The sequence below is a fragment of the Siniperca chuatsi genome, linkage group LG1, assembly GCF_020085105.1.
Source record: "Siniperca chuatsi isolate FFG_IHB_CAS linkage group LG1, ASM2008510v1, whole genome shotgun sequence".
Lineage (NCBI taxonomy): Eukaryota > Metazoa > Chordata > Actinopteri > Centrarchiformes > Sinipercidae > Siniperca > Siniperca chuatsi.
In genome coordinates, this window is record NC_058042.1 from 11,461,726 (window position 1) to 11,750,083 (window position 288,358).

At 37.7% G+C, this 288,358-nt stretch overlaps 1 protein-coding gene across 8 annotated transcripts; it reads left to right on the forward strand.

The window, feature by feature from the left end:
* The first annotated feature begins 31,258 nt into the window (after window positions 1–31,258).
* LOC122876885 (protocadherin-9) lies at window positions 31,259–230,030 on the forward strand. Of its 8 annotated transcripts, none has more exons than XM_044197774.1 (6): window positions 31,261–32,018; window positions 32,438–35,579; window positions 85,738–85,788; window positions 87,399–87,500; window positions 167,021–167,222; window positions 227,950–230,030. In XM_044197774.1, exons 2-6 carry the CDS (start codon window positions 32,544–32,546, stop codon window positions 228,315–228,317), a joined length of 3,759 nt encoding a protein of 1,252 aa, XP_044053709.1. In that variant the 5' UTR covers window positions 31,261–32,018; window positions 32,438–32,543; the 3' UTR covers window positions 228,318–230,030. The 8 variants fall into 8 exon arrangements, with proteins under 8 accessions (XP_044053765.1, XP_044053774.1, XP_044053709.1 ...); XM_044197792.1 differs by having other exon boundaries at window positions 167,147–167,222; XM_044197830.1 differs by lacking the exons at window positions 167,021–167,222; window positions 227,950–230,030 and adding an exon at window positions 121,390–121,504 and having other exon boundaries at window positions 31,259–32,018.
* Window positions 230,031–288,358: the final 58,328 nt, after the last annotated feature.

Here is a 288,358-nt window from a genome sequence, read left to right on the forward strand (position 1 = left end):
TTCATTGAATTGGAAGGTTTGTAATTCACTCTTGACATACCTGATCCACTTGGGGCCTCTTGGACAACTACCGGATTTGTGTCACACATTTGATATAATCTGCTGGTGTCCTTGTTAGGTTGTGTAGTAGGCTTATATTATCAGGTTAATATTATTACCCTTCTTTATTTTGGGTGGGTTGCTTTTGGCACCTGAGACACAGAAGTATGAAGCATAGCAGCGTGGTGAGAGACGTTTGTTGAGCTGCTGTTGGACTGAGAGGGAGCCTGCACCTTTTTGCCTACTTGTCTTTTGTTGAGAACTGCTGAGCCGACCTTCAGATTTTCTTTTGGACCAACTGCAAAATCAAAACTTCAACATGAACGTCTTTGACGTATGTTGTTTGGATTGGCTGTTCAGTGGGGCTCTGCGTGAGCTCGCTGCTGATGTTGACTTGAGTTGAGCTTGAACAACACACTGCAAGCGAGCATACTATTTCTTTACCTTAGTCATTACTATTTTCTGTCAAGCACACACAGACAGTTTGTTAGAGTAACTATAGCCTAGACAATAATAAAGAGCCAACAGTCCTGTAGTGTGTGGAAGTCACAGATTGAAACTGACAAACACCCTGAATAGCCAGTGAGAGAGCAGAAACCTACTATATACGGTATCGGATGTTTTGTTCACTCACTTAAGTGAGTTGTTAATTTGACTCTGGATTACTCAATGATTTACTTAACAATTTACTATGTAAACAGTGCCTGCTGATCGCACCATTCAATATTACATGTTCCTAACTTATCTCTTCATGTTACACACAACAATCAGCTCCTTTTGCAACCAAGGCCAGATCTTTTTGTTTCCCATTTTAATAAACACAATTTGATATGTAGCTTTTGTGAATGTGTGTATGTAGCTTTTGTGTGTGTTCACTCATGTGCTCATTTCATTTCAGGAGGGCCTGTTTTTTTTATTTTTAATTTATTTTTTAAAGCCCTTTTGAATTCATATTTGCATACTGCCTCCTGTTGCTGGCCATGGCTCTGATCATGACATTCTGCCAGACACAGGGAGGACATGCTCTGGGCATCAAAGTCCCACCAAGATACTTAACCATGTGTTGCAATTTGGGACTAACAAATTATCTAGAAATTAAGCCATGTCTATGTTAATGACCCTGTGGCTACATGGCTGAAGAGAGAAATTAATTCACTCGAGTCTATTTTTAGACTCATGTCTTCAGGTCCTTTGTCCATAAGACATTTTTTATATAATAAATTGAAATTGAGTTTGCTCCCTGAATTTCAGGAATCTTATTGTGATTAGATTTATTTAAAGTCTTGTTTTTAGCTAATATAGATATTTATCAGTTTGGTGTACGTTTTTTTTGTTAATGTTTTACTATTCATTTGAAGATTTTTAGGATCTGTACAGTATGAATTCTTAATCTTCTTATTATTTAGAGATAAAAAAAAACACTTTTCTCTGTTTCTCCTGTTCCCAGTACTGCCAGCAGTGTAGAGAAACAGCTACATGCAGTGTGTCAGAATTTCCACAGGAAACTGATTAAACTAAATGACTGCCTGGATGTCCAATTATATTTTGAACTCCGCAATCTTAGGGAGGAATTTGCAATATCATGCCTAGCTGTTACAATATCATGAACTGAGTTATTTATGAAAATGTGCTCTGACCTGCAGATTATTGCAAGGCATCCTATGAGAAAATAAAATCGACAGCCATAGAAGTAATCTGTTGAACACTCAATCTGCGTCTTTAAACTTGCCTCCCAGGATATGAGTGAATGTAATTACAGAGTGTACAGTGCATGCTTTCCAGCTTGACTGGAATGCTTTTCCATTTACTATCTATAGACTATAGGTCTGCTGTTGTAGTATTATACAGTTTTACACTCAAATCATTAAAGTTCTTATAAAATAGATATGCATATTGTTTGTTGGCTACAAATTATTTAACCATGGTTACTAATTTTTCCAATTAATCTCCCCTGCATGCACAAATGTTCCAATCTGTCATCATCAATCATAATCAGTTTTATAGTGTCTCCCATTGACCCCGTCATCTGGTCTACCTGCTGCTGCCCTTTCATATTCTTTTCATCTCATTAATTTAACAAATTTCAATTGTGTACATTTTTGACAGGTTTCATTTTCTGTCTGAAATTTTAAATGGTTTTTATCTGTGGAATTAAGGACTGCCAACTCATGCATATATGTAAGGCTGAGTAAACAATGCAAGGTTAATAACACTCACTCAGACATCCCCTCACTCACTCGCTCGCTCACAGATGTGTGTGCACACATTCACACACATCAATAAAGACGAGGGTATTTAAAGAGGAATTAAGAAAAAAATAATGGAATCAAAAGGAAAGTGACATAAAACTGCGTTCAGCAGCGTTGCTGGCAAGGCAAACAAGTCAGAGCCACAGAGGTTTTGAACTATGCAAAGACGGATTAATCACCTCAGTATGAGCAATACAATATGCCACCAATCAATCAAGCCATGAAATTACCAACTGTGACAGCAATCTATTCTCCTATTTAGCCCTCTTTGTATATATTAATTCTTGCGGTCAAACCACCTCCACTTCAATCTGCTCCACCACAGGAATCCATTTAAGCATTAAAATGGCTTCTGGCAGATATCCTTTCACTGAAATGCCTTTTGAATACCCTCTGTTTATGACTTAACTTTATATAAAACAGGCCGTCATCACTGAATGCTCTGCAGAATCAAGAAATAACATACATTGTCCAGCAAGTCCTCCAAACTAAATGCCAAAGCACATAGTTTGTCATTACCTTCCAAATCAACCCATATGTGCGTGTTCTGATCTGATGCTTCTATTGGAAGGATGATATTATTTGTCTGTGACTTCCAACTTACTAAATTGTGACTACAATAACGATTGATCGTTTTCTGACACGGCTATTATGTTCGGTTAGATTTAGGCACAAAAACTTCTTGGTTGAGGTTAGTGAAAGACTGTAGTCATGGTTAAAACACAGAAAAATGTTTTCTGTGTTAGATCATAAAACATAAACTTGTCTACCATTACTGGAAAGGAAAATATTACTTAGTCTTTTGTGAAGTTGCTCCATCTTGTTTTCATTATCAACAGTCTCTACCACCATTGGTTTGCAATGGTGGTAGAGACTGTAGGAGAAAACAAAAGCAGCTCAAATTGACCAATCACAGTTATTGTGGTGTCCTCCTAGTGTCTCCACAGCCCCTCATGTGTAGTTACATATTTGAGGAGATGCACGTCAGCTCCCGCCTCAGAATCACTCTGACGCACAATCTGACTTTACAGAAGGTCATGGGGATTTTTTACACAAAGATCTCTCCAAGAACTAACTCAGAAATGATAGAATCAGAAAGCACCTTGGTCTTTTAGTATGTGTTTGACACAATCAGAGGATTAGTTTTGAGAATATACAGTATAGCAACATGGTTTAAAGTGTTGTAGTTTTAATAATGTATGATTCTTTTCTCTGTATATCTCAGATGGAAAATATCAAACAGAGAATTACTGATGGACGCAAATAGCACATTTCTCTTATTCATAAGTAAACAAGTCGAATCCATTGATTTTCAAAGCAAGCTGCTTGATTATGTCTTCATTTTTTAAGCATGGTTGATTTTTAAATGAGGTGAGGGAATTTGAAATACAACAGGGAGTCTTAGGCTTGTCAAGGTTGCTTGCATGTACACATATATTTGCAGGCTGTGCTTAATGTGGCAAATGGCTTTTGATGCACATTTTGATTTACATAACTTCGGAGGAGGGATGCGGTAAAGGATTCCCTCAGCACCAAAGGACATGGAAGATATTGCGATGTATTAATGACTGCCTCTTCTCCCCAGCGAAGAATCAAACAGAAATTTCAAGCAGGACACACAGAGAGTGAGATCGGGCAGGGAGATCTGACAGATTTCAGCATCACACACAGTCTGCCATATTCTATCATTGAATGTAGAAATGTGATACCATGACCTTCTTTTCCTCGGCTATGCTCTCCTGTTCTCCTTACCCACATTCCAAAACGTCCACATGTGTGCACAAGCACAGACACACAAACACACACAAAATGTTTGTAGAATCTTTCTGTAGTATTTGAGAAACAGCGCATGAGAAAGCCTGAATATATATCAGGTCTTTCAGGCTTGGACTAGGATCGTCTCTGTCATCATACGGTCAAGTATACAGACGCTCAGCTCAGAACCACCCAGAGGATCAATGAGGAATGTTTGCATATTCACTCTCCCAGGCTGTAGCAGCACAAATCCCCATCATTTACCCAGACTGCATTAGCAGTGAGATAAAGGCCTATGTGTTTTCTTGCTTAGCCATTTGAAACACAGGGGGAATGTATTTATATTGCGCACATTATTATCAAACATAACTAATGAGGTGTGATTATCCTGTGTGCTTATTGTAATAATGATGCAGATCACACAATAATAAAGAGCCAGCTCTCTGAGTGAGGAAGGCTTGGCTTGCTTTTCAGCTATAGTGACATTATATATATATTATATTCTTAGCTTGAATCTGTTTCAATACCTGGGAGCATTTGTTACTTCCATAAAGCAGTAAATCAACTGCAGCACAGAGGAAAATCTAACAACAAAATAGCTCCCACTGGAGCAAGTCCAACTTTGCAATGCTTAATGATAATAATGAGACTTATCTATCCACCTAACATAAACATGACACAGTACTCCATTATCAGCCATAAGGATCAGTGTAATTAATGTCTGATCATTTAGACAGCACATATGCAGTGCATAATACGCACATTTTTTCTTTTTCCCTTTCTGTCCATTTCTCTGTCTCTATCGCTGCCTGTGCCACCATATATTTGCAGGTAGATAAATACTCCTTTCTTCAGATCATAGCCAGGGCCCCCATTTTTTTAGTGTGAATGGGTTACCATGTGTTATCTGATCTGGCTTTGCTCTTGTTTTAATGTGGGTCTAATTCTGCTTGGCTTTGGTGTAACAAAATCTGAGGGGTCGTGAGATGATCTTTGCTTTGTTGAGAAATATTGGTTTTGAATGAAACCATCCAAGTTTAGAGGGGAAATGTCTCTTTGGTGGAACTGGTAACAACTCATAGACATCTGAAACGTGACAAGTGGCCCCATCTTGTAAGATGTGACAAGCCAACAAGGTTAGGAACCACTGGTTTGATTAGGGATAGGCTCCAGTCACCCGCGACCCCTAACGGGACCAAGCGGTAGAAAATGGATGGATGGATGGATGGATGGATGGATGGTTTGATTATATAACAATGTATTTCATTTTGTAAACTTATGTTTTTTAAATGTAGAAGTTTAATCTAAAAAGTAACTTAACTATAGTTGTCAGATAAACGTAGAACTATAAAGTAGCAGAATGGAAATATGGAAATACACTAGTAAAGTACAAGTACCTCAAAATTGTACTTAAGTACAATACTTGAGTAAATGTAACTATTTTCCACTGATGATTAGACAGATATAATTGCAGATGACATCTTGCTCTCTACCACATAAATTCTGACTCACAAAGACAGGGCTAGTGTGAAAAATGGAAAACCAGTATTTACTCATAACCAACATAGGTTGAACATGTGTTTGTTAAAGACTGCATCAGTAATTTGCTTGAGACAACATTTTTCTGACAAGCAACCACTTGTGGTTGTGCGCAATGGCGGATGTATATGTCAATGTACCACAAAGCCTCTTAGGCAGGAGGTCAGGATGGATCGTGGGCGTACAGTGTCTCACTTTAACATGGGCAACCGAAGATTTGAATCCCATCTCCTACCAACAGTTAATGGTGCTTTCTTTTAACCCTGACCACAACGTCCGACTAATTAACCATGATCTTTTCCTACCCATAACAGAGTGGTTTTTGTTACCTAAATGTATTGTTATCCTGCATCATATATTCAGTTTGTGTGTGAAAGTGGTATTAATAACTATTGAATGATACTGGTGATGTATAAACAAACAATAGCTGGGGAGTATTCTGGCATAAAATAACTAAAAGCCTTTGTATTAAAAATGCCTTGTGGCTCGCTTTTGTTTCATTGTATAATTTCTTCATAATTTGCCTCTTAACCCAGCATTCCCTGGGACAGGTTTTGTCCCTGAGACAGGTTTTGTAAAACCAGTCTTTATTTTACTATACTCCTCCTTCCTCCACAGCCATGGCCATTTTCTGTTCCTCTCTGCCACAGTCAGGTGGTTTGATGCTTTATTCAGCGTTTTGGCCTGCCATTCCTTTTGCGACTGAGGCCTTGACACCAGTCACAGCTCTGTGCCCAGCGTCTCTGCGCTCCACTGTCAATTTCAAGCATTTCGACCTTTTCATTTTTTTGTTTGCCTTCTTCTCCTGGATTCTGTGGCAGGGCTAATTTGATGGTGCTCTTTTTTCTGTTTAATTTTACTAATGATGAGATGTCTTCATGAACATTTTTAAAGAGATTAACCATTAACAATGTTTTTCATGGTTTTTGCAGTGATAGTTTGAGACAGACTAAGTGCCATGCAGTCACACTGGATTGCCTCACATTTATCATCATTGTTTTTATGATCTTAATAATATCTGTTTGATGATGTGGTGTGTAATGTGTGCAGTGATTAATAGTATGTGATTATCTGTTGAGTCAGTTTTCGTCATAGCACTGAAAAGATTTGTTGAGATAATGGTTGAAATGTGACTTATTCTAGATATTTAAACATGTTCTATTCTAGATTTACAGAAAAACTGCTAAAATTAAAAATGAATTTAAGAAAAGCTTTTTGTAACATCAGTGTAAAGTGTATTTCACAGATGTCTTGTGCTCCTCCAAACTATCCACTTCTTGTTCCTCCACAGGTACTCCTGCACTGAACAGACATCAGTGGTCATGAATAGATATTGAAGATGGACACAGTTTTAATAGAACTCTCTACAGGTTCACTTTGCAGCTCTTATAAGAAATGATTGTGAACCTTGTTAGTTCTTGGGCAGGACTTGGTAAAGAGCCTGAAGGGTTGCTGAAGTGGCCCTCGATTTTCTCCTTCATATAACCTTTTTATTGCCTTTTGGCCTGTTGTTCACCCCTTATTGGCTTCACATTAGTTATATATCTCACACTTTTGTTTGGTGATGTCTGTCATGTTGTACGTCCTGCTCTGGGCATGTCTTCTCTTTCAAAAACACTTTGTCCTCCAGCACTCGTTGCATGTCAAATAAACAATGGGGGATTTTGAAAGGATGTGAATCCACTTCAATTGATGATGTATATAACAAGATCAACCACTTTCTCTCCTTATCTTGTCAATCAATAGAACTCAGGGCTTTCAGGGCCTTCTTTCCTCAGGATGCCGTTTCATTGACTTGTTTTTTCTCTGTGTACTTCTGTCAGCTAAACGGTATCGTGGCATGAGCAATCGCTCACGAGGAGGCTTAACGAACATCAGGCACAGAGTGCATGCTGGAAAAAATCGTTCTATTAATTAATGGTGTAATTAAGGTTTTGTCATTGACATGCCACTAGCTGACAGGGATAGATGGGGTACTTGGTCCTGCACCAGGCAGTCGCACATTCGATAATGAATGGCAGCTATTACCAGCACGTTTGGGTGGTGATTGGGCCACCTGCAAAGGCTCGGCTTCCCCACCTCTCCTTGCTCTCTTTCCTCCCCAAGCCCTTTATCTGTTCCCAACACTTTGGCTTCCCATTTCTGACCTTATCCTTCATTTAGCATCCTTCTAATTTAACACAGTGTCTCTTCCCGTTGTGCTCACACAGATTTACCAGAACCTGCTGCTCTAACTGCCTAAAATTAATGTCAGGTAATTTAACCAGAGGAAATCCATTTTTCCCCTATTATTTTTGTTGGCAGTTATAGTCACCTTTCCCCATCCTTTACTTAATTCAAACAGCGAAAAATGTTCATGCTGTGTTAATGCACTGTCCATCTGGGAAGTCACTGTTCCTGATCAAGACAATCCATCCCACAGTTTAACACTAAAGTGCCCCTGTACAAAAATGCATTTCTGTTACATTTTTAGCTCGGTACAACTTCTAAACTCAGTCCAGCTGCAACACTGGAGGAAACCATAGACGACTACATTACCATTAATGGTAATTTCAGCTCTGGACATTTATATAATAGAGTAGCTATATTTTAGGCTGTTATTAGACAAAAACGCATACTTTACACAGCTACCACAAGGAGCATTATTGCAAGGCACTAGGTTTTGAGCTGTCGGTCTGCAGCCCTAAGACCAAGACAAGTTATTTTCACCCTCTTTGAAAGTGTACATGAATAGCTTGCTTCAGTACACTGTGGCAACTCAATAGGATGCTCATTGCTGAAGTGCATCAAAAATGTGTCTTCGATGAAATCACATTTAAAGTAACGAAAAAGTGGTGCTTTTTACATGCAGCTGTTTTCCCTTATAAGCCAGTTGAAAGCTTCTAATCAACATCAGTGGTTCAGTCTTTAATTATTGAAACCAAAAGGATGGCATGTAATATTAAAACATCTTAAGGCACTCCATAGTTGTGGGGTAGGAGGATGATGGTGGTGATGGGGAAGTGATTCTAATTCTGAGATAAGGTGATATTTTCATTTCTTATCAGGGGTGAGATCGGATGGGTTTGGACCTATATGTTTAAGTGTCAGTGTCAGAAATGGCAGTTCTCGTGATTTATGAGAATTCTAATCTTATTTTTTCACTGTTGAAGTCTTAAAGAGCACACAGTCTGAATGCTCATCACCCAGATATGTTTGTATTAGTCAACAAAGATGTACCACACTCCCAGTCACACCTGTGAGATTGTTTTCACTTAACAGGTGCTGTGAGGTGACTGTGAGCTGGAGGTGGCTGCTGAGCCACCATGCTGCCAAATATGGCATGAAGTGCAAAAAATACAATAGTAAAGAAAATGAATGCAGCTTTGTCTTAAAAAAAATGTACGGTAGCTTACCTGGTAGAGCGCGTACCACGTATCAAGGCTGAGTGCTCACCACAGCGGCCCTGGTACAAATCCCACCCCTAAATTCAATAGCCAATTCAATGAAATGTTTATTATGTTTTTAAAGGCTTTTCTGAAGTCTTCTTGGGTAATTTCAAGTTTCATTTGTCACATAGAATAGAATTGTAGATGCAGAATGAGTTTAATTATAGATCCACACACAAACTAGTTTTAATGTCTCCTGGCATAGGAAAACGGCAGCGGCAGATGGCCGCCCACCATTGAGTCTGGTTCTGTCCAAGGTTTCTGCCCTTTTAAAGGAAGTTTTTCCTTGCCACTGTCGTCAAATGCTTGCTCATGGTGGGATTTGTTGGGTCTCTGTAATTAATATTATAAAGAGTTCGGTCTAGACCTGCTCTATAGGAAAAAGTGCAATGAGATATCTTCTGTTATGAATTGGTGCTATATAAATAAAATTTAATTGAAAAAATGTGTCTGAAAAATGTCATGTAAATGCTTAACATGTAAATAGTTTGACATTTGGGAAATATGCTTGTTTCTTCTCATGCTGAGATTTAGATGAGAAGATAGATACCACTGTCACATCTGTACAATAAATATGAAGCTACGAGGAACGTATAAGTTCGATACGTGTTAATTAGTGAGCTTTAGAGGTGCTGCTAGGCAGATTCTGTTCCCTTTAGACAGAGCCAGGCTAGCTGTTTCCCCCCATTTCCAGTCTTTATGCTAAGCTAAGCTAACTGGCTGCTGGCAGTATAGCTTTATAGCTATAAAAAAAAAAGCAACCAAGCATATTCCCCAAAAAGTGAATGTAAGCAGAGTGCACAAAACAACAAGTTACATTAAAGTCAACCCCCATGTACCATTTATAAATTGAAATTTAACTCATCCAAGGGAAACAGTGAATCATACTGGTATTAACATTTAACTTTCATGAATAAAGATGTATTAGCAAATTATTTAAAATGTTTTATCTACAAAGGAATAATATTTATTTTTCTCATGTTAACTAATGTATGCTAATGTTGGTTGACTGTCTTCAAAGAGAACACTTTTCAGCTTGGGTGGACAAATAAAAACTCTTCAGTCCAGCTAAATGGGTATTTCAGAATTTCAATGTCTCATTCTGAAATCTCATACAAGTGTTTCTGCTTTCTTCTCCATTTCTTTTGGTCGTTGTGTGTATCAAGCTCAATTTTGCTGGCTTCATTATGGTGTCACTGCCACATTATTTTAAAATTACCTGAAAACCTATTACAGCCCTTCATCATGAGCAATTTGCATCGATGCAGATATTGCGGAGACAGATAGTAAACTGCTTTTCCTCTAGAGAGAAGAGAGACACTTGTCCTATAGTAATTTAAGCTCTTATTGCCTGGCCTTGGTGAAGGTTTATCAGTCATCGAAATGAATCATTTCATCTCTGTGTCATCAGTGGTTATTCACGGTTATTAAGCTATATAGATCAGATCAGTCACATGCATGGCACGATACTTTTTTTCCCCCTCGTTAATCAGGCAGGCTTTGGCATCAGATACTGCCTGATTGTTAACATATAGCCTTATTTTTTATGATCATTCAGTCAAGGTTACCCCCTGCTTGGGATTCCTGACAAGTTAACCTGCCATGTGACCTTTCCTTGCATCTTATTCTCCTCAAGTACCAAATTCTCTCCAATGTAATATCAACTCACTGATACCAGCTGCACAAAGGAAATTAGTCATTTCAGGAAATCAATCATCCTCATAGAAATTCCTTTATCAAGTTGACCTGTTTCCAGATGCATTATTATAGGGAAGTGATGGGACTTCTGATTCCCTACTCAAGGGCTTAGCTATTTCCCTTTCTGAAGGTTGAACAAATTTGCTTATTTGGTTGGTTAGTTTGTTCAGCATTCACATGATGTGCAGAATTTAATTTCACTGGAAATGTTGGATCTTCTGAAAAGTTTAAACATGCATTAAGATGGGGGGGGGGAGCGGTGTAAACCTCACACAAAAGTAATACCACAGCTTTATAAAATATATTTCAATTTGTGGGCTGCTAGTAGTAGAAATACACAAAAAATGAAGGTGCGATTGTGTCAAAAATGAATCAAACACAGGGCTAAAGCTGTTCAAATTTCAATTACCCTACAGGAGGTAAGAGGAGTAGAGGAAAGGAGGATGAAGCAGAATGAGAAAAGAGAAAGAAGGGGGGGTTGTCACTAAAATGCGAGAGAAGCTATATCAGTCTGATCAGTCATCCGTCCACCCCCAATCTCCTGATAAAGCAGGTACTGCAGGAGGTGAAACGATGTGTATCAAAACCTCATGAAGATCGATGGCATCCTTCTGCCAGCTTTGAGAGAGACAAAAGAGAATGAGTGCAAGAAATAAAAAAGAAAAGAAGGCTATCTAAATTGGTCAACACAAAAGTGACAACATGGGGAGACAGAGGAGATTGCGGGCTATTAAAATGTACAAGGAGGAAGAGGGTTTTACTTCTCCACAGCCTGTTAACACAATGTCAGGAGATGTGGTAAATAAGTCCCAGAGAAATGATAGAGAGTTATAATGAGAATTCAGTGCAATCTTGAGCCAAGTGTGTTTATGTACACAGCGCTTAGGCAAACAGCAGAGCGACAGGTGATATCAGCTTTAAGAGCTTAACAGGCCTGCAGATGTAGAGGTCATGTCTTGGTCTTGCAAACACACTTGGGCTACAAGAGGACCATGATTTCCATTTTCATTCCTCCTTCTCGCTATTATTACTGGCATGTACTCGGGCATCCTTTCATTAGCAGCACAATAACATTAACATCAGGAGGAGATTTGTAGAGCTACAGTTTGAATTGTGAATGCAAGTTGACCACAGTCTGTTCAGGTCTCTGACAGACATTTTAAGAACACCTCTAATGAAATAAAATATAGCTCTTTTAAAGCCAGTGTATGGTTTAATTAAAGTACAAAATGTTATAATAGAAACAAGAAAGAAACACATGCAAATGATGTCCCTAGAAATCTCTTTAAATAAATGTAAATGAATTTATTTTTAGTGAACAGCCACTCTTATCAGACAATATTGTAATCATAAGAACAAAGAAAACATGTTTACTCCAACATAGACCATTATGTTTTTCATATGTGTATTATGCCATAAATAGATCATAGCTGACTTTCATCATATGGCTATCATTGCCATCATATTATTATTTTAAAACATTTACATTGTATATGAAGACAGATAGATTATTTCTTTGATTTTGAGAGGTAAAGAAGCATTGATATTCCACAGGGAAAAACATGGACTTGTCACATGAGGTGTCAAACCAAATGCTGTTTTGTCTGTATAGTAGAGAGACTTTGCACTGCAAACTGAGAAACCACAAACACAAGAAAAAGTCAATATTTGTGACCCGGTGACTTTGTAAGATGCAAAATACTTGCGAATGTCATTTTAGCCTTTGTTCATATTCAAATGCATTTAGCATCTTTGACTTGTAGATTAACAGAAGATATTTATTTACTGATGCAGTGGTGCCATAGGCATTTTTCACTGAACACATTTTGACTTGTCACAGTAGAAAAAGCAGAGGTCTAAATAATCAAATAAATGATGGTTGAATTCTACGTAGCTGCTTCAGTTTCAGGGTCCTGGTATTGTGCATGCTGGCTCACTGTCAGACTGTAATGGCTTACTGGGACACTTGAATAGAACAGAGCCACCGTTAATGTTATTAGTAATATGATTGTACTGCTATGACAAGTCAAAAGTTTTATTGTTCATGTTTCTGCTTCTCATTTGCACAGGATAACTGTCCGTAGCTGTGGACCATCATGAAAATGTCTCACATAGTACTGTATCATAAGCATTACTTAAAATGATAAATCTTATCAAGTAGCAGTAAGTCTCCCTCGCAACACTCCTTTTGCTATGAGCTTTACATGCTTAGCCAAACATTTTGTACCTGGTCAGACCAAAGAATTGTGTCACTTTGTGTGAGTTTGCCAAGGGAATGCTCACAAATGGCCTGAATGGCACAAGGAAGGTTGTAAAAATCTTAGGTAATAAGGTAATATCAATACTTACAAACAATGCTTCCTTTCCGAATCCAATTTCAACTTGGTCTAGACTAATCTGTAACATTTGGCAGGAAATGACTGAACACTGGCAATATAAATACACAAAGATTTATGTAACATTTATGTAACACTGTTTATCTATTTATCTGTCCCTTTCAAGTACACCAATAAGTAAAAGGAAAATTAATTCCAAGGCAAAATGCGATGCTTTGTCACAGCCGAGTTTCACATTTTGTGTGTATTTCCTATTACTAGCAGTGAAAATGAATCAGCACTGTCCCTGATGGATTTACTGAAGCTTACAACTAAGACAATTATTTGTTTTTGTTTAAAGGTGAAACAATCAGTGTTTCTGTGTGAGTGGTTGGATTTACGCTTAAAACGCCTTTACAGTATATTTACAAGATGTTTAACATGCCGTGAAAACACAACATAACTTAATATAGTGATAAATCTTTATTTGTCTATTAGACATGAATCACCCCCTCTATATAGCAGGTTTGTATCATTTCATTTGGGGGGACCAGTACTGTCTTATAAGAATAGCCAAATATTAACACCACATTATATTTACTTTTTCCAGTTCAGTGCTGCCACACGTCATGCACCTGCTCCGTTGTTGAGGCTGAGCAATGATCAGATGTGGGAGGGGCTGCAGCTGGAGGGGAGGGGCTTGTTAACAGCCCATTAATCATACACTGAGGTGGACACAAAGGGACAGAAAAACAAACCAAGAACAAAGAGACTGCAAGTGCACAGTTGTGATAGAAATGTCCAGATTCGATGCTGTGACATCATGTGCTTTAAGTTTGTACCACAATCTCCTAAGTTTTGAGTTGTGTTCTGCTGTTGAGAACAAGTATTTTCTAAATGTGTGAAACCCATTTTGCAAACTTGTGAAAATATTTGTGAACAAATGCATTTAAAGGAAGGAGGAACAGTTGTTAATTCTTTTGGTAAATTACTGAAAACACTTGCTCTCATTTTGGCAGCATCCTCCCACAGAATCAGGTTGGACATTTTAATGTGTGCAAGGCTCTTTTGTTGTCTGAGTGACGACTGGAGGGCCGCCAAAATTGGGCCTGCCCACTCTTCACGTAGCCAGGCACAAGTGATGTGCACACTGTTCTTTTGCTCATTTCCCCCAGCCAATAATTGAGCTTCAATATAACTACTTTTATAGTTGCTGACTTTTTTTCATGGTGAATCCTGTGATCCAACAAACAGTGTGTTAATTGCCTTTGCTCCAACTCTGCAGGCCTGACTGACTGCTGACAATGAAAGTGGACACAGAGATAGTAGATATGGTGTGCCTATGGAGTAATCTATTGAACTCCTTCTGTTCTGATTAGGTTACACATACTAATGCAGTCTGTTCTTTAGAAGTGTCTCCTGATTTATGATCGGTATGTACCACCCTCTTTCAATAAGAACTGAATCTATCTGTAAGTTGTAAGTTCTGTGTTGGCTGTGCCCTGTGTACAGCCTGCCGCGTTGCTTCTCTGTCGACAGATTTCTTTGTAATAATTCCATATATTTAAGTAACGCCAACAGGGGCTCATTGAGTTATTCCTGTAATCAATTGAGGACATCTCTTCAGTACCAGTTTTTCTTCAACAGGTTTATAAGGGCGAATTATTACAAGCCCTGTCCAATAATCATTATGTGTGTGACATCAGGTCCTTACCTGATGATTTGGAGTGAACACATTTACTTCTGTGGAAACACTCACAGCTGATTTTAAGTGATTGTATTGCTTAGCATCATCAGACAAAATCACAAACTCTAAATGCAGACAGCAAACTAGTACTGCTATAATATATTGTAACCCTGATTTCTTGATGGGGTAGCATTCTCCAGTCACTCTGGGCTGTAATAAGTGGACTAGTTTCACGTTGAATAATAATAATAATAATAATAAGGTTTATTATTATTAATTATTGTTAATTTTGAAACAGTCCAAAATATTATTATTCTGAAATATGTATATTTACTAAAGTGTATTGTACTTATGTAATGCGTACAGTGACTAAGGGTTCAATATAAACCACAGGCATCTTAACATCCTTCAGCTGATGGGAGAATTTACTATTAATCCCCCATTGAAGCGCTTTGAACGGCACATGTGATATCAGATCAGAGCAAAGCGTCAACCTCAGCACATAATGTTGTTTGTTTATGCAGATGCACAATAGAGAATTTCACTATACATTCCAACGTTTAACAAATCTCATTGTGCCTTGTGAAAATTCTGCACACAAGCATCGATTATTGTTTTAGAGGATGCCACTACATGTGCAATGATTGCTGTCTACATGTCGGCACAACAGATGTATTCGCAGACAGGTGCTATTACATGCAGTATTTGTAATGATGGCATGTTTCCCAGTTATGACATGAAAGGAGCTCAGAATTAAATGACTCTGATATATATAGATACAGTCCACAAATATGTAGTAATGATTTGATAGATGAGACTTTAATATATCATGGCCTCTCATGAATTATGAAGTAATTACTTGCCCTCAACTAAGTGATTGGAGTCTAGTGGTGAACAGGGACAATATGCACTCTTTGCATTACTCTCATGATGCTCAGGATGATTGCAATGGTGGAAGAAATACTCAAATCTGTTACTTGCTACAAAATAGCAATACCACAGTGTAGAAGTACTTTGTTACAAGTTACAGTCATGCGTTTAAGGAAAAGTAAAAAAATATTATCATCAAAATATATGTAGTGATAGTCTGAAGTCTTGAAGCACTTGATTAAATGTACTTAGTTATTTTCCACCACTGGTGTTATGCGATGTAAATTTGAGTTAAATTAAAAAGAATCTTCCTGGGTGGGAACATGTTTGCCTGGGAAGGTTGCCCAGGTAAGGCCTATGTATTGGAAAAACACCGATCTGGCATACACAAGCTGTTTGGGCAGTTTCCAAGGCACCTCGCAAACTCGCTCTTCATGTCTTCCCTCTGCTGCTCTGAATGCCACATCCGAAGTGTTTTGCAAATACAACTAGAGAGAGTTGGGGCAGTGATGTTGGTCGTGTAGAACGACTGATTTGGCCTATAATGGTCAAAAACTGCCCCTACCTGTAGAGTAAGGCTGTTAACCCACTTCTGACGCTGTGTTACTCTACCCCTATTAATGTAACATTAACAACAAAAGGCAACATTCAGATTCCCAATAGGATTGCACTATACAAGCGTTTCTGGTTATCTTGCCTTCATCAGGGTGGTGTCTGTGGTTGTTTCCAGTTTCTTGTTAACTAATGGGTCAGGATGGGTATTTGCCAGAGAGGGTTGTAATATTACATGTTTTGTATTAATGATAACGTACATGGTTATGTTTAGTCAACTCACACCACTTGGTTAGGGTAAGATCATCGTCTTGGTCATCCACACAGGCCACCTCCCTACAATGCATGCCGTACAAGAACATTGCATTTTATGGACTAATCCATGCAGCGATTATGTTTCCTCCAAAATGTATTTAAACTGTTTAGAAGTGTTTACATTTTTAGACAGGATTGGTTAGAATTTTCTTTATCTGGAATGGAAATCTCTCTCTCTCTCTTAAAAGTGCTTTTATAGTTTTAATTCAAATCAACATAGTGGTTATTGATATGATCATGATGATTATTTAATCCAACACAGGTTACAAATATATTCTTAAAATCACACTTACCATCTTCATCTGATCACAGCAAATAAAGCCAAATCTACCACTGTAAGGCCGGATATCACTGCAGTCTTAAACCTATTGTGTACCAGGGAGATGAGAGGGGGGATGTTTGTCTGCTCAATATTGCAGCAGACCAGTCAACCACATCACGGATCGGTGTGCAAACACTTCTATAATAAGAAATTTGTATCTAAGTATACCTCTACCTTTTCCAACAACGGTCTAATTTCATGGTGTGTTGTGTTTATTCTCTCAAGATGTTTGACCCCTTATGGAACAATTCAAATTTAATTTGTAGCACAAAGATCCAAAACACCACAGACACAGAGTCACAGAGTTAAGCCTCCCATACATGGAAAAACACTGTGGGGGCACAGGGGTGTGATTTGTTGGAAAAGCAGTTTATTTGTAAGGGGATTTGTGCTGATCTGCACATAAACACAAATAATGGAAAGGCTATTATCCTACCACAAACCTTAGTACAATAATACAGTATGTTTTTAATTACAGTATTTGGTCCCCCAGATACATACACTATTAAATGTGAATTCATAAGAACAACTTGGCTTAACAATAGTTGAAAATGTATTGTATTTGATGCCCTTATTTTCCATGCCTGCATGAGTGAGGCATTAACGCTAGCTTGAAGTCACATTACTAACAGTTCAAACACAGTTGTGGGAGGCATTGACTAGTGTTTTCCCTGTAGTTCCATAAATGGGATGAGGGATGTCCGAGATATAAAACTGTACATGGACCATGAACCAAAAACAATGCAGTGACCCTTGGGCTGTAATTCTGATAATACCAGGACTCGGTGGTATGAGCGATCATGCTGGGTTACAGTGGTGTGACCCTGTATTTCCTGTATGTTGTTAAAACCAACACAGTGTACAATAAAATAAAATAAAGCAATAGAGTGTACACTATTATTATTACAGTTACACTGTCTTTCTTCATCTGACCACCACAAATAAACCCAAATCTAACACAGATGATATATGTCTGCAGTCTGTTGTGTAGGGAGATGTGAGGGGGAATCTGGGGGATGTTTGGCTCCTCAATATTGTCAGCAATCAGGGTTATCTCTCTGACCTCTTTATGCTGTATACCAACTGTCATTAACATGTCCTAGGTGATTACATTGTGATTGGATAGTGCAAAAACACATAAAATCCAGAAGGAAATGCTTCCAGGAGGCATTAGACCTGATTACCTAAGCAACCTCTGGGAGTTCATTATGATACAATCTAATACAGGAAACAGCCTCAAAAATTACCATGGGGTTGAATCAACACGTGACCCATGTGCACAAAAATGAACATTGTGAGCTTCACAAAGGTATTATTTATCAAGGGACTTTTTGTAATGGTCTGTGTCAACACATGCCAGCTTGTCAGGATACACCAATGATGTATTTCCCAGTGAAGACATGCGTCACGTTTCCAGAAAAGCAGTAATTTATTCGCTAGCCAGATTGTAGAGGTGAAATTATTACTCCATTAATCAATTAATCAATCGACAGACAATAATCTGCAACTATTTTAATATTTGATTAATCGTGGAATAAACATTCAAACAAATATTCTCTGGTTTCATCTTCTCAGATGTGAAGATTTGCTGCTTTTCTTTGTTATATATCATTGTAGACTGAATAGATTTCATCATCAGCATCCAGTTTCACCAAAATCAGTGAATAAAGTTATAAAAGTTGTGTGTTTTTGTACAGTAATCAGTGAGGCTCGGCCCCCACAAACACTACAGCGTCAATCGTTTTTCAAACCTAATTCTTGTCTCATTTGTGGTGTGATAAACAGTAAGTTCAAATTCAGTCACCAAATCAGTGCATGCAGTTATAAAGTTGTGTTTTTGTACAGTAATCCAGTAGTCAGTGAGGCCTTCTCGCCTTTCTGCCACAAGTGGACTAAGCACATGAGCAAAGCAGCACATGTTCAAGCAAGTGATGAAAGCACTGACAGATTACATTTTCATTTTCTTAAGACACCAAAAGAGCATGGTGACATGTAAATGCAAAGACTGGGGGCGCTGTTTCGCTTATTGCATTTGAATATTGTCCACTGTACAGCGGGTTACAACTTTGAAAATTAAATGTCAAACAGCTTTTCCATTTTCATTATAATGTGGTCATAGAACGCCCATATAAGTATGTGAAAATGAAAATTGCACATAACAAATATCACACATGTGGACAATTATAATGTTATTGTGGAGTTACATTTTCATTTTTAAGTTTACATTATCATTTGAATATAGTCCCGTATACTGTACGCTTCCATGTTACGGGCATCAAATGTACTTTATATTCCATAGATGTTGTCTCTGTTCCATATGTATAGGAATATGCAGGATGAACCCTTAATGAACAACAACTAAACTATGAGGAAAATACACTTTGGTGGAGGGCGGTGTCATGTGTCAAGCTTTCACTAACTCATGTAGTTCCTACCTCTGGCTGAGCACCAACATTTCAGCACAATTAAGGGGATCTACTGTACTGAACTCTCATTCTGTGTCATCCAGAGGAAGATGCCCTGTATTCTCTTTACACTATCGCACAGTTTTAAAGCTCCTGCCCCAAACATAAAGCCTCTCTGGAACAACATATTTCATGAGAATATCTTCAGCTGTCATACATGCCTTCTGATCTTGAGTAGGAAATGGCTGAATATAGTTGGGGTAAATGGGACTGACAATAAAATGTAAATTATATCCTCCAATTATCCGCTATTTTTACCAAGCACATTACATCATTCATATCCCACATACACTCAAGCTTGAGTGTTGATAAGTAGAGCACAGGGCTTAGAGCTTACTATCACAATGTCTTATAGAAGGTAATCAGGAACTTTTTCAAGAAAAAACATACCTACCCCGAGCTACTCTGAACTGAGGATGCATTCATTATTTACAATAATTGACTATCTGACAAGTCACAATGCAAGACAGCCGAACAGGCCACAATAATCAGTTCCCTATCGGGGTGAGTGAATAGTTTTAACAGTTCTGTCAGGAACACTCGTGTCATTTATTGCGGATCATTTAGCTGTGACGAAGTTGGCAGCAAAGACACAAACAGGAAATCAACCATATCAATGCTACAATTCTCCAATCATGATCAGAATTGTTCAGACAAATAGACAGGTCTTCCTCGTAGCTATTTGCAGTGCGCTCTGCTTGATGGGCTCCTTCCTGGCCCCTACAATTGCTGCTTGCATCAATAGCTCTTGTTTAATGTGTCTAACAGACTGGGGATATACAGGCAAACTGAAGCAGACTTTAAACTCCTCTATCTGGCTAGAACTTTGATATCTGGCTGGAGTTGCTGCAGCCAAAGAGAAAAAAACAGGATGTATCCAAAGTTATAATAGCTTATGTACTGTCTGAATATGCCTTTACCTAAAAGAACAAGTTTTCTTTTAGGTTCCTTAACCATTTTTGTGCACTTCAATAGATTTGATGTTAGTAGGCTACTCCTCGGAATAAGTGAACAAAGTCAAGTGTTTCAAGGCTATAATTTAACTTGTTGTTGTTTTTGAGGAGCAGCTGTGAAAAAGGTTCCAGACAACTGTGATGGCATTATTTATAAGGGACACGTGTTTGTTAGTGTACAGCTTGACAGAATTAACTGCATGTCCTAACTTAGTGTGGTTAAGTCCCAACATTCTGTAGAAATTGGAGTAAATTGGGATTGCTACTGATTAAACCTACAGAACACAGTAATTACCAATATAATTATGTAAAGCATCTTTAAAGGAGTGGGATGGAAACAAACACCCTTTGAGACACATTTATTCACACTGAGTGCTACACACTACAACAGGGAAAATCAAAAGTGCACACCCACCAACTCTTTCCTCCATCTCTGCTTCGCTTCATCACTTTTAATTGACAGTGCATATTTTTCTGCTATGAGATTTCATTACGGAGTTACTATTATAGCATTATTACATCGAATGCAACACTCATTGTACTAAGCAAGAAATACTCCCCTTTATCTCTTCAGGCCAACTGAAATGGGAACATATTGATTCCCTCTGCCACAAAGTGGCAGTATGCCTGTATATCAGGCATTCTGTACATCTTTACTGGCCTTGAAAATTGTATAGCTCTGTTCTTGATTATGACACAACACGTTCAGCTTTCTAAAGTTATCTGATGGGCTTACGACACACACTTCTTCAAACTAACTGCATAATACATGACAAGTGGTCATGTAGGGAGACTTATACAGGCTATATGAACCATGCAATAAAGCATGTCATTATGCACTACTTATAACGGTGGCGCTATAATGTCCAAAATTCCAATTTTGAGCTCAATCCTCTCTGCCAACCTGACTATTTGCAAATTGAAACAAAAAACAAAAAGTAGAGGGGTGCATATAACCAGAACTACTCTATATCAATTACGTATATAGTAGAGGGAGAGATAGGTGTGTGGTACATACACATACATGTATGTGTTATTAAAATGTCAAAGCAGAAACACTACCATTAGTATAAAGTAATGGGTTAAAAGTTGGGAGTTTGCACAACATAAGGGTTAACATAGAGTTAACATTAGGAAAAGGAAAACATACTGTACAGAATTATCCAGAGTCATTCCAACACTGACCATCTGACCAAATTGAGAAACATACTGGAGAACCCACACACCACTCTGACAGGACAAGAAACTTCGGCATAACACCAAAAACTCATAATGCAATACCCGCTTCCTGGTGGAAACTAAGATACAGTAAAATGCAGTACACAGAGGAAGCTGTGATATTTCATGTTTCAAGATGCTCCTGTTCGCCTTAGCACTCGCCTTGCTTTCTTCTCTTTGAGAACCACAATAAGAGAACAATCAGAAGAAAACTAATCATTCTGATTTTTCTTTCTGTACAGAAGTGTTAACTACAGTATGAGAGTTAAGGAAAGCCAGACAATCCTCTGTGTTTTTTTTGTTGTTGCTTGAATTGATTAAGCTGCTTTATTTTTAGCATGGTTGTTTACACTTGAATACCTAGAAATAGACATACCTCATAAAGAAATGCAGGTTGGAGAAACACTGCTGCAGACCGGCAGAAAACCAGCAGACTGACATCCAACTGAAGGGACAGGTCATGTAATTCACTGCTTATGAATTTATTCTGGATGTTTTACGGGAAGAACACAATTCATTAGTCAACAGCTGTGATTGCATTTTACTGATGTTGGTATGTGTAAACCATAGATCATAATAGACAATATGATCCTCAATTAGTGGGGAGAGGAAACTCATTAGAAACAATTACAGTCACACATTCCTTTGAATCCCCACAGAGTAGACTCTGGTTCTCCCAGGTTGCAGAGTAAAAACCTGGAAAGGAAGAAAGTGAAATGCATCCCTCCGCACCTGTGATTCCTCTTCCAGACATCTCCGCCAGCTGCAGCCTTTTAAAGGCCCAGAGGTAATAGTTAAATTTAAGCATCTATTATGGATAAAATAGCAAATGGTTTTCAGTGAAAGGTACCTTGTTTAGCCTGTTGCCACCACGACCTGGACATGGATGAGAGGCCAAAAATGGATGAATGGATGGTTGGGATATTCAGAGCTCTTTTCTGGAAACAGAGAAGAGCCATGTTCAGACTTGATGGGTTCACTAGAACTGAAATACTATGCATGTTGCCGCTTACCTCCAAACGTGGTTTTTCATGTGGTTTATACACAACAGTACAGTGTACAGCACATGAAATAGGTAAATAATTAGATAAAATAGACAAAATCATGCCTTTTGCAAGATACAACAACCACAGTTCACATATACAGTATTTGTTTCTTGCAAATTGTGGGTCCTTACAACTGACTAATATTTAAGACTGAATGAGACCTTAGAGATAAGAAACAACCCTATTTCACAAACAACTCTCAGGACAAAGAAACCAACGGTGTATATATGAACATACTGTATTAAAAGAGCATAAATTGGACTTTCAGACATCACACCTTACAAAATGAACTGAATCTGTGCTTTTGGAAATGTAGCCATGGGGAGAGTGACATTTTATATCCTGCCTCTCATTTGCCAAACATAAATTGTATGTTGTCATCTGATAATATCTTATCATTCTGGTCAGTGATTTGAATGCTAAAAGCTTGTGTTGCCTGTAAAATGATGTGTGGAGTCACCCTGGCATTTCCTCAAAAAACAAAAAAAAAGGCAATTACTGGTATGTGTTAGCATACAGCAAGACACTGAAAAAACAACTATTTCCTGCAACTTAAACTGAATTATCCAACAAGGTGAATTAATTTCTAGTCATGTAGATAAAAAAGAGAGTTTTGTCATATATAATATAATAATTAATTTACTAAAATCTCAAATATCTCATCTAAATCAAGGCTATAAAATGTTTCCAGCACTACAGAAGTAAAAGAATGTAATAGAAAATATGGCAAAAGCAGGTTTTACCTTGAAATAATGAATGTGGTTCTTAAATGTTGAGCTATGGTTGTATAATAGAAGGAGTTGGTCATATAAGGATACACACACATTATTTAGCACCAACTCAGATATATCAGTGCTTTTATAAAGCTGCAAAATGCCCTGCTGTAATTACCACTTACAAGTTAGAAACTGGTAAATAACTTCCATGTGACGGCAACACAGTATTATGATCATGAGGAGACTCAGGGTCAGGGACATTGTTGAGAAGCCTCATTCACTTAAGTTAAAGAGATTTCTCACTTTCTCATTTTCATTTCTTTCTTTCTCTGTTTTCCAGTGTCCATACCAAACATCAAAACTGATTTTTGTAATTACAGGAAGAAATCTATGGCACCTCATTCTGAGAGAATGAGTCACTCAATGTTGTAGACCCATGATTATAACTGATATGTGGGTGTTTTTACAGAAAACTGTAGCTGCAACAATGATTGCACACCTACAGGGTGATCTTAGTATTTTGACAGGGTAAACCAGTGTAATTCAGCAGAGAGGTCTATGTTTTTTTTTTCTCTCTGTATCTTTGTTGGATTCTTCATAACACAGATTATCACAACACAGTTTCTCTAACAATGACAATCTCCAACAAAATGTAAAAAAAAAAAAAAATCTGTTTTGATGTATCCAGTATAAAAAAACAGTATGTTACATGTTGATGTTTGATCTCTTTAAACATGATCGCCTCCATCCAAATCATGCAAGATCCCGTCTTCTATCTATGAACATCAAACTCACACTACATTCCTGCAAAGCATTCACCACCTGAAGGTATGACATGAGGCAGCTCATTTTCCAGGTGAGCCCGGTTCCTTCACTCTCACTCTCTGCTCCTACTTCCTGTATTGATTACTAATGGCCCTCATAAGCACCTCCAGCCTATTTCTTGCACAAGTTGTTATAACCCTAAAAATTTAATAATCATAAAACCCAAACAAGCTCCAGGTTGCCATTTGCGAGTATATGGCAAATCCTCTATATCGATTCCTTCTCATGTAATGTTTAATGACTGGCAAATAAATAAGACATCAGAGATTTGCCATGCTTTCAACATACATTTTGCTGCTGCTGGAAATCAGTTTGATATGGTATACTCTTAAACTCCTATACCTTAAACCGTACCTCTCAGTTCACCCTATAGGCCTTCACCTCCTCCGTTGTTAAGGAGGAAATTTCAAATTACATATATCTTTAACCTCTCCATTTCTACTGGAGTTATCCCTCAGTTCTGGAAATCACATTTACTCCAACTGCATAAGGGTAGTGATAAAAGTGATCTTAATAACTATCGGCCAATTTCCAAACTGTCCTGTCTTGCTAAAGTCCTGGAGTCATTAGTTAATAATCGGCTCAACTCTTTCCTCTCAATTTATATTAACAGCATTACATCCTTTATAACAAATTAAAATGCCCATCTGCGGATGATACAGTTCTGTATTGTTTTGCAAATACTGCACACTCAGCCACTGAGATATTACAACAAGCCGTTGACAAATTGCAAGATGCATTTTTTTATTTTTATTTGAAATTAGTCCTGAATTCAAGCAAGACTAAATACATGCTATTTTCTAGAGCCACAGATATTATGGACAATAGTTTGCATATTACCACTATGAATGGACAGAGTATTGAGAGGGTTTCAGAGTACAAATATCTTGGGATCTGGCTGGATCAACAAGTTAGGTTTAGATTTCCCATTGACACACTTGTCAGCAAGCTAAGACAAAAAATTGGATATTTATACAGAAACAGAACAAATTTTCCAATGTTTAGTGGGAAGCAGATAATTGAGGCCGTCTTCTTGTCTGTCTTGGACAATGGTGATATCTATAGACACACCTCTGCCTCCACTCTTAAGCAGCTAGATTCAGTTTATCACGCTGCCCTAAGATTTATCACCGGTGACAGTTATTCTACTCATCATTGCATTTTGTATGAAAAGGTTGGGTGGGCATCTCTAACAGTAAGACGTGACAGGCATTGGTTCTATTTATTTATAAAGCCTTTCGTGGCAACTTGCTACAACATGTCACTTCTTTATTAAACTGGTCCCACAATCATTATTTGACTCGATCTAGTGATTGGTAGAAGCTCATGTCCCGTGTGCAAACACTAAATTTGGGAAAACGGCAACACATTTGTACATATAGGTCAATTTAAAACCATGATTACAAACTACTCCGCACTTGAATGTAATTTTTTTTAACTGTGTTGTGTTGCTGTTTGTTTTCTCATTACTTATTTTTTGACATCATTGAAAATGAGGGCATGCCCTCAATGATTCTTCGAGATTTAAATAAAGGTTCAATGAATGAAATTAATGAATGTTACATATATTTTGCCTGAATACACACTCTTTAAAACTTTATAGCCAAGTCAGATGGACAACAAAGTCATAATTGAGATGAAGGACACGCAGGATAATAGTGAACAAAAAAAATGTATTTCTCAAGCTAGCTATATTAATTAAATGGTAATATTAAAAAATGATGATTATTAAATATGGTGAAGCACATTATTCCATAGCTACTCTGTTAAATACTGTATGTACTATAACTCCAAAAAGGCACACTTCACATGCTCTGCTTACTGAAATAATGCATTTTTTCATTTGGATTTGGTGGCTCAGTGGATGACGGTAGCATTGCACAAGGATCTCAGACCGGAAGCCTGACTATGTGAAGAATATCTAAGTAGTATTTGAACAAATGTTCTGCAGGATTCTTTGACTTTCCTATTTGTGTGTAGTGCAGCCCGTTCTCATTCATATAATCCATTTTTGTGAAAAAAGTATATGATCACAAAATTATTATTAGACTTGTAGACTTAACTGCCTTATATCTGAATCTTTGTTACATTTTTATGCAGCAGACAGTAAGGTAGTCCAGTAGCTGTGAAAATGACTAATTAGCCAAATCCTCCCTGTAAATGTGAAGCAGTGTAGAAGCGATGCCGTGTAGAAGTTTGACCTTTAGGTTGACACATTAGAGTCTCAGTATATATGTAGGCATTTACTTGCCGTCTTCCCTCTTGTCACGAGCTGTCTTCACTGCCAGAGTCATAATTGCTACTAGAAATAAATGAGTTAAATGTGCATTACATCAACAGGTTGATCCAGACATTTTTAAAAAGTCTGTAGCTGCACATCCAGCACTATAAGAAATCATTATACATCTCACACTTGACTGAAGCCTGTTTTTGAAATTTCACAGCCTGATAAAACATTTGTGATAACACACCTCTGGGGAAATGGTATGTATTTGCTTGTCAGTAATTAAAAATATAAATCTTATGGGCAGTAATAAACAAACTCAATCTGTGACGTGTGGGGTTTTTCATTTATATATGCCACCAGTTGCTATGCACAAACTCAGAACAGAGACAGAAAAAGCAAAGAGGAGAGAGATAGTATAAAATAAATAGTGATTAAACCAATCAGAAGTACCTGAAAAATACATGTATTTTAAAGTTTCTGCTGAGCTGTTATAAAGATTAACTTTAAGTACATTTAAGTTCCCTGTCAAAAATATATAACTCAGTTTGACAGGATCTAAAAAAGTATTGGTGTTGGAGTGCATGTCAAGTATCTTATAACTTGCTAAGGTCAAATCAGCCTGTGCACTGAGCAGAAAAGGATCTTGATCTCGACTTTCTTTCTCTGGTTCGTAGCAGTCTTCGACCAGGATCCATTTCAACCACTACAGGCAGGCTTCTGTCTCTCACATCAGTAAGAAAAGAGAATGGGAGGGAATGTTTGACCTTTTTCGGTGCACAGTCTGAAAAGTGATATGTGATTCAAATGTGTCAGGGAGAAGAAAAAAAATGAGGAGAGACGGAATGCAAAAGGAAAGAGCAAATTACAGTCAGAGGGAATGAAGACAGAAGAAACATTTCTTATAAGGGATATATTGCACTTTTGGTGTCTCAAGACTCTAATCCACCCAGGATATCTTCTTTGATCAAACAACGTGTCAATCAATGTTCAGTTATTATGAATTGCATTATGCCTCTCAAATGCCAACCAGCAGGCAGTAAAGGATGTGCAGCAACCATGGGTTGTCTATGCCATTGCCACATGGTGAATCAACACATTACCTTGAGAAAGAATTTACATTTTAACTCATAAGCCCAGAGCTATAAAGCCCTGTCCCTGAGCATATCAAAGTACCTTGTTACTACCTTGTTAAGTGCTATAACATCAGTTCATCAAGTGAATTCAAAGTTTTGATTTCATTGAAATCCATTTCAAAGAAAATAAAAAACGTTTCCTATCCAAATTTTCACTCCCACGTATCTAAACTTGTAAGTTGGGGATGCCTGATTAGAAGCTCTGATTAGTATTCAGGGTCCACAGCATGTGTGGTGCCAATTATCCACTGGGTCATTACCACTCTTGAGAGACGATGCGCTGGCAAAAGGGTTTTAAGGGAAAAGGCCTAAATTTTCATCAGCAGTTGCAGTGGCTCTTTTGTGGTATTGACAAAGAACAAATGAAACCAATGCACTCAGTGGGATGAAGAAAGAGTGAGCTAAGAAATAGAAAATGGTTCCTTTCTATTTATACATTGCCAAAACATTATAGGTAGGTTATGAAAGAAAGAGAGTCTCTCTGTTAGCAATTTATTCATGTAACTCAAAATATAGCTAAAGTAATCAACTGTTTCCGTAGGAACGTTTTGGTCATGAGTAGAACAACTCAAATGATTTTATTAGGCTATTGCACAACGGTTGCTTAGCTGGCAGGTGGCACAGTACCACAAGCAGCAGGATGCAGTTCATGTGATAATAGCCCCACTGATGTTTTTATCTGTGTGTCAGCTGATTACGGGAACTGAGGTGGGAAGTAAAGGGTAAAAGTAAGTATTCACTACAGTTATTGTTTCTTTGAAGAGGACATATTTAATAACTTTAAGAATATGGATCATTAGAGTTCTTCTGGCTGAATTACTTTGCATTATTTTGAACATGCATACACCGTGGAAAGAGACAGCACTGAAATTCAAATAGCTGTCACACTCTAAAATGGCCTCTGCTTTATGAATGTTTCTCACACAGAAGAGTTCTTCTCACCTGTACTAGTGAGGGCCATCACAGAGAATATGTTAAAGCATAACTAGTGAGACACAAACTTTTTAATGTGATTTCTGGTGCTCCTTCTTCTCCTGACCAATATGTGTCATTTTAAAGGTCTCCATTACAGCTGTAAACTACAATCTCAGTTAGAATATCCTCATGGTGAGAACCAATTTCTCACTGGGAACATTGTTATCAAAACATCATGTTCCAGTAACAACAATATTCTCTCTATGATGTTCTTGGAAGGTTACATAATGTAACCCCAAATCCAAGCATGAGCAATTAATTTCTTTATATAGAGGTAAAAACTTTCAAACTAAAATGTTAGGCAGTGATAACTGTTTTATGAAGGGGATAATGACACTCAGACAAACTGCCTCTTAAGGCTCTTTCACATTGGCTTCAGCGTTGTTCACTGCTTCTTGGCTGAGTAGCAACACTGAAGTTGTGACACCAACTGTTTAAATTTTCCAGCACCAGCTCCTCAGACCTTGTTTAAGTTAGAAAATACATAAATTACCTGTTTGACCTTGTACTTTAATGGATACGAAAGATAAACATATTTGTTACTTGTATTATTCATGAAGCCAATTCAACAGCATGAACAAGTCAATAAGTCAGTGTGAGAATCAAACCAAGGTGAATAGTGTGATTGACTGCGCAAGGTATATGGGGAATCACAAGGCCTTAGGTTTGGACCCTTCCCTTAGGCTCTCTCTTCGATGTGAAATTGTAGGAGGTACACCGTAAGACCTAGAGCATATATTAGCATACTACATTATTCATCACTTGTCAGTAACTTGACTGGCAGAAACATTAGATGCAGCCAGTTTAAAACAGACTAAATAATGAGATAACAAACCTGAGACACAGTTTAAATTTAGAATTGGGAGCTGTGTAGTTGCTGCATTTGCTGATTTTAGCCCCTTCTGGTGTCTGAGTCAAGGTCATGTGACACATAATCACAGCAGAAGCCAATTATAATAAAGACTGCTGTTTGTTATGAGTTCAATTTATCTTTGAGGTGCCATAAATATGATTTTGCTGACCCATGACACAAAATGACCATAATACACCTGTGGAGGTTTGATAGAGATAGTGATCAATACCAGTGTCTTAATACTTACTTCACACACAACCTTAGAGTCCTGGCAATGTTGGAAATGTCTATTAAATCGAAATATAACTCTTGCTTTGCAGAAAAACCCAAGACACACACACACACACACACACACACACACACACACACACACACACACACACACACACACACACACACACACACACAAACACACACTCCCAGTGAGCAAGTAAAAGCAAGTGATGAGTTCCTAATGACTGCAGCTGGCCAGCAGAGCAAGAAAGTCTTTCACCACTGTAGACAGTTATGTTGTCACTTTTTTCTCCACATCAGGGTGTCAGACTTTAAAGTGAAGTGACAGATCACTTGTTTAGCTGCTCTCTCCCAGCAAAGGACACTAGCGGCTGGATCCAGAGGCAGAAGGGTCAGGCCACCAGGTTGGTTGTGCTAATGGACTGCTGGCCAGGCAATAAGCCAGCCTCTCAAGAGACATTTGCAACCTAGTTCTCACCTCATCTCATGTCCTTTGTATCACTCCCATTGCCATTTGCCAACACCGGGGCTTATTCTCACTTTTGCTGTCTGTTCATTCACACTCTGCTTCTTACTGTGTCACTCATTGTGTGCTCACTTCTCATCGTTGTCGAAGAGCATGAAGCGAAGTCTTGGTTTCAGAAGTGTGTAGTTGGTTGTTTTCTGAAGCTATAAAGCTCACAGCACAGTTCCAGCATTTGTGTAAGAGCACCTCAAGATGGCAGTGTTCACCATGGCAGGCTACTCAGCCTTTGAGCTCAACAGCTTGCCCTTCTCAGAAGCAGCACTGGCAGGGAGCTGTGGCTGAAAGTGAAGGTTATCTACTGCATTGAAATTAAGTAATGACTGGATGGCAGTAGGTATTTAATGATGGCTGGATCTGTATGGCTGACTCGGATTTCCATTTTATTAAATCTGCTGTTTTCTAGTTACCTCGTTTCACTTCTGACGCGTCATTTTGGGGTTACTTGGCTCAGTTACGCAGTTCACCCTCCTCTTGTTGCTTTGAAACTTGTCAAGTGAGATAATCTGCTGTTATGGACTATTCCAAAGTCACATCACAGCCTCCTTAGATCATCACAGCTCTAGCACGAGGCAGTAAACACCAAAAGAGATGCAATTCACCCATTACGCAAAGAGCTCTCACCACATGCTGCTGTATAGCTTTGATGACAGGGATAACTGTCAAGGTTATTTCTTATGGACAAATGCTGATGACTGGCTGCAGGGTGCCAAGTGTGGCGGACAGAGGGTGAATATGCACCCCGTGCAAACATGCTTAGACAACGGCTTCTCTGTCTAGAGTGCAATTATTAGTGACTCTCACACAAGGCTTGTATTGTATATGCCCGTGTTTGTTCTTGGCAAGTCATATCCATCCGAAACCGTTGCAGTGCATCTTTTTTAATGTGCTTCAGTCTTGTGGCTTTGTATGTCCACCCCAATTAGTGTAGCCTACCTGACAACAGCCAAACAGGTTGGCTTATGCGTTTGATGCGTCCCTTTAGAGCCAATGCCTGCTATCTGCTTTTATATAATCATCCACAGTGTAAAAGCTAGAGGACAGACACTCTTTTTTCCCCCAACATTATCATCAGCAGCTTCATCATCATCATCGTCGTCATCACCATCATCCCCCTCCAGCCTCGGGGTTTTGGTTAAGCGTCTCTGCAGCCTGCAGCATCCTCACGGAGCATCTCACCGCGGACAACCCTCCGGTCTGCATTAAGTGACGTGACTTCGAGCCAATCCTGTTGCTGCTCGGGTTGTCGACGCCACTGAAAGAGAGGGGCGGTGTCCAATGACGAGGGTCGGCGGGGTGGGGGGCGTCGGTGTGGTGTACTTCACCACCCCTCCTATGGGTTTACACAGAGTTAGTGCAAGATATTCTGCTCTGGGAGTGAGAGTGCAAGGATAAACGGCACATACACGCTGCGCATCGCTGTCACACTGAACAGCCTTTATATTGAGGTTTACATTTCTAAGTGGGATCGACTCTGAGATTTCTCTTTGTTTTTTTGCATGAAAGCCTTAATGATCGTTTTTTAACCTTGTGTCTACGTCGGCTGATTATTGATGGAGCCCCGTGAACTTGAAACATGACGGGACACGAGAGTGTCTTCTTGCGTTTACCTCGTCTGCGCCTTCACCTTAACAGGTAGCCCGGGGTGTGTGAAAAAACCGCCGGTTTTCTCGGGACGTGTACGGGAGATGAGCGTTGATTTTGGGACCCGTTCTAATGGAAGAAACCACAAACCACTGACCACCTGGCTGTGTCTGCTGGAGAGCGACGCTGATCACCGCAATCACCGCAGGTCGCACAATTAGATCCTGTCCATTCCTGAAGTTAAATGGGGAAAACGGAACTGCGACATATGCAGCCTCTTATTTACCCCAGTTTGTGCGACCAGCTGCTTTTACCTAAAACCTGTTCTTGAGTCTGATTACTCCTGCGAGGCGATATATTTTTTTTATCTTTCCTGGACCCAAAGCTAGATCTGACTGAGAAGGATATCTTTACCCGAATAAGCTCCCAGGCACACTGGATGAGAAGACTATGAGCTGACACACTCCGATTTTTCTCCTGCGCTGTAACGGATTTGGGTATGTACGATAAGAATAGGTCTCAGTTGCCCACTAAGAATTCAAAATCTGACTGAGCTTACTTTGTAGGCTTCATTCATGCGTATTCATTCGAGTAGGAGCCCACACAGCTCTGTAATTTTGGCAATTTAAGTGCAAAAATTAATAAGACTGTCTAATGTGTTATGAAGTTTTGTGGCCGTGGGGTTTGAGGCGCTGAGAATTCTTAGTGACCATACAATATGTGGGGGATTAAGAAAAGGAGCAACAGAACGAATGGCTGCCTAAATGGTTGCTGCAGTGTTTTGTTGATTTTTTTTTCTGTTAATTGTTGATTAAGGCCTTTGGGCAGATTTAATATCAATCATTAATTAATGAATTTAATTACTGTGCTCAGCAAAGTTATTTCACTGAAGAGAAACTCTGTCATGTATTCATAGGTTGGTCTGTGGAAGATTCCTGCCATCGCGTGCAAGGAGTCACTGCCTGTAACAACATAGAAAGAAACCTTTGAGTTGCAAAGAGTGGAAACACATTCACACTGCCATGGATCTAAAAGACTATTACCTGTTGGGTGCCCTGCTTGCCTGCATATGGCTAGATCCTTCAATAGCCCAAGAGCTAATCTACCCCATCAGAGAGGAGTTGCAAGAAAATGTCCTCATTGGAAACATACCAAAGGACCTAAACATTTCCCATACAAATGCTGCCACTGGAGCAAGTGCTAATCTAGTCTACCGGCTCGTCTCCAAAGCAGGAGATAACCCACTAGTCCGCGTTCTGAGCAGCACTGGCGAGATATTCACAACATCAAACCGAATCGACAGGGAGAAGTTGTGCCCCGGTCCCTCGTTTGAGGACAGCGAGTGCTCCTTTGAAATTGAAGTGGTCATCCTGCCTAATGATTATTTCAGGCTGATTAAGATCAAAATAATTGTCAAAGACACAAATGATAATGCCCCCATGTTCCCATCCCCTGTGATCAACATCTCCATCCCTGAGAACACGCTCATTAACAGCCGTTTTGCTATTCCTTCTGCCACTGACCCAGACACTGGCCCCAACAGTGTCCACAAATACGAGCTGATCAATGGGCAAAGTGCCTTTGGCTTAGACATAGTAGAAACGCCTGAGGGGGAGAAGTGGCCCCAGCTCATTGTGCAGCAGAATCTGGACAGAGAGCAGAAGGATACATACGTGATGAAGATCAAAGTGGAGGATGGTGGCAGTCCACAGAAATCCAGCACTGCCATTCTCCAAGTTACAGTAACAGATGTCAATGATAACAGACCAGTGTTTAAAGAAGGTCAGATAGAGGTGCATATACCAGAGAACTCCCCTATTGGCACGTCTGTTGTGCAGCTTCAGGCCACAGACGCAGACATAGGGGGAAATGCAGAGATACGTTATGTCTTTGGGACTCAGGTGTCTCCTGCTACTAAAAGACTCTTTGCATTAAATACAACATCTGGCCTAATTACAGTGCAGAGGCCTCTGGACAGAGAGGAGACTGCTATTCATAAGCTCTCTGTTTTAGCTAGTGATGGCAGCTCTAGTCCTGCCAGAGCTACTGTTACCATAAATGTGACTGATGTTAATGACAATCCACCTAATATTGACCTGAGATACATAATCAGTCCCATTAATGGCACTGTTTTCCTCTCGGAGAAGGATCCCATCAATACCAAGATAGCTCTCATCACAGTGTCAGACAAAGACACTGACATCAACGGCAAGGTCATTTGTTTCATAGAGAAGGATGTGCCCTTCCATCTCAAAGCCGTGTATGACAACCAGTATCTGTTGGAGACATCTGCGCTGCTTGACTATGAAGGGACCAAGGAATACAACTTTAAAATTGTAGCTTCTGACTCTGGAAAACCAAGCTTGAATCAGACTGCTTTGGTAAGAGTGAGGTTGGAGGATGAGAATGACAACCCGCCTATTTTTACTCAGCCAGTTATTGAGCTGGCTGTTATGGAAAACAACAAACGCGACCTGTTCCTCACTACTCTTAGCGCCACTGATGAAGACAGTGGGAAAAATGCAGAGATAGTTTATCAGCTGGGACCAAATGCATCATTCTTCGATCTCGACCGCAAAACAGGGGTCCTGACTGCATCCAGGGTTTTTGACCGGGAGGATCAGGATCGGTTTCTCTTCACTGTAACTGCAAGAGACAACGGGACACCCCCTCTGCAAACGCAGGCAGCCGTTATTGTAACTGTGCTGGATGAAAATGATAACAACCCTAAGTTCACACATAACCACTTTCAGTTTTTTGTGTCTGAGAATCTTCCTAAATACAGCACCGTTGGGGTGATAACTGTGACAGATTCAGATGCTGGAGAAAATGCTGCTGTTTCTCTTTCCATACTGAATGACAATGAGAACTTTATACTGGATCCGTACTCTGGGGTGATAAAATCTAATGTGTCATTTGATCGGGAGCAACAGAGCTCCTACACTTTTGATGTCAGGGCTGTGGACAGTGGCAGACCTCCTTGCTCCTCAGCTGCCAAGGTGACCATCAATGTCATTGATGTGAACGACAACACCCCCATCGTCATCTACCCCCCCTCCAACACATCTTTCAAGCTCGTCCCTCTCTCCTCTATCCCAGGGTCTGTTGTAGCAGAAGTATTTGCTGTAGATGGTGATACAGGGATGAATGCAGAACTGAAATACACCATAGTGAGTGGGAACAACAAAGGTCTGTTCCGAATTGACCCTGTCACAGGGAATATTACTCTGGAGGAAAAACCAGCAGTGACTGACATAGGCTTACACAGATTAGTGGTCAATATCAGTGACCTAGGATATCCCAAATCACTCCATACGCTGGTGCTGGTATTTCTGTATGTCAATGACACTGTGGGCAACTCAACACTCATCTATGATCTCATCCGACGCACCATGGAGACCCCAATTGACCGAAACATTGGTGAAAGCAGTGAAACTTATCAAAGTGGTGACTATTTAACCATAATGATAGCGTTTGTCACCGGCGCCTTAGTGGTGATTATTGTCATCTTTGTCACTGTGCTGCTGCGCTGCCGCCATGCTTCCAGGTTCAAAGCTGCACAGAGGAAAAAACAGGGGGCTGAGTGGATGTCACCCAACACAGAGAACAAGCAGAACAAGAAGAAAAAGCGCAAGAAAAGGAAATCCCCAAAAAGCTCCTTGCTCAACTTTGTCACCATTGAGGGGAACAAACCTGACGATCCTGCCCACGAGCCAATCAACGGAACCATCAGCCTGCCCACCGAGCTGGAGGAGCAAGGGATTGGACGCTTTGATTGGAATGCCACACCTACCACAACCTTCAAACCAAGCAGCCCAGACCTGGCCCGGCACTACAAGTCCGCCTCGCCGCAATCGGCCTTCCACCTCAAGGCCGACACACCGGTCTCAGTGAAGAAGCATCACGTGATTCAGGAGCTCCCATTGGATAACACATTTGTTGGGGGCTGTGACACCCTTTCCAAGAGGTCCTCCACGAGCTCCGACCACTTCAGTGCCTCAGAGTGCAGCTCCCAAGGAGGGTTCAAGACGAAGGGGCCCATGCACACCAGACAGCAGGTAAAAGAGCACTTTTACTGGTCTATAAGTACTGCCTATAACTGCCCTGTTCCACAGTGCTAAAGTGCCAGTCCAGATTAGAGACTCACTCTAAGTTACTGTGAAGAAACAGAAAAGAGTACAGGAGACATACTGATTCAGCAAGTTCCACTGTTTCTCAAACTTATCAAATGTAAAAAAAGAGAACAAGTAACTTGAACAACTGCTTATTAATGGAGTTGGTTATGGATTAGATGCATAATTTGGGGGGAATAATTATAGACAATGTTTTGTCATTAATATATATTTAATTCATATTTAACAAAATGCAAGTAGGTGAGTGATTGCCTTGCCTTATTTTGTCTATTCAGCACCCAGGTTAGATCACTGGTAAAATGTACCAACATAACATTAATTGTGACTCAATGTTCTTTGTGAAAGAAACATTTTTTTCTTGCCTATCTACTCAGATTACTGTTTTCATCATAGATAAATGATGCACACATTCTCAAAAAAATTAGCTGACTTTTCACCTCTCTCCTCATAAAACTCTTGAGTGTATTCATGTTTTTTTGTTTGTTTGTTTGTTTCTTTGTGTATTGTAATATCACATAAGACCTTTTCAACACCTGCAGCAATAACAACAGTCAATAATTAGTCTGCTGCGGTGGTATTGTGAATGTCACTGTAGGCTTTGCCACATAATCTAAGCTTGAATTAAATGCCTCCTCTCAAAGCACACTAGCGAACTGAGTGAAGCTTGTCTGGAACTTGATACACATCCAATTCAAAAAGGATTAGCCAATAATGAGCCTCAAATTTCAACGTAATCCATGCTGCTTTTTATCAAAGCCTTATTAATTTTTCTGCTAATAAAGAAGCACTACACAACACACAGTTCCAATCTAATGGAACACACGTGGACAAATAGCAGAGAAGAGTGCAGACGGAGAAAGGACGGCAGAGTGAGAGCGTTGTCAGTTGGTCAGGCTTGATGGGTGGTGGTACTGAACCTTTAGGTGGCAGTGTTGCGCTGCATGGCACAGCCTGGCACTACGCCAATCTGCAGTGGACTTATAAATGCAGGGGAGGAGAAGAAAGGAGTGAAACCTATGTTGGTGTTCTTAGTGAAATACTCTCGCCTAATGATGTAGAGGCTGCACAGGGAAGATTGATAATGGCAGTTAGAGATGTGAGTGATAAGATCTATCCGGAAGAGAGAGTGGAATTACGGGGTGACACTGTGCGACTCCTGTCGATGCACACCTCCGGGTCACTGCATCTGGGGTTGCATTTAATGTGTTTCTGTGTGATAGGTAGCAGTCAAAAGAGGCATTCAGTTTGGCGTCATTTGCCAGGCGCCCTTGTTGTGTGTGTGTGTGCATGTGTGTGTGTGGTTGATGATGTGTGTGAGAGAGAAATGAGACAAGCGATGAAATGGGTGGTGGTGGAGGTGGGGATTCAACCCTACAGGAGGACACATGAGCTATGACACTATACTGTAAGCACAACTTCATTGATTCGCTCATTCATCCCTATATTCCACACAAGATTTATTGGAATCAATAATTCTGACGAATGATTCAAAGACGCACACAAACAGAGCCAGTATGTTCTATATAGTGCCACACTGATAATATAAATAATGTACTTTTCGTAGATACTTTTGCTCACACATGTTCCTTTGAAATGTTCTGTACAATTTAATCAATATTCTTCTATGTACTTGTGTATAGCATAAATGGAATCCTTATAGAAACTGAGGCTTGAAACTGATCTCAACTTGTTCCTCAGTCTAATTCTACTTCGCTCCTTAATGACACAAAGCAGTTCAGTTGAGTCTTGCCGATCTAACCATCTTCATTCTATACTGTATTGTTACAACTGGAACATAAAACATGTCCTTTAAGCATCACATTGTATATTCATGTCATAAAATTCACAAATTCATAATCAAATTGGTATTTATTTATGTAATGATTAAATAATATTATTTAGATCTAGACAAAACCCACTGCCATAAAAAGTCCAGGGGAAGTGAGATATCCTTCCTGTTAGCAATACCTATGAATTACTCTTAATACTTATTAATATGCACTAATAGATTTGACTGCACACAAGGGTACACTTTCTTATCTCTATTTCCTTATTATTAGAAGAAAAAGTAATTTTCTACCTTTCTGCTATTAACTAATATCTATATTTGGAGATTTGTAACGAAGGCTCTTAAGGCATATCTGGTTGGTTCTCAGTCAATTATTCCAAAACATCTCACTGATAAGGATCCCACTTCAGATTTGAGGTTAAATGGCAGTTATTGATTGTGGTAAAGCAGGATATGTTATCAGTTACATCCATATTTTGATTGTTTTGAACACGCAACCATTTGTATTGACATGTGAATGACATCTCCATTTCATGACCATTTATAAGTAGACGCTCATCCACTATGTCCCTTTCCTTTTTGAATTCTGCCTGCGTATTGAATAAAAACAGAGAGATTAGCTATAGTTTTTTTAAAAAAAAGCCAAACAATGCCAATTACCTTTGAGTGAATCTTTAAACAGAGAGTATATCCAAAAGGTAATATCATCATTATCATATCATATTTCCCTCAGAGTAGGACTGCTTTGGAAAAAGAACTGCATTATTAAAAGATTTCTTATGCATACATACATACATACATACATAATAAAAATAAATCAGTATCATTGAAAGTTATTACCAGTTGTTTTTCAGTTTTAAAATGTGGTTTGATGCACTACATTGAAAACAAGTTCAGTAAGGTGCTGGATTGTTACACCCTATAAAGCATCACAAAGGTGTATGATAGAATGATGAAGCTTAGCATTTACGTTGTTGCCTTTTGAGTAACAAACCATAATCAATCACCCATTGTTGCCTGAAGTTGACATCACATAAGCAATTCAATGAAAGAGGACATTCAAGAGAAAGAAATGTGTAAAGCGGAGGGGAATAGCTTTTAAAATTGACCTTCCAAAATTGAAAAGCCATTTTGTTCCAGTTCGCAAGAGTCACTTCTATGCAACACCAGCACCAATCAAAAAATAAGGAAACTGAAAGAAAATTGATAAATAGTCAGAGAGAAAGAGGTGGAGAACAACAGCAAAGCATGAAGGTTTCAATATTGTCTTCCTCTCAGAGAATATAGAACATAGGGAATAGAAATAGCAGACATCTACAACAGTGTCATCACAGACAAATGCCAAGTGAAATCAGCTTTATAGAGACCCCAAACTTTGCAGATAGCAATAGCAGCAATCCTTGCCTTTCCTTTCTTTTCCCCCCGCTTATTATTTACCCTCCAGGGACCTACATTAGTGTAAACAACACTGAGGAAAAAAGCATGAAAACACTGTCCTAGTTTCACAAGGCAACACAAGCATCTAAGAAACCAAGTATAATCATAGCCGTTTCACCACCAGTCTTACTTTCTTCCTTTCAGTGGTCTTATGGGGAGACATAGATGTGGTTCACGAACATAACATGAGCCCAGTGGCTAAGCATTAACCATGTACTGTACATCAGATCCAGAGGCTCTTCTTATGGAGACATCAACAGGGATTTACTGAGGGTGCACGATTTGAAAGTAGTCACCACGCTGGTGTATGCTTAATCGATTACAATCCATACTTTCAGTTCTCACTCACCATTAACCTTAAAAAAAATCCCATGGTGAATGTGAAAATAAGGCTGTTTATTGTCTGTTGAGTTAGCAAGCATATATAGATTAATGTATACATTCTTGCAGATACACAAGATGCATCCTTTTCTAACTTCCTCACTTTGTTATGGTAATATACATTATATGTCAGGATGCACAATTATGTGCTTTCAGTTGTGCAACCATGTGGCCTGAACACCTCATGTGCAGAAAGGCGTAATTGCTGTGGGTTATCAGTGTTTTTCTTGCATGGCAGAAAAGATGCAAGCACTGAAAGGAAGTGCGCACCTACAGTTCAGTTATCCCACACTGCTCTGATGTGCTCTTCTGCAGCACAAATCATGCCTTAGCTCTGGGGCCTCAGTATAACAGCTCATTATTGTGCAGCTTCACTATAGTAACAACACATATAGAACACCTGACAACATATGCATATTAGATTGACAATCAGTTTACTGTTTTGTTGATTTTTTTTGTGTGCATCCGACTCGCATATTGTTTTCCTAATTGTTGTGACCGCTACAATAAAAACAGACTTCTATTACTGTATCAGTCACAAAAAAGGAGAAGTCCATTAAATATTACAGTAGATGTAGCTTTCAGTTTAACGTGCAGTACGAGAGAAAGACCTGTGAGGATGAACAGGAATCTTTTGCAGAGTATTCCTGGTGTTGTCTTGTCAGTACATTTAATGAATGGACATTCTATGCAAACAGGAGTTTGTACAGACTATTGTAATTATGGAGCCTTGGGGGAGCCGTCTTTCTTGTGCAGGTTCATTTGCCACATTAATAAGGGGATTAGTAGTACGTACGGGGGCTGATGGCAGCAGGAGAAGTTTGAGAAGATTAATGAACTATGACAATGTTGCACCTGAGGGGAAAAGTCTGTTGCAATGTCTTCTGGGTTGTGCTGACACAGAGTTTGGCGGTATGAAAGAGGAAGATGGAGAGAGGCCAGTGATTGTTGCCGACTGTTATTATACATCCTTCTCCTCAGCTATCCTGTCACTTCTTCTGGATACTGTGTTTGTGATTTCTTATACTGTACATGTCCATGACACTTTTGACTGAAGATGTTCCAGTGGATTTAAAATTGTCTTGAAAATAAGGACACCAACTTGTACAATCTCATCTTTGCATCTGAAGAAATGCTTAAACTGGATGAATAGCTATAAAGACATTATTTAACCAAATCTTTGAGCAAAATCTACAATTGTCAACATCAGTTTGATGATTAAGCAAACTACCGGTAGATGCAAGAAGAATAACCTGTACTGCGTTCTCTTATTGAGTAAAATGTAGCCAAACCTCAAAACAAATGTAGCTATCAGAAGATCGTAAGCCAATAAGTCTGAGTGAAGTTTCTATCAAAGCTTTAAATCATCAGTGGAGGATTTGCAGTGCTCTTTACTGCAGAGAACGTTGTATTTCTTTAAAAAACTTGTCATGTCCTCCAAGTCTAGGTGGGTAAAAGGAAATGAAATGGATTGCGGGCTATACTAAGGTAGTGGGTGTGAGTACTACCAGAGTAGATTATTGCCCCAAGGGGGATCCAGTTTTGTCTGCACAAAACAACAAAATAAATCAAAGCTCCCTGTTGGTACACTGGCTGAACTGTGGAGTTCATTTATATGTTTTTATTTTCCGCTGTTGAGAAAAATGAAGTGCTACTGATTTTTAATATATTAATATATTTATTTATAGCTTTTTGTTTTGTTTTTTTCTTTGTTGTCTATAATTGCCAGGCCAAAACACAGATGATGGCAAATTACCAGGAATTACATTTGATTTGATTAATTTTCATGTCTATTTTAACCATTTTCATACTTGTGTTGAGATACTTTTCCTCACCATTACACTGTTTTATTCTGTGAAACATATACCAAACAATTTTGATAATGACAAATATTGTCACATATCAAAAGGTCTTACATGTGTGTGCATATGTGATTTTTTTTTCTCTTGGTTTGTTGTTTGTCCATCACGTTTGGCTGGCAATCCATTAATCTCAAATTCATCATCCATTTTTTGCATTTTCTCAAAGCAAATTGATTGATGATCAATCTTCAGGGGGTTTGCTTTGTGAAGTTAATGTTTTGCATGCACAAAAACCAAGTCATTGTGACTTTTGTGGGACTGTCAATACTTAATTCATCTTCATGTTTTCACTAATCTGCAAAACACATTTCCCATTTTTCTAAGGCAATCAATCAAGTTGACATACTAGCTTCATATTTTTTCAAACACTGCATGATGAGAAAAAGACAAACTGCAGCTTAAAACACTTACGGTATTAACACCTCAACTGAATTCTCTGAAATTTACCTTAAATATAAGAGTAGAGGGTGGAAGAAAATGTTTCTTGACTACTTGCTTGTCTACAAGAAAAAATGATATAAAAAGATGAAGTTATGATGCTACTTCATTGTTTGAATGCCCCCCACCCCCACCCTAACAACCCATCTCTCCTTTCCACGCCTCACTTGGCCCCTCCACCCACTCCTTAGCTTCCCTGTCTCCAGCCCACACCTTCCACCCGTGTTTTATTGGGGTCAATGCCGTTACATGCAATGTTAAATCACCAAGAGTGCGTTCACCTTTGTGTTGTGATCATTTGTGACAGGTGAGGGTGCTTTTGTGTTCAGCACATAGCCCCACTTTCTTCCTGTTACTATCCTCTCTCCCTATTTCATAAGAAAGGGATGGGGGTGTGTGTAAAAGATGGGCAGAGTGGTGCTGTATGTCCTGACATGACAAACCCAGAGGGAGACGCGTCCTTGTCATTGGGTTGTTGTGTCAAGTGACACACAGGCCGCTGCTCTGTCACGAGCGCGTGCCAGTGTCTAGACTAATAGTTGTGATAATGGCATTGCCAGCCAAAACCCCCCCTCAAGCAAAGAGCCGCACTTGACTTGAAATGTGACTGCCATTGACTGCTTTGCCACTGGGCCCCATAGCTCATAAAAACTCTGTAATCCTCACTGATGTAAATCTTTCTTGTATATATAAGATGTTTCATGTAAATTGAACTCCTGGTAATCTTGCCTAATGTGCTGTGGTAAACAATAATGGACTTGTTTTAATTTTCTTTTGTTTTATTTATTTGCCCTGCTTTCTCCTTTTCCTTTTTTTTTCATTGCTGGGTATACATTAATTACATCTGAAATAAACTCTGCCAGTTATTCAGTACACTGCAACTCCTATGCTGTTTTAAAAGCTTTATTTGAACAGTGCTATTCTACCTTTATAATTTCATAATAAATGTTTCAAAGAGATCATTTCTTTCTTGTTTTTAATTCGTCCATTTGTTCTCCTTTTGTGATGTTGTGATAAGACATTATGCATAAACTGGGCTATGTTTCAGTCAAGCTACCATGTGTGAACCAGTTCTAATCAGCATTTGCCCGTAAACAAGTGCTTCGGCTGATTATAATGCCAAGTTGTGTATTTTAAGAAGCAAACAGATTTTCTGTTATGACTGAATCCAATATTTGAAATGAGGCACACAAAGTCACTGACACAGCCAATGTGATAATTCACTTATAGTGAAAGTGAAATTTTAATTCAAAGTTAATTTAAAGAAAGAGTCACAAAAGCACATCAATGTCGTTATGTATCTGTGTGCAGTTTGAAGGCATCCTGAATGTTGAGTTAAGCTTTTCTGACCTAAATACATGAATGTCAGTGGGATCAAGTTAGCAGCTGCTCTCCAACATCTGATTCTCAGGTTGTAATACTTTGCACTGGTTAGCTTAAAGGAAAGGTTCAGATTTTTTCAAGTCTGTTTTAAAACGAAACTCACATGCCGATATGCCGATATGTATGAGTTATTGGTCACTAATGATTCCTGCTGTTGGTTTTGAAGAGCACAACTTCAATGGGGGCTGAAATTCAAATTCAAATCCTCCATCTCTTACGTTGAAGTTATATTAAGAAGGGATGTCTTCACAACGAGTATGGACAGGAGAAATCATTACAAACAAAAAATCTTTGAATGTACGCATGAGCATGTGATTATTTTAAGACAGACTGAAAAATGTGAACCTAACCTATAACAATTTGGTTTTGTTAACAAGTGGTTTCACAATTACTCACAAAATCCTTTTGATGAGTTAGTTTAGAACTACTTCTAAAATATACAGTGTGAATATGTTTAACATAACTTCAAAAAACATTAAATAAGTCGTTCACGAGTTTGACTGAATTCTGATTGGTGGCGCTGTGGAAGCAGGTGTAACTGAACAGCACTTACACTCAGGTGTGCAAGAATACATATAATGCTGAACAGCAAATTAACAGCAAAAACCTGCATCATAAAATTTGAATGTCAATCTTGTGTCTACAGTAACGTCAACAGTAAAATTAGCAATTGGAATGTCCTAACCAACACCATCATCATCTTCATCATCATCATCACCAGCACCATCATAACAAACAGTAATATACTCAAAATGTTTTTTTTTTCTTGCAAAAGCTGACTTTTTATTATGACACTTTCATTTGTTAATCTCCAGCTACCTTTCAGTTTAAGAAGTATAGATGTGTCACCTCTTAACTGTTTTTTTTTTTGCAGAAAGAGAGAGAGAGGGGGAGGGTGTGGATTTCAAAGTGCCATGCCAACACATCTATGGAAAGTAGGCCTAACTCAGCTTAATCTGTCCACTCCGTTTTAAAGCCAGAAGCAGAGCTTAGTCTTCATTTGAATGTGGACGAGGGGAAAAAAGAGGATAAATAAATAAATATAGGCTTTAAAGTTTGACCTCATCTATACGGTCACTTTGAAAAAGCTGTGTGCACTTACTGACTGGAATTTGAAACCTGACTTCTGACCTAAAGTATAATCATATTGCCTGTCCTTTCCAAAAAAAAAAAGTAAAGAAGACAATGCTAGTATTGCATCTCTGAACATTTTTTTATCAGAATATGTTGTCTGTGTCTCCCAATCTCATGTGGCCAGATTTCCAAATTGTGTGCAATCCATGTGGGATGGTAAGATTTCTTGGATCTTTGAAAACAGTATGCTGTCATTGAATTTACTGTTGCAGGTTTACTTTTTTCTGCCCTTGCACAGACTATATTTGCTGGCAGACATGTTAGAGATGGTCTTAGATGTGATCTCTATATGCGTTAGCGAAAGAATATGAATAGTCAGTCCTTTTTCTGTGCAAAGCATTTCTTCAATTAACATGCCAAGGGCAAAGTATAACTTTGTTTTGTCAATGATGAAGCAATTAGCAGATAGCACATATTACAAACACCGAAGATTTAAACTGAACCACTCCAGCGACCAGATGCATTAAATTCTGTGTAGATGTTACACAGAAAGCCTGCATACACCAGATTTTCAGCAACAAAGCAAACTTTGTCATCATGAAATTGAGTGCACATGACAGAGAATAACATCCACTTCAACAATTATCCACACAGGGATGATGTCACATGCCTTTTTAATCTTGTTTGGACAGAAACCAGACTAATGTCCTTGGTCTTCCACTAGCAATGTAATCAAAGCAGCCCTTGTTTCATTATGTATTGCCATTAGGCATTGGTATGTATAGTAAGCCAATAAAGGTGATTGATTGATGACCCATAGGTGGTCAAACATATGGTTCACTTACAGTAGTTGAGGAAGTAATAAGATCCTTAACTCGCGTAAAAGTAGAAATACAAGGTAAAAAATGCTCCCATTCAGAATCAGAAATACTTTATTGATCCCCGAGAAACTCTTTGTTACAGCAGCTCGCCTTTACGTCAGTGCACACAGGAGAAAGTACTGGCAAAAAATATAATACAATACACTATAAAAACAGGTCAGAAAATAAATTGAGTACCAGGTGGGTATAAGTATAAAATAAAATAAATTTGGTGGGATGAGTCTTCCACTGAAGGTACTAATTCCAAGTCCAGCATTCAAAATAAATGTTAATGAAATAAAAGCACAATATCAAAAGTAATAATAATCATTCTGCAGACAGTGACCCATAATATTGTTATGTGATTCGATTTTATATTATTTGATTATTATTACAGATGCATTAACTTGTAAGTAACATTTTACTGTTGTGGGTGGTGAAGGTGAAGCTAATTTGAACTATTATATACTGTAGCAATGCATCATATTTTTGAATAAGTTAAAGACATGTTTTTTTGTAAAATCTTAATTTGTAGAAGTAACTAGGTGTCAAATAAATGAAAAAAGTAACATATATTGCCTCTGAAATGTAGCGAAGTATAAGTGTAAAGTAGCATAAAATGGAAGTACCTCCAAATTGGACTCAAGAATAGTAGTTGAGCACATGTACTTGGTTATATTCAACTTCTTATTGCTCGGAAGTCTACACAGGTTACTGTACAATTTGGAGGAGAATGTGTATGCTATAACTATTTATTTGCACTAGAGTACAATCTAACTGCACACATTTATAAATATTATTGAACTCTGTTGAGACACCATAGAGAACTCTAATGTGCTGAAAAGATTAAGGCTCCAAATACAAATGTTCCTCTGAAAGGTTCCCCCTCACCTGCCCACATTGTTGCATCACACCCTTTGCAGTCATAAAGGTGTGTGTATATATAGGAGGGATAGCATTTCTATAAATATGAGTATTTGTTTGTGAAGTGCTGTATGCACCTTTTCTGTGTGCACTAAGGACTGAAGTCAGGAGGTTAAAGTTGAAATTGGTAGCATTGTTATAATCAGCCTTTATGATTTTAAGACATTGTTATTAAAATGATAATGTCCTTACATTGTGTAAAGGGAAATTCGAAAATATATGTTGCACATCTTTTGATGTCTTGGAATTTACAGTAAATGTCACAGAGTCAGAACACACTATTGCTATAAGAGACAGAAAAAAATAATTAAAATAAAAGTTAAGAAAAGAAGCAAAATCATGATAAAGCACACATCAAGCTTTTGCTTCAAGGATAAGAAAATAGAGCAATGTTTAGTGATTTGATAGCTTTGAGGTCAGGTGAGTTTTGCTGAAGGTTCGGAGATAAATGCAGGAATAACCAGAACAACAGGAGATAAGGAGCCACTAATGTGATATTTCTTTTAAAGTAGGCTGACTCGCTGATTTTAGTTTTTAGCAAACAAATTGACTTCACTGAATATGCTAATATATGCTACATTCTCATATATTTCCATGAATTGACAGATGCCTTTTGAACATAGAGCGTTGGCTGGGAGCTTCACTAAATTAGTCATCTGCCCGATGCCATTACACTGAATTAAAATCAGCATCAGTCAGACACTTGAAGAGGGCCCCAGAGTTTGAGCCTTGTAATTTTTTTTTTTCTGCTGCTGATGCACACACTGTCATATTTTTCTCTACTGACAGTGCAGTTTAGTCTCTCTGACATTTTCCTCTAGTGTAATCTTTCCTTAACTAGTGTCTAGTCACTCATATTTTCCCTTTTGGGGGAAAAAATGAAGAAAGGTGAGAGCATTTCTCAGTTTGAAGCCCCAAATGTATTTGACTCTAGACAAAGAGAGAAACTATTTTCACTTTCACAGCCCAGAATCCTCCAGGACTGCAGTGAGTTATGCAGTGATGTTGCTGGGAGGGGAAAGCCCATCCTCTGTAATGTAGGTATAAGATCTTTATTGAAGGAAGGTGCTGTGGTCACACCACTGGGAGCCTGAGGCAAATGTTATTTTTCTATTTCCCTTTTGTTTCCAGAGACAGACTGATATATGCAACCATGCATACAAAAAGAAAGAGAAAGTGTCCTAAAGGTTACAGAAGTGAAATTTTGACCGGAAGGTTGCCGGGTCAATTCTTGGACAGGCAGGATAAATTAGACTGGGAAAGAGAAACCACCACTGGGGTGCCCTTAAGCAAGGTGCTTAACCCCCACTTGCTCCAGTGAGGTCGCTCATTGGATAAGACTGTTATTGTACTGGGCAGCTTCCAAGTGTAGATGTGTAAACCTTAGTGTGTGCAGGATATGCCTGGAAACGAGCATTTGTACTCAGTGAATTTGCTACCATGGATGTATAAAAAAAAAGTCATACCAAGAGAAAGAGACATTGATCTTTATGCTTCTTTTCTGCATGATCTTTCGACAGAGGATTGAAATTGAACTGCTACTGAGCATTTTAAGCAGATAAATATAATATTTAGATACAGTCCTCTTAGGACTTGGTAGTTGGTTCCACATGGATTCTTACAGGAAGCACATTAGACTAAGAATAAAAGCATAAATATGATTTTATGGGGATTTTGAAGGATTTACATTTTAGCACATAGTAATGAACAACATGGAAATAAAAGGGCATTTCAACATACAACATTATTGTTGTCTTTATGAGCATGAACAGCTTGCTTTCAAAAATATCATCTCGTAAAGTAAGGTTTGAACTCCATATATCATATGGTGGCACTTTCCAGATTTGTTCCATTGGCAATAAATTGGAGACTGTAACTGTGCGCCCTTTAACTTCAAAACATGTAATGTTAACAAAGTAACTCCAGTAGGTATCTCTTGCTCCAGATGAGCATTTTAGCTGTCTTGGTTTTAACAATGGGAGAGGTTTGATCCTTCTGTTTCAACTGTGGCAGATCATAGAATTAAGTATAAATGATTTCCCATGGTGAACTGGATGAAGAACAATGATTAATTGGTGTTAAGACTTTCCTTAACTCTGCACTACATCATTAATAGATTCCCTTCATCACGACAACAAAGAGCAACAACACAGCGTGGATGGCAAACGATTGTACTCATTGTACTCTCTGGCCAAGAGTACAATGAGAGATATGAGTGACTTAGTAGACATATAATGCTCTTCAGGGAGCTAATTAGATATGAAGTTGTGATTTATGGCTACTGGAAGGATGTGTGTCAACCCACTCCTGTTCAATGTATAGACAGCAGATTTGTATTGATTGTATGCTTTGTCTTGTGCCTCAGGCATCAGCACGCTACAGTGTAAGCTGTGTGCCTTGCCTTTGTCTGGTGAGTTGAGCAGATAAGGGTTGTGATAAATCTGCCCGAGAATAAGCTGTCATAGAGGTGCCGCACATGGGAATATTTAACGCAAACATAAAATATGGCTTGTCTGTTGTTTTATTGTCGAGGGTATAAGAAATGGCAGGGTTTTAAAATACTCTCAGCCCTTATTTTTGCACTTTTCTATCTCTGCAGCCCCTGCCTGCACAGAAGCTTACATTCCTGCTCATCTTTGTTAGGGCCATGGAGCGGACAAAAAAGGAAAGAAGTGACGCTTTGCACTGAATGGTGAACCCGCACCTTATCGCCGCTCAGTAATATGCAGAGGTGTAAAACATTTGGCTAGCTTATTTAGATGAAATGATTTAGCCCTGGTTGTGCAGAGTTAGCGAAGGCTAAATCAAGTAGTGTGTTGGGGAAGAGGAGAGAGGAGGCGAAAATTGGTTTCCCCTATCTTATGGCGCACATAGAGACCTAGCCTGGTTTCCCCTCTCTCCACAGACTCCCCTCTGACGATAACGTGCCCTGATAATGGATATATGCACCCAGATTTATTTTCTATTTCCTGCCACAACTGCTTTTCCAGGAAACTTCTTTTTTTTAATGTATGAGCTTTATGGTTGCTTTCAGTTGTGACATTCAGGATGCAGAGCTCCAGTACCAGAGTAAGGAGGGGAACTTTTGCCATGCAAAGAATAGAGTAGGATACTGTTTTGAAGACTGCAACCTTTACCTTAACATATACAAGAAGGCTCTAATGCAAGCTCAGATACGAAGGGAGGTAAACTTTATGAACTCGGTTGATTTGTCTGCCCACAGAGTTTTTATCCCACTTAGCATCATTGCAGGAAACTAATATATAACATTATTAATATATAACAATGAATTAACATTAACATTCATTACAGGAGTTTCTCTGTCGCTGGAGTGGACTTTGCCATAAGATTTAGTAAGGTTGTTGTGGCATGAAAATTAGTCATCAGTTTTTACATCAAAACTTGAAATTAAAGCTCAGTGAGTGACTAACAGACATGACTGGATGTAACACCGCAGCCCCTGGTTTGCTCCTATCTCCCCCTTCTCCTCTAATCTTTAAAAAGCTGTGGCTCCATCTGTCATGTGACATGTGACCCTGCTACATGCTTGGTAGGGTGTTTCAGTGTCCCAGAAACCAGTCCAGCCTCTGTCCGGGGAACAATGAGGTTCCTTCACCACCACAGACTCTGGACTGTGGTTGCCCCAGGCCAAACATGACATGGAATTCCCCCTGAATGGTGGGTGTCTGTGTGTGTGTGTGTGTGTGTGTGTGTGTGTGTGTTGGTGTATGCTGGTGTGATGATGATGGGACTTTATTCCCTCAACACTTATTCAACACTGCTGTAAGCTGTTCACCCATAGACATCAGTGGCTGCCTTGTTCTGGTCCATATCTTCACAGCAGGAAGTGTGTGTGTGTGTGTGTCCACTTATTAATAGCCCAGCCTCTGGGATAATAGTCATAACCAGAGCAGGACAGAGGGGATTTAAAGCAACACACTGGACAGACTGGACTGATTAATATCTTAGAGGAGCATGTTCTTTGATCTTGTGTTTACTTTGTTATTAGGAACACACAGTTTGGAGCCGTGTCTGTCCTATGGACAAGGAAGGACATTATTGATTAGTAATGGTCATGTGGTTTGTAAAGCATCTATTATCCCGTCATGACGCTATCTATATTTTATTGGGACAGCACTCTTGCGATATATGCACTGCAAAAATATACCTATCCTATGTCATTTTCCTAAAGAAGCAGTGTGTAGGATTTAGTGGCAGTTTGCTACCATTTGAATACCGCTCGCCTCGCCCTCCCTTTCCAAGTGTGTAAGAGAAACTATGGTGGCTGTGAAACTCGAATAAAACACGAAAAGCCCTATCTAGCGCCAGGCTTTGTCCGTTATCGGTTACTGCAGAAACATGGGGGTGCAACATGGCGGCCTCCGTGCAAGGGGACCCGCTCCCTATGTATATAAAAAAAACGGCGTATCTTAAGTTAATGAAAACACAACGATTCTTATTTTCAGGTGATTATACACTAATGAAAATATACTTATGAATATTATATTCGATTTCTGCCAATAGATCCTCCTAAATTTTAAAACAAGCCACATCACCTGTCAATAGTTTTAGATTTTACATATATTGTATATTAATCAACTTCACTTTTCTAGAATCAAGATTAATTGTAAGCATTGCACTGATCTGCCTTGCTGTGTCTTGTTTCATGATAGAGACATAAAAATCTATCCTTGAAACAAGGGAACTGTACTGGAAATGAAGTCACCATTTTGGCAAAACTGTTTTCTTGTTTTATGAAATATTTTGAAGGCACATAGAGTGTTGACGGCTCAACGTGAGACCAAATGCACTGTAAGCGCTGTAAGCGAGGGTCAGTTTGTCACTTGCCATTGTTTGCATGAGCACATACACACATTGTATTATTAATGTATCTTCTCTACAGTCCTAACTTGGCTACCTCCTATTATCAAAACAGGCTACTTTACTCTGGTTAAACCATTCTATATGTGTCAGTTGTCTATTAGCTGTATTTCTAAAGCCCATGTGACCCTAAACTAACCTGATTTCTAACCTTAAGACCAGCCATAAAGTTGACGCTAACCCAGACAGTGAATATCTATAGACTGTCATTCATACTATTGTGTCTAAACCTCAGTATGACCTTATACTGACACATTCTGATCACTTCATTGTACACTGACTTTTAGCATAGGACTGTCCCAACAAAGTATCATCAAAATACCAGCATTTCCAAAACAGCCCATTTGACTTATCAGCTGGGAAATAATATATCACATATGATCAAATCATATGATATAGGCACATGGACATGTCAAAGGTAAAAATATGCTGTTCATGTGTTAACTTATGAATATTGGAAATATTAAATATTACACTTCACGTACTTTTTAGCCATGCTAGAAGCATGTCTCTAGAGATGGGAATGTCATTCAGTCCACCATTTTGGTCCTGACTAGTCAGTAGGAAATTTTATGCATCCTACTGACTTTGGTGATGCCCCGACTTTTCCACTAGCACTACCAGCAGGTTGACATTTTTGGCTTTTAGTTAGATATCTCAACAACTATTGGATGTATTGCCATGACATTTGTGACAGATATCCATGGTGCCCAGAGGATGAATCCCATTGACTATGGTGATTGCAAACTTTTCCTCTAGCATCACCAGCAGGTCAAAGTTTTCATTTATCAGGTGAAATATCTCAACATCTACTGGATGGATTGGCAACATTTGGTACAGACATACATCTTCCCCTCAGGATGAATTGTAATCACTGGTGATTCCCTGATGTTTCATTTAGCGCCATCAGGTCAAAATTATAATTTGTCCAATACTTTGGTTTCTGACCAAATACCTGCAAAACTGCCATCAACCTCAGCTGTACTTTGTTTTTAGTGCTAATACACGCTTACACGCTAAACTAAGATGGTTAACAGGGTAGGCATTATACCTGCTAAACAGCAACAAGTTAGCATTGTCACTGTGAGTATGTTTGCATGCTGATGTTAGCATTTAGCTCAAAGAAGTACATCCTCACACAGTTGCTAGCACGGCCGTAGACTCTTGTTTGTAAAAGAAGAATAGTTTTATCCTGATAGGTGAAGATTTCACTGCTCATCCAATTTTCATCCAATTTGATGCTCTTTATATTATTTCATTTGTCATTTGTCATAATATCTTCTTTGTAATGAAACATTGGTTTGTTTCCTTAATAATTGATATATGAATCCTTTAGACTTCATCAGTTTAAAGGGAAAAATATAAAGCGTCATTTGATGTCAGAGATTTCTTTTCTGCACCTGGGTGCCTGCATCAGGGCTTCACAAGAAGGAATCCTTTCTTCTTCTTGTGTGTGCATGTGTGTGTGTGGAAGGGGTGTGGAGAGGTCACTGCCCTAATTAAATAATCAACTGGGAAAACTCTTGCCAGAAAACACAGTGTCAAAAAAAAAAATGGAAGTCACTGAATTGGAAAACCAGTCAAATTGTCAATGAACCCTACAGCTAAAAAGAAATGGCAACAAGTATTTGCTAATTAGATGAAGGCTTCCTCCATCATTCCTCATTGTGCAGATGATAACGACGCACAGGTTTGTATTTAGTTTTTCAATTCCTTAGGCTTTACCAAATGCCATCTCTAATTTTCGACGAGGATCTGGCCTTGAAGGCCTTGGTAATATCAAGCACAAACAATCAATCCCGGCCAATCTCTTGAGGCCTTAATGGACTTGGAAAGAATATTAAGAGGTTTTGTCTGCAGAGAAGCTTTCTGCCACAGCAGTCGTCCCTCAGCTAATTTGTGTTTGTGTGCCAAGGGAGGCCACACACTGGGACTGCTGTAACAGGCTCTCAGTCCTACTTTCTGAGGAGCTGCTGCCAGGCCAACGAGCACACACACACATGCAAATATGTGCTTCCACATAGATACAGAAAGACTGAACAGGCTTCATTTTGCATTAAATCAGTCTGTTTTCAGTCAATAACAAATTTCAACAAGATATTTTTGACTAATGACACCATTATTGACATATTTTGTGTTTTGGTGTTAATATTTGGCTTCTGTGTCAAGTACAAGATTGTCAATAATGCTAATTATTTTGTATGTGAGATTGCATGTGTTTGTGCAAGTGAGACAGAGAGAGAAAATGAGAGGGTGGCATTTTGGGATGCCAGGCTGAATGTGGGGTAACCATGAGAATGTGGGACCAGTGCCCAGTCCTTGGGTGGTGGTCCAGTTGTAAATCTGCCTGTTGTTGCCACACATTGCTAATGAAACTAAACACCACCCTAGAAGTGTCACCATGTCTTAGTCTTACCTCGCTGTTTAGTATAAAAAAAAAAGAGCACTGAGAAATCTAATTAAAATGGGCTATTGTGGAACTCCTATCCTAGTTATTAGGTTTTCTGGAGAGCGCCTGTCTGTGTGGTGTGAGATGAGAGGGTTGGCTTAAGATTCTGACTTAATGCTAGCCTGACATTTGTTTTTGATTTTTTCCTTCTTCCCCTATTCTTCTCTCTCTGTCAGTATTCATTTTCTGTCTCAGCTTGAGTGCAGGGACAAGACCACAGGCTGTCTCAGAGACAAGCTCTTCTTAACATATATGTATTTTTTTTGCCATCCGGTGACAAAGAATAAGCCGTTTTGCTATTATTTTATTTCAAATTTTTCTCCTTGCCCTTGTATCCTGTCCCTCGCTTCGTCTGTCTCTTTCTTGATTTTTAATTTTCATGCCTATATTTTCGTCTCCTCCATTTCTTCCCTGCTGCACCACTCACTCCATTCTCCTTCTGCGTTCCTCAATCTTCTATCTTTTACACCTGCATTTCATTCCTTCCTATGTATTTCTCATTTTGTTCTCTAATTTATTTCTCAGTTTTCATCATTCACCATCTGCCTGTCAATTTGCTTTCACCTCACCCCTCTCTCCATCCCTGTTTGTTGGAAGACAATGTTTCAGTGCTTCAATTTTGCAGTATTCCACATTTTCCTTCTTGTTTTCAATATGCACTTACCCAAAGTGTATAACACAGTATATAACTAGTTGATTTTACCCACCTGAACCTTCCTCTCTAAGTGGCTGCTTAGCTGACTGCCAATTTAGAGTTTAACCTCAGGAGAGGAAGGCCATTGCCAGAGAGGCAGATGGTCAGAGGCGAAGGCAGAAGATGCTGGGAAATCATCCTTTAACCTCTATTGCCCACTCAGTCATTTTGTTAGACCTCTCTCTTTATGAGTGAATGAGAGCGAGGGGCAAAGAGAAAGACAGAGAGAGAGAAGAGAGTATGAAGGATATGTGGGTGTGTTTGCAGGGTGGCAGCAGCAGCCCATGCGCTCAGAACGTACTTCACAACCTACCTGCATATTTTAAAGCCCTCATGCAATATTGCATCTCAATCGTCTGCTGTCTGTTCCTGCTCTCACCAATTTTCTGCCTCATTGTCATTCATGTGCAATCTGTTTGTTTGGCTAACCTCATCGTATTCAGACCATCTCAGCTGAGCTACTTCATGTCCATGTGTCACTGAATGTATTTCGTGCTATCTTTTGTATTATCTGCATCACCTTGGTTATTCACTCCTCTATCAGAAATGCTGCTGGACTTCTTAACAAGCTGAAGGCTTTCACAGCTCCTTGAGGTGTAAGACTGCACATACGATTAAGACTGGAACAATAAATGCTTCCAAGAGGTCTTACAATTGCACAATTACTTTCTTTGCCTTGCCTTAGTAGGAGTATGCCTTTATAAAGGTATTTAATTCGGCACAGATAACCTGTACTCTTGCTTCATGGAGATTTAGTGAGGTCACCCCTACCGATACCTTTGCACTGATTAAATAAATGATTTATATCTGCTATTTCGATTGTATATGACCCAGCAGGAAACCTCTTTATTGTACACCAAGCACACACAGCCAGACTCTATAATATGGTCTTTCTTATCAACATCTTACTGTTTCTAATTAGCATCTGCAATGAGAATTTATCTCTACTGGCTTAGTGCACTATTTTTGTTCTTTAACATCAGCAGGTATTTTAAAGTAATGTATGTGAGCCTTTAAATGTTTCAGTGTTGTAAAAAGTCCAGCGCAATACATAAGGCTTTAAAATGGGAAAGAACAAATATTAAGCTACTGTACAGTATATCACAAGAGCAAATTGTTTTACATACAGTCCCTGATGGTCTTGATGTAGCGTCATGGAAGAAAGTGGTACACTTTCAAAATTCCACCTTTTAAAAACATGCTGCACAGCATGAAGTTGTAATTTAGGGAAAATGTTATGTTATTTATACCGTAGTCCAGGTGCAAAATGATTAATTCGTAGATTTAACTAGAACTAGAACTATACATATTTACTCTGCCTTATTATAAACGCTGCGGTAGTTCTGCTGTGCTTTGCTGCTCATGTCAGAGCTTGTATGGTTTCCAATGGAAACTGGGCAGGATAAGAGGATGAAAGGCTCATTATAACCCCACTGAGTGAAAATTAGCCCCTCTCTCTCAATAGTGCACTAGCCTCATCTTCACTGGACAGTCCTACATATCTGTTGTCATGATAATAGACCTGTTCTCTGCCAGAGGGAAGCCATTTTCAGCTCAGTAGCTCTTTTTCAGACCAATAATGTTCAGTGTGCAAGAGTGTCTGTGTGCAGTGTGCATGTGAGGGTGTGTGTGTAATTAATTTCATGTGTATGTGTCTGGGTGAGTAACTGCTTCTTTATGATAAAGAATGAATCAATGATGAAGCAACATAGACTTGTATGCAATTAAAAAAGCTAACTTTGACTGGGGAATCATGGGATGATCCCTCATCCCTTGCTGTTGGTATGTTAAACATCAGGTGGGTGCTGTTCCCATCATGACCTTGGCCTTCTTCTCAAACATAAAATCTTTTGTGATGTTTTGGTTGTGTAAGTTCAGGCTAAAGTGTGTTAACCTATATATAGTGTGTGTTTTTACTAAAATGAAAAAATAAATGAAAATGAAAGTGTACATTATATATTGTATGCTGTGGCTCTGAACCAGCTTTACAATCTCATGCCTTTCTCCGTCTGAGTTAGGGTTGTTACATCCTAATCAATCACAGCATGCTGATCATATAAGTTTTTATGGACAGGGGCAAAAATGTACTCATAATGTTCAATAGCCACCCAGTCACACTCACTCTAAATCACTCTCATTACTGTGACTAATTATTGTGTGAACACTGCATAATGTTCTGTCTAAAAATCCTACTTAAGAACAGACTATTACTCAGTACTGAGTGTTTAATTATTTTCATTATCAGAATGCTGGAATCCTGTGAAATAATGCTATGCAAATCCGACAAAATAAGCCCCTGCAAAATAATACCTCAAACTAATACTTTATGTTTTTTCAAATATAAATGTTTTGAGACACTGTGAAAGAATTCAGGCCTGCTCATGACTGAGAGTCATTCATTGGCCATGGCCTGGAATGTAGGAAAAAGTTCACTTTCAGACTGACTGGAGGCAAGATATGTTCCTTCATCATAGGGGCAGAGAGTCACAAAGCTCCCTTTAAAGATCTGGCAGTTTAGTTTTGCCTTGCTAATGGCAAACATTATATACTTTGTACAATACTGTGTCTTCTGGTAAGTTCAGCATTAAAAGTAAAACATCAAATTTCAGTTATTGCAAGAAACATCCATCTTTAAACTGCTTTTGTTAATATCCCTATACGATGGTACTCCATGCTAATCCTTTTATTCCGTGATTTTGGCCTGACATGTTAACTGCTCTTTCACTTGTTTACTGTACATTTTTTCAGTCAAAAATCTGTATTGAACTGTACCCAACAGTAGCACCTGTATCATCTGCTCCATATGTAACAAAACAGCTGCTTCCAGCAACTGTGGTGAATTAGCCCCATATATAGCAGAAGTGCATTGTGAAGTTAATTTCCCAAGCCCTGTTCTTATTGTGAATGGTACCTTTTCATTAAATTTGGTTGACCAGTACTGGTTACCCACCTTTGATAGTTTTTGAAAAGGTAGCTCACATGATAATGTTGGCTGACCCAGCAGTAATTCATGCATTATTAGTCTGTGGATAATGCCACCAAATGTACCAAAATAGCAGGAACACAAATATTCTAGTCAATGATCTATGAATACAGAGTACAGGGAATGAGCATCACTCATTTTAAAAAATAGATGTTTCAAAACACTGCACGCAGGCTCTGCAGACTCAGCTTTTTAAAGGATCACAAACTAAATAGTCTTCAATTTGGAATTTCAGTAAAATATTACAATCTTGTTCTGGGATGTTTGAGCTTTTAAAGAAAATCACCATCAGAAAGTCTTAATTGCATTCATCTTTAATTGCTGTTTGGAGAAAGGAACTACAATTGAACAAAGGCCATAAAATTATATTGTAGTTTACTATTGCTATTGCCATTTCATTAAACATGCTAGCACTTATAGTTGCTTGAGTTACTTTATAGTATATATACATGCTTGTGCAATGTACATCTAATCTCAACACCATCTTGCATCTCATTGGGTGTGTACTTCTTCACAGATGTAGGCTTCTGTTTTAATGGTGCAGTCACTAAGACCAGTGCAAAGTGTTAGGTCATGTGTGCAAGGTCAATGAGGCTGTCTATTTTCGCTCAACTAGGCACAGCGCTCAACGTGGTGGGGTTGTGGAGCGTAAATTGGAGGGGTGTGGTGATTACTCATTGTGCTCTCACCCACGTACATGACTGGCAGTGGTGTTGTTGTATTTTTAGAGGTGGGAGAGTGCAACTAAGTGCATTATTTTTAGTGCTACGTCAAAAAGCCAATTTTCACCAAAATACCAACATCTGCATCGGGCACCAAAATACCAACAGTGTGCATTTCAAGGTCAGGAACACAAGAACATGTACCAGCTTAGTGCAGCTTTCACTTGTCTTTACACTGGCACAAAAATAGAAACCATAGACTCCACCAGCACTACCAAAACACAGAGCATTTTACTTTGTTTGACTTTGTCTTTGCAGGTTCGCAGTTTCTGTGCTTGTGCTTATGTGTGTGCCATTTCTATATCTGTAAATAACTTGCTCTTACTGTATACAGTGTTATTTTGCTGCATACCTTTTGTTGCAACTATGTGAGTGCAGGCCAAAGTGTGCTTACTTGACAGTTGTTGACAGATTGAAATTAAAATACCTCTTTCCCTGTTACACAAAACCTGAGAACCTCCATTGGTTTGGTCAGGGGCATGGTCAAGGCAACAGCTGGGAGAGAGGAAATTATGGACTGTCCGTTTGTATTGTTATGCAGCAGATGATTTGTAGAATCAAGTGAATATTTTTAGTTAACTTGTATGCTGCGCTACACAGAATGATGCATATTCCACTTCCAAATTGGCAAGGACACTGCATAAAATTTAATTTAATAAACACATAAACAAAAAAAAGTCTTCTCGAGAAACACCACGTCATTTCCATCAATCACCATTCTACTGTCTAAATTACAGTAAATCACAACACTTTGAGCACTTTGTAGTCTTTTCTTTAAATTGTTGTTCACCTTGTTTATGTGTTTTTGACCTGCTGTGACAGAACCACCGCTCGTTCTGAGCTCTTCTTTTGAAGCAAACTTACAGCTTGTTTGCTTGGAATATATTCATAATACAGTCAGTCCAAATGAACTGACTTCAGAAAATCCCACCGCAATTATACTTAATTCATAATTAATGCAGAGCAGACTGGGGACCTAATTTACACATGCACATTGTCAGTTTCCCTGCATGTGCTTGTCATTTTGCATAAGAGTAAACATGGCTTGCTTTGGAAAGAGGGTGGCATCTCCCTACCATAAGCTCTGGGGATCTGTGCACTGTGGCACACAATTGTGCCATTAGATGATAAAAACAAAGGAAATGATCTGACTACCCCATTGCTCCAAACGAGAGCAGGTGTGCGCAGCCATGTTAACAAAAGGGAGTACCTTCTTATTTTGTTGTAGGCAGCAATGGTTGTTATTGAACGCCTTCAGAAATATGACTGACGCCTTCACTTTGAGTTGATGGAAGAGAAAACAAAGACTGTTTATCTGCAAGTCAGATCCTTAGAGCTTGTGATTATGACAAAACCTAAATACATCCATACATGTGTATACATGTATGTGAGTAGGTGATTATGAGTGTACATCTGTTCATGCATGAGTTGGATCTGCCTTTGTGTGTGTGTGTTTGAGAGCGAGAGAATGGGCATCTTCGACAGTCTTTAGGAGTGTCATACAGAGATAGTGTGGCTCTTGATCTTTGTTGTTTATGCTGTATTGCGGAGCTGTGATTTGCTGTATCGAGTGGTATTTCTGATAGAGTTTGACGTGCTGCAGCCGATGTGCACAGACAAAGGCTGCTTTGGAAAACCTCAGAGTATTAGTCCAATCACAGCACTGGCAGTCAGGCTGACATTCTGAATTTGTTATTCTCCTTTATTCAAGCTCGAACATTCACTCATATCCTCCACCTCTGTTGAATCAGACTGATCTGCTTGCACCCTGTCACACGTGCGCTCAGTGTCGCTTATGTACAGTATGTTTGCTCAAACACTCTGGTGCAGTCAGAGTATGGGTTGGGAATGAAGAACCAGGTTTGAATTGGAACCAGTTACAAAGTTGTAAGAAACTGGGATTTGTAAAGAAATGTGCATTTTAATTTCAATTATTAATTAATAATTAATTTCTCAAAGCAAAGCATTTCTGACCTACTCTGCTTCTATCTACATTGCTGGTAACACATGTGCACAGCATTTAAAATATGGCATACTGGAACTAGCACCTACAAGCGTGACTTTGTGAAGTTTTGCAAACAACCTAGTGATACAGTAAAATATGCAGTAGTAAAATGTGCCAAAGTGCTTTTGTTGTCTAAACCACACACGGGACCTTGATACCCCAGTCTCTGGTGGAGTCATTTATGTTTTCCTTCAAAATGTATGTAATTGGCAATTGACAAAAGCGTAATTTCTAGGAGACGAATGCGCGCACACACACACACACACGGACACATACAGAGACATTCACACCCCCACCCACCCACATGCTTCTTGAACTGAAATTGTTTCTCACGTGGGAAGTTTTAAATTTCTATTTGTAACAGTCTGTTTGGTTCTAATCAGAGGGTATAGAAGCAGAGTCATTTTAATTTCATTACCACTGTGGTGGTTATTTTTAGCTCAGAGTGTTTGTGATCCTACTCGTGCATTGTAAGAGTTTGACAGGTCCTATTATTCACACAGCCGCTCATCCTCTGAGCTTGTACTTTTCAAAGCAACCTTTCCTGCTACTCATCACACACATTTTATTAGGTGCATATAAAGGTAGCTAGTTGTTGTGATTTTACCAGCGAGTCTGTCTGCTGTAATTTTATGGAGGATGATCTCACCCAAAAGAAAATTAAAAAACAAGATGCATAATTGAAACAGAAAATTGTAAATGTTCTTTTTAATCTACTACTAGTAGATTGTACCATAATTAAATGCCAAATAAAGCAAATTAAGAAAGGAAATGTGATATTCAAACTACAGATAGTTATCATCAAATGGCAACTAGTAACAAGTAAACAAGTAACAAGTAAAAATGAAATAAAATTGTTTTTGAAATTTCACAGCTTTTCAAAGTTCTGTTTTGTTTTTCGTTTTTCATTTCATTACAGTTTTCATTAAAGGAATAGTTGGACATTTTGAATAATATGCTTATGCGCTTTTTGTGTTAGATAAGAGGATCGATACCACCATCATGTCTTTACTGTAAATATAAAGCTACCGCCAACAGCCAGAAGTGTCTGCAACGTAAGCCCTTGTGAAATCAAAACTTGTTATTGTTACATTTTTGTATGGATTAAACAAACAAGATATGGTGTGTTAATTTGTGAACTTCAGAGGTGCTAGCTTTCGGGATTCTCACTTTCATTGTTCATTTGTATTGCCATTCAGTAGTGTCCATTTCACATTTCCATATTACATTTTGTTTTAATTTCTTGATTAATTATGGCTTAATTATTCATAGCAGTAGGGTAAAAAAGAATTTATTCACCTTTTTCTCTTTAAGTATTTTGTCATGCTGTAATGCTTTAAAAGAACTTATACTAAATATTTTTATATCAATATTTATATTACTAATATTATCAATATATAATTTTCACTGCTAGTTATTGTATGTTAATATTGAGTAACAACAAGATTCTGACTGTATTTCTAAACGCCATGGAAGTCTTGCCAAAGGGTCTCTGTGGAAATGTTGGCATAGAACTTGTGAGAATAAGAGAATTGAGCATCTACACTAATGCGAGCTCTCTGTAAACATTCAAATGTGTCCTGAGTGATTTTAGTGGATATGGCAACATCACGGCACTAATGTAAACATGAAAACCCAAGAGGCTTTAAACATTTTTTTGATTCCCAAGCAAACATTTAACTGACTTTCTTTGGTATGGTTTGTTTGGTTGTGTGTCTGTCTGTGTGACTCCATGTTTGCACTTTAGTTAATTCACTAAGTCTCTGTACATGCACGGCCAAGTACAGACACGAGTGAGTCACGAGTTGGAACACATGTTAGCGGAAGAGATCGGCGAGAAGGAGGGGGAGCTGGGATACGAGGTGACCAAGGTGTCATCGATTGCTACTGGGATGGAGAGCTGTGTCCCTCGCTGTGAGGCGAGTCAAGACGAGGCAAAGCTGCGTGCCGCAGGCCCTTTTTGTGCCTGATGACTCGCAGCTGATGTCTTATCTTGGCCAGTCAACACTGACGATTGAGTGTGTGCACAGGGGAAAAAGAGAGGTGGGGAGAGGGAGGGGTGACAAAATAAAAAAAGAAAATCAGTTATCTGGCTTGTGAAACAACAGATGCCACAGATTTGCAGCAGAGCTTCAAGAATTTGCCTTGGTATCGCTGAACATTAAAATTTAAGTTGTGAAAGAGAGCGTGGCATAAAATGTAGGAGTAATTAATACTGTGGCCCATTATAGCTGATTATAAATCCATAATAAAACATGTATTATCACCTAATGTTGTGTTAGATCTTTTATTGATTTTTTTTCGATCATTACAAGTTCTGAACTTCTATTTGCTGTTTATGGCCTGTACGCCTCTTTGACCTGAGCTCATTCAACTTGTTTTTGAGTTTAAAAAAAAAGCATAATGTATGGATTATTTTGACTATAACAAATACTCAGATGAAACATATTGTGCCATTTATCACAGACTACTTTGTGTCAAAGTTTAGCAAGGACATTTTTTTTTAAGCATTTCCAAAGTTTAAATAGTGGCACAAAATAGCGTCTGTTGTGTTCCCGGTCAAAACTGACTGATATGATTTTATTGGTAAATAAAGGACATTGGCCCAAAACTACACATGAAAACTTTACCATATTATAAAATTAATGTCTGAACACACTAAAGAACAACAGCACCAATAACAGTATTACTAACAATAACAAAAACATTCAAATGTTCACTTTGTCAATCAATGGTGGTTACATGTTGGACAATACGTTCATATGCCTTGCAAATATATACACTGCATTTATGGCACATAATGCGTGTTTTGACATCTGTTGTTGTGAGCAAGGCCTCAAAACAGCTTTATGTACCAGAGCTGCGAGAAAAGTTCAATATATTATTTAAACAATGTGGCCATTGTTTGTGAGAATTGCCAACAGGTGTGGTTCCCGTGGGGAAAATATTCTATTGGGGTAAGGTTCCCGTGGGGGTTGCCATGGAAGCCAAGAAGTGGAGTGAGGTGTGCGTGTGCTCAAACACACATGCATGTGGGGGTCTGTGTCCATCTAATGACTGTGCCTGAACTCAATTTTATACACTAATTGCAGTCTCACCCATTCATTTCTGATGACCTGTCATTGTTGACCGGGAACCTCACAGGTGTACAAAAGATAAATAAAACACCCAAAATTTTATTTTGTTTGTTCAGATACCCTGTGAGGACAAAGTAATGGAACCTTATGACAATCAGATTAAATGAATTACATTATTCAGAGAAAAAACTTGTAAATTGGTCCAAATCGACTGAAACACAACAGGACTGTTAATTTGTCAGCATTTGTATTTGGCTCAAGTGTAAGATGCTAACATATGTTCATCACACCGCTAGCCACTAGCCACAGCTTAGTTTATTGTTCTGTACAAATTACTATGGATTGTGGTTAATATTTTGTGTAGGAGCTGATAAGGCCAATTTTTTTATATTCACTTTTTCTACTCATTAACTTGTTTGTTGTTATTTCATCATCTTACAAACATTCATAGGTAGAATAAAGTTCTAAAAAATGGTTATTGTTTTATTATTAAAAAAACAGACCAATGAACTGTGTTGGATATAGTTTTAAAATACAACAAGAGCTGTTACTGTCTTGATTTTTATCTTGCACTTAGTGTACAATTACTTTTCTTTCCAAATGCATTTAGGAAAGTCAAAAGTAGTTCAGTTAGTGCACAGTTTTTTTGAATAGGGACAGTATGAAAATTGTTGGGAGGGGGGCTGAATCTTATATTTCATTTTTATAAAAAGCGAGACCCTCCCCAGACTTATCTATATTTTCGTTGACTTCATATTAAACACAATGCAATACCCTCCCCCCCCATCTCAAAACAAACGAACATAACAAAGAGTTGAAAATTAAAACACACATCAATACCATCGGTAAATTAAAGTTCAGTGCTCGCTGACATGTGGAACAGAGAGAGAAAGCTGTATGTAGCATGCTTTCTCACTGTATTAACCGCTAAGCGCTTTTACACACCGACGAGTTGGCTTTTACGCATGGTTACATAAAAAGTTGGCACTGTAGCTGAATGAGTGAAATAGCCACAGGCACTTTGCAATTTTTGTTGCCCCACTCTGGATTCAAAATGATAAGAATACATATAAATTGCATCAGATTATATTGTAGCCTGTATGAGAATCAAATATATCAAACACTATGGAAACGTTAGCTTGTGTAAATATATATGCTTACATGGTACCCAGTACTCACAAGTTTGTCTGTGATTGGAAGGTTTCCATTACAGTGCTTATAGAGAGCCTATAATATGTATACTCTGCCATTAATGTCATACCAAAATGGAGTACATTTATCAAAACATACTTGCATAAAATTGAAAACTGATTCCAACTTCTGAAACCCGTATGAGAACATAAAAGGTACTTAATTACAGTAACTGTAATTTATTATTTCCCACTTTGGATAAAAGCTGCTGAGAGAAGTATACTCCCACACCTTGTCAAAAGTAACAGCCATTGGCAGTAACTGCCTTGACACTTATTAACAAGTGACAGTAAAAAGTTGCCTCTGGAGCTCCATAATGAGTGAACAGTCATTCTGACCTTTTTCTGCTAAACTGTCATGATGGTTATTTTCTCACTGTCAGAGTAACGTTCTTGCATTGTCTTTAATGTCATTGGTTTTAATGTCAACCCCTCATTCTGATAGAGCACTGTGGAACGTGCCGAAGACAAGATTTGTGACAACAGACTGAGATTTATTGTTGACTTCTTATTTAAAATATTTTGTAATGAACCTAAAGCATGAACCAGAATGTATGTGCTTTTTAAAAATAACATTGCTGAAGAAATATCTCTTGTGTAATAGCAAATATTAAAAAGTATATTTATGTCTATTCTAAAAGAAGTTTTTACAGTTAATGAGCTCTTATTGAGAGAATCGTAGAGTCTAAATGTAGCATTCCTATGACTTAAGAAGCAGCTTTTATTTCAGTTAACTGTCAACCTTTAAGATCGATATGAGCCACTCATTATCTCCACTTACAGTGCATTGTGGTAGAAGAAGATGAAGGAGTAGGAAGCACAGCAGTCCTCAAAGTTTAAATCATATTGGAATAAGAGCTGCTTTGTGGTTGATGGATGATGACCAGCTGACCCTAACATTTTAGAAATGGTCATAGTTCTGGAACAGTCATGGTTTTATGTTTGAGTTTTGTTTTAACAAAAGAAGATAGCTCATCATTTGTGGCTTTAGACTTTGGGTTTAATATTCTTTGAATATGCAGCATATCACTTTTAAAAAAGCAATACAGTAAACAACACATGCATACTGATATGCAAAGAGAAAGAATAATCCTCTAACAGTGGTTTGGCTCACATTATGGACAAGGCCTGCTGCAATAAGTCTTGGCTCTGCAGTAACAACAGCCCTTGTGACTCTACACCTGCCCATGTATGCGACAATACACAGACTTGGCACCTCTTCACCTCTCCTGCGCTGTCCTTATTTTGCAAAGCGCTCATAAAAACAAGATCCAATTACTAAGCCGACAGATGCAGACCTCAAGTACTATGTATAAATGCAAGGGCATGATCAGATTGTTCATTGTCCGCATACCCAGATGCACATTACACTTTTATAGTAGGTGTAAATAAAGTCATAGCCCATTCAGCCCCTCAGTCAGCTATACAGTCAGTCAACGTTAGCGCATGCTGAGTGTAAGCATGAGCACTGGAGCAAACAATGCTTGGGGCACATGGATAATTTTTGTTTTGTTATCATGTAATAGGATGTTGACCAACAAGGTAATATCCCAAAAACTCAGTGTAGTCCATTAAGCAAAGTCTTTTATCCATGACTGGCAAGTCTCACCAAATAGTACAAAATAAATAATAATCACAGCAATATTGAGATTGCTTTCATCAAACTTTACCATATTTACCATCCACTATTATCCCTTTCCCTGCTGTCTGTGTCACTTTATCAAGTGTTCCTATTGCATATATGGGCAAATATGGTCAATACAGAACAAATATAGTTTATATACAGTATGTCAAACAAATAGTTTCTTAAGTGTTACATTCAAACTGTAACTACAATGCTGGAATGCATGCATAAATGGATCCAATATAATACAGCATACCATTCTTGCTTCACTGAGACTGATAACACAATCTTACAAGTTTGCTACTCGTATATGTATTTCTCCTGTTTGTCTTTTTACATCATTTGCATTTGTTATTGACAGTTCTAAAAAAAAGTTGACTCTAGAATAAAGACAACCACTGATCTAATTTAAGGACATGAGGTGGTTTCCATCTCGTTTCCGCATCTTTTATTGCAGCTGTAAGACCAGAAAAAAAATTGCCTTTGATAGCTTGACAGTTTAAAAGAAAATGAATCATTCAGTAGTATAACATAGTATGTGGCGGTGATCAGAACTGCCAAGACATATAAATATAGGTAATGAGTGACAATGTGACAATGGCATTTGTGAACATACCAGAGAGGGATAGAATGTATTTGTAATTAGCAGCGTTTTAAGGTAAAAGATAACTTACAGGAATACATTTCAAATGCAACAACTGATTATTTTACCTTATTTCTTCAATTCTGTACTCCACTCTACCCAGGCAGATTATAATCATCTTTTAAATCTTAAGGAGGCTTCAGTCCTTTATCATTCATATGATAGAGGGTGTGAATACTTTGTTTTTGCTACTAAAGGAGCACTAAATTGATTTTTCCCCAGTTTTGAGTAGATTATTTTTTTAACAGTGTGGCATCTAAATTCTAGTCCATTTACCATTTACATATTTCATCTACATGCTTACAGTTATACTGTAGATAGAATGAGCATTGATTGGACCAAACTGTTCAGAACAGTAATGAGTTGACAAACCAGAAAATAATACATGTGAAGGCGAAAAAGGTGAGACTGTTTGCTTTTCAAACCCTACTCATGGCACATTTGGGCTTCCGCTGAACCAATTTCTTAAAGAGCGGAGCATAAAGGCATTATAATAGTGCCCAAAACAAATAAAGATGGAACATTTAATTGAGATTAAGCAAGTGGAAACAATGTTGTGCATGAGTGAGTGTGTATGGGAGCAGAATTTTCAGAGACACAGACACAAACAATGTTTTCTACTGCAGTAAATACGACACAAAACAACCATTGATATTAAATTTTGCACAGAATGATTCATGGCAATATAATTTTTCTTTCAAAACATAATTCAATAATAGATTTAGATCTTTAGATCCTTAATGTTCACCTTTTCTCTTATATACCTTTGATCCATGCATATGTGAATGATTTTGACAAAAACTATCATAAAGAATTATTTTAATAAGTAATGTATGAAAACACCAGACATAATAACATTGAACATGAACATTTAAATAATTGCAGCTAGAATCCACTTTTCATATGTAACAATGATTCTTGCATGGAAAATATTATAACCTTGAAAATGTAAAAAAAAAACAGTATTTCCAGTGAATAATAATAAAAATATTAGATAATACTAGAAAGTACAAACTGGTAGGATCAGTAATTTGGGATGTAGGTTGCAATGCTGACAAAGAAATTATATCCGTGGCTTCTTTTGGCAGGAGCACCAGCACAACAGCTCTCTGGCTTGCATATTGTGGTATTTCCATTTGATTGACAGGTGTGTCATAGCCAGAGACGCACTGGGCAAACCCCCAAATGCCATTGCCTTTCCTGTCAGTGTGGTTGGTTTGAAGCTGTCTACATGGATTGTCTGGCCAACATGGAGAACATGGCGAATTAGGGAAGTTGACATGGTAAATCAGTGGAGTTGGCTCTGCAGTGCACTGCTGTGAGCCACGCTTTGTATCACCACAGAGGCTGGGTTTCAGGCTATGAGTCGTGCTTATCAACCAGCAGATGCCAGTGAAGGTATTTGTATGTGTGCATATTTGTGTTTTTAGCATTTTAAGTATCTCCTGTTTAGGGATCTCAAAGATCAAAAGAAAGCATTGGTTTTGTCATTTTATTTTGTTGAATTTCACATTACTAGAATTTTATATCTTGACACATATTAATCGCCAAGCAAACTAGTATTGAGTCTGATTCTGATTCTGATAAAACTATTACTTTCTCAAGTAAAATTACCCCACTGCAAGTAAAAGTCCTGCTTTCAAAATCACCCAAAGTAGAAATACAGAAACATTAGCAGCAAAATGTAACAGAAGTAATTAGGCAGCAGAATGGTCCCTGTCAGAGTGATATTATGTTAATGGTTTTTTATTACGGATGCATTACTGTGTATGCAGCATTTTATCTACTTAATACGCTGTTTGGTAGTTAAATCCATACAAATGCATCATATTTTATTAAATGATCATATATTTTGAATGTATAACCTTAATATACAAAGTAACCAGTAACTATAGTTGTCAAATAAATGTAGTGGGGCGAAAAATACAATATTTACCTCTGAAATGCGGTGGAGTAGAAGTATAAAGTAGCATAAAATGGAAATAGTTAAGCAAAGTACAAGTACCCTTAAAGTTGTACTTAAATAAAGTACTTGAGTAAAAGTACTTAGTTACATTACACATCTGGCTGTGAAAGGATGTTTAGACATTTTTCTGGCTACAATTACAATGAAAATTGAGGTCCCATTTAGCTGTTGTAGATCTGTTTCCCAGAGGGAATGCCTGACATAGACCACATTATGATATGTACATCATGAAAAAGATTAAAGGACATTTGCTGGAGGTATTGAATTTGCAAAATCCACTGTTACTGCAAAATTTCAAATGGTTAAAATAACACATGCATGGTTGAATTAGAAATTTTTTGGGTTTTTTTTTGACATTCCCAACAACTGTTGCACAAGATAAGCTGGGAAAGACGGCAGACATGAGTGAGAGTAATTTTAAATTGCTTCAGTCACCTGTAGTTCAGTCCCCTCGAGTTACATTTTGGGTCACATCTCTACCATGTGTAGAGACTAATAGCATTATGGCAAGGAGGAACTAGAGATATACTGTAGGGTGCGTGTGTATGTGTGTGCATGAGCAGGCAGGGAGAATGATGGTAACTCACATTCTGAGAAAGAGATAGCAAGGTGCAGCGACACAGCAGACAAAAGAGTTATCAAGGGAGAGAGAAAACTGCAGGATTTTGATTAAGCCCATCACACTGTGCTCAGACCACGCAGACGACAGACATGCTTGGCCGTCTCTCAGTGGTCAGAGTCGCTCACTCCCTCCCTGACCCCCCTATAGCCAGAAGCTCTAATCACTGTAAAACCGATTCATTAAAATCTGCTGTTAGTGAGAGGACACACACGCGGGTGAGCAAATGGACCACAGCCAATTATGTGATTCCCTGCCAGTTAGAAAGAGATTTAGGCATTAAGTATCTCTGAGGAGGGAGACAGTGATCACTACAGCAGATCTGCACATTATTATAGCTTCTGGAAGTGTGTGTGTAAGTACCTGCAATATGTAGACTATGATGAAGGTCGACTCTATGGCTTGCACACATTCAGGTGGAGTGATAAAACCTGAAAACAAAAACTGACTGCAAAATCACTGTAATGCTTGAAAAATAAAGAGTAAGTACAACAAATTTTCAACAGCATAAAAAGGCTCCATGCTTAAGCAAATGTGAACACAAACTTCATATAGAGCTAATACATAAGTGACGATATTTTTAAATGGTAACTCTGAAGGATAGAGTTGTGATACAAACAGTAATCACGCCTGACAAGTTATCTTAAAATTTTAAATGTAGTTTGAGGCTGCAAGTCGTTTCTGTTTGTATTGCTGCTAAAATAACATCCCCATGGAAAATGCTTTCTATTTGCTTTGTTTGATTCTTCAATACGATAAGACAGGCAAAGAACTAAATTAGAGGCCTGTGGGCAGATCCACCCCCTGGAGAAACCAAGGAGCAAACACAATCAGAACTTGGTCTAGGACTGAGTTCCAGGTTGGGTCCAACTGAAATTGTTGGAGGTTTCAGGTCGTAATGAGGACATAAGAACATTTTGATAACACGAGACACACTTGCTGTGTGTTTAGTCAAGAGGCAATACATTGACTTTACACATGAAATCAGCTTACTTGTCATGTGGAATACTACTCATCCTGTGAAGACTTTATAATGTCCTCTGTGGCTCTGAAGGAAGCTTTCTAAAGTCTGAGAAAATAACCCTGATGATGTCATACTAATGTGAGCAGGGTTATATCTGATTGTGTTTGAGACTTTATAACTGAAAGCCTGTGATAAAAACTTAGGATGTGGAGTTTGGAGGGAATTGGTGTTCACAAACAACAAACAAACAAAAGTTATGTTTACACTCAGTGTTACTCACAAAAACACATAATGTGTATCCCTGTGTCGAGTGCATTTCCTGCTTCATAAAACATTTGCAAAGCTGATATAAAGTATTTTTAATCCAGCAGTTGTTTACATCCATGTTTATTAGCTTGCTTCTTCCCTGTTTTTACAATGCTGCATATCTTGGTGTTACCGCCACCTTTAGATCAGTGGAATAGAGTGACACCATTGGTAGGACTGTGCACCGTGTCACCCACTCATAGAGAAACAGCTCCATATCGCTATTAGAGGTCTAAAACTCCTAGGCTCTTTTATGAATCTTTGTTCTCTCTCTGTGCATACTGCTGTCATGCACAGTAACAAACTGTTGAGACAAACTTTATTCTCTCCTAGATTCAGGCCCGGTTCCAGAACAAAATGACTTAGAGTGTATCTGAAATTAGTGGGGGTGCACTAGTAGCTACAGTGTGGGCCAGCAACAACAATGAAAAATAGTGTAGGTGTTACGGGTCCTGAGCGTGGTCTCAGATGAACAGATTATGCTGGAACACAGCTGGAAAAAGTTGTAAACAGCAGTTAGCGAATACAGCGTGTCGTTCCTTTTCAGCAACAATTTACTTTATTTGCAATGGTTCCGCAAAAGCATCATATGTCTTAGCTAATAAAAGCTAATGAACAATTCCACATACATAACACATTTTGCAATGTCCATCTCAGATCACAGTTTCACTCACTATAACCACTATGATGTCATTGAAACACATTATACAAGCATTCCCTCTGGCTTTTATACTTTTACACTAATTTGCTATTGTTGACAGACATTTTTTTATCATAAACATGAATACGCATAAGCACCAGCCAGGGTGATACTTGAGAAGACATGAGCAGGTGAGTCCATTTTCTAAACACATTCAACACAGTATGAAACTTAGACTTCAAGCAAACATAACAAGCTAGTGATATCAAGTTAACTAAGAACTCAGCCCTTGCTTTTTCTTGGCCAAAGTTAGGTTAAGATACCATTAAAACCTTAGCTGAAGCCTTAACTGAAGCAACTTGACCTGCATCACTATTTACAAAGAAAATATGACTAGGTTGATTCACGTATACTAAACATTGTGCCAAAATATTAACAATAACAATGCTGTCAGTGGTCTTATTTGCTAGCTAAAGGAAAGGAAAAACCCAGCACATAGATGGCACCTTAGGGTACATGAAACAGGTGATTTACCGCTAGTTTTTAATATCATTTAGCAACAAAACTGTGACAACAAAACAACATTATGCTCTGAGGAAACATTTCTACGTTTTATTCAAGTTGGTTTTGAGAAGCTATGTATCCCCACTAACCTGGAAAAAGTTGTAAACAGTAGTAAGTGAATACAGTGTGTCGTTCGTTTTCAGGAACACTTTGCTTTATGAGTCAGAACGGCACCCATACCCTCAAACTCCGGTCCCCAACAGAGGGTGCAAAATATTAAACTGAGTGTGCAGTGCATGCTTTTGCACCCTCGTAGAACTGGGCCTGCCTGGATTGAAAGTCACAATGGATGTTTTAAGTGTACCAGTTAAGAGCTGATTCATTTTTGTTTAGAAAAAACAAATATGGTAGATCTTGTCTCTGCATTGTATCTATTTATTTCCTCTGCATTATTATGTAAAATAAGTTGAAAATCACATTTGATTGTTCAAAAGGTGCTACATACTCCACTTCACATTACTGACTTGTTACAAAAAATTATGAAATAATAGTACAATTAGAAGATTGGCAGCCTCTACAGCTTTCTACGTTGCATTTCTACGTTGCATTGCTGCACTCCAGGGCTGGATTTCATGGATAATATGCCGGATCACACAAAGAAAACTGCTTTATGGCACCGAACAGAAGGAGAGCCAGAGACCTGCAGCTTTTAGAATTTATTGTAATAGCAGATGGTGGAACAAGTGAAAGGTTGATGGCAAAATCACATCCAACAGTCCATCTAACAGCCCCTTGAAAATCCAACTGAACTTAATTTCTTCCCAAAGGCCTCAGAAACTTGGATATGTGATTTCTTTCACTTTTATTTTCTCTTGTTACCTTTAGGGCATAAGAAATTTGTCTGTGACGCAGAATCAATACTGCAATATCAAGTGAACCTCTGTTAAACATCCAACTGTATTTTTCCTGACCAGCAATTCTGGCTGTTCACTGTGTGGAGCTAAAAAGAGATCTTTTGAAAGATGTTGTGGACACCATTTAAATTTTAACCATAGTCCAAAATTATTAGTACATAAATAAAGTTGTAACACACAAAGTATGTTTCTGAAGTACTGGTTTTATCACTGGTTGCAGTTAGCAGCACTACCCCACCTCCCAAAACATACTTCAGAAACATCAAATAACTTTTGCAGTTCTAAGTTAACCAAAAACATATTTGCATCTTTCTTCAAACCATGAATTGAACCTTTTAAACCAACAGTGATAATTGTATGCTCAATGCAGTCATCTACAGCACTGCTCACCTACTAAATATTTTCTCTCACTTCTATCTCTCCCTGTATATCCCAAGATCTTCAAAATCCTACAGGTTTACACAAGCTGTAAACTTTGTACTGACAGGAACCATTGAGTTAGTTGACTTTAGCTTGTCTGAGAGCTACATCAGCCTGGAGATAATCTATCTGGACCATTAGCTTTGCTGTCACACTTGACTTCATCTAATTCCCTGACATTATAGATTGACCAGAACAGATATCAAATGTCTTTGTGTTATTAATTGTGGATTACCTCATGTGGCCCTACTGTTGACTCATTTGAATCCACTGAAATATTATTTCTTATCGCTTTGTGATTCATCACTGGCTGGTTTTAGTCCTCGGCTTTAGGTTGATTTTTTCAGGTTCATAGATGATTTACATATTCATGAGGAGAAGGTTCCCTGCAACCCACAGATGAAGCTGGCAGATGCTCTTTTGATACAAGAAAGTGTTTTATTTACGGTAAATTAGGTATGGAGGGCGGTTAACAAGATACTTGTTAAAAATAAGTGTTAAATTACAACCTTTAATACCTTAAAGAAGCTTTAAAGGTTAGAAAAGTACTTTGCATCATATGTTAGTTCTAGCTTATATCATCTTCTGTTTATTCATTGTTTAAATTTCAGCATGTCTGTTATGATAATAATTTATGCTTTTCCGCATTAAAATGTGAAATAGTGGAGACATAATTAAGTATACAGTGGGTACGGAAATTATTCAGACCCCTTTAAATTTGTCACTTTGTTTCATTGCAGCCATTTGCTAAATTCAAAAAAGTTCATTTTATTTCTCATTAATGTACTCTCAGCACCCCATCTTGACAGAAAAAAACTGAAATGTAGAAATTTTTGCAAATTTATTAAAAAAGATAGATAAATATCACATGGTCATAAGTATTCAGACCCTTTGCTCAGTATTGAGTAGAAGCACCCTTTTGAGCTAGTACAGCCATGAGTCTCCATGGGAATGATGCAACAAGTTTTTCACACCTGGATTTGGGGATCCTCTGCCATTCTTCCTTGCAGATCCTTTCCAGTTCTGCCAGGTTGGATGGTGAACGTTGGTGGACAGCCATTTTCAGTCTCTCCAGAGATGCTCAATTGGGTTTAGGTTAGGGCTCTGGCTGGGCCAGTCAAGAATGGTCACAGTTGTTCTGAAGCCACTCTGTTATTTTAGCTGTGTGCTTAGGGTCATTGTCTTGTTGGAAGGTGAACCTTCAGCCCAATCTGAGGTCCTGAGCAATCTGGAAGATGTTTTCTTCTACGATACCTCTGTACTTGGCCGCATTCGTCTTTCCTTCAATTGCAACCAGTCGTCCTGTCCCTGCAGCTGAAAAACACACCCATAGCATGATGCTGCCATCACCATGTTTCACTGTTGGGATTGTATTGGGCAGGTGATGAGCAGTGCCTGGTTTTCTCCACACAAACCGCTTAGAATTAACACCAAAAAGTTCAATCTTGGTCTCATCAGACCAGAGGATCTTATTTCTCATAGTGGGAAGTCCTTCATGTGTTTTTTGGCAAACTCTATGCAGGCTTTCATATGTCTTGCACTGAGGAGAGGCTTCCGTCGGGCCACTCTGCCATAAAGCCCCGACTGGTGGAGGGCTGCAGTGATAGTTGACTTTCTGGAACTTTCTCCCATCTCCCTACTGCATCTCTGGAGCTCAGCCACAGTGATCTTTGGGTTCTTCTTTACCTCTCTCACCAAGGCTCTTCCCGCACGATTGCTCAGTTTGGCTGGTTGGCCAGGTCTAGGAAGAGTTCTAGTCGTCCCAAACTTCTTCCACTTAAGGATTATGGAGGCCACTGTGCTCTTAGGAACCTTGAGTGCTGCAGAAATTCTTTTGTAACCTTGGCCAGATCTGTGCCTTGCCACAATTCTGTCTCTGAGCTCCTTGGGCAGTTCCTTCGACCTCATGATTCTCATTTGCTTTGACATGCACTGTGAGCTGTAAGGTCTTATATAGACAGGTGTGTGCCTTTCCTAATCAAGTCCAATCAGTTTAGTTAAACACAGCTGGACTCCAATGAAGGAGTAGAACCATCTCAAGGAGGATCAGAAGAAATCCAATCAGAACAATTCAATTAATATATCACAGAATCACAGAATGTTTGCAACATTTTTCATCTGATATTAAGTTGATATAGGTTGGATCTTATTGAATCTCAACCAGCTAAATAAAGTAACATGGCTATCAAACAATGCATGCAAACTGGGTTACTGGGTGACCACATTGTGACTAATAAGCATTGTTTGCATGTAAATGTCTGTAAACTGTCTAGCTAGCTGTTACCTGTTTCATATGCAAGCATTCTCTCATTCACTGAATTTACTATGCTATACTATATTTGACTTACATCATATATTACATTCATATTCAGAAAGAGAAACACTGTGTGGAAGGGAATGCATTTTATGATAAAGATGTATGATAAATATAGATTTAAAACTTAAAAAATTCTCAAACAACACAGATAAAATGTGAGGTCTAATTTAACCACAGAGATAGAAAAGAATATCAGAATATAAGCTACAGTTTGTATTCAGAGATTTCATGACTGATTACACTATGTATCTGCACACAAACCATCTTTAAAACTGATTTTTAGGGTATTTCAGAATGTGGATTCGAAATTAAAGGTGCACCAAAGATTATGAACAGATAAGGGTCATAGATGTTTACCCTCCAATTTGAGATGAAGTGGATGTTGACATAGCTAAAGAAAACGGAAGCATTTCATCTCAAATGATTTACTGTAACTCTAATACCTTATGTTCAGATACAGCTGCAGTCTTTAGAGAGACAGTTACATCAGCAAGGATAATGAACTCCTGCGTGTCTCATTTGAATGCACAACAGTAAGCACACCATGCATCTCAAACAACAAGAATGTTTTTTTTTTTGTGTGTGTTGATTTTGTTTAGAAAAAATAGCTGCATCCGAAACAAGTTGGTTCAGACCATTGAGAGTTACCTAAATTCAGCTCAGTCTGCAATTCAAAATTGCAACTTGGAAAAATGATACATCACCTCCATCTTCCTCCAACTTTACCTTGATGTCAACACAGAAAACCTTGCACATACAAACCCAAAATGACAGCAATATTTCCAATCTGGATTACTTAACTTTTGCTAAACTTTATCAAGACATCCAATCCAATTTTCCTTCTCACTGGTAAACATGGAAAGTAATAAGGCAGTCGGCTTACTAAAATACAGACAATATCTTTTATGAAGACCAACAACCACTCAAATATAAACTATAAACTACCCATTAGTTCCACCAAAGTGGTGCAGAGCAGAGTGAGAAGTTTAGCTGAATGAGGAGCGGGGTGAAGAAAACTAGTTTTTTATTGAGTTTGTGCTCTGTTTCATTTTAAGATATTAAAAAGGAATAAATACAATCCACCCCACAGATGAACATCATTCCACCTGACCCTTTGTATAAAAAATATGACAGACAGACATTATACGCAGTGTTAGTGAAAGTGAAAAGTGAAACATCTGTAGACTACATTATAACTGTTAGCTTGCCGTGGCCATTGGCAATGCTTAACTCTCTTCATTCATTTTCATTTAATATACTTGATCATTTTAGCTTGTATAGTACAAATGAAGAACATGTTTATTTTGTTGGTATAAATCTACAGGAATAGGGATGTTTTGATCAATGAGTATGAATTGAAACTACTTCACTCTGTTCTCCACCACACCCACTCCATCTCATGCACTTACCTCGACAAATAGAAAAATATATATTCAGGAACTATCTAAAGTAAAATGTGCCAGTGTTTACATTACTACCATAGGGATGGATCAGGATTCTCATTTTTGTGCCAAGAAACAACATCATACGTGACCATCATGACTTAGGCTTAATCCACAAAAAAATTGGCTGCACCAATAAAGAAACAGTGCCACATTCTTAAAAAGTGCTGACAAATATGGGTATTTTCTCACTCCGTCAGCTGTAACACTCTCTAATGTTTAAACATAAACATACTCAAACAGTATTCAACATGCTGACAGACACACATCCATGAATCTTTTCAACCAATTGATGAAATTTTAATTGACTATCAGTGTCTTATGGTTAGGCTTTTGTCTGAGCCATGTGGGCACCAGCCTTATATTAGGCACCCAACTGTGACTACTAGTGTCTGATAAGAAAAACCGCAGAACATAACAACTGCTTCCAGTAGCAAATTTCACAGTGATATTATTATTATTTCATGATTTGATACAGTTATTCTTTGAGAGGGAGACAGGGAAGAAAAGTAACGGGAGTGACAAGTTTTGGCAGAAAGTTTGGTGGGAGCACACATGGCTCAGAGGTCTCGACTTTTTTGAATATGTAAATTTAAACAAATACAATAAGTGGACATTTAATAGAGTTCAGGGACTAAAATAATATCCACTTCTGTTTATTAAGGCTACAAGATTGTAAAGGACATGCAGAACAATTTAAACATCCAGTAATACACACATAATATTATGTCACAGGGACAATCACAGGCACAGCAGGCCACTGATAAACAGACTTCTGCTGCTTTTTTCTTCAGGTCAGCTGTTAACTTGACAGAACAACCTGCAGGACATTGTGGAACATTTTGGCTCCCTGGCAGATCACAGTCTTTTCGTTGGTTCCATGTATGTACTTATAATGTTGTCTTAAGCTGGTTATTATAAAATGGGTAATGTGTAGGTAGTACAGGCAATATTGTGAGACATTTTCAAGAAGTGGCATGCAATTAGTCTTTTTATGTTTGATCAATTTAGTGAGCTTATCTGTTTAGTTAAGGGTTTAAAAACCCGTCAGCTGCACATAAAGGCTGTGCTGCTCCTTACTTCCAACTGGATTAAAGTGGGTTGAACCGACAATGCCATCCTTGGAGCCCTGGAATCTTGCTGGTGTTGCTAAAAATGTCCAAAGTTGGCACAGAAAATGAGAAGTTGCAGTTCAGTTTACATATACACTGTGTCCTACCTGAAGGCTGTACAGGATTCAATCTTGTGAGTCAGTATTTTTCAAGAACATAAGAATCCCCATCAGGAAGGTAGGAAGTAATGTAATGCACTCAGTGCAGGAGGTTTGAGAATAATGTCTCTCATTCTATATAGCTCATTCTGTATGACAGACAAAAGCCTTTTCCTTATTTTCCATATTCACAAATTGGATACCATGGATTTAGGCTACTTTAAATTCTTACAACTATTCTACCCTTCATTGTCCAGTGTTAGATTTAATAGGGTGGGGTAGAGTGGGATTGAAGGTAGGCATAAGCCTTGTAAATTGGACTTATGCGGGTGAAAGCGTTGCTCAGCCTCAAGGGGGAATGCTCAGTTGACTTAAACGCAGCACTTTTACAGCAACAGCTTCATCAATTCGCCAAGCTTTCGAAGCAGAGCAGCAGTTCCAGAATGAACAAAGAACTTTTGACTAGATGGAGAAACAAAGACAGAAGGAGATAGAGACATACAGGAGATAGACAGAAAATGTCTGTGTTGTGTAAGGATGGTTGTGGAGCTGTATAAAAAAGCTGTCACTCTGTCACTCCCTCAGTGGATTCCATAAGATCACCCGTCTTCCCTTATTGTTTATGTTAAACTTTAACAATTTTAGTTTTGAAGGATATATAAGGTTTGGTTTTAAAGAAATGAACATGTTTTTGATAAAAGTAAAGTCTGAGCTGATTTTCAACACTGACAATGTTAGTGTCACAGAACCCAAAGAGCAGATATCGTTCAAAATGTTTATTTAGTCAATTAGAAATAAATCTTTTTCATGTCCATGGCATAAGTCTGGTTACTAAAGAGACCTAGTTTAAAAACATAATTTTAAGATAATGTAAGATAACATAAAAGAAATGGTGGATTCAATATTGAATTTTTTTATCGAACAGACAACACCTAGAGAGTTTTTCTATCCAAAAAGATACTGTTTGCTCAAGAGGAGTGAGCAAAAACTACTTTCTGCAAAGAAAATGAAGGTCAGAAAAGTACACAACAGAATGACCACTAGAAGCCCATCTGATCTCAGGGAAAAGTACTGCCCGGCAACAACTTTCTTCTCCTTTTGTACATGGCTCCTTCGGGAGAACTCCCTGGGTAACACTATTCTGAGGCCAGAAGCACAGAGACAGACCCTCAGTGACTTGAAGTCCTACACTTCAACTCACTGAGGAGAAAAAATAAAAAAGAAGATAAATATATTAGTTTTGGTAGTTAATAGGTAGGAAACAGCTTTTGAAACAGATGAAATGTTTGTTCAGTATTGCAACCTGTTTCATCAGAAAAACTGCCATCTCTATCCCCTCGATCTCATTTCAGCATCTTAGAACAGAAGTAATTTCAACTGTGCAGTAATAGCAGAGAATTGTTTTGTTAATGCATTCACTGTGTTCTCTGGACAAGCTGCTGCATTCTGCCTTCTCGTCCCTGCACTCCAAATTCATAAAATCTGCTTATTACAATTCTGCCACATGTCCGGCTGAATTCCTTGAAGCCATTAGTGGTTGTTGAGAATGGTTTGGGCTGGCCTCAGCATCGACTGTAATGACAAGGACGGGGTGCCAGGGAGAATCAATGCTTCTCTGGGTCTCAAGAATGAAACTGTAACAGCAAGACTGCCCCCATTGAGTGCTGGACTGCCGTCGTTTTCAACCTCTTAATTGATCAAGGTTTTATTTATCTTGTCACAAGACTTTAACCTAATTTGTTTTCCATTCGCTCACAAAGCACCTTCATTGAATAACCATGTTAACAATCCACAGTATTACATTTATTTTTCCCCCCTCTCTGAACACACTTTAGATAGTGTGTCTGTGTTAATTTACATGTAGCAGGGGCACATTTAAACTTGTGTAATTAATTATCATATCAAATCTCTATATTAATTTTTGTCGGCACGTACACACATACACACAGTAGGCTTTTCATTTGAGAATATTCTCTTTGTATGTGTTTTAATACAGCAGAGGGAGTGGAGGGGCGCAGGGCTGAGATGAATTCTTCTTCCTTTGTTCTTTCTGAACAAAGCAGATGTGCATCATGCATATCCTCTTTACTCTGCAACTACGCAAAGATGTCCTTGTAATTGGGTGACATTTTTTTTTACTGCAATACCAGCTGTATGCATTTCCATTACATTTCTGTCATAAAATACCCTCCTCACTGTCGTCAACTTAAATGGAATGTCAATTCTTAGTGTGTGGAATGGGGAGCGTGGAAATGGGCTTAACACTGGGACCCATAAACATAAAGTTTAATGCCGCCACCAAAGGCAGGGCCAATCACGCCATGGCTTTGCAAATCAAAGAATAATAATCACAGATTTTCTTGCCCAGCCATCTCAACAGCTTAATATAAATAAGTTAGTAGCACCCTCTTGTGCACTCTCATTTTCTAATCATCACCAATTTCCTTCCCTCCATTCATTTTTCTTTTTCATTGCTCACTTTGCCTTTCCTTGCATCAAAACTGCACAATCCTCCACCCCCACCCCTGTTATACACCCCCAAATTATTTGGTATGATGTAGGGATTGGATTGTGGAATAAGAGACAACGCTGCTCAGCTGATCTCTGTCTGATGTCCAGAGGGAGATTCCCCACACAGGACCACTTTATGGGCTCATTTGCATTACCACAGCTCCGACTGTAAGTCAGCAGGCTGTTAAGAAGGAGAAAGCCATGCCAGTGCAGGGCGATTATAGCCATAATATATTAACCCATACTGAGCAATTTCCAGAGACAAGCTGGATGATGCTGTGATTGATTTTACTGTGCTGTAAGTGTTAACTATCAACACTACTCTAAGTGGAATATGGTCATTGTTATATATCATCTGTTCAAATGACTGTACTCAGTTTGCTCTACATTTGCCAGTTTACAATTTGCCAACCTTACATCCATTTTATGAAAAAAGTTTTTTGTAATTAAAATTTGACATCATAACTAATACTAATAGTGTTACTTAATATTAATTAATTAATAATTAATATTAATGTGATGACTTAATAAATTAATGGCTAAATAAATAATTAATGATCACAGCGCTGCCTGAATGAGTCTCCACAAAACATGCAAAGTATTGTATCCCTCTTGAGTCTTACCACTAGTCACAAGATAAACATGTAATTTCTTAGCAGTACACACACACACACACACACAAACACTTGTTGAGAAATGAATGTTGTCTTGTGATGTAATGATGTGATGAAGGAAGCATGCTAAAGGAGAACTAAAGGTCTGTTGTGACTGGGAAGGCTTGGCAGGGCTAGACTAATGGGAAAGCTGATTAAAGTGTGTTTCATCCCCCTAATGAAACTCATCTTCTCCACCCACAGCATATAGACAAGTTCAATAGAGTAGCTTTACAGGTCCATGGAGACTTTCAGCAGTATGTTGTTATTCTTACCTTTACATGTTGGTCATAAAAGCTTATATTCTTCAGGGTTACCAATGTGATCCAATGTGGTTTGTGACAGATGAACTTTTTAACTGAACAGCTACTATAGTATTGTAAGACCTATAACTATACTTTACATATACTTTCATTTGGCAGATGCTTTTTCCCAAAGCAACTTACAGTAAGTGTATTTAACCTCCACAGGTGCATCCCTCCTGATCAAACAGCTAACAACACCTCCAGTGCTACAATACAAATGCTTGACTTTTTAGATGTACTCATCTGTGGAAAATACTTTTTGGATACAGAGGTAGTAGAACTAGAAGCTGTTTGGCAAATACACCCAGGGCTTTAATTTCATGATGGCACATAGCTGAGCTTTGTGCTGACAAAGCCACATGGTTGAGTGTTTTCCTACTCATACCCATTTGGTATTTCGGTGACTCACTATGAACTTGACTGGTTAAAGTCAAGGTAGGTAGTACGTAGGACGGTTCAGTGTTTAGAACTGGCATTTCACAGCAAAGGGGGTTTTGCGTTTGAATCCAAGTGCATTTCATGTGCTCCACATTCCTACCACAGTTCAACAACTTGCAGTTTAGGTAAACTGCAAACTCTCAATTGCCCATAGACATGAATAAAATTGTCTGTTGATAAGTACTAGCCTTGTAACAGAATGACAGCCTTCTCAGTGTGTACCCTGTCTCTTGCCCAGTGCATGGTAGAATAGGCTCCAGACCCCCACTAACCCTGCACAGGCTGAGCAAATATAAAAATGTAGGTGCAAGGGTTTTCTGGTGGATTTAAGCTTGTGTTGCTCAGCTAATCACACCTATACTTAGAACAGATCTTATCCAAAAATGTGGAATTTCTTGTTTGTACGTAATATATGTACAGATGTGTTTGTGGTGTGAATGATTTGTCATCCAGCAAAGATTGTGTACCATGATGTGTGAAATGAGTGCCGTGGAAGTGTCAGAACCTTCTGAAGATGTCAGGAAATAAGAGGCCCCTTTGTGTTGTCAAACTATCCCTGCGGTCCACTATCGGTCCTGAGTGGTTCTTTTTCTTATACATTTCTCTGTGACATGAACAACACAGTAAGCAAATGTGTTACTATATATTTACTTGTCATGATGCTGCATCTCTCACACAAGAAGATCAGTTTCTTTTTGGGAGAGGCTTTTTTTGTCCAGACTGTGATGTTGTGATGTAACTGGTCATGATGGATGCCAGTCCCACCGACACCAACTAAAAATGTAATCCTCAACCCCATTCCACTGCAGCATATTTGTGCAACGTGCCTCTAGCCACAAAATTACCAAAAGTTAGTTGGTAGCTGTTAAGACTGCATTATGATGCATTTCTGGTTTAATGTTGCTCTCATTTTGGTCTCCATTTGTCATGCAACTGTCCTCTCAACAGCATTGCAAATTTCTGGAATACTTTCAATGTGGGACTCTCCATCAGTCATGCCACCCTCAGTTTCTTCAGCCTCTCTACTGGTTCAATTAAATTGGAAAGCAAATCACTTACACCACTATTTACCATTTACCAGTTTGTCTTGGGACAGAACCTTACATTTTATTTGTTTTTCAGAATCAGAAATACTTTATTGATCCCCGAGAGGAAACTCTTTTGCTACAGCAGCTCACTATCACGTCAGTGCACACAGGAATAGAAGTACTAAGCAAAAAATATAATACACTATAATACAGGTCAGAAAATACATTTATACATTTAATTGCCTGACAGTACAAATTAGGAAGTCTAAATATCAATTTTAATGCTAATTTCAGGTAAAGATGTGCGCACCACAAGTGTTGTATAAAGCAGAAAATATAAAGGCAAGAGACTCCTCATTTCTTTGTGCTCCCTTAACTTCAATTATCTGTTTATCTTTTGCTGCAACATTTCGATCCAAAATGTTCTACTTTTGCCATTTCAGTTAATGGAACATGTATTGAAACCTCATGTCACTGCCAGCACTCAGTCAATCTCAATAATCTATTTTATTCATGCACCTTATTTTTGTTGTCAGCATTGACAGTATCACACACTGCAACCAAGGATTTACCACGATCACTCTGACATTGCAGAGTGAAAAATGATCAATTATAATGTTGCCAACTCTCACTTCCCCACTCTCTGTCACTTATCACACTGCTGATAAATGGCTAGGTACTAATAAATAATCTCACATTCTGGGCGGTTTATGGAGAAGGACTGCCATTAATTAGAGTGACAGACAAGTGGAACCTATTAAGATGATGCATAATGAGATAAAGGTTCTGAGTATTGCGCTACCCTTCTTTCACCTATTTCCCTCATCTTTCTCCAATAATTGGACAAATTTGTGAGGGACACTGTCATGAGAAAAGTTTCTTGTTAAAATGGTCTTAGCACATTTTAGAAATAGAATGCTGATTTTAACATAGACAAATTGAGTTATTATGTTCAGTTGTATATTCAAAGTTCAAAGTGTTGATGTTTTGAAATTCACTGGTGGACTGTTTGGGTTTCCAACATAATCACGACTGACTGCTATTCTAATGTTTTTTGAACAAAAAGTACAATACAGTAATAGATAGCATTTTCGGTTTTACCATGCTTTCCATCATACCAATAGGCCTTAATCGTGCCATAATAAAATAAGTGTATAAATAATGCACTATTGAAAATGGTATGAAGTTATGTAGACCAACTGCTTAAAAATGCGCCTTCACTTGCCTTGTGTGCTCATGGTCGCTGGTTTGGAGAATGACAACGTCCCACCTACAGTATGTGACTTAAATGGACAAGCCCTAATTATTCTTTCCCATCCTTTATATCAATCCATTCAAAGCAGTACACTATTTCCTCCATCACACACACCACAGACATTAACGCTACTTCATTGCAGAGCCAGCAGTGCTCACTGACCTCTGCACAGTGATCTTGGTAAGCAAATTCTGATTTAACTAACTTAAATAGATAACGTTAGTATCTTTGTAACATTAAGCTGAATGGTCCATACTTTTATGGCAGTTATAACATTTTTGCTTTACAATTTTAGCTTGTGTTCGATTTAAAATAAAATATTTACTTGTTCTTATTCTTATCTACTTAAATTGCATAAATAAGCATTTGCCTTTATACCTATCACTATATGGAGGACTATCGTTAGTTTTAGCTAATGTTAGCTAAGCTAGCATTATCTTAAAAACGTTAGATTAAATTTAGCTATAAGATAAAGCAGCTCCAAAACGTTAGCTAAAAGCTAATGTTACCCGCTAGCTAAATGCTAGCAAAACTGTAGTTAGACAGTACTGCTGTGTGGAAAACGTAAGCTGCTGTGTTAAAGAAATGTTACAAAGTACAACTAATATGGTTAAGGGAATGGAATGGTAGGACTGGTTCTATAAATGCATAAAGGTGTCACATCTAGTTAACCGTTATTATGGTTATTATGATCCTAATATTGTATTTTGTTTTTAGGTGACAAGTTTGTGTCCAAACTGTGGTATTTAAATATGAATGTTTTATGTCCAGTGAATGCAACCCCACTGACTGCAGAAGTAACATCACAAATGACCCAAGGGAGGATTTAGCCATTCTGCAAAATATCTTTGGGGACCTGCCCTGCCAAGATTTTGGAAATTTCTGATATGTAGATAATGTTTTCAATGTTTAATTTGCTCATACAGCAGTGGGATATGTCAAGAATAACTATCCTAGTTGTATAACTAAAATAACACCCTACAAATGAAATAGCATGGTTAATAAATAATTACACAACTCCATAGAGACACATTTAATTTGTTTGATATTCTGCTCTGTTCACAAGTGTAATTTGTTCATTGTCATGCATTTCTTTTTCCGGGGGGACGAAATCGGCACATGACAATAGGGAAGAGGACTGCATGTTGGGCACAAAAAAACCCATACATTTTTCACTGAGTAAACAGAAAAAAGCAACACCTGTCCTATGTAATACAGTCTAATACATCTCAGAAATGATTCCAATGTTTATGAAATTTAAAATATCTATATTTGTTTTGACTGTATTAGGGAGGTTTTGATTCACCTTAACAGTACATTTTGAAGCCGTGATGATATTAGTCAATTTGTCATACACTCACTTTCATTTATGTTGTTGGTCAATGATATTTTCACTGTATGAGGTAAACAGCCTCACAAATGGCACACTCTACCAGCTTTGCTTTAGTTTCAAAGTAACGACTGCCGATATAAAGTGTGTCTCTACCTGTTTTAAATGACAGTAGTCACCATATTGCATTTGTGCCTGTTAATTGTGTTCATCTTTAAGAACTATATTGCTAATTAAATTAAATCTTTCATTTGCATTTTCATTTTACAGGCTCACACAACAAGAAAACTTTATACACTTTATACCTTGAAAGCACTAACGGAATTTTGTACTGTTTCTCTGGTTAATTTTGAAGCTGATATTACGATTTTTTGACCTCTGAGCCCTCTACCATTGTAACATTGTGATTTAAAAGCCCCCCCTTTTGGCGAGTAAAATCTTGTTACTGAAAGTGCAATATAAGCTTTGAAAGTAAAAAGCTAATAAGAGTAGGTTATCCCTATGACTAGTATATAAAATATATATATATATAAAAAAGATCTGCTTAATGAGGTAACTTAAGCATAGTGTTAACTGTTGCTACTGCAGCTTTCAGACCGTGGTCGGGAAGCACAGGAAGACAGATTGTTTTCCTCCAGGGCTGAAGTTGATGCTAACTTCGGGTCTAACCACCTTCACTTTTACCCAGCAGCTGGGAAGCAAGACATGGGAACGTCTTGGGTATTGAGGAGCTGCAGCTTTTCTTCATGGGCAAACTGTAACCTACACTGTACATTTACTGCCACTAGACATCTTCACTGCTAACCTTTCTCTCTGCTCCGACACCTGTCTGCTGTTCCTTAAAGGAGCCACGCTACTCTGATAACAAATGGGGAGGAAAAGTAAAGAAACACCTGGTGAGTAGGTGAGGAAGGGCTGTGAATGGGCTCAAATGTAACCCCTCCCCAATAACGATGTCATCGTCCATCCCGATGTTTCACTGTGGACATCGTCATATGCCAATTTGGTAGACATTGCCCAACCATGTTGTATGTGATGCCTTTTCATCAACAAAAAGTATCTGTAGCTTGTTGTTTGGATTTCCCCATTTGAACTGTACAGTTAATAAATCATACTTACATTTTAAGTGTCACATGTTGTTTGTATTATTTTCCTTCTTAAATGTGTTACTTTGGACTAACAGGTAATGATTGAAGTGGTGCCTGCTCTCTGAAATTCGAGTGCCCTTCTCTATTGGTGACATTTTGACTCCTCGTTGATTTTCACTAATGACAATGTTCCAACCAAGAAATGAAAGTTTTGCCTATTTAATACTCATATTAATCTTCTGTAGCGACAACTGTCAAGAGATGATACTGTTGTTTCTGGTTGAATGGTACAGTATGTTAATATCCACTCAATTCTGTATATGGTCCATTATACTATAAATGTCTACTGAGCCTGTATGTACATAATTCTTAACTTCATATTCAAAATGTGTGTGTGTTGTGGTGGGGGGTTGTAGCTGTTTATTTGTTTATGTTTGTGTGTGTGTGAGTCAGACTATGGAAACAGTTTCATGCCAATGACAGCAGACAGTCTGACAGACTGACTGGCATGTTGCCATTCAACATAGTTAAGCCTAACACAGCATCAATAAAAAGTCTCCACCTGTGTTGCATAGCTAAATAAAGCTGCAAGTAGTTAATACATTGGTAGCCAAGCTGTAAACAGATAAATAACTGAGAATAAGTGCAAGTGAGTTGACTATTTTTAGGAGACAGAAAACTGTCTTAAGTAAGCAAGTTTGGCGAACAATATGGCCTGTGCTGATAAGAAGCACAAGTTGGATGCTATATAGTGCTGCTGCCCAGATAACCCATTCCCTCCTTTCTCTCTGCTTCTGCTCTGTGTTGTTGTTGGTCATCTGGAAGTCAGTTAAAGACAGTGATTTATGCCTGGGCCTTCATGCAGCATAGCCTCATTACACACAGCCATTTTGAGAATCAGCAGATAATTACAGTATACTGTACATCAGAGACCTCATGGGGCCCAGCAGATTCAGTCTATTCCACTGGCCTGTCATTTAGGCCATAGGGCCTCAGGAATGGAAAACTGGATTCTAACCTCATTTGAAATATAATTTGCTTTTCATTTTACAGGAAATCTTGAAAATTTGCTGTGGAATGTTGAATTGGCATTTTGTAATTGCTCTGCCGTGAATAGTCATTATAGTTGATGGTTGTTTGCTAATGGTATATCTTTATTCAGTAAAGACATTACTGAGTTAAGCTCATTTGAGGACAGTAAAATAGGTTTGATAAAAATGATGACTTAGATTTTTTAAAGTATTTTAAATTGTAATGGTATTGTGTTTACTTTTGTTTGCACTTGAGTGAAATATATTGGGGTTTGTGAGCTCTTAAAACTGATTAAGTCTTCTTCCACAACTATGGTGTATAAATAACAAACAAACCAAAGCTAAACAAGCAATTCTAACAGATTTTTTTTTCAATCTTCCATGAAGGGAACATTAACTCGTGCCCGAACTGAACTGAACCCTGAATATCTGGACCTCCGTCCACGAGCTGAGCTGAATCCTGAATATTGGACCCCTTGCACCCCTTTAGTGAGTACTGATGGTCCCATTTCTCACTAAATGATCACCATAGATTCACTTAACGCAAGTCATTACTTTTAATAAACTCGAATTATGTTGTACAGCAGTTTTACTTGCGCATCCCATGCAATGGCATGTTAAGCTCAGTTATGATTTGTTAGATTCAGTATCATTTTCTCATTCATGACTCCATCCATGCTTAGGCATGCTTCTATGTGAGAGTGAAACAGACTCTGCTTTCTTCATATTGCCTCCTTCTTCCCTATAGAGTGTTTAAGTATATTTTACCTATTAGTTACTGTGGCATATTGTACTTACAACATCATTAAATTCAGGGCCTAATGTGATGCTAATATTCATGCCATTTTTACTTGAGTAATAAGTATTTGTCTCATTACCTCCATGCTTAGAAAACACAGTGCTTGATAGTCATCTGGGGGTTGGAGGAGGTTTGCTTGTGTTGCTGTGCTTGCACACTGGTGAATCTTAATGATGTCAGTTTTTCTTACTCTCTGTTATCAGCTACAGTATGTTAACATGGGGAGGGTTTCTTGTAAACTAGGAGTCTCACCATATTCTGGCTCCATTGTAAACCGCAGTGCCACGTTTATTCATTTTTGCCCTTTCATAGTGCAGGAATAATTTGCTGTCTGCAAATTCCTTACTCATCTTTGTGTCACCACCACTGCTTTATCTACTGTTTCTTTTTTCTGTCTATCTATATCTATCTAGTCTTCATGATGTCTGCATTGTGTGCATGGAGTATTCCACTGGAAAACTTGAATCTTGAGGTTTCTTTGTGTGAGTTCAAAGTCTTTGCTGAGGCATTAGCTAATCCATAGAGAGTTATTGATTTGAATAAGTTGTGGTCAATAGAGCCCCTCTATGTTAGCCATGTCTGTGTCTACTCATTTTAAGCACATTTTATGTTATTGTTGTGTGAACTATAGCTGAGTGATTGTAGTATACTGAACAAATAAGGGGAAATATGCTGAACCACACCCTTTAATTATAGCTTAAAATGTAAATGTAAATATATATACAAAGTATTGATCAGTGCATTTGACATTGTGTCTTATATTTTGTCAGGCATTGTGGACTTCATAAATTTGTGTTTTTTATAAATACTTAAGGAGAGAAAACAGTTTTATAACAATTTCTTTTACAAATCATTATTTTGTAGTCATAATCTCTTTGGTTGTACTCTGTTTCCCCTACATTAAAAATGTATCACCTGTTGTGCACTCTTAGGTCCACCATCAGCAAATGACTGTAGTGGCTACAGTCAGCACAACATGGTAAAATTATTGGAAAACTATGGAAAACATTTCCTGAGCATGAGACCCGAACCCTTAGATCTAGGGATGCACCGATATCTTGGCCGAACATCTGTATTGGTCGATATTTGCCTTGTTGACTGCTATCGGCCTATCGGCAAATGGGATGACATTCACCGATGGCAGTGGCCGATGTTTATCTGTTGTGTCGCATCAATTTTGCGCTGGCAAAATTTTGTGTTGGTTATTTGTATTTGTTTTATAGCAGGCTAGAAAGGCTTTTGAAGCAGTTACTTTTCAAAAAAAGAAGGTTATATTAAAGGTTGATTCATATTTTTGTACGATTGAATTTATGCTTATTCAAAGATAGTGTAATGAAGGGCTGAATGACAGTTCAGTTAGTTTTTAGTTATTTTTAGTTGTTTTTATAATGAAGATTTCTTTGTTTCCCTGGCACAAAAGGGGGAATAAATAACAGCATAAACAAAATAAACAACAAAAACATCGTCATCGGCTATCGGCCATATTGTATTTTAAACATCGATATCGGTATTGGCCCAGAATTTCACAATTGGTGCAGTAAGTTGTCGACAGTTATCAAGTAGTTATTTTTGTGTCATTCTTGTGTGGGCAAATGATGCAGAGTGAGAGAAAGAGTCCAATGTGCATGCATTATGGGAATAGAAAGCCATTAGAAACTTATTTCTGTGTACACGCTGGGTGAGCAGCTTTCTTTGAAATGAATGGACTGCCATGTTTGAATACTTTATCACTTGTTTAATACATCTGTGGCTGTGAGCACAAGATGCATTTTGACATCTGCCTGCCATATTCTCCTGCCCCACCACACATACTCTCCTCAGGCCATGTTTAACTATGTTAAACTTACAACTTACAGTATACTTGGCACAGAGTGAAAGCAAACACTGCACAATCATACTGTAATGTGCCAGCCTGATCTACGCTAGAGTGTTGCGAAACTGATGTCCTAAGACTCTGTTTCTTTTCTCTCCTCTTCTCTCTCTTTATTTCTCTCTTGAGTCCTATGCAATACATCAGAATGCTTATTAAAGAACTACAGATGCAGTAGCAGAACATGTAAATATCTCAGATGGTATCCCTTAGGATCCCCTTTAATGTCCGCAAAGCTGCTTGTGGACATTGTTCCTGAATTTGTGTGATTTCATCAAATAGAAACTCCACTGGTGATTTAAATAAACAGAAAAAATAGCTCTTTGTATAAAGTTTAATGAATGATTCTTACAAGTACCAGTCCAGTGGTAACGCAACACTTTGTCACTCATACAAATACGTCATTGCGGCTTTTCTTAGGTTATATAAGATCAAAATTAACAAATGTTACTTTTATCTTTGCTGTGAGTCATCTTTCTGTCATTAACCTGAGACATATTCCCCAAACATAAATGGTTTAGGGACCTGTGATATGATATATGGGACAGTCTGTGTTTTGTGTCTCCCTAAAGCTTACAAAGTCAATATTTGGACTTTAGCCTGATTTAATGAACAGTATTTCTCAGAGATCTCTCCCAAGCTATATTCAATGGGAGATCTCTCTGGCTTTGTTAAAGCACTGTGCTGTTTGTTTATTGGGCCTCACCGGACTGAAGAAGCTCAAAGACAAATACACACATGCGTGCACGCACGCACACACATACCCACACACACACAAACACACACACACACAAGCGCAAATGCATACACGCTCATACACAGTCACCAGAGGGGGCCCCTTTCTTCCAGCCCAAGAGGGAATGATGACTCTCATTATCACCTCAAAGCAAGATGGCCACAGTGCCCCTACTCAGCAGCCCTATTAAGTTACCAGACAGCTTTATTGTATTGGTGTTCGATAATTTCCTTTCCTCTGTCATTCGGAGTGCATCAGGGAGTTGTTGAATGGTGAGGGAGGGATTGGCAGAGTGGCAAGAGCTAACGTGAAAAGGCACAATTATTCCCTCCCATGTTTGGTTATTCTTGGACTGCTGAGCAGTCCATGGCCACACAGACACCTTCCCTTCATTAATCGTTTAATCTAATGCAAAAGTCATGCGGATAGTAATGGAATAGCTTGAGTTTATCATGTAAACCAGTCACAACACACAACAAATTGCATCCTCCAGAGTAGTTGTTTTGCGGCAGGATAAATACGATAAGAAACTGGAAGTCACCTCGTAGACTGCATATATCCCATTGATTTATTGAGAGTTTTTCACTCTGTGGTCTCCAGACTCATAGGGATCAATATACTTACTTCCATGTATATCTGTTACCAGTGTCTGGAGCACTGGAGTTTCCATATGTATTCAAATATTGCCGTGGGGGGAATCCAAAACAAGCAACGCTGTATGCTACTAAAATGAACTGTGATACAGAAATCCTTTTATTTATTCACAAAATCAAATCTGCCATGTGACATTGAGCAGATACTGCAAGAAATGACAAAGGTAAAACTTTACAGTAGTGGTCAGCAAATAGCAGCCAAATCTGGCAAAAGGTGATGTTTCTCCTTTCATTGTTCAAAACATTTACATGATTTTCCATCAATCTACCATAGATAAGAATGTAAATACAAGGCTTGTATAAATCCCAATAAATATGACCTCATACAGTAACATCTAACAATGTCCCAATGTGCAGAGAGGCAGCAGGCTTTCTGAACAGTGCATGCTCCTGAAATTAAGTCTAATAAATGTACCAGATGAATTACACATAAATAATATAATTTAGCTTATTTGACCAGAACAGATTTGTGTCAACAACAGTACTTTTATCCAAACATAAATGAAGCAAAGTATCAGCACCAGCTCATTATTGTGGATTACAGTCATTCTCAAAGTGATTTAAAAGTCAGTGGTGAGTTCTTTTTGTTCTTGGCAAACCACAGGAAGATGTTGAAGTGTTGACACATACGCAATAAATTTCTTCAGATGCATATTTTGTGGTGTGGTCTCAATTTTTTATTCTTCACTCTTATTGTTACAACCCGTAATGGAACTCCTTGTATTTGCCATCAATTTATTCATCAATTAAGTCTGAGACATAGTTGGAGACGTTGGAAACACTGCTATTTGTAGTAGACAAATAAAGGTACTTTGTGTCAAAATTTAACACAAAAATGTATAAAGAGTTATAGGTTGCTGAGACAAAAAATGTTACAACCATCTCTGGTCTCCCCTATTTAGAACCTTCAAAACTTTGGGGCATAGCTAAGAACCATGAGCCCCTCCCTAGCTAAAGTAACATTACCTGACTATCTTCCTCATCAATATCAGGCATCTTTCTCTTCTTGGAGAAATATTTCAACAAACTCATATGAAAATGCAATCAGGAGTATTTTATTACATAGCTTATATAAATATTGTTGGCAATTATTTTACTGAGCTTTATTGAAGTAATGTTACCGGTATTATGATTCACTGAGTTCACTAACATTAATGTTCCCTAGCTAACATTAGCTGGAATGTCATTTCACAATTTATTATTAATATAAATAATAAGTAGCTGACCATGAACATTAATAGAGAATTTATTGCAAATGTTTATTTAAACTGTAAAATCTATCTAACTCAATGCTAGCTAGTTAAATCTACCTTTTTTTTTGTTCTCCAGTAACGTAATCCTACGCTCTGCCCTGTTTGTCACTCCACCTGAGGAAAAAATGCTGTACTTGCGCTGTTGTTTATTTGGTTATCATGACTTCGCAAGTGACTGACATCCTGTCACTGTTCCTCAAAGTGGAGAGAGAGCGGACGATCGTTTGTTTGTTTGAGTTCAGTGGAGCAGACAGCTCTGCAGAGTTGTGTAATTGTGACTTCATGACGTTTCATGACAATTTTGAAGCAGTGGCGGCAATAATTTTGCAGCAGTGGGCCGTCGCTGCAAAATGTAAATAATGGAAACACTGTTCTATTCTAGCTGTTTAGCATCCTGTAAGTCATTTAGGTGTGCACATTCTTGTTTTTGACAAGTTACTGTTTAATCAACATTGTGTAATATTGGAAATAGATCCTAACAACAGTTATTAAGGCTCGGCAATTTCAGGACTGCAAAGCAGGGTTGTGAGTTTGAAGAAACATCTGTACCAAATTAAGATTAGGGAGTTGAGAGAGGCAGTTAGACAGTTATGTAGATTACACATAGGGTAAATGCATTACTTCTAAAATGTACTTATTGACCAAGCCAAAAAATCACATTAGCAAAATGCTGCAGACACTTAGCTATTAATGTTCACAGTATGTGGACCTTTGAACGAGACTGTGAGAGTGCTAAATCATATTTGGGTACGAGCTGAGATGAGAGGTGACTTTAGGGAGTTTGCAAATACAATAGCCAGTAATACTACAGCAATACCACATTGGGATTCCTAAGATACAATTTGTAAACTACACAGCAGTGAATGAGCTATTACTCTTTGGATTATTCTAGGGTAAATTTCCAGATTGCGATTTTCCACTGCTGTTTTATTTTTGACAAACATTTGCAAGATCTGTAACTATGTTCCATTGTGTTCCACATAATTAAAGGTTAATGTTTCTAATGGTAAAAGGCCACATTTGCTACATCACTCATCTAATTTTGGCACCAAACGTATGATGCATCTTACTACTGATTGGCCCATGGGGTCCCTGTATTAGTCATAGAGTTTGGTTTGACATTCCCTTGCTATTGGTGCTTTTTAATATATTTTTGACTTTGGATGTGAATCTTAATCAAGCAGTCGTAGTTACATCATTTTGTTTTTGTTATACTTTCTTTCTTGTCATATTTTTGATCTTTCACAGACTTAATGAGTTAATCAAAAACATCTCGAAGCTTTAAAATGAAATTACTTCCAAAGAAATGAAAGAAAACAGATTTTCAACTGCTATTTCTATATTTAGTACTGTGGATTTTTCTGAAAATATTTCTTTTGAATTTTTTACTAATACCGACAACTCTCCCTGAGCCCTTACTCTGAATAGTGCCTTGCAGCACAGTATGCAACAAGCCTCTGTTAACATTACAAATAGCCTTCTGTAACTCAAGTAAAATAATTTGCCTTTCTAGACCACAGTAGCCTTTGCACTGAAATGTTATTTTATGCAACAAAGCTTCATGCTGCATGTTTTACAGGCTCTGTTGACAGGAAAACTTTAAGGTGAGATTCATCAGTGATCCTAAGGAAGGTGCAGTTGTTATTGTGAGGGTTTGCCTGAGACTGTGTCTCAATCAGGTACAGGAGAGAAATGCTCCGTGGACTGCAGAGTGGAAAAATGTGATAAAACCAGAGAGAAGAGGAAAGGCCCAGGGTGATATTACTTTATATAAAACCAGTCCTGCTCTATTCTGAAATTCTAAATGACATTGCCTCTATACATTGCTATACTTTAGACAGCCTTTCTGCTTTTTTAGCACTGATGCTCTGTTCATTAGTAATTTCATGTTATGGTAAGGCACAAGCTAGCGAAAATAATTGAAATTGTGCCAAGAAGTTTTGCCTAGGGAAAGCTTAATTTGTTTACATTCAGCAATTACTAAATAATACAAGCTGTCTCAAAAGTAGGTAGTATTTTTAGTTGTCTTGCTTTTTTCCAGCAATGCAAATCACACACAAAAACCACACACACTTTCCTTTTCATTGCTTGTAATACTTCTCTTCTCTTACCCCTCATCATCTTCATTGCTTTTTAAATTACATGGATGATTCCAGTTGTCCAACACACACTGAACAATCAATGAAACCCATGAGAGCAGAGTCATACACACTCTTGCCTGTGACACATTTATGTATTGTGGTGGTTACTGGAGACAGATACACAGTGTTCGATGCATGAATGCTTGCACTGTGCTTGTGTCATCATCTGCATAAGTTAGAAAAACATGTGACAAGATTTCATACATTACTGCTTTTACCACTAACTCTTGGTGTGCACTTCATTGTATACCTGAGTTTGGACTGTTCAGGGACTTTGTGTTTGTGCCTTTTCATGAAATAATATTTCACTATCGGCCAAAAAGACAGCAGATCATGTGGTGAATAAAAAGGAAAGCTTGCAAAAATGTTCAGACTAACTAGTCTAAGCATTACTATAACATTCAAATGGTATATTTTAAATTTATACTTTAACAACTACAACATTAAACATATTTATACTTAAGTATATCTTTTCTACACAAAGTGGAAACCTAGCTACCTGCCTAAAATCATAAGGCAGTAGTGAAGTCAGGAGTAATGGCAATGACCTGGATTAAGCTGCAGTGGCTTCATATGACACACTACTTACTCTTCTTGCTGTTCGACTTTCTCTGAAGGTCAGTTTGGCCATTAGCTAGATCAGCCTAACACTGTGTGCCCCACCTCTCCACTCCAGTTCTTCTCATCTCCCCTCTCCTCACTTCTCCTCCTCTCTCCATGGTTTGAAGAGAGATATGATGGGGCTAAATTTATCTTTGCAGAAACCAAAGCTAAGATGTTAAAAGAGAACTCCTGCCAGCTTGGCAACTGACTGCTGACCGTGATCAACTTCACCTTTGTGAGGTGGCTGTCAAAATAACATGCACCCATTTCTCCTCTGCCCTTCTCTCCATCCTTCTTTCTTTTTATCGTCCGCCTCAACTTGATCCTCCCATCCCCTTTTTTTTTATTAACAACGGAGCTGGTGGCTTGTGATAACTGGTCACTCCTCCAGGCATTGAAAGGCAAGGACACTCTATTATCCTAGCTAGATAGATGGGTTGAAATATTGCCTGCAAGTGGTAGAGCCTGCCAAATCCTCCAGTCTTAAAACCCCTTTGTCTCTGACAAGGAGGAACATTAGTGAGAGGGCCAGGTTCTTGGATAGGGATATGCTTCTCTGAATACAACATGGAGAGAGTAAGGCAGACACAGAAGTGCATCTGTGTGGAAAGGAATCCAGAAATTACATAATGTCTTTGTTTGCTCCATATATGTATAGGAACAATGTATGAAAAACAATTGCTGTGAGTAGCTGCTGTATTGTATAACTCTCTCTGTCCTCTCTTCTCTCCCCATATGGGTGTGTGTATGAGAGAGAGAAAGAGAGAGAATACTTTGTATACATTAAAATGATTAACATGGTGCAGGTAGACAGCCGGTCAGCCAGACAGCAGGGTCACATATTAATTAGTGTCCTAATTATCAGTGACCTTTACCTCGCAACAGTTCCAGACGCGGAATATGTAGCCTATTTGCAACTGGCAAGTGTCACTGGTTCATGCATCTTAAAATAAGCTGTGAGAAACAGCTGTTGTGTTTTATTACATCTGTGCTTCTATACATCTTAATGCTTTGGCAGTATGGCTGTTGTTTACAGAGATAATGAGAGATAACAAAAATGCTATCTTGTTTGCCTTAAAGAGCTATAAGGTGTTCCCTTTGGGTCATTTAGTGAAGTTTTGAAAACACAGTAGTGAGAAATACTTTATTCAGATTTTGTCAAAATCCAGTGAGTAAAGCTGTAGACACAGTGGACACATGAACAAAGAACATGCATATGCAGGAACCAAACCGTTACATTTTACTAAACTTGTGTAGCATAAGCCATATGCTTTGTAGCTGACAATTCTACTGAATTATAATTTTCTATATTTAATCCATTATTTCCTCTATTTACATCACCAACACATTCTTATTATTGAAAATGGGAAGTCATGCTCCTTGTCACCCGCTCTCCACAGCTCTTTGCCAGAAGGCTCTCCCCATTTGCTTTGCAGTGTGCACTCTCGCTTTAGTGCAGACAACAATTGGAGGATGGATTTTGTTTATAATATAAGTGATTTCTAAAAGGCAAAAACCATTTCATGTGATGTGTGGGGTCAGTATCTTCAAATCTATCTTTTTGGGCTATTATTCTAAATAATAGACTGTCTTCACTTGGAAAACAGCTGCACTGATCAGTTGTTCAAACAATAACAGTCACTGTTTTTATTTATTTTTTCTATATAATCTTGCCCTTCTTATTCAGTAATCAAATATGGCGTTGGAATTGTTTTTGGAATGCTTATATTCCATAGTCCTGGTTTTCACTACACCTGTGTATTGTACTAATACTTGTACGAATTCTTGTTCACATCACATACAGTAGTCCATTTATGATCAGACAATTATATCAAACAATGATATATTAGTCCATGTGAGAACATGATAACTCACACAGTTTGAGGTTCCCAGAACACTCTGAAAAATGATCAAGGATGTAAGCTACAGTATTACTATTTATCCATAACTGATAGCAGCACGCTTTAAAAATTACCCTAAGAATAAACAATTTAAATCAATGACATATACAGTAAATATAATAAGGTTATCAAATACATCCAAGTACATAATCCATTTACAGCAAAGAAACATGTCAAATCAAACCCTATGAAGGATTAAAACTTTCTTGATAGGACGTTCATCTACGCACTAGAATGGACCAAGCCACAAAAAGACGTGTGCTACACTTAACTATTATGCACAAGTACAACATGTGTACTAATGCATTATTTATACTAGTCCTGTAGAAGGAATTTGTTGAAATGAGACTATAAGGGTTCTGAATTAGCATCCCCTTTAAGCACAAGATTCACATAAATTGTCCATCTGGCATCTCTCACAGAAATGTTCAGTTATGAAATGTATCACTGCCTCAAGGACTTCTTTTAAGCAGCATGCTCATCGTCCATGCTTTTTTAATTGAATTAAGGAGCACTCAGTGTGGCATCTCTGTTATCTTGTAGGTGTACAGGGTTATTAAAGAGGGAAGCATGTTAAGTCATTTGTTATCCCTGGCATTCTAATAAACATGTTGGCTTTGGGCAAGGCCTGTAGGTTGTCTGTGCAGTTCAGATTGATACTCCTGCCATATCTAGAGCTATACACCTCATTATCCTAAGAGGATGCTTAAGAGGAGATGAATCTGGGAGAGAGTGTGGAGGACAATGCATGAGGGAGGGAAACTGCTGCACATATTAGTGTTTTTGTCTTTTATAGGAAAGAGTCAGGAATGCTTTTCAAGCCATGTATGCGCATAGGAGCTTTGGTATCAAAATGTGAGAAAACAATGACTGAAATTTATTTGGAAATTATTGAGTTTTACGATAGAGTTGGATGTGTAAAATAATGGACAAAAGGGAATAAAAACACATAGAACAAAGACAGTTAACCTCATTGCCCCAATTATTCATGACAGAGATCCATGCTTATTTTGCTAACTATGTTTTTTTTTCAGCTCAAGCACTGGTTCTTGACATATATAACCCCATGGGTTTTCTGTCAGGGAAGGCTTGATTTTACTAATTGGTACCAAAGCTGTTAATTGGAGCTGTGGAAACAAGAAATGGAGAATCGGAGGGTACTCTCTTGGGAAATATGTGTGTTCGACCTCATTTTCCACCTTTACTCATTGTTTTTTAACCATCTAATTGCAGAGAGGACAACAGTTTGTTGTCACAACAAAATGCCCTGTAGAGAAATACAATATGAATAAGAAACATATTACATACAGCACTGTATATATTTACAGTGAGATATAAAGGCCTTAGTGGCATATTTTCAAATTGGCCAATACTGAGTACCAATCTGATGCCAGTGCTCTTTTTTTTCAAAGTGTAAAATAGTTTCAAAGTGAAGACCTACCACTGCCTTTACGTTAAAAATTAGTTATTGTGAAGCACATGCAAGTGGCGAAGTATCAGCAGTAGTTTTATGCACAGTACAGAGTATTAACTTACCGCTGGAAAAGAACTAAACGTAACAGAAAACTGTATTAATGTGGATCAGTGATGATTATGCCACTTAATAAGGTCAGTATAGGGGCCCAAACTGATCCAATGGTTCGTATTACTGCATCTCTAGTTTACAGTAGTGAATAGCATTTCATTGTTAAGTTGCTATTATTGTCGCTGCTGTGGTGTTTTTGAACTGCATTTTCAAGAGAGTACATAGCAATCAGTGTGTCCATCCTATGATGCCTCCATCCTCAGAGTTTTTGTTGATAGATAGATAGATAGATAGATAGATAGATAGATAGATAGATAGATAGATAGATAGATAGATAGATAGATAGATAGATAGATAGATAGATAGATAGATAGATAGATAGATAGATAGATAGATAGATAGATAGATAGATAGATAGATAGATAGGGACACAGACACACATAAACACAAAGATCTAACATGCATATAAAACAGAAAACACAATCTCTTTTAGTAAATGTTTTCTACAACTGTGATCAGTAAAGCTCTTCCTGCAACGTTACTTCTTCTCAAGGGCCAAACAGTCATCCCCTCATAGGCTCAAATGATTTTCCATTGTCAGCCATATTAGCAGCTTGAAACTCCCTGTCACTTTGCAACAGCCACATGCTGTGCACCTTGGGAAATACAGTACGTACAATTTATCATGGGAAATCATCATCAAAAACAAATAGAGTGAGCATAAAAAGCATCCACTGTGAAATAACAGAATTGGAAAAATATCCCTTTGTCACTGCTGCTGCACTTCTTGTTATTCTTTGGTGTTTGGTGCTCACTCTAACCCAATATGTTGTGACACTGACAACCAAACAACATTTTTATTTATTTATTTATTTATTTATTTTGTGATGTGAATTGGTTTAGAGAGACACACCGACATCTTGCACATACCGTATCACTGCTTGGAGAAAAACATGTATCTCCAAAATATCACCTTTTTAGGAACTAAAAAAATAAACAGACTTTTTTTTATCTTGGTTACAATTTATTTTTGAGATGTTCCACTTTGAAAGGGCTTTATGAGCATAAGAGGTTGGAGAGTTTTCTAAACCCTTAAAGAAGCATGTAATCCCTCAGTTTATCTCAAAAGTCTCATCATTTTAACATTTATTAATAGGCCGTAGCCATGTGCAAGAGTTGTTGATATACTACTAATATACTAATAATAATATTATTATAATGATATCTGACAGTGATAAGCATATTTAGGACTGAAACAGACCACAAACATGAATTTAATTCAACTATACACTTTGATTGTAGTTCAACTTTTTCTCAAAAACACCTTTTTTGTGAACTTTATACTGTAGACCATTTTATTCTGGCAGTGGCAAGTCATCTTATCTTTATTAATGGGGCCATGTGACCAAGTATCATCATCAAAAACTTTCCAGTGACAAAATTCAACCTCGTAGGCAGCAGATGCTGCGGCAGCTTTTGATGTGTTGCCCAGTACTGAGAACCCATGCAGTTCAAGTCTGGATACTAACAAAATATCTTGATATGTACAACATACCCACATGAAGCCAGCAGTGCAGTCGACATGTTGGAATGGACATGTTGTCCAGAGTGCTAAATCTAAAACTTAGATTTAGATAGATTTACTTTTGTTTTTCTCAATGCCACTGTATCCTTGTGTTTGGGGAGCAGTTACAGTACAGGATGACAGTGTTGATGGCTTATTTACAATGCAAAATAATTAAGAGCCTTTATAGAGTTATCAGGTGCATCCATCAAAAGTAGAGTTGACTCATGTAGGCAAACAAATATTCTGTGGCTGGCTGTGGATAAAGCCCCACAGCTTACATATCAGTGTATCACAAAACTGTGAAAGAGTTGTATCTATAAGAGAGTAAAAGAGTTGTTTAAATGTTTCAGATAATTTGTTATACGGATAGGGTTGCTACAAGTTGACAAAGTATTGCATGCCAACAGATTAACTTAGTGCAGCACTTTATAGTAGACAGGTCTGTAAAGCTGTGAGTTGCAAAGCCCTATCTGCAAGAAGTGTAAAAGTTATTACTAAACCCCATTATTCTGGCGCATTCCTCAGCTTGAGATAAAATATTTTAAGCAGTGAAAGGCATCAAATGAGCAAAATAATTGATAATGAAATTTAGTCTTGTATTGTAGCTATTAAGCAGCACAGTTTGGCTGGAATATGAGACTTGTGCTTGATCACATGTATGCTCCAATTTGCAGAGTATACATTTTATTCATTTGAATAGACCACAGAAATGTTGGTTCAGTATTAGTTAACTGCAGAAATGCACCCTTCTCTTGTTGTCTTTTATATTAAAGGAATAAGCTGTGGCTATTATGAGCTTATACATACAGCATTTAGACTACATTCACATAGCTTTCATTTTAGCTTGTTTGTAACAATTCGCTATTAGATGAGCTAGCGCGCTGTGCTTGTGTAAAACATAGTGGTGCTGGATGAGTGTGTGTCTGTATGTGGAGGAGCCCAGCCCCAACACAGAGAGCAGGGGAGAGGCTGCAGCGTATTTATAAATTACATTAAAACATTAAAAAGTATGGATAAAAGAACCAGTAACATTGGAGCTTATCAATACAATGGTCTTTAATAATTTTGTCCTGGGGCTCATTTAATACCTAGTTTTGGTATCCATCCCTACTTACAAGCATATTTAAAATGAATGAGTAGATTTGATTTTTTAGGAGCTCACACAATTTAGAATTTTATGCAAATCACTACAGTATTTTTTGCTGTTTCTCACTCAAATTTAATCTAATCTCATCTAGATTTTGCACATTGTAGCATGTGAAATTACCAGAATAATTGTTACAGAATTTTGGCAAACCATAATCTTGGTGTACTAATGAAGTTTGCAAATTTAGGTAATTCCTGAGCACATCAGATGCATTTTTAGTAAATGTAGTATTTGCATTGACTTTTGAGTGGATGATGATGACATTTGACAAATCAAAAACATACTAATATGTCAAGAAAACAAAGGAAGTAAAACCAAAGGGTTTTAACTATGACTCTATGGCTTTTCCATCTTGATAAATCGACTTTATACTCCAACTGTCAATGCATTTCAGGGTTAGCTTTTTTTCCTTGAAGCAAAAGTATTGAAACTCTTTTTTTTTTCAAATAGTCCCTAGAAATTAGTTTGCAAAATAAGTTAATTTGAATTCCCAAATATGCCCCTGAACAACAACATCTGAGTGAGGATTTGATTATTTGCCCCTACACAGCAGAGATTATGGTATGCATTGACAGAAACTGTCAGGAATTCCCTGGACTTGCTTGTGTTGTTGTTAGTTTATAGCTCAGGAATTATAGAACAGGCAGCATGTTTAACACAGTCAGCTCATAACAAACAGAGTCACAGAGAAGTGGTGATTTTGATCAGTGGTTTACCTGAGGGGCAGGAATATAAAAAGGAATTAGATTAATCTTGCGTTTTTACATTTTTGTGCAGAATGCCATTTCAACACCTAATCATATCTATTTATTCAAGGTAATGTCCCCTATACATATTCACATTAATACACGCATCCACATACACAAACAAGCTCACAACTGTCAGTAATCCTTGGCCGATCAGAGGCTCTGGAGACCTGCCAAACAAAATCATCTCACAATTTGAACAGAGTTCAGTGATGCATATTAAATGAAAAGGGTAAAGAATTAAGCTAAGGTGTGGGGGGTTAAATTAATAAATAAATGGGCTCATATATATTTATAAATATAGAAATAAAAAGTTGAATCTCCTGTGGTCAGCCTCCATAGACCTAGTGGTCTTTGAAGGCATCATTAGCTGGTTTTATCAGCACATTGACCCTAAAACTGGTACCTGAGGGGCCTGACTGTAGTGGTGCAGGCATGAGCATATAAATCTTGGATGGATGAAATAAGACTTTGAAGTGGATTTTTTATTTGAAGGATTATACATCAGGGATTTTGATTCATGCCTGTTTTTTGTCCTCAAGGCCATGTACTTGTGTGGGTGGAAAGAGTTATCATTGACAAAATTATTAATGTATTTATTTCTTCTTCAACTAAAACAATGATATTTAGTTAATGAGTGAAAAACTTGGTGGTTTGTTCATTTTAATTGATTTCTGCGTTAATGACATCTGTTTCTGGGAGTGAAATAAAAGAATACAATGTAACTACTGTACACGTGAGGGAATTCCAGAGATTGAATCCTCACAAGACTCATGTTCATAACATTGACAATCTTTTAAACAAATAAACCAAACATTTCAGGTCACAAGATGAGAAGGATGCCTGAAGCGCTGAGAGCCTAAGCCTGTAAACCAAACCAATTGTCTTTTACTTCCAGTTTTTTTTTCTTTTTTGATTGTACAGTAAATTGGAAGTATAAATACCTTACAATAAAGATGATTATTTCAATACAGATGAAAATCTCATAACATAATCATTCTTATTTCATATGGATTTTCCTAATCCTAGTATATGTCGACATGACCTAGTTTGGTATCGAAATTTAGTGAATACCCTTACTTGGTAATCCTTGAATATAATGTAGGCACCCTTTCAGCTTCAATGGCCTATTTCAAGAAAAAAATGTGTTTGTTTTGAAACAGTCCTCTAAGCCATGCCATCAGGACTATGAATTATGTTAAAGAGAATCCACTGCAATTTTAAAGTTTCATTATTAAATAGAAATTTCAGTGTGTAGAATCCAGATGTCAAGACAAAGAAAATAGTATACTGGATCAAATATATTGACTGACTATGTGATATAGTAGCCCCCCATTCTTGAGCGGAGATAGACTTGCTCGTACTAGTATGCTATAACGGCAACATCTTAATTTCCCTGAATTATTTGCATGACAATAGGGTTTTTGTATGGTTGCGTATTGTTTTGTTTTACTCAAATAGTGGAGGGGTTATTGTTTCCAATATGTTAATACTGTTTTTTCCTGCAGGAATACTGTCTTTGAAGTAAACTCTTTGAGTGTGTTTGGTTCAAGTACCATTCTCAGGGGAGGGGGTTGAACTTCTTAAATGTAATTTTCCTCTTACCACCCTTGAACAGTCTTACTATGGCGGTTCTAACCTTGAGCCGTCATAACAGATAAATCCTTGCAGATTGTATTCTGATTAGATTATCTTCTTAATCTGCAACATATGCATGGCACTGCAAGCAGTAGGAATGCCACTTGCAAGGCAGAGTAAATGCAATATTAGCTGGATGCTAATACTTGCTGGCACATAGCGATGATACCAGGGGCAAACAATATTAATGGAGCACTGATCCAACAGCTAACAATAACCCACTTTATTACACAAAAAGTTGCATTCCCTGCATGAGTTCTCTAAAGGCCCTTTTTATTGTAGCAACCTTTTCAGGAACTCAGGAACTGTTTTAGGTACAGAAGGTACTTTTATTCATAAATTAATGTTTGGGTGAGTTTGAGAATGAGCATAGTGTGTGTGCACATACTGTATGTGTGCAGGTTTGTCTGTGTCTTTGCATCGTGGCAGACATTTGTAAGTTTGATTGTGTGTTGTCGATGACTGATAGATGTGATTCTGTTACCATTCTGCAGGCTCCATCAGATAATCCCTGCTTTTTGCCTTTGATTAAGGTTCTCTGTGGTATAATTTTGACACCTGCCGCGGTTCTGCATCATTCAACTCTGAAAAGTTCACTAAAATAAGTGTTTTGATCCTAGATGTGGCAGCTATTACAGCTTGAAATCCTTGTCTTTGACAGTAATTCATAGCTTTGCTTTTGATGAATTTGAAAAGAAGTATAATGAAAAAGGTTTGATTTGTTATATTTAGAAATTTCCAAACTGTCTTTTTGAATGTAACAGAATAGATGCTATGGTTCCTTCTCATTATTTTTTGCAAAATACCAGTTGTTGAAAACAAACATATTTTGGGAGTAGAATGAATGTAGCATAACAAGAAAATTGGATAGGGTGTGATACATATGCTTGATGAATTGATGGGGTAGATTTGAAAGATAGCAATCCAACTATAATCCTGTTTGAGTGGATTTAAGAACAACCAGTTGTAAGACCAACATAATGTCAAAATCTTGTAAAGATTGTCCAGTCAATCTTATTCAGTACACTGAAATGCAATTACAATGCCATTTCATTTTATCATCCACTCTTGGTAACCAGAGAAGAAAAAAACACAACAAACACTAAGTATTTACTGCACTGTTGGAATCATGCAAATAGTTTTGTTGTCACTACTAACTTCGCTGGTAGAAAGTGGAACATCTCAGTACTGTGTGAGTCCAATTAAAGCCCTTAAACTCACATTTATAGGTACAAATATTGGGATGATACAGTTTTCCCAGGGCTTCCGCATGCTGTAAAGTATCCAACTGTAGCTCGTTCAATCTTTCATCCAAGGCCAGATTGAGCCGTACAACTTAACAGAGATTTTTCTCTATTGATTAGACGAGGGCTTTTGTGTTGAAAGCAGTTTGCGACAAAATGCATTCGCAAGATGCCGATTCTAATAACTTCTAAAGTTGCTCATCTAAGTGAAGTCAATCCAGCTTCATAGAGATGGTCCATCCTTCAAAACACTCAGCAAACAAAAGCTACTCTTGTGCTCATAACACTTCTTATCTTAAGGTGGTAGGCAAGCTATTTAATAGCTCAGGTAGTATCTCTTACCCTGGGATGAGTCGCCCTAAGTGACTGTATGGTTTTACTCCATTTTTGAAAGTGGCTCAATTTACATAACCATTGTAACTCTTATACAACTCCTTTATAATGGTCTATTACATCTGTTCACATATCTTTCACAGATTTTCCATCATTATTATGGGGTGTAGCTAGAGACCCAAGAGACAAGGCTCTGAAAGGCTCAAGAGACCATCCTGGTTAAGATAGATCGAGAAGAACATGATAAAGAGCAAGATTTCTGGGCTCGTACTATGTTGAGATGACATTTGCTCTTGTTTTTGCATGCTGTTTATTTCTTTATGTTACGAGATAAAAGGATTTACCAATGACCTGTGGTGGGACAACCAAACACACTCTATATAAATTAATTAAATTACTACATTAAATTAATTCATTTTCACAAACAGGATGATGCAAACCTTGCGGTGTTGAAGTCATTTTAAGAGAAATATTTTTTCTGTGTTTTTAAAATCATACAGTCAGAACATTACCCATTTACCATTAATGTAATCACTATAAACCTAAGCAAAGCACACATCCTTGATGCTGAATGATTATCATCATGTGTTCAAATAAAAAGTCACATTCTATATTAAAATAGAACACTATTAATATTATATTGTTATATTAATAGTGTTAATACCTCTTAACCTTTGTTAAGTGCTTATACCGTATACAGTGTTTTGTACAGTATAAAAAGAGAGGTTATCAAACTAGAGAGAAAGAAATGGAGAGTTGAGGCAGAGTATTGTGGACGGTTGTGTAAAGGCCTGGAGCTTATTTTAATCAAAGAATGTGCTTAAATCTATGCAAACTTAACACATAGCTACAGATACTCAGAACTGCTTAAGTTCTGGGGCCCAATAGCTATGAGATGATGAGAATGATGAATATAATGACAAAAGAATTGCAAGAATTACCTTGAATGTACATACTGCTGTGTGTTCAAATTCTTCTGTACACTGTGGTTTGAACTATGTTTTATGATGTTTGAAATTTGTAAAGGAAGGGAAGACTGAGTAGAAAAAATAATCAATATACTATATATGTGGCTTATATGTGACTTATGGCATGAAGAACTGATTTGTGTTTTAATGAAACACACAGTGAGAGACGTAGGGCTCCAAAGTGGAGGCAGCTGGCTAAATAGACTGCTTGCCTCGGTCTGGCAGCTACCTTTATGAGCTACGGTGATGTCATATTTTGTGGCAGGGGGGAAGAGAGGGTTGTTGACTGAACATGATGAATGTGATGTTGATCAACTTGAACCATTCTGTACCTTGTTTAGTTCAGCCTGGTTTAATTAACCAATCCTGATAAGTGCACAATGGGCTCTTCCAAAAGCACACATCTTCATTCACAGACAAAAGCATTCCTTTGTGCACGATGAGGGATGTAAATGTTATGAATATACTGATTCTGCTCATATTGCATATATTGAATATCATGTCAAATGAACGGGTAATTATGTTTGTTTTTTTTGTCATTTTACTTGTCATGCACATTCTGAGCACCAGTCAGTGGACTCACAAAGAGTCTTGCTACTCTTCCTTTTTTCCCCCAAAGCTTATGTCCAAATTGTATCCTCTTTTTTTTAATGAAAGCCAGCGTAGAGTCTAGAGCTATTTTATCTGACGGAGAGTGAGCAGGGTGGAGTTTAGTCAGTCTGTTGCTACTTGTCCAATCACGTACATGTACACACATGAGGAAGTGCAACACAGCCAATCATTGCATCTCTCTGTGTGACAGCTAAGCTGTGGCAGTGTGGTTAAGATGGTCAGTAAAAAAACGAGTGATGATGAGTTAAAGGCGTGTGGAGAAAAAAAATATTATTGATTTCTGGTCCACACAGGGAGGACATCTTTCCATAGTCTGTGGGAAGTCTGTGTGGAACAAAATCATAGTAAATAAAATAACCTGAGTATACTGCAAGAGTAGTGAAAGACTCCATTCTTAGATACTTTCTCTATATTCCTACCCATCTGCACTGTAAGACAACAGGATGTGCAAGTTATTCTGTTTTTCTGCTTATAGCATTATATTTACGCCCATTCCAGCTTATTTTTCCATGTTAAGAGTCATTTGGTTTTGAAGGAAAGTAGTTGTAAGATGATCTGATAACTTATATTAAGTGGATTTTAATTGACAGAAAGGTGAAGGAGAATGGATTTTTACTGAAGTAATCAAATGAAATTTTCAAAACCAACCATACTTGTCATTTAATTAAAAAAAAAGATACATAATTTTTTGCCCTGCTTTAACATCATATCTTGTTTTTTGTGTGATGCTTAACAGAGTGTAAACTGAAGTATAAGACTATTACAAGGCATCTAAAAAATGAAATGAATAATGTCAGATGCCGATTTAGCCGTCACATTTTTCATAAAAGTGAAAATGTCATGTTAATCTCTGTGATCAATTTTATATTTCGAGCGCAGTTGTGGAAGGATTTATAGGACATGCTTATAATCAACCAAACTCAGTGATCTACATTGATGACACACATCTAACTAATCCAGCCAAAATAGCCCAGTCTTTTTCTTAATAGGATGTTTAACCAATCATATAACTCTCATTCATCTCAGACTAATGATATCACTGTCGACAACTTTTAATGTCTTACTAGCTACAGCAGTGAGAATCCAACATTTGTCTCATTTAAGGAGCACTTGAGCTATATTTTATTCATTCAGGCATATTGTTAGCTGGACGTGAAGTTAAGAGATACATTTGATTGTGTTTGTCTTTCTTTGGGACTGCAGGCATTAATAATTGTTAGTGCTTCAATTATTTCAGTTAAATAAGGCTTTTTGCTTTAACATAACATAATGCACTCTCCAATTTATCGTGAATAAGGAAATATGACAGCTTGTGATTTTCCAACCCAAACAACAAATAAGACAAAGGAGAGGAGGTGGTCTGTATGCCTCATATGTCTATCTTCATACACAAATACCTCACACTCTTTTTATCTATTTGTGTTAGCAGTGAGCTGAATATTGTCCTTACAATGACTCTATAAGTGTTTGAAATTACACACTAAGCGAGGAGAGCGAGTTTTGCTGGCCGCTCTGTAAAGCTGTGGGGAACTGCAGAGTTGGGTGATATTTCTTGGTGGATTTGTACAAGCAACCCCTTTCACATTACAGATAGTAGTTTGATCAGTCGTTAATCTAAAAATATTGAATGGTGCAGCTTTAGAGGACCTGTGCGAAGTCTTTTGACCACAAGTAGCACTGTAGAGCTATGTTTTGATGAGCGGGTTGCATGTTGCATGATTGCATCGCATGTTTTACCAGGGCATGCACAAGGATACACATCCAAGCACCAGGTAGTGTAATACACATTTTCATTTGGTAGTAGTTTGGTGGCAGTAATGTTCCGTAAAAGGCAACAGTGCACTAGTAAAAAAAGAAAAGAAGACCACAAACTATTGTAAACAATACAGTTGTCTACACATTTTAAAAGAAGACTTTTTATGATGTTTATTTGGATTAAAGGACACACAGTGGGTCTTGGTAACAAATATTGAACTAAACTGCTTATTTAAAATGAAGACTTAATGAGTATCATAATTCTGCCATCTGTGATTCTTTTTTTCCCCTCCCATCCTTTATAAGTTAGTATTACATCTCTAGACTGTTCAAATGCTACAACTTTGACATGCGCAGAAAAATCAGATCACCTCTCTTCTGGACACCTGGTTGGCTTATAAAAGATTTTACTGATCACGTTTGAAACGTGATTGGATGTGACCTCAAGCTACAACATATTACAGACTTTTTGGCCCCCAGTGACCCAGTGTACAGCTTCAGACCCTCAAGCAGGGTCCTTGATACTCCAAAGATGAGGCCCCCAGGCTACTACTTCTCCTACCATTGGCAGCAATAACACATCATGTTGTATGCAGTCAGAATCAGAATGTTCATTAGCCATAGTTGTCTCACTTCCCATTATGGTGACCGAATGGGGTTTCTTCGCTGCTCACATATGTTCCAGTCAGTAAATAACTACAAATAGCACTTAAGTTGTTTGGTGTAAAATAGCTGTAACACAGCTCCAGGAGAGCTTGTCTGAAACCACTACATGGCTGTTACCATTCAAAAAACAAAAATTTGACCAATCAAATAATAAAAAGAGTAACTTAACACCAGGCTGAAAAGCAGTGTCTCTATGAAAGTTTCAAATCTGTTTCACCTCTGATCACACCCAGCTGATGGGTGGGTGTGATCAGAGGTGAAACAGATTTGACTATGGTTATGCTTTGTTGGACCTGTAACCACACCCAGCAGTGACACACCCTGGAGTACACTTCTACATTCTGCAACAAGGTGAGAAGTTAAACAAACTGAGGTCAGTAAAAACAAGGTTTACAGGGGTTTGAAGTTACTCTTTAAAGAAAGCTGTTGGTAGCATAAGACAATGATGATCACAAAAACTAGGGAAATACAGCCTAGTATTTACTCTTGGCTTATAGGTATCTCACTGTGATGTTTGTTGCATATTTGCAGCCTTGAGTTTATGATGGCAGGGGGCTCAGTATTCAGGCAGTCCTGTGTTGAGTGTGTATGATCCCCCTGTTTTCTGATGTATTTTTGCTGTGTGTCATTTGTTTTGAACGTGTGTTAGCCCCTGCATTCTGGCAACTTGTCAATGGTGTTTTTGTGCCTTTTGGACTGTTTCAGTCCTACTATGCTGTGCCCTTTGGTTCATTACATATTTTTCATATTATTATATTTTTCTTCTTCAAACAAGATTGTTTTGATAATGATATTAAATCTACCAGCCCTGACTACATGTAATAAGCATTTAGTGTAATTTATCAACTCTCGGCAACTTATCAAATCATTAGCGGTTTGAAGTTCAGAGTACTTATTGCCTCAAGCTACCAGTGTTTTTTTCAGGAAAGACAGGATAGTCTGTTGAGATGTTACATATAGTGCAGTCATTACAGAGTTATGATAAACATGAAACAAAAAGGGATGAATAGGAGAGATTGCACAGAAAATCAATCAGGCTATTAGACAAACCTTTGCTTTCAGTCTCTTGTACACCAACCAAAAAGTGGTCATCATACATGTTCCAACAGATTATTATGATGATCCTGTTTTTATTCAAGGTTTTATACATGATGCTCTAACTCTTTAAAGAGTATCTTGAAAATATCATTTTCTTATTACCAAAGTGATGGGTTATCAAGAATTCTGTCAACGAGGCCTTCTGTGTAATGCTGAAATCGAAACCGTCCCAACTCATATCGACTCATTCATCTTTTGAACCTTGAAGAAAATGATTTCAGGTATTGGGCAAAAAAGTAAAAAATAAAAGCGAATTAGAGTACTTACCTCATGTAACTTTTTTAAGTGCTGAGAGATTGCTTTTCTTTCATGCCTAGTAACTCTCATTACATACCACCCAGGGGGTGAGGAATCAATTTGTGCAGCTTAAACAACAAATGCATCTTTTTTGCGGTTGCTATTAAATAAATAAATAAAAGAAATAGAAATAATCTGAATCGCTCTATGTCATGTGGACAGTAAATCAATCTTTTTTTTCTATGTCTTCAGTGATTACTACATAATAATACCTTTAAACTCCTTAAGGTTTTCCTATCACACATTTTTCTTACTATGGGAATTCACATTTGGGCCTTAAATCTTAATACAGGGAACAAACATGGTATCTCAGTATTTTCATATCTGAAGTGCAGAGTTAAACATGTAGGCACTTGTCAAAAGTATTGTTTACACACAAAACGTTGAAATGGTACCAATACACACTTTCTGCAGTATTGATTATATCCATAACAGCTGTGCTTTCTTACCCCCTGTGTCAATGAGCTACCTACACACACGCACACACACACACACACACACACACAACTGGAATGACAAACCTGTCTCTGCTGTCTGCTCTTTGTGCTGTTTCTCAGACTGTTAGCTAGTTGGTTTGCTAGCTTGCTAAAGACTGGAGGTGCTGTAGAGCTTTCGTGACTGGGGTTGGTTGGTAAGCACTGCAGAGGGAGCAGTGTCAAAATGTGAAACTTCTGTAAGGAAAAGACAGCAGTATAGGAAACAATGGTAACCAACACCAACACATTTCTGTCATTGTAGAGTAAGTGAACTGTAGCAAATGACTAGACTAGGCTGGAAAGGTAATAATTATGGGTTGATGTAAAAAGATTTGCATCAGAGACGAAACAATTCATAATGCAGTGTTATGGCATTTGAGGCAAAAAGCGTTCTCTGAATGTGGCAGGTTGGCCAATATGCCTGAAAAAACACAGGAGGCCATCAGAAATAGCAACATTGCCTACTGTCAAACATGTGCTTATGCAACCTATGGTTGTTCCTCTTAGGTATACTGTTTTTTTTTTTTTATAAAATGTGATTTTGTACCAAAGTAAAAAAAAAAAACAGAGATGGTGCCTTAATCACCCTACTTTTCAGAGGAGATGCCCCCTGGATCACACACATTTAAATAATCAAATCTCTCAACCAAACATCACACCACAAGCTCATAAGCAGCATCAAACACATGAGGACATTTGTACAAATGGCATTTAGATACTGCCATTGCTCCTGGTCCAACTGATGATAGTAAATGCTGGGTCTTTATGTTTATGTCCAAGTGTGTGATCCATTGTATTATAGTGTTATACTTATCTTAAATTTGATTTTTTTCATGGTGCCCCAAATACATTAGCTGAAAATGATAACTTATTCATAGCAAGATTCCATAAATACGGATAACTAAAAACACCACTGATTAAGTTATGAAACATTTTACGAATCTGACTGTCACATTTTCAAGAACCAGGTTACTTAATTGTGTTGTAAGATGTGTTTTGAAATCATGTAGTGTGTTATTCATGACATGAAAAGGATTATGTTCTTAAAGTTGTGTTTCCTTAGGCATCGTTTTCTGTGTTTTCAGTGTGTTGTTATGATCATGTTCATATCGTGGAAGAATTCCATGGTAACACATTTGATAATCATGTCTGTGGGAGAATCTTTATAAAGGATGTTATCTTGAATATATTTGTTTACCATATTATCCTGATGATTATGTATTGTTACTTACGTGGTATGTTTTTCTGCTGTCGGTGATGTGCTGTTCTAGTACACAGGTGTTTACACTGAGCGTTAGTGATGACTCTGTAGATTATGCTGCTGCTGTGGAGACTGTATGCTTTAGCTCTTAATAAGGAGTTTGATCTCTGAAACCTGTTGGTTTTGTTTAATAAATACCAAAAATAGAGTTGTGCTATATCATCTATCTAAGCAAACAATTGTGTTGGATTAACTGTTCCAAATATTCCAAAAATAATAGGGCCTACACACTTAATTATAACTAAAATCATTTTACAGTAGTTAGCATTTATGTTTTATATTGCCTTGAAAGATATTTTTTTAATCAATTTAATCAAAACTAGATACTTCTAAAATTATATTGCAGCTAACTTGTAACCCTATCTCTTTCAACTGCTAAAATGTAACTGAATCCCAACTGTTTCCCTATGATTCCCATGGTTAATTTATTCCCATAGACACCTGAACATCACAATCCAAATTCCAGCACTTACTTTGTCTTAAAACAGCTCTCTTTCTCACTCCTCCTTTCTCTCTGTATCCCATTCATATTCTAGCCCTCTTTGTACTTTGTTTATTGTCTTCATCTCTCTTATGTTCCCTTTCTACCCCAACCTCCATTTCCTTCTGTCTCTTTCCTTTGTTCCTCTCCCTTATTCTCTCTGCCTTGTGCTGTCTACTTACCTCATTCACACTGACGGCTGCATCTCTAATAACTATTGAAGGATGGTCACAGTTTTCTCTTTTCTTCTTGACTCATATCTACCTTTGGGAGCTGGTTAGGCCCACCACATGAGAGATGAATGGAGGATCAAATGCAATAAAGTATTCTCAGATTTTGTATTTCCCAGCATTCTTGCAGGAGAGGAGCAGGTATGTAGGGGAAAAAAAGTCACCTAGAATTGCTCTTGCTTGAGGATGTCGAGAGACTTTAAAGGTTTCAGAGTTTGTATTTCTCAATTTTGCCATCAAATAGCTGTATGCGTGGATTTAAAAGAGGCATTTAAATGAAGAGGCACTATCAGTTAGTTGAGAGGCATTGATATACAGTATATTGTTGTTTGAACACTGGCCATTTGAAAATATATACTCTTTCTTTCCCCCTTTCTGATGTGTGGTTTCATGTGATCACTCGCCAAGTCTGTGTGATGTTCAGTCATGGAAAAGGGTCTCAAAGTTTTCTTTTTTTAGGCTATACAAGCTTCATACCAATCAACGTGTGTGTTTTCCTGTAACATCTTTCAGTATGTGCTGATCTGTAGGTCAACCATCAAAATAGCTGTGAGTGGGAGAAGTCGAGTATATGGCACACATACAGTTTCAATTGTATCACAGTGAGCTGTTAACTGTGTTGACGTTCCATTAATGGTATTGCTGAAATAACTCTTTGTATATTTTTACTTTTTCTGTGGAGGGACATCTGTCCCTCCATATTGTCAAATAACAAAATCAGGTATGTTGGATATTTATTTCACAGTTTTAGAGGGTTGGGTTATTTGTAGTCAGAAGTTTTAATTGAAAAGGTAAACAAATGTTGGCATATTATACAGTTCAAACACAACACATCCAACTAATATAATTTTCTTGTTGCCATCACCATTATGGATGACTAAATACATATACAGGACAGTTCAATACAGGCCAAATGCTATGTCTCAAACATTAACTCCCTTTGCAATTAGAGATCCACAGGAAAGGCCAATCCAGGTGAAGGTCCATCAGCCACTGGGTCTCAGCCATGTATGTTTTTTGTCCTTCCGAAAACTTTTAATTACCCTGTTTCAAATCAGTGTAACACAGGATGAGGATGACGCAATGTTATTGGCCGTTATAGCATTGTTTCTAAAGTATGTTGATTGTTTTAAAATAAGTCTGCAGGTGGAGTTATTAAAATTTTAAGTTCATGCCACTGAAGTGAAATAGATTATTAAGCATTTTATCTGTGTGCAGCCCTCATCCTTTTCTACCAGCTTAGTCAGAAGGGCTGCTAGTTCTTGTTCTATAATTCTTACATTTCGATGAATAATGGAGGAGACTTTCAGAGCGAAGGTGCATCCTGCACTCCTGAAGCCCAAGGTTCCCAATTAGAAACGTGGATTGGTGCCAGAGCACATGTTTCTCCACTGTATTTGTTGGCACTTTTGAGATATACCCTCCTGAAGAATTAATGAAACCAGCAAACAAAGCAGCGCTTGCCACAGATATTTCATGCTGCCTTCACAAATTTGCCACTGTGCAGCAAGAGATTGTCACATAGCAGGCCCGTGTGCTGCTGTTTTTCTGAATGGTTGAGGGAGCACAAATACATTGTCTTTTTAACTGTTTTGTTATGTGATAGTGCTCAGTAAATTACTTCATACTGTATTTCATCAACAAACATGGAGAGGGCAAAGGTCACAGACAAAAATCAACAAATCACAGCATCCTTTTTCAAATCAGCCATATTACATTTTCATCCAACACAAGCAACAGATCTAGACAAAATGTACAAATGTTTGGTGTTTTCTTATTTTTTGGAAGAGGGTTATATTGAATACAGAGAAGTCGCTATCATCCTTTTATTTTCTGAGCTTCACATTGTGAACAGTCTTGGCCCGGCAAAATTTAGCTGGTACACCTCAGAAGTGTACCATAGATTTAAACTGCATGAGAGTTCAGTGAGGTCATTTTATATTTATAAAGAAAACATGGCATGTTCCTTAAAGAAATAAAACATGACTTCTTTGGCTTGGTAGTGAGTATGTCGATTTCTTGTTTTCCGAGAATATAGACTCCCATGGAGCACAGCAGCTACCTCTAAGACACACTGTGACAAAACTTTGGAGAAGAAATTGGGTTTTGGGCAAGTGTTCGTGTTACCAGCTGCCAGAAAGTATCTTCTGTATTCTGGTTGACATCCTTATGGCATTATTTGAGGTTTTATTCTGCATTGTTTTTCCTTTATTTTGTTTTTGCATATTACATGATGCCTCCTGTTGTTTGGCTCAGTAAAACAACATCACCATTAAAAGCATTTGTGTGTTTATATGCCTGAAGGAGATTAATTATTAAAATCACATCACATCATTCATTAACAATTGAAAAAAGAAAACAAAATGACTTACAAAGCAATGTAGTTGCTGCACATAGGTAAGCAATTAATACTTTTTAATGCTTTTTAATTTGAAGACTGTGGGGTAATTTTGTAAATGCAGATTTTTTCCAGTAGCATTGCACCTTAGTGTCTGTTGGTTATTAATTAAATAACTATCTCCAATGAATTAGGTTCAAGTCAGGCAACTATTTCACATCAGCAATTCTGTTTTGGGAGGAATGTAATGCTACTGGAAAATGTGGATTTTCCTACAATAACCTTGCTGAAACCACTTGGTTAAAGTTGGAAAAGATTGTGGTCATGGTTAAAAAATAGGTATTTCAGTGCTGACTGCTATAATGAGATGGGTCATGAAACCAGCCCATTCACTATCCCAACACACCACCATGATCTCCACTTTTTTTGGCAGAAGGAAAATGAACATTACACTACTTGCTGCATTGGCAGTAGAAGTGTTAGGCTAAAGTTATTGATGTTTGCAAATTTGCTGTATATAACATATTTCTGACCTGCATTACATTTCTACATGAATGTAATTGGTAAGAGGCTGGGAATGTCAGACATGTAGTCACACACATATACACACATATGCACATACACTCACATAGTCTCCACAAAGTCAATAAGACAATTAATATGCCCTTTGAGACGCACAAATGGGTAGGGGCGAGAAAATGCTGACACACAATGTCCTGTACAATGCTCCTCCAATCTAATTATAATGTCAAGTCATTGGGCACATTGTAAAACTTTGTCTGTTGTTTACTATAATAAAATGTGTTATGAAATCAGTCTCAAGATGGCCTTTTACATCTGCATCTGCTTCGCAGTTGTCATTGTTTCAATGACACTGGTGATTGTATTAAAAAGGCTGGGAAACAGACTGCTGATAATCAAATGCTAGAGTTTTGTTACTGCATATTGTTTGACCACATTTGTTTTTGTTTTCCATTAGAATTCTTATATGCTTGAATTTATATGATTGATTTTGTGCACTATCAATATACAAATTGTGGTTTCAGCTTGCAAGTGATATAGACTTTTCACTTAAGTATACAGCCTGCAAGCTTGGCTGTGCAATGTATCGTGTGAGTGTTTGTGGCTGTACTATATGCAATATATAGAATATGCATATAGTGCTAGAATGCTATTCATGTGAATGCTGTCCAGTGTCCTTGGACCTCCAACCGAGGTCAGCCATCACAGGTCTCTCTCTTCCTCTTTTTCCCTCGCTCACCTTCTCTTTCTCTCTTTCTCTGGCTGTCTCATTCAAACGCCTGCACTCCCCCTGCAACCGTGGCAAATAACTGCCGCCGCCTTTGTAGGTCGGGCGAATTACACAACGTGTCATGTTGGTCATGTAGCAGGTAGGGCCCATGGGAGATTTAGTGGCTTTAATTACATTTCTCTTGCTGGCCGTTGAGGAGAAAGGAATTAAATGGGACTGTTTTCTTAATCAGCTCTCGCTCGGTGGGTAACCACCCTAGCTTTCCAAATGAAAAAGTGCATTGAAGCGTAAACTCTATGCTGCATCCAGTCATGCTTATGTGGTAAACAATGGCGTGTGTGTGTATGTGTGTACTTGTATGCAGTGTGTTTTGAGTTTTGAAGAAGGACATTTATTGCCATTTCCATGGTCTGTTCAGTGTGGGCTGAACTATCTGTAGAGTTGGATGGAAATACGTTCCTATTGATTGCAGTCCTTCGAAAGTGAACAGATGCTGGCGGTGATGTTGAAATAGTCTCAGCATTAGGAACATGAACCTTTTGTGCGAGCAGATAGATCTCATACTGCAGGGCTAGGCAGGACTAAGAATGGCTTTAGGAAATGGAATGCATGATTCATTGGATGTACAAAGCTTATTACAGTAATACAATAGATAATTGTAGCAGGGAGAAAGCCGAGCCAATAAAAGACTGTTCTTTGTAGCTGTTTCCCTTCATTTCTTTCCCTCAGCTTTACGTTTCCCTCAATTTCTGGTATGCTGCCGGTGATAGCTCACCTTCTGCATCTTATGCTTTCCTCTGTAATTCTTTCCTCTTTTTACATTGGTTTTTCCATTTGATTCCATTTTTTCAATTTCCACTTTCCATTTTACTCTTTCCTTGGCTTCAGCATCCATTTTTCCTCTGGATGCACTCCGAGATGGTCCAGCTGCAGCTGTGAATTTACTGCCCCATCAGGTGCTTCTAATGTATATAGTAGAGCATATAATGGTTATTGAACAGGAGAGAGTTATGGTGTGTGGTATTTATATCCTTGGCCCCTGAGTCCGATAACATGATATTGAGATTGAGCTGCCCGCCAAGTGCAAGGTGATTCGAAGAATACAGGACACTCCACACACACAGCAATGATCAGAACAGGGAATGGGGACCCTATACATGAAATAGGGCCAGTGTGGTATAAGATAAGAAGGTCCAGAGGTAAGGCATTAATCCTTATGTATTATGACATGGTAATATCAGAGTTCAAGAAAGATGTGAAGGAGAAAGTCGTGACCTTTTGTCTGAGGCTGGTGTTGAGGTTAAACTTCATGAGGCTTGACCTTGTTCCCCAGTGTAGAAAAAGCACAGAAGCCAATAAAAGTTAAACCTCTTGTGGGACCAAGCAGGAGATGGACATTTGAGTGTGTTCATGTGCACACGTGTGTACATTCTGCGTGCGTGTGTGTGTGTGTGTGTGTGTGTGTGTAGCAGCAGAGGTGTGTTTGTAAACACAAGAGAGAAACCTGAGAGGCTGATGATCCCGTGTTCACTGCTGACACTAAGAGAAGGGTGCCACAGTGTGGATCAATAGCACAAAGTGTTGGGTAAGAGACACAGACAGAAAGCAATATATAAAGAGCAACAGAGGGCAGGAAGTTCAAAACAGCTGTATGATAAATGTTTGCAGTAGAGAAAACAACACAGACTCAGTTTTAAAAAAACAACTGCTCTTGCACAGCTGGCCTGTAAAGTGGTGCCATTTGTATCAAAGCTGTTGCTAATACAGGACGTGCAAACAACAGAGACAGAGTTTGACCTTGCTTGAAAAATTAATGGCACATGTAGCTGGACATGTAGCACAATATCAGTCTTAGAGCATGACAAAGGGCCTGACTGTGACACCTTGAGGGTTACGAAGATTATTTTTTGCTACATGTAGTAAATTACTCTTCAAATAAGGCAAAATATATGAAAGAACATGATAAATGAAAAGGGCACATTGTTAGTTGAGGGAGAAACCTTAGATAATGGATGTCACCAAAGTGAAATACTGGGACAAAAGGAGCCACAGTGACACTCTTTGCCTTTTTTTCTGGCAAACCCACTCTCATTGGCTTGATTCTGGGCTGTAATTCTTGGAATGCTCACAAACAAATCATTTTAGATCAGAGTGATGTGTCAGTAGTGTTGATCACTGGACAGAGGAGTATTTGCTTCACAATATCTTCAGAAAAATATATCCTAGCAGTCACTCTTCCAGAAGAAAAATATGTCTACAGAGGATGTCATGGTTTATTGATTATGCCAAAATAAATAATACAGCTATTATGTTAGCTTGTAGCCCAACAGTGATGTATAGGGATGGTGTATGCAAGTCAGAAGTGGACCAAAAAACAGGAAAATAGAAACCCTGTAGGCATTACTTTGATACAGAGTCTGTCTGTGCTTTTCTATTATCCTTGTGGATCTTTTTTGTATGCATGTAATGTGTGTGTTGTTGTGCGTGTGTGTTTGGATGGTAGTGGTTTCGTCAATGGTAATGGAATCAGGATTGCCCAGCCAGTGCCCAATTTCAATCATCCCTCGGTCAGTTATAGCATGTAAAAAATAAAAATGCCTCCATTCTCAAAGAGATTTTCCCAGTATTTTCTGTTGTTTCTGCACAGCTCCCAGATTAGGCAGCATGGCTCTGTATGCTGGCTTGTTTCACAGTTTCATTTTATCCTCCCTTCAACCGTCCAAATGACCTCCTGCCCCTACTGCCTTTCTTTCATAAACTCTTGCCCCGTTCAATCCTTTCAGCCATGCAGGGATAGTTGACCCAATCAGCCAAACAAGAATATCATCAATTGTGCTTGTGGTATTTTCTAACACCAGCAAACCCCTTATGGTAATACTTTTATCTACCATTTCCCATGTGATGTTTTTGTTTGCCTATTTTGCATTTTTTAGTACAAATACTGATACTTTCCACAATGTTGATGTGCATCTAGTATTACTATAACTGCACACTTGTGTTTTGGCTCAGCAAAAATAACATTCATTATAGGTACAGTATGAGACAACTTACTTTTGCTCTGTAATGTAACACCTAAAACAGACACTTCCACTCATTTTAACCAGTACCAGTATATCATCATGCCAAATATATACAACAATCTGAATCTAGCATCTAATAATGTTCAAATACACCTAACAAATGGCCAAAATGCTTTTCTGTCACACTGCCATTGCCATTTCAATCTCAAAATTTGTATGACACTAAAATTACCATTTTAATTTTGTATCATCTGCACTTACCTCATCACAGAGTGGGCAAGTCCAGTTTGGATAACTCCTATTAGTTGTCCGAACAACAATTAGGTCATGTCAAATGATGATGTTGGTTATCATTGGATTGCAAGATATACCTAAAATCTAAACTGTCAGCAGAGTGGGATTAGTTAGGAATACATGAATATGTGTTTACATCATTGTGGGGTTTGCTGTTTTCAAACAACTACCTGAGGTAAACTCACATGTCCCTGATCACCGACTACTACAGCACTATTTTGCATCTCCACTTGAAGCACTCGTTAAAAAGTTTCGCTGCTTTGCATAATATGCTCAAGTTCTCGTCTTTCTCATACATTTGGCTTCCACTTGTGTTCTGTACCACTTGTTCTTCTCTCATCTAAATGAATATGTATTCCTGAGTTAGGAATTGAAGAGCTAGGTTGACCGCAGAGGCCGTTTTGGAGATGTGCGGCAGTGGACAATTATCACCACTTTTGAAACAACAAACAACTTCAGCTTGTCAGCATCCTGACCTGTGTGTGTCGGGGATGCTGCACCCCAGCATTACTAGACAAGATCCTCCTACAGCTTCCATGCTCTGTTAGACCTAAATATCATACTTTTGCTTAACAATGAGATACTTTCTCTCTAGAGAGAAGTGTGTATGTGACTGCCCATCTGACCTAAGGTGGGAGGCATCAGGTGAGTTTGAGGTTAGCCTGGTTTGGCAGCAGATTTGCACTTAGATTTAAGGGTATATTCTGTGTGTTGTCACAACCTGCTGTGAAGCCTCAAGAAGACAAGCTTATCCTGGTTCCCGTAAGCCCCCTTGGACAGAAATCAATAGCCTGTCTTCCGTCACAATGCTGACCCAAATTAAATAGAAAATCCATAGAGATGTAAAACAGAGGAAAACAAAAACAACTAAATGAAGGAATTGATTCTAGAATATATACGGCTGGACATATGATGGCACAAACATCATTATGGCCATCGATTTATAAACAAGTTCTGAGGTCAGCTCAATGATTATAGACAGGAATAATTATGATTTGTGACCATAATGTTGATTAGTGAGAGCAGTGAAGTTACAGAGAAAAGCAAAGTAACCGCAGGTTATAAACTAAAAATGCACTACAGTCATATAGATGTGGAATTCATGACTTATTTTTAGTTCAGTTTTCTTGATAACAAGCTGCTGTTTTTATGTCATTTTATTTGATGTACCAGACAGAGCGAGAAAAGCACTTGATTTTGTCTCTTTGTCCAGTCCCTGTTCCTGACCAAAGGCCAGAGTGTGTACATGCAGGGCATGTTAACACTATCACTGTCTCTGTTTTCTGTCCACCAACACATTTGTTATTTCTCAAAGGTGTTTGTAGGCCAGAGTAACAATATCACAAAGACCAACAGGAGGAGTAATTACTTACTTACTGTATGTCACTCTCACGCTCTGTAACACATTTCACAGTGTACAGACTTGCTCAGCTCGTTGTTAGAATCATTTCCTTTTTCCCCTTGTGGGTTTCAGATGATGGCTCTGAACAACATGCCGGAAGTACTTTGATGAGCATGGCCAATCTGTGGACATTTTTTTTCTGGATATCTTCAGTGAGGTTGTATTGCTCTTACCATTACAGACCAATAATCCTAAACTTACATGTCTAATAAAAACCTGACATAAGTTGGCTGATTTAAGGTTTTAAAGTTAAGGAAACACATTTTAGTGGGGGAGTTTATGTTTACACAATCTACTAAATTATGACCATCTTGAGGCAAAAGCTGCTTGTGCCAGTTTTTTAGTCTACCACCTATGATCCGCTGTTGATAGCTGTAGCCACCGTAATTTATGATTTTGCCTCAAGGTCCCCTTTATCCAACAAATCCTCAAACCTAAGCAGCAAAATAGATCAATTGTTACTGCATTTTGAAATGACCGTATTGACTCATATGAGTGTTTTCTGATTTGTGATTGGATGATTAGTTAAGAGAAGAAATAATGAATTGCCAGTATGAGACAGGACGTGAATACCAGTATCTGGTGTCAGAATTAAAAATTGTTATGTCCTTCTAGCTATTTGATATCGATTGACAGTTGTGAACTCATGCCGACCCATAGAGCACATTCATATGAAAACAGTAGACAGTTATAATGGCTTAATATAATAGTGGATTTGTCAGTAGCTTTGCTGAAGAATTGGGATATAGTGTACACTATGTTTAATGATCAACTGAAACAAAAATAAATATAGTATGAAAAAATGATTGAATATTGAAAAGTGTTATTTCCAGTTTGGGGCATTAATTCAAAAAGCTAAACATTGCAATCAATCTATGTAACTTGGTTTCCTTCCTCAGAAATGTGTAAATGCCATCGGAAAACCAGGGAGTCCAGGTTTTCATAGGAAAAGCCATGAATTACCATGAGATCAGACTCTTAATTAATATGCTGATGTAGATAAGATTTACATCTACTCCATCTTGAGGGAACTACAGATACAGGCCACTCCTGTGTTACATGCTTTGGAATCCATTTGTCCTTTTTCCACTGGCTATCTTGATAGAAAAGATAGCTAGAAGGGACTTTCCAAGTCTTAGAAGACAATTCTTTCACAGAGGTTTACACCTTCCAAACTTTTTTTTGTGTAAAAAAAAAAACATAGTTTCAGGATTGTTTAAGTCTGAGACTCGAGTCTAAGCTGTACCTCATTGAAGATGAAGGACTCATTTGAATTATGGCACCTATTTAAAGTAAAAAGTCACAAATGCAGTAATGATACAGGCTGCTTTTGAAGTCAGAAAGGATCTATTAAGTCACTGACAAACTAGAAAAGAGGCTATTCAGGGAAATAAATTGGTGGTTTAGGCAGGCATGGCTCAACCCATTCCTGGCATGTCATAAAAATCAGACATCTTCATGAGACACTTGAAACTATCCTTGAATAACTGACAGAATGAGGACCCAGTATAAATAATTAGCACAGTTTTCAACATGTTTGTCATTAGAAATGGAGAAAGCCTGGCATACACGGTTACATATTAGTAGACATAAAGATGATTCCACTTGAAATAATGGACTGAACTGGAGCAGACATGACAGTGCTTCAGACAGAAAACTGTGGAATATAGAAGAAATTCACTCTCTCCACAGCTGTGTGTCACTCTGGATATTTGAGTGGCACTGGCACATTATCGTGGTGTCAGAACAGAAACCCTCCCTCCCCCTTTCGCTCCCTCTAAAACTAGCACAGGTCCCTTGGGGGCATAAAGGAGATGGCTTCAAATTGATAATCACCAGTACTCATTATCGTTGTTCCTGGATTTACTCTTGAGTTCATTTCCTAATTACTTGATTATGTATCGAAAATTATTCATTAATGTTTTCCACTAGCAACAGTTTGCACAAGTCATTAATTACTTTAAGTGTCTCTCGATAAGTAATGATTGGTTCCTTCTCTGATATACCCCCCACTGCTGATTCCTTGTCACATACAGGCACATTGTTGTACATGAAGCATTTTCCATTATATTGATGCAAGAAATAAATTTGATGGGATGAAAATCCACCACGTCAAAATCCCTTTCATAGTTTGACATGTGACACACTTTAGTGAAATGTTTTCTCACAGTAAGCCGTTTTTGGCTTTGGCACTTTTTTCCTTTTTTTTGGGTATCAAGTCAGATTTCACTTTTGTCACATAAGTTCCTTTGTTTCTATGTTAAAAAAGGCAAAACGGCACATACAGTATAACTATAATATCACTCTTTTTTTTAAATGTTCAGAGAAAATGAATCCCTGTTAATCAATAAAATCACAAGATGCAAAAGGAAGTAGTGTCAATGTCAAACCAAATTCAATAAACAAATGGATTTAATATTTCCACAATAATAATGCTCACTGCTAATGTATTGAGTGTCACAGCTGACTACTTGTAACTGCAGATTACTATTTGTAAACCTAATATAATACTGATTCACTGGGTGAGTCCAATCTGACCTAAAGTTAAAGTAATTCATGTTTAATTAAAATATTGTTTTTTATCCATCTTTATGAATATGACACATCTAAGTTATTCATTGAGTTTGTTGGGTTGTATCTGTGTGGCTAACAATGACAACTGTCCAAACATGTCTCCTTGAAATTATGTTTGTAAATTTCTAATTTGGAGGAAATGTAAATAATGAGGAAATGTTGTTTCCTAACGTTTCTGGCAAGGTGTAAAATGTTGATGCTGAACGTATCAGTAAATAAAATGTTTTACTGGCAACATCCACTCTTGCAATGCAGTATCCCCTTTTAACAACTAAAACATGATTGACTTTTTTATGGTTCTGTTTTGATGCGCACAGCATTTGGTTATGGTTAGGGAAAGATTTAGACAGGATGAGACAGGACGTGTTTACTTTTAACATTTTTAACCAAACTCATGATCTTTCCGAGGTCACCAGTGTTACAGTCCTGCACTTTGTACAGTACGCCCATCATCCACCACAACCTCCTCCCCAGTACGTGTGTGTGTACACTTCCCTCTAGAAAACATTTCCAGTGATCACAGTTTAGACAGAAATTATGTTTCCTATCACAACATAATTGGGAAAACAAAGTAGTACTTTATAAACATAACATCTGGGATATAGGGTTGCTGCCTTAAAGTCTAGCAAATAATATACAGTATTATGTTAATGTTGGTAGTTGTTGATGATGAGGCTATTTGTATATATTTGCTGTAGTTTTAATTTCTGAAGAGTTAAAGATTTACAGCTTCAGGTTTGCTGTAAAGACACTAAACACAGCAGCCTTTTGTTTAAACATTTAGTCTTTGACTTGCAGTGTTATGGGGCCCAATGTATTCCTTACCTCCTTTAAGCTCTGCCACTATAAATCCAAGCATGAGACTGAATTCCTCAGTGTACAGTCTAACTGAATATGAAGGAAGCTGTTCATATTTTTGACATGAAACTAATTTAAATGAACGAAAATTGATGAACGTTGCGTACTTTGACTGATTATCTTAGGTGTGTTGTATGTATATGAATATTAAGATATAACTCTTCTGCTAGGCAGTATGGGCTATGTTGTGAAAAAATAATAATCACACATGTTTACTATTGGCCTATGACCTAATTGTCCGCACTTAAATTCCATGGTGGCATCCAATTACAAAATCCTGGCTACAGTACTGAAACAAAATTAGTATCTAAAAATGTCCAACAGATTGTTGATCAATGTTGATGGAAACAGAACTAAAGACAGAGAAACACAGAGAGATCTGGCTTGTTTACTCACTAATGGCAGATCAAGTGTGAGGATTCCAACCAGGTAATTGTCTATGATTAGTATGAAATCACAGTTTAGTCCACACTGAAATGTCAAATGATAAATGGATGTGGATTATGACACATGGATGTGGATTTTAGATAATCTTTGTCTTAGCTCCAGTTCTGTACAACACACCAATGTGCCATCAGATATAAAGGTTTCATTGGTTTTGAGTAATGGCAAAATTACAATTTTATCCCATCCCATTACTATATAATTTTATATAGTAATAAAATATATTAATAAAATAACATAAAGGAAATAGTCAATTCTCAAACTTTAAGATCTATTGTATGAGTTAAATCACTGAAAATATGTCACCTTTGTGCTTTCTATGGAAAAATTAACATCATAGGAAGGATTCTGAATGTATCAGTAATCCACTGGCCCTTTTGGCATTTTCAACTCTATATTGCCTCTCTTTTATCTTTTTTTTTCCAGGCCAAAAAAAAAAAGCAAAGCAGCACTGCCATTAGAATGCTCTTAGATTGATACTGAATTGCCTTATTTCCTCTTTAAGTGCATTTTAAAGTATGGCAGGTATCCTATGGGAAAACACAGATGGACTGTTTACCAGCCCTGTGTCATTTCATATTTTCCTCATTTCACATGTTTAGTTTTGAATTCTCTCGGTTGGACATCTCTTCCCCCCTTTCCTTTTTTCATTATTTAAAAATGATTCACCTCAGACATACTGCATGTGACATTTTAGGGCAGTGACTAAGAGACACATCTAGGCCTTGCATGAAACGTTGACAGTTCTTTAAAAGCTTTTATTCAGCTGAAAAATTTGATGTTGCGTGTGGGCAACTTGTAGTATTTTTAGTTTTGAGGATTAAATAAATCTGGTGCTGATAATGTAAGAGGAAATGTTTTTTTCTCCCGTGGCTTAATTATTTCATGTTTATTTGGTATTAGTTTGAAATACAAACATTACCGAATTTTGGGCAGCCGACAGCTCTATCTCATCAAGCCTACTAAATGGCTAATATACGTTCGTATGAAGCTGCAGTATGCCGATATGCAGTACTGTATCAAAGTGTCTCATGGGTAGTCACAATTTTTACAGATTCAGAGAACTGGTGTGAGAGTTTGTGGGTGTACTTGGTGCTCATCCCTGTGTGAGGAGGATAAAAGCTGGTCCAAACAAATAGGTTACGACTAGAATTATGATTTGGATACAATTAGAAAAGCAGTTATGCGTAAAGTTAGGTATTAACTCAGGTAGGTTAATACAATTTCATCACAAGTATAGTAATACCAATGTGTGTATATGTGTGTATGCGGTTTAAACTACGATATTATATTTCTGTGCATCTGTGCCCATAGACACACCCGTCTCGAGGAGTCTTTTGTGTACTTACAGTATGTGGATGCATTTTTGCATTGCTACCACTTTTTGGAGTTAAGCAGTTTGAGAGAAATAGAGAGAGACAGAGAGAAAGAGAGAGAGTCGGAGGGAGGATATGAAGGGGAGGTGGGTCCTTGGTGCATCTTGAGTAGATTTCAACAGGCACAGAACAAAAGGCCTGTGGAAGGGAAAGTATGAGGAAGGCAAATTGTGTATAATCTAGCATACTGTGACTCATCTTTCACCTATTTTCTGTTAACGATGCATGCATCAGTTTTTTTGCTGTTCTTGTAAGTTGGTGCTCCCACCCCTAAGGAAGTCGAGGGAGATCACTGTAAAAGTCATTGTGAATCATTTGTTAGTCAGAGCACTTCAGAGGCACAGGACTGTGTAGCCAATGCCTGTACTGAAATTAGACTTGCTACGACAGTTAGGGGGGCAATTCTGCCTCCCTAAAAGTAAGAGTACTTTACACATATCATTTCTGCACCATTTGGCCAAGCTTCTGAGTGTGCACATGTAAAGATCTGCTGAGTAAACATGTCAGATGGTGGAATAGTTAATGGTTTGGACGACGGTGTTCCCTTAAATGACATGATCAAATAATAACTTATGTTGCATATATCAGCTGAATCTGCTGTGCCGCCAGGTGGCACAGTCATGTCTTTTTATGCTTATCTTCCTGTTGAATGTGTACACTTAGGTTCAGCACTGGGTAGCGATGCTTTAACTTAAGTGGAATAACACATTATTCAATGAATGAATCTTAGTCTTGACAAACTAAAGATAATCTTTTAAATGTTACAAAATATAGTCTGGAAGTGTTGAAATTTGAAACTTCAGTCCTGTTGTGGTAGAGTGGTATAGAGTTATAGTGGTTTTCATATTACTGTGACAAAGATAACTGACCGGAAAGAAGACAAATGTCTAGAGGAGCAGAATGGGAAACTGCAAAAATACAAATTAATTGATATAGACCTGGAATAAAGTGGAGTCATTTTTTTCCACATCACAATATATATTCATCAGGAGCCAAATTCAGGTCAGCAGTCTGCTCTGTCACCTTGTATTCAGTCAGTTGAAACGCTGGTGTTTGTATAGCCACATACTGTAACACAAAGCTATAAAGCTAGCAAAGCTCCATGTCAGCTTTCTCCAGAACAACTGAAGTGGAAGGGAGCTGGTTTTAGAAGTCAAAGAAGGGCAAAAAAAATTTACACAAAATTATTACAATAAATTGTGTAGCACTCTGAAGTCAAAATACAGTATACAGTATCACCTAGATATCACTTAGATGTTGTCTAGTCACAAACTGGTTACCATTTTAAATGCACACTTATAGATGGGTAGCCTAACTTCACAGAATTTGAAGTTCTTCTGATTATAGCTACATTTCCAATTATTTGCACAATACAGTACAATTTTATTATATTTGCAGCAATGTGTAAGATGTGTTCTGCTCACTAACATGTGATTTGCACACAAGGGCATGTAAACTCTAGATGTATGTGTAATTTAAGAACCTTTGTTTAATCTCATGCAAAGAATTGACAATTGCAGACCTATCAGTTTGTGGACAGCACATCTTCTATCCTCCTCCTGGGGAAAAAGTTTATGCAGGTTTACACAAACAGGTTTTCTATCGTCACGTATGCCAGGTAGAATGTTGCATGAGTGAGATTCTCCCATTGGCAGTCATTGACATGCAGGACTGTGCTTCAGTGAGAGAAATGTTGTTTTCTACAAGGCTCTCTGTGCACCTGAGTCACTCGTCGAGCAGTTCCTTTATCAGAGCAAAGCAGCAGGATGGAAGAGCACATCTTGGGCTGATAGTGGGGCTCCCGCTCCTGACTAATCCTGCTCACTGCCGGAGAATTAAAGAAATAAATAACCAAGGACTTGAAAAACGAAGGGAGGGAAAAATGTAGTCATATGGAGAGCAGTTCAAAGGCTTTCAGTCATATAGAGGAGATCACTACTTCTGATCTATAGATAAAGATGAGACTGTAGAGACAGTATATTGGCTTGGAAAGACAGACAACAATAACAAGAGATAGTGAAAAGGCGTGTGTGTGATCACATAGTACATTTAAAAACATCCTATTGATTTTCACAAATCAAGTTTTCAGGTTGGCACTGTAAGTATATTAAATATGAGAAGGCTTCATGTGTATTAAAAGAAGTACATTCAATTGTAATGGCTTCTACATAACCTTCTGGTGTACCTTTTATGGTGTCTGAGTTCAAAATCTGTTATTGCATTTCACACCCAAGACACACATTAGTGTGGGAGAGGAGTGTGAAGGAGCAGAAGAAGGAATGCAGAGAGTTCGATCATTTTCTGTCTCTATTTTGTTTGTGTAAATCACATTGCTAAGCCTTTGAAAGGGGGAAGCATGCACGCGTTTCTGGAGTTCAAGATGTCCAATATTATAGACTTGGCTTTCATATTTGGTCTTTATGAAAATGGTAAATCAGTACAAATTTCCACCTACCACAGACCATGTTTTATTTTCTGTGCCGGTGAAATGTTAAACAGGATGAAGCAAAAAAGAGAGAAAGACTTGCTTTGCTGGAGTAAAATAAGGAAAACAAATGTATAATATAAACAAAATTTTAATGTGACATTACAACAAACACAAGCTACAGACATAATATAAAAACAAAATAGACTGTCAGTGTTTAGCAGTGGATAACAGTATGTCTTCATGAGCGTTAAACCCTCTGAGTCTCTGTAAATGATGTGAAGTGGGCTATGGCTCCAATCATGTCAGACACTAAGAAAACCTGGATTCAAAGTCATTAAAATGGTTCATTGCTCTATTTTCTAATTTACTGAGATTAATAATAGGCAGTGAAAAACATATACTCCAAGGAGTTCGTTAATTTGCAGGAGTTTACAACAATATATTCCACAAGGAGACTCTCCAGTTAGTGAATAAAGCTTAGAAAAAAGACGAAAAGAACTGAACAGAAATTGCAGCTGACAAAAAAAAAACCTACTGTAGTATAAAAGCAGATTCTATAAAACTGAAGCAAAAAAATTAATACAAGCTCTCTAGGTCAATTCCTACACATTTCAAAAAACATTTCAGAGCAAAGCACTGTGATTTATCTGCCAAAGGCATGGATGTGCGACATAGACAGTTGCAGTGGAGTGACTGGAGCTCTGGGAAGTATTGTACTTCTTTGTCATTTCTCCACGTGTTTTCAATACTAAATAGATAATGTAGCAGTCTAGAGGCCCATAAGTAGCCTACCCTCAGCCTGTGCAGAGTGTGCTGAATATGGGTGATGTTCTGCCCAGAGGCAAACTGTGGCAATAAAAAGCCTTTCAGGCGAACAGGTTGTCAGCACACGGTTCAGTTAGTTATGGTGCAATTGCTGCTCATTCTGGATTCCTGAAGACTCTTTGACAATGATGGGTGCATGTACGACGTCCAGAAAAGATCTGACTCAAAAGGTTTGGTTAGAACTGCAGTGACTGTATTTTCTACATATTGTACCAAACCTGAAAGTATCAAAGTTTTTTGAATTAGTTCAGGAATAAACCCAACCCAAAGTTGTAACACTGCATTCAGTCAGATCAAACTAGTGTTAGCAGTTTGCTTGAGGGAGTGACTTGCTTTGGCATAAGGAAGCATAAAGCGAAATGTATGAACTGAGTGGCAATTGAAAACGTACTTAAAATGACTAATTTCAATCAGAATTGTGGCCCAGGTTCAAGGCAATCAAATAGGCAGACAGCAACAAAATGAGATTTGTTGTTTGGCCTGTGTGACTGCCATGACACCAACTGCTCAATGAATGTTTTGATAGCTTGATGCATGCCACTATTTTTTATTATTATGTGAGTTTTTTTGGCTCCTTCAAAGGTGCTATCAACTGACTATCTACCATCACCGGTCAAACTTCTCAAAAGAACAGCTTTAAGAATTACATGTTGAATTAACACCCAGCTCAGCATTCTTTCCATGCAGATTGAAATAGAAGTCCTGCATCTTTCTCTGGACTTTAAAAAAGCTCAGTGAAAGACATGGTACATGCACCCATTTCCCCTTGCTATCCACTTCCTTTGAAAGGATGACAGCTACATCACAGTGAGTCAAAATTTTGAATCCAATACTTGGCAGCCCAGCGGTATTTTTTTTCCACTGAGCAGCGGAAATCAGGGATCCTACAGACATCACAGAATTCACTTTATTTCCCTTGCTGCCTGTGCTCCCTCTGTTGTTATCCTCTGAAGGCTCAGTATGACCCCCAACACTTTGTTGTTATTTTCAATATAAAATATCCATTCAGGGATTACTTGATGCTTCTCAGTGTTTATTCTCTACTCCGCCTACATGGTTCTCACTAAATGCAAGACAAATTGAGCATTTTTGGAACTGGCACTTCAGAAGAAGCATTTGTCAGTATCATGCCCCATGTTAAAGTATTTGAAAGTTAATACAGCATGTGTGCATGGCCATTGTGATTAGTTTAGGGCCTCTAAAATAACTAGGGTCTCTGTCCTTATGGTTGTACACCACTCAATCAAGATTCGAGATTCAGTAGTCAGAGAAGAAATAATGACAGACAGGCAGGGATAGGAGGGAAGACAGAAAGGAGAGACTTGAAATGGAGGAAGGGTAAGAGTGATGGTCTTGGCTGCCTACTTAGTCTATGAGATGCAGCTACATGCTTGTTGTGTTATGCATCACTGATCTCCTCCTGCAGACTCACCCACTAAGCTGTGGTCATGCCTACCATCGTCCCACATTTCTCACCAGCTCTCCCGATGGCCCATGTGCTTCCTGGAAGCCAGTCCAGTAAAACCCCACCCCAAACTACACCATCCACACACACACAAACACACACACACAGGATAGCACTTGCATAATCCCCATATCAAATTCATGTTTTTACACTGCGATATATCACTCGTGTTGATAGCAATGAATGAGTAAAATAATTTGACACGATGCATAGCTGTGTAAAAAAATGTGATCTTGTCATCCATTGTGTGTATTTTGTGGCACCAGTGTTAAACAGCACTGCTGTTTGTAATCAGACAGAATGCTTTACAGGACACTCACAAGGGTAAGGCCAGGGTTCTCAGAGGTGAGCACTGCTCCAGTGTTAGCCATTTATCACCACGGCAGTGGGGATGGAGGAAACATGCTGTGAATGCAGAGTGGTATTATGGGATCCTGGTCTTTTGATGTTACCAGTGATAAACATTATGCTTGAGGCCAAGTGTGTCTTCCGACATTATTTAGAGGACTTTGAATTGGAATTCCTTCCCTGAATGGGATGTTTACAAACAAGCATTCACATTTTTATGGGAAAGATAAAGGATAGTATGTATATTGTTTCCTTTTTTCTTAGTACTTCACTAAACAATTTGTACTGTTTGGTTAATTCTAAAATTTGGTAAACTAAATTAATAAGTAAGTGTTTTTGCACAATATATGTATTTATGAAATACATCCATAATTCATTATATTACTTTCAGTCATTGAATCTGGTAATCAAAGTGATTATTACAATGTTTTTCAAAGACAGGTTTTTATTCTTTATCCATTATTCTACTTAGAAATGCTGTGGAGACCCACTGAACTATTTGTCTTTTTCCCCTTCCTTACCTACATCGATAAAAAAACAACTCTCAGTTCTAGAAATGAAGAAAAATACCATGTCACCCCCTGATGTCTTTAAAGAATAGCCTATTAATTGTAAATTGTTTACAAGTATAGTTTTGTTGTGAAATCTTTTTCCACAGTTTCTGCTGATGTACCAGTTGGAGTTGCATTAATTCAGCATTTTGTGTTTGTGGGGACAAAAATAGAAGCATTAGAACATGGAATTATTACCAAAAGATGAGGCCAAAACAAAGAAGGACAAACTGTTCACATGTGCACCATTGCAGATAACGAGTTTAAAAGAGCATCTGTTGCTATGCTCTGAAGATAGAGAGGGTACTGCAGCGAGTGAGAGCTGTTATGGAAAATGTGTCCTCTTCAGAGAATAGAATCTACATTCTGTTATCTGTTAGTGTCCTACAAATCTCAAAACATGACATAACAAGAGCTCCTACGATCAAAAATCATTTTAAAGCTTTAAATATACACAACACATGCTCACAGCAGATCAGTGTATATATGAATAGAAGCATTATTATAGCAATATATAGCTGCTGACTGTTGCAGCTTCATCAAGAAGAGTGGTATGAACTTTTCAAAGGATCAATTAGTGATTTTTCTTTGAGCTAAAACAACAATAAACACTGTCGGTTGGAGCTGATTGCAGACCTTTGGGTCTTGTTCTTCAGCTTCTTGTCACTTATATCAAAAGGACACATTTGACTGTCTTGTAAACACCCCATTTCAAAGTCCCATTCCTGTTTTGAGTGGTAGGGCTAAGCAGAAACAATATATCCTTCAAATTCTGACAAAGTCAGAAGTCACAAAAAAGGGAAAAAAAGAAAAAAGGGGGCAGTTTCATGATCATCCCTTACAAAATGACATGCTTTCATCCCTGCCACATCCTCCCTTGGTATGTCACTGTATCTAGCCCAGCTTTCTTTTGCCCTCCTTTTTTGCTTTTGGCAGGAAAAGACAGGAGACATGAAACATTTCCCCATATTTTTTTTATCTTTGACAAGGCTTGTGAAGACAAGTCGGAGAGAGGAGGTGTGCCATTTTTCTTCAACCGTCAACCAACAAAATATAACAGCTTCTCTGCACTGGAGAGATCACCTTTCCCTCAAAGGCCCAAACAGCAGCAGCACCTTCTTTGAGATTCCTAAAATGAATGTTGTGAAGGGACATCAAGAGCATATATTGTACTGCATACTCAAGCTGCAGCATCTTGTAGTCAGCATCTTATTTTCCTTGTCTAATCTGCATTTTCGTTTTCTCTTTTGTAGTTATTATATGTTAAGCTGTTATGGGAGTGTGAGTGAAATTGCAATGAAAGTTAGCTTATTTTCACAAAGAGATTTTGATAACATCAAGCTGCTGCCTTCTACCCACTTAAAACCTCCTGCTCACACTTCCTGGTAATAGGCTTGTCTCAGACACAAAAGGCTGAACTTGACATCTACCTTGTGATGTCAATGGTTGTTGGCAGGTTGATGGACAGCCAAGAATGGCAGAGTTGCCCCCTCTAGCTAATTAGCTCATAGAAAGAAATGAATGCAATTTCAGCAAGGCTAGCGCTTATCAAAAAATTCCAATCCCCCGGTAGACATGATGATAGCCTTTTTACACCAGGCTGGCCTTCTACACAGGACTATTGTCAGGAACTGCAGCCGTTTGAATCAGCACAATAAACACAGATTGTATCAAGAGGTCAGACTGCTTGCCCTAAAAGATGAATGTGATCGTAATGGAATGCTAGATATTTGAAAAAAAGAAATTAATGTTACAAATGCTCAAGCTTGGAAAAGCTGGAAGTAAGTGTGCAACATGTCCAGTGAAAAGATTAAAAGGGCAAAAAAATTGGGTTTCATGGGACCAAACATTTATCAGCTCAGCTTCCCACAGAAGTGGAAGCCAGACGACCCTGAAAAAGCTGCCAGCGTAGCACAGGGCAGAGCAGAGAGTCTGTTTTGTAATGGATGGAGGATTTTTTCTTTATATATTCAGTACACATAAACACATCAGAGCACACCTCGCTTGGTGGAGGCGACAGGGGCTGTAGAGAGTGTGTAGTGGCATAGAATTACCATGAATAATTAAAAGACTGGTGTGAGCATTCTGGTAGCTCTTTGATTGACTCTGAAAGCCCCAGGAAGAAATTGGCAGATGAGAGCAAACTGCAAAATGGCCAGCTCTTTGCTCTCAGCTCCCTGCCTAAGATTTGCTCTGCTAAAACCTTGAATCAGCAGTGTGTTAGGAGGCCCTTTTTGTGTCTGCCTGCCCCAGAGTGAGATCCAAATTCTGCTCATCAAAAAAGACGAAAAGAGAGAAAAAAGCAAAGGAACATAAGTTGGCATGTGGGCAATGTGAGGTGACGCGCTTGTTTTTTTTTTTTTTTAGGTTTTTTGTTTGTTCATCTATTCATTGCTGTAAATGAATGGCTGATGTTATTTTCCTATACGGAGTCCAGACGTCCATTTCTTGCATTCTAGTCTCATATTCATAGCATGCAGTCACGTAACAGAATTACAAAATAACAAAAATGGCTGACATATGTCACTGCCAGGGAGAGTGGCCCATGGGGTGTCATCAGCAAATTTGCTGAGTGCACAGGAAGGAGAGGTCAACAGGGACTGGGGCTTGGCAACAGCCCCTCACCTTCCCAGAGTGTCCGGATGTGGGCGGCATCCCATTACTCATCCATATCATTTTGCCAAGCCAGCACCAATGTCCTTAGATATGTGACATGAAGGCCATTCAGCTAAATGAAACCTGCAGGTGTTGTTCTGTTATAGGCCAGTGACAATCACCAAGGTGCTTTGGTCCAAGAATGAACAGTTGTATAATGGTTGGATTCTTCAAGCCGTGTTTTGTGTTGAAGTGTTGTTTTATATATCTGTTTGCCTGATGCCGATGTGCAACAGGTTCAGGTAGCTTAGAAAGAAGCTGCTGTTGCCTTCAGCTTTAGAAAAGGACTGAACATTTCACTTGTACAATATCTGGAAGATTCAATGTCAGCATGTTGCCATGGTTAGTGTTCAAGGCATGTTGTCTTCTAAATGCATACTTGATGACCATTGCCTGAAAAGATTCAATTTTCCTATGTGGCCATATTGTAAAGATGCATTAACTGCTTTCAAGTTTACCTGATACTAAATACATGTCTATTCACAATTATTATATAATCACAGACAATCTAAATCTAATCTAATAAAAACAGAAAATCTGTTGGTTGTATTTGTATGAAGGAATGTTGTGATTTATCTGCCTTGGGTTATGCTTTGGTTTGATAATCCAACATGATTGGGTAATTCTAAACAAATAATGGAATATATTGATGATGGCTCCAGCCTTACAAAATATACTTATCACCCAATATCCTTTGCACAGTTAGTTTCCTGTAAGTTACAATTGCCATAATCCTGAGAAAGCTTTAATTTAACAAACTCTAACATATGTTCTGTTACAGTTGTACATAGTGATCTTAGTAACACTTACCACCAGATACACCACAGATCTCCATGCCACTCAACACTAAAGCTCCATTAATTGATGATCGACACTAACGAAATTTCAGATGGCTGCGTACCTGACTCCCTGACCTGATTTTGCCATTTGATGCCCCTTTGTGTGCGAAAAATAGACACATTTTAGACTTCTGAAAGCATATCTCGACTTGTGTGTAGCCGTAAACTGTGGAATTTCTCATTGTGTTGTTTGTACACATAATTCAGCATGTTTCTACCAAGGCTAAATCTTGATAGAAATTTTAACAAAATTCTGAAGGACTGTGTATTTTGTTGTCACACAGTTTTCTGCTCTTGTGCTGAACATAAATGTAAAAAATGTCATTTTTAGCTGTTGCAGTTGCATAGGTCAACTACCCATTCATTATCAGAACACAGTGACAGTGAAAAGGACACACAATAAATATTACAGAATAGATAAATACTGGACATTGTCCCTGTGGGCAACCAATTTCATTTACAGAGACATATATAGTAGGGAATGTACCTTTGTTCGGCCATTGAGGTTTGGTCAGAATTTTATATCTCTACTGCTTTCTACTGAGGTGTGAAAGATTTGACAGAATGATAGAACAATAAAGAGAGGTAGGATGATACAATGGAGGAGGTGTGAAAAATTGCTGTCACTCTCAGTCATATGTAATTTTTCAACCTCTAGTATCTGATTGCGAGCATCAACGCTATAGACGACCCACAATTTTGTACTCCCTTCCATATTACCCATGGCCACAGAAAAAGCCTCTGGCAACAAATACCTTGAAAGTAGTTTTTGGAGAGACTGGAGAGTGTGTGTGAGAGAGAGGAAGCGGTGATGGGAAAAGAAAGAGAAGAAAGAGAGAGCGCAATGTAGGTAGGCAGTGAAAGTAATGGTGCTGTTTATGGATTGGGGCTATTTTCTACATCAAAGTACACAGAAAAGGAGAGAGAGAGAGACAGTGCGGGAGAAAGAGGGAGGGAAAAGTCTGCTGCAGGCCATTTGATTGTCATTGTTTCTCCTAGGTCATGTGGGAGTGCATACGCCTTATTTTTATTCTTTTTGTTTTCCCACTTCTGTTCTTCCTTTCTCCCCAGTAATATCAAGTAACACTGTTGAAAATGCTATTGACATAAGACTATAACAAGCACAACTAGCTCTTCTTTGTTGTTTCCATGGATCAAAAACTCCAGAATTCTCTGTGTCCTGCCTCTTTATGTGTCTCTCTAATATGCTGTGTGCGACCTACCCTTCTAAGCCTTTCATAATCACTTTAAAGTAGTCAGTGTTAATCGCTTCATCCCTCTCCTTAATCTCATCATACCTATTCTTTAATCTCCTCAGAGAAATACTCTGCATACAGAATTATTCTCAACATAATCATTATGGTCTAAATGCACATGTTTCATTTTTCTTTTGGGTTTGAGATTTGATTTCATTATTGCTCACTAATCTGAACCACCAAACATCTGTGCGGGTACCCATAGACACACACACACACACACCCCCGCAAACATACAAATGTCCAACTGATATCTCAAAATGCATGGGGTATGCAGCTGACTGTCCATTTCACATAAAAAGTTATTTTTTCAGAAATGATGGTTTCTAAGCCAAGTGACAAGTCCAGAAAGTCAATGGAAATCAACCAGAGAAGGTCGTGCTTGGATGTACATTTACACCCATGTTAATCACAAAGTTGCAAAATGGAGCCTCTTCCTTTTTCATGACACTCTGCGGAGTGTCCTTCAGGTCTCCTTCCAGCGTCATGTGTGAGAGCCTGTCCAAAGAGATTTGACAAGGGCCCTGCAAGGAGAAGGAAATAAAACCCAGAGAGATGAGGCAAACATATTAATCTTGTTAAGTTAAACGCCGACCCCCACCTCCTCTCTCCGTGCTCCTCTGCTCTACTCCTCTCCCCATTCCCCACCCAGATAATGTGCAGCGCTCACAGTGAAAAATCAGCTAATTTCAGACCACGACTCAGTCTGGCTTACAGAGGCTCTTAGGGTGGTGCTGATCTGTGTGCTTCTACTCCAGTAGTCGCCCTCCACCACTGTCTCTGCCTTTGTCTTTGTCGCTGTTTCTGTGTCTCTCTCTCACAGACACACACATTCAATCTTCAGTCCCTGTCTCTCTCTCCACGCATACACTTACAGGAAAACACTCATACACATTTATCTTGGCCCTCCATCCTCGGTCCATCCGTGACCTTGAGATGTATGATGGATGCAGGTCTTTGATGTAAGTGAGTTTTAAGTTTTAGATTGACAGGGATGGAACATATTGATTATGTTACTGAGAGAGAGAGACAGACAAGAGTGGGGTGAAAGATAAACATACAATCACAAATTACAATGAAAAAGAGAGGGAAAAAGAAATCCTTCTATAGAGCGTGTAGAGTTGATGGACAATGTTTCCCCCTTGTGGTGCTTACAAGCAGGTAGGATGTATTTGTAGTGTATCTTTAAAACCCAAGTGGCACATCTGAGGAAATGGGGGTTGGAGTTTGCTGAGTGCAGTGACTGTATTCCCCCTGGGGAATAAAAAGGGCATGGAAATTAAGCCCTGTGTTGAATTCTGATCTCTCTGTCTGTTTGTCTCCCAGACTACCCTACTCTCTCTTTCTCTTAGTTACTCCTCATAAAAAGATTCAAACATCTTTAATAAGCATGATAGCAAACATCAACGTTACATGTGTGATTCACACCAGCCAGGAGCTTTCTGTCAGAGTAAGCCTCATCCCAGGCTTGAACACACAGCCCTCTATCTCAAAGCTGTACCCCTGATTGAACCATTTCAAAGGTTCTAGAAGGCCAGTGAGCCTGTTAGGTTTTTAAAAAAGCTTTATTTAAATACATCAAATGTGTGAGTTGGTACGTTTTACAAAATTGTTAAAACTTAAAAATGTATGACCTTTTCATCTAGTGTGACAAACAAGAAAGAAACAAACTGAATCTGCCGGATAACAATTTTTTTCTCATCTGTCAGTAGAGCAAATTGGGAAATCTTATCAGTCATCACTGGCAGATACAGTACAGCAAAAGAGAAAATGGCTTTTTGAATTTTACTTGACTATCTCTGCCATTCCATGCTTTCTAGTGGTACACTATGTTGTCTCCACTGAGTAATGAGATTATTCTTTAGCTTAAGTGACCAGTGAAAAGCCCACATCTCTGTCATATCCGGACAGATTTCCTTTTCACATCCTCTGGATCTTCTTGCTTCTGCAGAACAATGGAGGTCAGCCCACTAATGCTGACCACTACTTTTCAGAGGGCACGAGAGAAAGAGAGACAGACAGACAAAGCGATGAAGAGAGACAGAGAGAGAAGCAACTGCAGGAGATGGTAGAACACTGAGTATTGAACCGTTGCATCTATGCACTTGTTGCAGCACTATGCCATCAAAAGTATACATATGTTTGAGTAAGTTTAATATATGGAGCTAAAAATGCATAGAGAAAATAAAACTATTGTGTAAATAAAATGTTGAATTGCACCTATAATAATGTTTCAAGATGCAACCCGTCAAAGTGGCTTCATGGATTACGTTGGGAATGTATCCGAACTGACCAACAGACGGAAGGGAGACACATTGGAGCTGAACCTTGTGTCACTTGGCTGTTAACAGTTGCTGATGCAATGTGTGTGTGTGTGTGTGTGTGCGTGTGTGTGTGTGTGTGTGTGTGTGTGTGTGTGTGCATGTATTTTCACAGAATGTACAAGCATATGGTCACCCTGTGACAGTAGAGATGCCATTAATGCTGCACGGCCCTGAGAGCTTATACTGTGTGCAGCTTTCATTCTGAGATGCCTTGATGGCACTGCCTGTCTCCACCATTATGCTACTGGTTTTAAGCTCTTGATGACACTGTACCATGAAAGATGGAGATTATTCCTCAAATGTGCAACAGAGATAGGGCAGATTATCTCTGCGCAGATATCTCTACACTTCTGTAACTTAGTACCGATGCTCTCAGTTTCCCTGGCAGCCTAATGTACGGCTGCATGCAGCTGAAAGCTTTAGTTTATTCATGATATCAGAACGTGGCACTTTTCTGCAAGCTTTCTAAAAGGAGTTACATAACAAAACAACTGCAGTGCTAATGCTGCTAACATCAACACAAACCATATAACCGTAGATACAGAGAGACTATAGTCATGTGAATATATGCTCTTCAGTGACCTCAAAAGAGGATTAACTCTATTTTAGGTTAGGGAAAATTTGCTTATTATAGATGGCATAAAAGTGCCATGCCCCCTGGGAAAACTACAGTAAGATCAAGTGGAGGCTGACCACTTACACCACTGACAGAGAACTCGGGCTGTGAAATAGAGCTGTCTGTATGTGTATGTGTGTGTGTCTGTGTTTGTTTATAGTGTAGAGGTAGGTAGAATGGGACATTTGTCTGAGCAGAATAGATGATAAGCTGAAAGTCTGTGTCTAACAAACATCAAAACTCTCAGCTTCACTCGTTTATAAAACACATTCTCCCTTCATTATTGCTTTATTTATCATAATCTTTTTAATATTTACTAATAATAATAATAACTAATACATAGTGTAATTATGAGAGTCTAGACCTCATATAGAGACAAAACACTGAATCTTATATTGCTGGTTGGCTCTCTAATGGATGCACAAGTATTAAATAGTGACTCTATAACTGATTAGGACTCGCACATTTAGACTGGAACATCTACTCTATCCTAAACTATTTGTGTTGAATCAATTTCAGGTCAAATAGCGTTGAAATGTGCATTTGAAAATGGACGAGTTTGAAGAGATGAACACTGGAAGGCCTCTGAGAGTCCAGCAGAAATCACAGGGGGCATGACATTCTTTAGCTAAGAGAGAGGCAAGAACCCTTTCAAGAACAAGTACAGGAGAATAATTGGAGTACAAGTGCTAGACTCGCATTACCAGATCATGAGGGTAAGTGCTTGGGAGTTTGTGTGCGGTTGTGTGTATGTGTGGATAGAGAGAGGAGGCGAGAACAGAGACAAATAGAGAGACAGATACACAGACAGATGAAGATGGACACACACACACAGAGATAGATAGTCCTAAAGGTTGGTGGATACCTTGGGAGGTCAGAGCAAAGGCAGTAACATGACCTGAAACCAGTGTTTCACAGCTGGTGAGAGAGAGAGAGAGGGGACAAAACCTCATGAGATGTGTCTGAGGTTAACAGCCAGCTAAATGCCCAGTGTGTGAGTGTCATTGAGACCATTTACCCCATAATACCTCCCAGAGATGAATGGAAATGTTTTTGTTGTGCCACTCATTGCAGTGGTAATGGTAGTCTGCATCCATACACAGCTTTTTCCAACAAACAGATTAATTCTTCTCTGAGAGGTGACATGTTCAAATAATCCTGTAAAATTGCTTTGATAGTTTTTGAGGAGGGGCAGGTTCTTTGCTCCTTGTGCAAAAGAGTGTAGGGGATATATATATATATATATATATATATATATATATATATATATATATATATATATATATATATATCAAGTCAACATAGTGCAAATGCATGTTATTTATTTTCATTCTCATCCTGCACGGCTGTAGTAAAATGAGTTTGTGAATTTCTTCGTGAGGAACATGACATTTATTCTCTGGTGATATTGAGTTTGGTTGTTGATCAAAGAGCAAAAGAAAACATGAGTGCTGGAAACGAAGCAACTATAAAAAGAAGGAAAACTGTCTGTTACACAGGTATATTTTCACATAAAATATACCATCTAAAAAAAAGTAAAAATGGAATTTACAATGGAATTACGAGATGAGAGGAATCCTCTGTAGATAAACATCAAAGCTTGTATGATTTCTCTGCTTGTGGAGAATACTAAGAAAAGCCGGGATTTGACTGGATGTTTCTGTAACACCAACTTTACTTGTGGAATAACAATTACTATTGTTTATGGACTGAGGACTGTCAATATGATTCCAGTTTTAACCAAGGACAGGAAAATGGATAACACTGGCCAAAAATGATAATTGGTCAGATAGTTGTCAGGATTATGTAGGTGCAACACTGCCTCCTAAAAAAATGTGTTAATATTGAATATATGTAATTTGCATTAACAAATACATTTGCAGGAAATGTATTACCACCCACTTTATGTTTTTATCAGCATAATGAGGAAGTGTTTATATTGTGCAGATCTGCAAACTCTTCACAGCCAACACACAATTTTCATACTAAACATATGCAAAACGTTCACTGTCAATATATTTCATTTGTTTTCCCTATAATGATTAATGCTTTTATGTTTATGTTGATGCAATTCTAAGCACCTGGTTAAAGTACTGTAAGAGAAAGATTGTGGTCTCAGTTAAAAATGAAAAAGACAGCGCTGACTTAAAGGTCCAGTGTGTAACATTAGGAGGAGCTATTGGCAGAAACAGAATATAATATTTAGAAGTATTTCATTAGTGTATAATCACCTGAAAATAAGAATTGTTGTGTTTTCATTAACTTAGGATAAGCCATTTTTATCTACATAGGGAGCGGTTCCCCTTCCACAGAGGTTGCCATGTTGCTTTGCCATGTTTCTACAGTAGCCCAGAATGGACAAACCAAACACTGGCTCTAGATAGGGCCGTTCGTGTTTTCGTGAGTTTTGCAGCCACCATAGTTTCTCCTACACGCTTGGAAGGGGAGGGTTATGTAAGCGATATTCAAATGGTTGCAAACTGCAATTTCACCGCCAGATGCCACTAAATCCTACACACTGGACCAGGGCTCCAGACAAACTTTTTTCACCACCGTCTCGGAACCGTACTGAAAAACAAATTTAACCGTCCTGAAGTGAATGTAAACCATTCCTAAATCAAAATGTTGTTTCTTTACTTTGTTAATATTATCTATGGTTTTTAGTTGTTAATGGCATAATAAAAACACCATAAAATGTTGAGGAAATTAATAATTATATTTATTTTGCTTCATTCAAAGAAATAGGTTTAAAACAAAACCTGAAAATGTATATGTAAACAGTCATAAACAGAATTTTAAAAAGTAAATAGGGCACAATTTAGTTACACCGTAGTGGTGTTTACATCACCACGACCACATGGCCCATGCAAACACAAACAAGTGAAGGGAGATTGACAAGATAGGACTGATGAATGTCATTCAGGCTTACATAAAACCATATTGTGAACATTACTGCCAAGCTGGCAATTATTTGTCAACTAGGAAAGCTACCATGGCTTTTACCCATAAACTGTACAGTCTATGGGTAAAAGCCATGGTATATAAATATATACATATATATACAGTCTATGCTTTTACCCTGTAGGCTGACATTGTTGTTTGTTTTGTCAGGTGACAATTACATTGTTGCTGCCGCTGGCTGACAGATTACACTCCATTTAAACAGTTTTCCCTGCCCTTGCCGTTAAGCGGTGCACTGTCGCACTGAAATGGAGCGGACCCATTGTTGCAGGACTCTGCTGCCTACCTGCTGCTAACAGCTAACTAGCTCTCCTCCTGCCGATTTCAGCATGGATTTGTTTTTCACAATGCAGCATTATCATGGAAAAAACACACCCAGCAGTTAGGGAGCAACATTATCATTTAATTGGAGTAATTTTTCTGTCCACCTAATGAATCTATGTCCAATATTAACTCTGTTTTTGGTCTCCACCAACTCCTGAGGGAAGTATCTGGCTCTTTAGCTGCTAAACTCTTTGCTATGTTCACCAGCTAGTTGCTAACAGTGTCTGTCTGCTGTTTGGTGCTGAGCAGGTGGTGTACAGTGGGTTTTTAGAGCTTTGAACGCTATGAGAGCGGTGAGAGTTAATCAAAACAGTTCAGTTGTGGGCTGTACAGCTAAACAATGAGCTGAAGCCCTGTAAAGCCGAGGAGAGCCACAGATTCAGGTGATAATTCATCACTAATAGGTTCATCACTACAAGCGCCCCCTTTCACATTGTCACATTGTTAGTGCATTGTCATTTGATACATTGTTATTTTGAAAATATCCATTACAGCTGTTTTAAGTAGTGTAAACCTAACAACATGTGGGCCGCACCATGCAAGCCTTGGTCTTATGTCTTATGCTTTGGATCCTTGCATATTGGTATGTGGTGTTTTTAAAGTTTCGATGCAAAGGAAACAACAATTGTGAGCATAGCACCTTTACCACACGCCAGTCCAGTGGATCCCCTCAGTTCTCTGAATGAACAGAAACTGTCAAGTTACTGTTCACATCAAACACTACTAACAAGGATGCTAATTTGTTATAAAAGGCCACAAGGCTTGTTAAGAGTGTGAGTGAGCTAGACAGATAGAGAAGGAGAGACAAAGAGAGATGGTCTTGCCATTGCAAGGTGATGGCACAGTAAGTAAGAAAGCAAAGCTTTAGCTTTTAGTGCCCCTCCCCCCCACACACACGGAAAATATAAATTAATAGATAAATAAAGATATATTACAAACCAAAACACAGCACAAAACCAAACAGAAACAAACCAAAAAACAAGACAGGGATGGAGATCTATAAAAAGGCTTGCATATAGAGATGGGTTTTTAGAAGCCGCTTATAGCAGTTCAAAGAACACAGAAATACGTTCCTGACCAAGAAATCATTTCTGCTCCTTTTGCCATGGACAAAAGTCACAGTTACCTCTTGCTACCTTGTAAAACAAAATACATGCAAAAAAGTTGTGTGTACCTGTGTGTCAGAGCTAATATCTCAACATTTCACCTGCTGACTGAGAGCTCAAAGTGTTTCCAAAGCTCAAGGTGTTACTGGGCAAAAGAAGAAAACATAGTTTATACTGTTTTTATTTTGTTCCAAAATAGCACCAAATACAGGAGAACATTTTAAGAATTATTTTTAAATCTTTTCTTGTAACCCTCCCATCCCTCCCATTGTTCTGTGTTGTTATACACTGACTTGAATTATACTGAATGTTTTGAATTGATTTATATACTATGCATCCATATGTTGTTATTGATATTGACAGAATATGTTTAATTATTTATTTAGTATCCATCATGAATGTCTTGTTCCATTATTTGTCTTGATCCTTTGTATGCTCCTTGGCAGAATACAGTGGATCCTTTCCCTGTCATGTCAATGAAGCCAATGATTCAATGATTCAAACTGAACTGAATTGAGAGAGACAGAGATAGAAAGAGACAGAGGCAGAGAGACAGGGAAATATTGATAGACTGATAGAGTGAGTGGGTTGTGTGTGTGTCTCTCTCTCTCTGCATGCTGAACTTCATCAGCTGACAGCTGCAGTGAGGGGTTAACATGATAGCCAAGCACTCAGCATCTTGGAAAACAAAGGATTTTAATCGTATAGGATTTACCTGTCTCAGTACATACACTCTGTTTCCCCCTTCGGTCTCTCTTTCTCTCTTACTCTTTTCCCTTTTGTCTCTTTTCCTTTTCTCTTCTTGAAAAAAACATATTTGTTTGCCTAATTTTCTAAGTGATTATACCACTGGATATTGAGTACAGAGCCCATCAAACTAATGTTTGACAGATCACTGTTCACAGCTGTGCTGTTTGAATTAAGTACAAATTTATTTCCCAAGAAAAATTATTAAAAATTAAATATTTTTTTGATGTACTTGAGACAAATAGCATATTAGGAGTCTCACTATTTTATTCCCTCTGTGGTTTGATAAAAGAGAGCATATACTTGAGATGATTAAAGACCAAGACCTCTCTGGATGTGCATTAATTAGCCATATCAGTTTTGCCTTGGATTGTGATCACCTTGGGTAAGTGTTTCAGTCTACTCTTGTCACGTTAAGGTGCAATGTAAATCCATTTGTATCTTTAGTGGTAATACAGTTTGAAACAACCATGCCTTGAAGATAGCTTTTCTAAAAATCTCTTTGATGTGTTTGCACTAGATCTTATGATTAGCAAGACTTTTTGGAGGCTGGAGCACTGAGATGATTGATACTTAGAAAGTGACCCTTAAGATGAAAGCCACTGATGAGTGAAGGATAAAAATCCTCGGAGCTGTCCTCTACACTGCAAAGGAATGACTTTGTCCTCAGCTCTAAAAAAGATTTGGTTGGAGGTCAATACTGAATCTTTGATTGCTGGTTTTAATATCTAAATTGTCTTGTGAGTCATTGCCTCATTGAATAAAATTCATATTAGATCTTTACTGATAAGTTGAATTTTTAACAACTTTTGGAAGTGTGGACTCAACTATTGTTATATTTTGGTAATTCATTCATTTCTACATTTATATTTCATAGCACATGCAATGTTTACCCACTGGGCCTGTACACATTGTACAGATACAAATACAAACAACAGTGAAAAGGAAAATGATACTCATATGTTACCATTGTAGAAGTTTACAGTATGCCATTGTTTTGAAAATGCCACATCCTTCACACGAACAAAAAAGGTGTGAAGCTTATTTTTCCTATATATATTGTATAAGATGGATTCCCTCTTTGTGAGTGCAATCATATGGCAGAAGAAGATTTTCACTGTACTGTATGTGGCTGACATTTCACAATTGACAAACCAGAATGTAAATGGGAAGATAAGTTGGTAATACAGCAGTTGTTACTCTGATCATGAAGACTGACTCACATTGACCGTAGTGTATCATCCTACATAACATCCTACATAATATATGTAGGATGTTTTTCAAATGTAACTCTTCATTTCAAAAGCAATATTAATATGAAGAGTTACATTTTAACAACATCCTACATATATATATATATATATATATATATATATATATATATATATATATATATATATATATATATATATATATATATATATATATATATATTATGATTTCAGCTTGAGTCGAAGCAGAGCTATTTGTCTCTAATTCCAGATCTACACAACTGTCCAGTGAAACAGCCTTTGAGGAAGATGTCAATCCCACCATGGCCAGCAGTACAATGAAAGTAATGATGCTCAGCTGACAAAAGAGGAATGAATTGGCATGACAAGAAAGAAGGTTTTACCAGATTCAAGGCTGATGGGTATACGTGTGTGTAGATAGATAGATAGATAGATAGATAGATAGATAGATAGATAGATAGATAGATAGATAGATAGATAGATAGATAGATAGATAGATAGATAGATAGATAGATAGATAGATAGATAGATAGATAGATGGAGTGATTATTGAGTATGAGGAGGTGTAACTGTCATTACATTTGAGACTGATTGGAAGGAAATCCTCAATAGAATAATTTCTCTTTTTAATCTGTTATTAAACCATTTTGTCTTGTAGGTCATGAATCCGACTGCCTTTTGATGAAAATTATGATTAAAAATCTTCATCCGCTTAAGACAAAAATGAGATTTTGTCATCTATTTGCCAAAGTAAAATTAAAGGTAGGCTTGTCCTCTTGAACCATTGTCAACCTGTCTTTTAATCAGAGTTTCGGGAAAGGAACGTTCCATGGTGAGACAGAGATAGGCATGAGTCTCATGGATGTGTGTTCTCATATTAAGCCTGTCTGAGGATGTGGCTACTTGTCAGATCAGGTCACTTTAATTGATTTATCTGCTCGGCACAGCTGCGTGCACACTACAATCTGTCTTGTTTTAGAATTCTGTTTGACTGCCTGCATCACAACAGCTCCCAGACAGAAAATCAATACACAGCATATATAAATATCTATGTATATATAGGTGGGTAGGTAAGTAGGTAGGTAAGTAGATAGATAGATAGATAGATAGATAGATAGATAGATAGATAGATAGATAGATAGATAGATAGATAGATAGATAGATAGATAGATAGATAGATAGATAGATAGATAGATAGATAGATAGATAGATAGATAGATAGATAGATAGATAGATAGACCATCTTTTGAGAGGGCCCTTTCTTTTCACTCTCTGACCTGCACATACTGAACCTTTTTGCCCATTGCTTTTCAAGGTCAGACCATTTTTCTGAAGTGAACTAGCCCCCTTCTGCTGCCATGCGGTTTTACTTTGTATTTTTCTTTACCTCAGTCGTTTCTATCTACCACTGAACCTGCCAGGGTGAGAAGTATTAAACACATCACTACCCTTCAAATAGAGACAGGAGCAGGAATCTGGCTTGGTGCTGGAGAGAGACAGTGCTTCACACTATCCTATTCTGTCTCGGGAGAAAGTCATCTGAATTCATCTGAACAAGGATTTTTCTCTTTGTTGTTTCTTTTCTTACTGTAACTTGTACCAAAGTACTTGGTTTCCAAAGTGTCTGTTGGAATACCTACTATGTTGAAAAGATCCGCCAATCATTGTTAGCTTTGTATCAGCTAGGACTATTTTTTATGATAAATGACTAATTCCTGCAAATTCAGAAATGTAATGTGGTCGAGTACAGTAATAAAGGCACTAGCTAGAGTAGCACAACACAGACAATAATGAAATTTTACTATCAACCTTAATAAATAAATGACCATAAATCTGCCAGTAATAAAACCTGGGTTTTACTATTTATTATGTATTTGATTGAATGGATGAGATATTTTTATGCAGAATATCTTCATGACATATTTCCTCTCCATTCACTTAAAACAAAAGAGAAAAGAAAAAAAAAGCTTTAGTGCAAGCTCTTATTATTATTATTAATCTATGAGGTGCTACATTTTTTGCCAATATAATGCTAATATAATTATAACATTCAACACATGCATTGTCATTAGGTTGATGTGAAAAAATGCAGCACAGTTAGTAGAGTCAGACTTTAATATTTGGATTTACTAAATTGTTTCATAAAAAGGTAATAATGAAGCATTATTAGTGAACAGGGAAATCATCATTATCCCCTTCATAATCTGAGAGTCAGAAAAAAAAATCCTGAAGTATCTCCCTCTCTGGCTGATGACGGGATCGATAAGATAATGGAAATGATCATTTCACAATGTGGAACAGATAGCTATGGCAAAGCAAAGCACAGAAGATTCTTCCATATTTCTGTGCAATTTCTTAGCATGTATCTGTAATTTCCCTGGAGCTAGGTGGACCCGTCAGTGTCCAGCTTGCTCTCCACTCACAGGGTGCTTTCTCCCTTGTTCCCCATACACAATGGATAATTTTCTGGCTTTGTCCCTCTGGGGCTTTTTGATTCACTTGAAGAGAGCCAGAACAGACACCTCCAGCAATGGCAGGGCATAGCATGTCTGTGCAGACTAAACACACTCTCTGCAGAAGTCATCTTTGCTTTAACTGATCAAACAGCTCAAAGGATGTAAGGCTGCTTATGAATAGAATATAAGTTCAATATATAGATCCGTCATTGTGTTCAGATGAGGAATAGAAAGATAAGTGTTGATGATTTAGAGGCAGTACTTTTATTGATGTTACTTAAGTACTTAAGTAAATTAAGAAAATTAATTTTGATTATACAAAAACAGTACAGTTACACTTGGGTTTAAGATTTATTGTAATGGTGTCGTAAGATCGGTTTTTAGGGCCCAAACGCAGAACACACAGGACAGAGCATGGTAAGTTGACCACAGTCTTTAGTGAACTGATAGTAGCTGGGGAGTAAGAAGTTCGGCGTAGTTGGTGGCCGCCTCGGAGACTCGACCGGGCCAGGGACGGAACTGGCGGCGCTCTGGATGGAGACGAGGTGAGCTGGCTCTGGACTGGCGAGTGTAGTGGAGGTGGCTGAACCGACCAGGCTGAGGGCTGGTGAAGCCGGACGTGTAGAGCGGGTAGCCGGCAGGCTCTGGAGGTCGAATCGGCTGGATGGCGAGGCTGACTTGGTGACAGATTTCTGACTGATCTTGATGAGCGGTCTGGAGCGGTGATCACCGGCAGCGAACGTGTCTGAGGCAGAGAGAAATCAGGATTACTAACAGGCAAATAAGAAACACCTTTTAATTGTGTCTTGTTGGCCGTTACGAAAGTGGCGTACACATGTATGGGAACGATCTGGCGTCGGTGGTGTGGAGATGCCTGGTATATGAACGGTGGAGACTGATGAAGATGGAATGCAGGTGTGCCGGTGATCAGCAGCAGGCCGGTGACCAGGAAGCCAGGCCAGAAAACCCAGACACACAAACAATGACAGACAGGGGACAGCAAGGAGACATAAGGAAGGGTAGAAACACCGGGTAACACGAGGCTCGGGGGGCATAGTGGCTAGCTACGACAAATAGTCTCTATAGGATTTACTGCTGTACTGGAAAACAATGTCAACTTACTGCAAGTGTGCAGTCAATGTATTTATGTGTAGTAATACCTTTTTTACTGAAATAAAAAATAAAAGAAGGGAAACAACACCTACAACATGAGAAACAGCTTTAAGAAATCAGTCTTAATATAGCAATAAATTGCAGTGGCTCACAAAGCTAAATGAAAAAAAAGGCATAGGTTTGAAATTCCCCAGCTTGTTTGTCTGGCTGAGCGGCCTTAATTTGGTTGTATCGCATTTATGCCTCGTGGTTGATACTGAGCGAGATGAATCATTGTAAAATATGAACCAGATCAGCCGCCTGTTTCCTGGAGGTAAAAGCTTGTAACACCGCTGGTAAATACACCCAGAAGAGAGCATGTCCTCTGAGACAAAGAGGAGTAAAAGCAAGAGAAAATGATAGCGAGGTTAGGGTAGGGGGATGTTGCACATTCCTCTCAGCTTTTTGTAATTGTGATAGAATATTCTGTGTTTATGTGTGATTTTATGATTATATGGATTTTAAATTGCTTTTATTATTTTATTTGTGTACATTAATAAAGCGAGTTAACATTTTAGGACATTTTCTTGCTATATTGTACAGTATGTGATTAGCTATCTTTAGGACCTCACATTTTTCCAGCCCTTAATCTCCTGCCTGTCATCTAGATCATCTAAAAGTGCTGAGAGGCTGACCCCCCATCCACAGTGTCTGAAATCAGAGCAAGATCTTTGCAGTTGTAGCACATTTCTGAGGCCAGCTAATACCCTCAGTACAGTCTGCGGGTTTCTGATAATGGCTTGTAAAATCTTTCATCTTGACATAAGCTGGCATATGCTGAGTGGCTCCACATGTTTATCTTAAAGCAACGAAAGCAAGGCCAAAACATGTAAGGTAATCACTTCAAAGACCTATATGCTTGACTCCAGCGTTAGATCCTGTTTTCTTTCTAATCAGCCGTTGACCGTGTGGGCATTATGTGCATCTGAAATTAGTTTACAAGATGTTGCTACAGTATGTTGGGAGAAGCAAACTGGGTCTTTGCTCCTGAGAAATGTTGTGGAAGAAAATAAGCTTTATAAAGCAAGCCCTAAATTAGTTCAACCTTTGATGACCTTGTCTTGAATATTGGCAGGAGTAATGACATGGAGATGTACACCACAGTCAACTAGTAATTTTACACACCACACCCAAATGAAGGCATGCAGTATGTTTGTGTAGACTTAGTTTCTGTATTCTGTCTTTGCTTTCATCTTTGGACACCTTAATAAAATGTAGCTTATCTTAAAAATGTACCCATTTGCATCTCTCATCTAGAGGGCAGAAGAGGATCAGGCTACTACCCCTCTTTAAAAGAAAACTTTGCTTACCAAGCTTTGGTTTGGATGTCGCCAGGCAAAAACTGCAAATGATACTATTCCTGGAAATGCTAAAACAACCAGTGTCTTAACCACACGCCTTTCTTTCCTGTAGCTCTTGGTATGAACAGAGCGAGGGACGAAAGACAGACAAATGTGACAGGGCATGAACCTCCCCTGTTGAGTAATGAAATTAAATGACAGCTCTTGAGCAAGGAAGGGATGCTGAGTGAGAGAGAGCAAGGGAGAGAGGAGTGGGGGTATTTTGTCCAGCCAGGAAATTGAAGCCATCACAAGCAAATTGAGTTCAGGTCCTTTTGGTGGGCAAGAGCAGACCAATCAATTTGGCCTTCCACTCAGTGCCTGTCAGCCTCACAGAAGGACACCTTGGCATCCAATAATAGGAGCATAGTAAACAACTGAAGCCCTGGCTCAGTTAGTCTCAGCTAACAGCTAGCTATCCACAGTCATTTCTCCTCAGGGGAAACAAATATATGACAATAGTTTGCATTGTTCTCATACGAGCTAAAGAAATTGTTGCAGTGCAGTGTGTTTGTGTGGACCCTGGTAAATGGCTGCCAAGTTAAAGGTTGGACCAATTCCTCTAGCTGTGGTGTCTGCTCATGGTATGATTGAAGTGAAATTAATGTCAGAAGATAAAAAATAGAATATTTCATCTTTGTATCCCTAACTTCTCTAAGGATACAAATAAAGTAAATGAAAGCAAGACACAATCTCTGTCAGTAAATAAATCAAGTCTTTCTATGGTTGGAACCACATTTTAATGAGCCTTATTTGGCCTTTCCCTTTTGCTAATCTTTGGACAGTGACACAACATTCTTGCTAATTATCTCGATTACACAGCAGGAACGCACTACATCACAGTTCTGAGGCAACAGTCGACGAGGGGTGGAATCATACAACCCCAAAGGCCTAATTATCTCTGTTGGTTCCCAATTAATCCATTAAGTTGTTTTGGCTCAGCTGCAAGACCTGAGGCACCATTTTATATACCAATACATTGCACCATCACACAGCCATGTTACGTGAGCTTTTGTTTTGTAGCAATCCACTGTTAATACTGGAAGGCTCTGCCCTTTCTTTTACCTTCAAAGTGTCTTAACAGAAATATCCAGGAATTGTGATGATTCCATAGAATATTCTTTGTCAAATAATTAACATTTACAGTAATCGAGAGTAAACCACATTCAAATGTAAGGACTGTAAATGCCACTCCAGACCCTTTTATTCTCATTGCAGAACCTGGTCTTTATAGCCTCTCAGCTTCCTGCCTCTACTGGCTTACTACAATGAAGTTGCTGGGCTTACCATATGTAAAACTGCACTGATGGCATTGATGGCTTGCAAAGCAGTCAATAATCGTTTATGTGATAAGCCACTGGACTTGTGGGGGAGGCTGGAAAAGGCTTCAGGGCCAAGACGGGTTATGAGATTCATGGTTATACAGGCTGTAGACATAAGGTTTGTTTACACGCTTCCAGTGAGCCATTGGAGTCTTGTGAATGATTGTTTGAATATTGCAGCTGTCTCTTTAAACTAATATTGCAACTCTCATCCTAATTTTTTTTCTCTCTCTTGGTCCTGTCTGTCATCCCCATTTTCCTCACACCAATATTGTCTTTCTCCCCTTGCTGTTCTGTCATAAATTGGTAACAAGGGATGGTGAGAGGAAAAAACAATATACATCACTTTTTAATATGACGACAGTGTGGTGTCCCAGTTGGAATATTATTTTGTAGGTTGTAAGGGGGTCCCAAGTGAGCACATGCAGATTTACAAACACTTATATACCAGTTGTTCTGACTCTGTGCCATTTAGTTTTTCTTTTATATGGATAGGGAATGGAGGTACTCATCTTTACAAAAACAGCTGAGCTTGTGTTTCAGATTATGTAACTCACAGACATCCTTGTTTTTCTCTCTCTAGGGATTTTATTACTAGATGTGTAATAAGTTATTGCTCCAGGATATTCTTCAACAGCAAACATTATTTTGAGTGTATATCCATGACTTGGAAAACATATCTTTGTGCCAAACTGAAAATACTACTGAGAAGGAATCAGAATCAGAATCAGAAATACTTTATTGATCCCCAAGGGGAAACTCTTTGACACCTTCATATTATGGGGGTGTGTGACAATCCTGCAGCTTTAACCAGGAATGCTGCATCTGACTTACTCTGATTGTGGGATTCCTTGGCATTAGGTCACAGGGTTTAAATGGGTTCCTTTTCTTTGTTATACATTTTTATGTATGAATATTTGAGATCTGTTCAAACTGTTACACTAAAAAAATGCTTTTTCTCTGCCATGCTAGCAAGCTGATTTTAACTGTGGGATAAGTGCTGGAAGCTGCCTTTCCTTAGATGTGCTATTATTCCTGCACAGGGTTTCATTTCACCTTTGAAAATCATGGTATATAAAGTGACTTGGTCAGCTATTTCAGTTGCAATGGTGGAAAACCATGCTATTTTAAGATTTTGGCCACGGGAAGGTCCACAGTTTGCATACAATAGCAGTTTGCACTGCTTTTCAACAGTTTGTACTTGAATGTGCACAATACAGGGTCTACATATTTGACACTCTCAAATAGAAATATAGTATGTTATGCTACCCAGCTTCTAGATTATTTAAATTCCTTATAAAAAACATTTATTTTAAAGTTTTGCAGACATTTTATATTTGAATTCTACAGTTAGCAGTAAGCAACCTTTTCTAGCAATGGGGTATTTACATTCAAGGGGCAATCCAGTAAGGAGCAGTACTGAGTGGACAAAATGTCAGCATGCTCAGTTCTTTTCAACCCTGTCCAAACAGAGTAAAAAAATGCCCAGACACAGACTACATACTGTAGTAGAACCATGATATTATATACTGTCATTAAATATAACTATAGACTAGTATGCATCTTTCTCCATGTTCACGATATTTAGTAATCATGAAGAAGATTGAAAGTGTCATTGCTGCAGTTCAGAAATTGAGAAGTTTTCCCAGAAATAATAACTCATTATATTACAATATTTAAAAAAAAAGGGAAAGGTCAATTTGGTTATGCTAAAATAGAAAGTGCATCTCAATTGTAAAACAGTTTGTTGAAATGTTTAAAAAATAGTTTCTTGAAATTTTTTTAAAATATGGGCAGAAGTCTAAATGGTATCCCTTGTAAGTATACTCTTATAAATGTGAAGTTGTTTTTGACATGTATTTAATGTTACTTATTGTCTGTCATTTATAACCCTCCAGGGAGACAGACAAGCGATCTTAGCCTGTTCAGCTGACATGTTGACCACTGGGCAAAAATTGTCTGTAAGCTGTTGAGTGGATCAAGGCTGCACACAGATGATCTGTCATCCTCATCCACAAAGCTTCGCCGACACTGCGTATTACTACATTTCCGCATTTGTCTCTGTACTATGTAACTATTACATAGAACTTCACTCATCAAAGCCATGATAAATCGAGCTTCCTCCCTAAACTCCAAAGATTTACATGGAAACATGCTTCTGCTTGTGCTGAAGAACAGTACAGTATGTGACAAATTGGTATATGGGTTGCTTATTGAAATGATTCAAAGGTGATTTCTAACTGAAGATAACCTAAAACTGGAAAAGGCTATAGAGATTAGTATGTCAATGGGGATGGTGGCTAGAGAAGATCAGCAGGTGAGCCCATCAATCTACCTGCACAACCTGACCACCGGTATAAAAGGCATGGCCGTCTTAGGCAAGCCTTTCTCTCACTGTGGGAAATCAGGGTATCCTGCCTCAGGCTGTTGCTGTAAGTACTTAGACTACAGAAGCTGTGGCTGCGGGTCACACGAAAAGTGCATAGAGAAAGAGAAAGGTGACCAAAGAAGAGAACAAAATGAAAAGATGGAACATGAACAAGAAGAACAAAGTGAGTTTGATGCTGATAGTGAGAATGCAGTGCATGTTTTATTCATTTCACAGTCATGAGTGAATGAGTGAGTCGAGTGCAATGTTGTTCAATAGGAAGGTATCACAGACGTGTTTTGTTGAGGCTTTTAAAGTGTTAAGAGTTGTCCATATTTTACTGGGACATAAGAAGTCAACATTGCTGCCACTGTGCATTATTTAAGGGGACCCGTCACAAATGTGGGGTTGGCTTCAGTTGAACTGACAATAGAGAGTGGTTCTCTACAGGACATCTTGATAAAGCCTTACAGTTGTTCAGTGGAGAACGTAGCAGCATGGAACATGTTGTGTATTTAAAGCCAACTGTCAAACAGTATAGTGACTGAACCAGTGATGTCATACCAAGAGGCCTCTCCAGCTGCAAAGATGGAGCACCATGGATATGTGAAGAGAATAGGGTGTCAATGTTAAAGGATAATAACAGCGTCATTTTAGGGACGATAGACACTTTCAACCTTTTTGCTAGGCAGCAGTTTGTGTTGCCATGAATGGGCCACCATACTTGGATATTCCATGTCTTTATACATCCATGGGATACGCTGTGATAAATCTATACTACACTGCAGTGCTGCCTATTTCCTTCTACTACTGCATTTATCCAGACCCAGTAAGATACTGTTTGGATTGATCATATTATTTCAAACATATTGTACAAAGGCAAAAAGAGAAGGATTCTCACACCAGCATATCAGTGTTTCTGTCACTGTTTTCAAATATATCCTAAAAACAGGTCAGATACGTACTGCCACTTTGGAGTGAATATTTTCATTTCATTTGAGTGTTCTTCAGTTTTGTTCATATTTCGGATTTTTTTTTTTTTTTGCTATAACAACAAGTGTGATATTTGTTGAAAACAAAAAATATACATTAAATTTCAGTGAATCTGTGTTTATGAGGAACAAGTCAAAAGTGTACCCAGGGTAATGTCCTGCTGATAGAACAACTTATCTAGTCTTTAATGGGCTGCTACTGCAACCAATGCTAAGCCAAAGTGGTGGTGGTGGGTTTGTTTAAGAACATATAAGGAAAAGATGAAACAAATACAAAAAGCAATGTGTTTCTCTATGTTGAATAAGCTTTTTACGGAATGGATCTTCCCCCGTGCATTTTTACTTAATACGTTTAATTTTGTCATGCTTTTGAGGAAATTAATGCTTTTGTATTAACTCCTTTATGACGCAACCTCGGATATACTGTATAAACACACAGCCTTACCATCCTAGAAATTGAAGTCCAGTTACTGTATTTCAGCAGCACCAATTATAGAGAAAATCATTTTAATTATTTTCATGTATGTTGTATCGTATTGGTCTTCATCAGTTAGGATGTTTGTTCAGTGTTTTAAACCCAAAGAAAGGATAACAAAACAGTGTGATGAGAGCCATCAAGATCACCTTTCTTCTTTATGTACCTCACGAAACAGATAATTTATGTGCCCCGCATAGTGGAAATTGTCTTCTGGTCCATCAATATTCATTCCTTTTTAATCTCTGTTTCTCATGTTCTCTTGTTTTTCCCCCTCTGTTGATCATGAGCAAATCTAGTCTCCATCCTGCGGCATGTTCACAATAAAGGTAAAAATAAAACATAATTTCTAGAAATTCAACAATGCTGAAAATTTTCCCCCTGCTACTGTACATAAACATATAATGCGGCTTTGGTCTACATGTTGGCTGAATGGTTTTCCATCAGTGAAAAAAACAAAAACACACAGAGAGAGAGAAGTGTTCCTTTCCTGTCACAGTCTCCCAAAATGCAAACGGGCAGGCGATCACATACAAACAAAAACAAATTATGCACTGCGACACACTATCCACCACTGCATTATGCTGGCGCCTTGCTTTCACTAGAAACTATTGGAGGGAAATTGCTGGCTGCTTGGCAACAAAACAAATGGAAAATGGTCTGGGTGATTCTTATTTTCCAGATGATTAGTTGCATCAGAAATAATTGTTGTTAAGATCATTGACCATAAAATTAATTATTAAGGCTTGAGCTTAATTGTATTTCCCTCAGTGTGACTGTCCTCTCAGAAAAAGTTAGTTTCTAATTTCCTGATGGGTGAAATGGCAAAACAGCAGGTGTGTTTTCCCGATGTTTTACAAATCCAAGGTAGTGGGCTACAAAGAGGATTAGTATGATGCAGCTTTGGTTGTCAACAATAAGTGATGCATTTGTAGGAAAGGGTTATGTACCATACAGTACAGGCTATGGATTTATATGACATATTATATATACACATTAAGCCCTGGAAATACATACTGTATGCACACATTGTTGGATATGTGTTTATTTCAGTGTATGGTAACGTGCAAGACTTCTTTCTCAGCTGCACTTCAAGTAGAAAATATGTGCTAACCACACATTGTACATATCCATTATTACAGTATGTTTTCATGGTTGAAGTTTCTTTGGTTGACATGTCTAAACACATGTTATCAATGTTGTATTACATTGTTTTACAATGACCCCAGAACTGTTTCTTATAGCCAAAAAAAAGAGAGGCCATAATATTACGGTATATTTAAACCAGAGACAAGACAGACAGTCATTCAATTAAAAATGCGATCCTACTCACTAATTGTGCCCAGTTTTAACACCCACTAATACCACATCATTTGAAATATTATGTGTATACATACAGTGAACACGTACATTATGCACTCATCTCTCATAAGCACGCATGTACATGCACAAAACAACAACTATGTGGATGTGCTTTAAATATGTACCTAGATGTAAAACTAATCAGATGTATGTTGCAAATATTGAAAATATATTTCATTCCTCACCTCTCCTCAGATTCATACTGGCCTACCCTAACTCTGAATGTAATTTTGTCCGTGCATGTACAGTTTGTACCTGAAAATGTACAGTCTGTACTCATACAACACTTTAAACCCTTGTGAAATATATAAAAAAGATTATTTTGGGGGGATTTTGCCAGGCTCTTTAGTGGACATTTTGAATCTTAGTATACACAGGCACAAGTATGTCTGGTGTGCCTGCCCATGTAACACCATGACGGCTGGCACATACTGTAAGTGCAGGGTGTCGATAGTGATATTTGATGGCACAGTCAACACCTTGCCATAGTGCTTCATCGTCAAACATCACTTCTGTTATCACTTTCTTGCCATTATCAAGTGACATGAACATCTGCTGCTTTTGGGAGTGGTTACAAGTTGGCTTGTCAAGAGATTTAACACTTATAGAGATTATAAAATGCCCTTCTCCTCGTAGTATTTAAGTGACAATTAGATTCTGTTATAGTGGAATGTTCTTATTAGTGTGGTCTACAATTCAACAAAGGCCTTTCAATTAATTTCAGGCCATAACTTAAAAATGCTGGTTAGAGTAGTGAGAGATATTGCCGTACATTGTACTTTTATTGTTTCATTGTCTTTAAACAGCAGCTACTATGCATACAGATTCTCTTTACTGTAAGCTGCAGTATCAGACTGATCAGTTGTTGTCCATGTCATTAGGTTTTAGCACTTTGTAGAACTTATTGTAGAAAGATCCAGTCAGTTGGATTCAGCTTTTAAATGAGAGATTGTAATAATGTAGAAGCTTATGAATTTAACATGTAGTTGCATATGTACAACTTAAATTTATTAGATTAACACCCTCTTATTACCATACTTCATTTAACAGACAAAGAAATAAAATCCAATTTATTGTTAACAGGGATAAGCTAAGAGAAAGGAAGGTGTTATACGATATAAAAGAAGAAACAATGTTTACAGTATAGGAAGTTGATTTTGGCAGACCTGACTGAAAATTCACCCCTCACATTTAGATCATTGTTCTTCCAAGCCCCAAATTTTAGGTGAAGAAAAGTGGGCATCAAAAACATATATATATGTCATATATGGTGCGAATTACACATACCAAGTATACTGTTGCTCAGTTTTATGGACATTACATGCAGTAAATAGACAGGACATGCTGAATTAAGTCAATACAAAGGTTATAATATACCGAGCTATCCTTCAGCTGTTTTCATTAATAAGATTAACAAAAATAAACGAAGAAAAGTCAGATTATCTAGATATATCTGTTTGTTTTCTGTTCTGGAGACAAATAAAAACAATCATACAGTCCTCATATTTTTGAGTGAATGCCATAAAAAATTGAGAAATTTAGATCACCAGTTGCCAAATTCAACCAGACCTCCCAGCTGCATCGATTTACATTTGATCTCTCAAAACTGGATAATCATGGCTGTGTAAATAGCCATTATTTCCACAGGATAAACAGAGATCCAACTAAACAAATGTGTGCTTCTGTACCTGCTTGGTGTAATGGAATCACAAATAGGATTTCATGACAGTTAATAGGGTTGTAGGTTATTATGAATCATAGAGTACACTGAGATTATGATTTGGTTTTGCACGAGTACAAATACATGTGTAGCTTTCAATGCAACATGAATGTATTTATTTTTGATTACCTTTTAATATTTCTAATTCCTTTTATTGGTGCAATAACACACAAGGTATGTCTCAGAAGCATTTGTAGTGTCTAAATAAGAAGGTAACACCCTCCATAGTGCCACAGAACAGTGACTTCAGTGTACGCTGTCTACAGCTGAGTGCAGCACCAAGATCACATGGACTGTAACTCATAAACACATCAAGCTTCCACATTCAGTGCTCAGGGCCTAGCCTGCTCTGCTCTGTAGTTAACTGTCTCTGAGTGTCAAATCCTTCATCCTGATGCAGGAGACACACATAGAGAAGAATTGCTGTGTCTCTCATTTTATGGCTGTGGATGTCGGCGTGGGTAGAACCGATGAGTGAGTCAGTAGTGGTTAACTTTGTAGCTAATGCTCTGTGGCAGTTGCACAGGTTTCTTCAGCTCAGCTTAAGGCACAGAGGGATACTGGTTGAACTACTCCTGTCTCACAGTTCTCACTCAGCCAAGTCAGGTTATTTAACAGCACACCAAAGTTAGGCTGAGGAGGGAGATGTAGAGGGAGAGGGTGGTGAAATCCATCAGAAAAAGGTAACAGGTCACTGCAGGGTGGAGGAAAAATAGAGTAGATGAGCCTACGATGTCCAGATGTAGCCCCAGGTGGTGTGAGATGACATCAATTATAAATGAAATTTCATCCCTCTGAAGAAGTCTGTTCAGGTAAATTCTGTTTAGTTTAGTGATTTTTCTCCGTGCCTGTTAGCTTTTGCAGTTTAAGCCTAACTTCAGATAGTGAGAGAGCTTTTCTGAAGTCGACAGAGATAATCCTAGGAGGTTTGTTCCTTCAGTTTTGCAAAAAGTTTATATTTTTCGCTCTTGCCTATGTTACAGTAGTTCAAAGCTACTAGGTACATCAGTTGCTTTCAGCCCAGTTATCTCAGTGTCCCAGGGTCAAATCCTACACATAGTGGCTTTAACATGGGTAGAGGCTATATAGTGAAGGAGTTAATGAGCTTCATAAACTCTGAACATGTCCCTTGGATTTCAGCAATCTTGTGTCCAGTGTTTTACAATATTGAGTTTAAAGTTATAATCCTTAAGATTTTTATCAGTACTATTAATGGCTGATATTTTTCAGCAACAGCCACAAGCAACATTTAATCACGAGTTCAGCATGTTGGATGATGTTGTTGACTATGTTCTCTATTCTACTTTGTTATAACAACGTGACAAGATGAATCATCTGAGACACCCACAGTTTGGTTGGGTGTGCTGTAAACAGATACACAAGTTCCTCTTTTTCTGTTGCATTTTTTTACACAGTAGCCACTCAAAGCGATATGCTGCCCCCTTGAGCCCATACTGGCTGTTTTTGGTGAAAAAGCTTTGATAAACCCACTGTATGCTACCTGTCCAACACCAAATGGCAGACAGACAAAGTTGGCGACTAGCTGGTGAAAATAGTGGAGCATTTAGCAGCTAAAGAGCCAGATATTTCCCTCAGGAGCTGGTGTAGACCAAAACAGAGCTAAAAGGAGAATGAGGATTACATTTACACTTACATTTACTGGGTGGTCAGAAACACGACTAAAAAAAAATTTCTGATGTTGCTCTGTGTCTGCTATCACATTCACCATATTTATTTTATAAGGTGATAATATGTCAGTGTTGTGTTCGCAGCATGTTGTGCTGCCCCCATGTAGCCAAAAACATAAATTAATACAGATTTAACTGATCAATTATATTTTGAATAATATTTTTGCATTATGCAATCAGTTTTATGAACAAATTTTTAAAAAGAAATGGGACTTTTTACTTTAATGTGTTACTGTGTTATTTCACATGTTTTGTCATTTAATTGTGATATCTCTTGTATGACCGCAAATTAGGCTAAAACACAGATATCAATTTAACAAGCTAAAAACATGGCGTGGGGGGGGGGGGGGTTGTGCTGATGTGTGAAAGTAGGATGAGGTGGAGTTAATTAGGGAGGTGTAGACAGGTGAAAATAAAATAAATTGGACTTTGAGGGCATCAGTGAGAGGGAACTTGTCACAACACCTGTGAAAGATGGCAGGTGTGAGTGTTAGCCTGGTGATGAACATACTGTATGACTACACATGGATTTATGCTTTTTAATGAGAAGAAAATGTCTGCTATGTGGGTTAGACAATAAATGGTTGAAGGATAAATAAATAAACATGCATGCTGTACACTGCGTCCATTTATCTGCATAAGATCATTTAGCGCAGAAAGAGTCAAAATGATGGACTGTGCTGATAATCACATGCTAAGCAAGTATTCTGTAAATGACTAACACAAAGCACACTACTGTTAGACATAACACACACACACACACACACACACACACACTACATGTCCACTCTTCCAAGCTTGCAATTTGGGAAATGGGTCAGATGTGACTTAGATTTATGCATCTTTGTGTTTGTCTTTGTGTGTGTGTATTTGTGGTGAACCAAAGAGCGAGGGAGTGACTGATCGGGCTTCATTGTGGATCTGGCAGAATGCAGATGTTTCTCAGAACTGCCTAGCTATGATTTAATGATGAAAAGCAGAAGGCAGCAGACTTAGACTCTGGAGAGGCAGCAGGAGCAGACTACGTCAATATTAGAGTCAGAATCAAAGACGGGGGAGATTGTGATTTATTTGTCACTTTTTATTTGAGTGTTGCTTACAGAAACAAGTTTGGGAACTCTTTTCATCTCTGTGTCTTTCATCTTTTTTAAGCTGTTTGAAAAGCTTGTTTTTGACTGTGTTCATGTCATCAAAATAGAGCCCTGCCTTACTGAGATTGTGATGCATCTTATGGATGATCCCAAAGGAAATCCGAATGTTATGTTGACAGGAGGCAATGTCTATCATCTGCTAATGTTTCACTTTATTTGATGTTTTATGGAATGTTACAGCTTGTCAGGGTTGTTGACTAGAGTATGACACTGAAATGTACTTTCCAAAAAAACATTATAAAGCATCAAAAAAGGACATACATCATTCTATTTATGCGTTAATAGCATCAAACAAGACTCAGCTTTGTCATTTTGTTGTTTCAGCAAGTGTTGAAGTACAGCAATAGCAGTGCAAAGGTATAAGACAGAGAGGGAATGACAGAGAAAGAAAAAAATCAATCAGCAAGACCAGTGGAACAAAGAAGACAATCACGTTTGTGGCCTTTTGTCAATAAAAAAATGTATTTTCCAAGGTGGCCAGCAGATGGCACAGCACCTTTGGTCTCCAAAGGAAGGAGAGAGTGAGAGAGCAGGGCAGAGAGAGAAAGAGATCTTTTTGTGAGTTTTGTTTTCCTGGTTGACTGATCTCCCTCAGTGGTCTGATTGTGAGAACGGACTCGTGGGAAGTGTTCTCTCACCGCAGGTGTCAGACTGCTGTTAGATAAGATTATTTGTGGGGGTGAGGAGGTTGCATTATTTTGTGCACGTGTGCGTGTGTGTGTGTGTGTGCGCGTGTGCATGCACTTTTGCTCACTGTGTGCTTCTTCTCATTAAAGTCTGCCTGATAGAATTGTAGTGTTGTATTGTATTCATTTGGAACACAATACAACACAGAAGTTGTTTTTGACTTGCACACTGTGCTCCATATGGTCACACTCAGGAGGAGAAAGACAGGGAAGCAGAGAGAAAGCTCATGCTTCGAGTCATAAGCCCTATCCCTATTTGTTTTCTGTCACATAAAACCATAGTTGTATCAGTTTTGTGTTCTATGGGGATTGAGTCTTTACTGCACAGTGATTCTGTATATTTCACCCACTGATTTTCTGCAGAGGTGTTGACATGAAGTGCTACAATAGCACAGTACAGTGCTGAAACACGTCAAAATACTCAGTGACATTATGGTAACAGGCACCATGTATATCAGTTTATGGGTGACTTACCGCTTTATATATCTGTTACTTTTGCCGTCTGGTTAAATGATTGCTCTCTGATTGCAGATTTTGCTTAAAAAACTCAATACTCAAACTTAGGTTGGATCAGGTATTTGCTTTAGATCAATATAACTAATGAAAGCTGAATTAATTTATAATACTGCGACTATCTACTTTTCAACAAATGGTGATATTAATGATTTTAATACTCATACAGTGTGTGGAGCGACATTTATCTGTTGGAAGCCAAAACTCTCCATTTTCACATTTTTTCACACACAGTTGCGACTGATGTTTCAATAGTTGGCATTTACTCTCTCCTGTCAGATATTATTTTTCAGTTTGCTTTAATATCGTATCCTTTCTATGAAGACCCAAGGGCGACCAGTATTCTTGATAATTTGCAGGCTTGCTGGAATTTAAACCTTCCAGCAGCAAAGTGCTGCTATTTGCTTTGTGTTTGTTAAAGTGAGTGTGTTTGGTCAGGCAAATTATAAAAACAAGCGGATAATAAGGGTTAGCAGGCGCGATAAGCCATAATATCTTGTAAACTGGCAGCAGGGATAGTTTAAGCCGGTCTTATGCTAATGTTACTACAAGTGACTGTCAGCAACAGAGAAATACAAATATCTTCAAACATGCTTAAACCCACAAATAAACACATGCACAAACACACCCACAGACAACACAGACAGAACACACACAGAGAGTGCATGTAATTTAAAAGTAAACCTTTTTTTTTATGTAGTATTTATTCATTCTAAATGATGAATTATAAATGATTTTGCTTTGAACAATCTAGGTTATAGTGAAATATTTAAGTCTAAATCATTTCATCACCTCTTCAGCTAACAGAGTCCAGAATAAAATCTGCCAGGGCACTGAGCAAGGTTTCATGTTAAGGCCCCACCAGTCCAGCAGTGTTTGTCAGCACACACTAAAACCGTTAACCCAATCAATAATAAGATAATGAACCAGTTTTTTCTCTACTAGAAGTCAAAATCATTACATATACAAAGTTACTGTTGCTTCAATTATTGCCCATACTTTTAATGTAAATGAGAAGACCATTTTCTAATATCACATGTATATTGTGATTAATTGAGAATTACGGTTTTAATTAATTGTGAGACACTGTACTGTATACCCCCTCCTATGTTATGTGTTGTTGTATAATGTGTGTCATTGTAACGTTCTGTACTTTTTGATGTTGTTGTTGTTGTTGTTTGTTTGTTTGATTGTTTGTTTCCTTTTTTGTATGTCTATCTTGTATAAATGTAAAAGTCTAAATTAAAAAAAAGAGGATTAAGATTAAGATTGCTGTTCTTTTCCATGGGCTTCAAGCAACAGCAGTCATTTTTTCCACTGTCACATTGTCTACTACATTTCCTTTTGTATTCACTCACTCCATATATTAATCATAGTATTTTCATGAATGTCTTAATATTATACTGATGCACATGTCAAATCTTCCCTCACCCTTCTGTTTCACTGTGTTAATTTTCTCTATAAAATGTTTTTAAACTGCACACACATACATTAGCATACCTAACCTTCAGCAATCAGTGTACTTTAGCTGTCACACAAACAAACATTTGAGGGAACTGTTTTAGAGAGGACTTTTTTCCACATTATGTCATCTTCATTCAAAATGCCACATCTGATCATCTGCCTCTTTATAATTACTAATGGTGACATTTATCCAGATTCCTACTGTTTTACAAGACCTTTACATTTAATTGTACTTGATTCTGCACTTACAGTTGTCATTGGAGCCTGCAAGTGCGAAGCATAAATCCTGATTTAGATCTTTGGTAATATACAGATTTTAAATGGTATTATTTATGATAATCCACAAAAAATGTCACTCGTGGTCTGTAAGAGGGAGAGCTGTTCTATCCAACTGTCAAATAAGATGGATAGGTATTTATCTATTCTTTTTTTATTTCAGCTGTTGATTGCAACTAATTTGTGTTGCTCTTTAACAAAAAAAGGCCTAAAAAGCAAGCTAGGTATATATTAAATCCACCATAACTTTTCATAAATGAAGCCAATACAATACATAATTTGCAAAGAGACACGTATACATAGCTGTCAGCCTTGAATTTCATAAAACATTCTTTCTTTTCATTTCAATTCATTCTCCCTGTTCTCAGTTCTGAGTATTATCAGTGTCACTGCAACAAGTTTCATAGATATTGAGTAGCAGCTTTATCTATCTATCTATCTATCTATCTATCTATCTATCTATCTATCTATCTATCTATCTATCTATCTATCTATCTATCTATCTATCTATCTATCTATCTATCTATCTATCTATCTATCTATCTATCTATCTATCTATCCATCTATCCATCCATCCATCCATCCATCCATCCATCCATCCATCCATCCAGTCATTCCTCCCTCCCGAAAATTAAACACAATGCATCTAAATCTGATGCCAGCTTTTGTTTTTCCCACAGTCTCCTAGGTCTGCCTGCAAATCCCCCACCCCCACCTCCCTCGACACCCCATTTTTTTCTTTCCTTATTCCCTCTTTTTGGTTAATTGAATGTTGCATGCTTTTGGAGCAGTTCTAAAATATATAATGAGGTCATTTGCATTAGACTGCAGATTGGGTGACCTTTGCTTTTGCCAATAATTACTGTAAAACCCGTCTCTGTCTGTCATCACCAAGGATGTGGCAGGGACCTCTCTGTGCTCACGAAAGGTTAGCTGGAGGCTTGTGTCTGGACTTATGAAAAAGCCTGAGGAAAATGTCATTAGAGCAAGGGGGAAAGACACTTGGAATTAACAATTGGAAATTCAATCAGGATGGCTTTAAGGATGGTGTGTGTGTATGTGTTTCCATGCATATCTCCAACAGAAGGGCTGTAATGCATGTCCCAGGAACACTTGTGGGTTAAGAAATTCCTCTCCTCAGTGAGGGTGCAGAATGTGGGAAGAAGGACGCCCTGGGGGTGACTTCTGTTAACTCTGCAGGCCACTTTGACTTTGCCAGCACCCAAACAAACTGACAACACAAACTAAACAATCAGGCTGTAAATGTCCCTGCAGCAGTCCTCCAGAAATAATAATATTCTGCTACCAATATCTAGAAATTTCATGGCCTTCATTAATTATGCCTGACATTAATTACACTATGTATTTATGAAAGGTTCACAAATTTTGCACTTTTTACCTTGCTGAATATTTTTTACAGTGCATTATGTTTAATTTGCATGATGTTATTGGTTGTCATTGTGCAGTGAAACGTGACTGTATTTACCATGTGTTAACTCCCCTTCCAGTCAATAACTCGGCCCAAGTCAAAATAGACCCTTTATTCCATAATCATTCTCTTCTGAAACTGGAAATGAAACAATCTATTTATCAATGCCTCCCTTACTTTTAAATGTTTAATATATTGTACATCGTTCCGATAAACTCTTAAGGCTGCTTATTTCACACTGCAGTGCTTATCAGTGTGTCAAGCAGCATGCATGAGCTTGTTCAGCTCAGTGCAAAATAATAGTGTGAAAAGGATAAAATTTTGAAGGGGCAGAGCAGAGCGCTAACATCAGAGGCTCTGTTTTGTGCTCTTGGTTCTAGTCGCAGCGGCGCGTCACGTTTCACCTGCCGGATGGCTCTCAGGAGAGCTGCAGTGACAGCGGTCTGGGGGACCACGAGCCTGTAGGCAGTGGCTCCCTCCTCACACAACCTCTCCCTCTGGTGCAGGCGCAGGACGACTTCTACGAGCAGGCCTCCCCTGATAAGAGGACTGAAGCAGACGGCAACTCCGATCCCAACTCCGGTGAGTTGTAATATATCTCATGGCAGACTACCATTTCTTTTTAATACATGTGCATGGTTGGTTTCGTTGGATTTCTCTCTCTGTCTGTCTCTTATTCTCTTTTGCAAACTGTATGAGTTTAAAGCACCATTGTAGACATTTTTAAACAGCTGCAAAATGTTCACTTTGATCCAATTTAGTGGATATTGTGTGCGTCGTAATTGTGTCTTTTCTTTCAAATACAATTTGACTTTTTCAATTATCTGCTGATTGTATGGAAGACAGTGAAATCTGAACATGAATTGTCTTAAAGTGCAGGTTAAAGAAAATGAAGACAATGTTTTAGATTTTGCTTCGGGGAATGGCTGAAACTCCTTGAACAGAGACAGTAAATACTCATGAAAATCAACATCAGTCTCTATAAAGAACTCACCGTACCAAATATCATTTAATTTAGAGTCATTTGATTGCTCAAGTAGGTTTCTAGTGGATACACGAGCAGGTCATTCATTTCTCAGTTAATCATCCAGACTTGTTCATTCCTCCCAGGAGCAAACCTGGGCCTCCCATAGGCTCCTCACCTATTTGTGAAACTCATTTGATTTATTTAGAGATGATTTCCCAGTTGGAAGTCTTGGTGCTCAGCTGAAGATGTTAACTTCCCACTATTTCTGGTGGGAATGTACATCTCCGACCCAGTTTTCTCATTTTATCATTAAAAGGTGAGGCGTGCGCGAAGATCAAGCGCATAGCCCCAAGGTCGATGCCAGCTTGCCTGCTGAGGGTGGAGCAGCCAGCACCACATAAATACAAGTGCTGTGAGTAAACTGTGTGTGTATGATTTCATACAGACTCTAACTTAGCAGATGTACTCACAGTTGGCAGATGTACTCTGTGAGTGCCGTGTAGGCCTACTGACTCACTGTCTTCACAAATGAATAGAGCTGCACATGGCCCAACCACGTGCAGTTGTAGTACAGAGAACTGGCTCCATTTTAAATGTGGTTCATAATATATTTACAAGCCTGGGAAAAAATGTGTATCATCTGCATCTATCCCACCTCTATGCAAACATCTACAACTGTCATATGTAATAGATGTGATATGTATTTAATAATGTTTCATTTACATTACATTGTATTTTTCACACACAAAACAAACTATTTTCTTTCTACTGATAGTTCCTACATGAAACTGCTCACAACAAGGCCTGTGGATTATCCCCGGAATAACCGGGTCATGTTTTCTGGAAAGAGACATTGCTGTTGAGTTTTTCAAATGTATTTTTTGGAGCTTTGAGCACCACAAGCCGAGTGCCATCTAGTTCCATTATAGTAAAAAAAGGCAGACATCTGTATGGCCGATATCTCAGAAACTCTGCATCTCATACCAAAACAATCTAGATGGATAAACAGGTAAGAGGAAATATATGTATTTTTGATTTTGGGGTGAACTGTGGTGTAGTTGCCTGACCTTGGATGGGGAAAAAAAGCTGTATAAAGGCTTTTGTGGCTCCAGAGGGAGCTGCACGAAATCTGATAAATTGCCTCAAGTGGGGCTGAAGAATACAATTTAAAAAATTAATAAAAATCTGCACATGTGGAGTTAGAAAGAAGTGAGGTTACCAGACCTCTGTAGCCCACTCCTCATCTCTGCCTGACGTTAGCAGCTCGAGGCTACCCTAGCTGCTACTAACATGGCACACCCGAATCTCGAAAGTTGTTGTGGTCGAGTTGCAATATGGGTAAGGTAGGCACCAGGTTTTGACAAGATGAAGAATGTGGAATAAAAAAGGCCAAAGTTAGTTCTACTGCATCGCTTTTGATCCTTTTTTTTTTACTGTCCATCGTGAGTCTGACAATGTTATAGGAGTGCAATGCTAAATCAATGGAGTGCTCTTCTAACCAACCAAAAACCAATAAAACCCAATTCATTCTTTACTTCTCAATAGAAGTAATTGTAGAGAAAACTAATGAAAACATTGCCAGTTAATGTTTTGCAGATACAGTATATCTACAATATGAATCTTTTGAATTGACAGTGAACATTTAGAAGATATATTCATTATAAATGTTATGTCATTATGTCATTAACATAATCCAGGTGGCATCAAACTTCCTTCAAATCATAAAAAACAATGGAAATGAATTGTATACGAACGTAATTTTCAGGAGACACAGTATAATTTCAGTGCAATTTCAAAAGTGTACAGACAGGCGATTAAAGCCAACAAGAATTGACAGTGTTACAATATATGAAAGCTGTAATTAAACCATCAGCAATTATTGCCCAGTACTGTTGATGTGCACACTATATTTCACGGCATGTCAGTCATTTATGCAATATGTTAAATTGACATATGCAAATTAGCTACACATGTCAGAAAACAGCTATGGTGTAAATGTGATGCAACATAATGCATGAGGAAATGTGTAAGAGACACTACAAATGCCAGATTAGAGTATTAAAAAGGCTTGAATTACTTACAGTAAATTAAATATATAGTACTTGCACAATCAGTGACATCTATTAATTGTAATTGCAATCGCTTAAAAACAAAAACAAAAACAAAACCCCTCTAACTTCAGTAGATACAGTATATAGATGTAGAAATTTTACCAAAGGTCAGAGTCAGACAATTGTCCTGTTACCTTTTGACATGATTCAAAAAGGTAACACCTGACCCTGTAAACAGATTTAACCTACATAAGATATTAATGAAATATGAGATGCACAAATGGTCTCTCTGACTGGTCTCTATAAATGCAAATAAACCTATGGAAATGTATATTTTACATGGTGCACAGAGAGAGATAGAAGGGTAGAGAGAGTCTCGGCTGGTTCGCTTAAGCTGCATTGAGTATACAGCAAAATCAAATATGTATATGTATATATGTGCAGCACAATATATGTATATGTATAACTGTCAAATGCATAATTTAAAGTAAATCTAAAAAACAACTTCATACTTATGCAAACCCTCATGCATGTAATAGGACTGGTTACATTAACTGTTTATGCTCTTCCAACATGAGGCAGCATTTTTGTCCTTAAGCAAGGGCAATCAGATTTAACAGTTACAACAGTGGTCTTTGATCACTGACCTGCTGCTTGGCAGGATAATGATTTGATATTCCATTTATGAGGGATGTGTTACCCACTAGTGATACTCTCAGATATGTGATCTCAGTGTTCCCAGGTTAACCAGTTTTTAGTACAGTAAGTCTCTGTCAGATTTTAAAAAGCACTTTTTTCACACTTTTTTCCTACTAACTGATGTATGATATGACTTAGTCTGTTGACAAAGGCAAACAGTATCTGGAAGATATTTGACATTATTACGTTCTAAGTTGAGGTGTAAAGTCTCTTCTAACACAACTGAAAATAACCCCATTCAGTGCAACATTTTAGATGTGGACCTTGACAGTAGGTGGTCTAACCATGATGCTTTGTTCAAGGTTTGACAATAATATTACTATTGGCTTTTTTTCTGACATATTAAGACATCAAAAGACCTTGTTAAAGAATCAAAGTTGAAATGATTTATTAAATTATATTAAGTCTACAGTCCTCATTTGTGTGCAGGATATTGAAAAAAAAAATTGTTAAGGGGTGTTCATTTTTCTTCTTTGGTTGTAAGCAGTGGGATTCACATCAGAGACATATTAAAGTTGCCTTCAGATGAGAGTGATCAGTATGTAGTCCTCCTGATAATAAAGAAGTTGATGTTTATGTTAAGTTATGATGCCTACACAATCGGCAATTAGGGATCTAAATAGGAATGTTGTAATCCTTAATAAATATTTAACTTTTTAGATTTTTTTCCACATTAAACACTTTTTATACATATACACTTATGTTTTTGGTGATGTAAATGAAGTGAGGATAATGAAGACTGCATTAACCTTTAGCAAAGCATTCATAAGTCAGATTGAGTCAAATTCATGGCAACTCATCAGTACTTTTCTGGAGAAGTGCAGCATCTGCATATTATACCTGATCAGAAACTGAAACGCTGGCTAGCCAAACAATCTGCTGTGATTTCCATAACACAAAATGCATGTGTCACAAGTTAAACTGATAAAGTGATTGGGGGTAAAATGGACCAAAAAACTTTTTGGATCTTGGCCTCCCTATCTGTTTTTTGTTTAACAAAGTGAACTTACTAATTATCCTTTATGTAATACAGAAACGTGGTTAGACTTATGCGTAGGTTGCAGCTTTTATGTGAACTAAGGAAATATACACAGTGTGGGAGTTGTGAAAGTCTGATGTCTAACAGTCTTTTTTTCATAATGGAGTAGAGCATAAAGAGATGTTTTATGTTTCTTTGTGACTTGAAAATATCCCTAAAGCTTAACCACGATGAAAAAAAAAGAAGTTTGTCAACAAAACAATCAGTTGAACATGAGAGTGAAGAAAATAACAATAACAGATGGGTGGTAATTAGGGACACAGCGTTTTCAGTCAACATCATGGAATTTTTTTTGTGAAGAGAGAAAGAAACTTGACAGAAATATATGAGCAAGTAGTATGTGAGCAAATGTGGTTGCAGAGGAGGGAAATACCTAACAGGGCCCTGTTTGATTAATTTTAAAGGTTAAGAGTCTTTTCTAAGAACATTTTTACAAAAGCTCCTACATTTTTACACACAATTCCCAAAACAGCACTTACAAGCAAGTGTACATGCAGGGCTGTTAAGTAACTTGCTGTATTAAATTCACCATAAACCAATAATATAATATTGGAAGTATAGGCGAAAATCCCTCAACCCCAATTCAAAGGGACACTGACAAATAACAATGAAGTGAACATAAACATGATGTTGCCAACATCCAGTAGCTTACACTTCATCATAGTGCTTACAGTCATCGTTTTGAAGGCTTTGCTTGCTATAATTGCTGTTGAGGTGATGGCAAACAAAATAGCTCACTCACCCAAAAAGTTGGTACTGAATCAAAAACTTGAACTATGTAAAGAGAAGAAACACAAAGACTTTGCACACTTCATTAGTAGCTCCCAATAAATTCAATGAATGGCATGAATGATGGCACCTTTACATGACCAAAGAGAGAAACAGCAATTGGCAGATTATCAGATATTCAGTCAATGGATTCACAACTTTTGGCCAGTTTGGTGCAAATCACTAGATTTACAATATGAAGAGTTCTTTGAGAAGAATTTTTTTTTCACTGTGTTGTTTTTCTTTTCCTATCTTAGCCTATACAGCGTTATTTATTTATTTATTGCCTCTGTTATAATAGGCAACATTTTTACACTGAAAGATAATTGTTCTTAAGATTAAGCTTATTTTTGTTGGACATGTTGAAAATTCTATAGTCATCATGTTTTCCGTGCATAATAGTGCGCAATTTCATTTGTCATCACAATGATCCATACAATAACCATCTGCAGTTCATTACCACCATCGTGCCATGAATAAAATGAAAGAATAATTTATAATGCGGTCTACTTTTTTTACATGTTTTGAATGACACCAGGTGAGGACTGGCAGAAACGAACGGTCCTGAAGGAGTTTGTTAGTGGACAAAGAAGTTTTAATTTGTCAACGATTTTTCAATGTGTCTGTCTCTAACACGCCTGTTGACTTACACTGCAGTATAAACTGTAAAATAATTATTTGATGTTGTTTGATGTGCACATAAGCACAGAGGTTTTTGTGGTTATTTTGCCGCAGTCTGGTGCTTGTTGCACAAAATGTAACCAGCGGATCTGTTGAGAATGATTAGGGCTTGACAGTGCGCAACATCAGTGCGGAATGACTCATTAAACTTAATTCTATGTGGCTGGCATTAATGCTGTGATTGGAATAAAAACATCTTTTCTGTGTAATCACATGTTATCTGGTTGAAAAACATAGAATTAAAGTGGAAAATGAGCTGTCGACCTCCTCTGAGCAGGTGGGTGGTGGACCCCGCGAGACACACTGCTTCTTGGCACTGAGATTACCGTGCGCCTCTGGATTTGCATCGCCACACCCTCCTTTGTAGCACCGCTTCTCCCACTGTGGCGCACAGCGAGTCACCAAAATACCAAACTGCCACATTCGAGTAAATAACCCCAGTGCGACCCAGGAAAACACCAGTTCACCATTCGACATTGCGTTCTACACTCTGCGTCAACATGAAAATAGACCCTAAAAACTTAAAAAAGTATGTCTGCTTCAGCTTGTGCCATACTGAATATACACAAAATATTGACTTGAAATTGAAGCTTCTATCTCTATAGGTCAAGCTATTAAAAGACAAATCAAATAAACAATAAGTAGGAAAGTAATAGTCACTTTCTTAATATCTTCTAGGACCGCTTCATGTCCCTCTGCAATTATAGTCAGTAATCAGTTATAATTTCTGAAAAAAAAATTACAATTGATAACTGGGCTGTTGAGGTCTGTCAGATTGGTTGTGCATGGATGAGAGTCCCTAGACTACAAAGAAGCTGAAATAATACATGACAGGAGAGTGCTCAGAATAAACAGAGAGGAGAGTGGGGTGAGATAAGGAAGGCATGTTTATTTATAAAACATTTAAAACAACCATTATTGACTAAAGTGCTATATGAATGATTTAAAAACATTGTAGACAAGAAACACAGAGCAGTAAGACAGAAAGATTACTTGCACAATCACGTACACACACACAAACACACACACACAGAAAGTCAAAGGCAAATAGAAATGGACTGTGAGATGAAATTTGAATGAGTCGTTGGAGTGTGTGGAATTGATATAATGAGAAAGGTTGTACTTCTTGTCTAGCAAAAACCCTCAAGCTTCAAATCTAGACTATGAAACAACCAAGAGCCCCATGTCTGATGACCTTAGAGGTCTACAGTTCAAAACAAACAGAAATATAATGGATACGCCTTATAAACAACAACATAATCTTAAAGTCATTTCTGAATTGTCCTAGGAGACAGTGAGGAGAAAATGAGTCATGAGGTTACTATGCAGTGCCGAATGGCCTTTATTTACATGATTTTCAGTTCTGAGTATTTTCCTACAGTATAAAGGGACAGTTCACACCAAAATCAAAAATACATATTTTTCGTCTTACCTGTAGTGCTAAGTGCTAAGAGACATTGCTGTTGAGTTTTTTCAAATGTTTTTTTTTTAGCTCTTTGAGCACCACAAGCTGAGTGCCATATAGTTCCATTATATTAAAAAAATGCAGACATCTCTACGGCCGATATCTCCAAAATTCGGCAACTCACACCAAAACAAACTAGATGGATAAATAGCACTACAGGTAAGTGGAAAAATATGTATTTTTGATTTTGGGGTGAACTGTCCCTAACAACATTTTTTGGATACATTTTTCATCTCTAAGTGAGCCAAATCTTGCTGCATTTACACTCAAAAAACTTGAATGTGTAAATAAATACTTTTTAGACATAAACCGACCAACAACCAAATACGCATTGACAGAAATGACAGAAAACACTATAAAAATAATAAAAACAAATCACAATTACCTAACCATTACCTAGTCTGTGCATTTGAAAGTCACATTGGCATTGATGCAATATCAGATTATGTATACTGTGTCCCTGTGTGTGTACACATTGTACATTATAGATTTCTGATCTCTGCACAAAGTGTTAGCAGTTTCGGCAGCAGTGGCAGCAGTTTCATCTAGCTGCACAGTGACTAATAATAATTAAATACTAATATATCTGTAAAAAGTAGCAATAATCCATGCAGGAGGTACTGAAGACACTGGACAGTGACTTTCGCTACTGATTGTGAATGTAAGTAATAAACCCAAAGCCATCAGGTGCTGGGTATTTTATTTTCAGTGTAAGTCAGTTGCTTGCTTTTCAACTTAGAGTATAACATCTAATGTTGTGTGGTTAGTTCTTAAAACTTCAGTTAATTTTAGATGGTTGTTTATTTATCCCCTGCTTTTCATTACTAATCACATGCCTTTGTCTGTGGATCCTCTTTTACCATCAGTGAAAGTTAGAGTAATGACCTATAATTAAATTGTCTTTTGAGCCGAGTGGTGGCATTGTAAGAGCTGCCTTTTTATCATTTATATACATTAAAACTGCCAGTGTTATTGCATATCATGAGCTGTGATAGGGCGATTATCATCATCATTGATTATACAAATGAAAGGAAGGAGAACTGTCTTTTTTTAACAGTTTTCAAACCATCAAAAATGATTTTCAAAAGAAATGGCAGGATTTGTGTTTCAGAAGCTATACAAATGTGGACCTTTTTTGTTTTTGACAATGATATGAATAGGCAAAGTGATGCAGAACAAGAAACACGGCTAATCAAGCAACAAAGCTAAGCAACATATTGAAGTTGAAATTAAGAATGTGCATTTAAGTTGACAATCAACGACATGATTATATTATAAAAACAATTTTGTGAGTTGTGCGTTGTTTGTGGCTGTAATCCCAGGAATGTTATCTGTGCAAGTGGAAAAAGAGGAGAAGATGGAACTGGAAGAAATAAGTTGTGATTAAAGTGGCTGGCAATACCTTGCCTGGCTTAGCTGGTTGCCATGTAGCTGGCCTGATCTGACTTACTCTGTAGCACGTTTTTGTAGAAAGTTGGATGGAATCAAAGTATCCAAATAAATACGCCCAAATTCAACCCAATGTATTTGGTTTTAACTAAACCAACAATCTAACATTTTATGTTATGAACAGTAATGTATAAATTAGCTCTTGGTCTGAGCTAAAGATAATCCTGGTAGTGAAAAATACCACTGAATGCTACCATGCATTGCTAGCATGTAAATGTGAGGGAGAATAGTAACTGAAATAGGACTTTAATGGACCCCACAAAAAATGCAAGACAGGGAAGTCTAGAACAGGAGAAAGAGCAGATAAAGAAGGGTTTAACTGGCGGAGCAAAACTGAGTAACAGCATCATCAGAAAGCATGTCAAAGGCACAGGGGTTAAAGCAAAAAAAGCATGAGCAAAACTCTGTTGAGTCAAGTGAAACCTTATTGTCATGTAAATATAATGTAGATTATAGAGTCTCTTGTGATCTTCCTAAGAGACAAAATCAAGCAAAGCTTCTCAAAAGCACTAGAAATTTAGATACGAAAACTTCTATTTCTGCAGATTATTATAGGCAAACTACCTCTGACAATGCATGTGCAGAACACATTTTGTTGTAAAAGTCAAAGTTCCCTTTGGTCATGAATAGCTATGAAGCAATTTAATTTGGTGATGTATCTACCGTACTGTTTGTGCTAAATCTAGTGAAGTGGTGTGGTTAAACAACATAGTCACAATGCACTCAAAACACATACTGTAGAATATTAAATGTCTTACATAATAAACTATAGGAAGCTGAGAAACCAATGTCAGCAATTATTGTATATGTTACTATGCTGGGGATTACAGCAAGCAAATAATACAAGTTCTATCTACTGGGGCAAATAATCCTCCTACTCATTCATAATTAAATTACATTTAAGGTGAATCAGAGGTGAATCAGTACAGTGCACCTCTACTCTTCATTTGGTTTAGACAAGAGGGAAACGTTGTTGATGTGTTGCTTTAGTCTGTTATCTATTTTTTTCTCCTAAAACATACATTTTCTTGTGGGTATAATTTGCCTATAATTACTGCAATTACTGTGGGTCATTTCTTTGCAGATCTGTAGGGTATCTTTTCCTTAAAATGCACCTGCAGCCTATATTTGCTGTGTGCACCTAGGAAACGCATTTATTAAAAAGAAAATTATATTAGAACATATATATAGAACATATATAAAGAACAAAAAACAATGCATTTTCAGGGACTTCCGTTCTTCTTGATCATATATGTCAGTGAAAGTCCTCAGGTGTTTAAGTGGTTACATTCACAGTGTCACTTGTTTGTTGTTTGTCTCTTACTTGTTGTTTTTGGCTTTTTGTATATCCATGGCAAAAACTGCAAGTTGAAAGGCACAATCAGTAAAAATGTTTTGCATTTATTCCATGAGCTGGCAAATTAAATGTACCCTTCTTCATCCTTAGTACGTTGTTTATCATCTTGGCGTGTCAGAAGGACTGTCATCTCCGTAAAAAACACGTAAAAAACAACAGCACTAGTCATTTTTTCAAATGTCTTAGAAATATCCATGTATTTCAGGCATCCTCATCCGGTCAGTGGTCACCCATCTGATGACTGTCCTCTTTAGAAAACTGACAGCATTGGTTGCATGTTAAAATGGCATATGTTCACATTAGTTAGTAGCTAAAGTAGGAATTGTGTGACATTGTACTACTGTAGTGCTGAGAAACCTTTCAGGGCAGAGGCCATGATGAGCACATAAAGGGACTGACTGTGACACTTTTGACACTGGAGACCTGAGTTTGTGTTCGGACTCCTGCAGTTGACGTTGCTTTGAAGCTGACATTTAGCTAACCTGAACCACAAGCATTATCTTAATCTAACCTAAATCAAGTTAGTTGCCTGACTTGAACAATTGTTTTAGTATTGCCATTTTTGTACAAAATTGCAGGAGCTTTCGAATTTGTTTTAAAATGATTATTTTCTTGCAATTCTTCCTGAGGATTTACATTGGCTTTTCTTTGGTAGGGGTTTGGCCAGGTATTCAAGCACTAGTTGAACTTGAACTGTTTGAAGATGAGTGATGTTAACAGGAACACAGTTCACAAAAATGGTTGGTTGCACTTTTTATGCATAGGAACACAACCAACTGACAGGAACAGAGGAGGAAGCACATGGGGAGAAAGGGTGAGTGGACGAGGTGCTTGTTGAAATAGCACAATGTGACTGGGAGAGGGTAGCTGTTAAGGGGCTTGGTGGAGAGGGACAAAATGCTCAAATGCAAGATTGTTATGTTCTCTACCATGAAAATGGAACCACTTTAGCCATTAATCATTGATGGACAGGAGATGATGGATAACTCCCTTGTTGAGGTATTCTGCTCCATTCCATTCTGCACTGCAAGTCCCAACTCTGCCAAGTATCAAAAACAAATTACTCCTAAATTTTAATCGGCCAAAAATATTTCACTAAATGTGAAAATACTGCGAAATATCACAATTACACTGGTGTTACTCTGTAACACACGTCTGGCCATTAGGACTAGGTATTATAATGCTTTCATGATGTTGTCTCCATATTTTATCAGCATGTGGGCTATTTATTTCATTACAATATTGTGACAATATGCTGCAGGAAAGCAAGATGGTCACAGTGCCATGTTTTTATAATTGTCAGTGCCAAATTTCTGGTGCTATATTTCCCAGAGGTTCCAATTGTCTCTCCATGGCAGAGAAGATTGGCAGCTTCTTCACTGCATTATACCTTTGTGCCATCAAGCTTGTTGTCATGGGACATGTAGATTACTGTGCTACACAAAACAAGAACTGATTTATTGTATACTATACAACTTTACTTTGCAGTTCCACTATTCAGTGAAGAAAATGTATGTACTGAGTAGTTTTCTGCAGACTGTGACAAGACAAGCATTGTTCATGGAACCCAACCAATTTGAGTGGTACTTTTAGTATTCATTAGCACCACCATACTGAGTCAGTTGTTATTGAACAGGCTATGGCAGATGTACACAACTTGCTCTCAGCAAAGTATGTGATTGTATAACTTTAACAGAATAGATATACGATATATAGTAAGTTGCAAAGCCTCTATTGCATTCATGGCAGTAGGAAAATACCTTGGTAGTGTATAGAAACCATGATTAGGCAGGGGAAGGCAACTGGCTTGAGCTGTTGTAGGACTCACGGTGCGAGGATTGATTTACTGGAGGCAAAACATACCTCAGACTCAGCATGTATCAAACTAAAGAATGAATGGGCTAGAAATATTTCACTGTTCCCTTTGCACTCATTGAGAGCTCTCCAATGAATGGCAGGAGAGCTGTGTTTTCCTGCTGTCTTTAACAGGGCTGATAAATCTGACTCCATCAGAGTTCCAACAGTTTCCATCAAAAAAAATGGAAAACAGAAAACAAATAAATGCCCTTGACAATGTTGGAAAGATGGCAGTTCTTTTTTGTTTTGTTTTAATTTTTATTGTAGGTTATAGATTAATTATTACTCTTATTTTGATTCTGTTGTAGTCCAGCACATTATATATTCTCCAAATTCATATGTCCTACTGTATCTTTTCTCATCTTAAGTTCACACTGCAGGCAACATGACCTATTCCTTCATTTCTTATAGGGGTTGAGCACAGAAACTTGTTGTTGTGACTGAATTGAACATTTCTGTGTTTGGCTTTTTGTGTACCAATTTGACCAAATTTTTTGTGGAAGATGTATGCAGATTCTTTACTCTAAGGTTCCCTGCAAAGTTTTTGACCATTTTGTTTATCTCATGCCCCCGCACGAGGGCGCAGTCGCACGTGCGCACACATGCAGGTGACGTGAGTGCTACTTCCTGCCAATTATCTCACAGTAATCCACTGTTCTACAAGTGGCAATATCATGCCAAGCTATGCTGCAATGTGTCAACAAAGGCAGGGAAAAAGAAGCTTGCAAGCTAGTGCACATGGATGTAAACAATGCTGACTTTAAAATATTTCTAAAAAATTGGCTTTGCAAATGTTTTATCAGGAAAGAAATGCATTTAACACATTTGTTAGACCTCAAGGATACACACAATGCACATTGGTGATTAACACTGAATTTTTGTATGTTTACAAGAAAACTCCACAGGACACCTTTGAAATTATGACATTTTTTAGTATCCAATGCTCATCCCCCTGTAGGTGTGAAAGTTGGCTGTTAAAAGTTGGTAGCAGGGTAGAAAGATGTTCAGCTTGAATTAATGTTTCAGTGGACTCCTGTTGTAGCTTTCATTGTGGAAAAAAAAATATCCAAAAGCCCATAGAAACTTCTCAAACCACCTCTCCGCTGTCTGTCCATCTGCTCAGTATGTCCCAGTTATACTTTTGCCAAAATATGGCTAAATACCCCACTTCAGTTTGTCATTTGTACAGTGAGCTCTTTTAGTGTATTTAGTAGTTTATAGAGCAAGTGATGGTTGCAGGTATGGCGACTTTGCCATAGAGAAGAGAGAATAAAGAGTGCAGAGCACAGGCTGGTGAGTGGACTTGGCTTATGTGCTGAATGTATTTACATTTACTCTTGAGCACATCACTCAAATTCTGAATTCAGAACAAGCTTCCATGCAGTATATGACCAGTTGTTGGAATGTAGGCAGTGACTTAGTACACTTTTGACTTTAGCTGGACAAGAAGCAGACTGCAGCACTCTGGATGAGCTGCAGGAGTAGAAGAAAGCACTTTAGTGTCACAGCCAAGAGCGTGTTGCAGTTATCCAGACATGAGGTTGTGGCCATGATGTGATCCTTGTGCAACAAAGTTGAGAGTAACAGTCCTGATGCCTATAGCAAACAAGGGCTATTTTGAATTCTCATCTGCCTCTGGCTAGTACAGTATCAAGCTGATAAGAGATAGAACTATGTATAGCCCTTTACTGTTGCTAGTTACTGTTACTGGTTCTCAGACCATTTTTCACAATTGAGAATGCCTTCCGGATGGGATCCGAAACGTCTTGATTCTGAAAACAGTGTCCAGATGACTACGATTGAAACCTTTTCTACGATGGAACATTCCTGGACGAATGAGGGACTACACCGTCTTATGTTGCTAGTGATTGAACATCTTTACATTAGCAATACTGAATGTACACTGCCTCTTACTGACATCTGTATCTATATGTTTAAATTTAATATTTACTGTCGTACGAGTAGTTTTAAATGACAAGGAGAAACAAGAGGCATATGAACAAGATTTGAATCTATCCTGTCAGTTACCACAAGGCTAATAGATTTTCTACCGTAGAAGCAGAGTAGGGTTTTCTGGCACCACTTCAACTACTTCCAAGGGAAAAAGTCTGAAGACTGAAAACTCCAGCAACACTTGTGGTATACAGTATACAGCCTTCATCAGGGTCATCCCTGCCACAAGCCAAAACCCACTGGTATTACCATCAAGTTGTTCTGTATACTTACTTCTTAATACATTTTCTACAAAAAACAGTCTTCTTTAGTGTGTGCGACAGTGTAACACTCTGTAATAAGTAATATCTGCAAACTAACATGCAAACACTGCAAATACTCTGTATCTCAAACTCAGTGAAAATAGATCTTGCTTTAGTTACACTAATAGCAGATGATAAGAGAAGAATGTGGGAGAATACACCAACAAAAACATGTGGAACCTGCCATTGTTAAGCAACTAATTAGGCGGCGAGCAGTCAATTAAGCATGTACATTTCACATGTACTGCTACAGTATTTATGTACTATATAGCTGTCCAGGGAACATAATAGGCGACTGTAAGACAAGAACAGTCTCATTAACAGAGGATGTTTTATCCACTGTCATAAAATGGTGATGAAAAACAAAAAAAAGGTCACAGGAAAAATGAGAGATGCACACAAAAATCTTCATCATTTGTTCAGTACAGTGCCACAGGTTGTGCTGCTGCTGAGACCCACCACACAGACACATGTTTAAATATCCTTAGGCTACCATGCATGTGTTTTGATTGCAACCATAAAACACGTTACAACGATATTGCCAGCATTATAGCTGTCTGATTTTATTGTTGCATATTTATCCACAGAAATACATGACATGATGCCTTTTATGAATACCTTATTGCAGAAATTAGGACAATTTAAAAGCATCATCTCAATTGAATAAGAGTAACAGACACGTCCACTGAAACACTGAACTCCGTGCCAGCAGCTTTGTTGTTTCTGTAGTACAGATGCCCAGCGATTGACTATTCAGGATAAACAAATACCAGGCTGTCACTCAGTCTGGCAGCCATCCGACCACCTCAGTCACAGACAGCCAGTGATGCCAGTGAGATAGTGGGATGCCAAAACAGTAGATAGATGTCACAGATCTTTTGACTAGAGCTCCATGCTGCCGTGACAGACCTAGAGTACCATTTTGCATATCCTTTAACTGTATATCAAAGTGAAAAATCAATATGGAGTTTGTTAAACTATACATTGTCAAGTTTGATTCTGTCCAGGAGACATCTTCTATCATAAAGTTTTGTTTTGAGTTATTTTCACTTGCCAACAGTTAGTGTGAGACAGCCAGTTTTACCCTTGCCAATTCTCTGTTCTATTTTCTTAAGGGAAATTTGGAGGGATGATCTGTGCATATTCGCAGTTTAAACTCCCCTTAAACCCAGTTCTGCTGAATGTAAGGAAGTGTGTGTTTGTGTGTTCCTTCTGATACCTAAATCCCATTGTGTGAAGAGGAAGTAGCAGGGTAGAGTAGCTAGGGCCCCTGACCAAGCCTGTGGGTGGGTGGCATGGATTCATAAATCAGGGAGCAGTGTTAATCTCTCTCAGGTATTGGAAAGCCAGCCCTCAGTAAATATGTTGCCCCAGGATAGAATGGGGTTTAAAGGATTTCTGTCTCCAAAGAGAAATTAGGCAGAAGCTTCAGAAGTGAGCTAAATGGAAATGCTTGCTGGAGCATACAGAGAGAGCAGGGTGCTGCTGTCAGCTAGTAAACATCGTCTCAGAGTAGCCTCAGTCATTATCATGGTAGTCAGTGCCAACAGTTAGGGTGAGCAGACGGGTGGGTTGATGAAGAACATTTTCTATGCTGATGATTAGTTACAATAAGGAGGACTGTTGGATTACAGAGTTGGGAATGAGAATTGTTTGTACTATAAATAAAGTAACTTACAATTACATCCCACCCACTTTGTGCTATGGGACTTTTGAAAAAAATCAACAAACAAATTAATTCAGTCTTATCCAAATTCTTTTTTGTTTAATTTCACATGTTTTCTTCTTATATAAAAAAAAAAACAGTTCTTCGTTGATTTAATGGACAACATGTGAGGAGTGGAGCAACTGGAAAGGTACAAATAATTTCAAATTTTAACATAACACATTGTAGATGTTATTTTCACAGAGTGATTATTAAAGACCCTGTGTAGATCATCTAATGAGTCAATTTCAAATGTATAAATAAGTTTTTGATTTTTTTATTAGCATACCAAGGATACATAAAAATAAATGTCATACTGTAATTATCTGCAGAACATTAATTATAACTATAAGCTATTTTGTTTTTCCCTACAATATTCGCTCCAGGCAGCTAAAGCATTATGAATGTTTTTATGGTTATATTTAGGCAAGTCACAGCACTTGGTCATGGCTAAGGAAAGCTTATGGTCTTGGTTAAATATTGAAAAATATTCACTTTTTAACCAATTAATATACTACTGTGTTTGCAATTAAGGGGGTGTTGAGTAGATAATTGTCGGTAAAGGAGACAATGCATCCATTTCATCCACTTTCTATACCCGCCAATCCCTATTAAGGATCATGGGGGGCTTGAGCTTATCTCATTATCTCAGAAGACATTGGGCATGAGGCAGGATGCCAGGCTATCACAGGGTGACATCAAGTAAATAATATATGGTAAAAATAAATACACAATTTGAAGCTTACAATTCACTTAACCTACATGTGGGCTATGGGAGGAAATACAAAATCGTACATAGTAAAACCCAATTAATTGTTTTTTGTGAACTGAACTACCGACACAAAATAGTTGAAGAATATTCATATGAGATTTCTTCCCCACAACTATCTATCCAGTCAGTTATTTTGAGGTCTTTTAGCCAGTGTTTCTAGTGTCGTGTTCCAGCTGAGCTTTTTCTGGTAAATTCTGCAAAGGGCATGTCATCATCAATTTTAACAATTGCAGCTTTTAAGTTTCTTTTTTTCTTTGAATCATTCATTTTACATTATCTATTTATATATACCGACATGGAGCTAACCTTATCTCTAATCAAAATACTGATATCATGTGTCATAAAATACATTTTGTTTACATTTATAAGTTCAGAGTAAAATGATTCTTGAGTTACCATATGAGTTTGAATGCTTTATACAAATTATTCTTTATATTGTATCCTCATATATGTTCCTTATACAGTATTTCTCCATTTTTAATTGTTCAGTGATATATTATATTTCAATTATATTTCAGCAGTACAGATGAAGATGAAAGATGAAGTTTTCATCTTTCATCGTTTCTTAAAAAAAAATCTTAGGATGTTTAGCACTCATAAGGGGTTCAAAGCTTCATAACTAACCCTGGAAGCCAGTGAAATGCCATTTTTAGTTTGGGGCAATATGGTAACTTGTCTTAATTCCTGTCAGAAATATTGGCAACATTAACTTTAATTTTAATATTTCACGATGGGTAACACAAGCACACAGGGAGTTACAATAGACAGAGTATGATGAAAATGTTGATGAAAATGTCGAAAATCTTTTAATGATACATTCAATTTGGGCAATTATGGATGTGGTTTTGAGTTTTAAAGGAATACTACAACATTTTGAGAAATTAGTTTGTTTGCTGTTTTACAGAGAGCTAGATGAGAAGATACATAGATATTATATCACTTCCATGTCTGTTCATTGAACACAGATATAACTTTGTTACATGTATAGCATATTTAGCTACAGTACAAGAAGCACACCACATATGGAACCAATAAAAATTATTTAAGACTAATTTGTGTACACAACACTGGAAACTAAAAGGTCTGAAAATTGTATGACCTTTATGAAGATAGGTTCTGAACTAGGGACTGCGACAGGCTTATCAAGTGGGCAAGAGTGGGTGGTCAGCAGCTTTACTGATTGTCTGTGAACAATTATTCTGTCACTTCTGCTATCAGTCCAGCATCAGATGTTTCTACCAACATCTGGCATATCTGTTGCCATGGGAAACAGCACACAGAGAGAAACAGGCGCATAATCCATAACATTTATTCTTTTTTAGTGGCTATTGCCTAATAGAAATCTATTTCTATTGCAGGATGAGCAAGACAATTTTTTAACAGAAGACAATGTTGCTGAGGGGAGTGATGAGAATGTCTGTAAGAGGAAGAGGGATGGCACATCTGCAATTTCTTTTTCAGTCTTGCAGAAGTGAAAAAAATAAATCCTTGCCACACAACCCAGAATGCACAGAATTTTACCCAAAGATTGCCCAAAAGTTAGAAATTACAGACATTCTGTCCTGTTCTCCTGTTCTATCCTACAAACAGATATCCATGTGGACCACATGAGCAAAATTCAGACATATAACTGGCAACATGGACGGATGCAGACATGGAAAGTATACTTTGAGCTTAATGCATAAATCACTAAACGGTATCTTCATGTTGAGAAGCAGTAAGAGAAAAAAGGGAAACACAACATAGACCCTACGAACTACATTTTACTACACCTTCACATACAGAAATAGTTACAACACGTACCATAACTCCCACTAAAATCACAAGTTGCCTTACAGTTCTGTTTGAGTACATATTAAAAAGAACAAGATACAATGTGTAAAATAGAAAGCATTAGAGGTGTCAATAAAAGTATTTTTGAGCCAAGCCAGCTGCCTCTCCCTGCTTTCACTTTATTCAGCTAAATAACTCACAGACATGAGATTGGTATCAATTTTTTTTATCTCACTCTCAAAAAGAAAGCAGATAAGCATATTTCCCAAAATGTTGAACTATTCCTTATCAAAAATGTATAGAAGTTGTTGCACATTTTATCTTCACCCCTCTCATTACTGTTAGCTATTAGTTATAATACTCCATCTCCCACAGTGTTTTGGCAAATGACAAATATTGTCATTCTCTGTTGCAATGTCAAGTATAAATACAAACCTGCAGGCCCTGACACTCAAAGAAACAGAAAGAGAGAGAGACAAAGAGTGTGCAAGAGTGGGAGTATTTATACTGAGACAGCAACTTAAATGGGTTATCATAGCATTAAAGTTCCACTCTGACTGGGCTCCTTTAACATGTCACTGTGAGAGTTCTCACAAAGAAAATGGTATCTTCAGAGAAAGCTGCACCTTAACCCTGGTGAACTGATCTGGGGGTAGTGAACGCTGTGATAGGGACTAATCCCCCGCGGTGTGCTTTGAGCGGGACTCAGAGCATTACACCAGAGGAAACCAAGGAGAAGTGAGGAACAAGCGCTAAGAAAGAGACTTCTGACAAACTGAAAAATGTGTTGAAGTGGTGCTGTCACCGTGATGAATCCTTTCAGACCTCGTCTCAAAATGGGATGGAATCTTAATGTGCATGTGTGCATGAGTGTAAGGGGAAATTGTGTTTGTGTGAGTGAGTGTGTGTGTGTTCAGTGGATTTCTGAGTGAACCATATGATGTTTAGCTTGTGCAAAAATCCACCAGGAACCAAACTTATGCCTCCTGATTAATTGCAGACATTTACCAATTTAGAACTCAGAGTGTGACACTGAGAACTCCAGCAGATGTTTGGAAGCTCTCCGTTAAATAGAAAATTAGTGCCTCCTGGTTGCACGCGAGAGAGTGTTAACATGTGAATCAAACTGAGGTTTGATTGCAGACTGATATATTCTGGTTACTTTTACCATTTTTATAGTGTTTTTTTTTTTTTGTATATGTAGAGTATAGATACAAAATATTGAAATGTATTTTGATCAAACTTTAACCAAATATGAAACACAATTGGGAACATAATGGGACCATAAAATGGATGTGGAATTGTCATTAAGCGTTTGAAGTGTGTAACAGTATATCAATGTCAGTGAGTTACAAATAGGTGGCTGTAAACATGCTCATGACACTAAAAACCACAGTGACACACTACACTTGACAAATGCTCTCTTGCCTCCCTACTGATGAGCCAATGCAGTTCCACACTAAGAGCTAAAGACTTGCTAAGGCAAGAAAAAACACAAAGCACAAAATTATTTGTTTGCTCATCCATGTGTCATGCACAATATCTCAGAGACTGTTGATCTGGTTTTGACACAGCTTGGTGGAATGATGCATCTCACTGCTGTATTCAAGTATTTAAAATGACACTGAATAGCTGAAGGGGGATCAACAATTAAGGGTCAACAAAGGTGACATAGTTGTTAGTGACAGGCTGACAGGGACTTCACCAATCGTAGAGGAAAACATGTTTACTGTTGTTGTTTAGTTGATGGTGCTGCCTTAACATTTTTGGTTTGTTTTCAAACCCCAGAAAAATGGGTGTGATAATCTTACAACAAATTTGTCAAAACCAAAAAGCAACAGAAAATGCTACGTTCGTTCCATCGCATTGCACCAAGGTTAGGCTTACGCTTATATGTCAACTTTCAATGGTGTCATTTACTTACACTTCCATATGCATCCTACCATATTAAATTGTAATCCTTAAGATTTCAGTCGTGGTTGATTTGGCGACACGTGGTTACAGCAAGTGCAGTTTAATAATACAGCAATCACTCCTTTAGCAACTACTTTGTCAGAAATACCACCGAGGAGCAACTGGTGTATCTGTCTACAGTGCAGCCAAACAAACTCACATGTTCTAATGAAGAAGTCAGTCAAAAGTATTTGCAACCACAATCTGTTTTCATGTTGCACACAAAAGTAGTTTTCCACACATCAGGAGGACACATTAAAGTTGGTTACTTTCCTAAGGCCTGTCGTCTGCAATCCTTGGCTGCTCCTTCTTTTTCCTCTACTCCCTTGCAAAAATTATAAATGATCTGCTGATGAAAATATACCAAATGTTTTGTCAACGTATTTTTGATAACTGATTGCGGTCAGAACTAACCGCAGTGACAAATATATTGCGTTTGCTGTGGCTGCTTCACAACAAAAGCCACCCTGTCTTTTGACAGTTGAATACTTTTAATGTGAAGGTAGGAAATGTTCTGTTTGCATTAGCAGTAACTTAATATATCTTTGAAACAGTGTAAAGAGAGTGAACAGAGACACATAATTACTGAATGCAAATACATCGAATGGCTGTTGCAGAAAAATGCAGACTGAAAAATAGGGTTTGATTTCATGACAATTTTAAGGGTTACAGTATAACTTTATAGTAATAATGAGAATGTGTGATACTTCACAGTGTGTGTGTGTGTGTGTGTGTGTGTGTGTGTGACAGGAGGAGACAGAAAGATGGGTAGTCAACAGAGACTTCAGATGGGCACAACTAATAAGAGGTGAAAAAGAAAATATCACATCGAAAATAGATGGAGGGATGACAGTTGAAGTCAAGGTGAGCTGACAGGGTGAGAAGTAATCACTCTGAGAGTAGAATGCATACTGATGCTGCAAGTGATAGAAGGGAAAAGGTCATAGACAAAATAAAGCAAGTTTGAGAAGAGAAAAGGTGGCAAACACTCATAGCTTCTCTTCGAGGACAGTAGTACAGTGAAAATCGAAGGACAGCGTTTCCCACAGGCTGACAGTTTGATGGTGGTTGTTAGTGGCGTGAGAGAAAGTCTGACGATTCCAATACATCATGGCCTGTTGAGGATTATGGATTAATTGCTTATCTTCCCTTACACTGAAGGCAAATCCAGTGGTGAAGAGGGAGCTTTGACATACAGTTAGGTCAAGGGAAAACCTGCTAGTTTTCTGTGATGAGTGTGGTTGGCGTCACTGAACCAAAATATGGTCACATTTTACTGTGTGAAATCTTTGTCCATGCACTTTACTGCAGGATGATGATGCATCATAAAAAAATTACATTTTCATAAAAAGGAAAGGACAGAATTGTATTTTAGAAAGATATGAAAAATATATCATTAAGACATACAATTATGTTGATATTTGGAGGAACAATACACTCAAGGTAACAACACAGAGAAGGCATTTTTCATTCCATGAAACCTTTAAAAGAAAGCTCAGCTCAACTATGCTTTATAGTAGCTTTATTGATTTTTATATAACACTTTAAATGCATTGCACTTGGAGGACTGCAAAATGCAACTGGATGGAGCATGCGCACACACATAATGCAAATTCTCTCAGGGGTTATACTTGAGTGAAGGAGAATAACAGCACTTTGATTATAAATGTCGCAGAGCTAAAGGATCAAGGTTTTCTTGTCATAGATCCAGTTTTGACAACCTTTAATTACCCAGACAGATAAGTGGAACTCTTACACATTAGAGGTGTAGAAAAGGTATTTGCAGTTGACAAGCTGAACATTTAATATCATTCATCGTCACTCAAGTCCCAGTGGACCGACAGTTGATTGACAGTATTCTGACTCAGCTGGTGTCACAGCCGTTACGCCAACGCTGCAAGCTGAAGCATTCTGTACATGAGCTGCGGCACCCTCCCAATAGGTCTTCTTCTCTGTTCCATCCACACATCCACTGCTTTCCTCTCTCCACTCTTTCTCACTGACCTGCCCTCCTCTCTGCTAGATTATAACCTCTCAGTACTCTCCGATGCATCTCCTCTCAGACCACATCTCCATCAGCAGCTGTTGGCTTTTTTTTCCCTCTATGCTGTATACTAACTTGTGACTTCTTCCTCCCTCCTTTCACACTGCTGAACTTGAGGCAACATATCAAAATCAGAAAGAAGATGAGTTAGATTCCAATGCAAAGTCATATCTGCATTTGCCCTCACAAAACAGAGAAAATACGAGGCAGGTCCTGATATACAGGCACAAACACATGCATTCACACATGCAAGGGAATCAGTTACTGACTAAAAATAAAGTCAGCATGTAGACATCCTCTAAAAAATTTTAGGTTGCATGCTTATCTGAAAAAGCAAGGTTTTGACATTAACATCTGTTGATTTTTTTTTTATCTGGCAGGGCCTTTACAGCCAAGCTGACTATATACCAGGTTCTGTTCACTGTACAATAGATGTGTGTCTGTGGTAAGAGGTTACTCTCTCTTAAAACCTGCTTTTTACAAAAAAAGGCCTTACATTTTCTATTGCAGTGCTTTTCTGTTTTGCTTATTGGATTAATTGATATAATTTATGTTTTTATTATTGTTCTCTGTTTATTTTGCTTCATGTGAAGCAAGTTGTATATGGCTGCTATATAAGTAAATAAAATACAGTATATGTGTGCATGTGTGTGTCTGGGAGGGTGGAGGGTGTCATGATGCTCAACTGCTGTCCCTCCTACTGGGTCCTGCCTTAACCCTAACATCATGAGCTAATCCCTAGAAATGTCACCCAGAGCTTGGCAAGCCATTTGTTGCTTACTGGTGTGGAATTTTCCACTAGGTGAGAGTGATTCCATTTAATCTATCCCCCATTACAAGCTGCAATTTTGCATGGTAGACAGTATTACCCAGATAAAGTGTTTAATAGAGTTATACTACGATTTACAGAGGGCAATCCTTAAGGGGCTGAACTCAAACTTTTTTACTTTAAAAAAGTCAGCATTTCACTTGGATAAAAAACAGTGGTGTAACGAGTCTTGGATTCATTTTTTTTTTTAATTATAAAATTTATTGTACAGTGTATAACTGAACAGTTTTGTGGAAGATTTGTTTTTAGCTGAGTTCTTAAATTTAGGATTTTGTAGTCACTATAGTGGCTACCATAATGTGTCTCAAATATAATTTTTTGACCATTATCCATGCAGTACATGAAATTAAAAACTTGAGTGTTAATTTATATTTCCTTCTAAACAAAAGGATCTAGATTCCAATACCATCCCTAAATATGGTAAATAATGCCACCTGCTTTCATGTAATTGTGGAATCAGATTGAACAAAGGTGGGAAGAAAACATTTATTAATTTAATTCATAATTTATTTATTAATCAGAAATTGTATCGAACTTAATTTGACACACAATTGCATATATTCTCTGTGTAGTCTCTGTGTTTTATTTTCTTCATCATGAATGCCATGGATAATGAACATTCACCACATCTCTTCTGTTTCTTTTACTATTGTTTATTTATTTGGAAATAAATAATCAATGTTTTGTTTTATGATAACGGTGGTTCAAAAGAGCATATTCAATGGTGCTGTTGTGTGCAGATCAAACTCATAAAGTGAGAGTGTCACAAATATATAGTTGTTTTTTTTCTGATTTAAAGCTGCTACCTTCTCAGTTATTTTGTCCTTTACTCTCAGAGACCACTTGCTCATACATCTATGTGGCCTTCCCTCTCTAGAATGCATCCCCCTCCATAATGTTTTGCCTACAATGAAAACAATTTATAATCATAGACCCATCATTCAGTCACTACTACACAATTGATTTTCTAGAGTTGAGGTGCTGACCGGGCGATTTATACCACGAGTACTCAGGGCCAACCTGTAGCCATAACTCTCATTGTATGAGACATTCCTTAAAAAACAACCTTCTTCTCCCTCTGTGCCAAACTGTGATGGTATAGAGCAAGGCAGTATAGACAGCTGGCAGAAAAACTCATACCCATCTGTCTTCCCTCTACCTGGCACTTCAGCCTTCTCCTTACTAGAGATCAGAGAGCTTCTTGTGTGTGTCTGACTGTCTAATTCTCACATGGACGAGCTAAGCTGAACATGTACGCTGGTACACCTGTTCAGCGCTGGCTCAATCACTGGAGAAACTCCTGTAATGTACGTCTTAGCCTTTCCACTGACAACACTACATCGTGTTGTAATATGGGATCGAAACTTGATCCCCTTGAGTAGTTAAGTTGGGGCTGACAGTATGTGTGTGCGTGAGGAAGAGAGAGAGACAGCAAGACTTTGAAGTTCTTTAAAATATAGTTTATAATTGCTGTGCCATGTCAACTAGACTGTGTCCAGTTAGCATGTGAAAATCCCAGTTTGTGTTTTTCTGTCTTGATTGACAAATCACTGAATGCCTGTTTCAATATGTACTGAACCTACTAAATGTAATACTACATACTAAGCAACAAGCAGTATTAATACTAACTCTGACACATTTGTAAGCAATAACACTGAGGTAGTGACAGTTGTTTAGTTGGTTAGTATAGGCTGCTGTCGAGGTAGAAGGAAATGGGTAATGTCAAGAATCAGCCCACCTCTTTCACCACTACCTGTCACACACTGCCTGCTCTCTTAGTTTTACAATGAAGTCAGACAGTGTGGGAGTGCAGAGCTCCAAAGGGTCCTCAAACCTGTCACACAGCCGCAATATTGATACTCAGTATCCCAACACTGAGAGTCTTTAGTAAGAAGAACTGTGTATTGTGTGGATGAGGAAAGAATGGCAGATTTGGTGATTAGTTAACACAATGTTGATGTTAACATTTCAAATGATGCTTTCTGAGTGGCCGCATGATTGAGACTTTGACAAGTAACCCTACTATAGTAAAATGAATTTGTGTGGTAAAGCAAATACTTTTTTATGAAGTTGCCAATGACTCATACCATTTGTGGTATGTCAGAAAATGTATTGCTTTCTCAAAGAGAACCATCAGAGCAGCAAGTTACATTCATTTCAAACTTAAACCCTCAAAATCAGTGAGAAGATGTTAACTTTAGAAGTTAATGTTTGAAGTTCTAATGCATATTCTAAACCACATTAAAAACCTGACCAGAGTTTCCTTTATGGCAGCAGCCAATAGGCAAAGAAGTTTTCACACATTACTTGGGTCCCTTGTGTGTTAATTAATATTTATATTTGTCCACTGCCTCAAACTCTGCCTTCAGGCATTTATTAAATTATCATGAGTTTGGGCAAAGGCATTAGTGTGTGTTAGTGAGAGCGCAGCAATGCTGTGTTAATGTGTGCGTGATCTGTGACACGACTGTTCCCTGATTCACCAATCAAAAACTTCCACACAAATTAAAAAGAGGACCATTAATGACAACCCATACAAACAATATCAACAGCTGCAGTAAATTGAGGGAGGGGCATTAAACACTTGTTTGTTTACCCATTTATTTACATAAGTCAGTGATGCAGAGAGTTGCCTTTGGCAGCCTGAACCTAAACACCCATAGCTTTACAATCTCCACAATTAGAGCCAGTCCTGTGAGGTATCTGACAGCATGACCAGGAGGTGCACGCTACCTAGTGCTGAACACAGTACTACTAAATGCAAGGCAGCCATGATAATTAGTGTTTCTAGCCAGGAGCTCCTCACTGGTGTCTCACCCCCGCACTGACCCAGGGAGATTGGAAAGAGGCCCAGCGGCTCCCAAGAGACTGAGCCTGTCAGGTCCGTCACTTCTCCCACGACATAGGAGTGAGCGGAGGTGTTTTAAATGCCAAACAGGACACACTTGCCAGGCCTATCGGCTCTGCCTGAATACAAGGCCTGTCTGTCTGTCTGTCTGGTGTCCCTACTCTGTAGACCCTGAAGCAGAGCTCAGGCTCATTGTCTGGGGACAGCTAACCTGCAGGGAGGGAGGGAACAAATCCAAAAAAGTGTTGCTAGTTGGTATGTTGCAGAGTCTTCACACACTCAAATGTACTGCTGAATCACCCAGAAATATATTCGTCTATAGCTACATTTTTAGCTGTGTATGTGTATTTTTTTCTTCCTTTTGTTGTGAAATGTGAGCTGGATATCAGATCTTTTTGCTGTATGTTTTTCTTTGTTTGCACTTATTTGTATAGATTTTCAAAATTGAAGTATGTCAGGAAAAGTAACAGTAAGGGGATAACATCGAGCAGGCATGGAGCCTGACTTGAGGTCACAATGGTGACTGCACTGAATGTGTGCTTAGCTGCATAATGATATTTTTTTGCACAGTGTTTGTTCTCACTCTGACAAAGAGATCAAAGCAACTAGATCAAAATTTCATGGTTTTATGAGTGAGGGGTCTCGTGCTTCATGTATTAATTCCCTGGAGCCTACAGTACACACTTGTGTACAAATCTGTAAATGTATATATTAAACATAGACAACTGCAAATTAGTATCCAAAATGCAGTATTTCAGATGTATCTGCCTTGTACTGAAGCATGTATTAGCTAAAGGTTATTCTGCCCCAGTTAAGGGCATGACCCCATGCTTTGTGTTAATTGCCATAGGCAATCGTGACATCGTGACTCATTTCAAGTCATGCTGCAAAATCACCTTGAAATGGTGTTGCAAGATATTTACCAATATGTTGTTTTTTTATTATTATTTATGATATACAATTACTGTATATCATTTTAAAAAATGTTGCAGTTAGACATGTTTATTGAGAATATTATATTACAAAAGGCATGATCAGTAAAGAGACCATCCTACATTTGGAGGACCTGGACTCTGACCTTTATGTATAAACCTTGCTTGCATTAGGGTTTGTTTGCATTAAAAAAATTTATGCAGTTTGTGCATATTTACAATGTGTAGCAGATCCTGGATACCTATATTTCTGAAGAAGCGTTTTGATGATCTGAGTCTGGCGAAATAGCTGTATATATGATTTATAGAGAATCATTTTCTGCAAACTTGAGAGCCAGACTTGAGACAGTAGAATTCAACAGAATTCAGTCATTGTATAGACTGACTTAAAAAAGTTAGCATGAAGCATCTGTGCAAAACAGCGCTGTATTTATAACACGTCATAATTACATATATGCTAATTTTAGTAGATGATTTTACATTGTTATGTATTATTTAAAAAGTACATAGACCAAAAACTGTGCATGGTGTCACAACCCAACTCAAGGAACAATAAAAAGGTGGGACTACACAAAATAAACCACAAACCAAGCAAAACTTACAGGGATGACTCCATGCAACTTCGTTGGAGGGATGTGCTGTGGGAATCTTTTATGGTGCAGAAAAAGAACCCTTATGTAACCAAACCAAATAAACACTGGAAGCCAAGGTAGAGAGGGAGAACGGGTGACTGCAACTGGCCTGATGGTGCCTGGCAAGAGTCAATCCTATACCTCTCTTAAATTAGCTGGACATTGGAGAGCCTTAAGATCTCGCAGGTCGCAGTTCAATCAAACTGAATTCAATTCCGATCAATATGTGACCAGGAGGCGAATGCAGAAAGTCTTGTCCCCTTCCTCACTGAAACGAACGGGGAGCGAATTTCGGTTTGACCACCCCTTTAGTAGTGTAGCAAAAAATATTTTCTGACGAACAGACTCCATCCTCCAGGCTCCTGCCAAGAAAGACTCTGGAGGGAAGCCTGACCACAGACTGTCACAATAGATTTTATATGTATTATATAGGGCTGCCACTAACAACTGTTTTTCTAGTGATTAATCTATTGACTATTTTACCAATTAATCGATCCATCCAAACGATTAATTTTCCATCCAAAAAATCTAATTGACCATTTAGTTTAAGTTCATTCTATTTTAAAAACTGTATGTCATTGTATAATGCAGCACAAAACTAAACGTAAACAAAGGTTTACATATTAAAGTGCAAAACTGTATGTTTAAACTGGCAACTCCAACATGATAAAAAATAAACACACACATTCTTGCTCCGTCAATCACCCAGATTCTAACCTAAACATTTTCTTAAACACTTATTCAATGGAATTTTTAAGGTAGCAGGCGGACTACTATGGGTTTATATGAAGCAGCTACAAGGACAAAATAAATTAAAACGCTCTCCTTACTAATGAATAGACAACCCTATGGTTTCAGAAACGCAACCCAACGTCACCCAGCGGTGACCAATCCGGCGATCAGACCGGTCAAACGGCTCCACAGTCAGTAAACCAGTTCATGGACCAAACTGTGATATTCTCCCCGTTGTGTCCACCCCTGGTTTATTTTGTGTACCCAGCTTCGACGTCTGTGTCTGGCTCGCAGTATATGCTGAAAAATAGCGATACCACTAAGCGTCCTTTGGTTTGTGCTCATTTGTTTGAGAGAGACAGAGAGGCAGCTGTAGTCCAGCGACCTATAGATTGAATAAGGAGAGGGAGCGCTGGTAGGAGAAACACGGAGAATTAGAGAAATAAAACATTATTGATTGTTCCACATCGGTTACATTCTAAAGCACAAATAAACACGCCCGCACCTCCTTGCTGTCATCATGACGCAGCAATTACTTAGTGATATTGAAGAAAAGCAATGAAAAATCATGGATCGGTTAAAAATATTGATGTTGATGCATTTTCAGTGTCGACGTCATTGATTACGTCGACTACTCGCGGCAGCACTAGTATTATATAGATATGACCTTTAATTAGACATCAGCAAGACACGCAGCTGTTGTCATAAGGATACAGGTTTTCAGATAAATTAAAAAACATAAAACCTTTTATGTATTGAGACTATAGGCTCACACAGAATTCTTACTTCAAAACCGGTGGTAATAGTGCACAAATAAAGCAAATGCAGGATGCACAGAGAGAGTACAACAGTAAGGCCACTGAAAACAACAGCCAAGCACTCAGTGTTTACTCGGAACAACTTCCAATGTCTCTCACTCACTGGCATACACCCACACACCCATACAAAGTAAAGGTTTATTTGGATAGTCCTTAATCACAGCTGAGGGTTACACAAACATGCTTGACTCAAAGGGCTTCACAGTGCCTCCATTATAAAAATAATTAATGCAACACAAGTTTAAAAATGAAATATTAATAACAAAATTGAAAATAAACAGTGTGAGCACTTGGGGGAAACACTGAGACCAGGCGCAGGGCATCAAGGCCAACCTGGTCATTATCTTCAGTGTCACTCTACAAATGCATGCGCATGGGTGTCCACATCTGCCATTTTTAATAAAGCACAGTTAATGAGTGGCACAGCAGTCACAACATGCAGGGTATTGTACATTCTTAACCGAATACAAGGTGATGCAGCCCAAAAGTGATCTCATTCATCATCTGGCTTATTTTAGCATCACCAGTCAAAGTGTATAGAGATTGGGTACTGGTAACTGGTACACATTTCACAGCTTTTATTTATGTATTTTTTTTCTCACACTGTGCTTGGTCATTCACTTCAAACAAATGAAGGTGTCAGCTACGTATGTGTAAGCAAATTGGATGGAAATATGTACCTCCAATTGGTATTTGGTGATTGATTTTTTTCATGGATCGCATCGGCTTTATAAATCCTGTTTCATTTCCAGTCCTTTGTTTGTTTGCTCTGGGGTCTTGCAGCTGTCAAAAACCTTCGATTGAGCTCAGTTAAAACACTGGAGCATCTCCTAACGCACAGCATTGAGAGGAAGTGATCCGCAGAGCACACAGCATCCAGCAGTTTCAGTTAATGATATGTCTGTGAGCGATGCAAGAGAAGAAAAAACATAACTGGTTAGTTTGCCTCTATTTTATGCCTTTAAAGTGCTGCTGTTGGTTGACAATTGCATTTGAACTTTTGTATTTTGTTCATGCTGGTGGTAAAGAAAGGCAGTCTAAATCTTGCCACAACAGATCCACACTGACACTACTCTTCTCTCTCTCTCTCTATTATAGAATATGCTCTATACATTATATAAGATATTATACAAAAAAAATATCAAAGGAAAGCCATGATGCAGGGTATATTTTTTTAAATCATTAGCTAGTCAGCTGTCACACATATTTAAGTTGCTTTACTAGTTTTAATGTGGACCCGATGAAGGCTAAGTGTGCAGTTTAAGCTGTAATACAGAAAAAAAATAGATAAAAATAAAATGAAAATACATATTGGATCTGACTCAGTATCTGCAGATACTCAATATAAAAGGACTCTGATCTAAACAGTTTTATATTTTACAATAAATAATAATAAATGAAAGCATTTTGGCCCGATTGCAGTTTTTTTATTAAATGTCAGTTCATACAGTAGTTCTCATTCATAAATATGATGATGATGAAATGAATATAAAATGTTAAATGTATAAGATCTAATGTTTGAAAGCCAGATATGCACTGGGATAACTAGGCAATTATGAGCAGAGTTTAAACCTTTCAGACAGGCATTGGGATGGCTGGTTTGAATGCAATTAATACCAAATTAGTATGTTACAAGCTCTTTATAACATATGCAGTCCTGAATGGCAGATCTAGGCTAACACTATTATATCGGCGTTACACTTTTGGGTTTTAGAGTGTTCACTTTACTCTAAAATGAGCAGTACTAATATGAAAACGAAACACATCACAGAAGCCGCAAAGCTGAAAGAGTCGTGAGCACTAATGACCAATGCTGGTCATGATGACGTAAGACATGATGTGGTTACTCATTTTCATATTTTAATTTTGAAACTAATTTGGAAGTAATGTAGTGTCGGACAATATGCAAATATCATTTAATGAATGGAAGCACATCTAATTTGATGCCTGTCATTATTTGCTGCAGTGGATGTGTGTAACGCATGCTAAATGATACATGGGTCAGGTTTAGACTCTTCATCTTGGTAATTTGACATAAAAAATTAGTTTAAAGAACGATTCTTCTCTATGCACCTCTCTGTACACAAAAAAATAAAATCTGTGTTGGCATCTGATGTTGATCTTGTACAATTATAGACCTTGTTTATACTCAAAACCCACAAGTGCAGCAAAGTTTTCTATTTCAAATCATTACAAATGTGCACATGTACAGAACTATTAATGTCTCATTGTTATACTCTTTAGGTGGAATTTCCCTTGCTGTATATGTATTTTTTCATCAACTGAATAATAAATTGAGTTTACACAGTATTGCCTCTGCATCATTGAATATAGACTTCATCCAAAAACTGTTTTTATTGAATACTCCAATAGCTTGTGAATTTCAAAGTTAACTGTCAAGCTATTTGGCCTACTTTTGCCTTAACCATTCTTTGCTTTATTATTCCTGTCTTTATTATCTAAAATGCTGAATCTTTGCTCTAACAAAATGGCTGCTTGGAGAGGAAATGAAGTCTAAGTGTACAGAAAGACATGATGTGACAACAACAGCAGCAGATGGGTTTACAGAAGAGACAAAGAGTAAACCTACCCTATCAGGGGGGCCATATGTGCCTTGGATAGCATCCCAACTCTTGGTGTGTAAATGTGGCAGATGTTTGGTTAAGATTGCCACACTTTAAAAACAGCAACAGAAACTATAAAGTGGAAGACATAATCCAGTATGGTGAGCATATTGCTGAATGATTGGAACAAAAAGGATGTCCTCACATTTTTCTGCAAATCAGTTTGTGAGAGAGACTATAAATTATATGAGTAGCTTTTAAGGTAGAAACACATTGAATTAGCACTTCAGATGTATTCTTTATCACCTTTAATGTGATTGTGCTTTTTACTGTACTGAGATCACAGTGTTCTAATTGAAGCATGAGAGCCACAGCTATCACATAAAGACATTTTGTTGATCCAGGCTAAGAGAACAGAGATAGGACAAGATTTGAATTGACAGAGTAAATGACAGGCACTCACTAATGTTGACAACTGCCAGTTACTGCCTGGGGTGTCACATGATCAGTGATGATGGACCCTGATATGACTCACTTGGAGCTGAGGCCCTTAAAAATGGGCCGCTGTGACCTTTCCCTTGGGTACAAAAGCTGTCTGGGAGAGAACAGCTGATGCAGCTGTTTGTACTGTAGCACTTTTTCCATTTGCACGTCTTCAATGTTCATAACCTTTTCTGCCAAAAGCTCATATATTCACAGTTGTCATGATCAGGGCTGATAGGCTAAGCGTAGTAGACATTTAGGTCCAAATAGCCTCTAGTGTCAATGTCTCCATTTAGAGAATTTGGCACCAATGACATTGTGTACATGAGGAATTTGTGTTTTTTGTCTTGAATATAAAAAGTTCTCAAATCAGTTTATTAGTTTACACAAATGGGGTCTAGATGGTGTTAAATTGATGCAGCATGTTACACTGGCTTGTAAATTATTCACACTCTTCAAAGGCCCCCTCACACCCGTTGTGTGTGTACGTGCAGTGAATTATTTCACATCACCCAGTGTGCTGTGTTACTTAATGCATGTGATTGGTTCTCTGCATCCTGGCTAGTATTGTGTGTGTGTGTGTGTGATGAGGAAAAAGAGCAATTTTAAATCTGATACCTGTGTCACTTCCACTTGCCCTAGAATGGAAATTATATTGATATTTCATACTGTGGATGTAGATATATGTAAGATTAGCCTTTGGGGACTTTTGCTCTCCTTTGAATTAGGACTAATATTCATCACTAATAATCAAATGCTATGAATTTTTATTCTTCTTAATCATGAAAAGGCTATGTGGAAACAGCAGAGCCAGAGTTGATTAAAGTGCAGATGAGATTCATTGAATCTGGCTCAGAGCTCGAAGGAGTGTTTTAAATAGGAGTCCATTTAACAAAATGTTATGTTCTTAATGGGAAGGTAATAAGATGGTCTTTATCTTTTATTGAAAAAAGTGTAGTCGTTTCCCAGCATGATGTATGCTTTTATAGAGAAATACTTTGAGCAAAGGAGGTAGAGAGGAGGGCTGGAAATATCATGAAAGCAAGTGACTTTTGATTACGCGTTTCCTGTATGATGTCTGATAAATTCCAAGCTGTGGTTACCTCCAGGGTTGGAGCATTAGAGGCAGTAAGAAGAACCACAAATTACATTATCTAAGAAGTATTATTTAATGTAGGTTCAGCCCAAAAGCTAAAGAAAAGAGTTGATGTGACAAGTCAAGGTAATTCTCATCCCACAAACGTTCCTGCTTAATACGGAGCCCCCGAAAGGTCACAGTGGGAATTTTTTTTCTAAAACTATTCTGCGTTACCGCGCATTAAAATTTGCATTCCCTCTGATCCATAGAGAAAGGTATGTATTATGATATAGCTAGCCTCAGCTGTGCAGCTAGATAGATAACTCGTCGGACTGCTGCCAGGGCTGATTGAGGCAGACTGTAGCTGTGGTTTTGACTACAGCCATGGGATGACATCGCTTTGACTGTTGCTGTCACTGTGATTGTGGCTGTAGCCATGGCTGTGGTTTGATTGTTATGAATATGGCTGTGACACATTAGTTTAAAATGCAAGCAAGCAAGCGAAGCTTTACTTATATAGCACATTTCATTCCAGGTGGAAGCATGATGTGCTGCGCAGAGCGTGAGCTACCCCCGAAGTTGCAGTCACAAAATATTGTAAAGATAAAACATTAGACATAAGTAAGCACAGTTAAAATAGGCATATGAATAATAACACATGTGAAGTTAAAAGTTATAGAAATAAAAAAAAATAAATAAATAATGGGTGTAACCCTAACTACATGCAGGTGTTGTGTGTGTGCAGTGAATTGACATGGTTGTGCTGGCTGAGCGTTGTATTGAAGCTACTATATTCTTGAACTCCTGTGGTGTATTGGTAACACATCTGTCGTATCTATTAGAATCACCACAGGTTCAAATCCTGTGTGGCTTGACAGGGCTTTCTTGGCTAATGTTAACAGGAGCACTAAAGAGTACTCACAGTACAGCTGCCGTAGCCATGTACATAGCATCATAGATTCAACCACAAAAGTCAGCAATAACTAGATCCACAGCCACAGCTTCAACCACCACACCCAGGCAGAGCAGCAGCTGTTCTCACAGCCAGTTGCTGTATACTGTCGGAGCTCGGCCTTTTGAAAGGAGTAATGAGCAATAAATGCATAATGTAAAGTGTCACATCATCTCTCCTTTCTGCAATATCTAGCAGAGCATTTCTCTAAACTGGCAGTGTATTATAAATAGTCGAGGGAACACGAAACTTAATGTGAGGTAATGCAAAATGTTATTGCGACGTAATGCAAAATATTGTGAGGGAACGCAAAAGTTATTGTGAGGGGAACGCAAAGGTAGTTTAAAAAAATAAGATTCAAGTTTTCCCCCAGAACTAATATAATAAAATGGCCCATTTTAATTGGAAGGTATTATGATAATTATCACATTAAGATAATTTGTCATGCTGCCAAAATTATGATGAAGTTAATTAAATGTATCTCAAAGTTTGCTCGTCATTGGATCCAATGAAATTTTGTCAGCATGTCCCGGAAATTTAAACATCAGTCAAAGACATTAAGAGCTAAAGGTCTTCTTTTTTTTTAAATAGTGCTTTGTGTAATATATGTATAATAGATTACAGAAAATACACTTTCTTGAAACTATGAGTTACATTACGTTGAGTTGAGCACTAATCATGTTTGATTACTGACTAAATCTATAATTCAATCCTATTCTCATCAACTCAAGATATTCTTATAACCTACAGAACATAAGCACCGTTGAGTAACTTTTACTTGGAGTACTGTAAATGTGGTTCAAAATGGGAATAAGCTATAAAATGTGCTTGTTTTCTGTGACTCTTTCAGTGTTATACCCGATTATTTAAGTGTCCTCATTCAGAAAGGAAACAATGTTAAACAATTAGGCTACATTTTTCCACAACACTGGTATGATTTTGAAATTGAAAAAACTGTTGAAATATGAAAGCAGGTTATTGCATGGGGGCAACAAACCATGTCCAATGTCTTGGAGCTGAGTTAAAGGGCTGAAATGGCAGCAGTGTTTGGATGCATGGCCCTTTATATGAACAGAAGAAAGAGCCTTGGGTCAAAATAGAATGAAGGAAAAGATGGGGGGGGTCATCCCCAGCGATCTTTGAACAATGTGAGAAAAAGGTTGCTGTTTATTTGAAAGATTAAAAGTGAATTAATTAATTTATTTATTAAGCAGTGCGGTAATTCAAAAAACGTGATGTTGTGCTCTCTTCTTTAAAACCTCCTCACATGGTCTACATAGACGCAAAATAGGCTTGATCTGATGTCAGTTGCTAATCCTACTTAACTTTTTCTTCACTGAATTTCAGAGTTTGATATTTTTTCAGTCGAATACATTACTTAAAAAAATATCTGCACTCACTCAAGCAACAAAGCTCTGTGCTTTTGTCTCTGGGAACCAGTGGTGTGTGTCAAGTCCCTGGCATGTACATCTTGTAATGTCACTAGAATTATGGGAATATAGGACATTACGCTTCCCTTTTGTTGATGTCCCTTATGATGATATGTGCAGGTTAATCTAACAGGCCTTGTTGTGGTGGCACAAGATGAAGGGGAGGATTTAGACAGGGCTCTCCTGATGCCCCCTTGTGTGTGCTAATTAACTGGTACAGATTGTTCCCCTCACCCCACTGCCTCCCCACACACAACAGACAAAACCTTGTGTTCTTTACAAACTCTTGACATTCATTGTTGGATATTCAGGCTGCTTCACCTTCTAATGAATTTTCCTGGGACTGAGAGGTCAAGTCTTTAATAAATGCAATTAGAAGTGTCAAAGGCCTTGACACAACCTCATGTTATACTATTTACTCTTAATTACTCCTGCTTTTAGCTGGTCAGAACATTCTGCCCATGACTCTCTTTATCTGGACTCAAACCATTCTACCTTTGACCCATTGTCCACAATAGTTAAAAGCATTTAAGACTTAATTCTTCACCACTGAATCATATGGCAGATGAATAAGATCTTTTCTGTTGTTAAATGTACATTTTAGGCAGAAAGCTGCAAGAGTAGTAGAACAAGTTTTTACTCCTGAATCACAAACATTTCAAGCACTATCAAGCAGTGCATAGGTTGGCGCCGTAATGCCCCTGACAATACTTTCAATAGAAATATTCATGTGCCACTACAATCCGTATGTGTTATAGAGGTAGATGTTTTTTTTTTTTTTTTTTTTTTTTTTTTACTTTGAGGTTTTAAGAGCACCTGTAGGCAGGTTGAGGAGGAGGCTATCACTCAGTCATGTGTCATTCAGGGGGCAAGAGGGAGGTGTGAAGTATCTTTTGAACAGACAAGTTTTTTCTCTTGATGAGTAACTTTGCTGTCCTGAACTGAGTGGGAAGTTCATTCCACTGGAGAGCTAGAAGAGGGAAGAATCAAGGCCAGGTGATGAAGTAATGACAAGGTTACCATCAAGAATGGAGAGTGGTTGGTAGAGGCAGAACTCAGAGCTTAAGGGGTTTTGTGTGGTATTTTTTATTATATTAATGTGCAGGATTCAGGACCATGCACAGATATTTTGCAAGGCACACATTCAAAATGAGCACTCCTACACCTACAATTATTTGCCAGTGTGCTGTTGTTAAAGAAGAGTATCTTCTTCCTTCAGAAAGATTCCTCTCTCTCTCGTCCTTGTCTTTCTGTCTCTCTCTCCTCCTCCCCTTCCATGTGTATCTGTGAAAGATGAAGTCTTTAAGACCTACACTAATCCTGTAATTATGCTGTCGTCTTCACTGGCATATGTTATCTTCTCACTTTCTTGGTTATCCTGTGGACTAAAGCAATTATTGCGCTGCTATTGAAACATCAAGTAATTAATTCATTTTCCATGTTGCGGATACTTGGTTTGATGCCACGCTAGTGTGAGATGAGTGTGTTTATGGGTCAGCTGTAGTGAAGGGTAAGAATAGCAGTCGGAATTTTATGCATCTCTTGGCACATGGGACACCCACCCAAGGCCATGAAGTATATAACATGCAGAGTAATGTCATTTAGACCTTGGCAAGCTTCTTGTGGCCCACTCAGGGGACTATCTCGCCTCCACAGTGGTGTCTCTCTCATCCTCTCTATTCCCTCTGTCTCCTCTGCTTCTTCTTTTCATCTTCCATTGCTGCATGCCACATTGTTGTATTCTTTTTCTTCACTCTCTTCCAATTCTCCATTTTCCTCTCTCTCTTCTCATCACTCTTCTTCCTCGCCTTCCTTTCATCCTAATCTTCTACCCCTCTCCCTCTACATCCTCTGCCTCCTGGTGCATGCCCGTCATCTGCGACCAGCGTGCCACAGAGTGCCGCAACACACTGCAGTGCCATGATCCAGAAACCCCACATTAACACTGGGATTTCACCCAGAGATTATTTAAGTGTGGCATGCCTGCCAGGCAAGGTTCTTCTCTGTAATCTCTATAGCCCCATGAATAGAGTAGGACTGGGAAAGGGGGGATTTGGAGGAGTTTGAGGGCTGATTGGGTTCTAGAATGGGTACAGTATGGGCTTTTAGGCATTCTCAATATTTCAGTTCCATATGGAGTTGGATTTAGGAGGTGGGGGTGATAGCTCAGTGTGTCACAGAGAAACTGAGGTTAAATCCCTGACAGAATGATCCTCTTCTTCTCTGTTAGCTATGTATCCTTCTGAGGTTTGCAAAGTAATTTAATTTGAGGTAATTGTAGCGAGGATCCATAATTAAAAGGATTAAAATGCATGCCATTTATAGATGGGCTAAAGGAAATGAAATGATGAGGCCGCTGGCACCATTTCTGCTCATGCCCCATACATGTCTTCCTTTCATATCCACTCCTTTGTCAGTGAATTCAGATTTGCATTATTTAATGTGTCACCGGATTCAAATGTAGGATAAAAATAAAAGCTGCATACATACACAGCAATGACACCACACGTCTGGCTGCTAGCTAAATATTACTATCCTGTGTACATTTCATTTCCTTTATTTTATTTTTTAATGCACTAGTCACTGACTCATACTGTTTCACTTGTGTCTCAGGAATTGTGTGTCCGTATGTCTACGTGTGATGACAGAGCATGTCCTCGACTCAACATGGTCACCCTCTCACAGCGGCAGAGGTCTTTGACCCCATCAGAGAGTCAGAGTGCCTGCTGATTTTTTGACATTGAGAGGGGAACAGACAAAGCTACTCATCAAATGTCCAATGACTGAGAGGACTGTAGGAGGAATGGGTTTTGACAGAGTGCCATTTACAATTTACTAGCTATTCCTCACTACTTCAACTGCTGAAGGCTTTCTTGTTGTCATTTATTTTTCCAAAATAACAGTGTTGCCAACATATCTTCTTTGTACAGTTTTATAAGGTACAACTTAAACTATCTGTTTTTCCTCTTAATCAAAAAGAGATTACTAAGGACACAGAGAAGCTGAATGCAAGGAATAGTGCAGAAAAAAATGCAGAGAAGTAAATGAAATATTGTAATATTTCTCCAAACAAAATTTTTTACCAACACCATGTAGTGTTAACTGTATCTATAGAAGCAAATATTTTCAAATATTGGTAAAAATTATTTTTAGTCATTGTCCGTTTAATGCGAATATGCAACAAACTTACCAAGCTAACACTTTGTGTCTGAGATATTGACAAATGAAGAAATGCAGTATTGCATACCATTAAAATATATACACCACTGGGAAGGTCTGCTCTCAACACTGGATACTGCTTAGCTACAGTAGAAACTTATAAATTATAAAACTGACATGTATTTAAACATTAAGGACATTAGGAGAACAACCTATGTGGATTGATATTGTGTAAGAGCAGCAATGTCAATAATAAGACTAGCATTCTTACCTCATTGTCAAAAACATACGGTATAACCAAGCATTAAATGTTGGAGAAGTTATCCTACAGGATGATGTGGCACATTTGTTATAATTACCCACCTGATGGTTCTAAACAGGTGCAAAACAGCTGCTGTCATAATACCTGCTTTATATTGTGTTTAATTTTGTTAAGTAGAAAATAATGTTAAGAAAGTAAGCTGAAACTGAATGCATTGCTGCACTAAGATGCGATTTTGTAGATCTACTGTACACTGTCTTGGATAACAGTAGGTACTCTTTGCAAATATATGTATATCAGTATAATAAAACAAAAAATGTGAAATGCTAATCCCTCAGAGTCCCCATCATGTCAATATACCAAGTTATTTTAACCCCTCTCAGCTTAAAATTAGGGTCTTCATTTCTAATGAAAGCCCATGTTCATCTGTTTCATGTTTTGGAGGCATATGGAGGGGCTGAGACATGTGCTCCAAATGCACCTGAATGGTGTGTAACTCTGCTTTTATCCCCATGTTCCGTGTTCTGCATGCTCTTAGAAAGAGCCATTACAACAGTAGTGGCAGGGGAGAGTCATGATGGTAGGCACAGATGCAAGGATTTACGAGCACCTCGATACTTAGCATTTACACAAGGCAGCATAATAAAAATATTCTCTTATCATCACTCCCTCAGAGAGCCAATGAGGGAACATAATCCTTGAGATTAGTTTGATTAATTTGTTTCTTCCAAACATTATTCAAAATAGCAAGGTTGTTGTGATCTTTCTTCTTTATCAAAACAAGTGAAAAGGGAGCATACACTGAGAGCACAATGAATTCTACTGTTATTGTACAAGTGCCTTAATAGAAATGACAGAAATGAAAAAAGGCTTACACTTTTAAATGGGCCTAAACTTTTCACATGTACAAAAGCAGGTACACATATATAAGGTCGTATTATAGGGAAATGTGACAATGACTGAAAAAGTACTGTACTTTAACACAGTTTAACATAAAAACCTTAAAAATTGCAAAATTGAATTAAACCTTTTATTGGTATTTGTGACAGGATTCTCATTGGTTGAAGTTTAACACACACAGATGCATAAACTGGTATGAGAAGCATGAAACTTAGACTGCTGAGAAATAGAAAAAAAAACATTGTGATAAGTGGGAGTTCTGATGAATTTTTCATCTTTTTTACTTAACCCAGATGGTTCTATTTTATCCAAACTTTTACTGCAACCCACCATATCTTTTGTTGGTATTCATCAGAAAAAATATTGCCAGTTTGCTTGTGCTGGTTTTTCTTGCTGAAGGAAAATCATTGTCATTGTCATTTGTCCAGATAATATATTGAAGGTTGGTTCATTAACCACTTGCAATTATTTAAGGAATTTCAATTTTTCCAACACCTCTGAAATCTATGTCCTTGAACTCTACTGCTTTTTAGGTATTTGATATTCATATATTGTTAGATGTTTTCATTATTTTGTCCATCCCAGTATATGCTCTATCACTCTGAAAAAAATATTTGACTGCAGAGGAGCCTCCCAATGTAGGTAACAGGTTAAATGTCCTTGACAAGTGCACAGTTTGCAAAGGAGTAAATTTAATTTCCATGGTTTGAAATTTCAAAGGTATCACCTGCTGTAATTGCTTGACTAGGGAATCCATAAATCACTGTTCAGTAAGGTCATCTTGTAATTCCTTCCCTAATGCTGGCATTTATTTTCCTAGCATCCTCTCTTTCTTCTCATTTAATCTAGCCAGGTCATTTGAGAGATTAATTGCTGCCATCTTCAAAAACAACAAATTAGTTTCACACATGTTCCAACATTAAGACTGAGTAACTACACATATCAACACCTACCCAGTCAAAAAAATGTTGTACTAAATTGCAGCTGGATGTCACATGAGTCTGTCACCATTTCGCCTTTTACAAAGCAATCATGATAAAAGTGATTTAAGACAAGAATGAGATATGCTTTTAATGCAATAGAAAGCACATTGTCCAGCCTACATCGACTTGTGTCTACTAGTGTTTGAATTGTAATAGATTACCTTCACATAGTAATATTTTTTTTCTTTTCCTTTCAAAATTTTGCCTTCAGAAACCCCATCAAAGGTCAGAGCCCATACTGTATCACTTAAATCCATGTTTATGATTATCACATTTAATCATTGATTAATTCCTTTGTTCAAAAAGGTGAACATGTAAAGGTTGCTCATGGCTCACAGAGCATGCCCTACTACCTCTAGCTTCTTACAAATCACAGTTCTTGTCACATTTTAAAACAGTTTAACCTTGAACACTGATCAAGCTCACTACTGTATAATTACTAACTAATTACAGTTGGAAATAAATGGATTTAAGCTACTGCTAAAGGCAAATCAGACTGCTGTTTGCCCACCTGCCTCAATTTGATTTCTAATATGACTGGAACAATAAATATTTATTTTTTTCTTATTCTTAATTTTCTTCCTTTATCATTTCTTTTTTATTAATTCATTTGCTTTTCAGTGACAAAACCTAAATGATGAAAACATGTCACATAAAAGCATACATTTTTAGTTTTTCTCAAACTGATATTATCATAATTTCCATGTGTTAGATATACTGATCATATGTAGGGCCATATTGTAGCTCCAGTCCTTCTCACAGATGGAGATTGGAAGAGGCTTGTGGGTTGCACAGCCCTCCTACAAGGATGTGATGGACACTTAATTACTTGGCTGACAGAAGTTATTCACCACCTGCACCCAACAGGGGTCTCTGCCAGGCCCTGACCTCCACTTCCTCCCAGTGCACCCACCATCTCACAAAGCGGATTTCTGCATATGGCTATCACTCATATTTCATGCTATCATTATCAGGTTTTTATTTCCTGTATGTTCTTGCTTTGTCATTTTTTCAAAGCCGACACATGCACCGAAAGTAGAATATGTGACTGACACGTTTTTTAGTGATGTGTTGAATCTGTAAAAGACGTTCTCACTCACTGATTTCCCTGATTCAATCTATAGCAATCCAATCAGTGAAGATTTAGCATTTACCCATATCTGTGCTGTGTGTGTGAATGGCACATTATAGAAGGATTTTTAAACTTTTTAAACTGGGACAATGGATATGCGGATTGTGCATAAAACTAGCATCAATTATGCAGGGATTTGTCCGTTATACCACACATTTACAACATTTCTCAACTGTAAATACTCTATACTGAGTATACTGTTTTCTCATCAATCCATGTGATCCAGTCACCCGAAATATATAGCTGCCATTTTCTGTTAACACCTTAACACCACTGTAGCCGAGGCAGATGGTTCTCAGTGTTGTAGAGGATGTGCCAACTTTTTCTACCACTGCCAGTTTAATACCAAAAAACTAAATTTTGACACATTTGATTACTTAACAGATAGACATGGTTGCGAATTATGACACAATGAAGCTGTGCTATGAGCTTATGTTTAGCTGCAAGAGACAAAAAACGAGTATTGGTAAACTTTTTTTATGTGTGCAAGTTGCTTGCAGTCCAATTAAATAAGAGAGGACTTACACTGAACATTATGTGGAGAGTATAGCATAGGTATTGTATGCGTAATCCATGTAACCCGTTCTCATTCCCAGGTCATCAAATAGTGACATTTTGCCACGCCCCTTGGCGTCTCATACAGACGCACAAGGTACCCTTTAGCAACTGTATTAGACGCACCAGGCTTTCAATTAACTCCAATGTAAAACCATCCACGGCAATATTAGACGCTCAGAGCAACTGCTCCAGCCGTCCATTCACTCCAATATTAACCTGACCGCTATAAGGCGCTGTGAGCATCAGTCCCATTGGAGAACCGATTTCCCATGTTAAGGTTTTCTTTCAATGATATCCTCAATATTTCTCAACAAAAAAACAGTGTCCTTGATAATTCAAAAATAAGATATTATAATTTTAATGTTAATGTTACGGCTAACAGTTTAAATTATTTCTCCTTCGATTCTGAGAAATTAAGTTGCTGTCAGTTTTGGATAGCAGAAGGCTTTTCAAACTTGAAGAACTACCAACCCAAAACTAGAATACTTGATTTGGTGTTGATTTGCATAAAGCTGCATGGCGGGTCTCTAGGGAATTGTAGTTTTGAGGAAACACATGGTAAACACACTTGTATAATTGTTAAATGGGTGAAAATACATTTTAACCATATTTATTTATAATCCTGTGCAATCTAATTTATTTACACTGTGCAGCTACCTCCTGCTGTATCCTTTGCAATCAAATCTTTGTGTAATTCATCCATCTCTCAAGGCAGTATATTCATATATAGATAGTATTAGTATAATGATACACACCATGTGTGTATTATATCTGTGCAAGTATTCTGTGCAATCTGTATACATGACAGGTGTATTGTTTATTTTCTATTTTCTATTTCCATTTTATTTTTATTTTATGTGTATTTTTTATCTATCAACCTTTTTCCTGTACGTGTTGAATCTTGAGTCTTGCTGTAACAAGCGAATTTCCTCAGTGTGGGATCAATGAAATGTTTCTTAACAGCCCCAGTTGTTGACTATGCGCACATGATAAATGACGTAAAGAGCTCTCTATAACAGTTGGTCCCATGTCTGTAGCCTCTTTTGTTGCTGGATTATAAGCCTTCAAACATGCACTAAGGTCAAGGTTCAAAGGCCAGTATCTCAAAGCAGTTTTTTTTTTTTTTTTAGTGGAACATGTGACCAAAATGAGTCACCTTCAGAGATTATTGTACCGTACTGCTGACAATCTAGGGTGTCACTACAGACATGTGCATGAATAATTAAATTATTGAACAGTGGAGATTGAATGCAATGCACAATATAAAGTCCAGTTTGATGATATATTTGAACGTGACAAGTGCAGGGAATAAATGAGGGATGTGAAAGGTAAAGTCCAGTTTGATAACCCCTTCTTAAGAAAGGTGATTTCATAATTAATCCTCAGCCACATATTCTTGGAAATATAAAATTACACGAGCAACTTCATATTTTACAATCACAGGCTATAAAACGCCTTTTAGTGGTGTTTGGCTTCAGGTTACGGCCGACCGGTAGCAAATTAAAATGGAATGAATGCCCACTGACGGCAGACAGCCAAAAACAGGAGTCGAACCGCCACAACATTACGTGTGCGTAACAGCGTCCATAGCAACCACCATAGCAACGATCTGAGACCTGAGAGAATCAGAGAAAAAGTAATAACTAACAAAACTAAGGATCATATACATTCACTGAACAAAGATTATGAAAATAAACACACATTTCTTACTAGAAATGTTATCAAAATGCATTTTAATGCTGAAACTTCTACTATGTGTCTATGTATGTATTTTCCACAGAGAATAAAAAGAATGTTTGTTTTCACAAAAGAAACTTTTCACGTGATGTGGATGCCAATAAATGTGGAGGTCAATAGAAAAGAATAGGACAAAAAAAAAATTATATCTCAGAATTGAAGGAGAAATCATTAAAACTGATGGCCGTAACATTAACCTATTGTATTGTTGAATTATCAAGGACACTTTCGTATTTTAGTTTTGAGAAATGTTGAGGATATCATTGAAAGACAACCTTAACATGGGAATTAACAGTGAGGAAAATACTTCAGGTCCTCGGTTCTCCAATGGGACTGATGCTCACAGCGTCTTATAGCACCGCGGTCAGGTTGATATTGGAGTGAATGGACAGCCAGAGCATTTCCTCTGAGCGTCTAATTTTGCCGCAGATGGTTTTACATTATAATAATAATAATAAACTTGTTTATACAGCACTTCAAAATTAATCAATCAAAATGATTGGAGTTAATTGAAAGCCAGGTGCATCTCAGACAGGCGATAAAGGGTACCTTGTGTGTCTGTATGACGCCAACAAAACGTTGGTATTTGACGACCTTGGATTAAGAATGGGTTGATTGATGACCTTGAAACAGAAAGAAAGAAACATTCCCTCCTATAAGCTGCATTTTTGTACCAAATTAATACATTACTGGCCTTTATTTGTCAAGCATACCTTATATCCATTGAATTCAGTGCACTTTTCCCTCAGGTAATTATGAATAAATGTATATGTAGGCAGAGCATGCTCTAAAATTACAATTATTAACAGAGAGGAGATTACCTCAACATTGCAATTACAGAACTCTCTGGGGATTAACAAGTTTCTATTTTATTATCAAATTCCTTCAGGCTCAAGGTAACGATCAACAGAGAATTACATGTCTGTCTGTCACTACTTCATTGTAGATCCTATCAGTCTCTCAGTTTTTCCACTCTTTTTCTCTCTCACTCTTTCAATTTTTTTTCTATTGCCCCTTGTTACTCTGCAAGTAAGCTGCTACTGTACTTGCTGTGTCCCCTTCCCCTTCCTCTTTATGCTAATGCATTATGCTTATGACTGCGTGTGTGGGTTTTCCTGACCTGGAAAGTACTCCAAATAATTTAATGAATACCTATCACCGTATCTGTTACACTGTTGTTGCTTTCTGCTACAGGCCATTTATTTGTCCTTGATGTTCATTCAGACTCTCCACTCTGAGTCTTTGTTGAGCTGTGTTGAGTGACTCCAGAGGAGAGTGCGTGGACAACAGAGCACATTCATTTAAAATTCACAAGAAACCACGTCAACACAACAGTAATTCCCAACTTAATAAAATCATTTTAAGGTCATACAGGTAATTTTTTGCATAAGCTGCTACATTCTGTTAGAGGTAATAATGGTGATTATTGGAGGGAATTAATATTACTGGTTAATTGCTTGAAAATAAATGCATATAATAACACAAAAATGTGTATGTCTGTTAAAATACAACCTGTTTTAACTAATGAAAGTGAATGTGTAGTAATCATTGATTATTTGAAGTTGACTTCATTATATATCACCATTTACATCTTTTTGTAGTATGTGAGGGCATTGTTGTTCTTGTGGTACAATATCTGTCTAGCGATATAAAGAAACCATGATCTATTATATGCCCAACTCCATTCTTTTCCCTGTTAAAAGGGTTTTTTGGGGGGGAGTTTATCCTCCAAATCGAGGTTCTAAGGACAGAGAGTGTTGCATGCTGTACAGATTGTAAAGCCTATATTGGGCTATATAAATAAAATTGACTTGACTTGACTACCTGCATTGTGATAAATCACAAGGGTCAACACTGTCTCCTACAAATAATGTTTATATGCAACTAATTTGCATCAGCAATTTAGTGTTTTTTTAGCCATTTTTACTGGCAGCATTTGGTGGCAATAAGGAAAACAGTGTAAATATATAGCACAGGGCAAAGTAAGGGTGTGAAAGTTGGAGGTGGATAGGCATACAAAGTGTTTTACTGTGACATCAGAGACACAAATTCATGTCACATCTTATACTGGAAGTCATTGTTGATATTTGTATTATGTATTATTATTCTATGACCATGACATTTACCATTGTGTACTTTAGTTGCCATAACCTCAATGTTCTGACCCCTATCCAAATCATAACCAAATTATATAGTTGCCTAGACTGTAACTGTTGGACAGATATTTTAGGAATAAAAAGTATAAAACTGACGTTTTGGGAAAATGGTCAATATAATGATTTTGCATGTTAAATAATAACATTTTGTCTGATATGCAGTAGGCGATTGTCGGGTTTTGACTTTTCTCTTTTTAGGGAACGGCATGTGAAATTATTTCTCTGACTCGTCTGTGTCTCTGGCTGTGTGTATTTCACTCACTGATTCGAGTCGCAATGCTCATCGGAATGCACAGATTTTATTGGCTGAGTAGCATCATGTGAGATGATTTACAACGCATGCAATTGGTCTGTGAGTTTCCTGGGTTAGGTAAAGGCTAGAAAAGCTGCGCCGGTTAAAATAGAAACGCTCCGTCAAAATTGAATAATTCTCAAAAATGTACCTATGTATATGCCTACAGCAGGTGGGGGGAAAGAGAAAGTGCGGCAGCAGCATGACAGAGGCTTATTTAATTAATCGAGCTTGGAGCAAAAGTGTCCTTGAATGCTCATGAACGTTTTTTTTCTTTGCTGTTCTCACTTGTTATTTTTTAAATAAAACAAATCTTTGTGCGGCTGAGTGTTTATTTGACAATATAGTGTAATAATTATACATTATTTCAGAGTTTTGCTTGTAAAAATCACTTCAAGGAGAAAAAAATAGGCTACCTTCTGAAAAAAGGGTTCTAAATTCAAAATATTGGTTATTTTGAATTAGTGCTATCAGTTATTGTTTACCAGCTGCCAAACAACAGAAGTCCATGTCAAGTAGCTATATGTTAAACTCATGTATGTGTTATGGTTTCCAGTAAACACATCTAACGTTGAGATAATTCTTTTGCTTACAGTAATGCAAAGTAACACATACTCATCAGTGCACTTCAATAGCAACGTACCAGTGACAATTTCTTATCATCTCATTCCTTCCAGATTAAAATCAATGCTTGCTGTACAAATAAAAACGAAGACACAGTGTAATACAGCCCACTGTGAAGCAATTGGACCGAACCACAGAGCAACATTGATCCTTGCAGTCATTATTTTCTCTCATTTAGATGGTTGGATTTCCTGGTGTCTTGTATATATATAGGGAAAAGTGAATTGCAGTCATTGTGCCTTCTCATGAGGTCAACATGATCATTATCTGTATCTGTTGAATTACTTACACCATCAAAGCCACAGCAATCTCACAATGATTAAAAGATTATACTCTTGTACTGAAGTTGAAATCTTCCTCATATCTCAAAAGTCAACATAAAGACTGTTAGTGACTATCATCTGGGTGTTGTTTAACTGTGTGTGTGTTCTAGGCAAGCGGTTGTAGACTTTTTATGTATTTATTTATGTATTTTTCAACCACTTTAGTGACATGGCCTGTCACTGAAGTACTTTGGCCAGGCCTTAACATGAAATTTGGCATAGATATTCATGGTCCTAAGAGCATGAATTAAAGCCAACTGAACCAAAATTTCCACTTGTCCAGTGAAGTGTGAGCAAAACTAATTTACATTATATAAATGGCAATATTATTATAAACAGAAAAAATAGATAAGGGGCAAGTGTAAAAACTGAATCAGTTATCACATATATGTCTCAATGTTATTATCAGTGCTATTGAGTGTCTTTGACCACAAATGTATTCTATTCACTGTTAAGATGAGCAGGCATACTCACTGACTTAGAACAGAAATTAGATTACAAGGTCAGTGGCTGAGTCTAATGCAGTGGAAGATTAGAGAGGAAGACGAAATCATTTTTACATGGCTGTTGTTGTCATGGGGACTGAGTACTTGCACCAAGCTTTGTAAAACAGCAATTTAAAATGTATTTTGTTGCCCTCTTTACTTTGCCATGCAGACACATAAAAGATAAATGTGAAAAAACTAACAAAAAGAAAATGCCTTTGGTAAAGTATCTATTTTTACTCATTTAAATATATATAATTTGATTATTATATCTTTGATATTGTGTTGATGTATTTTAATAAATAAAGCTGTGTCACTGACTATGCCATTGATCTAACTCAAGGAATCAGAATAAGCGAGTACAGTATTAGGGATATGCTCATCTCAATCTCCTTTCACATATAGAATCTGTAACAATGCTGGCTTCTTTTAGCTGTTTATGTAATGGATTTGGCCTTTCACACAGATCTCAGAAATGTTTGGAAATTACGCACAATATTTGGTATCTCATTTGTGTCATTTATGGATGGTTAAATGGATGGACAGTAACAATGGATGGATGGTGATAACATGATGATGGCAGCACAGATAACTATCAAACTGAAGGTCTGAATGTCAGATGTGTTACTTGTATCGGAGATGGCAGCGCTGTCAAAACAGTCTTTCAGACAAGACTACAAAAATGATTCTCTTCAACTTTTATATTTAAAACATAGAAGTTTATATTTTTTTACATCAAATAACAAATATTTTGTATATTAAAGTTTCATTGTATGTTAAGTCTACAAAAGACCACATACAGTTAACCCTTAAAATGGTATGTACTACACAGTATGAAGATTTTTTGGGGCTTTATAATCAACAATACACCTAATGAAATGTATAGACCTTGGTGATTTGTATTCCTAGCAGTCCTCTTTACAAATGTTTCAGGACAGAGTTACCATATATAGAAAAATAGCGAAATGCAGAAATTCGTGTGCATTATTTTCACAATGCCACTGTATTATCCAAATCTGAACAAGGTAACATAGCTACAGTGAAATTTCAATATGTACCAACTCGTGCACAGGATCTACATGAATATGCAGAAACAGGAAGAAAACATTACAGCAAAAGGCTAAAATGTTTTGGATTCTGGTGCATACAGATGTAGTGAGCTGTCCATGGTGGCTTGTTTAGTTTCAGCAGTGCAGTACAGATGCCCTGCCTCACTTCCCTTCTAGTTGGCTCAGATTTGAGCTGCTTGGTCCCAAAGCATTGTACAGTCTAATAGCTGTAGGCACAAGTTTGGATGCTGAGGAGTGAAGATGTTCTGTACTGTAGCTTCATCTCACCATAGAGGGGGTGGAAGGTGTTTTCGACAATGGAGATAACTTTAGTCCTCATCATTGCTGGTGCCTCCAGGCTCCAGGCCAGACAGCAGTTTTTCACCAGTTTGTTAATCAAGTTTACTTTCTGCATCTTTTCTTCTAACACACCACCACAAAGAACAGTGTTCTGGTCTCCCTGTTGCATGCATTAAAAGTCCAATACGAACAGTCTGACTTCTTTGCACCATTCCTCCACGCTATCAGCGCAGTACAGTTTGTTCTTAATATGAAAATCCAGGCATGTCTACAACTGCAGCATCACCCAATTTTAATTGTGCTTACTGACACTGGGTAAGCAGCTTAATGCTCTCTTAGAATTAAAAAAAATAAATAAAAATCCATCACAAGTAGGTATGTCGGAAGAGGGATACCTGGGATTGGGACTGGGGTTGTTCCAAGCATTCTTGATGAAATGGTATGGGCTAAGTAAAGCCTGATCCATTCTCGATCCTTTGTTTGTTTGCTCTAGGTTCTATAGTGTATTATATTTTGATTTGCTTAGTACTTCTATTCCTGTGTGCACTGATGTGATAGTGAGCAGCTGTAACAAAAGAGTTTCCCTTCAGGGATCAATAAAGTATTTCTGATTCTGATTTCTGATTCTGAGAACTCAAAGTATATGATTCATACCGTATTTACTAGCCTCTTTATTGAAATTTAGTATAAAAGTCTAGAATCTAATATGCAGAGTTGGAATTAAGCAATGCCTTTGTGAATACAACCTTGTTGTCACTGACTTATATATTGTATGTTGGCACTACAAAATAGCAACAACACTATCAATGAATAATCATTACTAGTCCATATAGAGGAAATATCAAGTTAGCGTTTAAATAAGGTTAGAAAGAAATATTGACTTGTAATACAACTGCTTAATTTTTAATGTTACTTTACTAAAATTCAACAACTTTGATAGAATATTCCACTTATAGTGGATGTGAAGTTAACCTCTAGAGTGGTGCAGTGGAGTTGTAAGGGAAACACTGGGGGAAGAGAGTATTGGGGTGAAAGGAAAGAAAAAAGTGGAAACATGTTTTGGATTACTTGGGTTTTTATAGCTGTTCCCCACTTAAAAAAGTGAAATACTCATCAGAATGTGTCCTTACTGTGATATGATAGCTACACATTTTAATCTCTAAATTAGACTCAAGACTGTAATACAGGTGAATTATAATAACCAAAAATTAATTGTGTCTCAAGTGAATGCTATTTACCAAATGATCTGATATATTTTGATCAAAAGACTAAAAACTGTAATAAAAACTGGTCATGGGCTGTCAGACCACATGCAGGTTTAATGTGCTGTAGGCTATTTTGGCAACTGACTGTGCTACTGTACAATTACCGCTTTAGAATGTTTCTCAAATCATAAATAATGATGCCAATCATGCTCAACACAAGACTTGACACAAAATATATGGTGATAAAGGCATATCCAAGAAAATTTTAATCTGTAACTGATGCTGGTGATGCTTCCACAAAGTACTCAATATGAATAAGAATGTTTTAGAAGTTCAGGAGATATACAGCATATAAATGTACAGTACATGTATATAGGTACAGTAAGTGGTATGTGCACTGCCCAGTAAAAATTTGTTAAAGGAATCAGTCAATAACTTCTACCAAGAGTCACACAAACATCAGTAGCACACATATTTTCTCACATACCATGCTGTAAACAGTGCCTTTAACAGGAAAAATGTGTGGGTCCAATAGAGAGTACGTTTGGTTGAATATTTGAATTACAAATTGATCTGAGAATAGTTTTAAGGGAGGTCTAAGCCAATAATACTTATCAGTGAAAATTATGTAAATGATGCCCATTTTTTGACAGGCTTTGTGTTTTTGTTTTTCTTACTGTTCCTCACCTTCACTTTGCTTTTCTTCTCTTCTATCTTGCTAGCTCCACTTCTCATTGACCACGCTTCACTTCCATTCTCAAGCTTTGTCTTCTTTTTCTATTTCGACTCCCTCTTGCCCTTCATATCCTCTCATGAGAAGTTGCTGCCTGGCCTCAAAGGGAGCACTAGAAATGATCCATCAGCCAGACTAGTATTGTCTCAAGGATGCATCCAGCATGTTGCTCTGTTCTGCTCTGCTCACTATCATATCTATCCAACACCAGATAGCCTTTACTGTAGATCACAGGACCTGTTTTCAAATTAGCTGCAAAGCTGTATAGAGCTGTAATTCTGTGCCTTGTTGGACACCAACCAACATACCACTCAAACATTTCCCCAAGCTATATACAGTATGTTTGCTCTCGGTGTGAGGCCGATCTTCATGAATACAGGCTATGTTTAAAATACTATCATTATATGCTTTGGTGTATACAGTGATGGATTGATGGTGTATGTACATATGTATGTTTTGAAGTGGAGAATGATATGAGTTAAAGAGAAAACCTACAGCAGATTTAAAGCGCAGAGAATTAATCTGCCAGATGTATCTTGTGGGTTTTTGAGCGGCAGCTGGAGATAGCAGTATTGCACTTTGAGCCTCCATGCTGGACCAAAACAAAGCCTCATTCATCCCCATATAACAACATCTGGGCATGCTTAACAGCATGGATAAATAAACAAGCCCTATGGACACTAAATCCCCCGCACTCAATCACTTTCACTCCCTCGCCACCCGTTCCCCCTTGCCATTCTGAAGGCTGTAGGTTGTTGGTGTGGGACTGGTACATCAGCACTGATAGTGTGCATCCAATTAATTAGCCAAACGTTATCTCATTAGTAATAGCCGGCAGACTAAAACAAGAATACTCCCTTATAGTTGCAAACAACCTCTGGCCAAAAATGAGGATGATTCTCTCCTCCTCTGTAACCCCTGTGATTTGTTGATGCTGAGTAGGAGGACTGAAAGAGAGACATGTGAATGCTGTTTGGTCAAAGTGTCCATCGTTAAAGTGCTATTGCTCATGGCTCACATTTATTCAACAGCTTCTGCAGAATTAAACAGATCAGCCCCCAGCACATCCTAATGACTCCATATCAGGAGGCAATCTAATGATTTCTTTGTCTTTAAGTTATCTGTCTTTGTGGACATCTGCAACATTTGCACAGTGCTGTAAGCAAAAGTCAGCACCATCTGACACAGTTCTGAATCCCTTGTATTCAACACCTGTGCCTCAATGTTATTTAAAGCACTCAGGGGCTCTGCACCAAACATCAGCCACTGGCTATTTGCTTGTGTGTGTGTGTGTGTGTGTGTGTGTGTGTGTGTGTGTGTGTGTGTGTGTGTGTGTGTGTGTGTGTGTGTGTGTGTGTGTGTGTGTGTGTGTGTGTGTGTGTGTGTGCGTATGTGTGTGTGCGTATGTGTGTGTGTATGCAGGGAGAAACTTGACTTCTTCAGCACAGTAACCATGAGCAACGAGCTATGCACAAAGTAGCACTAAACAGTGTGGAAGCTATTTCGTATGAATTAAGGGAACATGTTGTTACATATATTGCTATATCTATGTAGAAGAGCTGTGACTTTACAAAAATGAGCTGAGTATGCATGCTGATGCTGTTAGCGAGCTATGTTAATTATTTGACAGTGGACATCAATACAAATAGGGCTCTCTTTTTTTCTGTGAATTTTTATTTTAGCAGTAATAATTTTTGCTTCTTTTTGCCGTCAGTACTGATGGACTCATATAAAAAAAGCAGATTGAGAAATTGGGAGGAAATAGCTATTCAAGAGCAGTATTCCATAAATATTGCCTTCGCATGGATTTGCATATAAATGCAAAAGTTGTGCACTTTTCATAGGTTTATCAGACTGCTCTACCATGCCACACTTTCTTTACTTTGAATTATCTATCTATCTATCTATCTATCTATCTATCTATCTATCTATCTATCTATCTATCTATCTATCTATCTATCTATCTATCTATCTATCTATCTTAGATAGATGTATAAGAAAGGGATGTGTGACATAATGATGACAAAATGCATTAATACATTCTGTTAAGTAATTATTGGGATAGAAAACTGAAAACTGTTCGCAGCAATGCTTTGGTGCTTAATTCTTATGCTTTCTTAATTAATTCACATAAGCTAAGGTATATGAAGCAAGGACAGTGACTTTAAAATTTGGCATCGACAATAAAATTTAGCATCAAAAACAAAATATGAACTGAAAAAGGAAACATTGGCATTGAAACACTTGTATTGGAAAAAGTATTATTAGGACTGAAACAAGTATTGGTACATGTCAGAGGACTACTGCGGTCAAGCCAGCTGTATGCTATTTATGCAGTTATGGTGCCGGTGCTTGGAGTGGCCAAAAAGGACAAAGAAAGACTTGTATTTCAGCAATCATTTCTCACATTTTATACTGTATTTTCTCAAATAAAAGCCAGTAGTCAAATAATAATACTAATGACAGGAGGTGCAGTTGGTGTGGTCCCTAACAGAGGGAATTCTAAACTGTGAGCTAACTATGAGCTTGCTTAAAATAAAGGCCTAGTACCCTTTGCAGTTGAGGTAAATAAAGGCCCTGGGCACTATTTGACTATTTATGGTATACCAAATAAAAACAACAACAATTATGGTAAAAGTTAATTTTAACTCAGCCTGGTTCTATGCGAGAAAACAACGGCTGAGAGAAACAGACTTACTTGCTGTTTTAGAGTTCCAGGTGAACTCGGTTTGTGGTGACACCAGAGGCTTTGGAGCGGACAAGAGATCAGCTGGTTCAGGAAGAGTGACATTGTCTACTTAGTATGCAGATTATATGTAAATCCAGCTCTCCTTGCCCCCCTCCCCTCAGACCCCTCCTCTCCACACCAAAAGGGTGCCAAAAAAGTAAAACTGAAAACCACTGTCTCTGAAAAAAACTGACAATGTAAAAAGAAAACTCACTGAAAAAAGAGTGACATGAAGAAAAAAATCAGAAGATTGTCATTGAAAACACACCAGAATGCAAAAAAAATCAAAATAAAATGAAATAATTTTTAAAGCCTGTGTTTTATTTTTCAGTGGAATTTTTTCAGTGCCAATACTTGATTCAGTGCCAATGTTTCCTTTTTCAGTTCAGGTTTTGTTTTCAATGCCAGATTTTATTTTCAATGCCAAATTTCACTGTCATTGTCCTGGCTCCATAAAGGTACAGTAGAGCTACTGACTTGGCTCAAATTCACATGTATTTAACTTAAAATATTTTTTACAAATTAGTATTTACTAAAATAAGCAACATGCAAAAGTCATAAAAGAGTTCAATTTACATATTTCACCGGGCCAGACAGGATTTATTTCAAATTTACGAGTCTGTTTGTCGAGCAGCAGTACAATGGAGTACATACCCAGCAGCCTCTTATCTGCAGTTGTAGTGTCATGGTGTGCTGGTGCTTATCATCTGTCCACAGCTCTTCAAGGTTTCAGCAGGAGTAGCAGAATGTCACTTGACACCCTCTGGGCTTTTCCTTTTTTCACACAGTTTTCAGCAGTGACAGATTCTTGATTACGCTATTTGCATGTACAGCTATGTTTCTGTGCATGAAACAGCGAATGAATAGAGTATATAATCAAAATATGAAATTCAGTGTCACTGATAATATGCTCAATCACCAACCTATTCACAGTGGTGATACATGACATGAGATGTCATTCTGATTACAGAGTGGGAAGTCAGAATGTAATGAGACAAACAAGCTTATTCTTGGGCACAAGATAATCAGAAGAAGCTAGCTGCTAATATACCTTGATGGTCAATGTCTGTCACGTTAAGTCAGATTAAATCACAGCAGTTTATTAATAGTTAAGATTCTCATGTAGAGTTATGAAGGAACAAGATGAAAATAAGGATTTGTCTCTGTGTGTATGTATGTATTGATTACGTGGATATGAAAACACTGAACAATAGTAGGTCAGGCCACAAGAGAATTAAGTCAATGACAAACTGCAAAAAAGTAAACAAAGAAAACAGAATGGCTAATAAGGTGGGAGTTTAGGTAGGTTACAGACTGTGCTTAATAATTGGGGACTGAATCTGAAGTCTAATCCAGAGGGAGGAGGGCTGATGTGTGGTTCTACCTCTTACAGTGTCCTTTCAATTAAATGGACCAACATATTCTTGCACACTGTTAAGGGTAGGACTCCATCTACATATGCATCAATAGGAAGCCAGTAAAGAGAGTTTGAGGCACAAGTAAATGTGTTGTGTGGTGTTTTGGTTTTGTTTGAAATATTTGGTCTGCTGAGCTGGAGTTCTGAATAAGCAAGATATTTTTTGTGTGAAGTGTGAAGTTGGGCTCCTGGAGAGTGATATACCACAGTACTTTATGATGAGGGGAACAAAAGAACTGTCTCCTTGTTTCTTGTTGGTAAAATAGAGGTGATATCCTCATCCTGGAGATGTTGCTAAAGTGTAAATGTGTAATTGTATTCTAAATAGTGCCCCAATGGGAAATTTCAAGAAAAAGGTTTAGACCTGAATTTTGACAGTACAAGCACAATTTTTTCACACTTAATGTGGCGAAGATCCACATTACACCAATTTGTAATGCTATTTGGCCGTTTCCTCTAGAACACAAATATCCATCAATCCATTAGCTATACCCGCTACCATATCTGGCACCATGCCCCCCATGCCAATCTCAGCTGACATTGGGTGAGAGTCAGGGCACACCCTAGACAGGTCACCCATCCTGGACAGGTCACAGGTCAGGTCAGGTCAATCGTCTTGCTGTGAGGTGACAGTGCACTGCCAATCGGCAATGCTGGACACAAATGTGGATTTATTTATCTTATCTATGCTACTCCACAATCTTTCCAGGTGCCCCATGGCAACTGCAGTAGTACCCCCCGAGGTACAAGTATCCCTGTTTGGGAATCACTGGCCTATATTATATACATAATACTGCTGTATTTGTATATGTATTTTTTTAAACCTATCAGTGCTATGCCTCAAGTGGTCTTTCAATCAGGCTTTGTCTCTGCATTGTCTAAAACAGCAGGTATGCACAGATTAGAAGAGAAAATGGCTGATTCAAATTATCCTCTGCTGCCCACTTGGGCCACTGATTGTACCAATCTACATGCAAATGGTCATGTTTATTACACTGGGGGAATAGCAAAGCACAAAGTGCCCTTGATTAATGACTGGCTCTGCTTTTGCTACAAAAAAATGAAATACAGACATTACAGTCACCTAATTATGCTGTAATCAGTACATAAACTGCTGATGCCACATACAGATACACTGTGATTCACAAAACAGTCAAGGTTTTATTTGCTTTATTTATATTATTTTTCAAGCACCCCATGATTAAAAAGTTGCAAGAAATGACTTCACTATAATCATGACTTCATTATATTTATTAACCTAACAATACAAAAGAAGCAAAAAGTCACATAAATGGCAGGTCTGTAAATAGTTCCTCTGCTCAACACGGCACACCATGTACATGTGCGCAGTCATTTTCCTTTCTTCCATCTCTCTTTCTTAACAGCTCCCCAGATGTCTACTCACTTGTCTACAATCTCATTTGAGGAATTAATTCATCTTGCTGTCTCCCGGGTACCATGTATTATTGCTCTCTTTGGTTCTTCATGCAACTATGATAATGTGTGTCTTGGTTAGACTCCTCACATGCAAATTATGGGTGCCTGTTATTGTGAAGGACTCCACATTCATGCAGAAGAGCGACTGACCCTCTCCTCGGGCCCTGGCTTTCTTCACATCATATATCAGAATGTGCTTTCAAAGCCAGAACCCTGTGTTCAGGCAGCAGGTCTTAGTGGAATAGGAGGACATGTTCTTATTAAACTAGAATTACATCAATTCATATTGTCTTACACATGAATGACCCACAAAGACCCTGTCATAAAAACACTGCAAATGAGCCAATAGGTAAAATACCATTTTTTGTCTTCTTTTTCCCCCAATTCATAATTGTATTTGCATTTGGGTCAGATTACATGTAGAAAAACAGGAACACGAAATAGTTCCTTTCCTCATGAAAACACTCTTATCTTTGCTAATGCAAAGATGAGCTTTGCAAGGCTTATGATGAGATTATTGACACTAAGAACATGTATTTAGTTACTGACAAAACAAAATATATAAATATTAATTGCTAATTGCTATATTGAGTGTATATATATATATATATATATATATATATATATATATATATATATATATATAGATGAACTTTGTGGCCTGCCGATTTTTTATAGCCCTGCGACGAGTTGGCCACTGTCCAGGGTGTACCCTGCCTAAGGCCCAAAGTCACTGGGATAGGCTCCAGTCACCCGCGACCCCTAACGGGACTAAGCGGTAGAAAATGGATGGATGGATGGATGGATGAACTTTGTGGCCTGCCGATTTTTTATACAAGGGGAGGCCACAATAAAATAATCAATTGTACAATGTAATGCAATCCAATACAACAGCCCTGCAATTAATATCACCTTTTTAAGCTTATATTGTTTATCTTTTGTTGAGACTCCATCAGAGGAGTGTTAACTCAACTCTATTAAAAGCTTTTTAGGCCGGTTTATAGTTTGCAAATTACAAAATAGTCAACTAATCATGACATGTGTTTACAACAAGAAAAATCTAGAGCAATGCAAACCTTATACAATTCGAAGTTTGTTGCTTTATGATTGTTCAAAGACAGTCTGATCAAATAGTGTTATTAATTGACATTAAAGCTAATATTTTTTTTATGTTAATTGGGTTAATTGTTAATTGGATTTGTCAGATTAATGGTGCCACTTTCCCACTTTAACCACAACAGTAAGTAATATACTCTATTTGCATTCACGTCAATCACTGCATAGCAACAAAGCAAAGTTAATAGAATTTAACAGAGCTTAAGTAGCCATTTATATGATTCTTTTTGATTAATTTTGTTATCTCAATATTAATTTAAACATCAATTTGCAAAAGTATTTATAAATGTACACCTTATTAAATCTGTAACCACTCAACTAACCTACAGTAGACTCTATATAAACCAGCATAACATTTCTCCAATACTTTCTAATCCTGTAATAAGCTAATTCTTAAGAAAAAACACTTTCAAATTGTTAAGTGTTAAATTAACAAGAATAAAAACAGGTACAGGCAGGAGTTTGAAAAAAAGCCCTTTGAAATATTACAGAACCTACCCACCAGCCAGTTAGCTTTTTGTGAAGCAAAGGGACACATTTAGGACAAATAGTTATAATTTTCTCTTTTAGGACGAAAACAGATGAATTCATTACCATTTGAAGCTTGATGTACAAACACAGACTGAATTGGTTGCGTCTTTAGAAAAGAAAAATAAAACAAACACAAAGAGAAGAATTCTTCAAATAGCAGAACTGTTTTTCTAACAAATGATATTTAAACAAATACCACATGAAACATTGATTTGTTAGATTCTTTATGTCTGAATGGCGACGCATATTCTTCAAAGGAGTAGCCAGATGGTAGCAATGAGTTAGAGAGGAAAGTCCCGCTGGTGATTTGTTATGATGCAAATTTACCTTGAAAATGTGTCAAAATCATAGATTTATAAACGGTGTCTGAGAATCAATTGATAGTGACAGGGCTTTCATTGTGTTTTTTTACACTTATAGCAACTAAGGAAGAGAACGAGATAGCCTAATTACTGAGTGAATATTAGCCAACATCACTGCCATCTTTTATTAGGCTGTAGTGTTAGGCAGTCTATTTACAGTGTATTACATAGGCACTGTACATTTCTCTATGGATTCAAAAGACAGTGCTCAAAGAGAACTCATTCATCCTTTCATCCTCCTCAAGATATATAACCCCCTATGCTCTCCAGCTCCTGAAAGCACAGCTCATTAATTTTTCAGACTGCTGGTTGGTCCACTGAATCCAGCTCTCAACTCACATGACCTGTACCTCACATATGAGCACAGGAACCGAGCCGATACCAGTTCAGATGTTTTGCTTTGCTCTTTGTTGAAATTAAGTCGCTAAAGGGATTTGAAAAGTTGCAAAATCTAGAGACAACAATGAACTCATTGTCATGTTGATGGAAACAGTTTGAGATGATTTGAGCTTTGTGAGATGGCGCGATATTATCCTGCTGGAAGTAGCCATTAGACGATAAGTAGACTGTGGCCATAAAGAGATGCACATGATCAGCAACAATACTCAGTTAGGCTGTGGCATTCAAATGATACTCAATTGGTATTAAGGGGCCTAATGTGTGTCAAGAAAATATTCCCTACACCACCACCACCACCACCACCAGCCTGAACCTTTGACACACGGCAGGATGGATCGTGTTGTTAACACCAAATTCTAACCCTACCATCTGCATGTGGCAGCAGAAATCGAGATTCATCAGACTAGGTGACATGTTTCCAGTCGTCTGCTGTCCAGTTTTGGTGAGCCTGAGCCCACTGTAGTCTCCGTTTTAGTTCTGTTCTTAGCTGACAGGAATGGAGCCAGGTGTGGTGTGTTCTGCTGCTGTATCCCATCTGCTTCAAGGTTTGACATGTTGTGCTTTCAGAGATGCTCCTCTGCATAGCAGTGTTGTAATGTGTGGTTATTTGAGTTCCTGTCGCCTTCCTGTCAGCTTAAACCAGTCTGGCCATTCTCCTCTGACCTCTCTCATTAACAAGGCATTTTCCCCCACAGAACTGCCGCTCACTGGATGTTGTTTTTCTCACCATTCTTTGTAAACTGTACAGACTATTGTGCATGAAAATCCCAGGAGGTCATCAGTTTCTCAGATACTCAAACCACCTCGTCTGGCACCAACAATCATTCCATGGTCAAAGTCATGTACTGTAGATCACATTTCTTCGCCATTCTGATGTTTGCTCTGAACTGAAACCTCTTGACCATGTCTACATGATTTTATGCATTGAGTTACTGCCACATTGTTGGCTAATTAAATACAGTATTTGTGTAAAAAAGCCCATGTTCAGTTCCTTTCAAACAATTTGCATTAATGAGCAGGTGTACGGGTGAACCTAATAAAGTGGGAAACCACTACAGGTACATGGCATATATTTTTTAATAAAATTAAGTACTAAGAATTAAATCCATTTTGCATTACACTACAAATTCCTGAGGGCGACTTTATCAGTTTCGGTCCTATTCTGTATAATCATGTAGAATCATCATTACCTGTAAGAAACGGGTAATACTACAGGTAATGATGCTGTTATTATCGCTGATCTCAATATATTTTTACCTGTTTTTGTTTTTTTCTTCTTCTTCTTTAGATGGCCCCCTGGGACCTCGTGGCCTAGTGGAAGCTACAGAGATGTGCACACAGGAATGCCTAGTCCTGGGACATTCAGACAACTGCTGGATGCCCCCGACGCTGGGATCATACCAGCAGCCCAAGTCACCCGTGTCCAGCTTTGGGTCTCAGAGGGAGTGGGGTCCCAAGGACAAACTTCTCAATGGACATACTCTGACCAGAACCTGGAAAAATGAGAGTGGGCGGTCAGAGCATTTTGGTGACAGGAAGCAGTTTGGGAGCGGAGAGGGACACTTCAGCAGTGGCATAGCTGATATTCCACTGGTGAGTCTGAAGTCCTGCCAGCCAGCCTCCTGCCCAGACAGCCCGAAGGACCAGCAGCTATAAGACGGACTTTGCTTCTGTGCTGAGAGATGTCCTTACATCTGGACACAATAAACAGCTGAAGCAACTCACCTGAGCTCCTCTCCCATTTTGTTGTTTTCTTTCGTGTTTCATGTATTCCTACTTAAGTTGATGCTTCTGCAGTGTGATAGCCACATGTACTATGTAGGCCACAAAACTATAGTGCTTATGCTGTGTTCTCTAATTCTACAATTCAACTTTACTATGGCTCTAGAGGAAACAACTTTTTTATGAACCTCCATGGATTTCTTCAATGTAACATTTTATGTCCACTTCATGTGTGATTTGGACAAGAGGAGGAAGGACATGCAGAAAATGGAGAAAATGAAATCTAATTACAAGGAAAAAAAAACTACCATGGTTGACCAGTATATACAAATATTTGTGGTGTGGTTGTTATTGAGTTGTTCAGGACTATATTAATCGACACAATCAAAGAAAATGGAATTACATTTCAGAGTGTTGATCTAATAACACTGTTAGTGGACACTTGTTTATTCTGTCATTGTCTGTGTGTTTGTAAATAAGACTTATTAACCACTATCATGTACCCGTAATAACCACAGTGAATAGGACAGTTCTTGGCTGTTGTCATCATAATGGCTTGTCATCAGGATTTGGGATTTCAACTGGACAAAGATCTATAATGTGGCATAATGTACAACATGAAAACATTTACCTAATTCTTTAAAAACCCTATGGTTGATTTAAAAACTAATTTCCATCCCATAATATACTCAGTGTTGCCCATATTCCGTAATACTTTTCTTCAAGTACTGCAAAACCACAGGCAAACTTTTTTTTTTAAAACATTTTGTATGGAAGATGTCAGTGCTCGATACGTGCATTATAAAAATGAAAAGCTCTGAAAGCTCTCCTCTATAAACTGATTTTGAAAGAGTTCAGTAAAATTAAATAGCAATATATTTGTAAATGGCTAAATGTTTTATCTAACGTTGATCTTATTACTGTATAGATTTTATTCAAATTGTGATTTAACTGAGTACAATCTCTCAGTAGTACCTGCAATTTATTGACATACTGTATGTATATATATTATTTCCACACAGACTATTATTTTCCATACATAAGAAAACAGGTTAAGATAACACTTTAATCACTGTGCCTTCATGATGTTTCTTCAAACACTGAATTGTGCTTATTTAAATGACGAGAACATGTTGGCTACAGAGAGCATCGTGTCTGATAATCAAATGCCTTATGCATTGAATGTTTGCCAAATTTAGAGACATAATCACACAGATATTAAAGTACAAAATCAAGTCATTGGTTCAGAAGAAAAACACAAAGGCATGTGCAGATAATGGGTCAACCATGAAAGATCATCTGTCATTCTACTGTCTGAAAAGGTTTGTTTTATTCCACAGCATGGAAGGCAAATTACACAATGGAATAGCATGCTAAAAGATATAGCTTTTAAAAATGAACTTGATCATTTTTGTGTCATTTTATTTTGTTGGAATAGAGTTGATTTGTGCATTAAGGAGACATTCAGTTTGTAAAGCACTTTCATATTTATGTCACAATATAAAGAAGTTAAGTGGGATGGAGTGATTTGCTTATCGCAGTATGTTTGTCAGTTGTGAGGGTGTTTGACATCACAGATACTGAAACAGTTATTCCTTGTTACTACTCTACAGGTATACAGCTATTGCAATAAATGTTTTAATTATGTGTATGCTTAATTTGTGTACAGGATGATCACCTCAGGAGTTGTGTGTCTGTTTTGTGTAGGTGTTTGCCCACATTTTACAAAATAATTAGGTGCAAAAAAATATCGTAAAATAAGCCAGTAATTTATTTCTAGGTCACAGTACATTAATGAGGTACAATTGAACTTTTCCTACTTGTTGGAGTCATTTTCTTTCTTGTAAGACAGCTAGATCCTTTCCATCACCTGATAGTCATTGAATTAGACCCATATCCTTCACCATCACATGAGCATATTTTGCCTTGAGAATTAAGACTAGGCTAAATTATATGAAACAAAACAGATATGTTAAAAGCATCCTTTATAAGAATGTCCTCTTGAATATAGCATGAGCATAAGGCTCCCTAAAAGCACTACTCCCATGGCCACTGTGGTATCAAAACCCTCACCTACAATAACAATGCAAATCCTGAAGGAGGCTATTGTGGGAAGGTGAAATTTCTTAAAAGGGCTTGCCATGGAAAAGCAGAGAGTGGAGCCATGTGGAGAAAGCTCTCAAGCTACTGGGGAGTTTTCTTTCAGAACTTATTGTATGATCCTAAACTTTTATTAGGTGCTAAAATAATACGCTTTCAAATAGAAGACTGTTAATTTTGAAAATCTAGCAAATGTGATGCATTGCATCGTGGGATTGTTAGCAGAAAGTGCATGTCCAACTTTTTTTCATTCCATTGTGGGGATTTTTGAGGGCACTGTATAGTGGATAAATTTAACACTTGCAAATAGTGCACTATGTAGTATATGTACTAATAGGGTGTGCTTTTGGACACAGCCCAGCAACATTTGAAGTTAGAGAAAAAAAAACATCTCTAAGTATCATTTAAGTTTAGCACTCAAAAAATTCAGCTAATCTGCTTCATCAGGACAGTGTGTGTGGTTTGATCAGATTTGATTGACTGTGACCAAAACAACTCACCAATGTCATCATATTCTGATTAAAATGTCCCAGTGGAGCCCCCCCAATTCAAGTGAGTCTACTCAGTGAGAAGAAAAAACCCCAAAGATCTGTCAGACATAACTCTGTCAGACAATAGTGCGTTAATGTAGGGTCACAATTACTCATAGTAAGGAGCTGATTGAGAAAATAACTTATCTGGGTCTTTAAATTAATGTATTATATCCTGGTACACCAAATGTCTGGTACTGCAAGGCCATCCCCACTGGCACCAATACATATGTACTTTACATAGCAATGTCAGTCATCATGATGAATTAACAATCATCACATGGTTTCATCTGCCAAGTGTTCAACATCATTCTTCCACAGATGTTTGGATAACACTGCAGTGTTGTGCTCATCAACTCACAGGCAATCAGCAATACATTTGCATGCTACCACTGGCCAGTAATGAAGGGCCACGCACCCAGCATAACTGGCATAGTAATTATATTTTCTTTATTCTTTTAGGTTTCTATTTCTCACTGTAACCTCATTTGATATATTTATCAGTTGTCGCCCAATGGACCTGCTTAAATTCTTATTTGCCATGCTAGCTATCGACTTGGGCAAGAATAGTTTCTGAGAAGCTTCAAAGCTAATTGCCTTGGAAGTGTGAGGGGAAGTAAATTAGTGTCACGCCACAACCAAGAAAAAAGGTTCCCAATCGCATTTCCTTTTTATATGGCTTTGAGAATATTTTTCTCAGGGAAGCCTCCATGCACAAAGTGGAACAGAATGAATGTTCAGTTGGGAATCAGTCACAGCGAAGGCATGCACTTCAGACAGAAGAGACAACTCTCCACAAAGATACAGTAGACAGAAACAGCACCATCTACATAGTTTGAAGGCCATATTTGAAGATAATGAGAGCACAAATGAATGTTAGTCTGCTCCAAGACTTCAGTTAGTTTCATTTCATTGAATGAATGCGGGAGAATTCAGTCTGGATCTCAACCAGTCTAACAGACCCTGTAGCCTTGTGAGCCTAAATATCTTCAGCCAGGAGAGATTTCCTGTTTGGCTCACTAGAAGAGGAGCTCTGTGGGAGGCCAAGATCTAAAACAGGTTACAATAGAGTTTTAAAAAGACCAAGTTTCTCTGTAGATCGCAGTTAAAAGAGGGTAAGAGTTGTGCAGCCTAAAGCTATGTAACCCAAGCTGTTTTCCTTGACCAGATAGTTCTCCCCTTGACTTACATAGAATATATCTGCACTGCTATACAGTATGGCAAATCTGGCATCAGAATTCACAGGAGGTTTCGAAAAGATCCAAGGCAATTTTTCAGAGATTCAAATAATTTGTATAGTTTCATAACACTCTCATTTTAGATGTAGCATTTTACAGTCATGTACACCACTCTGTCTTGGAGTTCATTTTACAAAAGTGTATCCCATATCTAAACCCATGTAGATAAAAACATATAGGCTGGAAAAAAGATCAAGGGACCAATGATTTTGAGTTGCAGATATCTTCAAAAAAAGAAAGTCAGTCAGTCTTAGCCAGAAAATAGTCTATTTCTGTAAAATAAGCATGATAGTCTTCCAACACTGTATGCCTATTCTGTATAAACCAAATGAGCATTTTCAGCTGCCTCACAAAGTCAGAAAAGAACAGGAATGGTTTGTTCTGGCCTTTAACAACAGATGAATGTGCAGTGCCATGGAAATCAGTTTAAAAATGGAAAATGAGAGTTGCAGTAATGTTCTTTAGATATGGGTATATTGTCTTGTACAGAGCTGACAGCACAACCTTTACAGATGTCGGAGTGCACACAAAGTAAGCCCCCCAGACACTGTCAGAGATGAGGCTACGGCCTATGCATCTTCGTCCAAAACTCTAAACTTAATGGTCTCCATTTAAATAAACAGCAGAACAATATATTAGGCCTAATATTATACGCCCTGAGGAAGAGGAGGCTGACCAAATGAAACATGAAGGTCAGTGGGGAAGATGATGAGAGAACATGAACTGTCATGCAATACCCACAGCAATAACTATGACAGATTAAGAGTCTGTCAGGAGAAATTGTACCTTGGCCAGCTCCTCTTACTATGACCTTATACTACGAATCTGAATCATTTGAGTTATTACATTCCCGGAGGTCACTTTGAAATACTGTAGGTCAAAACAGTGGAGTGAATACTGAAGGCTTCTTAAGAAAAAGCTTCAAGAACCACTGTTTGTATCAGAAAATAATGTAAATTATTTTCTATGTACAATCCCCACACCGGCGTCATGCCAGCGCTCACGCCACTGTCCTATTTCCAGCGTCACTGCCCTTGAAAAAAAACGCTTTTTTTCAAAACCTGTTTTGTACTTCAACACAATGTTGGCCAAACTACAGACGTTATTTACTCGTTTGCTGCTTGCTTTTCACTGTAGTTTTAACTATTTCACTTGTGCCTGTATCTACAAGGCAAAAATTAAAAAAATATTTAAACTCCACTTGCTCCCTGCTTGTACATCCCAGCTCCTGTGGGAGCTCGACTTCCTCTCCTCACCTCTTGCTGTCACTGTCTCTACTGTGTGTAGATAAATGGATAAGCAGAGACAGTTGCTGAGGTCGAGAAATATCCCGAGCTTTGTGTGGTCTTCCCGTTGATGCGCTGCAGTGCAACGTGGCACTTGATGCACGTCATATGACGCGCCACGGTGCTGCAGCAACAGTGTGTTTTTCGCTTAGGAGTCTGCTACAGCATGGCTGTATAATAAGACCTGGATACGGCTAAATGCTAACATGCTGATGTAAATCAGTTGCAAGGTTTACCACGTTCACCAACTTAGATTAACGTGTTAGCATGCTAACATTTGTTACTTGGCACTTAACACAAAGTGCAGCTGAAGCTAATGGAAATGTCATTAGTAGACAAAACTGACCTGATGATGGAAAGTGATGAAAAGTACAATTCATCTTGAGGGGGACATGGACGTCAGTACAAAATTTCATGGCACTCATCTAATAGTTGATGAGATATTACAGTCTGGACCAAAGTGGTGAAGTGATCAACCGACATTGCCAAGCCACTAGCATGGCTAAAATAATTTGAATACATTGTGTTCGGAAATTCTGCAAAATCACCTGTGAGATAACAAATTTACCTAATTTTGTTTTAAGTTCAAGACCATTCAGTACACTTTGATTAAAAAGATCAATATCTGCCTTAGGTGGGCTGTAAATACTTCCAACAATTACACTTCTTCTTCTCCCAAATGAGGGGCATGATGTCATTATACAGACTCTGCCACACTGTGCTCAAAAGTCACAAATTCTAACTATTGAGGATCGGAGGATTCACCTACTCCAGTTCTCGCTCCCCTTATCTAGTAAATTGCTTTGTAATCAAGCAGTTCATATTGCCCTGATTGCTAGTTACAAGGCTTTTTGTTTGTTTTATGTTTTTTCATTTATATAAGTGAAATATATAAATGGTATGTGGTATAACTAAGATGGTGACCATAGTAAACATTACCAGCTTAACATCAGTATGTTAAAATTGTCACTGTGCGCATGTTGACATTAACATTCAGTTCAAAGCATCGCTGTGCCTAAGTACAATGTCCCAGAGCTGCTAGCATGGCTGTAGTCTTGCTAAACTCTCTTAACTGTACATGAAATGAATAAAATGTAAAAAAAAAAAACAACAACAAAAAAAACGACAACAACAACATTGATTTAGTTTTAATTGCAAAACACAAAATGCACCCAAAAGGGGTGCCACAAGGTTCTACTGCCACAAGATTAGCCAGTACTCAAGGATATAGCGTGCATGTCAGATTTCCAACAAGTCCTCCAAATTAAACATGTTTGTAATTGCTCACGAGAATGATACAAACTGTATAAGTGTTTTCTGATCTGATGCCCCTATGGTTAGGACAACATAATTTGTCTGCCTTCCAAAACCATCACTGCTACAAAAACAAACATATTTTCTGATCTGACACTGCTATGATAAAGGGTTAGTTAGATTTAGGCACAAAAATTGAGTTCAACGGCTGAGAAAGAATGTTAAAAGTAACATTGTTAACACTGTGCTACATTACAGAGAAATACAAAACCATAATAATGAGCCTTTAAAATAAAAATTTTACAAGGGTCACGAAAAAGCGGTAATGATTCTGAATTTGTATATATATATGCTGGCGGGTAAAATGTTTTTTATGACCAATAGATTAATTTTCTCTAAAACGTTATAAAACTCTTTATTTTATCTTTTTTATCTTTATTTGAGAGTTAAAGAGTTCTTGTCCCACTAATCCACCTCTCTTCGACAACACTGTCCCCACCTGCCTGGCCTTGTGGACGCAAACAGATGAGAAGACTGGGCTTAAATCCGTCATCTCTCTCTCTCCTCTCCTATAAATACAGCATATGTAAGGACAGCACAGTGGTTAGCACTGTTGCCTGTGTGGAGTTTGCATGTTCTCCCCATGCCTGTGAATTTCCTCCGGGTTTTGGTCCGCTGGTCATTGTTTACAATCTGATTAGCAATCTCGGAACCCATTGGGTTTTTAATGCAGATCAATTTTTAAATTTTTAAGATAATAAAAAAGGTAATCCGAGATTGATAAAAAGCTAAATCGTTGTCAGTCGATAGCCGCTGTGTTCCGAGATTGCATTTCGGCCAATGCGTTCCGCCTCTTTTGCGCTCCACATGGACTGTTTACCTGCATGCAGCCAAAACTAGCTCAAACGTGATTGGTCAATGCTATTCGGACTACAAACAAACTACAAATGGAAACCAGAACACTTCCGATTCTAAAATCTTGTCCCTTGCATACAGATTCTGCATTCATATGCAGATATCTTTTTATAGAGTTTAATCCCTACCAGACTGAAGGTGGTGATGGGCCAATGTGGCAATGTGTTTGGGTGAAAGGTCTTCCACATGAGAATTGGAATTGGAATTTCTCAACTGAGAAACAAAATGAAGCCTGCCCGGTCATTTCAAGACACAGGCAAAATTGTTCATGCTGTTGTATCGTCACGCCCGGACTACTCATTTCCAGTTTGTCCAAACTGCTGCTCATCTTTTAATGCCAAAATGTATCTTCTAACACTGCGACTACCAGTGGTATTATTCATCACCTTTGAAGTTATTTAAATTGTGTACAAATTGCACTGGTCATGATTCTGATTATATTGTGTGTCTGAATTATTGTGCCCATTAAATACTGTTAGGAACCTTGGGTCACAAACACCAAAATACAAATTTTGGTCATTACACAGACCACACTGAGGCTAAAGGGTAATTGTGCTTTCAGTTTATTATTACTGACTGTGAATTTCAGAATTTTTTTTTTTTTCCCAATTTCCTCTTACCATATTTTTTCTAGCCTTTGATTGTGTCAGATATTTCTTGTTTGGTTCTTTGTGGTATTACTATATTACATTGCTCTTGCTGACAGTGTTGCCAAAACTGATACATGATACACTGGTGTGACTTGTGTGCTCTTACATACAAAAGAATCATCAATACATTTAAATCATAAACACTTCATAATCATAAAAACTTTCATTTTTGAGAGAAAATAATATCACTGCACATTTTATGTAATGTTCAAATGCAAAGTAATACATTTATTTATTTATTAGGACAACAGTTTACAACAGAGTACATGATTTATTCTTGTCCTTTCTAGCAGCCATTGCTGTTAAGATTACTACTTCCTTTGCTACATCAAGAGAAAGAACAATATTAAAACCTGACAGTTCATTAAACCCATGATAGAAAGCCCTGGCTGTTTCATCAGGAGTTAATGCCTTGGTGAGGATCAATGAACACACTACTTTTTGGGAGAGCCATTCCCTGGACCCAAAGGCCATTTAGAGTAAGATCTGATGGCTTCAGTCTGTCTTGGCCCTTCCAGAAATCTGATCCACATGGGCACAACAGACACATCTGTATGGATCGCTCCCCCAAAGCCAATCAGGGAACAAACACTGCCAATATTCCCTCCAGATGAGGCCTGAGCTCTGAACAGAGGGCTGAGATGAAAGACAGAGAGCAGAGAGGGATTGTTGATTAACCTCTGTAGCCAGTAGTAAATCTGTACACAAGAAAGGAGAAACCCAGGCGCTGGCACAGGACTCATACCTGTCTACCAAGGAGATCTCAATAGGATTCTTGTCAATACCAGCTGTATTTATATACAGTGTGTTGGAAGAGGTTGTAGACCAGTTTGCTTCTTGCCTTTCTCGCCTGTCATTGCCTTCTCTGCCTTATAATGGCCGAGACCCTACTCTGAGTACTTTGAAGCAGTGAGGAACAGTGTGGCTCTGTTGTCTGTTGGTTTGATCAGTGCTATCTTTCTTGAACAAAGCTAACAATATACATAATTATTTTAATTACAGAATTCTAAATTGAAATGAATAATTTATTTTTAAGATGCCCAAATATTTTTTTCTTGAAATTTTTTAAAAGCTCAACCATATCGAATTAATAATTGGATTTGGGTTGTTTTGGTTGTTGACAGTAGACTGGATTCACAAGAAGACAATCCTCCCACTAGGACCGTCAGGACATTTTATCCAAATTTACTTCTACATGGAACTAAAATGGTTGGCCAAAATGCAGTCTCGGAACCCATTGGCTATCGTCTGACAACGATTTAGCTTTTTATCAATCTCGGAACCCTAGAGATTCGCTTTTTATTAGCTTTTTTAAATGTATCTGAAAAAATGAAAAAGTAATCCCATAATGTTTTATACACGTACAGAGAGCGCACTACAAGCTGTTGTTGAAACAGCACTACTACATTTTAGAATTTATATTTCATTACTATAAGTACTCTGATGGTATACAGGTAGTCCTTTATAAGCTACAGAGCTCTAATTTCCCCTTCAGATCAGTCCCAACATTTGAAACCAAAATTTCATTTTTTACCACCTACCGACATTTGATTTGCTCCCTGTCACGTCACCTTTTGACTGAATTAAAATGGAATTAGCTGTAATTGTGCTGGCTTTTGGGATTATTTTACTTAAAGTAAGGTCTTTTGAACACCTGAAATACAGGGCTGAGATAAGCGATTTCCATTAAAATTCTAATGAAAAGACTGCATTTGAGCATTACCAGAAATAAGAGCTTTTAGTCATTCACATGCTAATAATTGGACAAGGAATTTGAAGTGAATTCCTCAGTGACATTTGATTTGGAGAAGATTGATAAATTAAGATGCAATAAGCCATATCATTGAATCATGGGATTGATTACTGTGAAATGTTCATTCAAGTTTGTTTGACACTTACAGTATTGTTATACTATAGGTAAATGTAACTCAAGGACATGGTAAAGAAAATATCCATTAATGTATCAACAAGCTAAATGAATGAGCAAATGTGTCTTCCTTTTCAGATGACAGGAAGTAATGTGATTTTTATATTGATATTTAACATTTTTTCAATTGTTCTGCATGTACTAATTTTCTTGTTCTGCAGACCTATAAACTACAACTTCACATATCACACTGTGCTCGTTTTCTTTTGAATTTATCCTACAAGATAAAGTCCCACTAAGATTAGCATTTTTTTTTTTTGCTTACAAAGGCAGAAAAGTAGTTTGAATGTTAATAATGTTCAGCACCTGTAATGAGTGACATGAGTACATATAAATGTTTGTCTTGATACAATTAGGATGTGTAGAGAAACTCACATTTTGTGTTTAAAGCTCATATAGCACACATTTCCAACCATCGCTCACTATCTCTTACACACTCAAACACACACACAGACACACATGCATGCAAACACAGCTGTGCAGGTATATAGAAAGAGACCTGTGGAAGGAAGGTATTTACTCAGAGTTTATTGTTAAATTCATGAAATATCATAACTTGAATTACTGTAAAAACAGACAATGAGATCTCATTTCTACATCTCACTGACCGTGCTATCAAGCTATTGATTCGTCTATGAACAACAAAACATTTGTGTGGTGTATCTGTACTGCAAAAGGCTCCTCACACTTTTTTCTATAGATTTATACTTTAAAATTGTATGACTACTAACACTGTGGTGCAGCAGTGAAGCAACTTTCACAGATACTTTGACAGCTCAAATTTATTTTAGTGTAGATTTTAGAGCTTGAAGAATTATTAGGAATTTTCCTTTACAAACAACCCTTTAATTTAAGGGCAACAGGAGGGATTGCAGAAAAAACATTTTACTGACAGATGGTCTATAGTTGACAGTGATTTTATTGCCGACTGCTTAGGGACCCGTTCAAAGTCTCCCAAAACCCACACTTTAAAGCCACTCCATTAGACTGTAAATCTCCTGCATTCAGTCTTTCATACAGGAAAGTGGAACATGCAGGGACTTGATAAGGAGCCTGATCATCATAAGAATGCATGCACCAGAGACATGTTATCTTAACATCTGCAGCTTAAAATTTTCTTAGTCCTCATTTTGAGAGTTTTTTGTTTTTTTTAAATGCAGATCACTGCAAAAATATTGAGTAGAGACTGGATATTGTTTCGGTTTTCAAAATTATAGGTAGAAATACGTCTTTAAGGACTGGGGGAATCAAAATTAGACTACCATAACAGTTGATTTTCCTAAATTGTGAGATCATTATAATTTAGCTAAGCCAAGGTTTGTCATCAAATGCTGCATAAACAGGAAAGAGTTTACAAAGTTCAGAAGAACTATGTCCCTTCTTTGCATGTTTTCATTAACATTATTAAGGTATAACTTATTAATACCTACTTCTCTTCCTTTTATCCTATCTTTACACTTAGTGTGAAAAAAACATAATCTCTGAGGAGAACCAATGAGCATGAGTCATTTTCTGTGCAGCATCAGCATCATCATCCTAATGATATGCAGAGAACAGAAAGGGCTTTTCCTGACCTTGTGCTTCGTTTGTAATCTCCTTTGTGGAAATTACACTCTCACTTTATGAATATATTGTAATTAGGCATATGTATTCTAACAGGCAGCAAGATATAGTTTCTGCCTAATCTCTCATTTATATGCAAAGGAGCACCAGTTAAAGAGCTTAGACTTTCTTCCGTTTTACTGATTCCTTTTTCCCCTAATCAAGTTACTTTTTTATTTCTCTTTTCTCGGGCTGCTGTTTCATTTGCCTTTTTCTGGTCAAAGAACAGTAGTCCATTATCAACTCTTTTGAGGTTGTGTGAGAAGAGTGTTGATGGTCCAATGTTACAGAAGGAAGTCCGGATGCATGGAAGTAATTATGGTCCAATAAAAGTTTTTCTTGGCATGTTAAAGGAATCTGAAAGTGCACTAATAAGAGCTGAGGTAAACAAGGTGATACACCTCTGGTAATAAAAATTACTATAATGTAAACATTCAAGGTAAGGTGTAAGCTTATCTTCATTTTGAATAATTATTTGTTTTAAATAGATAACTGATTATTTTAAAACATTTTAGCCATGCAACATTGCTACAATGTGGCCCACAATTGACAAAGATGATATATTTAAATGTAAATTCATCACAAGCACTGCTTGTAACTGTAATTTTTATTTTCCAGATTTATAGAAAGTCATACACATACAAGAATAAATGCTTGTATAAATAGATGCATATATACATATGTATTTTAATTTCATGTTAATGTAGCCCTATAAATGCATTTTCTTTTTCAGAGAGAACTACACTGAGCATCTAAAAGAATATTAAAGGTTAGAGTTACTTAATATTTTAATATTCAAGTTTAAAATCAAAATTCACTTTGAGTGCCCCAAGGGCAGCAATCCAGCAGACGTCTTGCTTTGATCAAAAACGACATCAAGGATAAAATAAGCATAGATTATTGCTTGTTGAAAACTAAGACAGAAGACACAAGCATGTAATTTCATTTTTTAAATAATTTTAGAATAAGTCCCAAGTTTTAGAATAAGTCCTCAAGCAGTTTAGGATGCTACTTAGGTCTGGTGAAATCTTCACTAGAGGCACAAAATAATCGAAGGGTTAAAGTGGCAGCAAGTGAACTCATTTAACTGCTAAAAAGTCTGACCTGTTCCTTCTATTTTGAGTTTCATTCCTTAAGAATATCTGACCTGAAGAAAAGACAACACACAGATTGACTTTTTTATTTTAAGATTTCATGATTCTAGAGAGACCAAGGGATTCATGCAATGCCCAGCCATGAAATACATTAAAAGTAGGAAAGAAAATGGCCAACCTGTTCTCATAAATAACTTGGTAGAAAGCCTTCAGCCGTTGGAAATTAATCTCCAAACAAGTTCATTTACTCCCAGACGTGTTCAATTGATTTTGCACCTCAACTTCAAAGGGGTAGCAGTCAGTCTCTGTGGGGCATGGCAGAAGAGGCAGCGGCCTCGGCTGGCTGGTTTTAGAGACCTGATCAAATTCCCACCTATCGGCTACACCAACTATCCCTGCAACCACAATTAGTATTCATGGAAATGTTATTGATTTATTATACTATCAGGTGGCTACTTGAGGCATAGAAAATGAAATAATTCAATTCAGTCTTTTATATCCTTCTACCACAAGTACTTATGAAAAATGTGCAAACTGTCTAGCCTTAGGCGCTATTTACACTGGTGAAACATCAAGCAACTTATCAGCTCATTGCTAGATAGATCCTTTCAATTAACATTTTAAAATCCCATTTAAGTTGCTGTTTACACTACTCCTGAGAATGTTAATGAGTAATGGGTTCAGATGCTTCTATTAGCCTCCTATCTGAGGGTAATTCCCTGGCCCTGCCAGAACACAGTTTTTGCATGCATTTTGGAGACAATGTTAATTTCAAGATATATCAGTTATAATAGAAGTTACATTGTGTCTGCTCTGCAAGAATCCCTTTGTTGACTATGGAGATTTTTGTGATGCTGCAAACACCAACTGAATGATTTAGTTCATGGGCCAGACCAGATATTGGTACCATCTGAGTGGGCAACACTTACCTATACTAAATTGTTTATAGGTTCAATATAATTTTGTTATATTTCAAATATTGCTTTGAAATTAAAACATGCTGAAAAAGTATGTACATATAATATTGGCAAGTGAAAAATGTGAGTTTTCACTCAAATCAGTATTTACATTTCTATATAATATTAAGATATTTTTGTTACCACAAACATGTTCAATGATGGACTCTAGTTTCAGATTTTAACATAAAAATGGAAGAAACGCTGAATTACAGGTATAAGTTAAGATTTTCCTTCCAGATAAGGCTACCGAAATCAAGTGAGATATGCAATATAGTAATAGTCCATATATTGGATTATTGCATATATGGATCCAACTTCAGGCGAAGGAGGCAGCATCTCAACTGCAAAAAAATAAAGAAAATATTCTACAGCATGCAGCAGAAGCAGATATTTGTGAAGTTTATCACTATTGTTATTATTGTTACTTTTTTGACCTCCCAACCAATTTCACTTCTAATATAGATAAAATAATAAATGGTTTAATATAAATGATTAAACAAATGGTCCAAATGCATGTCATGCAGTGACAGTTTAAAAGGATTTCAACATACAGGCCAGTGCAACTTTTCTGTGTGTAAAGTGCAAGAAATATGTCTTAACACATTTCTAGTAATAGTATAAATGATAGATGATGACATTTCTGAGTAGCCTAGCTTGTCCTTATACGAGATAAAAAAATATACTGAGGGAAACACTGGTCAAACAAGTGAAGTGTTCAAAGGTACTGTATTATTTAATTCTTGTTAACTGTACATTTTGCACAATCTATCTCTCTGTATCAATACAGAGACAGCTTGTATAAAACCCTTGAAACTCTTTTCCTCATTAACTCATAAACAATAATGTCAACAGTAATTAAAAAACATTTAACAAAACTATTGAGTACTGAGAAAGCACTCAGATGGCCTACATACACAGCTTGATACAGAAAGACAAAAAGAGATAATTAGGTAAAGAGGTTAGAAGTTTAACTGTATTGATTTGAAACTCTAATTTCTGGGGAAGTTTCTCTTATAAAGAGAAAACTCTTTTTTAGTTCAAGGACAGAGCTGAAGTGCTGTGGAGGCGAGATGCATGGGTGGTGGAAGATCCTCCAAACGATAAAACATGTTCTAATTATTGTAGTCTATAATTCTCTCAAGGTCCTTCGTTTTTTTTGTGTCTCCCACTCATTTGACATAGATTCATTGAATGAAGTACAAAAGTCTCTCTGACTCGTAGTGTTTTTCCACATTAATTTCTTGCGTGAGGTCATGACATATTCAGAGGATCATGATGCAGCTTTATTTTAATTAATAGTTGTTGCAGTTGCTGTGAGAAATCCAAAGTCTCTAACTAGATGATACTTAGAGTGTTCTCTATTCAAATTAAATACATTTGGGATAAGCTGTTTCTTTAATTTGTGATATCTGGAAACGGTTCTCTAAATGAATGCAGCACTTAAACCTCAATTTGTCCTCACCTATAACTCGCTGCAGGCTCATCTTGCTGTTTGGTAAACCTTTTGGGAGACAGAACCAAATTTTCACTCTATGTTTTATGAAAGACAGGCTCCAGATATCATGAAATTAGTAAATTGATAATAATATGAATAATTCATATACTTAAGCTCTGGCTCTCATGCCACTCTGGATTAATCACAGAATCAGTTCTTGAAAATACACAAAGAAAAACAAACACACGCATTACTCACAGAGAAAAGGACTGAGACAAGAGAGCATCGAGAGCTGGTCTCTATTCAGCCACTTCACACACTATGATTGAGGTTGTGGTCTAATAATTTGCTACCCTGTGGTGGTGACTGAAATCTCTTGGCACTGAAGGGAGTCCCTGGAAGGTGTTGAAAAAAGGCTGTCAAAAGGCAGTGTGGAATATGGTTAAATTACTACTGGCCCATTTCAGGCTTGTCTTATGTAGATGTGCATGTTTGAGTTGTTCCAATTCACACTTGGACTACTCAGTTGTCAGTTTGCCTTTACCCATGAATGGTTTGTTCAGAAACTGCACTTCTAGGTTGTTCATGTGTTTCTTCCTAAATATTTTGAACCCTTGGATGCACAATTTGTTTTCCAATAAAGTGTTACCTAGTTACCTAATAAAGTGTTACCAGTTTAATGTGGTGAAAAGATCAATATGTCCTCATATCTAAATGACAAATTGTGCGTCTTCCAAATAAACCCATATAAATGTTTAAAAAAAAATCAATATCAGTGCTTTCTGATCTCCTGCCATCTGTGTAGAAGAGCCATCTTCTTCTTTTCCTTTCGGCTGTTCCCTTTCAGGGGTCGCCACAGCGAATCATGTGCCTCCATCTAACCCTGTCCTCTGCATCCTCTTCACTCACACCCATTAACTTCATGTCCTCTCTCACTACATCCATAAATCATCCTTCCCATCTCTATTTCTTTGTCTGGCCAACCTGTACAAATCCACCTCTCCCTCTTTAGTGTCCAACCTAGCATACAAGTCCTCATATGCTCTTTGTTTGGCCTTTGCCACCTCTACCTTCACCTTACGCTGCAACTCCCTGTACTCCTGTCTACTCTCTTCAGTCCTCTCAGTGTCCCACTTCTTCTTAGCTAACCTCTTTCTCTGTATACACTCCTGCACTTCCTCGTTCCACCACCAAGACTCCTTGTCCACTTTCCTCTTTCCAGATGACACACCGAGTACCCTCCTACCTGTCTCCCTGATCACATTAGCTGTAGTGGTCCAGTCATCTGGGAGCACTTCCTGACCACCCAGAGTCTGTCTCAGCTCCTCCATGAAAACTACACGACATTCTTCCTTTTTCAACTTCCACCACTTCGTCCTCTGCTCTGCCTTTGTCCTCTTCATCTTCCTCACCTCCAGAGTCATTTTACACACTACCATCCTGTGTTGTCTGGCTACACTCTCCCCTACCACTACTTTACAGTCACTGGTCTCTTTCAGATTACAACATCTACACAAGATGTAGTCCACCTGAGTGCTTCTACCTCCGCTCTTATATGTCACCCTATGTTCCTGCCTCTTCTGGAGGAAAGTGTTCACTACAGCCATTTCCATCCTCTTTGCAAAGTCTACCACCATCTGTCCTTCTGTGTTCCTGTCCTGAAGCCCAAACCTGCCCATCACACTCTCATCACCTCTGTTCCCTTCACCCCATTGAAATCTGCACTAATCCCGACTCTCTCATCCCCGGGGGATGCTCTGCATCACTTCATCTAACTCACTCCAGAATTTCTCCTTCTCTTCTAACTCACATCCTACCTGTGGGGCATAACCACTCACAACATTGAACATCACCCCTTCAATTTCCAGCTTCAGACTCATCATCCTGTCTGATACTCTTTTCACCTCTAGAACATTCCTCACAGACACCTCTTTCAGGATAACTCCTACTCCGTTTCTCTTCCTATCTGACCCATGGTAGAACAACTTGAACCCTGCTCCTAAGCTTCTAGCCTTGCTACCTTTCCACCTGGTCTCCTGGACACACAATATGTCCACCTTCCTTCTCTGCATCATGTCAATCAACTCTCTAGCCTTCCCTGTCATAGTCCCAATATTCAAAGTCCCTACTGTCAGTCCTACATTCTTAGCTTTCCTCTTCTCTCTCTGCCTACGAACACACCTTCCTCCTCTCCTTCTTCATCTTTGACCAACAGTAGTCCAATTTCCACCGGTACCCTGTAGGTCAACAGCACCGGTGGTGGTCGTTGTTAACCCGGGCCCCGACCGATCCGGTATGGAGGTCATTTTCACGATTCGCATTTTTAATTTGGCATGTGTTTTACGTCGGATGCCCTTCCTGACACAACCCTCTGCATTTATCCAGACTTGGGACTGGCACACGAAGACACTGGCTTGTGCCCCCTTGTGGTTGCATTACCCCCTTGTGGTTGCATGTCTGAAAATTCAGACAGAATTTGGACAATAAGCAAACATGCTTGTCAACCAACTAAGCTATCAAAACTTTCTAAGCTGCATCAGCTCTCACATGAATTCAGATGAGACCATAGGCTGATAGTGTTCATCTACACATTTTTAGTCTGCCTGTTACCATTTTTTTAACATGCTCTGAAATTCCTCTTGTATCTTGTTTTGTTGATGGCAGCAATCAAATGTGGAAAGCAACCTGAATGAAGAAATCTGTATCTTGCCTGCATTTGTGCATTAGAGTATCTGCAGGTAATTTTCATTAAAAACTGTCCCATACTGTAGGAGAGGGTGTAGTGTAAAATACCCACCGGACTGACTGACCTCTGCCTGGATCACACACCACGACGGCCAGACTGTTCCATAACATATTTTGCTGTTTTGGTGCTGGGGAACATACAAGGCAAGCAAAGGGCATTGACGTTATGTAGGTGGCTTTTTTCCTGGCTGACTTGACAGTTTGTAATAGCCCTTCCTTTTCTGTAGCTTTTATGAATAATTAAGCCCCTGCAAAAGGTTAAAATGCACTTTTACAAGATAATAAATTCTCTCCAAGGTGGACATGCTCAAGGTGTGTTCTTTTTGTGGCCTTAGCCATTCTCCATTAATTTTTAACCTGTAATATAGTTATGAATTGACTTCTTGTCAATTTTTCTCCAGTTCAATTTAGAACATTGCATATTTATTATTTTCCTTTGCTTATTCATGAGTCTGTTTTCCAGCTTTATGTTATCACATATATTTATGCTAAGTTAAGTGTCTTAAGTGTTGAATTCTGATTAGTCAAACTGTGGTTGCATTTTGCTTTGACCTTTAACAGGCTCTAGAGTCTTGAGCACCACAAAATTTGCACTTACATATGCAGACAGTCAAGTGCATGATGTTCCTGATCAGTTTGTGCAAAATATAAGGACTAAAAACTTGCAAGGTCAGCATTTTACTGCACTTTTGGTTACTTCAGTGATTTCAGGTGGAAAAATTAAAATCCGCCAAATATTCGTTATGTTCATGTACCTGTAGTGGGCAGAAGCAGTACCTGGTTGTAGCAAAACCTTCTTGTCTATCAAAACGATGTTGTTAGAGAACAATGGATTATTCCATCTACAATTTTTTTTTCCTTTTCTTTATTTCCTACATCAGAGAAAAATGTTGAATTTTGTATTTGAAATGGGAAGACAACTTTCATAAAACTCTACTGTAGCTGTGCTGCATATTAGTTGTGTGTTTTGGGTTTTTTTGGACAATGATCAGTGTAATGAAATTACACCCAAAATAACACCACCAAGGACCACGAAATTTGGTAAATGTTTGTAAAATTCAAGGTACTATACATTCCAAGCTTTTTTGGTTTGATAATTATTTGTTATAATATAATATAATTATGATAATTACTTTTTTCCTTGCTTGTTTTTTTCCCCCCAATTCAGAATGTCCAAGTCCCTCTGCACTGCAGTCTTGTTCAGTGGAAAACATGATCAAGCAGGTACCGCTAACAGGAATCAAATGTCTTTGTGTTGACCTTAACCTTAAACTTAGTTATTAAACATTAAACATTTGTACAGTATATTTAAATTTTTATATTTTATTCTAAAAAGGTGTCATTTTCTTTAACTGAAATGGGGCCGAAGGAACACAACATCTGTTTTAATATGACAAAATAATCTCAAACTGACAGAATGATTTACTATCAATGTGCTGCAGTAAGGGCACGAAAAGTCCTAAATGCTTTTGATTAACATGGGTAAATGTGTTTCACATACATATCGGTATCAGTTTGTTTATATGTTATTAGGCAATGCAGAAAAGACGCATAATTAGAGTAATGGGAGGAAATAGTAATGCTAAAAGAATTTCCAAAAGTTGTCGCCTGATTCAGGAAATCATAAAGTGTTTGACATAATCCCAGAAACTCTGACCAATAATGCTGAAGTGCTGTTCTGATTGACTTCTCAAGCGTGTTTTGTAGTTCACAGTGAAATCTCAGAGAGCTGCTATTCAGAGTAGATAAATGCCTGTCAGTTCGTTCCCTGATAATGTTCATCTGCTTTGCACTCTGGTGAGTGAAGACGATGCAGGAAACAATTTCCTGGAAACAGTCAAGTGAGATCATTTGACTTGTAGAAGACTGTGGTCTTGTTAGGAGTCTGCTTGGCATTATTGACCCTTTTACAGTGCTGTTCAACTGGAAATGAGGTTGATTGTTCAAGTTTTCTCACGACTGCAACATCGTGACTCTTACTTTATTGCATTGTTGCATGTTTTTGTTTTGTTTCATGTTATATCACATTGGATTTGGCATACTTTTTAAATCTCATCAATAATTTATTATGTTAATAAAGTGGTTATACTTTGGTATATCTGCCAGTTTCCATGCTAAATTGAATATTATATTATCAATCTACATTTGATACTTTTAGGGCAGAGGTCAGGAATTTACAGACATATTACAAGGATGTTCTGGCTACAGATGGACTTGAATAGCTGTCACTATTTTTAATCTCAGGTTTCATGTTTTTCATGAGAATTCAAAACCTAAATAAAATACAAGTAAAATTTTGCAGAGTCTCAATCCTTGTAACAAGTTGCACCACACAGATATGCACACACATTCAGACAATAGTCATATTGTTTTTTTTCATATCTTAATGTAAATTTTCTATTTTAAATTTATGCTTCTTGACTTGCAGTACTTGCTTTATCTTTCTTTATATTTTCTACTTACTACGTTAACTGTTATGCACCAAAATACCAAAGCAAATTGCTTTATGTGTAAACCTACTTGGCAGTAAACCTGATTCTGATTCTAAAGTGACAAAGGATGATTCTGAAACTGAATGAATGATGTGAAGAAATAAAGTGCCCTTAGAGTTTCAATATAGACAGCTGTGCTTACAAAATGTTCAGAAACTTTATGGCACTTCTCTTTACAGTGTTGGTATTAAATGAAATCCTCTAAATTCATACAAATATTCAAAGGCAGATGGTCTGACGCTAATCTGGATTTTATGTTAATGCCTCAAGTCACTAAGCACTGTATACAACAGAGAGTTTCATGACAAGTTAAAGAAAATCTGCAGGTGTCAGTGAAGATACTGATGCACTTTCGCTTATTCTCTGCGTTGCCTCTCCATCTCCATCATTCTCTTTTTTTCTCTCTAAATCAACTTCCACTGTCCTGAAATACGAGTTACCCTGAGGAGAAGGATAATTATTAACAATTAATATTCATAATGATGTCTCCGTCCCTGGACAGCCTTCACAGAGTCTCAGTCAAATGGATTTAGAATTCAATTTTTATTTTACATAATCCAATCAAAAATGTGGATGCATCCTCAAACACATCAGTCCCCTGGTGCTTGCAAAGCCGAGTTTGGTATTCTTACAGTTTGACATCCATTGGGTTTATTATCTTATATTCTGCCCTATATATTAAAAGCAAAGCAAGGAGGAGAGTGTTCAATCTGCAGGTGTTTAAAGTGTATCATCTTGAGTTTCATTTACCTTTTAGGAAGGGTGCTCACCTTCAGAGGATTTATTGTTTTCAGTTTAGTTCAAGAGGTGGAAGGTCAAGGTGTCGTAAGCTAAAGCTTCATTCGCTGCTGTCATTAAGAAGGATTTGCTGTCAGAATCTCATGGCCATATTTACCTTACAGTACATGAAAGGTGCCGTGCAGCGCAGTTTGCGTTAGAATCTGCATACAAATGAACATCTGCTAGGCTAATTTAACTGGCAGTGACTGGCACTGCTTACTAGTCACACTTTGCAAAGGAGAGCTTGAATTTCTGCAACTTGGAGCCATAAACAAGCTCAGGAATTAAAGTGAAAACGAAATATTGTGATTCTGAAATTGAGTTACTGATTAATGAGGTACCAGCACACATAGGCATTTTGGAGGCATGCAATGCAAGTCCAGCTGTGAAAAGTAGAATAGGTGCAGACGTTTTCCTTAAAATAGATTTCAGGAGTCATGAAACTAATTCCTGAGGTAGCATAGCAATATTTACATAGCAATACAAACCACAGTTGCAGATGCTTATACTAGAACAGGTACTGCAGCCTGACTAACAGCCTGATGCACAGGTGTAAATGGTTGATCAAAGGAATGCAATCAACATAGTGCATTAGCAGTTCATTAAATGTCCCCTCTTTGTTTGATGTTTTAAATGGACAGATATTTTGTCCATTTATGTTTTGGCTACATCACCCTTTTTCTTCATTAGAAGCTGCATTTTTTTGTTGTGAAGTAATTCACCGAGGCTTCCTAGCACACTCTCAGTGTTGTGCACACCCTTTATCTACTGGCACTGAGACTTCTCTATAATTCAGATGCATTTTCTCTTCAGACTGTTTCAACCAGCTTTTAATAGAACAGTGCTAATTTGCACCTGCTCTTTAACAAGCAAGAGAAATTTCCACATAAATGTGACGAACACTTTACTGATCATACACATGGTGCACTACACAGTACGGGCAAAATGACCCCCCCCCGTGGCTGGTGTTTCTGTTTGATAAATAAAATGAGTCTCGGAAGGCTTTGTAAACCTGACCTTTAGTCGGTGTAGTCCCTCATTCGTCCAGGAGTGTTCTATCGTAGAAAAGGTTTCAGTCGTGGTCATCTGGACACTGTTTTCAGAATCAAGACGTTTGGCTCCCATCCGGAAGTCATTCTCAATTGTGGATGACTTCACACAATTGAGAATGACTTCCGGATGGGAGCCGAAACGTCTTGATTCTGAAAACAGTGTCCAGATGACCACGACTGAAACCTTTTCTACGACTGACCTTTAGTATCAGCCTTTTGTGTATTACTTCTCCTAAGTTGTCACTTTTGTGTCAAGATCTTTAATTCACTGTCAGACTGAAACCTATTCTTGGGATTCCTGGTGAACCAGGAACCATACCATTAAAATCCCAACATTTTGAGTGCAACTGGAGACCTTTGTCACAACTCCCTCCATCTCTGTCCTTATGTTTCCTGTCACTCTGTTAGAACTGTCTGATAAAGGCAAAAGGGCACAAAAATAATAAAACTCATCCCTAATAACAGATTTTACTGTAAATTCAAGATTTGGAGAAAAATACTAATTTTGCTACAGTCATGTTCAGCATAATATGGTTTGGGCCACAATATATTTTGGTAGTAGCTTATTTTTAATGTAGAGCAATTCTGTCCTACTTTAGCAGCAGATCAATGCCACTACCCCACAACTAATAAGAATAAATAATAATAATCTATTTGTAGGAGATGCAACACCACTGAGGTTTATTAAGATATTCATCTTCTTTAAATCTCTGTTCTCTTAACCTTATGACTTGTTTCATTTTCAGTGTGTACTTAATCTTGCTCTACTTTGAAAAACACAATGTTTATTGTATCAAAGTTTTATTCGCTGCTGTTAAATTCTCTCTTTCTGTTTTTCTCTTTCCTCTCCCTCGCTCCTCTCTTTGGGGTTGATTAGACAGGAGAGGGCAAAGTTTGAATATTCAGCATGCCTCTGCTGTGTTTTGCATCAAACTTTTATCAAGACATAATTGTGATAAATGATGCATGTAATCAAGCATTAAATAATGCTAGAATATGCAACCTCCAAAGTTAAACTGTGACCAGCATATCTGTGTGCTTCGTCCCCAGTGGATAGGTACCATCTGGCTGCGGCCATTACCATTGACCTGAGTGCCAGACTCCTTAGTGTGCAAGGAAGCTAAACATCGACCGGTCAAGCCCCTGCACACCTGACCACATGGATGCAACCTTGCCAGAAGTGTTAGGGGACAAATTACAGATTCAGGATGGCCATATCCTAAAGGTTACACCCAAGCGTATGTAAGGCCTCACCCATGTTGACACAGTCAACATGACACTCTGTTTTTTGAGGTTTTTTTTATACATGGTGACCTACTGGACTGTAAACGTTGGTTTTATCATCATATGTTTTAATGCGGTCACCAACAGTGCATAAGAGATACTGTTTTAAAAGTATTTTAACACTGTAAAAGGTTTGTTTACTAATAAAAATAAAGTCAACCTGTGTTTTTTATTAATGTTGCATTATCTCTGCATTTTGCTTTTATTGCATAGTTTTACAGTGGAGATGCAGACACGAAACATGGCAAGAGAGAGAGAGGTACAAGATGTATCACGAGTATTGAACTGGGGATGTTTAAGCTACATGCTATCAGTCTTACTACCGCTACGCACCAGGATTCCCAGATCAACCTGTATTTTATGTAGTTTTTTATGTATTTTGTTTTTATAGTTTCTGCCATTAAAATATCTGACAGGGCAAGAAACAAACACCCTTGTTAGCCAAATGTATCTAGAAGCAGATGGCACAATTATTACCCACTGTACGTTGTAATTATTAGTCACATTCACAGTCCGACTTGGTTTAATTTTAACCTACAGAACTAACATTAACACATTGTCTGGCTAAACGTTTGGCTTGACTGCAATCTGTTCATTGTAGCAATGACGACTTGTTCCCAAATTAAAAATAAAATCCAAGTTGTAATGCAATGGAATATTCCTTTTAGTTATGATGGGCTAATTTGACTCATGAACCTGGGAGCCCACATAAACAAGGCTGCAGTGGGATTGTGTACCTTGGTGCTCAGTTGTATGATAGCATGTCACTTAGTTGGTCCTTATTGTTCAATTCAATTACATTTTATTTATATAAATATATAATAAAATAATACAACTTTATTTATAGAGCACTTATCAAAACAAAGTACAAAGTGCTTCACAACAAGAGAAATAAAATACCACAGTGAATGACGAAATATAAAGAAATAAAATACATAAAATACACAAAAGCAATAAAATAAACAGTAAAATAATCAGCCAGTTCAGGTAAAATCAGGATATGCTTTCTCATAAAAATGTGTTTTGAGACGAGACTTAAACGAAGACACTGACTCAGACAACCTAATTTCTTCGGGCAAGTTGTTCCAGAGCCTTGGTGCCCTCATAGCAAAAGCTCTGTCCCCCTTAGTTTTCATCCTGGACTCAGGAACAGACAGGAGACCCCTGCCCGAAGATCTCAAACTACGTGAATGTTCATAAGGTCTAAAATGTAATCTGGGGCCAGGCCATGAAGAGCCTTAAAAGTAATCAACAAGATCTTAAACCAACAGGGAGCCAGTGTAAAAAGGCTAAAACAGGTGTTATGTGGTCGTACTTCTTGGTCCTGGTTAACAGCCTAGCAGCTGAGTTTTGTACAGTCTGCAGTCGTGTCAAAGTTTTTTGATTAAGACAAGTGAACAGGCTGTTACAATAATCAAGGCAATAATCAAGGCGTGAGGAGATAGCATGTAGAAGCATGTACAGCAGTTTCTGCATCACTAAGATTTAAAATAGATCGGATTTTTCAATGTTTCTGAGGTGATAAAAACATGATTGGACAAGCTTAATGACATGTTGCTCAGAACATAAATTGCTATCAAACAGGACACCAAGATTTCTTGCAACAGGCTTGATATGTTTGTGACAGGTTACCAGTAGATGGCAGTATTTGTTTAGTGATGTGTTTGGGGCCCAATAACAAGAATTTCAGTTTTATTTAAGTTGAGCTGAAGAAAATTTATCGACATCCAATTTCAGACAGGCAGTCCTGCAGAGAACTCAGTGTACTAAGGTCAGTGGGCTTGACAGGGAGGTACAACTGCGTGTCATCTGCATAACAATGAAAAGAAATACCATGTCTGCGGATTACATCACCCAAAGGAAGCATGTACAAGGAGAACGGTATTGGTCCCAGAATTGAACCTTGAGGCACACCGTACTTGATATGGGAGAAGGATGACATGAAGTTATTAATGCTGACACAGAATTTCCTATTGAACAGATAAGATGAGAACCAGTCTAGTGCAGTGCCAGATATGCCCACCCAGTGCCTCAGTCTATCTAAAAGAATGCCATGATCAATTGTATCAAAGGCAGCACTTAAGTCCAACAGCACAAAAATTGAACACATGCCTGCGTCTGCATTCATTAAAAGGTCATTGGTGACTCAGTGCTGTAGTGTTGACAAAAGCCAGATTGGAACTTTTCAAAGGTATTATTGTTTTCCACAGCAGCAAGAAGCAGCTTAGATACAAGTTTTTCGACAATCTTAGAAATAAAAGGCAGTTTGGAGGGTGGGATCAAGCCCAGGTTTTTTTAGGACTGGCTGGACAAAAGCAGTTTTAAAGAAATCAGGGACGCAGCCAGTAGACAGCGAGCTGTTAAAAATAATTTGTAAAAGGGCCGCAATCCATAACTTCCAATAAAAATGTAGTTGGGATTTTGTCCAGAGAGCTGGAGGACATAAGCGAGTTCAGGCAGAGTAACAGCAGAAAAATTGCTCAAAGAATCCCTGAGCGGGTGATCCACATCTAAAAAGGCAGGATTGGGGGTGATATCAGATCTTATTAACTCCAACTTTCCAGCAAAGTGCAAAAGAAACTTTTCACAATCAGCATCACAATCAGCAATCATCACAATCATCACAATCATCACAAGGAGAGGCAGGGTTAACTAACTGATCCACATATAGTGCCAAATCATAACAGAAGTTATCTAAGGGCAATTGTCATATAGAGCAGGTCTAGACCATACTCTTTATAATATTATTTACAGAGGCCCAACAATTCCCACCATGAGCAAGCACTTGGTGGCAGTGGCAAGGAAAAACTCCCTTTTAACAGGCAGAAACCTCGAGCAGAACCGGGCTCATTTGGTCATTCTGAACATTTATTCAATTGTTTTTCTTTGTTATAGGGTTTTTATGAAATTCTATGATTTTGATTGGCATATCAATTTTGCATTTTTTTTAAATCTCTACAAAGGTTAATAAATTCCAATTTTAGCTACAGTACATATTTAGTAGCTTTTTTATAAGAAAGGTCACACAATTTGGCTCCTGAATATATTTTAGACTGCCAGCTTTAGGTAAGATATTATTAGATATTAGTCTTATCAATAGATGCATAACTTGTACTTCATACAAGGCTGTTTAAATAGATTCAAAGTGTAGAGAGGAGACATGATGACTGAGAATTTGTGGTCAGAATCTCTTAAACATGTCTGACAAGCCTCAAAATGAAATGTCATTTTTATGACTTACTTCACTGGAATGTTAACGTGTAAAGCCGAACTGATGCCAGACGTGGATGTGATTCTTCTATGTTATTTCTTTTTCTCTCTTGTTTAAGCCTGTAAGTCCCTTCCAGGCATCACTGTCTGCATATGTTATGGTCAAAAACAACAGCAGCTGGGTGGTCCATTGGTTGAATTGTTTTCTGTTCTAGGTGATAGTGTGCTTGGTCGAACACAAAGGTAGCAGGGATTTTTTACATTATTGACTAGGTCTTGACTATATTATCAGCATTGATTAATATACTGTAGGTTACTTCTTTCCTTTGCTTGTTCACTTTACTCACAGCTACTTGACATCAAGGCAAATTTAAAAGCAAAAACCACAGATAAGACTGTGCTGTTATCAAAAACAAAGATTAATCTAGTCAAATCACCAAATACAGATCTGTTATTTCAGAGTCAGACATGTGTACACTATGTGCCTTTTCTAATTTATCTGCTCAGTGGCCAACAATAATGAGGCTTTATAGCAGAAGTTCATCCAGGAATGCCACATCACCTCGGCACTCTTCACACAGGCCTATTATTACTTCCAAATTATTTAACAAATTGTTTGTTTCAAACTTTTTCTGAGACTGCTTGCAAATAAATCATAACCTCTCTGTGTAATACGTATACTCCATAAATGCTCCTCATAATCATTATTTTTTGTGTGTGACGAAACGCTCCTCCATCCCACTATCACTAGCAGTCAAGACCAAGACTTCTCAGCCAAGATTGATTTTAGCAATTTATTTATAATGCAAGATACTTGGTGTAAAACATTTTACATGCAGGTGAGTTGCAGGTGAAGGGGAGTTTATGTGGGTAAGACAATGCACTTGAAGGTAGTGATTTCCCAATACTGAGACAGTTGAAGACACTGGTGTTGGGTAGGTAAGAGTGAATGATAAAACTTTATATTATTTATATTGTCCTCGCACACCATATGATGCCAAGGTTTCCATGGAAAAAAGGAACAAAACAAAACAAACAAACCAAAAACTAGCTGACACATACTATAAAGTGACTTGGTCATAAGTCAAGTAATAAAGTCTAAAAAGGAAGGGAGTGAATAGTAGGTAAAAATAGCCCAGAGTTCAAATAATTAACCTGCCTTAAAACACTAATTAACTTAAAACATACTGTAACTGTAAAACTGCAGTAGCAGCATGTAATCATAGCCACTGAATGTTATATTAGTTACCACATGCATTAAGTGTGTATGGATTACCATTTTTATTGTGTTGTTTTGAGTGTTGTTTAGCTTTTTAAAGTACTAAGTAGAACAATATGGTACGATGCAGGCAAATGCAAGAGAATTAATAAGACTGTCCAAACAATGACATTTTACAGTACTTTGTATAACTTACAGTATATAAGTGACTATAATGTGTCACTAAAGTGTTTTTACAGACATTAATATCTGGATCTGAGTTAATGGATCAGTTTTGGGGTTACAATTAAGGTTTGGCAAAGATCAATTTCATGTGTAGTGTAAACTGTCGTATGCACGATCTTCGAACCCCAAAAAAATGCAGAATACCGAGAAGTCTCTGTAATCCAAAACACACTTTATTCGTAATAAAGTCAAATGCTAGTGAATAATGAAGTCGAATGAGCAGTGTAAACAGATGACGACAGGCAAGGTGAAGCTGGCTGGAGAAGCAGGCAGACAGGCAGACAGGAATCCAGGAAACCACAGGAGCGGCGATCACCAGCACCGGGTAATGCCTTAGGCAGAGCAAAAACAGACAGGATCAAAAACACGAAGGAAAAACACACTTGCAAAAAGTACTTAGCTTTAGCAAGAGCCTAGACGTAGTTGTCGTACAATGTACGGGGACGATCTGGCGTCGGAGTAGTGGAAAAGCCTGGTATATAAGCTGTGAAGACTGATGAGTAGATAGGAGACAGGTGTGCTGGTGATCAGCCGCAGGTGGGAGGTTCCTAGAGCCAGGCAGGTAACATACACACATACACACACACATATCCAAAGACAAGTAGGGGACCCACAAGACACACCAGGAAGGGGAACACAACAGAGAACACAGGGCTGGAGAGGAAAAGGTGGCAGACTACCACAGTAAACATCCAACCAATAGCCACAAGACATGTTGATGATGTACTTTTTCCACCTGATGGTTTTGATCAGTAACAGCACTGCATTTCTTATTTTAAAGCTTCATGCATTATTGGTCTGTTCTAGCAGAATGAAATTAAAAACTGTGTACTGTAAGATGAAACCAAATTAAATAATTTGTTAGCTGGGTAATGATCATATTTCACATGTATTTATTTTTGCAGCTAAATAATGTATAAATATATTGATTATGTTGTTAAAAACAGAATATGAAGATTTAATTTTGTTATTTAGATTATAAACTTTCATTTTTATCAATTTATTTTTATTTCATTACTTTAGATAAAACTTCTGGGTATATATGACAAGGCTGTCAGTATCCCAGTTACTTATTTGTCAGCATAACATATGGTCTTAAAACAAAAATTATAAATTTGGATTCAGCGTGTTATTTTCATGGGGTTAACAGTTAGTTACTATCTCGAATGTATGATTTTGCCAGTGTCACAAGTGAGTGAGTGAGATATCTGTATTGAAAGCTGCCTTATCCAGGTCAGTCAGCATGCAACATCTAACCACTTATCTCAGGCTGAGAAAACTACACCAAGACACCCTTAACAACCAATCAGTTAACACTGGATATTTTGTGACTGTGACATGAGTCTGGTAAGCCTGTGCACTTCTCTAACATGACCATTATGTTAATTTTATTCTAAAGGATTTGGTGTAAAAGACTGCTTTTGACAGAAAGAAGATCTCCATTTCAGCAATTTGTTGCTGAGCATGTGAGTGCTCAGACAATTTTCAAGTACTGGAAAGTGAAACATGGAGAATAATAAGACAAAGCGGCACAATGTAGTGTGGATAAAATGAGACTCAAAACAAGAAGAAATCAAAGCACTGTTTTTTAAATATCTTTTGAGGAAAAAGATGAATTGTCTATAAGTTCCCTTGGTCTTAACTCACATTAGCACCCTGTTCAAGGATAGACCAATAAAATGGAGACCGTATTCCATTTCCCACCAACAGTTAATGTTGGTTTCTTTTTACAATGACCACAATCATTTTGTGCATAAATCTAACCAAACATTTGTCATGGTGGTGGCAGATCAGCAAATCATATGAATTATTTGAATTAATATAACTTTAATTTGAAAAACATCCTGCTGGGAAAATGGTAAATGGACTGCCCTTTTCTACCTAAGTGCTTTACAATTTTTCTCTCATTCACCCATTCACACACAAGCTGCCATCCAAGGTGCTGGCCTGGCCCTTGGGAGCAATTTGGGGTCAAGTGTCTTACTTAAGGGCAGTTCGACATGTGGACAGGAGGAGCCTGGGATCAAACCACCAACCCTCGGAATACTAGAAGCTCTCCGGGCTCCGGTTGTAAAGTCAGTACATCAGAAGCATGCTGACATTGAGCTGACAGAAAGCAGTCCGTTGTGTTAATGCTAATAGGTTTAATAATATATATACACATTATATCATGCTTCAAAACTACAACTACTCCTGCTTTCTGCCATAATGCAAATAGTCAAGCTAACAGTGTGCATTTAACTAGTTACTCTCATTGGTAGCCTGATGAAAAGAGACAGAAAAGTAGAGACCAAATTATGCACACGAAAAAAAGACAAACTACTTTTGTTTCATGTGGACATGACTCATATAATGTTTCAACCACAGATGGTCTTCCTCAGGTCAAAGTGAAGAAGTGAACACACCTGTATTTAATAGGCAATTAATGATGAAACATTACAACATTTTCTCCTAATTAGCCTAAATGAGTCATCTGAAATGAAACATTTTCAGAAAGATTAGAGACTGATCTATGGCTGTCTATGATGGGAACTGGGACTTAGGACATCTATACTGGAATTATCAAAGTTTAAAGACACTGTAACATGTTGACACTCTTCATATTTACTTTTTGACATAACAGACATGGCCTATTACGCACATGCACACGATTTGCTGATTTATTTGCTAAATCATAATATAATATAGGAGACAAAAAGCAAAGAATGTAATTTTAAAAAATGCTTTACTTATTGGTGTACTTAGAGTACAATATTAATGTAATATTTTGTGATCACACTTGAGAGATAGAGTCTGGGAATATTGTCCTGGTGTATATGTGGCAGGTTATCTAATCATAATCATCTAATTATCTAATCGGGAGATGATGGCGTGTCATTTCATCACAAATAAATACAGGTGTGTGTTCACTTCTTCACTTCTTTACCTTTACCTGAGGAAAACCATCTGTGGTTGAAATAATTAAATAATTCCAGTCGTATCCACATCAAATAAAAGACTTGGGGGGGTGGGGGGACAGTAGTGTGCTGGTGTTTTTTTTTTTTTAATTAGTTACTCGCTACTCAAGTATTTTTATTTATTTATTTATTTTAATTAGTTACTCGCTACTCAAGTAATTTTTTCAGTAAATACTTTTCTACTCTACTTTTACTTCTACTTGAGTAGTTGTTTTTGCAAAGTAACGGTACTATTACTTGAGTACAGTTTTTGGTTACTCTACCCACCTCTGCTGAGCCCATAATACACAGTATGTTCTTGGAATAAGCGTAATTAACTCAAGTATGCATGTGTGTATCTCTGCATAGAGACTTAGTTATGTGGTCTGCCAAAAGGAGACCATCTTTATTAAAGGATCTTTGGCACTTGCAGCACAGATCTTTGAAGGTGCTGGATTATATCCCTCACAAACAGCTTTCACTGATTCCTGGGATTCATTTACTTTTGAGTTTCTGCCTATAGTATTCAAGGATTAAGGAAGGATTCAAATGTAAACTGAAATTAGTCAATATGTGTGCAGTACCTGCAGCTAAAGCTAAATGTTTTCCTTTGTTAATATATGGTAACTAATTTCTGATGCAACAAGGATCCTCAGTGCAGCCCTGACATTACAGTCATTTGGACTTGGCATATGTGTTAAAGACTAATTAGTGAGGAAAACACTGTCAAGATGCCATATGGTGGGAAAGACAAAGCAGCTTGCAGAGGTCTGGTGCCACCCAGTACACTTAAGAAATTTAAATGCTGGGAAGACAGTCTGTGTCTAGTATCAAGGTACACCATATGTAAATGAGGTCAAATATTATCAAAAGTTTGACATTTTCGTTTCACAATCACAGAGAAGGAGAGAGAGCGGGGGAGAATGTAGGGTAGATCAGTGGGCTTAGTGTGAATGTCTCCATTATTGTCAGGTTTAAAACTAATGTATTTTAAGCACCATCTACCATACATTAGAGCGAGAAAAATACCAATTGACATGCTCAATAATCTGAACCGTCAAAGCACACAGTCATTTCTCAGAACTGTTCTATAGATGAGAGGGCACTGCATTGGGTCAGATGGATCTCAGGAGATTATGGTAATGTTGAAAGAAGGAACAGTGACTCTTGTCCTCAGTCAGCTGAGACAAATCCTTGTGCAATGCCACATTATATAACTGTTCTTACCTCTTTGACTTTCACCATGATTGTCTTGTAAAATCATTGACAGAAGTAAGAAGAAGATGGGATTGAGATCTGAAAGCATAAAGATGTTCACATCTTGATTGATTGGGAAAACTCAAAGTTGACAGGAGGAAATGTCTAAATGTTTGCCACCATTACAGCTATTTACCCTAATTCTAAAATTCATGACATTTTGGATGTTATCTAGTAATGATGTCAGTGGGTTAATAAAATGTGGTATCATTGCAATACAGCAACCTCAAATGTAAAGTGGACACAGTGAGCAAATATGCTAGCACTGGCAAGCTCTGTAGCTTAAAGACTACTGTTTTTTCCTGATTCCCTATGACATTTTTGTTGACATAGAGCCAAAAGCTTACTTTAAATTAACCTGTCACTATCTGCTAAAAAGTCCAATTTATCAGAGTTGGTTAAATATTTTAGTCATTACACTCATGCTGAATGTAGAGTGCACTCTATTTTGAGTGCAGGTTTAATTAAAAGTGTAATTTTAGTATAGGTCATTAATGTTCGGAAATCATTTTCATCAGTTGTAACTCTTTAAAAAATATATAATTCATCCATTCAGAACTAAGTGATTAGTGGTAAAGTTAGAGGTAAGAGCTTAATCTCTTGCTAAATCAGGCTGCTTGCAAAGTCTCTAATCTTTAAACTAATACCAACATAATATATTTTATACAGTAGCCTATATCTTACAGATTTAGAAAACATACTTTGTGTATTTTTTTGGACCATACTAGTGAAGAGTACAGATTTATAAATATTTAGTTCCAATTATGTGTAGTTTACATTACTACTGACTATCTTATAAATCTTACAGTTTGTTTTAAAAAATGTAATGTGCTTTTGGCAACCACTGGTTTCAATTCAGTGCACAATGAAAGTCAACTTACACACACTTAAAACTTGAGACATGTAACCCATCCCGATGAGTATTATGTTTCAGTTACATATTGTTGCATGGTATGTGTGTGCAGATTGAACAAGTGATGTTAATAAGAATTTGAAACAATAAAACAAGCATGGTGTTCACTGTAATGAAGTATCATCAGTAGAGCAACCAGTCTATGAAAATACAATTTTTTTTGGTGTACTGTATTAAAAACAAAATTCCAAATGATTTCATTTAGCCCTACTGATTACGCAATACAAGTTATTATTTCTTTCAATTAACAGCCACTTATTGTAGTATAACATAGCTTTGACAGCATTTATGACCTTTCAAAGTTAACCAAAAAAAGATATGGGAGTAGCCACTATCTGTCAGCCCCCTCCTCTGCCTTTCTATTTACTGCTGGTCAGAGCGAAAGGGAAGACAAGAGTTGAGAGTAGAAAAGCATCGTGCTGAGGGCTGAGTTAATGACATGGATGTAGAGGGGACCCCCTGCCAGTGTGGACTACAGTTATGACAGGAGACATGAGAAAGGACCAGCAGACCTTTCAAGTTTTGAAGGGAGAGTTGATGCAGCTACTTGCTGTTGGCAATTGTACCATCTTCGAATCTCAGCTGCGCTGCACCAGCTCTTTCACATTCACAGGATAGAGGGTGCATTTAGCATTTGGAAATCTGCTATATCATCTTATTTTGCCTCAACACCCCTGGCTCAAGCTTTCCTACCCTTGGGGTCAAGATCCCACAGGGCGTCCTTTGATACGAGAGAGTGGTCCCTTGATAAACAACTACTAACATATTTGTGCAATGCAAAAGTATTCATTCACACGCCGAGTCCACAGAAGCTAGAAGCAACATAATATTAACAACCTATGCACAGCGTACTATGCTTTTGGATGAAAGTATCTCAAAAATACAAACTTCAGTAACTTTGAAAGATGAAAGATGTTTCATCAGCCAGGGGATAGAAGTTTCTTACCACACAGAGGAGCCTGTAATTATTCTGCTGAAGTTAAACACAAACCCACTGATCTGCAATAAACCTTTGGCTTGGGTTTTACCTTTAACTCCATCATGACAATCAGCACATATCAGTTAAACATGAGCACCACTTGAAACACCCTTTTCCTGTGCATGACTTTGGGACAGTACTACAAATGACCGCTTTTTAGGTATATTATGTTTGTAATTCAAACCATGCTCTCCATCTGAAGGCATTCATGTGAGTTTTATGAATAATGTATTATGAAAATGTATGAATAGTGTATAACAGCTGTCAACAGAGTAGCAAGCTTCAGTCTTGTTAATTCTATTCTGAAAAGAAAATACAGTAGCCTACATCTTATAATCCAACATGGACACAAAAGCTCCATCAGTTGTTTTCTGAATGATCACACCCTTAATTGTGCATTGTTATAAACAATTGTATAATCAAGTCAAAGCATTCTCTTAAAAATGTGTACATTTAATTAGAACAAGCAGCTGACTGCTAAAAAGGCTGGAAGAATATCCATTCAAAGGTAAATTAAATCTCATCAACATATGATATTAAACTTCAAAGCTCACATTGTACATCGACTTCTATTTATTTGATAAGCTATGTTTTGTATGAGATGATTTGTGTTTTACATTCAAATAGATACCAAAAATGAAATGTATGGCTCTACAATTTTTGTCCCAGTATCATTATGAACTTTATTTCAACATGTTATGATGACAGATCTCATTTAGATGTATTGTGACCAGCACAAATGGCAGAATTTGGTGGATATTCACTGTTCACATTGGCCTTGAATCTGGACCTTGTTGTGAGCAGGTTCATGTAGGAACTATCAGTAGAAAGAAAATAGTTCCCACATGAAACTGCTCACAACAAATCTGTGGATTATCGCGCTTTGAGCACCACAAGACGAGTGCCATATGGCCCCATTAAATTAAAAAAAATGCAGACATCTTTATGGCCGATATCGCCAAAACTCAGCAACTTACACTAAAACAATTAAGACAGATAAATAGCTCTACAGGTGAGAGGAAATATATATATATTTGATTTTGAGGTGGACTGTCCCTTTAATATTGTATTATTTTGTATTGTATAGTTGTATTTTAAGTGATAAAAGAACAAGCTCATATTCATTCTGCTTGCGTATGTCTGCTGGGCAGGTGCATGTTTTTATAAAGCTGCTCTCCTTTTACTGAAATAAATACCAAAACAATAATCCTGTGTGCAATATGTACAGCATGCTGTATCCTGTCATTTCTGTTTCTTTGATAAATTCATTTTAAATTCATATATTTTTAACATCATATAGCCTAATATGTTAGGCCTGGAGAGAAATAATTTGTGGATGTTCTTTTCCAATCCATCCATTTATATTTTTGGAGAACGTTGCATTACTGTGAGAAAAGAGAAAAATGATGCAATGTTGGCAGTGTTCACCATTGGGAAACCACATTTGCTGTATTGAGAACAGTGATTTGTTATTAAAACTGAATTAAATTCATAAGGGTGTGCAGGGCAACGCTGCAAACTATGACTTAAGCTGTCCTGCATAACCACTGACTTGAATGGAAACTCCATGGTATTTGTGTATTCCAATAATGGGCAGTGTCAGAAATGTGCTTGTTAACTTAAAACTTGGATTTTGTCTGTTTGGTTAGTTTAGGTGATGCAATTTGTGTTTCCATATCTAATACAAATAAAGCTTTATACAAAAGTTAACATCACAAAATGCAATACTTAAACGAAAAACATGTTTGTTTTCTTGCTGAGAGTTAGATAAAAGATTGATAACGCTGTAATGTCTGTACCCTAGATATGAAGCTAGCCTGGAATCATATCATTACTGTGAGGTTGCCAGGCAACCAGTGAGGGTTCCAGGAAGTCACTGTGCCTAGCTGCTGGTTTACAAGAAATAATTATAGCATGCAACTCCTAGTAAAATCACAAACTGACGTTTTTACATTTCTGTTTACAGATTAAACAAACAACACGTTAATTACTAAGCATAAGAGATGCTGTTAAGCAGAGTTTTGAATTTTGGAGAGCGCTTGGCTAGCTGTTTTCTCCCTGTTATATGCTAAGCCAAGCTAATAACGTCCTGGCTCTAGCTCCATTCAGTACTTAGCATACAGGAATGAGATAGTATTGGTCTAACTCACAGCTAGAAAGTTAATATACGTTTTTCACAAAATTTCAAACCATTCCTTTAAACACACTGAAAATATGACAAATTGCATGAGCTTGTAGTAATAATAGCAGTGAAAGCAACATATTTTTGCCACAGTAGTATGGGCTCTGTGAACAATCACAACTATTTTCCAGTTTAACAAAGCTCCTTTCAGTCTCCCCCACCTGTCATACAAATAAGCTAACATTAACATGATAGCATTAGCTCATCAGCTAGTATCAGTTTAATGTGAGTAATGTGTCCAAGCTTTGAAAAATTGTTTCATTCGTTAGCTAGGGAAAAAAGAAAGAAAAAAGATTTGCATAATTGTTATGTTATGGATATTGTTATGGCTACTGTAGTTTTTATCCAGCTACCTTTTTCCTGTTTATATTTAAGGGTCATGCCTATTTAAAACACACAATTATATTGTAAAGGATAAAGATATCCTTAGTAAATACTACTAAAGTCCTATAGTGCTGAAGGTGATTAACCTTGGATTACAGAGTCCATACGGTCCAAAAGGGGTGATATCAAGGCATGGATAATTATAATTCACAATTATCAGATTAAAAACATACTGTACGTTGGAATGACATAATGTTCTGAATATATATTTTATATCATTATATGGATATAATTGTAGCCTCTACTTCTAGAGGCAAAATACTATGTACAGTTATAACATATTGTAATGCAATAAAGAGCAAAAACATCACTGAAAACTCTCCAACTTCAGGGAAAAAAAGATAACTCACAATCAACTGCTACATAGTGTATTCATTTGCATATTAAGGACCTCAGTGCAATCATATGCTTGCAAAATGTATTGCATGAAGCAGGGAGTGGTTATAACAGAAATGTTCATGTTTTAGAAACACTGTAACTGGATTTCTAACTTGCATAATGAGCAGCTGTTGTGTGAGCTAGAATGCTGCTGCAAGATCAGGAAAATTGCAATTACCTGCTATAAAAACTCACAGGATAAGTCAATTTTCTGAAGTAAAGTTGCAAAAGCAAATAAAAAAGTCATCAAATCTGTGGCTTCAGATCATTAAATTCCCCACAAACAAAACTTAACACTTTCATTGGCATGGCTAGGACTGCATTACAGGTGTTCATGATTGGGCTGAATTACAGGTGTTCATGATTGTGTCTGCAGAGGCATGCTTTCAGAATATGTATACTGCACAGTTAATGTCTCAAAGTTACCAAAATGCATGTGATATGTCAATTATATGTCAAATTTGAAATAATTTTTGAAAGATAATGTAGGGAGGTCAGTACTTCTCTCTTAAAAATTGAAAGTCAATAATTTTTTTTAATGAAATCTCAAAAGCCAATTGTATTTCTCCTAATGTATGTAAGGGTGGCAATTTTGGAAATGACTATTCCATTAAGAGAATATTATGGCTTACAGAAGGGTATGTTGGGGGCTCTTTCCATGATTGACAGCTCTCTCAGGCCTTAGCACATGGTGGTGGTGGTCGCTGCTTGTTCACCTCTCCTCCACTCTACACAGGCCCCACCATGTTACCCAAATTTGTATTTTCTAGCTCCAACAACTAACAAGATGACAATAAATGGAAGAGCCCCGAACTGTCTTTTCAGAAACAGTTGACAATACAGAGATGGGACCTATGTTTTCCAACAGTCTATTGCTTCTCTTGTAGGAATCAGAGTAAAATGCAAGTAATAACCAGTGCTCTCTACGTTTGTGATATAAAATAATTGTTTAAAAATTCTTATATTTCCTACTTACAGTTCAGCCATACATTATGTTCAAGTAAATTTTCAACTTTTTACTTTCATAGCTTGTTTTAAAAGTCTGTTTGGCTGACATCTGTTTTATTCTTACCATCACTTCAGTTCAAGTCAAGGGCTGTGCAGCAACCATGCGTAGACCTACAGCCCGTGTAATATACCAACATATTCTCACTCCCTACTCGTCAAATATGGCTGCTTGGTCAGTGGCCCTAAGAAAAGGCCCTAAAAAACTGAGAAACATTTCATCATAGTCAGGTGACCTTCGTTGTCATGTAGCAATAATAAACATGTGGTTAACGTTGTGAAATGGTCGCAGTTTGGTTAGGTTTAGGCACCAAAACTACAAAGATTGGAAACATGGGGAAACAGCTAGCCTGGCTCTGTCCTAAGGTAACAAAATCCACCACCTTCAATCTTCTCGTCTAACTCTAGGTAAGAAAGTGAATAAGTGTATTTCCCAAAATGACTTTTCCTTTAAAAGTTTGTTTGTAGTTAGTCTGTGTGTTTGACACAGACAACCATTTGCTTACCCTAAAGTACAATACATAATGTTGTATATATCTCTAAGTCAAATGTACTAAAACATCTATAATATGTATTTTTAGAATGATTTATAGCACAAAATATAGAAACATGTCAGTAGTAATAAAATCTTGGTAAATAAATGGACCTGAGAAATGCAAAGCAGTCAGACTTAAGTTCTTTGACAGCACTGTCTGATCTACTTTGATCTGAATGATTTTGACATGTTATGATTCATTTGAGTTGTAATGCCTCCTATTAACACATGAATATTAAAACATGAATATTAAAATATTCTAAGACAGAGCTGAAATAGGGCTGAAAATAGCAGAGGCGAGAACATTTATATGTAGAAAGCTACACATTATAAAGACAAATTCAGGAGCAGACTAATTGAGGCAATGTAATTCGTCAATTAAGGGTAATTTATTTTCCAAGGCAGCGCTGTCTTCCTCTGACTCAAATATAGTTCTTTATGATAAATTCAATCAAATGGTACTTTGCAGTTAAACACGAGATATAATGCTCTCATAAAAAATTTAAAAGACAAGAAAATTGTCATTTAAACATTCATCTCAGTGACCAAGTATGGTTACACAATTAAGTTAAGCTGTAAGTGATTCATGAGACTCAGTAGAGCAGCCGTTCCTGTATACAGAAGCAGGAGATATGTAGGTTCTACAGAGGCACCTAAAACAATGAGCCAACATGACACAATCCTGAATATTTAATGATCTGGTTCAAAATACTATTTGACCTACCATCTACTACTTTCATTGTGACAGACACCGATTTGGCGTTTTTTTTTTTTTTTTTTTTTTAAATCAGGCCGCCTAGTGTGTTTTGAAAACTGGCAGTGCTTAGCTGATTTATTGGCATTATAACAAAAGATCACAGGTTTGGCAATGCAATGCCTTCAAATCAAGCTTAATGCCAATGAGGCTTATAATATTTTTAAAGCTGTGTCTTGCGGTGACATGTGCAGAGTAAAATCTTATAGTATAGGCAGATATCAGATGTCAGAGGCAGATGGCGCACCAACAGTGATTTATATTAGCTATTTGTCATAGCTTAAAAAATATTTACCTTCAAGAAGCTGTTGTTATAAAACCATGACACAACTTTTTTTAAAATGATAAAGGTAGGCATATCTCAATGAAAAGTGAACAACAGTGACATAATTAATGTACTGAATAAAGTTTTCAGAGCCCACAAAATAAGCCTCTTATGAACTTATGTAAATGAATATGTCTCTCCTGCAGAGGATAGAGATTGACATTCTTCATTTATGTTAGTCGTTTTTGGTTTATGGTATAATAGGCTAAAGGATTCCGCCTTAATAACTTACATAAAAAAATTCAGTTTTCAAATATTCTCTAAAGCTTATCTGTAAGGTTGAATAGCAGCTTCAAAAAAGTACTGAAATTTTGTTATTAAATTCTGTGGGTTTCTGTTAAGATTCTAGTGGACAGCAAAAATTGAGCTTTGGTGTTGATTCTAATTTTTATAATTTATTTACGTATTTATATATTGCATACAGTGAAGAATAACAAATCATAGTGTGTTTGGTGGGGCAATTAAGTGAAATAAGAAATACTTTGTTAGAGAAGAGAGGAAAACAAAAGTATTATGTGTGTGAAGAGAAAAGGAAAATCAGGGACATGGCATGGAGCCAGAGATTCTGAATTCTCCCTGTTGCATATCAACTTCCAAACCCGATCCCATTGGACAACAGTGATCCGACCGCAGAATGGTAACAAATCTGCTCATCTGGGATTCTGTCATGGTGACCTGTGGGCTAGGTGACCTGCAGAGTCAATGGATCAAGGTCAAGAGATAAGATGAGGAGTGTGAGGAAAGGAAATAGGAGTAAAGTTGGTATCTTGGTTTGTGAGCATGTCTGTCTAGGTGAAACGGGGGGTCCATCTTTTTTTAAGATACGTGGAAAGATTTGTAGAATTTGTCAACAGCTGATACTGTACTAATATGAGCTTTATGGTTTTGCCGTGCTGATTTTCAATATGTCATCTCGTACAAACTCAAAATTGAGAGTGCATGCATGCATTGTTTGCAATAATTGACTAGCTCATGACTCACAATACAATGGGCTTATAAATGTCACATAGTAGTGAGGGAATCATTTTGACATTAATGCGGTTCTGTCATTAACACTCATGTAATTTGCTACAGACCATTGTCTGTGACTATGTTGATAGTAATGGCACAAACAGGAAGTGAGGCAGATCTCAACAACGATTTGTCCAATCATTATCAAATTACTCAGTAGTTTGTTATAGTTCCTTATATTATCACCCAGAAATGCTGCTTGTACATTTATATTGTGTGCACATACTGTTGCCCATCACCTCACAGTATTTTACTTGTTTCTGAAACTCTACTAACAGGTGCTCATTATCATAATGATGTATCTCTATGTTTCCCAATAGTGCCTGAAACAGGAGAGAAAACACTGGCCTTCTTTATTTTAGGTATCTATTGTATCTTTATAAATATTGAACTCAGCATTGACAAATAAAAAACATAATTCTGTGCTGTGCTGGATCAAGAACATCTATCTTGTGTGTAATGTCTCACTTGACACATACACTAAAAAGACAAACAACATCAGAACCTTGTGGCAGCTCTGAGAACTAAACACCTCATGGGATGTTTCAGAGCCACTCAGTTGACGTGGGCCAATACACTGTTGCTCTTAACACCACTTTACCAATTGCACATTAAACGATGCAAAAATGCACTATTAGAGTGTTTCAAGGTGCAAGTGAACTCAACTGAACTTACATATGCAAAAAATATTCTATGATGAGTAAAACAGACTGTGATGATATGTAGTGTCCATGACTGCAAAATATATCTGGTGAAACAAATGCATTTTCCAGTTCAGAAGCAACACACCATGGCTCTGTTTTGTATGCTGATCCTTCAAACCAAACAATTCTAGCAAACACTTCACAATAGAACTTGTGAGTGTGCTTATAAGTGTTCCTATGTTGCTCTTTTTGCTGCTCACTTCCCCTACAGACGACAAATGGGATCTGGCAACAGAGCTCATACCTAAACACCAGAACAGGTCGTTTGCCACTGACTCCCAAAACAACATATACACTTATTCACTTTCTTACCTAGAGTTAGACGAGAAGATTGAAGGTGGTGGATTTTGTCACCATTGGACAGAGTCAGGCTAGCTGTTTCCCCATGTTTCCAATCTTTGTAGTTTTGGTGCCTAAACCTAACCAAACTGCGACCGTTTCACAACGTTAACCACATGTTTATTATTGTTACTGTGGTAACAGTTTGGTTAGATTTAGGCACCAACACTACTTAGTTAGGTTTAGGAAGAGATCATGGATTGGGTTAAACTGAGTAAATGACATTAGTAAGTCACGTAACTTTACTTAAGTACGTAACTTTACTTATGTAAGCAAGTTAAAAGCAGTCAGTGTTGACTTTTGGTTTCACACAGGACACAAACAACGGTCTCCTGGGTGAAAGTCTTGTGTTTGACCCATCCATTCATCCACCCCAGCCTCCCTACATGGACTTTGTCGCTCTTTAAACTACCACCTCACCTGACTTTCTCCTTTGCTCCCGTCATAATTACTACGACCATGAGAGGTCGCCGCCTAACAATAAACGCAAATATGGTTCGTAATAAGCTCCTTGCACAGATGACTTATACGGCCGTATTTTTGAGTAGGACGGTCTGGATCTGGGGCCTTGAATCATTGAATGAAAAGACCAATCAGAAAGAAAATACTACGATCACAACAATGCCTTTCTCATTAACAGTGATAGTGTCACTGCAGGCAGCATCAAAGCAGCCAGAGCGTTTGGGACAAAGACTCAGTCAGTCTTGTCTTGGAACAGGAAAGCTTTAAATTAGCATTAGAGTGACATATTAGGAGCTACATTCAAGTGCATTGTTATTTTCCCTCTCCAATTTTATTACTGAAACTCAAGCAAACATAGAAGAGCAATTCTAAATATCTATGTCACAAAGGCACAAAGCCTTCCAATTCACTCTTATTTCTGTGCAGATCCTGGCTTCACCACTTTATCAGACTCTGACATTTCCTATTGAACTGGTACAAATGGTATTTCCCCAGACAACTTGTTAACTTTTAAAGGTTGATAGATTCAATACACACCTGCCTCAAATAAGCAGTGGATCACTCTGAAAAACAAAGCTTCGAGATTAGCTGCTGTCAACTTGAGGATGAGATGTGCAAGTTTGAGTAGCAAAATCTGAACACTCTTTATAAGGTGACATAGACCATATTGATCTAGAAGCATTTATTAGAAAGAAGACCTTAATTTGTGGTTCTCCACTGCAGCTGCTGCTTTCTTTATCCTATGACTGCAATCTACAAGCACTTTGATATTAATTTTTCCCCAAGTAAATTTGATTCAAACAGTGAAAGATCTACAGTCTACATTGAAGACTATAAGAAAATGTGTCAGGTCAGGAAACTGATGCAAACATAAAGGTACATGCAGGAAGGGCACATTTGCTTCATTATATTGTTTAAATGATCAGCAATGAAATAATTTACCCTTCAAGAATACATTAACGATGATTACAATTTTATGGTTATACTGAGAGCAGTATCATTAAAGAGCCACATTGAAAGTCATAGTCCCTGAGGTTCCAAGGTCATCTCATGTACATCACCAGGTGTGTGCAGGGCGGATATGAGCACAAAAATAATCGCAAACCCAAAGGTCAAAGAGGGGTCAACTGAAGTTTACTAAATAAAATTAAGACTGAGCGGATTCACAATGTAGACCATCTGCCTCTTTCAACTTTATTGATTACAGTGCAATGGAAAAAATGAATCATCTTATCTGAAAGTGACCTACTCATAATCTTCCACTCCTTTTCTTGTAATGTTTTTATAGTCTTAAAATAAGTTACTGTAAAGCTGAGGGTAAAAGTGTATGAATATAAAGCACTGTTGATTTAAAAAAGCATCATGGTGCAAACAAAATTATTAGATATGCCTTAATAATATAATTTATCATGATGTTTCTTAAAAAGATGATATTGCATTCTAACTATTTCAGAAAGCGACATGTTGAAAAAGGAACCTAAGTGGTCCTCGTTTGTATATTCTAAATACTGAATGGATCACAAATGCAATCTTATAGAACCGAGTTAAGGAATGGCTTTTGAGATATAACCTTTTTAATTATAGGGACATTAATTCATAACACTGAAAAAGAACGACACACAGAATGATTAATACGCTGAAAGAGTGTTGTATGAATCACTAATTTCTGAAAAATGTCAAATACAACCTGATAATTCTAAAAACAGTTGGCTCCCATGTGGGTAAGTAAGGAGTGAAAGTTTTAAGCTTAATTGATTGGATGAATTAAACCAGGTAAGAGTTGCCTCTTTAATTCAAAATGATAGGATAATAGAGTAAAACAGGAATACATTTAAATAGAGAAAACCAAGATGTGTGGCTCAGCAACCCTGTCTCCGAGAAATTCTGTTTGTATATAAATAGTTTTCCTAATTTTGTTGTGGTGACAATGTAATCACTGCCTGGATTATGTTCAGAGACAACGTTTCTTTTAGTGAATGAAATAGTTGAATATGTTGTGAGTGAACATTTTACTGATATGTTCAGTATCAACCTTTTTTGCGACTTGCCAGGTACGTTAATTAACAACATTTCCTCATTATGTTAATAGAAAATGTAATTTGGTCTGCATTACATTTCCCTCAAAACGTATTTGCTGTCGCAAATTAGTTGAATATAAATGTGATTTCTAGGACACAGGGCTGGCTCAGAGGGAGAATTAATGAATTAGTGTCCCTAATTGAACTCTTTCCTAAACCCAATAAAACAAAACAGTAAATATTCCCCATGAATAATGAAGTCAATGTTCATCATTTTAAAGTCATAACAGTGCAGATAGTGTGCATTCAAATACAGCCTGTGTTCCTCAGCAGTGTAGACCATATGGTGACCACTGTCTACATAGAAATAGAACTGCACACAAATCAGGTACTGGAGCTTTAAAGCTACATTACAAAAGTTTTCATGACTACTTCATTACTTCAAATCTCTGCTGTCAACAATCTACAATGTGTGACATCTACCATGCAACAGTACAGTGAGAGTAACTTAGAACTATTACTTTTAGGGAATGTATTAAGTAATTTGAGGGCACAAATTATTAATCTGGTATGATGGTATGAAATTGTAATTTTTTGGGGGCGCACAAGACAAGAGTTTAATGTAGCCCTTAAGCTGCTCTCAAGACCTGCAGTGATGGTTCTTCTTTACAGCATGTTTCCAGAATAGAAATGGAATCATTCATGCAGGTTTTGCCAATGTTAACAAATTAACATTCCAGTTTAAGACTGTTGCAATTGGACATTATGTGTCAAAGAAGAAAAATAATTACATATACACACTAACGTAACACAAAAGTAGGAAATATGGAAACTGAAAACAAAAAAAATAACAAAGAAAATAATTAGAATTAGATTGGCATAAGATTAGAGAAGGTGGAGTAAAAAATGATCTTGTTTACTAGATTCAAGGGTACACTGACAAATAAGGATAAAATGAAAGTACAGGATGACACTGACATAAAAGTCCAGTTAAGGCATTCACTTATTTTTCCATCAAAGTGCTGTGCACTCATCACTGTGATGGCTATGCTCTGCATCACTGCTGACTAGGCAATGGCACCCATGTGAGAGGAGGAAGACATGGAGGAGGAGAACTATGGCAACAGATTGGCAGATATAAGTCAGCCAAGAAGCACATCATGAGGACAATTTGTGGCCAGTCAACAATTTTACTGAAGATTCTCAGTGGAAGAAAGTCTTTGTCCTCATGTGGTCTCTCTTCCTCTAATTTTACTAAATTAACATGTGAGGCTGTTTGTTTACAGTGCAGTTATGATCATGAATCATGAAACATAAATGCCAGTTCATTTCACTAAAGAGCAATTGTAGTCATTATAAAACTTTGAGAAATATTTTAAAAGGAAATGAACAAGAACATAGGAGAGAAGGTGGTTTTAAGGTGAAAGATTAAAGAATGCACTGGACAAATAAAAATGCTTGCAGATTGCAGAAGCATGGGCACTCAGTACAACTATAGACTCACCAAACTAAGTCACTGTGACAGTGAAAGACAGAAACACACATCACAAAGGACAGCTTTATTGTTTCCTGAAAGATTTAAACTATAGAAAAAGTGACAGCTGTGTTAGGTAACTTTAAGTAGCGCTAAGATGCTTAGGTGACATTTTTTTCAAAGGAAACATGCATACAAATCTAATATGCATAGCTTTGAAGCTTCCTTATTTATGTTCTGAGCATGCTAGACTTCTATGAGTGATTATGAGGTAGTGTTAAAATACAATTACAAGCTAATGCTAGCTTCTATAGTTGTGGTGATTTTCTTTAATTAAGATGCTTTAGGATCTTAAAAAGGTTGGGTTTTTGGTCATCTTAGCCTTGAGATCCTTTGGGTTAACAGAGTACACTAAATCATATACTCACCTTTCTTTTGCACAAGTGTGCTAAAAAGTTACTCTCAACATGATAAAAAGCTGTAGTTTCTCTGACGTCGTTTTTTTCTATTTCTCATAACAGACTTCCAAAAGAGCTTATTTTATGCTTTCACAACGGTACTGGAAGGGCAATCAAAAGGTGCACATTTCCTGGGGCTGGATAAGAAGGCTCTATTAACTTCTCAGTATGCACCACCACCCACGCAAAGATAAAAGCAGTGGAAAACCATGCTGGGATTTGCAATAATCCAACAGCAGGTAAACATACAGTAGCAAGGATAACTTCCATGCATCTTTTTCAAGACATTGTGGTTTCACCATTAATCATTTACCAGCGGCATAGTATTTCCTAAAAGCTCAACAAGTGATGTTTTAACCCCCAGTAACAGTAAGAGTGGCTGCTGTTAAAATCTTGTTTCCATCTACAGGCTGTTGATATTTATTTCAGTCCTGCATGCTGCAAAGGGCAGTAGCCACTGAAGAATTAATACTTTTGCTTGTATTGTAAACTTGTTTTCATTAGATTTTTTTCCATAAAGTAACAGTACACAACAAGTATAAAACATCACACTAGTAAAAAACCTAGCAATTGTCCATAGCAACTCTTCTCAAATAGTTTATTCAACACAGAGCTGGGCTAAGCTAACCACAGCTAACTTTTTAATTGTGCTTATTGTCTTGGCTCAGTATTGTGTTGGGAGATATCTGTAAGCTACCTATGAATCTGTTCTCAGTTAAGTTTCATCTTTGCTAACGTGCTTGTGACGGACATGTGCAACATGCTGGGGTTGAACTGTTTGTCGTTCGTCTTCAAGACGCCAATTTTGCTTGATGTGTGCTAGATTTCAGAAAAGAACAGCTAGCTTTCCTGTCTATGTATGCAAACCCCAGCATTTTCCACTGATTGCACAGTTAAAGTTGATAAGATAATGGACCTGTGTACATGGCTTGGAAATGGTAAGATAAAATAATAAAACAGTGGCCTTATGGTAATTGTTATGGCCACAAAGACATCTTCTAACCCACAATGTTAGTACAAAAAGTTGTTAAAAGAGCTAAGTCAATGGATGCCTTTGATAGAGTGAACTGCAATGTAAAATTGATCAAGAAAAGTGTAATTAATAAAATAATAAGTGAGATCAAGGGATGGACACATAAATATTAAAAATCTTTGAGTATGAATACTCTGTCACCACCAGGCAAGGGGTGATTTAAAAGGAAAGTGAGTCTGAGGACTGGCTTAAATTCTCAACCAGCTGTGACCTGTACAAATAAATCTAGAACCTGAAAATGAGGCCTCATATCTATGCAGCTTTTGCGGTGCCAAAAATCCAACCTGTTTCACTGGAAAGTCACATACTGATGCCACAGAAAAGTGTTGGCCATGTACAAAATCAGCCTTTGGTTAGTTTTTATTGAAATATGACATTGGACGAGAGCTCAGCTTACTCTAACACAACAGTCATGTAAGTCCAAAAACCTGGTTGTCACATAATACACTGACCAACTGTGCTGTTTACCTTTAAAGGTGCAGAAGTCAAAAGAAAAAAAAAGCCCAAATTATGTCTTTTAAATATTTATTTCTCTCAAAGTACTATTCTTTTCAGCATTGTTCAGATTATATTATATTATATTCTCACATATGTAAAACACATTCAACTGAAAGTAACTTGACTGGCCTTTTGGTTATATTTCTCAGTCAGCCTAGTCACTAGTGTCGTTATTGCCTGTCACAAAGTGAGCCGCAATACAGAGAGAGACATGCATTTTGCTTGCAAAGGGAATAGACTAATTATTTTGATCACTAATTTAGCATTCGTAGGGCCAATTTTTCACTTAAAAAAAAATCCTAGCAGTTCTGTTCCTCTGCTCTGCTGATACACAGCTGGGAGTGAATTAAGAATCCATGTCCTCCGAGCATCTGTTTAGTACAGCAGATAATGTTTGTCTCCCCAGGTCTAGAGTACTAACATGCTGTGCAGGAGCTATTCATCATAAAATACAACTAAGACAGAAACATAAGAGGGGGCACTCTATGCTAAGAAACCATAATATACATTACATTAAAATTTTTTTCACAATATGAAGACAAAAATGGAAGTTTTTCTTCAATTTTGGAAGAGGCATTGAGGCTAATCTATAGGTATATCAACAACAGTAGTTACAGTAGAAAAAAACAGTTTTTACAGTAGAAAAACTGATTTTTTTTCCCGCTTGATAAGTAAAAAATACAAAACTCAAGTGAGTGTTTTCTCTTTCTTTTTTATGTTCATTTGTTGAAGATTGGAAATGTATATCATCTGTTAGAACTATCCATAGGCTAAGTATCAGTGAAGCTTTAATTTATCATGCTAGCCTATCTGCTAGCAAGGGTAAAGTTGATGGAGACAGGGGAGGGATGAAAATAATGGTGTTACTTTTGCCCTGCTATTATTAAAGATGTATTTCTTTGCTCTTTATGTTTGCAGGAAATGTCAGGGTTAGGGTAAGGAAGACCAGTCCAGATGTGTATGCTAGAGCATGTCAAGCTGTTTATGAGGGACAGTCCATACGAGGTATAGTTCAGCCAGCTGGCTAAGATGCATGAATGTATCAATTATCCAAAGACCTGGATCAGATGACTGGCAAGGACTGGTTTACCGGCTTCCTAGAGTGAAATGAACATCTTTCCATTTGTTGTCCTCAGGCCACTATCCTTTCAAGGGCACTGAAGCCTTTACTTGAATGTTCTCTGGGTAGCCTATGTAACAGGCTACTAATTGCTCTGCTTTTTTAATATCTGTATCTTATTTTCCATGGTGACCTGAAAACAAACAACACAAACACAAAAAACAATGAATAAATGTTGTGCTCCATCCATTTTTCAAGGCTACTTTGTTATTACAATGTACAATGTTATTCATAAGAGAAAATGGTGATTATGCACTAAGGTGATTTTGATGCATAGGACTAGTTTCATACAATTGCGACATTTAAAATGATACATTGATTTGAGAGTAACATGGTCATTTGCTTGGAGGACAAACTGAAGTACTGTATATTGGACAATGGATATGTGAGCATGTGCCAATGTATTTGAGACTGGAAGTGGCATATCACATAAATGGTTATAATTTGTTAACCTTTTAGACTGAGGGCATGCTACCAGAAAATGGTGGGTTACTCACTTCGGGTTTGAAGTCAGTATCTTAAAGAATTCAAAAGTGAGGGTAAGATGGAATACTGTTGTGCTCCGCCAAAAACACCAAATGCCCTCTAGAATGACATAGAAGTGTTTTTCTGACCTGACACCCATATCAACAGCAAGATATGATTTTTCTGCATCCAAAAACTGTTACAAATCACTGTTGAAAAATAAATCTGTGTTTTGATGTGACAACACTATGGTTAAGGTTTGATTAGGTACAAAAAAGACTTGGTTAGGTTTAGGGAAAGATCATGGTTTGGGTTAAAATAAGTACTCAATTAAGATTAAGGAAATTACTTTGTTACAGTTAGGGGGCCTTCGTCATCAAAATTACAATAATATGCACGTGGTTAAGGTCATGGAACGATTGTTGTCATGGCTGGATAAAATTGTTAAAAATCAACATTGACTCGCAGTTGGTAAATGAACAGCGGTCGCCTGTGTTAAAGTCTGATGTTTTGTTGGTCACAATTACTATGGCAGCTAGAGGTCTATGTCACTTAAAGATATGTAAACATATGCCATTGTGGGGCACTTGCTGAAAGGACTGTTGTCTCTTCGCTCCAACCCATCTACGGTTGTGAGCTTTGGGTTGCAACCAAAAAAATGTCATTGTGGATACAAGTGGCTGAAATGGGTTTGCTTCACAGGGTGGCTGGGCTTAGTTTAAGAGAAAGGAAAAGGAAATCTGTAGAACTGTTGCTTCTACACATCGACAGGAGCCAGTTGATGTGGTTTGGGCATCTAAGGATGCCTCCTGGATGTCTGGGCAAGTCCAATAGGGAGGAGACGCCAGGGCAGACCCAGACCCAGATGCTGGAGGGATTACACATATATAGCCTGAATGCATTGCACATATGTGGCCTAGGATTACCTTGGATGAGCCAGATGATGTTGTTGGGGAGAGGGACATCTGACCTACCTTGCTTAGCCACCTGGACCCAGAGAAAATGGATGGATAGAATGGATTGTTAACCTTTTACATATCAAAACTTAATACAAAATCCATTCATCCAATTAGTGATGTTGTGTTATGTTTTATTATTACATTTTATTATTACATTGTATTATTATCAACAACCGGTAAACCCACTTTGTACTTTACACTTATTTTAATTTTATACTTATACCCACTTGGTACTTAATTTATCTGACCTGTATCATAGTGTATTATATTTTTTGCTTAGTACTTCTATTCCTGTGTGCACTGACGTGATAGTGAGCAGCTGTAACAAAAGAGTTTCCCCTCGGGGATCAATAAAGTATTTCTGATTCTGATTTAGATGTTTTACTATTTTTTTATGACCATTGCAGACCATACATAACATACCATACAATAACATTCTGGCAATGGCCTATGACAAGTCATTACTCTTTCCTTTTCCTACTCCTTTTGTAGCAGTAACATTTAATTTAGTATTTGATGTTCTATTGATTATATTTATTTAATGGGTAAGTATGTAAAATATGCTCTGAAAGCAGTATGTGTGTATCTGTTAGCTTTGAAGGGCAGGAAACAAAAGCAAGTGCTGGGTTTAAGCTAACTCAATTCAATGTGTCTTGATTGCAATGGCTACAAGAACAATTCATAGACTTTTCTTTATTTATGTACAGTTTATGTTTCTTTGTCCTTCATATCCCAAACTTAACTAATAATACCGTAATGAAGCCTTGTTTAAATTAGCATTACATTAGCATCTAAGCTTCCACTCAGCTGCAAAAATGTCCCCCAGACAGCCTGCCTTTGTTTAGTATTAACCATGGATTACACTTTTGCCCTCCCATCTGGTCGTTTACTAAAGCCTTGTAATGAGAAACTGTGTATCATTGTGCGGGATGTCCAGGCTCATTCACAGGGCGTCGGGTGTCTATGCCCCCCTGATGTATTTATGTTCAACTATCTTGAATCACCAGTTTTATTTTACGCACTGTATGGTGGTACAGTACTGAATGCTGTACCTTTTCAAGCGTCACCATATCCTGTGGATGGCAATCTGTAACACAAGATGAGAGTGTAGTGGCTACCTGTGAGAGGAGGCCTCTTTTGTGTCTCCTCTAATCTGTCTTCTTCTCTGCCTTACAACACTCTGAGTAAATTAAAACCGCTATAGATAAGTGGACTGCCTGCTGTCCTATAAAAAAAAAAGAAAACAAAGGTGTTCTGAATAAAAGGTATTTATTTAAGAAGAAACTGACATCCTATTGAAGCTGTGTTTTGCACATGTTATGTGTATACTATTTGGTGTGTTTTAGAATTCAGCAAATCTGTTTGCTTTATGTCTGAAAATCATGATGAGAATAAGGAAACTGAATAAACAGAAATGAGGATGGGGGGCTGATTTAGAGGGAATCTGTTGATAATGAATTCCCAAAAAGCCTCCATAATTTTACTGCTCAATTGGCCTTGCAGCAGCTTGGGTTGTAGCATGTACTGGTTCCACCAGATGGAGACCTAATGAGCCTTTTTTCAGGAGCAATACAGAGATGGAGACAGTATATTGTATGTATTCACACTAGCATGTACTCATATCAGCAGATGAAAACTTGTGACTTCTCTGTATGTGACTGTCCTCAAGGGACAGTGCAGACATCTATAACAGCCGTTGTGAAGAGGGGCATTTCTTATGGCAGAATTTGCACTAGCTAGATAAAACCTGTCTTCCTGGTAGTGTATATTGTTGTTTTGCTAGTACTGCACAGCAAAGTTAGAATCAGGAAAATGCATTTAAAGCTTTATCCATCAATAGTTTAACATTACCACGGACCCCACCCAAACGACACCTTGAAATGTTGCGACCAAAGCAACAGAGAAGCAACATACAACTGTTGTATAATGCTCCTTTAAGCTACTTTTAGCAAAAATAAATAAAAGCATCTAGCGTACAAAAAAAACCCTGATAATTCCTTAGGTGATACCTATGTTGCTTTATGTCAAACTCCACATTCCCACATACTAACAAACAGTGTTTTGTTTGTAAGTGTTTGTTTGCAAACATTTTAGCAATATGACCTTAAACAGTAACTTAACACCAGACTGAAAAGCAGTTTTTTACTGCTGTCTCTGGATGAAAGTGTTTCACCTTGGACTACGCTCAGCATCACAGATGGGTGTGGTCAGATGTGATGTAACGGCATAGTGACACACCATAAGCGTACAGATTCTAAATTATGAAAAAGGTTCTGCGACTAACGATTATTTTCATTATTGATTAATCTGTTCATTCTTATTTTTGATTAATTACAGAGCCCCCTAAAGGTCATGGGGAGAATTTTTTGAGGACTACTTTTGCATTCCCTCGCAATATGTTTTGCGTTGCCTTGCAATAAGTTTTGCATTCTCTCGCAGTACTTTTCTTCTTCCATTCCTTCTGAGAAGTATGTCTATTTGTAATTGAAGGTAGTGTGGAGATTCTCAAGTTAATACATTTAGCATTGTTTATGATGTCCATTGCAAAACATATTCAGAATCAGAATCAGAAATACTTTATTGATCCCCGAGGGGAAACTCTTTTGTTACAGCAGCTCACTATCACGTCAGTGCACACAGGAATAGAAGTAATAGCAAAAAATATAATACACTATAATACAGGTCAGAAAATAAATTATGTACCAAGTGCATATAAGTATAAAATGAAAAAAAATGTGAAGTATAATTGCGAGGGAATGCAAAAGTAGTCCTCAAAAAAATATCTTGTCTTGACCTTTAAGGGGCTCTGTAGTTTTGGCTATAAAATGTCAGAAAAAAGTGAAAGATGGATTCGTGAAATCAAGATGAAATAATCAAATTGCTTGTTTTTACCAAATATCAGTCAAAACCAAATGTTGTTTAGTTTACAGTCATAGAAGTATCAAATACTCACATTTCAGAAGCCAGAGAAAATGTTTGGCATTTGGCAATTTTCTGTCTATTGACAAATTGAGTAATTGACTAATCATTTCATTACTGCTTTGAACGTTACTTTCAGTGTGGCACATTCATGCTTTCAAAATTTGTGAATTCTCTGGAATTGTTATACAAACCAGCAAATTAACGAGAAGCTGTGCTTCCTCTGGAAGTCACATAAGATTGCCTTTCTGTCACTGGCTGTTTAAGAAGGATATGACTAAATCAATAAATAACTGTAGTTAAAAGTAACACATATGCCTCATTATAAATACTGTATGAATGCATGTTGGTTTACTAGCCATTTGTTGAAATAATTTCCTGCATAGCAATTTCATTGTGCTGTGGCAAAACAACACATAATTACAACAAACTGAGAGGAAAACCTATTTCATACAATGTGCATTTTGGTAGAAGTAATCTTGATCATTCCTCATTTAACAATCTCAGTGGTAATCCTACCAAAGTGATAGCACTGTTGTTTATGTTAACGACATGCTTTTGCACCTTTTGTAAATATTAAAGTAAATGCTTGAATGAGAGCGGTGAAACAGCCACTTACCAAATTACTACATAATATTCAGTGTTTATCATAGCTGTAAGGTGTTTATGTATCTGTTTTCACTGTTTTGTATCACAAACTGTTAAACAGTGTCGGTTTGTTAACAGGCTGATGTTTTTTTTAATAAATGCCTTTCCGGTACTTGCTTTTTCCACTAAAAATACAAGCGAATAATGAGGAGACCACCTCTGTCTGCATGAATAGAACCTATCCTCATTAGTGATATAGTAGAAGAGCTGTTTATGCATCTTGCATAATTTAATTATAAACTACCTTAAATTTTTATTGTGTATTATTGTGTTTTGTAACAACAATATGTCTCTATAAAGCTGCATCTATATGCTACTGTACCAAGACTTTTCTCTCAGCGTTGTTAGCAGTAACATTCTCTACGAGGGCTAACTTCACACATTCGCAGCACAGTATGGCACGGCTGGGGTGAATGACACACAAAACAAGCTTTTCCTGACTGCACTGCACTGACAGGAAGTCAGACGCACACTACTTACACAATACTGTTTCTATAGCTTAGTGAAATTGATACACACTTTGTTAAACCTCCCTTGACATGGGATAATCCAGGAGCAAGTAAGAGCACAGACATTAAGTAAGTGCAAATATCCCAGAATGTGTGATAGCAGCATTTGAAGATGGCTTGTGGGTAAACTTTCAAATGTGTCTCTAAAACACTGTTTGTTTGATATGTGTGCATGGTATGTGTTAAAATGATGATCTATCTAAGTCAGTGAGTTTATCTTTTATTCAAAAGTTTTTAGTTATGCAATTATTGTGCAATTATGTATAAACAGTAAAATACTAATTACAGTATACTGTATATTTAATTCTCTATTGTCCATAATGCAAACCAAGAGTACTAAAATTAAGACACTATATATCTAAACCTGACCACCCCCTCTTATTGTACTTTTCCATCTACACCTCCAGCAGTGCATGCAACTGATTAGCGTAACAGTATCTTTTTTTACCATGACAATGTACACAAATGCCCATTATTGTTCATATGAAATGCCCCAGCAAAACACAGCTAACAGTAATATGTGTTAATTGTTCCTGTTCCAAAGCTCACTAAACTAGCAGAGCGTGCTTGAATGTAATAAATATGCCAATATATATCTCTATGATACATTTTAACTGTGCCACAGAGAAGGTAATGGCACAAAGTGTTAAATAAATAACCCAAATGTCTCATATCTGATTTTTTGCATGTGTAACAGGCTGCAATAACTGGACTGATATATGAAAATGACGGACTAGGAGGAGGTGAAGAATACCATGATGCAGAGCAGAGTGGTGCTCTCTCTTCCAAGGCCTGGGTTGAAAAACATGTTTTAACTTGAGCTTCAGAGATGGGGGAGAAAGAGCAAAAATACTAATAAAGAGAACAAGACAACAACTTTTTTCACCCACAATCATCATAGGCAAAGTGAGCAAAAGCAAAGTAAAAAGAGCAAAGTAAAAACATTAGGCATAATACACTTTCTTCCTCAATTATGCTGCCTACTATTAGGCAGCATAATTAATATCTACACATATTTCTGTCCAATTATTATAGGTATGCTCCTGCCCTGAATGTGAAAGATTTCTATAATGAAATTTCCATTCACCTTTTGGACTATTAATTTTCATGTTCAGCTGGTCTGACCCAGTGTCTACTGGCTGATGATGTGTGGGTGAGTTTGCTTTTATTCAAGCATATCATCACATGCATAACATTGGCTGACTTGATCCTGAACCACAAGATCAAATCTGTATGATTAGAAACACTTTGAAAACAACATTCATAGTGCATGAAGTAGAAATCTGAGTAGGAGATTGAATAAGAGCACAAACCCCTACATTACCTTGGGGACTATTAACTACTGCATTTTGCATACTGCCTCAAAATAATCAAATAAACATATCAAATTCTTACCGTACATTTAAATTGAATATTTTTATGCAGCGATATGAAGAAACAGTACCATCCTAGTAAATCATAAAACCATAATACAGACCTTTGACATTTTTCTGAGCATTCTTAGGTCCTGTTGCCATGTACTACTTAATGCAAATGAATCTTACAGATTAATATGGTCTGACAGACTAAACTACTATTCAAGTGTTATTTCAGAGAATTGATTTCAGTTATGCTAAATACTGTACATAGGTTAACCAAGGATAGAGCTTATCATAAACCTCCTTGACTGAAGTGAAGGTTTATAAATAGAGTAAAACAAACAAAACTGTTACTATTGTCCCAGTATCGTCCCATTCGTGTATGGAGTTGTGTCAGAGGTGGGAGTCTTTCGGAATCCTTCAAATTCCCAATAATTTGATTTGCGGGGGTCACAATTCAATATGAAGAAATGCATTCTTTTGTTTTAGAGCTGCATTGTCCACATTATTGCAGAAGACTGCCAGTAACATGTTTGAAATGTTTGCAGCAACTGCAACTTTAAAAATTGCTCCCACACACTTCTTTCTGCCTTATTTGTGAATGCTTCAGTCAGACAGTGACCTTTATCAGGACCTGTTAGTTTAACTGCCAGTTATGTTTTATATTGCAGAGCACAAAAAACATTAGTGAATCCATCCAGCACACAACACACGGGAAGAGCAGGAAAATACAACCCCTGAGAACTAATCTCCCTGGGAGATTATATTATATCATAATGGCTACCAACACTATAGCATTGTCCAAAGTCATCGTGGCATGTTATTATGGTACAGAACTGAGAAAAAGTCATGATCTTTACTTGATTCTGAACATATGTTTATTTTGAATTTTTGTATGATAAAGTAAACCAGCGTTAGAACAAAAATAATAGCTTTTTTGTGGCAAACACAAAACTGAGTTTAGACTGTTCAAGGGCTTTCAAAGTAAAAATAGAACAGGACAGTCGTATCAGAATCAGAAATACTTTATTGATCCCCGAAGGGAAACTCTTTGTTACAGCAGCTCGTCTTTACGTCAGTGCACACAGGAGAAAGTACTAGCAAAAGATATAATACAATAGACTATAAAACAGGTCAGAAAATAAATTAAGTACCAGGTGGGTATAAGTATAAGATAAAATAAGTGTGAGGTACCAAGTGGGTTTACCGGTTGATGATGATAATACAGTATAATAATACAATGTAATAATATAAGTAATAAGTAGTGGAGCAAGTACTGTCGAGTTAAGTGTAGCTTATTGAGATTATTAAGATATTGCACAGCAGTAATGGAGGTATATAATATCAAAATCCATAAATAGGAAAAACTAACATAGGAACACTAAATATTGCACAAGTAATACACAGAATATTGCACAATTGTTCAAGTATGGCAGAAATGTAATGATCAATGTCCAGTTTAGTGACCTAGGGTCATACAGACTAACCCTTAGAGGGAGGAGTTAAAGAGTTTGATGGCCACAGGCAGGAATGACTTCCTGTGGCGCTCTGTGGTGCTTTTTGGTGGGATGAGTCTTCCGCTGAAGGTGCTCCTATGCTTGACCAGCACGTCATGGAGTGGGTGGGACACACTGTCCAAGATGGCGTGTAGTTTAGCCAGCATCCTCCTCTCTGACACCACCGCCACCGTCATTTAATGTGAAGAGTTGAATGCGATGTAATGACCTTTATTTAAATCCATTCAATTTTGCTTTGGGGTATTCATGTTTAGAGGGTCATGAGAGAGCATGTTCACTAAATACTCAACTCACACATTTCAGAGTAGGCACAGGAGAGAGTGATGTTTACATGATGCAGCCAAAACCACTGAGACTATAGGACTCTCTTCATTTCATACCTGACCACCATAAATTCACCTTTTGTCCTTCAAAGAAAAAATAAAGTCAACAAATTTTTGCACTTTAATTCTATTAAATAAAAGGGATCCTAATGACTTTAGTGATCCCTTGACTTTTTCTCTAGCACCAACATGGGGTTAACATTTGTGGATTTGAGTGAGATGTCTCAAAAACAGTTGGATGGATTGCAATGAAATTTGGTACATACATTCTTGTCTCCTGCAAGATAAATTATAATAACTTTTGGTAATCCCTTAATTTACAATTAAGCAACATCATCAGGTCAAAAATGTAATTTGTCCAATACTTTGGTTTATTACCAGATACCTGCAAACAGAATTACATTCCCGTCACCCTCAGCTGTACATTGTATTAAGGGCTAATTAGCAAATGTTAGCATGCTACACGCTAAACTAAGACAGTGAACATGGTAAAGGCCAACGCTATAACCTGTTTAACATCAGAATGTTAGTTTTGTCGTTGTGAACATATTAGCATGTTGATGTTAGCATTTAGCTCAAAACCTAAGTACAACCTCTCAGAGCTGCTAACATGGCTGTAGACTCAACCCATTTTCATTCCCAGGTCGCCAAATACCGACATTTTGTCACGCCCCTTGGCATATCATACACCTGGCTTTCAATTAACTCCAATGTAAAACCATCCGTGGCAATATAAGATGCTCAGAGGAACTGCTCCAGCCATCCATTCACTCCAATATTAACCTGACTGCAGAGCTATAAGATGCTGTGAGCATCAGTCCCATTGGAGAATCTCTAAAGGTAACTCATTTTGGTCACAAGTTCTACTAAAAAAGAAAAAACAAATAAACAAAAAGCTTCATTTTATATATTGGAGCTAAACCAGATACATTGTTGGAAAGGTCGTGGCCTGGAGAGTAAGATATGTCAGTATGAAGATTCTTCATGGCTCCTGCTTTGAGATACTGGCCTTTGAACCATGACCTTGGCGCATGTTTGAAGGCTTATATTCCAGCAACAAAAGAGGCTTCAGACATGGGCCCAACTGTTATAGAAAGCTCTTGACTTCAGCTATCATGTGAGTATAGTCAACAACTGGATAAGATAATATAAGATAAGATAAATTTCACTGGTCCCACACCGGGGGAATTTGAAGATTCAACGCATTCAAGAAAAAAGGTTGATTGATAAAAAATACACACAAAATAAAAATATAACAGAAATAATAGAAATAGATAATAAAAATAAGAGCTATAAACATACTTGCACAGACATTGTAATGCACACATGGTGTGTAGCATTATCTAATATATATATATATATATATATATATATATATATATATATATATATATATATATATATATATATATATAATCTTCATACAGACATATCTTACTCTCCAGGCCATGACCTTTCCAACAATGTATCTGGTTTAGCTCAAATGTATAAAATTAAGCTTTTTGTTTGTTAGTTTTTCTTTTTTTTATTGCCTTGAGAGATGGATGAATTGTTTCAGATTTGATTGCACAGGATACAGCAGAAAGTAGTTGAATAGTGTAAATAAATGTAATTGCACAGAAAATAATTTTAATGTAATGTAATATAATTAAATTATTAAAGCAGTATCTTAGCTGTTTCTAGGACTGCACTCTTCTGAACAGCTGTAGATCTTAGTAGTGTGGATTAGTGAAACGCCCATGTAAAAACATATGCGGCACACTATGTCTGGCTGATTATGACTGTAAATTAATTGTACAATAAGTACTTTATTAAGTAATTTAAACGTTTTCCACCAGACTTCAGGTTTAGCGGGGAGCTGGATTCCTCTTGCAGCGGGGGCTAAGGATCATAGGTAATGTAGCCTGGCCTTCCGCTATCCAAAACTGACAACAAAAAACTTTATCTCTCAGAATCTAAAGAGAAATAATCTAAACTGATAGCCATAACATTAACCTAATCATATTGTTGAATTATCAAGGGCACTTTCATGTTTTTTTGTTGAGAAATGTTGAGGATATCATTGAAAGAAAAGAAAGAAAACCGTAACATGGAAATTAACAGTGAGGAAAATACTTCCAGGCAGTGGGTCCTCAGTTTTCCAATGGCACTGATGGGTTCTACATTGGATTTAATTGAAAGCCTGGGGTATCTCTTACAGACACTAAAGGGTACCTTGTGTGTCTGTATGAGACGCCAAGGGGCATAACAAAACATTGGTATTTGGCGACCTGGGAATGAGAACAGATTGGTAGATTCTTCTTCTTCTTTTATTATTGTTTTTTTGGACCATCTGTGCGATTCATTGCAGAGAGGACTTTCTAAGACCCTAACGCAACCAGGTTGTGCACTTTCTCTCAAATACATGTATTTAAAGTAAGACTGCACAAATAATGTGTGGAGAAATCAGAAGTGGGGTTGATTTAAGTATGCAGTCAAATTCTACTACAGTTCACAGAATTACTGAGGGTTGATT

What these genes read in the sequence shown, in the direction of transcription:
- LOC122876885 (XM_044197774.1), top strand. Translation starts at nt 32,544, where the DNA reads ATGGATCTAAAAGACTATTACCTGTTGGGTGCCCTGCTTGCCTGCATA. An exon ending in CCATGCACACCAGACAGCAG is followed by an intron (nt 35,580 to 85,737) that starts GTAAAAGAGCAC and finishes TGTTCCTTAAAG; the next exon opens with GAGCCACGCTACTCTGATAA. An exon ending in GGACCCCTTGCACCCCTTTA is followed by an intron (nt 87,501 to 167,020) that starts GTGAGTACTGAT and finishes TCTTGGTTCTAG; the next exon opens with TCGCAGCGGCGCGTCACGTT.